Source organism: Haliotis asinina, chromosome 5, assembly GCF_037392515.1.
Source record: "Haliotis asinina isolate JCU_RB_2024 chromosome 5, JCU_Hal_asi_v2, whole genome shotgun sequence".
NCBI lineage: Eukaryota > Metazoa > Mollusca > Gastropoda > Lepetellida > Haliotidae > Haliotis > Haliotis asinina.
Window position 1 is genome coordinate 34,577,442 of NC_090284.1, and position 263,591 is coordinate 34,841,032.

Genomic DNA, 263,591 nt, shown 5'->3' on the forward strand with positions numbered 1-263,591 from the left:
GGGCAAGGAATAACCCGGTTGTGTGGTCAATAAAGAAGTTGAATTCTGTATCATTTTGTCTTATACAACAACAATCTCGACTTTGATGTGAGAAGTGTACATGAATACAGTACATTCACGAACATATACGGTATTTCCGTTTCAAGAGATGTTCGACAGTTAGCCAGACGTGTCTTATTTCTGTCAACAGTCGTCTGTATGTCCATCTGCACATTTATGTAATGACCCATTGTTGAATGACACGCAGATCTGCTGGAAGCTGTTAACGGCTTGTGACTGCGTGAGCTTAACCGTGGTCTGGGGGTTATTGTGTGTAAACATTGAGCTTTAGGTAGTAAGTCGGCGATGAGAAGTATTTGTGTTCTGAAGATCATGTCTATATTAACCATGTAGGCATTATGCTGGACATAACTACATCAGCTGAAACGAAATAACGACACACCCCTGATCGTGCCCAGTCTCCCAGGTGTTATAATGGAGTGTTCATCCCCGAGCCTTCACGTCAAACACGTGGGGAGTCCTATGTGGTTCGGCGAGGAATGAGGTTAAAACACATATGTTTGAAACAAACCCATTAAGATACGTTGAAAATGATATTGCTATGTGTTGGTTCTATGTTTCATTTGAATCAGTTGACAATCTGTAGAGTGGAATATTTGACAACATAACTAAAATACTACAGAGAACACTAATCGATACGTGTGAATTTCTCCCCCAGAGAAACTAGGCTCCAAATTTCATCAGATCAGCGGCATAGTGACAGTGCAGGCCTTGTCCAGGAATGCTGCTATATGCTTCAAGAGGGACAGGAAGTCAAACACAGTGAGTACATGTGTGTTTACATACATATAGTCAGTCAAACACCGCGAGTACATGTGTGTTTACATACATACAGTCAGTCAAGTACCGTGAGTACAAGTGTGTTTACATGCATACATACATGCATGCATGCATTGCATTGCATACACACACGCACGCACGCGCGCGCGCGCGCACGCACGCACGCACGCACGCACACACACACACACACACACACATACATACATACATACATACATACATACATACATAAAGTCAGGTACCGTGAGTACATGTGTGCTTACATACATACATACATACATACATACATACATACATACATACATACATACATACATACATACATACATACATACATACATACATACATACAGTAAGTCAAGTACCGTGATTACATGTGTGTTTACATACACACAGGGAGTCAAATACTTTGAGTACATGTGTTTTACATATATTCAGGGAGTCATCATGTATTGTCTGTGACCTAATCAACGAAAACACAATACAATACAAACATTGTTTCGTGTTTATTATTTAGAAGCAAATATGTTTTGAACGTTCATAACCTGTTGTCATATGACATGTATCACTTCTCTGATGGGCGTTTTAGAAGCCGAGGTGATGAAAAATGATGATAATTCTATGTATGTACAGTTTCTATTTCCTGTGAAAGAATATCATTGTCAAGTATGTCGTTATCATCATTCTTCATATGACATGTAATACATAGCCAAGGTACAATGAGAGCTCTAGACCTTATAGTCAAGTTGGCTGTAGTTCATAAAAAATAGCATTTTGTTTCAATGTTGGCATAACACAATACTTGCGTGGACATACTTATAAGTGAGTGACCATGTCGAGCCAAAAATGGGAGGAAAATGTTGGGCGAATTAAGAGAACCGTTCTATAAAGTGATTTAATTTGCACGAGATATGAAGGGCATATATTATTTTTGTTTAGTAGTTCACGTGAAGTTATGTTTACATGTAACTTGATAAACATTGACATCTTAGATCACGAAGTAACGTTGTTAACTGAAGTTCATCTAAAAGTGAAATGTTGTACCCCACTCATAATGCACAGGTCAAACTATGTAGAACAAACCATGTATTTCACAACAAATGGCTGCTTATGTCGTAATCGTATTAGTTCGAATTGGGAAAAGCATACGACGGGTAAGTGTTCTGTGAATGTGTGTATTAGATAAAGTGTGAACACTCTTGCGATCTTTCAGTGGGTTAATGAATACAGTTAAAGCTATTTTCTAAACATGTTTCTCTGCATTGATTGGAGGTAAACACGGTATGGACGAGGTCTTCAACTCAGGTCAAAAGCTATTTACAAGACACGCTGAACACGCTAGAAATACATATGATGAGAGCATGCGAGATATTTCCAAGTCTGTCACAAGCAAGCGAAGTTTGCCACATTGTTCCCCGACACACTAGGGGTCAGATGAGGATAGCATCTCGGGTTTCCACCAGCTGAGAAATACGGCACTCATACATTCGTTGATGTGATTTAAAGTGAGAAAAAATGTTCTAATGAGAACTAATTGACGTTTAACGTGCGGGTTTTTACAACTTTCCTATAAAGCATGTCTTGAACAGATGACCTTCTTTATGTTTTCAAAATAGGATTTATAAAAGTCGGCTCGACTAGAATTCTTGGAAAGGCGTTGGCAATAGAAAACATTCAAGCAGAAACACGAAGTCTAAATTTCAAGATGCGCTAATCCTTAGGTAAAGCTTAATTTCTTTGACAGCAAATTGCATTTGGAAACATTTCAAGAACGATCAAGTGCCTCAATTTCTCCTTACGACAGGAATATTTGTACAGATGGAGATGCAACAACAAGCATGTGTTCTTTGGTTTAATTATCAACCTGAGGGTTTTACCAAATCCAATACACCTTCTTTCAAATGAAGTGACATTTGGCGCTGGCGCGGGGGCGAGGTGTGCTGTGGTCCAGGGCTGGTCTCTTTCTGCCTAACTATAAGGCAAATTACAAGACGGGTTTATTTGGCATAGCTCATTAGACTGGAACGCCTTGTATATCTGAAACTGATGTTATACAATTGTTGGAAAGGTTTTGTAGTTAAACGGGACACGACATCCGCTGATCGCAAACTACAACGCAGTGTGAATTATTTTCATGTGTTAGCTTCTTCAAGGCAAACCCGCGTTGATTTTAATATGAAATTTCTATTCATTGTCCATTTTGTAATCTGTACTCGAAACATCAGTGAGAACTTATTCTATAAGGAAAAGTTCAACTCTGGAGGAAGTCCTCCAAATGATTCGTTCATTTTTATAAGATTTAATCGTCTTATTAAGTATCACGTGATGCTCAGTACATTGACGCACCGACTCCTGCACGTTTAACACCAAGTGTACTGATGGACAGACCATACCGGTGTCCGGATCTTCTTACTTGAATGTCGGATAACATGCGTAAGTAATACACTGCAGTTTCATGCTGAGACGTTGGCCAAAGTATGTACTAATCATATACTGAGACATTGGCCAAAGTATGTACTAATTATATACTGAGACGTTGGCCAAAGTATATACTAATTATATACTGTGACGTTGGCCAAAGTATGTACTAATTATATACTGTGACGTTGGCCAAAGTATATACTAATCATATACTGAGACGTTGGCCAAAGTATATACTAATCATATACTGAGACGTTGGCCAAAGTATATACTAATCATATACTGAGACGTTGGCCAAAGTATATACTAATTATATACTGAGACGTTGGCCAAAGTATATACTAATCATATACTGAGACGTTGGCCAAAGTATATACTAATCATATACTGAGACGTTGGCCAAAGTATATACTAATCATATACTGAGACGTTGGCCAAAGTATGTACTAATCATATACTGAGACATTGGCCAAAGTATGTACTAATTATATACTGAGACGTTGGCCAAAGTATATACTAATTATATACTGAGACGTTGGCCAAAGTATGTACTAATTATATACTGTGACGTTGGCCAAAGTATATACTAATCATATACTGAGACGTTGGCCAAAGTATATACTAATCATATACTGAGACGTTGGCCAAAGTATATACTAATCATATACTGAGACGTTGGCCAAAGTATATACTAATTATATACTGAGACGTTGGCCAAAGTATATACTAATTATATACTGAGACGTTGGCCAAAGTATATACTAATCATATACTGAGACGTTGGCCAAAGTATATACTAATTATATACTGAGACGTTGGCCAAAGTATATACTAATCATATACTGAGACGTTGGCCAAAGTATATACTAATCATATACTGAGACGTTGGCCAAAGTATATACTAATCATATACTGAGACGTTGGCCAAAGTATATACTAATTATATACTGAGACGTTGGCCAAAGTATATACTAATCATATACTGAGACGTTGGCCAAAGTATATACTAATTATATACTGCATAGCGTCTGTCAAAGAGTGAATGGTTTGTAACTCCCATGACAGCCACATCGATGCAGGACAGGGACTCGTACAGCAGTTGGTACGTTATTCACTATCTGTGTATTCGTATTCGTGATGCACTGTTTAAGATATGTTGTTAAAAGGAATTCAAAGACTACGGAAGTATGAGTAAAATCCATCTGAGCGCACACACGCAAGCGCTCACACATTCAAGGTCACACATATTCGAAACACACATCACAGAGCCGCACCTCATGCCTCCCAAACGACCTAATTAGTGAGGAGTCCGATGTTGGCAGGTTGTCGTCTTCAGGAAACGCGAGATGAGCGGTGATCAGATCGGTCAGTTGATACAGGAAGAAACACAATTGCCGGCTTACTGCTGGGCGTCCTATGCAGAGACTGCTGGGACCCAGGGTCCTCAGTAAACACACAACTATCACTGCGATACCTCCCACTTAGGGGCCGCAACATGCATGGGGATGTCATACACACTGCCACGTATATTTTGATATTTTGTAATGAAACAACTCACTAAAGAACTCAAACACGGGCACAAACATCCATATCATACACAAATAGTAGTGATAAAAAATGATCTTCAACCTGCGAATAAAATAGTATGTATCTCTTTTGAAAAGTGGACGTCATGAAATTATGGCAGCTATTTGATAAGAGGGTCTAACACAATGTTCAATGTGAAAACTATCACTGACTACTACTCTTCATGCTAGGTAGGTACGTTGTCCATGTGAGACCACCGGTCCCTTGTCCAACTACAGCTATCACGCACTGCTACAGGTAGACAGCCACTTCATGTTAGGGGTACGTCTGTCATAGGGGTGTCTCCGTGTGTGAGTATGGGGAGTAGGGTACCCCTGTGAGGTGGTTGTGGTTGTTAGGGGTACGTCTGTCATAGGGGTGTCTCCGTGTGTGAGTATGGGGAGTAGGGTACCCCTGTGAGGTGGTTGTGGATGTTAGGGGTACCTCTGCTATAGAGATGTCCCCGTGTGTGGGTATGGAGAATATGATACCCCTGTGAGGTGGTTGTGGTCGTGGTTGTGGTTGTTAGGGGTACGTCTGTTATTGGGGTGTCCTCGTGTATGGGTGTGTTGGGTAGGGTACCCCTGTGAGGTGGTTGTGGATGTTAGGGTACGTCTGCTATAGAGATGTCCCAGTGTGTGGGTATGGAGAATAGGTTACCCCTGTGGGGTGGTTGTGGTTGTTAGGGTACATCTGCTATAGAAATGTCCCCGTGTGTGGGCATGGAGAACAGAATACCCTGTGAGGTGGTTGTGGATGTTAGGGGTACCTCTGCTATAGAGATGTCCCCGTGTGTGGGTATGGCGAATAGGTTACCCCTGTGAGGTGGTTGTGGATGTTAGGGTACGTCTGCTATATGGATGTCCCCGCGTGTAGGTGTGTTGGGTTAAGGTACCCCTGTGAGGTGGTTTTGGTTGTTAGGGGTACCTCTGCTATAGAGATGTCCCCGTGTGTGGGTATGGAGAATAGGATACCCCTGTGAGGTGGTTGTGGGGGAGGGGAGTTTAGGGTTACCCCTCTCATAGGGGGTGGGGTGTTAGGGGACCTGGCCAAGTCTGTTAGTGACTTGATCCCCACATCCGTGTTTCTTACTGCACCAGCTTCATGACCCTCTCCCTACTCTTGCTGACCCGCTGGCGGCTCAAGGGGTTGCGCCTTAGACACACACAGCATCTTTCCATTGCACATATACTCTCATTTCCGGCACTGCGTCACGTGTCATTTCTCTGTGTCTTGTTTTTAATAATTATTTCCATTCATTCTATGACACACTGAATTAATCATATCTTAATTTCTACATTACTTGCCATCGTGATAACGGGACGTGACATCATCACGTCTGCCGCTAAAAAACACTACAACAGCGATGTGACAACTATCTGTTATTTGGTCATGGCTATCTGTTGAGACATGGTGGTCAGTGGTAATGTTTACGTTCCCGTCAATAGCGTCACACAATCTCTCTCAGTGTCAGGGGAATGGATTGGTAGAAGTCCATGGGAAGATAGCATCTATTGTATAGTGATTTGGACGGAAGGATGATCTTTAATCTGGTAACAATGTCCCCTGAGATGGGCGTACAGTCACATCCGCTTTTATATCCACTGACCATCTGACCAGTCACCGGAAACGGCCATCTTCATCAAACAATTTCATTGTCTTTGTTATAGAAACTAAAATATAGTAGCTTATCATTAATGTGTCCTACAGAATGTAGTTATTGCCTTTTATCAACTTGTGATTGAGAGTAATCACCCTTTCATCTTTACTACAAGGTACAATAATTATGTCGGATCCTACACGTCAGTGACACGGAGTTCAGGTTTTTACCTGTAGGAATTATTTTCTTTCCGTTAACGTCTATGTTCTGTTTGCATTTCAAGTTCCGCATTGTTGCTCTTAAGTATTGATATCCATAAGTCTGCAAGAATATCAGAAATAGAAACTGTTTGGAATCATAAACAAAAAGATTGTAGAAAACTGGAATAAGAAACGTGTCAGACTATGCAAGCTATTCTCGTTCGGCACCAATTAGCACTTCTTTCACACACCTAAACATCAACACCAAAGAGGATAAAATCCTCATTATTTACACGTTATTCCTTAAAATGCATTCCTCCTGGCGTGTCCACACACCGTCTCTGGCAATACTAATATACAAAACAATGGCCTATTGACGTGCTTCATATTTGGCATACATCAGGCGTAGGAGTCACTGACTACGTCTCTGCTCCTGGAGGTTTGCGCTGCAGAGGTGGAGCCTAAACTGTTGTAATCCTCTTCAAACAAAGAATCAGAGGTAATCCTTAACCAGCTTCCTAGCATAGCTGTCTGGGTTCAGAAGTGGTTGGACATACAAAGACTTCTCAAATAACCAAACAAACCACCTAGAGTCTTCGTTCAACAACCATTTCTCTCGTTTTCCGAATTAGCGCAATTTTATTACAAACAGGGGTTGATAATTTGGCTGCTGTCTCCCGAAACGCAGTATGCCCCAGGCGTCCGTGTCTCCAGACGCTGCCAAAGAGGAAGTGGTGGCCCACTCACCCCAAGGGAAAGTTACCGCTTAAGAGGTTAAGCCGCTGAACATAGGTTTTTTGGCGACCAAAGATGACTAGCATTTGTCTTCTGCTTCCATAGCGCTCATGACGTGCTTGGGGAGCTGTGGACTGTAAGATCGGACAATGCTGTAGCTGTGTATAGCAAAACACACGTGGCAATTATACCATCTTCTTTTTGCAGTCTTCTCGTAAGAAAATGGGACAGTACGAATCAAGTCACTCGGACTATTCAGACCTCCTTGCTCTGAAACAAGGAGTACAGATGTGGCCCAGCTGGCACCGAAGTTTGGCCTCAAGGAGGTCTCCACGAGCCGCGAACAGAGGAATATTTCGTGGAGAGTTTATTCTGTTAAGATCCTCACCCCCTGGTACTTGTGCAGGCAGGGACGGGCGCAGGAAAGGCAGCCCTCAAAATGGTTATCTTTATGCACAGAGGAACCGTGAGTACAGATTTCATTGAATATCATTTCCATTTTACCATTCTAACGACAAATATTTCATGACTTTTTTGTAGATATGAAAGTTTGTTTCTGGGTACATTACATGACATCCAGTAAACAATATATTGACAACTGTTTAGCCTACTGGGTCTAGTCGACATGGCTGTCAAGGGCCAAATAACCCAATGCTCTGAATCTGAATACGAAACACGGTGAAAATTTTGAATACACTATTTCTTCTCTTCGATCTTGTTTTGGGATATATGTATATGTGTAAACACCCATTGACACCAAGGAGAACAGACACCATGTTAGACTAACTGCAGGCTGTAGTGTGGAATATACTAGTAGTTCATGTGCTGGGTGTACCCCGAAGCCTCGCACCTACTGTGTACACTCACTGTTGTGGCAAGATTAGTGCTTCTTGAAATATTAAAAGATATCCATACCATTGCATAACTTGATGTTGCCAGTATTTGACCAACGTCGACACTTATATTTGGTATAGATGGTTTCTGAAACACTAACACATTCAAATGTATGATCGAATACTATCACTAATATACTATCATTAATATGTGTTACCTCACTGTAGAGAGAATCCTGTACATACCGTATGCCAGTTTGACCGTGACAAATGTTTTTTTATCATTTATAAAACAATAATGACTTTATTACTATGCGACAAACATGTGTTTTTGTGACTTGGCACCATGGTCTTTCATCTGAAGAGGTAGACGCCCTTCAACATGTATCCAAACACATGAAGCGTCTACTCAGTGCATTTGAGACATTGTCTGCCATTTCTGACGACGTTTGTGTGAGGAGCAAGTCACAATGTTTGTTTTGTGAATAAGTCCAATTGTCTGGCTATTCTATGATCTGTGTTTTGAGTTAATATCTCCGGTGTTGAATCCCTGCTAAGTGAGCGAGAGTGGCAGTGGGAAGTGCCGACTTCAGGCGATATGTTACAGAGCTAAAGTAAAATGTCCTAAAGCGGACAGACAAATTGTGTCTTTCTCGTGCCAAGATACAGTGCGTAACCCGCCGCCACTCCTCTCTTGATACACACTCAGCGGTATCGATGTGGCGCACGTACTGTGTGCCTTGAAAGCCTAACATGATAGAAATTATAACGCACTATCGTTAAAAGACGTTTTGATTGACTTTGAAAAAAATACTCTTGTTATGTGACTCACTGAAGTCATATTTTTAGGACAACATGAAAGATCTTAACATAGAGTCAGTCTCTGATGTAACCTTGTGTTCTGGCAGTACGAAATGGTCTTGAGTTTTTGTCAGAATGGATCAATGAGGTATCGGGATTTGATGTCCCTGCTCTACACAGAAAAAAATATGTTCATAATTTGCTTCATATTCCACATTCTGTGTAAATCATATTCATTCAAAAGGAAGACAAGCAGAAGAAAATTCTAAAAAGGAGAAAGCCTCAGGCAAGGATTCAAGTATTGTCAGCAATACAACATGTGATATGACACCCTTACAAAGAATAAAACATGATTCACCATGATACCATCGATGTGATTCTTAAATCTTCAAATACAACACGAGGAGAAAATGGATTTGTGTTTGAAACAGGTTGCTGGAATAGTGAAAGAGGTTTGATGTTTCATGTTACGGAATATGATAGACCCGAGATAGATGTTTTGCAGATGCCAAGAAATTCGGCAAGGTCTGAAAGCCGATAACTGATATAACACCATGTTTTTTATCAGGATCTGGTCCATGGTATGGATACTGTTACAAGTAGACGTCTTCAGCTGGACAAGATCAGCCGGCATTAAAACACCTTCAATACTTTCTCCTTGATAATGTGACATGTGGCAATTCTCCGGCCGTGCAGCTTTATAATGACACCCAATCTCTTGGACTAATTTGTATTTAGAATAAGTTAAGTCCTTTAAGCCTGTTTTGTTACCGTTCTTAGTAAACAGAAAGTTTATTTCACATCACTTAGAGAAGTAAGAGCTGACATTGCCACATGAGGAATGGTAGTCCAGTCTGCTCCTAGGTAGGTTTTTAAAACGACATCTTCCATGAAGTTACCTATGCGAATGAAATCATCTATCTCTACTGATCTTGTAATGGTAGATTTGATAGATTCAACCCCCTTTGGGGGTATACAAGGGAACCTGTTAGATTACAAATACCAAGGAAATGGCCAACTATGATCCCGGAAGGGATATGCTGGCTGGCCCCTTTTGGCAGGCACATCTAGGTAGGCGAGGAGATCCTGGCACTCGATGGTGGCGTGTGTTTCACAGGGGGCACAGAGGTGCACGCTACTCACGACATTCTGCTTGGGATACATTGGACATGCAAAGTCTACTATAAGTGGTTCTTCAGATGAACCACAGCAAATATTCACAACTGTTGCTGATTTCTAAAACTCACCATTTTGATTGCACTCTATTCTCTTTGATTGCATTCTATTCTCGGTTAATCTCGGTTAATTCTCATATGCTTTCTCATAATACCTTGAGATAGGCGTTTTCCTCAACCCTTTGGCAGTTGTCTTTTACAACCATGTATTGTGATAATTGTTTTGGATTTGGGCGTTATAGTTAACTCATTCGAAACCTAGGGACTAAAATTTCCAGTGTGCATTGCAGCAGTTCTAATCTCCAGCCGATTCAGCAGCATGACATGCTCCATTACAGGCCTGCCTGTTAATCTTTGTGCTTACACTACTAGTTACAACTAGATGGTTACACAACACAGTATGTTAAAGGCCTGTCTGTTAATCTTTGTGCTTACACTACTAGTTACAACTAGATGGTTACACAACACAGCATGTTAAAGGCCTGTCTGTTAATCTTTGTGCTTACACTACTAGTTACAACTAGATGGTTACACAACACAACATGTTAAAGGCCTGTCTGTTAATCTTTGTGCTTACACTACTAGTTACAACTAGATGGTTACACAACACAGCATGTTAAAGGCCTGTCTGTTAATCTTTGTGCTTACACTACTAGTTACAACTAGATGGTTACACAACACAACATGTTAAAGGCCTGCCTGTTAATCTTTGTCCTTACACTACTAGCTACAACTAGATGGTTACACAACACAACATGTTAAAGGCCTGCCTGTTAATCTTTGTGCTTACACTATTAGTTACAACTAGATGGTTACACAACACAGCATGTTAAAGGCCTGTCTGTTAATCTTTGTGCTTACACTACTAGTTACAACTAGATGGTTACACAACACAGTATATTAAAGGCCTGTCTGTTAATCTTTATGCTTACACTACTAGTTACAACTAGATGGTTACACAACACAGTATGTTAAAGGCCTGCCTGTTAATCTTTGTGCTTACACTACTAGTTACAACTAGATGGTTACACAACACAGCATGTTAAAGGCCTGTCTGTTAATCTTTATGCTTACACTACTAGTTACAACTAGATGGTTACACAACACAGTATGTTAAAGGCCTGTCTGTTAATCTTTGTGCTTACACTACTAGTTACAACTAGATGGTTACACAACACAGTATGTTAAAGGCCTGTCTGTTAATCTTTATGCTTACACTACTAGCTACAACTAGATGGTTACACAACACAGTATGTTAAAGGCCTGTCTGTTAATCTTTGTGCTTACACTACTAGTTACAACTAGATGGTTACACAACACAGTATGTTAAAGGCCTGCCTGTTAATCTTTGTGCTTACACTACTAGTTACAACTAGATGGTTACACAACACAGCATGTTAAAGGCCTGCCTGTGAATCTTTATGTATAGACTACCAGTAACAACTAGATGGTTACACAACACAACATATTTAAAGGCCTGCCTGTGAATCTTTATGTATACACCACCAGTAACAACTAGATGGTTACACAATGCAGCATGTTAAAGGCCTGCCTGTGAATCTATATGCTTACGCTATTAGCTACAACTAGATGGTTACACAACGCAGCATGTTAAAGGCCTGCCTATTAATCTTTATGCTTACACTACTAGCTACAACTAGATGGTTACACAACACAACATGTTAAAGGCTTGTCTGTTAATCTTTATGCTTACACTACTAATAACAACTAGATGGTTACACAACACAACATGTTAAAGGCCTGTCTGTGAATCTTTATGTATAGACTACCAGTAACAACTAGATGGTGACACAACACAGCATGTTAAAGGTCTGCCTATTAATCTTTATGCTTACACTACTAGCTACAACTAGATGGTTACACAACACAACATGTTAAAGGCTTGTCTGTTAATCTTTATGCTTACACTACTAATAACAACTAGATGGTTACACAACACAACATGTTAAAGGCCTGCCTGTGAATCTTTATGTATAGACTACCAGTAACAACTAGATGGTTACACAACACAGCATGTTAAAGGCCTGCCTATTAATCTTTATGCTTACACTACTAGTTACAACTAGATGGTTACACAACACAGCATGTTAAAGGCCTGCCTGTGAATCTTTATGTATAGACTACCAGTAACAACTAGATGGTTACACAACACAACATATTTAAAGGCCTGCCTGTGAATCTTTATGTATACACCACCAGCAACAACTAGATGGTTACACAATGCAGCATGTTAAAGGCCTGCCTGTTAATCTTTATGCTTACACTACTAGCTACAACTAGATGATTCCACAACACAACATGTTAAAGGCCTGCCTGTGAATCTTTATGTATACATTACTAGTTACAATTAGATGGTTACACAATACAACATATTTAAAGGCCTGCCTGTGAATCTATATGCTTACGCTATTAGTTACAACTAGATGGTTACACAACGCAGCATGTTGAAGGCCTGTCTGTTAATCTTTATGCTTACACTACTAGCTACAACTAGATGATTCCACAACACAACATGTTAAAGGCCTGCCTGTGAATCTTTATGTATACATTACTAGTTACAATTAGATGGTTACACAATACAACATATTTAAAGGCCTGCCTGTGAATCTATATGCTTACGCTATTAGTTACAACTAGATGGTTACACAACGCAGCATGTTAAAGGCCTGCCTATTAATCTTTATGCTTACACTACTAGCTACAACTAGATGGTTGCACAATACAACAAGTTAAAGGCCTGTCTGTGAATCTTTATGCATACACCACCAGTAACAATTAGATGGTTACACAATACAACATATTTAAAGGCCTGCCTGTGAATCTATATGCTTACACTATTATTTACAACTATATGGTTACACAACACAGTATGTTAAAGGCCTGCCTATTAATCTTTATGCTTACACTACTAGCTACAACTAGATGGTTACACAACACAACATGTTAAAGGCCTGCCTGTGAATCTATATGCTTACACTACCAGTTACAACTAGATGGTTACACAACACAACATATTCAGAGGCCTGGCTGTGAATTTGTATGCTTACACTACTTGTTACAACTAGATTGTTCGACAACACAACATGTCAAAGGCCTGCCTGTTAATCTTTATGCTTACACTGCCAGTAACAACTAGATGGTTACACAACACAGCATGTTAAAGGCCTGCCTATTAATCTTTATGCTTACACTACTAGCTACAACTAGATGGTTACACAACACAAAATGTTAAAGGCCTGCCTGTGAATCTATATGCTTACACTACCAGTTACAACTAGATGGTTACACAACACAACATATTCAGAGGCCTGGCTGTGAATTTGTATGCTTACACTACTTGTTACAACTAGATTGTTCGACAACACAACATGTCAAAGGCCTGCCTGTTAATCTTTATGCTTAAACTGCCAGTAACAACTAGATGGTTACACAACACAGCATGTTAAAGGCCTGCCTGTTAATCTTTATGTATACACTATTAGTTACAACTAGATGGTCCACAACACAACATGTTAAAGAAATTAACAAACACATTAATTCACTGAGAAAAAAATCCGCTATGGTCGACACGAAGACTGAGCTTTGAACGTATGTCGGGAATCAAACCTTGGTCTTCCACGTGAAGTTCTAACCCTGTATCATACCATGGCAGATTATGATCTATTAGACGTACGTTTCTGACTGTTTCAAGTGGTATGATGTATAATTTCCCGATACTGTGTGTTGGAAGATGGAAGGCAGTTGTGGAAGAAGCGATGAAGGTGTCACTTCATGTGTACCACTACGTCAACCTAAAGCTATGTCAGCTCACTGATTATAAGAAGTAACAACCAAGTACTTATTTGACAACCGATATGAATTAGTGTAAATTAGTGTAACTGACTATTCGCCCTTTGTGCATGTCACCATCTGAACTTTGGTTTACGTTGTGGTTCAGTAGTGTTAACCAATGCCCAGGTCTTACGGAATCGTAATTTGTTTTCTCCTGTACAGCTCATTGTTTAAATTTGCGATTTCCAAATGAAAAAACAAAACAAATTAAAGTGATTTGTATCACAAAGGTCTTCACAAACGTGCGCATTTTCAAGAAATATATTCAAGAGTACATCATTTCTTTGTTGCCAGTATCAGATTTCTGATTAGCCTGAAGTGAATGGTGAGTGTGAAACACTTTAGTGGGCAAGTAGTCTGTCACACAGTCCCTGAAATACATTTATACTAAAGGACAATGCAAGTCTAGAGTATGTGACAAGGTTAGATTGCATCTGGAAATGAAGACAGTCTCCGGGCTCCGTTTCATTATAGTTTATAATTATAATTTAGGAACATTTTTTCATCAAATTATGTTCCATTCAGAGACAAGTGCTGATACACTCTTACTGCACGTCGGCTCTATGATAATGCGACCGGTATTGATATTAATAAAATGCCACTGCGTGGTACATCTAACCTTATTCTAAGAAGAATCACTGCTTTTGTTGTCCATTGTTACAAGTGGTACTATATAGTTCAAACCAGTCACGAGAAAGTGTTAGTAACCACATGTACTGAGCTTAGGTTCAATATCCGTGCACATATTTGGCTGTAGCACTGGAACATAAATGGTGAACACTAGCAGGTGAAGATGGCACGTTCTCCACAACTAGAATACAAAATTTTGGAAATCCGCTTATGCCCCTACTGGATGATTCTGAAAGTCAAGGCTGTGTTGACATGTTCATTGCTCGAGTTCTTTACGATGATGTAATTGCAAACCAATGGTTATTTCCCCAATACAAATTTAACAAACGACAAAACATTGGCATTGTCTTGTAATCAATGAAAGTTTCACACCAACTATTTCACATTAACACGCCGCTACATGTTTTGTTTCAATCCAGAACTTGTGGCTTGGGATAGCAAACACGGTGAGCTAACACTGCGTGGTTTCCGGACCTCTGTGAGGATGGCTTGGGTGAAGGAGCATCGATTGCTCACCCAGTTACACAAACAGTCAGAGAAGAGCAAGTTGTCAGGGTACCATATCGTTATTCCAATAGTCTTAGGAATTTCTAAAGTTGTTGAGTATATTCTTGGAGATGAAAGTTCTTGAAAGTAACTAGAATAAATACATATTACTTGTTCTGTGGTGGTCTCTTTGTGGAGATGCAAATCTCCGGGAACAGCAGAAGGGTAGATATACATATTGGTAGTATGTTGTGTTCTCCTTGTAGGGATGCCACACGTCCCTCAAAAACAGAGGGGCAGATATGCATATTACTGGTGTGGTGTGCTTGCAGTGTTTTTATTGCGTGGTGTACTGATCAGGGTTGTGTTCCTAAATGTGTTTTAATTCAGATAAATCTATTGCTAAACCCTTGACTAGTCCATAAAAACGTATTTACCCCAAACTGATGATTTGGTTATGCTTAAGAATGAGTCAGAATATGTCAATTCTATTCGATGGGTGGTCGACAAACTGTTTTATTTCTACAAGCACAGTTAATAATATTATAGATACATCATCTGCAACTGGGCCTGGTCAAGACAAAAGTGATTGCATCTGGAGAGTTCTGTCTTAAATACTTTACATGTATATACATAAGTCATTACACGTTCGTGAGTCGTTACACGTTAATGGCTGGCTTGATATCGGAATGGTCCTTTAAAAGCAAAAGTACGCCTATACATGCCAGGCTGTACTTTATCTATTCTCTCCAGTTGGGGACAATCAATAAAGCTGTTGTTGCCCTACCCAACAGTAACTCAGTATATGGAATTGTATCGACTCCTCTGGAATATGACAGTGTGTTGAAACGACTTCCCTGAATGTCACAGGGACAGTGTTGTAGAGACGGGGATGTTTTCTCTTTAACATAGCAGCAAACAATTCCACATTCTGGGGTAAGACGATTTATTTAGTTTTAGTCAAAAAGGAGACCTAATCTCTGCAATGGTTTTGTCATGAGGAGGATGGGTGACAAATATTGGTAAATGTTACAATGTATTCTATTTAAAACATAGATCTAGGAAAGGATGCTTGATATTTTAGGAGCACATAAACTATTTAAGTTTTACTATTGTAACTATAAGTTTTGACCAGCCAAAAGAAATTTTGGGCGTGGCTGTCGTGTTGCCCCAATAGGCAAACAGCGTCTTGGTGTGTCATTGTTGGGGAAAAGATTGATCTATAGATGTAAAGTGATAGATCTGGGTGATCATAGTAATCATGTATTACCCGTTTTGTGTCCGTACTGATACATGTATTCCCTTGAGGACATCATAAATGTTACGTGATAACAGAATTTTGCCGAACGTTCAGATCGTAATGCAAGAGCGCAGTTAGCCCCGAAAGGGTAACAGCTCTCAGTACAACGTCGACTGTTGAAATGTTTCTCGTTGCGAGCAATGATGTGACTTGAATGCATTCAAATTCAAGCGATCTTAAACTCAATACGAATCTGTGTGAATATGATAGGTTTATCCGTTAGGCGTTAATATGCAAAATCTGAGCTTGAATATCTTACAATCAGACGGTTAAATCAGTCACGTTACGAAATAACTAAATATTTCAGTAAATAGGTGGAATAATTCAAATAAAGTAAAAATAGAATAAGCAGATATATCATGAAATGACTGATAAAATATGTATGTTATACATTACACGTAGTGTCATAAATCATGACCAAATACCACTCACTGATTACACGAGATGTCAGGTCATAGGTCTGATCCGATTACATCAGCAATATTCCTTGTGGACCAGGCCAGTGTTCACTGGGCAGTGACTCGGACATGCCATCAAATAGAAGCGACAGAGGTCTTTCCATATCAATACTGAATGCCTGCCAAGAGCTGAAACATCCGCGATATCTGGCTTCAGATGACTTCAGTTCATCGCAAAGTACAAAAGCTCCAGAGCCGTTTGTGGTAGAAAGTGGAGATAATAGAGCCATGCGTGTGCCTTGGCCGAGTGACAGTAGTTCTCCACGTTGCCCATGTGTTATTGTATGTGTGCGGTATGCTAGTACATGTGCAAGTCGCCAGGGCACCCAACACACTCCACCTGCAGCCATGTTAGGTGTGAAGACCAGGGTTGTTGCAAGAGACCACTGATCAGAACCTTTATTGACAACTTCTGAATCGCCTTATGACACACCATTATTGCCCCCAGTTCTCATTCTGTACATACCGCACGATCCCCTACCAACACCCTACATCTAGATCTCTCCAAACTATAAAAAAGAAACATCCCAGCCTACATGTAGCGAGGTCATCCCATGTTTCCCATACTGAGTGTACAGTCAAGAGCAGTGCAGCCGTACATAAGACAACACATATAGACACACAGACACACAGACACACAGACACAAAACACCCAACGCAAACAAACATAACAAAATATAAACACATCGAAATAATAACGAACAAACAAAACAAACTCCATTATACTTGATGTCACAATAGACTCACGTGACACTTCTCGGTACAGTAAGTCTGGAACTAAACTAGCGTCCAAAAGAAACGCCACCAAACATGTTTCGCTCTATCCGTATCTTAAGCAAAATGTTGTAACAATAATTTGTTTTATTGTAAAACGCAATCATTCAGCAACAGTATTTAATGGGTAACAAGACGTAAAAAGACACAGCTCGTGATCGTTTATCACATGAATGACACTTGGGCACAATATCCAGTATTCGATTACCAATGCACATATTGTTCAATACAGGGTAAGGCCACCCCTTGCAGAGATGCAGGCCCGAACCCGACGTCGAACTGAGTAGGTGAGTCTTCTAGCTTCTTGATTAGGGATCCGACAACATTCCTTTTGCATGGCACCTGCCAAAGCGTTCCTCGTCAGTGGTTGATTTTTGCGTTTCCGAATACTACGTCCCACTTATTCGCAAAGGTCCTCAAACGGGGACAGATCTTGAAGAGCTTGAACTTGCTTTCCCCACCAAAATTCGCTCTTCGCCAGTTTCGCTGCTGCCAGTGTGGTACAGTCCTGGTTCATCTCCATCTGGCACGTCAACGTCATGCCCCTGAAAGGTTGATTGGCACAGAGGTCATGAATGCGTCAAGCCACAGTCTGCTGACTGGATGTTCAATGATGCTGTTGACGCTTGATGGCGTCACAGTGACGTGTCGGTTCCTCAAGTGAGATACCCGTAAATATAGGCCTTCTTGTTGGATAGTGACCTTCGGTCTACCACTCTTTGGCCTGTCTGCAGTGATGGTCCTAGCCACATGCTCTTGTGCCTGTTCCTTATGTAACATACCGATTGCACTTTGACTCTGCTGTGGTGTTAAACGAGGTTTGTTCCTGGTTGTCAGTCGATTAAAATGATGTCAGAGAATATACCTGGTTGGCCTTTCTATCCTAATTTGATACGGGTAACTTTGTAGACAGTTTCCGTTTTATTCGTGTAAATTCGGCTTTTTTTCACAAAATGCAAGTGTAAATGTTGACTGGGAATAGATATGTTGTGTGTGAGATATGTGTTTTTGGCTATTTTCGAAATGACAGAAATTATTTTGACAATTTACAGTCGTTTTTACTTTGGTGGCGTTTCATTTGGCCTGCTAGCTTCCATAGTGTGGTCCAGAGAGCTATAATCTACATCTGCATTGCCGCACCAACTAGATCTTTTGGAAATTCATTGGTGTTTTTTTAAATAACGTATCGAAGAAGATTTGACGTATTTTGAAGAAACAAACATGTTCTATGGCATATATGCCTTCGACTAATGTTTTATGTATAATTTACTAATAATATTTTGCCTGTATAGATCCCCTGGATATTAAACTTTACTTGAATGTCAACACACTAAAATCATCTTTTACAATTTCTTCTAATTAAAGGCCATGGTGCAGAGGCATTTTACAAATAACCAAATTGACATGAAAAGCTAAAAGCGAACGCTTCATTCATTAATTTCCATACATGTGCCGTATGGACAACAGTTTTTACCTTCTCGTGGCGTATTGCCTCACACAGACTTTGTAAATACACGTATGATGTCTCGTGTATATGATAAAGCTAGCATACGTGTGTGTGTGTGTGCGTGCGTGTGTGTGTGTGTGTGTGTGTGTGTGTGTGTGTGTGTGTGTGTGTGTGTGCGTGCGTGTGGTGGATGTGCATGTCTTTGCACAATATAGACAACGAAAAAATAATTAATCTGGCTTTGTTTTTGATCTCGATTTTCATTCCAGTACTGATTGAACAGAGTGTGAGATTCGAAAGATTCTTACCATTGGTGGAAAATGCTAGTTTTGACAACGCTCCCAGTGAGATAAAAGACTAAATAAGAGACTTGTCAGCCCAAGACGGGTGTTGTTTACTTTAAGGTTCACAGAGTTGTCTCGTCCTAGCGTTGAAGATGGGAATATGTCAGTGCACTTCTTTCGTTTTTATTTGTTTCTTTGGACCTGCTCAACGGAACAAGCCCGAACTGTTTATTAGACTCACGTGTTATTATACTAACCAACCTTAAACTGAGTCTTACACTAAAATTAGTTAGTTGCTTACAATGCACTCACTTAATGCTGCTTCTACTAACCCGCCACTTACACTGCATTTACTATACACCATGTGCTTCTACTAGTCTCCTACTGACAATGTACTCACCTAATGCTGCTTCTACAAGTCCCCATTTAGACAGCACTGGCTTGGTGCTGCTTCTACTAGTCTCCATTTAGACAGTACTGGCTTAGCCCTGCTTCTACTAGTCCCAATTTGGACTGCACTTACGCAGTCTTGCTTCTTATAGTCCTCCGCTTAAACCATACTCACTCAGTTCTGCGTCTACTAGTCCCCATTTAGATTGTACTCACTTAGTGCTGCTTCTACTACTGCTTCACTTAAACTATACTCACTTAGTGCTGCTTCTACTACTGCTCCACTTAAACTATACTCACTTGGTGCTGCTTCTACTAGTGCTCCACTTAAACTATACACGTACTCACTTAGTGCTGCTTCTACTAGTCCTCCACTTAAACTATACTCACTTAGTGCTGCTTCTACTAGTGCTCCACCTAAACTATACGCACTTACTGCTGCTTCTACTATTCCTCCACGTAAACTATACTCACTTAGTGCTGCTTCTACTAGTGCTCCACTTAAACTATACTCACTTACTGCTGCTTCTACTAGTCCTCCACTTAAACTATACTCACTTAGTGCTGCTTCTACTAGTGCTCCACTTAAACTATACTCACTTAGTGCTGCTTCTACTAGTGCCCCACTTAAACTATACTCACTTAGTGCTGCTTCTACTAGTGCTCCACTTAAACTATACTCACTTAGTGCTGCTTCTACTAGTGCTCCACTTAAACTATACACGTACTCACTTAGTGCTGCTTCTACTAGTCCTCCACTTAAACTATACTCACTTAGTGCTGCTTCTACTAGTGCTCCACCTAAACTATACGCACTTACTGCTGCTTCTACTAGTCCTCCACTTAAACTATACTCACTTAGTGCTGCTTCTACTAGTGCTCCACTTAAACTATACTCACTTAGTGCTGCTTCTACTAGTCCTCCACCTAAACTATACTCACTTACTGCTGCTTCTACTAGTCTTCCATTTACAATGTACTCACTAGTCTAAACCCATTTTTGCTGATGAAACTTCGAAGTGCTACACCTATCCGCATATTAGAAAAAAGCATTGCAGTTACAATGGACAAAGGCTCTGTAAGAGGAGTCAAGTTGACGTCAATTTCATATTCGCACAGACCAAGCTCTATCCGTACTGTTAAATGATATAGTCTGTCGATTGTAAATCATGAGTGTACAAACAATGTTTTGAATATGATTCTCAGAATAATTTCAATGCGCTTGTGTTCATGTATATCAACGTATTGTATATTCTGGTGTTCATATATGTGTGAAATCACCATCCACGAACTGCACTTTTTGGTGTCAATGGCCATGGTCCAAGCTAAGACAGAGCTACGATTGTGCACATAAAAGTATTGTACATGTGTAACCATGAACTGTCGCTTTATCGTTACCTGAGTCCAAGACAGTGGGACTAGTTATTGAACCAAAGTTTCGGCCAAATGATTACCATGTGGAGTGAGTGAGTGAGTGAGTGGTACCAATTCTTTTTATTGGATAACTAAGCTTGCACTGATTACCCATTTTGTGATACTGTTTGACTGTTTCCCGACTGTCTACGGGTTACGTTGAGTGATATTTCTAATAACTGTATATGAGTGATGTCTGATACACAGAGGATGGTAACCTTCTCGACGTGGCACACATTTGTCAGTATCAAATCGGTTTAAGGGCGTAAAAGGATCGGTCAGGAGAATATATTTATATGAATCGGATGACATTAGTAACTTCGAATAAGAAATACCTGCGTCACGAACACATTTGATTACGTGGTCACAATCGTGGTGGGAGAATCAACAAAATGTTTATACTCAAAACTTTTACAATTCTTTATGCTGATATATTCAAGAAGTTTAGTTAGTTCTGCTCTGTCTCAAACGTCCTGTCGAAGATAGTCGAAGTGATACACATAGAAGGAGGCTTGTCTCAAACAAATGAGCACGCGTTGCCATCTTCACAAATATCTGTCAGTCCCCAAATGAACGTGGAGCATTGTTTACTTGCACAACAACCTTAAGTGATGTTGTACCTAACTGGTTACGTTCACAGCACAACCTTTGAACGGGATCCTGAAATAATGAATCTGCTGTCCTCGCGGTAACATGAACTTCGGGGGCATGTGTCGAAATGCAACTACAAACATTCCTGAGTGACATGGAGCAAATGAAGAATATATTCATCACGATGATGGGATTTTTAGACTTGTGGGTACAGGCTCATTTAGGAAGTCTTTATTATCATGCGCTGCACAACATGATTTCAACTGTGTCATCAGAAACATTCTGTCGTTTCACATTCAGAAGAGCTGCATAGAAATGAGTGAGTTTGGGTTACATTTGCTTTAACATGCAGTCCTTAATCTGATGTTTAACTGCATGCTGAGTGAATGCTGATTTCTCTGACATGTTCCAGCGTTTGGAATCATTCCTGAAAAATCAGACAAAAATTACGCCCGATAATCTTTTTTTCAAGAAAGATGCTATAACGCAAAATATAATGCAATAATACAGTATATACCACGCAACACAGCGCGTGTATCATGGCACTGAATATATTGTAATAACACTGTATATATATATATCGTTGTAACACAGTACATGTATGCTACATCATAGCATATAGATACTACAACATAGTATATAGACAGTATAACACAGTATATATGTTATGACACTGAATATATCGTTATAGCACAGTATGTATCGATATAACAGTTTTTAGATGCTATAGCACGGTGTGTAGAATTTTATTTGGAAAATTGTTGTGTAATCGGTGTGTCTGCATTTGTATGTAACTGAACATTTGGGTCATGTATGCATGACCTTCTCTCTGGGGCAACTGAAAATTTACATGACGCACACGTATGCTTGCGTACAGAAACTGAACATCTGGATGACGCATGCACTTGCTTGTATAGTCTGGTTCATAATTATTGAGAATTTTTCTTCTTACTTTGAGCTATCCTAACACCTCAACTGATTCACTGATACTTAAAACTAAGTAATGGTATAAGGGAGGTAACTCATCTTGGCCTACTGAGTATAGTACAATTAGAGTTACCTCCCCTGAATTTGTAGCAGACGTCATTTTCCTCAGCACTGTCAACAATGTCTGCTGAAGATAAAAGAAGGTTGATTTTTGAGTTGTGTAATCAAGAAATTGATGATGTAAATACATTGGCAGAGAGAACAGGAACTCCTCTTTCTACTGTGTATAGGATTAGGAAGAATTTTAAAGAGGGAAAGGATTTGGGGCACCAGAAAGGAGCAGGGAGACCCAGAAAATTGGACTTCTCAGATCGCGTCCGGCTGGGAATTTTAGCGTCTAAAAAGCAAAGGGCAAGCATCTCCAACATCAGGTATGAAATGATAGAACGGGGATCAACAGTTGTATTAAAATCTACAGTTAGAAGAAATTTGATTGATCTTGGATGGGAGAAAAAGACTGGAATTCCTTCTCCTCTCATGAAACAAGAACATAAAGACAGGCGTGTTGAGTGGTGTTTGGCACATGAAAACTTTGACTGGGAAAATGTGTTTTTTACTGATGAAAGCTCAATATGGGTATATCCCAATAATGTGAAAATATGGACAAAGTCTGCGTCAGCACCGTTGTATCGACGACCTAAATACAGCCCAAAGTTTCATGTATGGGGAGGGATATCCTTATTAGGAACGACCCCGCTGTGTGTGTTTGAGGGAAATCTGACAAGTCAACGCTACACTAACATATTAGATAATTTTCTCCTTCCAAGTGCACATGTGTTTTATGGAAATGACTGGATTTTGCAGCAAGATAATGATCCTAAACACACCGCAAAACATGCCAAGCAGTGGTTTCAGGAGAAAAATGTGACTGCATTACCATTTCCTGCATATAGTCCTGACTTAAATCCCATTGAGAACATTTGGGGGATGATGAAGGAATGTGTGAATCAAAAGGGGTTGACAAAAATTGAAGACATGAAGAGAGAAGTGGTCCGATACTGGGACAGCATAACTCACGAGACACTAACCTCTCTGATAGGAAGTATGCCTACCCGTCATAGACTGTGCCGTGAAGCTCAAGGAGACTTGATAAAATATTAAATTGTTACCTACACAACATGAAAAGGTCAGTTCACTTTCACAATACATTCAATTTTATCTGATTTGTTCTCGTTTAATAATATGAAATGCTTTAGCTATTCTCAATAATTTTGAACCATACTGTATGTCGTAACTGAACATATGAACGATGTTCATGGTTTTTGTAATCATTCTGAATGACAAACGCATGTACCCTTGTGTAGTAACTGAACATTTGAATGACGTATGCACGTCTTCTTGTGACCATCTGAATCACATGTACCAGAAAGCGTGGGCAGCTTTGTGGGGGCAACTGGGGCAGCAGAAATACAGCTACTGAACATAATATAAATTTAGATGAAAAATGGTTTATTGCTCTAGATGTGCCGTGCAGAAGGAACTCGGTCATGTATGGCGAAATGCCAGGATACTATCTATAACGATCTCCATTCATTGTCAAACACGGAAATACACAGAATGTACAACAGAATGTTTAATTATAGCTCTACAACATCCTATGAACGAATGTTAATATCTGTAAAAACAGTTGGACACAAGTATTAAAGATTTTATTCACTGTCGGGCATATTTCAGGCTTTCCTCTAGAATTTCAGTCATTTGACATGAATGTTAATCTTTGAAGATGTTTTACACATTACAAACCCATTACATGGAAACATTAATCCTTTAAAAACTGACCCTGAAATCTCAGGTCACAACGTGCGCACAACGAGACCTTGAAGTTGGAGAGTATGTGTCACGGGTGTCTTACAGTTCAATATTTAGACAAGAGCGCTAATCCATAATTACTGTTGGTGAACTTCACCTTCCATCTGCGTCTGAGTGTGTACATGGCCGCTCAGCTCCGGCCGTCGCCATGTTTACTTTCTTGTGTGCGGCGCTATTCCTTAGACTCATAGCAAAATACACGTGAGGGAGTTTTTAATGGTAATATTTTATCTTGTAAGGACAGAATCTGTAGAAAGGCCACAGATTAAGAAGTATGTATGGAACGTTGTATTAACCAACTGTGTGTGCATGCGACAGAGCAGGGATGTCAGGAGTTGAATAGAGTGGACATGCCCTACAGTAACCACTGTCTGGGGGCAACTGTATCTACACATAGGCCAGGTACAAATGAGTTGGCTTCATCGCCACAATCAGTCGTATTTCACGTGCGGCATATAACATATGTAGATGAAAACCTGACATTGTGTTGAAGTCACAGACGGTCAACAGATAAGCATGGTGACAACTAACAAGCCAGACCTACAAAAGCTACCAGAAGATGATAGTTTAGTAATTGCCGACCTGATGCTAACATTTAGGAAGATTAATATTCGGAAATCAATTGGCCCCGATGGAATACCTGGCATTGCATTACAAGAATGTTGAAAACACTTGTGATGGATACGAGGGATGTGTCAGATTTGTATTGACGCCCATCATATATACCAGCAATTAGGAAAACATCACATATAGTCCTGTTCCGAAAAAGTCAAAACCTTCAATAATTAGTGACTACAGTCCAGTAGCTGTTCCTCCAATAATCATGAAATGTTTTGAGCGAATTGTCTTGAACTTAATTAAGCAAAATACGTTAAATCTAATGGATCTATACAATTTGCGTACAGGTCGGGAGTGGTGTAGAAAATGCAATCATTTCACTTTTGCATAACACCTACAGTGTGTATATTCATCTAGAGAATTCCAAATTTTATGTAAGAATCTTCTTTGCGGACTTGATGATCAGGAAATTATTGAAAATGGACTTAAATAGTAACATCATCTAGTAGGTATAGAGGCCTTCTCGATTAGCCGACCTCAACGTGTTCTGGTCATTTCAACGCTTTTACACGTTAATTTAGTGAGTACTGGTGTTCCTCAAGGCTGTGTCCTGTCCCCTGTTCTCTTCACACTCTATACAAATGACTGTATATCTCATTTATCCACCTGTATGAATTTCAAATTTGCTGATATGCCACTTAGGTTGGGTTTATTTGACAATCGGAATTAGAGTATGGGAAAAAAATTAATGCGTTTACTTCATGGAATTTCATCCTGATCACATACAAAACAAAGGAAATGATAATTGACTTTCGAAGCGGAAAAACAAATTGGAACCTCTTTGTATTGAGGGACAGAAGAAGAGTATAAATATCTGGGTACTATCATTGATAATACGCTTACGTGGAAATCAATTTCACATCGTGTACACAGGAAGCACAACAGAGGCTTTTCTCTCTGCGAAAATTGCCATCATTTAATGTGGACACTAATATCTTAAAATTAGTCTACCAAACATTTATTAAAAGTATTTAAACTTCTGCTTTCATGCCTGGTATGACCAGTTTCCTCTTACACAGAAAAAAAACGCGAACTTGACAAAATTGTAAACATGTCCAGCAAAATTTACGGCTTCACTTTCAAGCCTCAACCTTTTCGGCATGAGTCAAGCTAAGAAGAAAGCTGTGGCCATTGAAGTGGATCCATCACACTATATCAATGAATGTTATGAATTTCTGCCTATTGTTCGCCGTTTCAAAATCATGCAATACAAAAACTATTAGAGCTTCAAAATCAGTTGTCCCATACAACATAAAACTTAAACTTCTTCCAAAATTGCAATAATGAAATCTGTGATGAGGCACGATTATTATATCATTGACTTTGTTTATATTATGAATCATCATTATATTCTGATTAACTTGACATTGTGTGTATATACTTCAAACTATTTGTTGTTATATGCTTTGCATTGACTCTTCTAATTCAAGACAAATTTCCCTAGCGGGACGATAAAGTTTATCTCATCTGATCTCACAGACTAAGTCGCGTATTAGCAGGTACAATGTTAAGCTATGTAATGTAATACACTGCAATATCTGTTGACTGGTGCACACGAACGGGATCATCTGTTAACTGGTGTACGTTGGTACACGTGAATTTGTTCCTATTTTATTTGGTACAAGATATTCTGTTCATCTGTTAACGGGCACATTTGAAACTGATCGTCTTTTAATTAGTACAGGGGATTCTGATCATTTGTTGACTACCACGAGAGATTCTGATCATCTGTTGACTACCACAAGAGATTCTGATCATCTGTTCCCCCCTGTATCCCTAGATTTGACACGTGGACCCTGAACAAGCGCATCATGTATTTATGTGTGTCGTCTACCTTGAACTTGTGGGACATGCGGGGTATTTGCTGTAGAGTGGTGCCAGCTTAACGGAAAGTGATCTATGTAAGCTCACAGACACAGAGGCAAGTCCTGCTCTCGGCGGTTGTTGTTGGTGCATCTTGCGACTCTAGTGTTCAATGTGGCTGCCACACATCTGCTGGTGTATATTGCATGCAGTCCCCTACAAAGGCGATTACGGGTTTGAGGAAACGTTGACCCTTGGTCAGTGACACTCCTACTACCGTCTGCTTCCACTCAGCAACAGTCTGATTCGACCTTCGTACAATAACATATCAGGGGCGTTTTCTTCTTTACTGAACTGTTTCCACACTTTCAATTAATTTCAACATTACATTGACTCATAGCTCAGCAAGCTCGTTAGATCAATAGGGCATGAAGAAATAATGTTTGAAAGTGTACCTCATGTCAAGCAGCTATAATGACAGTACCAGCATTTGTTGACTAGTGCACAGTATTCTGTAGTGCATACCTAGCGTCAAGGGGGTGCAGTAAGCGTTCAGCTGGCGACAAAGTTCCACCCAGGACACTGAAATATGCACACACCTGCTCAGTACTCCCTGCAAACACATACCTCCATCGTCGTCGTCGACCCTCGGAGCTACAAGCAAGATTTCCGGTGCCCCAGTTGTGTGCACTATTTTGCGCATGCATGTAAATCCCGTGCAAATCTCACTGGCTGTACAGGCATTTCGGGACGGCCACAACTCTTTTGAAAATCCACAGTATCCAAAATGGTCTTTGCGTTAAGCTTTGACGGTGTTATGTAAATCATGCACACTTTCAAATGATAGGTTATGCGAGAAATGAAATGATAGATGTTTGAAGAAGCTACGGAGACTGGTTTCAACGATTGTAGACAGATGCCTTACGGTTATCTTGATGTTGATCTTTCCAATTATGTCTGGCGGCTGAGAAACAGCGGAAGCACACCTTAATCTGGAAAATCATCCGCGAAAAAAAACAGTATTGTGAAAACTTTTGGTGAGCGACATTCTAGTTGTATCTTACACCCCTGTCTATGAGAGGCCACAAGCAGGATGTGTCACATAACTGTGAGCAACTCCCAACCATCTCATGTTGTAATGAACTCAATATCCACACAACGTCTCCTCCTGAGCCTCAACAGACTCACAGCAACATACTACTCAATAGCTTGCTGAACAAGTACCAGTGACAATGGACATTTAGGGGGCTTTTGGGGTGCAAAATGTATACAATATCTACTTGCACTGTATGCTTGCACGAAACGAACATACACCAGCAGTGTTATTAGGATCTGAACACTGTCTGGTTGTATGTAATGGGTTAATGTGAGTTTTAGTACTCTGGGCTCAGTATTTCATGCCAGCTTCTTCGAAGGTGACTGTGGCTGAACTGTCTTCTACACACAGCAATTCCTCCTGAATACACGACACATATTTTGAAAATGGTAATGAATCGTATATTTTAATAGCATTTACCTACAACTGGCCACAAAATCCATAATAACAGAAACTAAAGTGATATTGTCGTGTGGAATACAACCTGTTTAATATCTGAGTCACAACAATCTGAAGGTGCGGCTACTACTGAGATCTACAACTACAATACAACAGAAGTCAGTGTAGCTGGTCTGTATGGTCTGTGTGAGTCTGTATTTGTAGTCTTTACATTCATGGCCATGAAATCTGCACATAGAGCCCCCTTGCATACTTTACAGTCAGCTTATTTGTTCCTTCCTTGTTTTTCCAGGTCCGTGCCCTATCAGTCTTCCTCTGCAGAAACATGAGTACCCCACCCGCATCCACCAGATCGAGGCTGAAGAAGAGCTGGACATTGATGACATAGACAGGCAAGTCAATTAAGTGTTAACTGGGATGTGAGACGTACTGTCGACTAAGTAGACTTCTCTTAAAGAAAATGTATCATCTGTGCTTTTGTTTTGTCCTCTATAACATCATGGTCAACATTTATTCAGTGTGAAGTGGTTACATACCATATGTACTTTTCATATGTTTAGTATGAATTTGTGTCAGAGAACCTTTGTTTTATGTGTATTTTACGTCGCTGTTTGAATTGCCATGTTTCTGTGAACAGGTTCAACCACCGGTCACCACTGGGTCTGATCCAGGAGTACAACGGCTTCCGTCAGGGGAGTCGCGAGACGTCGCTTGATGACATCCAGGAGGAAGAGGAGGACCTGGATTGTATGTCCATCTACAGTCGCAAGGTTGGAGCCAGGAGTCTGGGCAAGAACAGTATCTACGAGGAGGCTGAGACTGTGTTCTCCTCTAATTCCATGGTTGACATCACCCAGGATTGCGGGGATGGATCATCAGGCTTGACTCCAGTCAGCGCGGAGGGGAAAGAAAACAGTCCTATGATACCAGAGGAAGACTATAGCGCTGATGAGTCCGGTATATCCGCTCATTCAGATACTGAGGATAAGACAGGATATACACCATCTAGCTCTGATGAATCCCACAAGAAATGTTGGGATGGATCATCTGATTCTGCCATGAGAGATTCTGATGGATCCTCTTCTATGTGCTCTGATGCTGAAGTAACGGCTACTGTGGCCCAACTGCATATACCTAAAAACGGGAAACCTCCCAACGTAGTATCCAGTGATGACATGAGTGGCGACGACGGTCAACCATTATCCAAAACTAGTCTCCCTGACTCTGATGATACCGGCTTGTTTTCGATCAGTGAAAATACAGATGGACATGGTTCAGATGAAGCTAGTCGAGAACACCTTCCTCGATTTTCACTCCCTACAGCAGAAAGCCGAAGTTTGAAGAGTCTGGATATCCCTTCTGGTCACTCCAGGAAATGGAGCAGCACATCCTCAAGTGATGACGAAGCAGGAGTCTCTGTCCCTAGCGTCCATCGTTACAAGTCTAGGGGAGGTCATGCTAATCTTCAGTTTTCTCAGAACCAAGGGCCCAAACCTACCACATCTGAAGACGATCACCTGTACTCTGAAATCACAATTGTCAGTGACGCTGACGAGTCTGATGCCGAGGATACAGATATGGTTCCACAAATGAGTGCCACATCCGCAGACCTACTCAAGAGAAGTCCTGGCCGGGTTAAAACAAAACTGGAGACTAAACTCAGTTCGGGGTCTCTGGCAGACATCATGCGACAGAGTATCAGCATGGGAACCTTCACCAGGAGAGGAAAGCCTATGACACAGAAGAAAACGTGTAACCCGGTGTTTGACTCCTCCAGTATCAAAAAGGAAAGACAAGCTGTTGCCGAGAGGAAACAGTCAGTTACACAACGGCTGAGTCAGTCATCTGATGACGACGTTACGAGTCCGTATGACAGCTCAGACGATTCCAGGTCATCCAATGACAGCAGTAAACCGAAATGTGGACAAAAGATTAAGGCCTTACAAGATATTTTGATCAAACAGTCACTTCCATTTGCAAACCCTGCCTTTTTCATGGTATCACCAAAGAAAGAGGAGACCGTATCTCAGCCTAGCAGTCCTGTAGACAAGAAGCCTGTTGACCATGTCTGTGAGACCAAGCCTAAAGTAATCAACTCGGTGCCAAGAACGGTTCCTCTCGGAACTGTGCCTCCGCCACCACCCCCACCTCCCCCACCACCAAGTACTCTCCCTAAGGTGCAGAGACCTGTAGCTAGGTCTTCCAACTCGTCAAACATCATGCGTAGAGCGCCAGAAAAAGCTTACTGTAAAGGAAAGGATTCTGAAGACTACTGCCTTGATACAGAGACAAAAACAAGGATTTTGTCAATCAAGTCGATGTTGCAGAGAGCCAGTAGCTTGACTGAGAAGGACGGCACAGCCAGGACCCTGCCAAGGTGATGTTTTCATCTCGTGTATCTTCTACAACTACATTGTGATGAACCTTATAACTGTGATACGTTCATGCGACGGTTGTCTCCCTTACTTAGTCGATACATGGAATCAGTCGGGGATAGTGGAGAGTTGGATGTTGAGGGTGCTTTGTACCGGGTGACAGAAACACCACTCTCTTCGTTGCGGTCATCGGAATACAGGAGCTGGTGTCTGAGTTGCAGATGAACTGGACACCCATCAAGTGGACATGTGCTTCACCGTCTGACTGAGAAACGTACACAGAATGAAAGCTGGCAAGAGTGTAACTAAGCACCCGTGGGCAGTGCACAGTGTGATTTCCATTACCAGTGACTCTCATCTGTAACATCCAGGTAATCAAGACGTGCACGCGAGTGACATTTATATAGACTTACTTCGGGTTTCCTAGATACCGAGTTTGTGTAGCATCCATTCCGTACCGCCCTGGCATTGAGAAGAAGTGAGTTCAGCCTTGTGTAAGGATATGCGAGGAAGAGGAACAGGCTAATGGCTAAGAGGTATTATGAGTATTATGGCTTACGGCAGTTGCGGACAGTGTGTGGACCACTATCTTCTGTTGACGGAGATAGGCTGGACGTGGAGAGAAGAGACTACTGGTGCTTATGGCTCCATGGTACTGTGACTGAGGGAGACAGGGGAGACTACGTTATGCTGTCCGCGGTACTGTGAGTGAGAGGGATGGAGAGACTACGTAGTGCTGCCGATTCCACGGTACAGTGATAGAGAGGGATGGAGAGACTACGTTGTGCTGCCGGCTCCACCGTACAGTGAGTGAGAGGGATGGAGAGACTACGTAGTGCTGCCGATTCCACGGTACAGTGATAGAGAGGGATGGAGAGACTACGTTGTGCTGCCGGCTCCACCGTACAGTGAGTGAGAGGGATGGAGAGACAATGTTGTGCTGTCGGCTCCACGGCACAGTGATAGAGAGGGATGGAGAGACTACGTTGTGCTGCCAGCTCCACGGTACAGTGATTGAGAGGGATGGAGAGACTACGTTGTGCTGCCGGCTCCACGGCACAGTGATTGAGAGGGATAGAGAGACTACGTTGTGCTGTCGGCTCCACGGTACAGTGATTGAGAGGGATGGAGAGACTACACTGTACAGTGATAGAGAGGATGTAGAGAGGCTCCATGTAGTACTGGTGAGAGCACGGCGATTGAAAATGGTATGAACAATTTGTAGACACCCTGCACAAAAGTACTTCCTGGTGAAGCAGGACAACGGGGCTACTCGGCACTTGAGTGGACTGAGACTTCTCTAATAGTGTTGTGTAGATGAGGACAGCTGCCACGTACCAGCACCGATCAGCTCTGGTGATGGAAATACTTCCTATACACTAGAGGCTGATGTTTATATGGGGTCCCATGGATAACAATGCATGTACATTACCAGTCATCGCTACCATGGACTTTCTCACAAAAACAAATGTTGCAATGATAAATATATGAACTACCAGCATTTAATTCAACCTTGTATCGTCAGTCACATTTAATGTGTGAACGTTGGAACGTGAAGCAGGGGCGTATTGAACAGTGTAAAGGACTAGTGTTGTACATACGATGCGTTACAATCTGTTACAGTTTTTCATGTACATAGTGTCTATATTGTTATCGCGTCACACGGAAAGGGGGTGGTTTACAGTAATCAGTTTAAGTGTTACACTTTTACTTACTTTAATTGTACATAAGTACAGAAACCAACAATAGTAGTATAGAAACAATATATGATTGCATTGCACTATTGTTTGATTGATTTTATCCAAGTTTTCCCTAGGAAACTTCAGTTGCACCTCCCGACCTTCATTGATTGTATGTCTTTCCACTTTACCTATAACTCACCTAATATCTTGTTATGCATATTGTTATATATCACTTCGCCATATTATTCATATATATTATCAGCTTTGTAATACAACTTATTTATAATAAAACCTTAAATAATAACGAGGATTTGTGTTAGCACTAGAACAACTGCGAGATGGCTATTTTCTGCATAGCTGAATACAGGCAGACTATATACACAGTAAGTTAAAGGGGGGGGGGGGATACTATCTTCTTTGGTGCTTAAACTTACATAATTACCAGGTTTACAGCAATAGACCTGTACACACAAACACATGTCGATATTGTGTCATTACAGTAGAAACATAGAAGTTCGTGCATTACCTTGCACTGAACGCTGAAATATTCTACAAGAAAACCTGCAACATGTATTGCAAGTCCACCCTCTATAATGTCGCTGACAACCTGAAACTGAACCACAAGTACTTGGTCGGTGTTACTAGGAATCAAGTTAACCTCGCAAATGTCTTCACAGACTGGGATGTCGCTCTCTCGCCATCAATGCTGTCCGGAGACAGATATGCTGATTTTACTCCCGCTTCCAGAGATTGTGGCTTTGCTTTAGATCAGGGGTGTAACTGGTCGAATCGGGTTTGGTGGTGGTGGTGGGTGGTGGTGGTGGGTGGTGGGTGGTGGTGGGTGGTTTGGGGTGGGAGTATCGTGTGGATATGTAGAGCGAACCTGAACGACACTTTATTCAATGATTCTATGGTAAAAGCTGTGTTTAAAGTTTAGTGAAATCCTTCCATGTTTCTTCATGGATTCTTCATGGTAGACCAGTTTTATTGTTCCCAAATGAACCATGTGAAACAGTGACAACACCGATGTATTCTTCAGATGCTGATCCAGGAAGCAATCGACACTCTTGGTTACCATGACGACTGCTGTAGGTATATAGGTATCACTTAGGTGGAATGGAGTCAAGATTCAATGACTATCGAAATTAATGATGCACTCTCAAGAGCTAAGTGTCATTAGCAGAACCATAAAACCGATGTAATTCACCATGATCCTACTTGAGGAGATTCCGGTCTAGAATAGGCATCCAATAACATGACGATCGTAAAGGGCTACACCACTGGTCAGTTGTTTAGACTCGGGGACTTGACTGACCGATGTTTGTGAGCTTGGGTCGTATCGCAGAATGTTAAACACTCTATCTATTGACGGGGCAACACTCGATTATTCATAGGTCGCAGTATCGTTTATATTGCTGATCTCAGTGAGAAACAAAACAAAAACGAAATAAGCATATTTTGTGGCATCGTGAAACAGGGAGATCGCCTCTTGTTGATAAATCAAAGTGTACATGTTGTGTTTCTAGTCCAGAATAGTATCAGGGAAACTTAATTCCACGTTAACGGCGTTATATCAAATATCATTACCAAATTCAATCAGTCTACAGTAAACTTAGTCTCGGCATTGCACGCCTAACACTAAGACTAAGGACACTTAAACTGAAATGCCATGAAATGCAACCACAGCGATAAATGGATCAACTACGTTAAAACCATGTTAGATAACATTGGTATATCCAGTTTGTGGCATTATTAAGATATCGATCAAAAGTGCTGTCCAGCATAGAATTTCAAATCTATCGTGTCAATTGCTTAACAGACCCATAACATCTCCTCGAATGCTGTTATCTATGGATGTATGAAATCTGATTTTCATATTTCTTTACTGAAACGTAAACTGGGAAGAAACAATATATATATTATAATATTTTAATCAAATTTATAACCACCAACCATAAGTTATCCACTGGAACAGGTCGCTTAGGAAAATATTCCCTCAAATAACCGAGTTTGCCCATCAAGTCCTCCCAAGTCGCAGATTAGTTTCATTACTTATTTCATAACAATACATTTACTGCTTCCAGAAATATACATTTAAAGAAATGTTCTGTAAACAATCCTAACTATTAACCTGTTTGAGTGGCAGTTTACAAGTTTGTCTGTACAAATAGGACAAATTGTTATGGATAACAGCTTCTTTATTGCGTGAGTGCGACGTTTCGATACAGATTCTTGTACCCTTAAAAGCAGGAATGATACATGAAATGAAGGATATATATATATATATATATACACTAAAATTTAATTATAACAATCAGATAACATACATACATACATACATACATACATACATACATACATACATACATACATACATACATACATACATACATACATACATACATACATACATACATACATACATACATACATACATACATACATACATACATACATACATACATACATACATACATACATACATACATACATACATACATACATACATACATACATACATACATACATACATACATACATACATACATACATACATACATACATACATACACTAAAATTTAATCATAACAATCAGATAACATAATATACAAAGAAAACACAATTGACAAAGGGAGCAACATAATGCCATGATTGGTGAAGCAGGAAGCTGTAGGAGCTAGTCAGTACACAAAGGATAGTTAACGGAAGCCAAACATGTACAAGTAAATGAGTTACAATGAAGAATGAGATGTCTATACAATAGATTGGGCTTGGTAGAGGAGTGCATCATAAGCAGATGGAATGAAGTATCCTTGGTATTCGGTGACCTTGCGTTTGATGAAGTCCGTCTGGTTGTTGGCTAGGATTGTGATGTCAGACCACTCTGTGTAATGATTAGGGTTTTCTTCGATGTGGTGCGAGATGGCTGATTGCTGTCCAAATTGGTAACAGAGGTGCAATGTTCTTTAACTCGGGTTTTGATGGGTCGTGATGTTTCACCAATGAAGCTTTATCCACAGTCACAGTTTAATTTTATTGATATTACATTTCGGTTAGTTGTTGACAGTGAGCATTTTCATGACATTTGGTTGCTGCCCGACAACATCTCAAAGTTAATCATATTAATCTGATCACTTTCATTTTGACTTTTGTGTATTGGTAAAGTGTGTATAACTTTTTTTTAACATATTTTTGCTTTTAAAAATAATAAAAATGGCCGCCATTTTGCCCGCCATCTTGAACTGACGTGTGTTGCCTTCTCGGCAGTTAAATTTACATAAAAATTAATACCGAATGTGTCCAATTTACATCCAATGTTGATACTTTTGATGTTTTTGACACTTGTCTCCTCTAGGGTGGTGACTTGGGAACAAAACTAGTAATTTTGTATGGTCATGTCGTGGTAATATAATGTTTTACAGCTTGTTCTTTGAGACAGGGGATTTTATATACAATTAGCGATTCTCCGACTTTTCATGGAAATGTGTGATGGTGATTTATTTATTGAATGTTTACATTAGTCTTGCAATTAGAATCAGTTGTTTTTGTTTCCTGTTTACTACTAGAGTGACAGCACGTTGTATGGAATTGTTTCATATTATCCAGAATTCAAAGTGGGTGCCAAGATGGCCGACATTGTAGTTTTACTACTTATACATAGCAGAGGACTAAATGTGTCCTGATCTATAAAACAAACAATTTGTTTGGTGTCAGTATAGAAAAAAAAATTTCAATGTTATTGTTAATAAGAGCTTCACATTCCTAAAATATTTGATGAAATAACATTATCCAAAGTATTAGAAAACTGTGTCTAAGCTCTTGTTGTAGCTATTCAAAGTGGTCTGTCAGATAACTCTTAACCACTTTTGATACATTCAGAAGCTTACAATTAACTCTTCTCTTCACTTTCTTTCATATCATATGTTACATCATGTCAGAACTGGAGTCCTCTAAAAGCTAAAGCTGTTCGGGCAACAATCACCTGCCATACAAAAAGGCATGTCTCTGTGCACAATAACTCAGTTCATCTGCATTGACATAGATCTCTCTGCTGGCATACTGACTTTTATTGCATTTACTCTATGTCAGTTCAACCAATCCATGGGGAGCAGAATCTCTCGACATCAGAACACCAGGAAAAGGATAAGCTGACCACCACAAATGCTCCAACCATGGTCAAGTGGTGAAGGAATATGACTTGCTGCAGATACTGTTTCCAAACATGCACTTGGTAGTTTCCTTGCTCAATATGATATTCTAGACTGCTAGTGGGCGCTTTTCATTTAATGTCTTGTCTCATCTACAGACGTCACTGGATTGTTTGGTACATACATTGAAGGGTCAAGTTCTGCCCCCAGGACGATGGTATCCACGTTCCTAACAGTAAAGATAACGAACAGGTTAATGTTTCATATCACTGATACTTACTACATAGATAATGAATATCAAACGTATATGCTTTTTCGTGAGAAAACCACCTGAAACACAAGTTGTAACTTGTCCATGAAGTGTCTTCTCGGCAGTCGTCCTGCCTCTGGGGGACTTCAGGGTCCAATTCTGCCCCCAGGACGATGGTATCCACGTTCCTAATAGTAAAGATAACGAACAGGTTAATGTTTCATATCACTGATACTTACTACATAGATAATGAATATCAAACGTATATGCTTTTTTGAGAGAAAAACGTTGTAACCTGAAACACAAGTTGTAACTTTGCAGTATACGTCATGGTAAACAAGGTTGCATTGCATTTTATGTTTTCTTCAAAAGAGTGTTTGAAAAAAACAGTTGCTTGCGTAAGCGACGCTTCTACTAAAAAAGGCAAAGAACACTTCCCACACAGATTATGACTGCGTTAGTGTACTTTTTACAATATATAAGCTATATCACGATGAGCAACAACAAATATATGCTTCACACATCATTCCCATATGGGGAGTGTCATGAGCGAACGCTTTAACCATTCGGTTATTCGACGATCCCCATAGATTTAAATGCAAAAAAATATGTCGGGGCGTGAAAACAATATTTAATCTAAATATTAAATTGAAATATTTAAATACTTTAGCAGCAGGTTGCCGCGCAGTCGGCCAGTACACTGACTCTCAAAGTGACCATCCGGGACTTGCTTTGTCTCGAGCTACCTACTGAAGGACGGAATGGTGGGTTAACACTAAGTTATACTATCTATAGATAGCATCGTACAGGGCATGCACGAAGGGGGCCCTATCTACACTAACCCCTAATCTACCAGTCAAGTGCAGTCAGCATTGGGTCTACTGGGGGTGCTGAAAAGACTGGGGCCACAGAGTGTGCCACCCCTAAACTAGCTGGGTTGCTGTAACAACCATCCTGACTGTACAATCAGGCCCTAGCACCGAACCTATTCCATGCACGCTCGGCGGGGGGCTACGCGGAGAGCAGACGTACTATGGCAATATTCCAACGACGGGACTCAGAAGTGGGCGTGAGCCATAGTATTTAAGTGGGGACTCGAACACTGGGACTCGAACACTGGCACTGAACGTGACGTGCCAACACTTGAAAACTAGGCTACACTACCACTCCGTTTACATCCAGACACCAGTATCAACCTTTCCCATCTATACCTAAATGGCTGCATACTGTGAGAGAATGAGCACGCACTGTATATTAAACAAACATTCATGAGCACGCATATTTTCTTCAAAATATATTTGGAAACACCTGCCTGTCTGGTCCTCGGTCGCCCTTCCGAAGAATACTTGAAGTCGTCCTATCTCTACAGGATCTCAAGACTCTCTGTCCCCACGACGAATATTTCACATCACTGGGAGTCGGTGCTCAGACTCCAAGCGGGCTTTAGTCACTGGAGCTGGAAACGACAAAGGGCAAACCAGCCACCTTACGCAACCTAGTCCCAGTCGCCGAACCCGAAACAAAGGGTTAAAGCTATTGAAACACCTCAATCACAAGGGTTTGCACAGAGACATGTTTTCTGATTTAGCGTGAGCCAAGAAAGACTTATTTATGTAAGACAATATCATTAAAACATAATCAACGGCCACTACAATACAGGTATGACGCAGTGTAAATTTAAAATTACAAGTTAAACCCAAAGTGACATAGGTGTATGGATCATTCAATACAAATGAATTAAAACAAACTTTCGTCCGTGGGTGGGAATGTTGTAAACTATGATGTGCTCATCGCATTCGTGACTCACTCGTGTTATCCTGCGGTTACAGTCTGTTTGCCGTGAAAACGTACCAATGAATGTCTCTTTAAACAAAACATAAATCGAATAAAGTGAAATTAAGATTGCAAATTCTTATAATTTTACCTTGCCAATTGAACATTTAATTTTCAGAATTTTATTCATCTTGTTATGACAGTTGTTTAACAAACGATCGTAATTATAAATCACTCTCTTTGTTTGTATTACAAGGGGGTATGCACAATAAATAAAACGCCGAGAAGAAGTTGGGTTGGTCTAAGTTAACGCTCATCACGTACCGCACGCACTCTTGTTTCACTGATCTAACTGCTGCGCTTACCCCCTTGCAATACAAACCAGTAATAACGATTTGAATCTATGATCGTTTGTTGAATAACTTTTATCCTAACTTGAATAAAATTCTAAAACTTAAATTTTCAATTGGCAAGATAAAATTACGTGGATTCGAAATATTTATTTCACTATGTCTGGTTTACTTTTTGTGTAAAGTGAGAAGTCATCTCAACATCGGACACCACCATCCCATTCACCAATACATGGCGCACCACCACCGGCATTACATGGGTACACCACAACATCCACCATTGCATGGGGCACCACCACCGCATGCACCACTACATATAGACACCACAGCCACCGACACAACATGGGATGCAACACAGCCACAATTAATTACGACACAACTACATCCACCTCTACACCACTGGAACACCCAAACAACATCTATCACTGTATGCATGTCATCATCAAGATATGGTGCTATGGTGGCCACTGAATTGTTTTAGCCCATCATGTTTCGTGGTGGGTTTGTTCATCCTTTCCTTGTGCAAACTAGTTCTAAAGATGTGTTGTGATGCGACATACATCCTGGAAAGACAAAGTAGGATAATACATTTTGAATGAATTAAATCTCTCGATATGGATGAATTTGAAGTTAAAGGAATATGCATTTGAAACAACAATTTTGACACCTAGGTGATTTACAAAGTACATATGATATACTCCCAGGTTTGAGATATCCTAAAAACAACAACAATATAACTTTAAACACACGACACGTTTTATTGATAACAGTACTTCTTTTTTATTCTTTATACTACGTTTCAGGGCTAATTCTTGCTCCTAGTCAGCTATTTTTTACAGATGATAAGATATTATATTTACTAGCCATTGTTTAGAATACAGCTTGGCTACATTTTCAGGTACATGCTCTTTTGCTGAATCAGCTGTAACGTAGATACAAGTCTTGGTGTGGATGCATCTTCCAGTCATCATACACTGTAGGTTAAACACTTGTGGATTTAGATCTGGCTTTACATAATCGTAGATAGTTTATGTGTTTATTCTGATTTGCATCTAAATGATCGTAGATTGTACATTTATGGATTAAATATGGTATTGAATAATCGTACATTGCTTTTGCGTGTATTAAGATCTTGTTGCAGACAATAGGACATATAAATTAATACATGTTTTATATGATTGTATCAAATTCCTATTTATTCCCTTAAAATTTAAAGATATTCTTGTGAAATTCCGGCTTTTTAATGACATTTCTTGTGTCTTGTTTCGGGGAAGGGCACATTCGGTAGACTGGATGAACTGCACAAAATGAGGACATAATAATGTAGGACTTCACTAAACGTGAGAATCCTTGAGAATGGCTTTAAAACTAACACTTTGGGGGATCGATCCTACACTAATTGTCAAAACGCTTCACTCACTCACTCACCCAGCTATTCTGGACGTTGGGATTTGATGGCTGCGTTGTATGCGTATATAATCTGGAACATTCTCTGACTTTGTCTGATATTACACTGAAGTGTTTTGACCTGTTTCCGAAGTGTGTTAATAAGACGCTGCCAGGTGTAATGAAGATGTAATCTGGAACAGTGACGAACGGAATCTCCATACTTCAAGCTTAACGGGGATGTATGCACACATAATATAGTTGGACATCAGTTGCAACACTTTTGTACACAGTTTCCACCAGGTCAACTCCGATCGCAGACAGGCGAAACTCGACCGCATTATGTTCTTAGTTACTTTGGTATTCCGTGCAAATATTCCCAGATCCAAATGAATTGTTCTTAAGAAGTTTGTAGTACATTTGTACTCGGTTCTGAAAGAGCGCAATAGATGTCCATCAAGTTCTACTCTTTCTGCTTTTATGTAAGTCTCACACAGGTCTTACTATGTCAACACAGTGTGCATTACGACATGACACGGTAGGGTATACAGAGATGCGTTTTTAACATGTTCTCCATTTGGGATAAAAGATTCTGCCTGTTAAACATGAACAAATTTGCAGCTGTCAACATGCTGAATGCTTATTTGCTGGAATTTCTATTGGAAGCAGAACAAGAATACAATGGGTTGGTAGAGCAATAAAGGATGAAACGAACAAGAACTTGTTGGGTGAGAAACTGCCTTTAACCTGAGAGGTGAACAGATGTGGAACATTTCATCAACTGACTGAGGATCTCCTCCTTGATGATCTTGAGTCCTACAATTTCTTGAGAATCACCCCACTCAGATTTGATGAAATTCGTGAATGCATCACCCCTTCATTAAATAAGATGTCTTTCTTGGTCCACCCTCATGTTTCTGTGAAGGCATGGTGATGTCGATGTTTCCATCTTGAAACTGATAACGGAAATAGAATGGGCTGGGTACTTACAGAAATCAAACCAGGGCATGTTTGCTGTTACCACTGCACACGCTAGAATCAGAGTGAGAATGTAGTGTGAACGGGAAGAGGTGTCTGAATACGACCTGGTTGAGTTAAGAAAGAGTTAGAGCTGGGTAGTGCATGTTAAAAAAGTGGTAGGTCTAATCCAGAACGGATATAAACTGACTAAAGACGGGTTTGAACTGCTTGAAAACGTTGTTCACATGGGGTTAAGGCGCATTTCTTCCCAGCCCAGGTAATACCAACTGTCTGGGGATCGGATACAGATGAAATAGACATACTGACAGCTGGTTATGATCAAACGAGCATTGTAAATTATATAATCATTAGACGTTCTATCCCGTTCAATCTATTTTTACAGTTATTGTTAAGACAGGTCAGGACGTCCTAAGAACTACAAGTGTACCTTGGTGTGCCTCAGGCCTACCAACAGGTAACATGGCCCGACCAACAGAACTCCATCGTTCGTTCGTTCGTATGTGCGACAATGAGCCATTGTAAAAGGAACACTAGAAATGTCAATGTGCTAATCAGGATTGATGGGAAAATCCATTCAGTCTTCCAAATGAATGACGTGCCATGTCTGTATCTTATGAACATTGCGAGTGGAGTTGTTGTCTCAAAGGATATAATTCACAGCTTCGTGCATGTTGAACAGAGCAAAAGGATTAATATATGTAGTCAGCGGAACTCTTCCAAGACAAACTTTTGGTCACCTTTACATCGATTGAACCTGAAACTGAAAATCTCCTCTTCTACATTGATTCCCAAAAAGTCTATAAAGCCCAGCGATGAGAAGCTCCACACAACAAATGGGTCACAATGTTCACGAAACATCTTTACGTCTTTACATCTTGTGGACAGGTTTCTAATGCAATGTATGTACCGAATACTTTAGTAATGCTTGTAGATGAAGTATTGACAAAAACTCACACCAACATCCAATAGTCTAAAACGTCTTATTGAGAGAGTTAACCACAATGTGCATGTGTGGATACAACCAATCATGAAGATTCCTTCACTAGTTGGCCCTGGTTGGAGCATTTGTGATGGGCAGCTTATCCTTTTTCTGATGTCTAGAGATCCTGCACCCCGTGGATTGGTTGAACTGACGCCGAGTAGATGCAAAAGGTCAGCATGCCAGCTGAGAGATCTATGTCAATGCAGATGAGCTGAGTTATTGTGCACAGAGACATGTCTTTTTGTATGGCAGGTGATTGTTGCCCGAACAGCTTTGGCTTGACTCCAATTCTGACATGATGTAACATATGATATGAAAGAAAGTGAAGAGAAGAGTTAATTGTAAGCTTCTGAATGTTTCAAAAGTGATTAAGAGTTATCTGACAGACCACTTTGAATAGCTACAACAAGGCCGAAGTTATCATTTCTCAATCAAAGGAGCCCTAGCAACATTAAAAGAGTGTTATATCAATACGTTTATCCATAGAAAGTAACCTGGAAAAAAATTGTAGGGGGAAGCTGTACCCTGCTTCCCCGACCCTGTACAGCCAGAGATTTGACTCAGTTATCGGCCTTGAAGCATAGTTTTCTAACTCTTTGGATGATGTTATTTCATCAACTATTTTAGGCAAATGACGCTTTCATAAACCATACCATTGAAATTTTGTTCTTTTTCGATACTGTATAAAGTAATTGACATCAAATGAATTGTTTGTTTACGTATCAGTACAAACTTAGTCCGCTGCTATGTATAAGTAGTAAAACTACTGTTGTAACATATGATACGAAAGAAAGTTAAGAGGAGAGTTAATTGTAAGCTTCTGAATGTATCAAAAGTGGTTAAGAGTTATCTGACAGACCACTTTGAATAGCTACAACAAGAGCTTAGACACAGTTTTCTAATACTTTGGATAATGTTCTTTCTTCAAATATTTTAGGAATGTGAAGCTCTTATTAACAATAACATTGAAATTTTTTTTCTATACTGTGTTAAAGATTTGACACCAAATAAATTGTTTGTTTTATAGATCAGGACACATTTAGTCCTCTGCTATGTATAAGCTGTAAAACTACAATGTCGGCCATCTTGGCACCCATTTTGAATTCTGGATAATATGAAACAATTCCATATAACGTGCTGTCACTAACAGAAGACCCGTGAAGGTCCCGGGGTAGAATAGGCCTTCAGCAACCCATGCTTGCCATAAAAGGCGACTGTGCTTGTCGTAAGCGGCGACTAACGGGATCGGGTGGTCAGGCTCGCTGACTTGGTTGACACATGTCATCGGTTCCCAATTGCGCAGATCGATGCTCATGTTGTTGATCACTGGATTGTCGGGTCCAGACTCGATTATTTACAGACCGCCGCCATATGGTAGGAATATTGCGTAAAACTAAACTCGCTCACTCACTCATTCACTAAAAGTAAACAGGAGACAAAAGCAACTGATTCTAATTGCAAGAATACGAAATCCTATTTCTAGGCCCCTTTATAAATTCTCCTCCTGGACTAGGAAGGTTTGAAGGATACTGTTTCTAGAGCCTTATCTTCCACGTCGGTCATATAAATTTCCGTTAGGATAGGGGATGGTGGGGAGCCCATAGTTAGTCAATGGATTTGATGATATATAGCATCGCCCCAGGTGAAATAGGTGGAGTTGATGCAGGCGGAGGTGAGGCTGTTCATAGAGTCGGTAGAGAGGCTGGTGTTGAGGGGTTGCTGAAGCTTGTCAGTTCTGTGGCGTAGTGCCCGATCCTAACTATTATAAAACATCAGCCCTGTTTGAAAGACAAAATGTAAAGCTAATTACGAAATTTATTTTATGTATGTAAATTTATTTTTTTTCATAATGTCTGTCAATATGACATGATTAGTTTATCCATACATAATTGTTTCAAGATTTCAAGACATTTGTTTGTCTCATATGTGATATAGTTTTGAAATATCCCCCCATGATGCTTTGTGTGTATCTGCAGCCTTAAGGCAATTAAAAACATGATTGATTGGTAACTGCAGTGGAGTAACTAGGGGCCGGACAGTGATCCCGGACACTTCAAGGAACACGTCTGGACAAAGGGCTTAGGAAGAGAAGATCCACTGAGCTACCTACGTGGGCGGAACTATTAAACCAGCATGGGTGGCGCGCATGTAAATCAATGGACACTATCCAGGGCAAAACTACCTGACGTAATGAAGGCATCACCCAGGCTGTTGCTGCTCAGAGATCATTCTGCATTACGTGAATCTCGGATATCTCGCACATAATCTAGGCAGGAAGGATATGCATGGTTGAGTATACTTATATGTTGGTTGATAGGTTTAACTGAATTTTTATATCAAGTCTTTGAAGGGCATTTAGAAGTGAAATGCATAAGAATGACGATTTTATGGATATCAACTTCTTTATATGAGAACACAACGTTTCGGAGTTAATGCTGGGCTATCCAAAGCAGTATCTTATTCCCAAAAGTCTTCACTTCATTACGATCCCCACAATAAAATGCTAAATACTTAAGGATTACACAAACTACACAGAGGACTCTCGGCCCTACCAATTTTAAATAAATATACATTTGTTTCAAGTGTTCTAAATTTTATATTGAAACCGGTGTAATTTTTGTGCCTTGTATAGCTTTGAAAGCTTTTATCTTAAAAGATAAATGTTTGGTCAGTCAAATGTTTCAAAGATAATTAACAGATGGGTTAACAGCATAGTAACACCTTTGTGGAAAATTCACAATTATAAAGTCATTATTTGTATCCAAACTGAATTATATTTTCCTCACATTGCCCCATCCTCCTGGACATTTCTTAATGGAACTGAATAAGTTTTTGTTTTTTTGTTGTTTTTGTTTGAGATAATAAAAGAGATGGGATTAAAAGAGAAACCTTGTGCAAGCCGGTCTCTGAAGGAGGGCCAGGTATGGTTGATATTCATTCTTATATAAAATCTCGAAAATTGTCTTAGATACGAAAATTATTTACAAATGAGAATAGTAAATGGATACCGATTTCTTTTGGTTACAACACCATAAATGTTATAATTTATTTATTTACAGAGATGTCCTCCCGAAGACCCTCATAAAACAAAAAAGAACCATTTTCGGAAAGATTCTCTGTTACAAAAGTATGTATTATCATGGCATAACACAAGTAATTAATATTCTAAACGATGGTAATACTTTTATGTCCTTCATAGAGTTTAAGCAATGTTAAAATGTGACTTTTAATTTTGGGGAATATCATTATTTTACTTCATATTCCCTTCTTTCAAATATTTCATTAAATCACAGCTTCAATGACAATAAGATACAGATATTCCTCAGCGCCCCTCATGAGATTGACAGCTGTAATTCCAGGGAAAGACGATGTCCCTGTGGCGTTTACCACCGGGATCTCGGGGACCTGACGCAATGTACGGAAACCCTCGTGATACTGAGCTCTCTCTTGTTTTACTCAACTGTCACGGGGAAACAATCTGTTAGGTTGAATAATTCTTGCATACATGCATGACATCATTTAATGTCCTCAACATAACATTTACTTGTCACCATTTCACTTTTATATACTTGTGACTCGTAACACATCAGTCCCTGCATGTGACAGATGAGGATGTTGATGATAACGACGACGACGACGACGATGATGACGATGATGATGATGATGATCGTGATGATGATGATCATCATGATGATTTAGAGATTTAACGCTTTCCGACAAATTGCGGGTTTCGTACTCGGATGAGACTGAGGTGACTTGCTGTTCTTATATTTGGTGTAGTAGGTATACTATACATGGCAGGTACTCAACCGTAAAATGGCGGTCCAGAGCAGTGAGACGAGAGCGGAGGGTTTATTGATATTTTATAGCTCTACATTGCTGATCAATGAACGACCATACACATATTTTGCGAGCGATTAACAGGACAAAAGACGTTAAAGGTAACTATCAGTTCAGACAATGTGCACAGTTCCTATTGCAAAACATGCATACAAAATAATAAAACGTTTAAATTGATTTAAATTGATATCCTTCTTAATACTTTACCTACACAATTTGCATCGGCCACCTTTCCAACGCACTGTTTAAGCGTCAAGCGTCTACGATCCGTTGTTTCGTCTAGTCGATAATCCCTATTCGTTGCAGGTAGCCGCATTCCCACTTTTAAAAGCAGCTTTTGTTTGGGTGTTGTTGTGAGACGAGAGAAGCCCGCCGGCGTTCAATTTCTTTCAGAGCACTTGGCAATTGTCATCATGTGATTTTACCTCGCAGGATCCTCTTCAGCCACGGAGCTTGTTCGGGATGTCAATTCTGAAGGTAATTTTGCATTTCTGTATTTATTTCACAAAAACTCTGTTTTGACAGATTGCAAGACTGAACTGACGTGGTGTCGGGTTCGATCTAGCCAAGACTTGCAAGCTTGGGCCTGTCATCCAGATACTATACAGCGAAGAAAGGCTGGGTAAATGGTCCCCTGATAGCGTGCGTGATAAGCTTAATGGCTCAACGCATAAAACTACAATAAATGTATTTACAATATTGACTTGTTACAGTGTGGAGAGAACGAAATATTCATCATACTTATTTTAAGTATGGGAAACGGGTTATTTCGTTTCCTATATTAAGCAAATTTCGAAATATTCGTTTGTGCGGAGAACCCACTGTCATGCTGCCCGTACTATTTTAAAACGGTCATAGCCGTTATCGGTACTTCAACTTTAATCTGGCGGAACAATGATAGTATTGGGGTATTGGTTTTTATCAGGGAAACCCAGCTAAACGGAGAATTTCACTGGTAACTAGGGACGCTTACGGTTAGAAACGCGTCTCGCCAGACGTTCGTTGCTGCAAGTGTAATTAGAGAAAGGTGACCCAAGCGGCGATTTAATCCCTTCATGCGTAGACTGCTCATTCACCGATAGCTTTAATTGGGGGACATTGTTGTTTGAATGATCCAGTTACACTTTTGTTTCGGCGATAATGGAAAGTTTTACACACATGAAATGTGTGTTTGTGATAGAGAGAATGGTGCTGTTAGGCTGATCAGCTCATTTGACACATGTCTGCTGACAGGTGGGGAAATGACAAGATGAAATTGACACCTAGCAACGCCCTCCGCTCCATCTATGTTATAAGAACATGAACACCATCAAGGTATTCCATGTTTGGTGCTTGTGTATTGTCCTTCCCTTCTCCTGGTGATTGTTTTCACTGATCACAAGTCTACATCCCATGGTTGTCACCTGCTTATGTATTAAACACTATCACATCCTTGCTTGTTTTAACAGTTAATCAGAATTAATTTCACATGATGCTTCCTAACTGTTTTGCTGTTACTGGGCCTAATCAATGTGTAAACTATTTTCCAGATATATTTATGACATCTACCATAGGTTAATGGTTTGGGGTATAATAGTAAGGTGATAATTGATTGTAGTATGTTTATGTGTTTGATGTACTGTATAATTCCCCTCACAAGTATCCAGGCTTTGTTGGAGGATGTTGGAAACTGAAACTATTTCTCATACTTATTGTCAGATTGTTTTTGCAGTCCTTCCCCCCTTGAGTTGACAAATGCATAATAACCCCCTAAATCATGGTTGTTTTCAAGGAATCATCCAAACAATAGGAGCTGATACACACCATCATGACAAAGAAGGAGGTAGAATTTGGCATTTTTGAAACTGTTTTCTTGTAGTCTGACACAACAGCTTTTGCCTTGTCACTTCCAGATGTCAGTTTTATGTCCATTGTTACACAGTGTTTGCATGTCACACATTAACATTCACACAGCCTGTTTTTCTTCATTTATGCACAAGTTTCTTAATACTTCAGATTTTTCTGTCTTTGATGTCCACTGTTAATGTTTAAACTTGCCAAATCTGAAAAAATTAAGTTCTGTGATGATGTTCTCCTCCAGTCTAATGGGAGAATAATAGCTTATATCACACACAGATGTTCAACATTGTTTGTCAAGATACAGATTGTTTATACACAGTTGCAGAGTGTTATCAATTGATGTACTCATTCATTTGCTGGTGTCTATGACCCAAATTAGATTTAGAGAGAAAAATATATTCAAAAGTATTATTGTATTACACCAAATATATATAAAATGAATGTCCTTTTTAACACCAATAAGCTAGGAACTTTAAGAAAACTTTCAATCTTCTGTAAAATAATTATGGAGCTATTTAAGAAATAACTTCAATAACATATATGTACCTTCTCTCAGTGTACACTGTATCTTTCATACATTTTGTATATAATTTGTACATATGTAAACACTATTCGTGTACCTCTTATGCTGCAGTTTTGCAGCCTGAGTGAAAATAAAAGTTCAGTTCAGTATAAGTGTAAGTTACGATCACAATGATTCAGCTCCTCTAGTGTATGCTACACAGTGAGAGTATTTCAGCTTGAACATGTTTGAAGTGTCTATACTCCACGTGGTTTATGAACAGTCTGTTTGTTGGGCATCTCATATGGTAATGACATGAACTGAAACACTTTTGTATTATAATTCCTGACTTCTGATGTCTGTTTCTCCTTTAGCCTGGTCAGTCAAGTGAGTGAGTGAGTTTAGTTTTACGCTGCACACAGCAATATTACAGCTGTATGGTGGCGGTCTGAAAATAATCGAGTCTGGACCAGACAATCCAGTGATCAACAACTTGAGCATCGATCTACGCAACTGGGAACCAATGATATGTGCCAACCAAGTCAGCAAGCCTAACCACCCGATCCCGTTAGTCGCCTCTTACGACAAGCATAGTCACCTTTTATGGCAAGCATGGGTTGCTGAGGGCCAATTCTACCCCGGGACCTTCACGGGTACAGTCAGTCAAGTCATATCTGCTACACGCTGATGGTTCTCAAGCTGTTCTCAAGATAGATGCTGTGTAGACGACATGTTGTCTGTTAACAAGAGGAACTGCAGATTGCATCTGTATCAGTATAGGGGAAAACGATGCTATAATGTCTGCTGATTAATTCTTATTACATAAATTTCATGGCTCATTATTTGAAACATAGTCTGTTAAAATATTGTTCAACTTGCTGGTTTAACTTCTTTGAATGGCATTTCAGAAGTTGGGGAGTACAAGATTGACAAACTTCATGGATAACAACTTCTGTATTATGATGATGCAACGCTTCGGTACAGATTCTTGCACCGTTGTCAAGCAGGAATGGTTCACATAAATAACTAGCAATCAAAGTCAACACTAGCCTATGTATGTTCACTTAGAATCAGGATGACACTAGAATCTGGCTTCCACCTGCCCCGTGGTTCACTTAAATAACCAGCAATCAAAGCCAACACTAGTCTCTGTATGTTCACTCATAGGCTTATTGTGGCAGAAATGGGGCTGAGCAGCAAAGAGAAGGTTGGAGCATAGACTAGTGTTGGCTTTGATTGCTAGTTATTTATGTGAACCACGGGGCAGGTGGAAGCCAGATTCTAGTTTCATCCTGACTCTAGTGAACATACATAGACTGGTGTTGGCGTTGATTGCTAGTTATTTATGTGAACCACGGGGCAGGTGGAAGCCAGATTCTAGAGTCATCCTGATTCTAAGTGAACATACATAGACTAGTGTTGGCGTTGATTGCTAGTTATTTATGTGAACCACGGGGCAGGTGGAAGCCAGATTCTAGAGTCATCCTGATTCTAAGTGAACAGACATAGGCCAGTGTTGGCTTTGATTGCTGGTTATTTATGTGAACCACGGGGCAGGTGGCAGCCAGATTCTAGTTTCATCCTGACTCTAAGTGAACATACATAGACTAGTGTTGGCGTTGATTGCTAGTTATTTATGTGAACCACGGGGCAGGTGGAAGCCAGATTCTAGTTTCATCCTGACTTTAAGTGAACATACATAGGCTAGTGTTAGCTTTGATTGCTAGTTATTTAAGTGAACCACGGGCAGGTGGAAGCCAGACATTCTACCTTTTGGTGATTGTGGGAAATAACTGAACAGTATTGGTTGTGGACAGGTGAATAATAATGTGGTATGTTTGAGTAAAAGTAAATCACAGTTTCGGGATTGCAGGAGTGTAATTGGGTGTATATGTATAGTCAGTATTTTACAATATGTTCCATTTAGCTTTGCATTTTAGCTGCTTCTGTGTTTCAAGAAAATAAATCTAGTTTTCTGCAACCTTAAAATGAGAGCCATAATCTTGGCTAACTTACTAGGTACTTTTTCAGTGTTATGAATAGGATTGGATATGCATAATTGATTAGTGACTAATCCCCCACCCAGAAAAAGTTATAGAGTTGTCAGGGATCAAGGGAATCACAAATTCACACTGTAAGGGATCGATTGAATCACAAATTCACACTGTAAGGGATTGAGGGAATCACAGATTCACATTGTGAGGGATTGAGGGTATCACAGAGTGAAACCCACTGTGCAGGCACTGGTCCTTACCTAGGAGATAACACAGCCCTCTTGTCAACTGGACATTGACAATTTTATTGACAGCCTATATCTATTTGAGCTCTTCCCTTGCTCTGACAGTCAACATAATCCTCAGTGATATCACCCCGCAGCGCTGTGATCATCCCTATTGTTGTCTTAATGCACTCATGTTTCAATCCTAATAATTTGGAGATGTTGATCTAGAGCATGTTTAATGTCACTTATATTGATGTTTATATTGTTGTAACTCGCAGGTCACCATGAATGACTCTTAACACAGGATAAGAGGTAACAATTAATATGGATTTGGTCACAGACACACACAAGAGACTAGGTGATTTACACACTGTGTTTGCTATTTGGAGTTGCTGACCTGGACTCTATCAGTTGGGGTTATCGAGGGCATAGTGTTATGGAAAACCTCATGTGCCCAACTGTGTCAAGGATGTTATGTATGTAAACCATCCTATTTCTATAAATCTAACTGTGAACTTTAAGGTGAACATATCTACTTAAAATTGTATTGGTTCACTGAACATATTGAAATGATACTGCAAGCTATATTAAAATAAACCCATGTTTGAACAATCAGAATTAGGACTGTAGTCATGGTATAATTACCTCTGATAATTGTTCAATGAATTTAGATGTTTATATTATGATATTGTTTACCAGTGACCTAATACAGTTACTTGGACTGCGTGACCATTGTTATTGCATTGTCTGCTGGCCCTATGTTTATCATAGTAATCAGATGTTTACTGTCTGTAACATATCTTGTCTATGCATTGTCTGCTGGCCCTATGTTTATTATAGGAATTAGATGTTTACTGTCTGTAGCATATCTAGTCTATGCATTGTCTGCTGGCTCAATGTTTATCATAGGAATCAGATGTTTACTGTCTGTGACATGTGTGTAGATGTCTGTCTGTATCACATTTGTGTGAGATATGACTTAACACTATATTTGTTAGGATTTCAGTGATGCTGAGCTATCCAGTAGTGTTACCATGGTGACACAATTGCCATCTATCAAATGAAAGTCTAAATAAAGTGTGCACCCCCTTTTCTCAATAATGTGTCCTTCCCCCCCGCACTCCCTCCCCCCATCACATGCACACTTCCTCACTGTATCCACCCCTGTAGAATGATGGTATCTATATGTTATCAGAACTTTGTAAGACTAACACCAACTCTTATACTACTATGTTCTGGTTTCCAGTGCTATGAGTTCAGAAATGTCCTTTTGATCATGTTCACCAAACATGCAACATATGTCATATTTGGGATTTCACTTTCTCAGTAAAGTACAAATTCTAGTACTTTTTTGGTTGAGTCCCATCCGGGATTCGAACCCGCACCCTCAGAGTCAGGCACCTAATCGCCAGCACACAAAGTCAGCCACCTAATCCGCTCAGCCACGGTGACTTCCACAAAAATGAAAGTCGGACAACTGATAGTCTAGACTGCATACTTTGTGTACCCCTCTGATAAGTGTGAATTGGCACGGCTCCCATGGCCGAAAGCTATGATTACACGATGCCATTTAGAAAGTGGTCAGATGCAACATATGTCATATTTGTGATTTCACTTTCTGAGTAAAGTACAAATTCTAATACTTTTTTGGTTGAGTACCATCCAGGATTCAAATCCCGGTGAGTAGGTGCCTGACTCTGAGGGTGCGGGTTCGAATCCCGGATGGGACTCAACCAAGAAAGTACTAGAATTTGTACTTTACTGAGAAAGCAAAATCCCAAGTATGACATATGTTGCATTTGACTACTTTCTAAATGGCTTTTTGTAATCATTCACCAAACATGTCTCCACCCACAAACAATAACGCTTGAGTTGTTAGTGTGAAAAGTGTACTGTGTTAATGTATTACAGATTGAAAACTTATAAACTACATAGGAAAGGGTTATTTTCAGATAGTGACATTCTTTATGGCATTTATGGTCTTTTAACAGATTGATATCATAGCATCATTTGAGCATGTATTGGTCTGCAGTTTCAGCAAACATCATATCTTACACTCACGACTCCTAGCATGGTGACAGAGTACATGTGAGGATTTACAATACTACGTTTGTTTCCCAAGCTGAAGCCCACATCCACTTTAGACTGTATTGAGCTGTGGTATTTATGTACTCTTCTCCCTTTCACTACAACCTTCAGGCCAGGATTCCTGACAGGCTTTGTTTGTACTACTTGCGATGTAAGTGTTTTCTTAATCATAAGTGTATTGTTGTTTGTGATTTGATTGACAGGTATATTTGAACTGGGCCAATTCTGTCCTGAGTGAGGTGGGACACTATGTGGAGGGAGTGTCTGCCGTGCAAGATGGCCGCGTGCTGTGTGACCTCATCGACATCCTCACTAACTCAGCTGGACTGGTTGACAAGGTTCAGGTGAGAAATAGTGGCTCATTATGCCGGAGCTTCCATGTACAGTATCAGGGCAAGACTGTGAGTGAAACCTGGTTCCACATAAGGAATAAATACTGACACAATACAGGTATTTATGTATACACTGCCTATAAAGTACAATCACTATATGTATACCTTCCCCATAAAGTACAGGCACTCTATGGATAGCCTCCCTATAAACTACTGGCACTCTATGTATACCCTCACTATAAAGTACAGGCACTCTATGTATACCCTCCTTATAAAGTACAGACGCTCTATGTATACCCTCCCGATAAAGTACAGGCACTCTGTGTATACCCTTCCTATAATGTACATGCACTCTATGTATACCCTTCCTATAAAGTACAGGCACTCTATGTTTACCCTGCCTATAAATTATGGGCACTCTATGTATACCCTTCCTATAAAGTACAGGCACTCTGTATATACCCTCCTATAAAGTACAGGCCCTCTATGTATACCCTCACTATAAAGTACAGGCACTGAGACTATGTATACCCTCCCTATGAAGTACAAGCACTCTATATATACCCTCCCTTATAGGGATGCATGCACTGGCACTGGTGAGACTGTGAAGTGGGTGACCCTATGGGAAGACTGTGAAGTGGGTGACCCTATGGGGAGACTGCGAGGTGGGTGACCCTATGGGGAGACTGTGAAGTGGATGACCCTATGGGGAGACTGTGAAGTGGGCGACCCTATGGGGAGACTGTGAAGTGGGTGACCCTATGGAGAAACTGACATGTAAATGATGTAATGCCTGGAAAAAAGTAGTATTTCTGCTGCTGATGTTAGCATACTTTTGTCGCAGTACTCTTTGCTGTTATATCACCTACAATGATTTTATCAGGTTGGTATTTTGATCTGCAGTTTTAGTGCAAACACTTGATCTGTTTTATTGGGATAAGTGCTTATGGGCTTACTTATTCATATTGAGGGATTTGTCTGAACGTGTCTCAAGAAATCCCACCACAAACTAATGATAAGTCCATGAGTAAATGTGCCTGTTAAAGTAATGTTATCTTGGAGACACTGTTTGCTGATTTATTGCCATGCCATGGTAGATTTATTGTGTGCACAGTCGGACAATGAAACTTGATTTTAGGATTACAACTAATCATTTCTGGACTGGAGTGGACTTGAGTTCACTAGTAGTCAAAGCAGCCCAAATGTGCTCAATGAATGAGCAGTTCTTAGACTTGGGTGTGAGGCAGCCGTGAATGTTTGTATTTATATCTGGAGTGCAGGATTGCTTTATCTCCACTGCCATTGTGTGGCTTGTTCAAGTGAGTGTGGATTGGTAGTGGTATGTGGAGCTGTCATTATTCAGAGGCACCCAGGCATTCGTACTTGCCTTGACACCTCCCAACACCTACAGACATGACAGGTGCTTGCTAATAATATACAGCATGTCAACAAGTATGTTCTGTGTTTGTCATTGAATAAGCTGAAGGCAAGTGTATTCTGGTTCGTAAAGCAAGACCTGTATAATAAATTTACAGTAAACTCCCTGGATCTTGAAATCCTGAATCTTGAATCTTCTACATATCCCAAACGTAATCTCCGGTCCCACCCTTTTCTTATATATTTATCATTATTTTTATCCCCCGCAACTCATTTTGCAGTGTGTATTAAAATGCACCCCGTCCATTCATGTACATTTATCTTTTCCGGAGCAGAACTTTAAAACCATTCAATATTTCTCCACCAAACTTGGCACAGAGATAGAATTGGTAGTGTATTAGTGCCTTTTGGTAGTTTGGGTATTGTTGATAGAATACTTTTGGTGTTTCCATGGCAACAAGTGTGACTTAGACTGAAATTGGTTATAATGCTCTTTTCCCGGAGCAGAACTCTAAAACCGTTCACTATTTCTTCACCAAACTTGACACATAGATTGGTCTAGTGGTATGCTGGTGCCTTTTGGTAGTTTAGGAATTCTGAATAAAATACGTTTTGCATTTCCATGGCAACATGTTTGGACTTGGACTGAAATTGCTAGTTGTGCTCTTTTCCGGACTCTAAAACCATTCACTATTTCTTCACCAAATTTGGCATAATGATAGATCTGGTGATGTACTGGTGCCTTTTCGTAGTTTTGGAATTGTGAATAAGATATTTTTTGCATTTCCATGGCAACAAGTTCGACTTATACTAAAATTGGTGGGTATGCCCTTTTCCTGAGGTCACTATTTCTTCACCAATCTTGGCACAAAGATAGATCTGGTGGTGCACTGGTGCCTTTTGGTAGTTTTGGAATTCTGGATAAAATATATATCTGTGTTTTCATGGCAACAAGTTCGACTTTGACTGAATTTGGTCGAAGTGCTCTTATCTGAAGCAGAACTTGAAAACCTTTCAATATTTCTTCACTAAACTTGCACATAGATTGGTCTGATGGTGTTCTGGTGCCTCTTGGTAGTTTTGGAATTCTGAATAAAATATTTTCGATACTCTCTTTCCACTTTGCCAAAACATTTGGCATAATCATAACAAGGAGACATATTCATGAGGAGTAATTTATCGTTGTGGGGGATATTGATGACTGTGTCTTCTTCTTGTATTCATATCTCAACGTTCAAGATGCACATACACACGATATCTTGAACCTGAAAATTAGTTCCAAGATCAACAATCCTATAAGTTTGTATCTCAGTCTCGAACTGTACTCACCATAAGAAACATTTTGCAACAAACAATTAGTTGTATAAACAGTTGCACTTACATGGTCAAATAACGGGAGGATTAGTTCAGTTCACTGTGTCACTACCACTTTGTTTTGACAATCATTTGTGAGGCTATGACACATGATGAGCAGTTAACCAGCTTCATCCGACACGCATCAAACAAATGGACCGCTAAACATACGGATTAGGTGAACTGCTAATTTGTTGACTATCACCTTTGGGGCTATAAAAGTGCCCTGGGAAGTGGTCAGTCATTTCCTTGCATCATGTCAAGTGTGAATGTAACCGGGCTAGTCCCACATATAACACAAGGAAGAGATTAATCCTGTAACATTACATTTAAATACAACTAAATATCTACACCTTACATGAAATTAATACAGTTAACCATTTAAAGAACATTATAGGAAATTACATGATTACACACATGGCCAGTGACAGCTATTGTAATTACTGGAAAATAGCATGACAGATATAACAATTAAAATACACATAATTACCAGCTATTGGGCTGAATTAATTGTCGGATGCTCCTCAGACGCCTGCCTACTCAGGACATCTAAACACAATAATATCATCATAAATACTGTGCCAAACTGTATTACAAAAATACATCTCAAATACAATACAAATTGGTTTACAGAAATACAGCATCATATTGAAAAGTATTTCATCTAAAACATTCCATAGTCTTTAAAAATACTTTAAAATACCATCAACCAACTGAAATATTTTTGTCATGCTTATTCTTAATAAAATACTGTACAACACATAAGACTAACCTTACATTTCCTCAAGACCATGTGTCTCCTGATGTGAGTTGTTAAAACACTTGCCTTGCATGAAAAGCATGGGTATAACCTTGCAGCCAATGAGAAGTTCTTCATCAACTTTGAGCCAATCAGTGCAGTCTATACAAGGTACGAACTGTGACCTACCCTTACACAGGTGGCGAGGCTCCCCATGGGTGCTCTTGAGGTTCCTAACATTTTGAAATTAATATTTTAAAACTTATAATTAAAACAAAACACCCAAAACAATGTCAACATAAAAATACAGTATTTTTCACTCTGTTACACGAAGGACTGAGTCATTGTACAGGGGGTATAGACGAATCAAATGTATCGACGTCAAGGAGAAAATTAACAGTGCATTCCGTAGATGTTGGCTGCAGTCAAAGCTGTTTAGAGCGGCAACGCTAAAATAAAAGCCACTAAAGATTTTGGCATACTACTCAACACCCTGTCTATGTGCCTAGCATTTGATGATTACTGTCAGATGAATAAAAAGAATGAAACTAGAGATTTTTTGTTAACATTGTTGTATACAGGTTCAGTGTATATGTGGTACTATGTACACATTGTGCAAATATACAATGTATTTCAGTCTCGAATCACACAATATCTCGAACATGTGTTGATGGGTCTTCCAGATCAAGGGAGTTTGCTGTAGATATTAATGTGATGTTAATCCTGATTTGATGACATAACAGAAGCTTAATATCTTAATCTTTACAGTGCTGTAATATAAAGATTAGATGAGGAATCTCATTATATAATCAAGTAATTGAATCAGTTTAGTTGTAGATGTAATTTGGTTGGCACACATTCCTTCACCCAAATGCAATAACAGTTGAAAATCTCACATATTTTTTCTTACTGTTATGATATAGAGTGTGTAATTCATTCTTGGAGAATTGTGAGAGTTGTGACTGTTATCAGAATGACATGCGGTAACCAGGTGACAGCTCAAATCAGTAGGAGATAATTATCAGACTTTCCAGCCCTTTCAGTGGCCATTGATCTGCTACATATTTCACAGATTTCTCAAGAAGAAATATGAGCTGGCTATTTGCCTTAGGTGGTTTTGAGATTAGTTCTGCATAATTAAACTTGTATGTTCCTAATGCCCATCAATTGTACATGGTTGTTGAGTCCATCGAGTCCATGTATTGCCTGGTAGTCTTGCTGTAGGATGAGCGTGCATGCTAATGACACTGACTTTAAGTGTTGTTTGTTGTGCTTATTTGCACACATGTTGAGGATCTATTATTTGAGTTAAGTGGAGACTAAGCATTTAGGTGTGGCTTGAATTTTGTATCAGGAAAGATTATTAGCTCTATGCATTCTGTTGAAAAGTGCTGTTGATCTGTTGATTGTCTGGTCCAGACTTGATTATTTATAGACTGCTGCCATGCAGCAGCAGTATCGCAGCAGCATTCATCAACAAACTACAAACCATTTTTGAACAGACTTGTAAAATTATTTGAGGAGACATGTAGAATTCGGTGGTGGAGAGTTGGAGCATTCTGCGGTAAAAGAGGCCTGGTGTCTGAAGACAGGTGCATGGAACATTTACAAACCTGCTGTGTACATCTGTTTTGTGGAAACCGGTTTGAGTGTTTGAACTTGTGTGTCAGACAATCCTGACATTTTCTGAACAGAGAATCTGAATTACCACTTTCAGAAAAACTCATCAGAAGAATCAACTCCACAGCAATGGATACAAGCAGCTCTGGATCACATGCGGCACCATGGAATCAAATATACCTTTACAGTGCAGGGTGAGTATTGTTTGTGGAAGTCCAAGTATCCTGAAGAATTGTAAGAATCATGAATCAAATATACCTCTACAATGTAGGGTGGGTATTGGTTCTATAGGTTAGGCATCTTGAAGTATTGTGAGAACCTCTGCCTCATTGTGACTTCTATGTCTGTGATGTGATGTGTCTATTGTATTACAGACATCCTAGACGGGGATATCAAGTCCCTGCTGGACGTGCTGTGGCTCATCATTCTAAACTACAGTCTGCACAAGATAGGTAGGTGTTCCTGTTAGTATGTCTATCTCTCATATTTATCCATATTTGTACATAATCATTTTTGCATACCAAAAACTGTCATACCCACCTCCCAACATGCATACCAAACACTGTCATACCTCCCTCCAGCCATGCATACCAAACACTGTCATACCTACCTCCAGCCATGCATACCAAACACTGTCATAACCCCCTCCATCCATGCATGCGAAACACTGCCATACCCCCCTCCAACCATGTATGCCAAACACTGTCATACCCCCCCTCCAGCCATGCATACCAAACACTGTCATAACCCCCTCCAACCATGCATGCCAAACACTGTCATACCCCCCTCCAGCCATGCATACCAAACACTGTCATACCCCCCTCCAGCCATGCATGCCAAACACTGTCATAACCCCCTCCATCCATGCATGCCAAACACTGTCATACCCCCCTCCAGCCATGCATGCCAAACACTGTCATAACCCCCTCCAACCATGCATGCCAAACAGTCATACCCCCCTTCAGCCATGCATGCCAAACACTGTCATACCCCCCTCCAGCCATGCATGCCAAACACTGTCATAACCCCCTCCAACCATGCATGCCAAACACTGTCATACCCCCCTCCAGCCATGCATACCAAACACTGTCATACCCCCCTCCAGCCATGCATGCCAAACACTGTCATAACCCCCTCCATCCATGCATGCCAAACACTGTCATACCCCCCTCCAGCCATGCATGCCAAACACTGTCATAACCCCCTCCAACCATGCATGCCAAACAGTCATACCCCCCTTCAGCCATGCATGCCAAACACTGTCATACCCCCCTCCAGCCATGCATGCCAAACACTGTCATAACCCCCTCCAACCATGCATGCCAAACAGTCATACCCCCCTTCAGCCATGCATGCCAAACACTGTCATACCCCCCTCCAGCCATGCATGCCAAACACTGTCATAACCCCCTCCAACCAGGCATGCCAAACACTGTCATACCCCCCTCCAGCCATGCATACCAAACACTGTCATACCGCCCTCCAGCCATGCATGCCAAACACTGTCATACCCCCCTTCAGCCATGCATGCCAAACACTGTCATACCCCCTCCAGCCATGCATGCCAAACACTGTCTTACCCCCCTCCAACCATGCATGCCAAACACTGCCATACCCCCCTCCAGCCATGCATGCCAAACACTGTCATACCCCCCTCCAGCCATGCATACCAAACACTGTCATACCCCCCTCCAGCCATGCATGCCAAACACTGTCATAACCCCCTCCAGCCATGCATGCCAAACACTGTCATACCCCCCTCCAGCCATGCATGCCAAACACTGTCATACCCCCCTCCAGCCATGCATGCCAAACACTGTCATAACCCCCTCCAACCATGCATGCCAAACAGTCATACCCCCCTTCAGCCATGCATGCCAAACACTGTCATACCCCCCTCCAGCCATGCATGCCAAACACTGTCATACCCCCCTCCAGCCATGCATGCCAAACACTGTCATACCCCCCTCCAGCCATGCATGCCAAACACTGTCATAACCCCCTCCAACCATGCATGCCAAACACTGTCATACCCCCCTCCAGCCATGCATGCAAACACTGTCATACCCCACTCCATCCATGCATGCCAAACACTGTCATACCCCCCTCCAGCCATGCATGCCAAACACTGTCATAACCCCCTCCAACCATGCATGCCAAACAGTCATACCCCCATTCAGCCATGCATGCCAAACACTGTCATAACCCCCTCCAGCCATGCATGCCAAACACTGTCATACCCCCTCCAGCCATGCATGCCAAACACTGTCATACCCCCCTTCAGCCATGCATGCCAAACACTGTCATACCCCCCTCCAGCCATGCATACCAAACACTGTCATACCGCCCTCCAGCCATGCATGCCAAACACTGTCATACCCCCCTCCAGCCATGCATGCCAAACACTGTCATACCCCCCTCCAACCATGCATGCCAAACACTGTCATAACCCCCTCCAACCATGCATGCCAAACACTGTCATACCCCCCTCCAGCCATGCATGCCAAACACTGTCATAACCCCCTCCAGCCATGCATGCCAAACACTGTCATAACCCCCTCCAGCCATGCATGCCAAACACTGTCATAACCCCCTCCAACCAGGTATGCCAAACACTGTCATACCCCCCTCCAGCCATGCATGCCAAACACTGTCATAACCCCCCCCAGCCATGCATGCCAAACACTGTCATACCCCCTCCAGCCATGCATGCCAAACACTGTCATAACCCCCTCCAGCCATGCATGCCAAACACTGTCATACCCCCCTCCAGCCATGCATGCCAAACACTGTCATACCCTCTCCAGCCATGCATGCCAAACACTGTCATACCCTCCTCCACTCATTCATACTGAAGTCTGTTACATCATCCCAAGACTGTCATACAGTAGGGGCCACCATGTCATGGAGTAATGTGACTACATACTGAAGGGGCACTATGTCATACAGTAATGTACTGAAGGGCCGTCATGTCATACAGCAATGTACTAACAGGCCACCATGTCATACAGCAGTGTAATGAAGGGTCACCATGTCATTCAGTAATGTACTGAAGGGCCACCATGTCATACAGTTACATAATAAGGGTCACCATGTCATACAGCAATATACTGAAGGGTCACCATGTCATACAGTTACATAATGAAGGGTCACTTTGTCATACAGCAGTGTACTGAAGGGTCACCATGTCATGCAGCACTATACTGAAGGGTCACCATGTTATTGATCTGCTACATATTTCACAGATTTCTCAAGAAGAAATATGAGCTGGCTATTTCCCTCAGGTGGTTTTGAGATTAGTTCTGCATAATTAAACTTGTATGTTCCTAATGCCCATCAATTGTACATGGTTGTTGAGTCCATTGAGTCCATGTATTGCCTGAAGGGTGACTATGTCATACCTCAATGTACTGAAGGGTCACCATGTCGTACAGTAATGTACTGAAGGGTCACCATGTCATACAGTAATGTACTGAAGGGTCACCATGTCATACAGTAATGTACTGAAGGTGCACCATGCCATACAGTTACATAATGAAGGGTCTCTATGTCATACAGCACATAATGAAGGGTCTCTATGTCATACAGCAATGTACTGAAGGGTCACTATGTGATATTGTAGCACTACTGTGTGACTGCTGTGTGCACTCTCTGCTTGTGTCACAGATCAGAATGCCTACCAGCGCAGCGTGGGGATTGGCAAGAAGCACCTGATGGAGTGGTGTGAGATGGAGCTGGCCACACAGTTTGACTCAAGGAACACATTTGCCTTCAAGTACGGCTCACTTAGTTCACACTACTTCCTGCAAACATAACCCTCTACTAAATCATTGCCTTAAATATTGTATTTTGGCTTTACAAAGGAAGTCTCTTTCACTTTCAACTATCCATCATCATTTGTCCATGTAAGTGTATCTTGCAGCCCAAATCTGTTTTGTAACAACATGGTAGCACACATCACTTCTCTATATTGTGTTCTACCAACAACATCTGACACTGTTTGAGAGTTTCAGTCCAATTATAGGAAGTTTGGCCAACTGCTGTCAGTTTTTATGTTTAGTTAACACTGACTAGCCACTAAACTGCTAACTGCTAATTAGCAATTACAAGCAGACACTCATGTGATGGATCTGGGAGTCTATGCTTGTGCTGAGAGCTAGGGTGATCTAACACAGCTTGGTGCTGGGATACAGGTTGGTGGTGCCCACAGAATGACAGGATATTCTCAAGTTCTATCCCGTGTGGACCCGTTACAGAATGTGTCCACAGCACCCCATTGCATGTTGTAAGAGGCGACTAATTTGGGCAACCTGTTGGCCGTGGGTTGCGTCCTGTGTCGTTGGAGGACGGGATCCTGGTATTTGAGGACATTTGGGCTTTTAACTGCGTTCCATTTGCCCAACACACCACTTTGGCCCTTACTTCACCTAGACGGGAGGTTGAATGGGAACGATTTAACCAATCGGCTGGTCATACCAAGCCCTGTGCATGGACTGTGTATGTGTCCTTGCACAAATTTGATTTGGAATTGTTTTGAATTTCGGCGTTGGCAGCAATATTGATCTGTAACTTCTTTGATTGTGAATTATCATCATATGAACTTTACCTAGAGTCTTATGCCAGAAGGCGATGGCTCATGGGCCAATCTGGTAGATAAATTATTTATAATTCTTCTACTGGAGTGTATCATCGGGTATCCTTGGTGCTGCACGCTGGAGGCCCGCTTGCTTTAGCATTGTCCTTGTGATACTCCGTGGTGGGTGGGGAGCTCAGATGATGAACCATATGACACCAACCATGGCCCAAAAAAAAACACACCCCAAAAAAACAAAATGTCCACTTGAAATTGATCCTGATGATACTGACCACAGATCTTCTCTATCGATTGAGTATTGGCCATGTTTCCTTGTTATTGAGACTCCGGACAAGACACCATTAAAAGTGAACCTTTTCGCAGTATCTAAGGGTATTCAAGGTATTGCAGGGGATCTTAAGAACATTAGACGCTTACGTTCGGGTGCTCTACTAGTTGAGTGTGGCAGGAAACAACAAGCAACCAATCTGATGAGTACTGAATGTATGTGGGTTTTCCGGTCACAGTCTCTGCTCAAACACGAGTAAAGGTAGATCGTGATTGATTGTTTGCTGATATGTCCCAACTTGGCATAGCATCAGAGATGAAAGATCAAGGTGTGCTGTATTAAAGTGCTTTTCAACCCGAAAAACCAATGAAACCATTCAAAGAAATACCTATCTGTTTTCTTTTTCATCGCCAAATGCTCCCAAATCAGTTAAGGCAGGTTACTGCAACATCCAAGTTGAAACCTACATCCCCAACCCACTCAGGTGTTTTAATTGCCAGAAATATGGACATGATGTAAATACCGTTTGTTGTGTGTACTCAAGGTGGTGAGAAGACACACACAACAGAAGATTGTGACAGTGATTTTAAAACATGCACCAACTGCTCAGGCGACCATTCTTCTTCTTCAAAACAATGTCCAATTTGGAAAGAGCAAATGGCGATTAACAAAATAAAGTTTACCCAAAACATCTCTTTTTCTAAGGCAAAGAAACTGGTGAAGAGATCTGACCTTCTAGAAAGTTATGCTACATTAGCAAAATCATCATCTGAATACAGCTCTAAAATAACAAAATCATCCACAGGATGCTAAACTACCTTGACTTGGGTCAGTTCCGACTCCCCACAGGTTTTATACCCTGCTATATCATCCCAGACTGAGGAATCACTTCCTAGTACATCAAAGTCTTCTGATCATAAATCATCTTCACAGTCACACGCTCCGAGTCTCATTCAACAGCTGACAGACAACAAATTGTTAAAAATAAACCCAAACCTAAGTCTGATGCTTCAAAACAACAATGAGGCAGAGCCCCAAAGGGATCACAAAATAGAATTCAGTTATTCAACAAATACGGATCTCTTGAAAATATGGATGTGTCTGAAAATGGCCATTCTAGGGCACATAGCTTGTTGCCCTAAAAAAAAGTGCGGGGTAGATCCCCAATAAATCCCCAGAAGAGATAGTTTATTCCAACACTATTGTACAGTGGAACTGTAGAGGATTCAGGACTAATTTACATGAACTGGAGCTATTAGTCCAAGATTTTACACCTCCTGCGATCTGTTTTCAGGAGGCTTATTTAAAACAGATACTTTAGACATTCGTCATTACAAAGCATATCATTGTTTTTCCCCTCCAGGTGATAAGGCCATGGGAGGATCTTCCATTCTAGTCAAAGAGAACATTATTCATAGCCCCATTTCACTTATTACTAATCTGCAGGCCGTTGCAGTATGACTAGCTTTGCACGTTGTGTTTACATTATGCCCTCTCTATAACTCTCCGTCTTTGACGTTTCACAAAATCAATCTTCAAACTCTGTATGACCAACTCCCGAAGCCCTGTTTTAAAATGAGAGATCAGAATGGACATAAACCACTCTGGGAAAGTGTAACTACAAATGCTGAAGGTAAATTACTGAAGGACTTTTGTTCTGATAATGATTTTTGTATTTATGTGTTCCAACACATATTTACACCCTGGTACAGGAACGTATTCTGCTCTTGACTTGTCACTCACAAACTCAGAACTACTCAATGAATTTGAATGGTCAGTCCACGATGACCTCTGTGGAAGTGACCATTTCCCTACTCTAATAAAACCTGGAACTCCATCTGATGTTCCTCCATCATCAAGGCGGAATTTTAAAAAGGCTAACTGGACTTTATATGAAACACTATGTGCTGTAAAACTTAAACCTGAATGTTGTATTGACATTCCTGATGCTATTAAATGCTTTTCTGATGAACTGAATTCCGTAGCTGATGAGTGTATACCAAATTCCTCTGCAGTTCCACATATTCGAAAACCATGGTTCAATGATGACTGCAAACAAGCTAAGAAGGCAAGGAAAAATGCAGATTATTATTTCCGTTGCCATCCTATGGTCCATAATTTAAATAAATTTAAGATTTTAAATGCTAAAGCGCTGCATACTTTTAAGCAGAACAGACGCCAATCTTGGCAAAATTATGTATCCCAAATAAATTCTCAGACACCCATGTCCAAGGTATGGAACATGGTCCAGAAAATTAAAGGTAAAGGTCCTAATCTAGAGTCTATCATCTTAAACATGGAGATCAGTTACTTACAGATAAATCAGATATTGCAAATAAACTGGGTGAAACCCTCGCTAAACACTCTTCCTCTTCTAATTAGGTACCTAAATTCCAGCAGTATCAAAAACAGCAAGAAAAGAAAACTATTAATTTCAGTTCAGATAATGGGGAAGATTATGATGAAACTTTTTCTATTCATGAACTCCATACTGCTCTTGATCACACTCATGATACTGCTACAGGCAAGAGCTGATAACATACACTATCAACTCCTGGAGCATTTACCAGAATCCTGCCTAGAAACTCTTCTAAATATTTTTGATGATATTTGGACATCGGGTAACTTTCCTCCCTCATGGCGTGATGCCATAGTAGTACCAATACCTAAACCTGGACGTGATCATACCGATCCATCCAATTATCGACCAATGTCACTAACTAGCTGTGTTTGCAAAACCATGGAATGCATGATAAATAATCGACTTGTTTGGTACTTGGAAACAAATAACCTTATCACCGATATACAATGTGGTTTCCGTAAAAATAAAAGTACTATCGATCACTTAGTGCGTTTAGAGTCATTTGTTAAAAACTCACTAATCAATAAACAGCACGCTGTCTCTATCTTTTTTGACCTTGAGAAGGCATATGACACTACGTGGAAATATGGCATTTTACGAGATTTACATGACATCGGCTTGTGAGGTCGTTTGCCTGAATTTATAGCCAACTTTTTAAATGACAGACAATTCCAGGTCCGTGTGGGTTCTACCCTGTCTGATAATTACAATCAGGATCAGGGTGTTCTACAAGGCAGTATTTTGCCTGTCATATTTTTTAGCATCAAGATCAACAGTTCATCTAAAGTTTTAAACGATTTAATAGATGGATCATTATTTGTGGATGATTTTAATATTTCTTGTCGTGAAAAATATGCATACTATTGAAAGACAGCTACAGTTGTGTTTAAACAAAATAGATGAATGGTGTCTTGAAAACGGCTTCAAATTTTCTAAATCAAAAAACAATTGTATACACTTCTGTGGTAAATACAAACCTCATAAAGACCCAGAACTATTTCCAAGTAGTACCCCAATCAAAGTGGTCAAGGAGGCCAAGTTCTTGGGACTTATTTTCAATTCACATTTGACCTTTTTGCCGCTTATTAAATCGCTTAAAGCCAAATGCCTGATGGCTCTCGGTTTATTAAAGGTTGTTTCTAATTCAAAATGGGGAGGGGATCAAACTACCCTTCTTCACTTATATAGATCACTGGTGCGATCTAAACTTGATCACGGCTCCATCGTATATGGTGGAACCTGTCAAAGCAACCTAAAACTACTTGATTCTGTGCACCACCAAGGCCTTAGACTTTGTCTTGGTTCTTTAAGAACCTCTCCTATAGACAGTCTTTACGTCGAAGCTGATGAGCCTTCTCTAACCCAACGCCGTATAAAACTATCTCTACAATACATTACAAAATTAGCCTCTAATGTGTCTAATCCCGCATTTAATTGTGTCTTTAATCCTCTTTATGAGGATTTGTATAACAAAAAGTCTTCCCTTGTTCCGCCTCTTGGGTTCAGAATTAAGCCATTTCTTGCTGCTTCTAGCATTGAGCTGGAAAATATAGCTCCTTCCCGACTTCTTTCTTCTCCTCCTTGGCAAATGGTGTGGCCCCAAGTGGACCTAACATTAACTACACTTAAGAAATCAGAAACGAATGAATTACAATGTAGACAAGAATATAATCAATTAAAACATAAATATGGCAATTATAAATCCTTATTTACAATGGGTCCAAGGACGGTAGCGCAGTGGTCTGTGCCACTGTCATTGGATCCAGAACAGTATCTTCTAGATTACCAGACAACAGTTCTATTTTTACAGCTGAAGTTAACGCCATACTAACGACTCTTAAATATATTCAGACACCCTAAACATAAACAGTATATAATCTATTCTGACTCTCTTTCTTGCCTACAGGCTATTAAAAGTATTTCTCGTAAACATCCACTTTTAATTGAAATTATTGAATTGCATAATAATCTCGCTACTGGCCAATACAACATTCTGTTGGTTACCCAGCCACATAGGTATTTCCGGTAACACAGTGGCCGATCTTGCTGCTAAGGCAGCTCTCAACAGTAGTATAGGGAATAGGGGTTCTGGACCACTTTCAAGAAATGTCTCTACAAAGCCTTATTTATTAAATAAGGCTTTGGTTGGGACATTAGCTCTTGCTACTATTACCCCTACTACAAAAAAGTTGGCGGTAATTACTATGCCTACTTTGTGTTGGTTGGAGGTAACACTGTGCCGTACGGTACGATTAATAATTCTTCTCTTACAAACCCCCTACCCGGCCCATCCCTCAAGTAGTACAAGTTAGGTTCGTCGGCTTTCATATCCACTTTATCTATGTTGTAAGTTTTGACTGACCATATAGGATCGGTGGCTCGCTTACGGCTATCGCCCTCGTGTTCCCCCGGCTGGTATAGATACCTCACTAGGGCCCTATCTGGTATCTGTTTCTCCTTCCCACGCAATGGAGCGGCCGACTCTGCAACTATTGATTTTAGTTTGATAGCGTCTGCCGGTTTCTAACCGGTGAGACGGGTGACTTCATGGTTGATTGCCGACACCACCTTGGGTAACCTCGTGACCCATTCAGTCGATCGTTTTCCAGGGGTGACCATCTCCCTAGCATACTGATGGCCGAACAAGCGCTCAGCCAAAGTCCTATTAAATCTCTCAACTATGGCTTGGCTGCGATGGGCTCCGGCCGTGCCACGCCTGACCTTTGTATCGTGTTTGGCTAGCAGTTGTGACACGGCACCCATGAACTCCCGTCCGGGGTCAACTTGCAGCTCTGTTGGCCACGTCAGCGGACTGCGTTTGTATATGCGTTCGAATCCTCTGGCTACCTGGGCCGAATCTTTCGTGGTCAATGGTTCGGCTTCCTTGTAACGACTGGCTACGTCCACTACGGTTAAGGCATACTTGTACCTCTTGTCGTGGGGTAGGAACAGTAGGTCTGCCTGGTGAACGCTATTAGGTATGTTAATACCGAACCTCCTTCTAGGCACGTAGCGTGGTGCCGGCAAATAGATCTGCCACAGGGCTTGTTTTTCAAGCCACGTTTTGGCTTCCTCCGGGGGTACTCGCGCTATTTTAGCTAGCTTATCTACTGCGCTAGCTCCTTTCCAGTACCCACGCGGGCTGTAGTAAATAGCCTCAAATTTTCTCATGTCCATATGCATATGTGTTTATCCCATCAATAGCTATCCAACGTTTCGTGTCCATAGGCGACAGGGACGTCTTGTTTATAGTCAGTCCGTATATCTTATGTCCATCACTTCTAAGTGTGTTCATTTTATGCCTAAAGGTACGGGTCTTGAACAGGGCTTCCTTGAATCTGGCGTGTTTGATGTGTTGTTTCACCACATACTTCTTAACCCCCTTAGCCTTCCGGATCTCACTATTGTCGGCTTTCAGTATGGAGTACATCTTAGGTCTCAAACCTATGTACTCGGCTATGGGCGTGCCAGCACACTCGTCCTTCATCTTACCTAGGACCTTTTTATTTACAGTACTGTGTATGGCATGGGTCTTAGGGTAATCGCTGGTGTCGTATAAATCAAGGTGTTTTTTCATGTCCTCGTACACGTCCTCGGTTCGAATCTCCATCAGCAGGGAATCCGTGTCAGTGTACAGCACTTCACACCTGTCACCGTACTGTTTCTTGAGCTCGTTGTAGTAAAAGTCGTACATCAGGTGTTTGGATAAATCGAGGATGCTCATCCCCACGTAAACGGGCCGGTTGAATTTTATGTGACTTTTCTTCATGTGTAGGGCAACCAGGTTGTCTGTGAATATCTTACTACGGTTGAATGCCGGACTGGCTATCAATCTCCTGAGCTTGTCTTCCTCACTCGACCGAACCAGCTTCACGGTCACGCGTTTCCTCAGGTTCTCCATAGTCTTACCAAACACCGAGTTGTTCATGAGCTTGTAGAGATTTTTCTCAAAATCACTGGTGGCTTTTTTTCGTAGGTCTGTGTTCATTCTGATGTAGGGCTCCATCCATGGACTCTGGTCGAACATGAGCACCCTGTGTATTTTGGTCAGCCTCATACCCAACGACAGGTACAGCTGTAGGTTGCGATAGTGAACGATGTACTTGGTCTTATTCATTAAGTTAGGCACGAGTTTTTCAACGTCTGTCACACGCCCACCTGACAAGTTATGTTGGTACTCAGACATCCAGTCTGGGTTAACCCTCATACGTTCGGGGGCCAGGGGGTAGCTGTTGTGCGATGTGTGTAATTCCTTGGGATACTCTAAGTCAACCTCGAGGATATAACCTTTGTTCGAATCTGGTGCAACCCCCATAACATCAACGTGGGGTACCCATTCGAATCCCCCTGTAGGTAGATACTGACTCATGGCCCAGCCGTACAGGTTGTTGCGTCAAGGTAGAGAATGTGATTGGTTGGTTTGTTAGGATCGTAACCTTTCACGTATTGATTATTTGCTTTCGCGTATCGTTTGGATGCCATGGAAATCCCACCTCGCAAGCCTTTCTCAATGAATAGGTGCATGTCGTAATCTGTGAGCAATTCCAAATTAACTCCGGTCTTTTTAAGCAAGGCATCCCACGACAGACCTGGGCTGGTGTAATACCATGCGGGGTCGAGTTTATACTGCTTGAAACATGTCCGCCTAAACGTTTCAAACACGTCGGCTAACAGCAGTATATCTGTCCTCAAGTACAGGTCATGATAATCACCCAGGTTCTTACAACCCAGTTTATTCCATACGTTAGTCGCGTGCGAGTAATCATCTCGTGAGACGGACGCCTCATTCAGCTTGCTATAAAAGCAGTCAATAGGGGGTAGTCTGGTCTCGGTGAACTTAGCCCAACTATCCATGTACTCATAGGGGTACACACCCTTCCTCATAAGCAGGGGTCTAGTCTCGGCGTCTGTGTATCGATCGGTGATAGGGAAGGTATTGTTGGCCTTGACCAGACTGTCGAGTGACGACAGGAGGAACTGAAACGAGTCAATGAACCTAAGTCCGTTTAAGCTGAAGGAGATGTATCTCTCCATGTTGTTGGGGATGCACGTTATATTACCATCGATTTTCGCGATGGCCTGCATGATCAAGTGTGAGTCGTACCCTCTCAAGTTGTGAAAGACAACGGGGATGTTTATTGTCTTAGGGTTGATTTTAAGCTTGAGGTTGCACGCGTTGTGAGCGGCGCCTCTATACTTACCAGTTATGTGACAGTGATCTCTCACCGAATCACCGTTAAGTGGTGATTCACACACGTGACAGTTAGTGCTACTAGCGTGGGCTAGCCTGTCGACTCGGGTCAGACGCATGGGAGCGATTTTATGCAATGCATTCCTAATAATTTTTTCTTCCTCCTGCAAACACTTTAGAAACCTTTCAGCCGCGTCAGGCCCCCTATACACTACCGGAGCTTTCGTTTCCCCGTCACAACGGACGACAATGTATCCAAACGAACAGGCTTTATGCTCTTGTGTTTTGTGGGTGAAGCTACCACTGGGAGCCTCGCCGGCGGCAGCCACTAAGGCTTCGAAGTCGGCATATATAATATAAGGCACAGACATTTGATTCTTGTGGTTACTGAATTTTAGGATATTGTCACCTTCCTTAGGCATGTCGACTCGTATGGCCGTCTGCCCCACACCTTGACAATCATCCCGGTGGGATTCTAATAAATCAGCTCGGGTGAAGCCATGTAGACATCGTTCACAGAAGTGGGTCTTTCCTTTGTATGCTGATTGGTCATACAACAGCTTGCTAAAGTGTTTTATCCATGTGTAGTGATACTTGTCACCTCGCTGGATCATGAATATATTGATAACTTGGCGATCCTTCACCGGGCTGACCCTGTGTACTATTGTTGTGTTACCTTCGTGCCCAAAGACATTTATAGCCAGATTATTCTGTTTTTCTATTTTAGTGATCTGGGATATGGGGGTGGGTTCATCTATACCATCCCAGTTGAGCCCATCGTCTTGGGGATAGCTAGAAAGCCTATCTGAATGAGTGCCAGCTGGAAATAAGGCTGACCTGATAGCTAACCTCAGGCAATCGTTTCCTCTATTCTTAACGTTTACTATGGCATGTTTGTTTCTATAGTAGGGAGGCAAGGCTAGGTATGACCCGCCTCTGAACGGCACGTAGTTAGCTATGTCTAGATAGACATTATCGATTTTATCTACAACCCACCCGGACCACAAGTGTGTGTAGCGTTCTAGGTATTCTTGTATCTGCTGAAAACTGGTATCGATTGATGTATCAATGGTCTCTGTATGTGTGGCGACCTCTTGTTGACCTCGGAAGTAAGGCTGAACATACTCAGTGGTACTCCCAACCTGCTTATCGAGCGACATTTTCACTGTGATCTGAAACTTGATACTTCCTAGATTATTTAGTTCCTGGTTGACCTTATCAGCTATCAGAGGCTTGATATCTGTAATGTCTATGTTTCTATCAACGTGCATGCGCCAACCTCTCAAATAGTTGCCTACAGCGCGCTCAGTGCGCACGAACTGTAGGTCAATAGCTCTATTCTGTCGTAATAATTCTACAAGCTGTGGTTTTCTCATACGGGAATACCCGCCTAAACCCAAATCGTGTGCCTCGGCTTTCAGTTGTTTTACAGTGGGACGTGCTACGGGGGCATGTGATAACAATGCGGTTAACCCGGCTCTCCCCAGGTTTGAATAACCCGTGTATCCAAGCTGTTTTGCTTGAGCTTTTAATTGTTTTACTGTAGGAGGGGCTTCTAAACCTAGTAATCTCAACAATGCTGACTTCCACATTCTAGAATACCCGATCACACCTCTCTGTTTTGCGACCCGCTTGAGCTCGCTTACAGTAGACATCGTGTTTACACCTAAGAGAACCAATGTCTAATTGGTTCACAGTAAGGGGAGGTAACCCTTAAGTGGCTATCTTGAGCAGTCGCCTACGTTCTTTTATGTAGCCTTTTTTATTCTCGTAGATGAGTTGATGTCTGACTACGTTCGCTCCGTGAGCTTTACATAGACAGTAGTGTCCTTTAACCCCGATACCACACACAGAACACGTGTAGTTAGGACTTCCCATATGGAAACAACAGAACCCCTGATTCCTGCATTTCCTACCACAGGCCTCGGTCTTCCCCATAAGTATATATTCGCATCGGTATGGAGCGGGTCTCATGTTTACTTATATAGGTATTTTAATTGCTTCGCAACCAACGCAGTAGCTGCTATACCCAACACTATGAAGCCCAGTTCACGATTCATTTGTCCCTTGGATGGTGTGTAGTACTGAGCGAGTGTGGGTTTATTGAGCGGTTCCAATTGTTTACCAGTTAGTAGGTAGTATTCTTTCATTGCTTCATCGACATCGTAGAATGTTTTAATGGCATGGTTTTCACGCTTGAGTTGTTCGTTAATAAAATCGATCCTCTGGAGGCGTTTTTTAACGTACTCGTCCTGTGCTCTTTGTAATTTCTCAGTAGCGAGATCGTGTCGCTTCCTTTCTTCCTGTATTTCAGCCGCGTGATCATCTCGTAGTTTAGAGAAGAGGAAATTACTCCCGGAAAATGCCAGGGCATTCACTAACGCCCCACCGACCATCATAGCTATCGTGGCCATCCCTATATTTATTTCATTATATTATCAGGTATTATTCCTTGTTTTACTAGGATGTCTTTTGTGGCCATCGCCATACCAAGGTTCATTATGAGCATACCCATATCCTGCAGGTTGAAATCTAGCTTGATAGTTGGTTGTTTAAGCACCATTTTAGTCAACCGAGCGTACCCTACGGCTAGACTGGCGACCACTGTGGCGTGGTATGCGTCGTTGACGAACGTTTTCCCCTCAGACATTATGTATATGATATAAAATATTAAAATTATAACATGATATGCGGGTCGACGGTGGGGGATACCCCCACACCCCCACTGTTGGGGGTTACCTCACTGTTGGGTGGTGGCTCACTGTGGGAGGGTACCCCCACGTATAACCATGTTATAACCACGGCAGCAGTTACGCCTACAGCCAACAACAGTCGGGGGTTGGTCACTTTATGTTGGTTACACCACCGTTTTTTACCGGCAGCTACTCTCTTAGGATTCTTCTGCCTGGTCACTTCCCTCACTGGTTCTTGTGAAGGGGTCTCCTCCACTGTTGGGGGTACCTCCACTGGTTCCTGTGCAGCATCCATCTATACTATTATTATTATTCTTTCTCTCAAATTGACAATGTTTTGCTGTGATAATCGCCGCCGTCACTGGAGCCAACAACATACCATATTTGTGGTACAGCCCGCAGCTGATAGAGCTCACGGCGTGTTCGATAAAAGGGTCTTTCTCGAGGTCCTCCCACAGGTAAAGTCGGCGCTCTGGTGGAATGGGAAGGAAGTGTGATACAATACCGGTGTATATCTGGGTCATAGCCGATCCTATTGTCTTTGTCATTTCTGCTCCGAGCCGGGACTCGTATCTAGCGTACAGCTTATCGATTTCTTCGGCTGACATTTTGTGAATTTTATCCGGAGTGTAGTCTCCAAAGTAATGTTTGGCTTTGCCGCCAACAGCCAACGCCACCAGTTTCTCTCGCTTGTCATCAGTGGGGCCTGCCGGCGTGGGGGAACCCTCCAACGACAATTGTTCGAGCAATTCCTCACACTCCATCTTATAATATAACAAGTAAGATTTAGTTTTAACTATATAATACCCGATGCAGACAAAACACAGAGAAATGAAGGTTAAGTTGCACACGACAAATACTTCAAATATCATAGCTATATGCTTAGCTTTGCTTAGCTTTGCTTAGCTTTGCTTAGCTTTGCTTAGCTTTGCTTAGCTTTAGCATACTATATATGCTACTGGTTGGTCGGTTTTTAGAACGAGCTTAGCGTGTTTAGTTTCAGCGAGCTGTTTCTTTACCCGTTCCCGTTCTAATTTACTCATCACATCGTTCTCTCTCAAACACTCCTCGAACGAATCCCTGTCCTTACAGTGAAATAAGGCCACCCATCGCGTCTGCTCCCTGAGGTCTTTCAACACCGAGTTGAACTTCTGCGTTAGCACCCAGACGCTGTGATTTGCATGCCGGCCGGAGAAGGCCAGGTACGATAGCATGTCTCTCTTTTTTGTTATCTCGCGATTAGCGCTGCAGTCGTCCAGTATAAACAGCGTCGGTTCCCCTTTAAATTTCTCGTGAAGAGCTTTCAACCAGTCCTGCAGGCGTGTTCCAGGGTCGATTTTGTGTACGTCCGGGTCCGTCATCACCCAAGGCCGCGCGTACGTTTTATTCATGCTCAGAGTAGGGCACATGATAACGATGTTATCGAACACATCCTTGTAGTAACCCTCCAACATATCCAACACGAAAACGGTCTTCCCACAGCCAGTCTGCCCGCACACTATGGCGCAGTGTGGGTCAGTGGGTAGTTGTGGGTACCCCTGGGGGGTGTGGGGCAGTGGGGACTGTTTATTGTTGGGGGGTGTGGGGGGGGTACCCCCCATCAGTAGATGGCTTGCACGAATCTCCCATTGTCTATATTAAGTTGCGCGTCCATAATAACGTACAGATATAATTTCAACTTACCAGCGGTTTGAGCCTTCTTAGTAATCTGGATGGTTATCCCTTCGCTGCCGTTATCTATACGGCGCCCGCTACCGTGCAGTTTATCATCATCCGTGGATCGCATGTCCAACCATAGGGCGTACTTGGTGGTCAGGTATTCACCGATCTGCACGGAGCCGAGGTCCAGGTCCTTTGTTATATAATCCCCCACTGGGAGCTTTTTTATCTCATCCCACTGCTGGTGTGGTCTCATACCATGACTGAACAGCTGGTTGGGCACGCCCTCGATGGTAACTTCCACCTTTTCAATCTCGGGGTTGAAAAACTTCTCGCTGTCCCTCCGGAATGGATCGTAATCCTCCACGGGGACGACCAGGATACCTTTCATCGATCGCGCCGGCACGTTCAGGTTGATATTCCACACAGTGTCGCTCTTATCTCGCACGACTGATCTATGCCTCAGTGCGCGATCGTACAGGATGGCCATCTTCCCAGAGTACTGGTTTCGAACCTGCCTGGCCAGCTCCGGGCTAGTGACCATGTCGAACTCAAGAGAGATGTTGTCTATGGCATAACTGGCCTCATCACCGTTCGGCGTACGCACTACTTTGCTATAGTCGTTAAACGTGAGCTCGTATTCGAGCCTATCACCCAGCGCGGCCTGGTAAAACGGCGCGTGTCCCGTGAGCAACTCGAAGTCGAGCGGCACGCAGAATCGATTCCCGTATGCTAGAGCGATGGCCTTTTCACCGTCCGATAGCTTGTTCTGCTGGTCTTGCGTGAAGACGTATCCTATGCGCGCCCGGGTTGATTTGCTGATGCCCTGGTACACATCATTGACTCGTTCTCTCTCGCTTTTCCAGAGATCCTTGTAGCAGTGAAACACGTCGCTGTCGTCGATGCTCAGCACCTCGTTACCGCTGATCTTGACGGTCGTTTTCTTGATGATAGCTCGACCCACGTTCCGCACTAGCTCGCGTTTGTCGTTGTCGGAGGTCAACGTGATATTGAACGCCAGGCGAACAGTGCCTGGTACAATGAGGTCATTCTCACCAAGGTTTGGAAATCTAACCAGCAGAGTTTGATTCTGGTCTATCTTGCTGGGATTGTTGGTGATGGTCACCGACTGGCGCACGGCTCTGGCTCCTAATGGCTCTCTCAATCTTCTGAAAGGATCTAATTTTCTGCCGTACATTGTTATATAAAAGAAATATATTTTTAATACTAATGGATGAAGACATAGATATGACGGAGATGCCGGGCGCTAGTGCCCAGGCATTCGATGATGAGCAGGAGACCTCATTTACTAGTTCACCATTGAACCAAGAACTCTTGGAAACAACGGTAAATGATTATTACGAAAGTTTAAGAAGAGATAAAAACTACGTTGAACCACAGGGTCGATACCATAAGAATTTTTTTATTGATACAAAGGGTGTTCTACGCCTTAAGTCTGACCCAGGGGTTGACCTCTTTAACAAGAGCAATAAAAAACCACTGGCCTTGTCAACTCTAGCCAGCCGCCATGGTGTCGAATTTATCCGTGAACATCTAAACATGCATGATTACGGTGGTGCAATACCTAAGGCCGTTAAAGAAGATCTGCAAGCTACCAGATCCCACCTCACCACTAGAGATGAAATGACACCACAGCGTGCTACAGAAGCCTCGGACAGCATAGAAAAACTGTTGAGCACCTACTGGGACAAACCGTTACCGGGGTTTGACTTTCCGGTAAGGGAACTGCACGGCTTAGACGAAGCCGTGAAACGCGTGCGTGGAGAACTCGTGAACAACATGGGGAAACTGAACGAAATCGACGAGCACATCACTAGGGAAAAAACCAAACTCAACGAAACTGAAAACGATGATATGAAGCGTCGTATCAATGAACGAATACGTGATTTAGAAGACGAGAGACGTACACGATTGGAAGCCGCTTCCTCGAATCGTGAACAGCTTCGATCCCAGATCAGTCGCATTCGGGAAACAATCGATAGAATACTGAACGAGGATACAACTTTAGCCAACAGGATTCGGATATTGTTCCGGGAGCAAGGGATCACCATAGCCAGCATTCTGACTGCATTGGGTTTCATCATATCAACCTTGGTGGTGTCACTGGTGGGAGGAACCCCCACACCCCCCACACCTGGCGGCGGGGGAACTCCCACAGGCGGTGGTGTTAAAGACTGGATAAAAAAACTCGGGGAAGGCCTAGCTAAACTGGCTGGTAAAGCCGCCGAAGCCCTTCCCGGCATCCTGGGTAGCATCGTCTCGTGGTTGTTGAGCGCTCTGCCTAAAACTGCCATGTGGCTCAGTCAAAACCTGTGGGCAGCCATCGTCGCCGTGGCGGGTCTGGTGTACGTAGCGGCTAAGAAATCTTTAACCAAATAAGTCCCAAAGTTACCCCACCAACCACTAGGGCCGTTTTATTATGGATATGCTGCTGATAGGGGGGTACCCCCACATGCATATGGGGGTGTGTGGGGGGCACATGAACTTTAGACTCCGGGGGTGGCGCCACTATACCCTTTTCACGTGGTGGGATGTGTGGGATATAGGGGGTGTTAATATCGGGGTTGATACCCAACTTTTGGTCCGCCGTGGCTATGACTATTTTGTTGTTATAACCCACCACTTTTTTTATTCTCAGTTGCATATCACTCGGAGCCATGTACAACCCAACGCCGAACACGTAATTGACTTTCGATCTGGCGTATTCTAACACGTTTTGGTAATGGTCGATGGCCCTCGGGAGATCAACTGGAGAATTGATAGCATCATCAACGTTGGAAACGAATTGTGTCTGAGCGTCGTAAGCAGTTCCCTTACCGAGGATGTTGGAACGCGTCATCGACTGCGCACCCAACAGCGCCCACACGTACGTTCGAATCGAGTCGTTCAAGCGTATTGTACCAGCACGAGTGAATTCTTTCGATGTTTTTGAGATCATTTTAGTCCAGGCTGTGGCTGCATCAGGATTGGTTTGCTTTATACAGCTGACATGGATCTTTTCATTCGTTGTGGGGCCTGTAAATGTATGACGGTTTGGGTTGTATGAACCATCTTTAGAACCGGCATAATATGTTCCGGACCTGTAGAAGTACACGAGAACTATACCGAGACCATGGTTCACACCAGGAAGGCGAAAGTCTTTATTCGTTGGAATCTCAAACTCCCCACAAATACGTTCATAAGCGCGTCTATCATAGGGGTTATTCGTCATACTCCACGCTTTATCTTGGGGAAGAGGAGCACGTATTTCCTTCAATATTCGTCTCGTTTGATAATAAATATGAAACAAAATAACCGCCTTACTCAGTTCGTCTATACCGTAGTCTGGTGTCACACCCGACCCTGTCGTCGCACACCACACAGCAAAGTTGAGTTGGTTCTGCCAAAACTGCATTGGGTTTTGATTCCAGTTTACCACCGCCTGCGCGTTATTAACGGACACGATATAGTTTTCAAAGATATCAATAAAGGTTGTTTTAAACCCCGTACCATCTGCATTCACCACGTTTTTCAAGTGTGCTAAATCCATATTATAATATATAAATTATATATTATAATATGTACATAACACTTCCAGGGATAACGAGCGGTGAGGCCGTTCAGCTGACGCACGCGATCGATAACACGTCAGGTCAACTCGAAGTCGCACTCTGCGATATCACCTACCTACCGCAATGGACTAACATTAATATCAGCAACAATAAGCTGTTCGTCAGTGGAACTCGCAGCCAGATAACTGACGGCTACTACAGCGTGTGCTCTCTAAACGACGAGGTCTTCAAACCCCTGGGAGCCGAACTCAAGATGAACGACTCAAACGGTACAGTGGTGTTAATCAACAACGGAAGAACCTCATTGAGGCTCGGCCGACCATTAGCGAGGATACTCGGTATGTCTCCTGACGAGATAAAACCAACAACAACCGTCACAGGCACGAAGTTACCCGACCTAGTACCGTACCGAGAGCTGTACATTCATCTCGATCAGGTGAGCACAACGTATAACATTCAAGGAGGTCACCCTTCCACTATACTGAGAGCAGTGCCGGTGAAAACTGAGAAATTCAACGACGGTAGAACCGAGTCGTTTTCACCACGGCAGTATAAGAGATTAACCCAGGGCAACATACCTGAGCTGACAATATCGGTGTTAGATATAAATCATAATCCTGTAAATATAGGATACCTCAGCTTAACGCTTCATGTAAAATGACCAGCGCACAAGGGCCCGGAGTGAAAAAATGCGTCAATATCGGGATCTCCGACCTTGGAGACACGCGCGGTTTCGACGCTCCCGGAGTAGATGGTAAATCGTACGCCTTGCAACTGAAAAACAACATTTACAAACGCGTTGAAATCCCCTCCGGTGGAACCCTAAGTGATATGATAGATACCACAAGAGCAACAGTCAACACTAAGTACGCCCTTGTCAACACCGGTGATAATAATTGGATAATATACCCATCGTTCGGGGGTAAACTGTTCGACTTAGACGATGTTGAGAGCACTACCGTCGCCCGAAACAAGCCATATATGCTCGTCTTCACCGAAGATGACAAGTGGGTGTTGTTACCCGATAACGACGACTGGTTTCTCAATATTAGACTTGTCTCTCCCTACGTGTTCACGGATAACAAAGACAACCACCTAAACAAAGTCGTGAACAATGGAACCCTGCTCGTGGCTTACGTCCCAACTCAGAGACGTAGCGTAGTCGTCAGCCCACTCAATACTATGGCAGCCCACATGCTATCGAGTAGACCAGCCATACAAAACGTGAAATTGCAGTTGGTGTCTGAATTCGAAGGTGTGGTCACTATACTAGAGAGTCTACCGGCAAACTCAACACTGGTCATCAAAGTCTACCTAGGGGAACCATCAGGGAATGATATCGAGATCGTGAAGGGGATCAAACTCGGGTGGGTGAAACGACACCAGTATCAAGTTTGCAACGTTTACGTGCGGGTGGGTGTTGGAGCCGACACCAGTCTGCAGGGGGTCAACGTGATCGTGGAAAACAAGATATCACTAACCAATATCTTCCTGCCTGACAACATACACTTCATGGGTATGAAGTTCACCCCTGAATTATTATCAGAAAACCAGTTGGAAATTATATCGTAATAGTATAATAATGACCAGTCATCGTCCCAACACTACGCTTAACGACCTGGGAGATACGGAGGGATTCGATCAACCTGGTGAGGAAGATGAATTATATATCCTGCACTTCAAAGACAACGTGTACAGACGGGTGTCGTTATCAGATTTTAAAGAGCCCAAATGGCTGATCAACTTAACACTCACCTCACCTTATATCATATTAAACGAAAATAGGTTTGTCTCTAAGATTAGGAACAACGGTATCTGGGTCGGGGATTTCATTCCGGAGGTATCCATATCCATAAGAAGTAACGGGAAAAATAGGTTAAGGTCTGTATTAAAAAATAAATTAACATTTAGCAATAATCCTTATGGTAAAGATCTTGTTGATAGAATATACTCCTCTTTCACACTCATCATAGAAGTCTTCTTTAACCAGGAAAACATCGCAATAGTACACCAAATTTTACCCGGGGTGTCAATACGCTGGCATGCCGTACACACAAACGAATATTGTCGTATTGTTATACAACGGGATACCTCCACGGGTCCTATAAACCACTTAATAAGCCTCCGTAAGGGAGTTTATATTACAACAGAAAAGTCTATTAGCCTCTTACCTATTACCATAACTGATGGTCTAGAACTTGTAGACTTCAAATTCATTGATAGATTTTTAACTGAAACCCAATTAAAATATCTTTCAAAATATACATTATAGGATGGGTCTGTACCCAGTCGTAGAGGAAGTAGCGAAGACGCTGGAAACCGTAGATGGGTTCCGCTTGAGGCAGTTATGTGATGTGAAACGTCAACTAGAACAAGACCGTGACACGCGTAAAGCACTATGTAAAAAGTACAATAGAGCTTTCAATATCGTGGACGGGGCTGACACTACCCTTATGGCAACCAGCATGGGACTAGGGGCGGCAGGCGTTGGGTTGTTAGCTACCATCGTGGCTGCACCTATAGTGCTAGGTATTGAAATAACAGCTAGGGTGGCAGGGTTAGCAGGATTGGCGCTTAAGTTAGTATCACGCAGACTTAATCGTAAGGCATTGAAACACGACGAGATCAGGGTTCTGGCCGAAGCAAAGCTGAACACAGTGAGTGAGCGTATTTCCACGGCACTCTCTGATAGTAAGATCTCAGAAGAGGAGTTTCGTTCAATCCTATCTGAACTCTAAAAATATAACGGAATGAAACAAGATATTCGATCCAAGTCTCGTAAGTCTGCTATCAGCGAGGACGAGAAAAAAAAGTACATAGAACAGGGGATACAAAAAGCCCAGCAAGCCTTTATTATGAACACCAAAGAGATCGTAGGCGGTTCACGTTAAACTGTTTCATCGATATAAACATGACATAGGGGAACACGAGGGCGATAGCCGTAAGCGAGCCACCGATCCTATATGGTCAGTCAAAACTTACAACATAGATAAAGTGGATATGAAAGCCGACGAACCTAACTTGTACTACTTGAGGGATGGGCCGGGTAGGGGGTTTGTAAGAGAAGAATTATTAATCGTACCGTACGGCACAGTGTTACCTCCAACCAACACAAAGTAGGCATAGTAATTACCGCCAACTTTTTTGTAGTAGGGGTAATAGTAGCAAGAGCTAATGTCCCAACCAAAGCCTTATTTAATAAATAAGGCTTTGTAGAGACATTTCTTGAAAGTGGTCCAGAACCCCTATTCCCTATACTACTCTCAACAAATCTGTGACACCACTTCTTATTCCACACACTGATTACAAAGCTAGCATTAGAACTTACATCCATGATCTGATGCAGAAGAAGTGGGACACCCAAGTAGGTATAAATAAATTACATGAAATAAAACCGCATATTGGTTACACCTACTTGGGCTGTCAGTCCAGATTTGAAGAAGTTATTTTATGACGATGTCGTATTGGCCATACTAGATATACTCATTCATACCTTTTAAAAGATGAGGATCCTCCATTTTGTATCCCTTGTGATGAGAGAGTCATGGTCAAGCATATCCTGCTTGACTGAGTTGAATTCTCCATCACAAGGGATAAGTATTTTACTGTATAAACCTTTAAGGGTCTTTTTAACAGCGTTAGTTCTCACTTAATCTTTGGTTTTTTAAAAGACATTGATTTCATGACTGAATTTTGTTTATTATGTGCTGTAGATAGTTGCATTTTAATTAATGGTAGTTAAGATTAGTAACTTAAACTGTTAGTGGCTGTACCCTCAAAGGGGGTTGAAGTACCGTAAAATTATTGTCCTCCTGAGAGGGTACGTAAGTCCCAAAACATTTCATGTACGTTTAAACTGTCCGCTGTTTTTAATCGTAGTACATGTGTGTTTTAATTTGTGACTAGATGTGACTAAATTGCTAACATCTGAAGGGATGGTGTAAATCCAACTAGGGTCCATGCAGGAAGCAAAGGTACTGTAAGTCCCCATGGTCACTAGTATGGTGATCTACCTTCAGTTGGCAATCTATAGCCTGATTTTATAGTGTATTGTCCAAATGGTGATGATGTTTTTAACCTTCCACGCTAGTTTTAATTCCATTTGTGATATTCTAGTTGTTTTACTGTCCTTTGTTGACAGGTTTTATAGCAGATATATATTAGATGTTCTCATCACAATATGGCTGAGATATTGCCGATGTGACGTTAAATTTTAACTCACTCACTCACTCACTCAAGTTCTAAGGTATATAGTAGTCAGGGTTTCTGTTTCTGCTGGACTGGCACTGTAGTAGGATAATCATCTATTTTTTCAGTTTGTGTCAAGGCAACTGGTTCTCCAGACTGTTGCAGAAGTTTATCGGAGATGGCCCTACAGATGACCAGGTAGGATGTAGTGAGGCTGGTGGACAGACTATTTCTCTCCCAGTTCATGCATGCATGCATGCATAATGACTGACTGCAGGGAGCGATTTGTGGTCATACATAGTGAATGGTAACCTTGGTGATGATGATGTCAAGCACCACCTAGCATGTATTGTTTACAGGCCAGTATCCTAACACTGTGAAGTATGTTTCTGGAGCCTTCAATATTTTTGCATCAGATAAAATACTATGCATTAGAGACTGTTTCTGTAGAGAAAATGTAAACCTTTGTCTCACATTAGAAATTATTTTACACAGGTTTTAGTCCTGTAAAATGTCAGTGATGACTTTCTTGGGCAAGATTAGGTGGTCTACGGAATATTCAGTGTTTTACTAGTACCTTTTAGTATTACGTCAACTTGTAACATTTCAGGACCGAGTTGCTGCCTTAACAAAGCTCCTTGACACTGTGGAATACAAGTACTATATCAGCAGAGATATCATCAGGTATCCTTGTTCACCCCTTATATGTTAACATACACTCAGCCACTCACTGATGAGGCTCATCAGGGCTGAATGTGTCACAAGAGTGGAAGACATTGGGAACATTAATCATGCATGTGTCATATTGGTGCCAGTTACTGTCCACTGGATATATCAAACCACACAATGCTAAATTTGTACTTCACTTGGAAAGTGTAATCCCAAATATGACAGGTGTTAAGTCTGACAACTTTCTGAATGGCATTGTCCATTAATAGCTATCAGCTGTGAGGTGTTCTGATCTAAACTGATATGTTCTAGGGCTAGACAGCGACTGTTCGTTAGTTATGTCAGTTAGTATTCTGACTTTGTGCGTCTCTCTGAGAGACTGACTGGGTTTGAGTCATGCACAAGTTGTACAAGATTGTGTGGATTTTCTAAGATTGTGTATCCACAAATGTAACATGTACTACATTTAAGCACTTTCCAGAATTCATAGTGTATTCATGTGTTTTGGTATATTCCTGATGTTTCAGCGCTGCAGACATCATAGATGGGACTGTGGATGAACACACCCTGATGATCTATGTGGCCCTGCTCCGGAGGAGGGTTAGTACTGATGCTCACATGCACTCACCAGATGGCACCCCAGACTTGAACATCAATTCAGCAACAGTTTCACATTCTTCATGTTTTCTCCAGGAGTACTTCCACAGATGTTATATACACTGACTGTAGCTTAAACAGAATACTCATTGAAACAATCAGAAAAAACAGTGCCTGATACAAAACAATTTTTCTTCTAGGCCACACTATTTGGATAACTTTATTCAATGACTTTTAATCCAACTCATTAGTCTCTTGAGGAGGATTGTCCAGTCCGAGTAACAAGGGGTTGTAAACAGACAAGGCACAAATAGATTTATGTGACCAATATCATCCTTGTGTGTACACTAAGGATATCAGTATATATATTGTCAGTGTATACCTGTTGTGTATGATTCGTTACTTGGTGTTTACCTGTCTTCAGTCAGAAAAGTATGTCTTAACCCCCTGGATGCCAAGGGGTTTTTTTTCAGACGCACATTTTTGTAAGGTTTGAAAAGTACATGTTGTGCGAGATTTGCGCTCGCGTGGTCCTGAATCTGTGTACGGCTATAAAATTGCACAAAAATGTAGAATATTTAATTGCCGAATATGTTCAACAATGTTGACGTGTGGCATCACTGCCGATGACCGATTTCTTTCAAAATGGTGGCTTTGCTGACAAGGGTACACAGGATTTTATGAGGACTCTTTCCTTGATTAAGGGATCTTTTGTTCATAAATGTGAGTTGTAAGTAATCAGAATTATTCTGACTATCTGTGTATTGTTACATGTTTTTATCGTTTGCATTGTAAATGACGGAAGAAACCAGAAATGCTGACAAGTATCGTTGTCGTTCTGCGTGATTTTTCACCAGTCATGGCATCACGCTGCACTAAAAGTTTGACATTTTTTTTCATGAATTATCAAATGATTGCATTGTATCTATTTTTAATTTGCTATTTCTTGCTACGATATTCTTCCCCTAAATATTCTAAGCGTATTGAGCCATTGTAAGCAATGATTACACGGCTGGATGCTGGAAAATTTCCTAAAATGCTATGCAGTGTAAAATCGGAATATTTCTTTGTGCACATTTCAAACAAGCGCTGTCTTTCTAAAACAGTGTTCATTTTTATACCAAGTGTATTTTGTTTCGTTTTATCTAGACAGTTTGTATTGGTGACAAAGACCATTTGTAGTTTGATTCTAAGATGTTTGGGGAATTCAATGATGCATTTGTCGTAGCTCACTATGAAATATACATGATGTAATAGGCGTCTCAATACAGGCCTTCTCGAAACGTGATTTTGTAAACATTATTCAGTATGGCGGAAAGCGCACTTTGGTGTTTGTGTAAGTGTATTTTCGAAAACATTCCAACCAATTCTGGGTTCGTCGGCAATGTTTCAGTATTATCATTACTGGTTACATGAAAACTTACATTAAATATGCTATTTTTGAAATTCAATACTCTCAGTAATTATCCGATTTTCACAATTAAAAACTTATAGCAAACAACGCTCTGAATCGCGATTTTGTATAGTGTGAAAAATGGTGACATTTACGATGAGGCCTACTGTGAAAGGCAATTTTAGACACTTTAGCTTGGTCTGAGATAATATTGAATGGTATCAGGAATGTTCTGCAGAATTCAAAACTGTGAAGTATATACAGTGTTCCCAGAAATTATTGAGAAAATCTTTGTTTTTTTTCTAATGATGTTAAGATTGAAAAAAGGGCTTTCACCATGCACTAAGCATACTAAATAAGGGAGACAACTCTTGAAGGCTTAGAAGGCAGCTCATTACATCAAGAGTTATCTCCCTTGTCTGAGCAGACGGCTTCCTGTGTTGACATGGCAGAATTTACAGCAAGAGAGAAAAGAAAGCTCATTCTAGATGATTTTGAAAGGGGTGAGGCTGATGCTAAAGTGTTAGCTTGTAGACATGGTATTCCTCTGTCTACAGTATACAGAACTTTGAAGAATATTCAAACAGGAACCGGGATAGAGCACAAAGCAGGGGCAGGTTGGCCTAGGAAATTCAGTGTTGTGGATCGCCGAAGACTTGGGCAGATTGTGAGTAGGGGCAAATTGAAAAGTGTTGAGAACATCAGAAATGAAATGATTAGCAGAGGAAGTCCTCAGGTATGCAATGAAACAGTTAGGCAGGAATTACAGAGACTTAATTGGGTGAAAAAACGTGGAATTCCCTCGCCGTTGATGAAAGATGCACAAAAGGAAAAACGTTTAAACTGGTGTCGGGCTCATGAAAATCAAGATTGGGATAATGTTTTCTTTTCGGATGAAAGTTCTGTTTGGCTTTTCCCTAATTGTGTGAAAATTTGGACCAAAGATAATGTCAAACCTATCTACCAGCGACCAAAACATAGCCCAAAGTTTCACATGTGGGGTGGCATATCGGCTCGCGGAGTGACTCCATTGTGTGTTTTCATGGGAAACTTGACAAAAGAAAGATACGTTGACATTCTAAATGGTCACCTTCCTCTGACAGCACAAACATTGTATGAAGATGATTGGATTTTCCAGCATGATAATGACCCAAAACACACTGCGCGCTACACAAAACAGTGGTTGTCGGGCAAAAATGTTCAAGTTTTAGACTGGCCCAGTTACAGCCCAGACCTAAACCCAATTGAGAGTGTGTGGGGAGTCATGAAGGACAGAATAAACCAAAAGGGACTGAGAAATATTGAAGATATGAAGGCCGAGGTGGTCCAATATTGGGATACCCTGTTACACGATTACCTACAAACTTTGATGGGTAGTGTGCCTAGGCATATTCAGGTATGCATTGCTGAGCGAGGAGGTCTAACAAAGTACTAAAACAAGACTGAGACTGTAAAAGGATGATGTTTTAACATGTTTATGTAAGTAAAACGCCAGAAGTTAATAAACGTAATGAGTTACATGACGCAACATGGTTCTCAATAATTTCTGGGAATACTATATATGTGTGTGGTATATTTAGAATTTTATTGGACTTCAAAGTGAGGGGTGAAGAGGAGGGACATATATATCCCTGTGGCACCCAGGGGGTTAAGGTATATGAAATATACTGCTGAAAGTGTCACAGTCACTGTGAAACTATGGTGATTATTGTCCATCAACATAAATGACCATGGACAATTTTTTTCAGTATTTCCTCATCAGACTGAAGAATATAATAAGAAAACAAACAGTTAGTGCGGCTTTAGGTAATGGTTTCATGTGTATCTGTTTTTTTTTTCAGGTTGGGGGAGACAACAAAATATTAAATGCATTTTCCAAATTCACTAAGGTGAGTGTATAACTCCTGCATTATAACGCCATCACAATGCTTCATAATTTCTTTCCCTAAAGAACTGCATCATATTTGCACTTGACCACTTAGCTATTACGTCTAATAACTTACAGAGACATTGATCGAGAGCAGTTGTTTCTTATGCTGTGGGTTCCCAGATTATTTTCCAGAATTCTTGACGTCTGCTGTGCCAGCCACATGCGCAATTGATAGTATACATACAGACTGATCAACAAAGATGAAATCTGTTTTACTCTATAATATTTCCATCTTCATTATTATGAGAACAAATGGAAACGTTTTGAAGTTTAACCATCAGCCAGTTAAGACTGAATAGTAATACAGTCAATATATGTTTTAATAGTTTTGATTCATTATTATCACATTTGTATGCATTTTGAAACAAAGAAAGCACACAATCTGTGAATACTTGTAGAGATTTTATAGCATCACTGTATTTGTATCTAGACATTGTATGGATTCAAATTTTACTCTTGCGCTCTAAGTGCAACCTAATGTATGTTGTCTGTCCCACTACCCTTCAAGGTAAAGAACATGATTGTGTTGCATGTTACAACAAATAAATAAAAACAAAGTGCAGATATTAAAATTAAACAATCTAAAGTTTTAGCAGCCGTGTCCTGCTATTACCTTGTTCTAGGAATGTATCTATCTATGTGAAAAAATGATATATATCTTTCCAGGTTTTTAGGTAGATTAGTAAATCCACATACATAAACTCTAAATTTTGACAAGAAAAGGTAATTAGTCAATCAGCATGTTATTGGTTAGTCCTTTGATTGATGTTTGTTTTTACAACTCAACTGATAATTCCACTTGACACGATTAATGCCAAACAGGAACCTTTGTCAGGTAATCTGAGAGGTGTAACCACTAATGGTGATTGTTATAAATTCATTAACTGACCATAAAGTGAATGATGACAAATAGGTTTCTGCCACTAAACATGGGCGACAGCAAGGTAGTAGCAATTTTAATTTTCTGAAAATTACTATGGGCCATCACTGGTTTTTAGGATACAAACGGACCTTCATTGTTGCATAAGAAATACATATAAGCATTTGCTGCTTAAAGTTGAAACTGTATATACCTATTTATTTTAAATTTTAAGCTTTTTTCTAGCAATGCCAAGGTAGGGTTGTTTAGTTTAAGGATTTAGATGAATCAAATGTGTGCTTTAATATCATAGGTAATAGACATGATATTGGCACATGACATGATTAAATATCGAGGTCTAAAGCACAGAAATGGGATCAAATTGTATCAGTCACTATACAATCCAGGCATTAGAAAATCCACTGCTGGGATACTTTATTACAAGTAGACAAGTGAGTGAGACAAGTGAGTGAGACGAGTGAGTGAGTGAGTGAGTGAGTGAGTGAGTGAGTGAGTGAGTGAGTGAGTGAGTGAGTGAGTGAGTGAGTGAGTGAGTCTCTTAAAGTTGGTGCCAACAAATTTTCAGAAGCATATTGATGTTGTTGTGTGTTCTTGCAGCCCCCGGGAGGTATGAACCTGGAGGTGGCTAATGCCATGAGGAGCCAGAGCCCCTCCCCCCAGTACAAGGCCCAAGATGAGGAGGATAGATATGTGTCATCAGACAGTGAACTCTGCAGGGCAGACCACATGAAGAAGAAGCAGTCAGATTACATCTTAAAACCCATGTCAGTTTCTTCATACAAGTCCAACAGTATTGGAAAAGGACCATCTGCTTTTGCTGCCAGGAAGCATGGATCTGCAGAAGAGCTTTCTGACTGGATGTCATCATCGTCCCTTGTGTCAGTCCATAGTGAAAGAAATGTGCTTAATCATTCTCCTAATGATGATGGCCCAATATCCTTGAACTCGGATGGAGAGAGTATGTTGAAGGAGACAATCAGTCAGCGAGTGTATGAACACATGCCCCAGTCAGAGAATGAAGCGGACAAGGACGTAGACACACTGACACACAGACTAGATGACTTGCAGGCAGAAGCTTCAAGATGTTCTTCAGCTGAAAGCATCGAGAAAGATGCAAAACCATTTCCAGCATCCTTTGGATCTCCCTTGAATTCCAAGAGTGGGAACATAACTGATGGTAGATCTGAGAAAACATCAGGAGTTATTAAGATCAAAAGACCCAAGGATTACTTCCTGCAGTGGGAGGAGACACTTGATAGGCTGTCTCAGGGACCCTCAAGCTCATCAGATATCATCCAGTCTTCCAGATCCCAAAGTGACCTTGACCTAGAGAGTCTTAGTGGAAGGTCAAGATCAAGTTCTAGGTCAAGATCAAGGTCCCATGAATCAAGACCAAGTTTACATGATAGCATTGTACACAAATCTTTGTTGGATCGAGAAAGGGGAAGACCCTCCGAGAACATGTTTCGAAGCAAATCTCACAGTCAGCCAGATTCAATGACAAAATACAAGCAAGCCAGGCAAGGTGGTATGGTACAGGATAGAAGAACATATACACCCGATAATCAATCATCCAAACTTACTGCCTCTACAGAGAAAAGTGCATCTACCTCAGATGTTAACTTGGCAAGCATGAGTGGAACTAAAATCAGTGATCTTCAGTCTCACCCTATGTTTCCCAATCTCAAATCATTGCTGTCCAGTATAGACCCTCAGAGGTTGGATATTTTAAACAAATCAGGTGAACCTCCTGATGTTCTTACACTGCTGGATAACATAAAGAAAGCTCGTCTTGCAGTTGACAACAATATGCCAAAAGAAGGTTTCCGAAGTAGACGGACCCAAGACAAGAAAGACCAGACCAATTTTAAGGATGTCTATGACCCAAGAACAGAAGGAAGAGATGAATCAGCTGTCTCTCAAAGACTTGGTGAAGAAGTGAAACAAGACACTTCTCCATCCAGCGGACATTTACAGGATTTGTCTGTTTCAGGATCAGAAACCATTAGAAGGAGATCTCCACTGCGCAGGACACCAGGGAGACATACTGCTTCAAGCCCACGACTAGGCTCCCCAACTGTTGTCTCTCCACACAGACTCCTGGAACACAAGCCAGACTTGCATGATGAAGACCATCTGTATGACTCTGATAGCAGCTATAGTCACTTGCCTCGCAGGGAGGCTTGGGAGAGATCCAGAGGAGGGAGGGATTTGCCTGTTGATGGAAGCAGGATAGATTCTTTAGCTCAAGCCAAATTTATTGAGGTGCTGTGTAAAGAGATAGAAGAACTGAAATACAAGATTGAAACAATTGAAGGCTCAGGAGAAAGCAGTCCAGTGGCCAGATCCATTTCTCGGGGGGAAAGAACAACCCCTACTTTACAGTTAACGGGGACAAAAATTGACCCTCTGAGTCAGTTCAGTGATATACATGAACACAATGGTCACATGGTTTTTGAGTCTTCAAGAAGCAGGTCACTTAGTCCTATCTATACAAGACAAAGAAAGTCCCCAGATTTACCAAGGAGGATTTCCCAGACAGGCAGCAGGTATGAGGGAGAAGTAAGGAGGAACAGTCCCAACTGCACAAGAAGCAGATCATTAAGTCCTACACTAGAAAAACAGAGAGATATAGAAAATAAACTGAGAGATCGAATATCACCTGACAGATTTAATGGGTCCAGTGACAGATACATTGAGAGGTCTGTACCTGACAGTACACATGGGGTCAGTCCCAGTAGATACGCGAGCACTATGGACTCCATGTATATGGTTGAAAACTACCAGACACAGTATAGTCCAAGAACACCTTCACCATCTCATGGTCCTTCAAGAGATAGATTGTCTCCTGTACGAGGATTTCAGAGAGGAGGCTTGACCCTTCATGAACCTGGGGATAGTCCTCGAGCTGGGAGCCATCAGTCTGTTGACCCTGATGATCAGACGCGGGCCATTAGTCTTGGCTACAGCAGTCCTGTGAGAAGTGTCACTCAGGAGATCTGGGGTAACAAGCTGAGCATTGTGAAGGGCTTGGAACCCGAGAGACAAGACAGATGGAAGAATCTCATTGCTATGAGGGAGCTTTCAGATGAAGATGTCATTGAGTTAAAACAGGCACTTGCTAGTTGTATTGTGGAAAATGACATCTTGCAGGCTAAGTTAAGGAATGCAAAAGCTGATGTGTCAGAAAAGCTTTTCAAGACAAATGATGTTCTTGATGACTGCCGGAGACATCTGTCAAAGTCACAAGCAGAGAATATGGAACTTCGTAGCAACCTGGAGCATGCACGTCACAAGTCTGAGGAGCTGGGGGCCAGAGTGAAAAGCATGGAAGACTCTGTATTCAAGGCTCGTGCTGAGTCAGACCAGATGAGGATGGAACTACAAGAGACAGGTGCAGCACTTAACAAAGCCCTTGGGGAACTGAGACCTTTAGAGGACCTTAAACAGGTCAATCAAAGTCTGAGGATGAATCTATCTCAAGTGGAGAGTCAAAATGATTCTCTTAGACAGGTGACTATCTCTCATATATTAATATCTTAATTCTAAGCAGATTACTTGGATTTCAGAAAATGTGAAATTTTATCTTTACCCCCATAAATGATAAGGGTGTAGTAACTGAAAAACTAACACTATATCATCCAGTATCTTTATAAGTTGAAAATAAAAGGGGCTACTGTTCGCACTTTTAGCAGGCACATGATTTGCACAAGAATCATTTCCCTTTTGAAGTCTTATTCATTGTCGCACAAATCTGAATGCAGATTTATTTATGCATTATTCATTCAGCATCTTTCAAATTCAAACTGATCTGAATATATGTTGGGAATCTATTTTCAGGACTTTGAAGAGATGCAGTTTAACCAGGAAAAAGCTCAGAGCACTATCAAGGAGTTGAGAACCTGCCTGGAGGAAGTGAGACAAGAGAGGTCCAAATTGTTTGATGAGATCAATGCCCTCCATGTCAGCAATCAGAAGTCCAAGGTAGCTGACATCATAAGCCACTACACAGAGAAAGGAGCCTGTGATGAGGTGGACAGAGAAATAAGGAGAGGGACAAGCAGTCAGCCATCATCTCGACCTTCAAGTGCAAGCCGTTCTAGGACTTCAAGTATGGGTTGTTCATCAAGGCCAGACATGAGTAAAATTCCTACTAGAAGGTCCAGGATTGATGACTATATCTCTCCAAGTCGGGAAAACGTGGACTCTTCACTGCGAGTCCATCGACGCACAAGTACATGGAACAGTGAACTGGATTCCAGCCCTGTGAAGCTCAACTCTTCACTGAACATGTCAAGTACCCTTGATAGTAAAGACACAGGCTACAGCACAGAGGAAATGATGCAGTCTCCAGGTGTCCCCTCATCCTTCCGGGAGATCTACCCACACCGAAAAGTCCAGTATTACCGAGACAAGCAGAGAGAAGCCTTGGATCACAGGCTGTCCCCTATTCCCTTTGTTGACTACTCAGATTTGCAGCAGTATCCAACCAAACTCAGTTATTCTGATTATGATGCAGAGGACTCGTACAGGATTTCAAGAAAAGGATTTGGGGAAACTGGAAGTTTCAGAGAGAATTTACTTCAGAGGCAGCATCGAGATAGTCTTCATGGAGACAACTACACTGATGATTTGAGTCGATATGAATCTAGTCAGAATTATGGCACAGGAAAAGACATGGTAGAAACAGTTGTTGAATCCTCATCAACCACCTACCAGCGCCCAGCCTCAGACGTTACAGAGCGGCTGTCTCAGAGCATGCAGGAGACATTGCGACAACCTCACCATGATCGGAAGGAGTCATCAGGCCGACTCAATGTGTCCTATAATTCAGTTTATGACATGCAGAACAGGAAGAGTCCAAGCTCTAAGAAAGGGATCCTAAAAAATGGGAAGACGGAACAATTAAACCATTTGCGAGAGAGAAGCTGTAGCCCTGTCCTGCAGAGATATGGCCGGTCTCATTCACCTCCAACAAAACTGTCACCTAGCAACAATGCTACCATGGAAACAAAGTCAGGTCTCCGCAGACCATTGTATGGAAGGTCATCCAGTGCTCGGCGTGTTACAACAAAACTGAATGATGAGCTTGATGGAGGGAGAGAGTCAAACCTGAAAGCAGGCTACTCTCGAGCAAAGTCCTGGTACCAACTACAGCTGTAAGTATTTTTCTGCCCGTTAGCTGTTAGATATTTCATGTGGTCATTAATAGTTAGATGCATTGCTAGCTTCTTAGGCAGATTCCAGATGATATGCAGTTATTATTCCAACAGTTTTGGTGTGTAATGCCTATTTTGAGTGATTCTTGCATGGTTCTGGTTATCATTCAGCTAACGTATTAAGCAGAAAATATACAGAATCTATGGACTGTGTACTAGTGTGCATGTAATGTGATCTAATATCTTGATTTGGGATTGGTATGGTATTTTGAGTTGGCAAGGTTGGATTTGCTACACCTCACAAGTTAAAACATCAGTGTGGGTTAGGTACAAGACACTGGTGGTGGTTTCAGGTGGAAGAAGGCTTGACTTGTTGTAGAGACAGGAGGAGGTTAGGGGATGTGGGTTAGATACAAGACTGTGGTGGTGGTTTCAGGTGGATTTAGAAGGCATGACTTGTTGTAGAGATAGGTGGAGGGTTGGGGGATGTGGGTTAGCTACAAGACTGATGGTGGTTTCAGGTGGAGAAAGGAATTAAAGTTACCGTGCGTTCATTCTCGTTTGATATTTCTCGTTTGATATTTAACTCAGCCACATGATAAATCTCCATATCAAACTTGCAAACACATGGTAATGAATGTATCATGATGAGCACCATCACTGAATGCTTTAAATCTGGACTGAAAGAATGACACAATCAAAATGATGTCCGATTATGTGTTTATGCCTTTTTTATTTGTGAGCCTACAATGTTTTGATTCATATCATTGCATTCAGCACAAAACATTCGGTCTAGTACTGTGCAAGGGTTTTAAACTGAAATAGAACATTTATACTAATTAAGCTAAATGGCAGTTGAAACGGCGATCTCTTACATGTGTTTGAACGGTCATGTCACCTTGTGCAGACAGTCCCCCTAAAAAGTGGTGCAATCAAATGTTCAGAATCCACACTGTCATTCAGTGTCAATTTTTGTTACATTAGTATTAAGGAAATCTCAAAAAAACATACCAGTGTAAGCAGCTGCTACTCTGTTACCATTAAGCTATCGTCAATTTGAGGTTGTTTGAGGCTAGGGCAGAATGCACAAGCCTCGAAGATGGCCCTCGCATTAGACTAAACGAGAGGTTGCTGTAGACATGTCGATATCCTACAACCGGTAAACACAGCTGTAGTGAATGTGGGGATTGTTTATGGTACACTGCTACAGAAGTGGCGTTTGTGGCCTGGAAGTTACTGCATTTTTGTCGCTGACCTCTCTCAGGTGGAAGTCAACGCAATGTCATGATTGCTGCTTGGAAGTGCCATGGTGGACTCTTGGGTCCCAGCGGTCGCTAGCATCAAGACAGGGCAAGTAGAAAATGGGAGAAGAGACGGTGAATTTGTACTAGTTTATTCTGGTTGGCATGTCCCATACATTCTATCTCAGAATTGCCAACTCACTGATAAAAAGAGAGAGACAATATATATGCCTTCTTGTGGTCAGTGACGGTCATAATATGAGCTGCACTGAAGTGACACCTCCACAATACTGTGGCGCTAGTGGCGTGGAAAGAGTGATTTTTGTACATTGTGGATAGATTGCAACTCTTGCTTAGTGATGGCATGGGTTTCTGGAGGTATTGACTATAACAGGAACATTGCAACGCCAAATTGTATCATCTAGCGTTTGTTTACAAACAGTGCCAGCAAGGAAGATAACAATATGTTGTTACTAGGGACGCACCTGGACAATGGCTAGCCAACATTGCGGTGCAAGTCAAGACAAAGGACATTACTCATGTTATAAAAGCAAGAGGGACAGAACAGGACATTGCTAGTGTTAACATTAGGGCAAGTACAAGACACTGTTCATGTTGAACACTGGGGAAGGTACAAGACACTGTTCATGTTGAACATTGGGGAAGGTACAAGACATTGTTGATGTTGAACATTGGGGAAGGTACATGACACTGTTAATGTTGAACACTGGGGAAGGTATAAGACACTGTTCATGTTGAACATTGGGGAAGGTACATGACACTGTTGATGTTTAACATCGGAAAAGGTACAAGACACTGTTCATGTTGAACATTGGGGAAGGTACAAGACACTGTTAATGTTGAACACTGGGGAAGGTATAAGACACTGTTCATGTTGAACTTTGGGGAAGGTACATGACACTGTTGATGTTTAACATCGGAGAAGGTACAAGACACTGTTCATGTTGAACATTGGGGAAGGCACAAGACACTGTTAATGTTGAACACTGGGGAAGGTATAAGACACTGTTCATGTTGAACATTGGGGAAGGTACATGACACTGTTGATGTTGAACATTGGGAAGGTACAAGACACTGTTCATGTTGAACATCGGGGAATGTACAAGACATTGTTGATGTTGAACACTGGGGAAGGTACAAGACACTGTTGATGGTATAATGTGGGGGCAGGTAAAAGACACTGTTGATATTTAACTCTGGGAGAGGTACAAGACACTGTTGATGGTTTAAGGTGGGGACACTTGCAAGACACTGTTGGTGTTTAACACTTGGTCAGATACAAGACACTGTTGATGTTTAACATTGCGACAAGTACAAGGCACTTGTAGGTACAAGATGCTGTTGATGGTTTAAGGAAGGAACAGTAAAAGACATGGTTCATGGTTTAAGGTGTGGACAGGTACAAGACACTGTTGATATTTAACATTGAGGCAGGTACAAGACATTGTTGATGATTAACATCAGGGAAGATACAAGACACTGTTAATGTTTGACATTGCGACAAGTACAAGACAATGTTGATGCTTAACATCAGAGCAGGTACAGCAAGAAGCTGTTGATGCTTTAAGGAAGGAACAGTAAAAGACATGGTTCATGGTTTAAGGTGTGGACAGGTACAAGACACTGTTGATGGTTTAGGGTGGGGACAGGTACAAGACACTGTTCATGGGTTAAGGTGCAGACAGTTACAAGACACTGTTGATGTTTAACATCAGGGCAGGACATCAGGGTTTGTACAATACACTGTTGATGGTTTAAGGTAGGGACACTGTTCATGTTTAACACTGGTACAGGTACAAGACAATGTTCATGTTTAACATTGGGGTGGGTACAAGACACTGTTGATATTTAACACTGGGACAGGTACAAGACACTGTTGATGGTTTATGGTAGGGACAGGTACAAGACACTGTTGATGGTTTATGTTAGGGACAGGTACATGACACTGTTGATGTTTAAGGCTTTGTTTGTTAGTGCAACACAATGCAGTAGTGTATGCTGGAATGATTATTGATTGAAGAAAGGTTATTGATTGAAGAAAGGTTATTGATTGAAGAAAGGTTATTGATTGAACAGAAAAGCAAAAGAATCGGGAAAAGATGAAATAAACGACCGAATAGCTGAAATTACTGAGAAACTGGGGTGAGTATGTACATTGGTAGTGTGAGTCAGCTGCTACTATGATCTATTTGACCTTGGCTTCCTTCTTACTTCATTTGCGTAGATTAGAGATGTACTGTGTCTGTCCCTTGGTAACCCCCATGAGAGACATGGTCTCAGGCTACCTGTGCTTGTCTGCTGACTAGACAGTGATAGACTGGGTGGTCAGGTGACCTGGTGATTCATGCCATATTCTAGTCCAAACTTGCAGTGCTGTTGCTGATGCAGATGTCATGATGCGCACCTGCAGTACACAGTATTCACTCAGCTCAAGTGATAACTTTTCATGGATAGTCGAAGGGGGATAACTCCTACCCTGCAAGACTGCCAGCATGCTGTGTAATCCAGAAGGTTGAAGCCATGTGTTCTCTCATCTTTCAGTCTGTCCTGAAATTCTCTGTTCATATCTTTTAGATGTGAATTTCTTCCGTTTATTATATATTTACTATTTTTTAATCATGATTTTATTAGAAAATAAGAAATACCCTGATTTAATTTTACATGTTTATTTGTCAAACATAATATGTCAATCCTTCATTTGTGAGAATGTTAAGAGGTATATTACAACTGTGGTTTGATTGTAAATTTGTTTATTTGAAATAGTCTATTTTTTATTATTATTATTTTTATTATTATTAGAAGACTAGACATCAAAGCAACTATAACAACCTTTTTATGTTTTTTGTCAGCTTGGCATATTGCTCCAGACAGATGATGCTGGACATAAGTTTTACTTGTAATATGTGTAATTCAATGATGTAAGTTGTAAGAGTTATTATTTCCACTGCCTCATCAGTTGTGTGATTTTGTAATTGACTCACCTCTGGAACTCTGTCTATGCACTGTGATACTTGAACTCAACAAACAACAGTCTCACCAATGCTAATATAACTTCCATATCTAAATCAAGGGCTGTGTATTCCAGGAAATGCAGTTGAAACCTAGTGCATGTACAGCCTTCTTGAACTTGTAACATGAGAATCTGGCAAAGTACATGGACAACCTGTAGTATCTGTTGTGTTTAGACCTATTGCTAGGTATGTTCTGTGGTGCAGTCAGGGCCACTGTTGTGTCAGCCAGCTGACATCTATGGACAACCTGTATTATCTGTAGTGTTTAGACCTATTGCTGGGTATGTCCTGTGATGCAGTCAGGGCCACTGTTGTGTCAGCCAGCTGACATCCATCAACAACAACCTGTAGTAGTTTAGGCCTATATGCTGTCGCTACCTGATCATGCCTCTCACTCTCTGATCTATGATGCACTGGCTACTTAAGTTTGTGACTCTCTGATCTGACCGTGATTCTGTGACTAGTTGTGTCTGTGATTCTCTGATCTGACTGTGACTCCTTGAATACCTGTGTCTGTGACTGTGGTGCTGCGACTGTCTCTATACATGACTCTCAGATTTGACTGATTCTGTGACTACCTGTGTCTGTAATTGTTGTGCTACGACTATGTATATACATGACTCTCTGATCTGACGGTCATTCCGCGATTACCTGTGTCTCTGATTGTGGTGGTGTGACTTCCTATATATGTGACTCACTGATCTAGCAGCTATTCTGTGATTACCTGTGTCTGTGACTGTGGTGCTGCGACTTCTTATATATATATGTGACTCCCTGATCTGACTGCAATTCTATGACCTCCTGTGTCTGTGATGCTGTCATCTGTGACATGCACTGACAGCCATGACTCTGTTGCAGCCTAGAGCCCACAGTGTTGAGCGATGCCCAGCGGCGCTATGCTGACCACCTCATTGAGAAGTATACAGGGCAGAGGGCAGACATGATGGACACGTAAGTTGTACTTTAGAGGGGTACAGGTCATCCTCCATTAGGCCACCCTAGGATTACAGATTGTTTCAACTGAAGTGCATAGTCGGAGGCTGGGAAAAAAAATCTCTTCAATTCTTTTTTAAGAGGGTGGACTTGACGTATGAAAATAATAGTAGATGGGAAATATAAAAAGACACTAATAGGCAAAATGTTTTTGATATATCAGGTCTCAACATTGCAAGTATGGATTCATTAATTTAATCTGTCAATTTTCGCAATAACTGTAAATACTTATTACTTTTCAAATGACCATAAATTATTGACAGAATTAAAATTAAAGACTAGTTTTCTCAATGTTTTTTCAAAATGATAAAGATTCTGTAACACATCCTTCGGCAATGGGTTCGCATCAAAGCTGTCAATGAGCAAAAGTACTAAAACAATGTTTCAAGGAAATAATCAAACAAACTGAGTAAACTGTGAATAAAATCAACACCTGTACTCATATAGGGTATCAAAATGTAAATTCTAAATTACTATCTTTTTGGTGCTATCTTTTTGGTAACATAAGTTAAGTGACATCTCAGTTTTCGGACTTCACGCATAAAGGTCACATGCAACGTAAAACACAACTTTGCAGATTCTGGTACCTTTCGGTATGCACTTACTGAAACAAATCATCAAAAATGCCAATTGAACCTATAAAGTTGAAAAAAAAACGCAAAGAAAAAAAAGCCCGCGAAATCGGAGTTCAAACGTTTCACTAAATTCCCCCCAGCACTGGGGGAAAAACTGGTTTATTCACACCTATATGTCTGTCTGCCTGTCTGCTAAAGACAACATGCAATACACAGCTTCAATCATTGACCACGTGCAATTTGAACTTAACACCTATCAGACTATATGACATAAAGAAAATAAGTTGATTTATGACTCGTGCACCCAAGTCCCGTCTCTGCCACATTATGTAATTAGGCATGTGTGATACACATGACATGTTTTATGTGTGTGGGTTGCAAACAAACTACATTCATTTTTTTCGGATGACTGGATCTGACAGAAAGTACTGCTTTGTACTTGGACGAATGACAGATTCCAGCCACGCAGTAGTTTACCATCTCTACTGACATGATTTTTTATTGGATTGAGCGCAAATTCAGAGAACATGTATTTTCCAAACCCAACATCTCTATATACATTCTTCATGGATAATGACTTCCTTTAGTGTATATGATTTTGTTTGACAACAGTATATGAATCCATACTGAAACGACGCATCAAGTACACAAAAAGAAGTTGTTATCCATAAAGAATCTTACTTTCTTGTGACTGGCTATACTTCTAAAATGCCCATCAAACAGATCATCTTTGTGTACACACAATGAACCCTCAGCATATTAGCAAATGAAACAGCCAATCGGAAGCCGTCGTTACACTTGAGGGCATATCCACCAGCTATGACTGGGTTCGGTCTCCCGAGGGCTTCGTTTCGGGGGAAGTAAGCCTAAGTACAAAATATTGCACTTTTGAATCGCGATTGTATGCTTATAATTGTGTTTGTTTGTTTTTTTAAAAGGAGCAATGTATATTATATGTCATAAATATGTGATAAATGTGTTTTAATTATGTTTGATTTTTTGGTTGCATGTGACCTTTAGTATATTCAGTGCTAAAATATTTGCATGAAACATTATGTCACAAGTCATAACCTAGCATGACGCGTACTCTTAGTTCCATAACGTATATGTGGTGATTGTTTGCTGAACACATTCGGAATAGCTTGATTTTACTCAAAAGTTTCGTCCAAATTTCCAGTTTTCCTTTACAACTTCGGTATCCATTTGCTGTAATATGATTGGCTGCCTTAGGTCACATGCAAGATTTTGACCATTCATGATCTTTATCGCAGAGTGTACAGAAAAAACATCATTAGAAACCAATATTTATCTGCTACAATTGCATCTTACAACTGCGAAAATACTCCTAGCAGTGTTACCGTGTATCACTGATGTGTAGAACTTTCAAACGAATCACGCAGTGCTCCCTTTGAATTTTCCATGCACCTTGAAATTCTATTATGCTCCCAGGAGATAAAGGTTAGAAGCTTTGTGCATGCATGCCTGCCTGTCATCAAAGTTAAATGTGGATCAAGACTAAAACCTGTCAGATTCCCTATCATATTTCCTTCCATGCCACTTGCAGATGACATGAGGGCGCTGTAGTCAGCGGTGTGTAACTCTTACTTGTTCATGACATCAACACCATGTCAGTGAATATTTCCTAAATGAGGTGAAATAATTGCAAACAAATATGCTGCATTTTATTCCACTTTTTTCTCCCAAGTAGCGTTCGCAGAATAATAATCAAATATTTGTACAGTCAGTGTGAAAAAAAATGGCTATTTCCATTTTTTTTTCTATTTGATTTCAAGAAATTTAGGGATGGCAGGTCCACAATCCGTTTTATTAAAAAAGAGTGGCCTTACACACATGACAGGGGCTGTTAGTGTCTTAGTTGAATACTAGTCACTCTATGAAATATTTTCATAAACTTCTTCATAAAGTCTTTGTATTTGTGTGGACATTGTTTGGTGTGAGTACACTCGTGGAGTTGATGCAATCTGTTTACGCAATATAACAATGTTGGTGATATGCCACTGAGTATTGATTTTGTATTTGTGTCTTTCAGATTTTGAAGCTCGGCTGTGCTGGAGCTGGTGTGATGCCCTGACAGCTCAAGACTGAGGACAGATATACTTATGAAGAAATAAGTTACACCATTACATTTTCAAAGGATGTGTCCAGTCACAGGAACTTTCTTTGTAATTTAGAAAAGAAATAATTCCACAAATGAAGCCAGAGAGTGATATATGCTCACTACATGGGCCTAACACTATACTCCATCTACTGGTTGGTTATTATTTCTTAGAGTTTTCGTTGTTTTCAAAGGAGTGACATGACGTGATACAGTGACATAGACAGTTTAGGTGCACAGAGATGGATAGGTCACATTAATAATTCTTCACAATCACTAGGGATACAAACTCTCAGGGTGACTCCTAGTGACCATGTAGTGTTTTTGTCTTCTGAAGGGTTAGTGAAAGAAAATTGAAAGGTTTTGCATAATTTCTTCAGCAGATTTGTGGTAATTAGTTGTGATGGTTGAAAGGTGGCTGGAAGAAGACTGTTGAAATCCCTAAGTTCAGTGTTACCACTATAGCAGTATTACAGTATTATGTACCTAGTCTCATACAGTATTAGTACTTCAGTCATGTAGGATTGTTGTAAGTCTAGTTGTGTTTTCTCTGTGATCTACAAGAAATGATTCCGTCCATACACTGATGCAGGTGTCAAGTTGTTGTGTTTGAATTCCTACAGAATTCCACAGTGACGCAAGTCCTGTTGATGTCTTTATACTTTTTCCAAGAAATATTTCTCTGTCTGTGCAGCATTTAAGAAAACAGTATTGATTGTATTGAGGCTGAATTTGTGCCCAAAATGTTCATGGATCAGCATTTGCGTTTACTTTCCAAAACTTTGTTTTCCGCTTGGCTGTGATCCAACAGCATGCAGTTTTGGCCTTGGCCTTCCCCTACAAGACTTCCATGCCATACATCTGTGAAGCACTGTGACATACAGCCATCTGTATCATGCAGAGACACTACTTAGTAAGATTTCTGTTTGTTATGTCTCGTATCACACAGGTTGGATAGCTTTTTGCCAAGTAAACCAGTTATTCTTTAACACGATTATGAGAATTTGAGAGGAAATGCTGAATTCATAATAACTTGCTTTAGAAAAATGTTATTAACTGCTTCTTGTGATTTGTTATACACTATTTATTTGTATATATTTATATGTCATATGTAGACCTCTTATTATCTGTGATAATTGCTGAACACTGTACATAGATTCAGCAATGGCTAGCCTTGCTGAAGTTTGGTATTGACATTGTTAGAATGAAAAAAATGAATCTGTATGAAAGTCATCCAGGTTGACAGTGTTAAACCAAAAGATGGATTTTTGTATTCACAGCTCTTGATTGGACATGTATTTAAACTATCAAGATAAGAGAATGTAAGCCAGCCTGTGTGTCAGTTGTAATCCATGGCTGACTATTCACTCTCCCAGATAATATAGCTGGAATATTGCCGACTTTATTCAAGGTAGCTCTCAGCTGTATACCTTGTGACACCTACAGGTCTCAGCTGTATACTGTGTGACACCTGTAGCTCTCAGGTGTAAAACATAAGTCTCTTAGGTCACAACTTGATAACATCTAAAACTTATAGCTCTCAGATATATGTTTGTGTTTACATTCTCACCTGCTTACTTGTATAAGAAACAGCAGTATGGTGTGTCATCTCTCAACTGGTGCTGTGATGGGTGTTTAGCCAATAGTATCAGTAGGTATTCAAGTGCACTATATAAAGGCACTGTTACTCTTAGAATTTCATAATTATATTGACTTAACAGTAGTCTGTAATCTAAATTGATATGTAAACCTTTCCACTTGGTTAAGTCCACAATATGCTTAATTCATGAATGATAAAAGTACGTCTATTATCGAACTTTACTCCACAACTGAATCATACCTGAGGACAATAGACCATGGCTGTCTGACACTCTGTATGATGTGAACGTATTAAGGGTGAGTTGGCTCAAAACTGGGTAGGATAGCCATGTCCTCCTGTGACCTTCAGTGTTAAGCAATTTACAACACACTTTACTGTATGTTATTAGAAGATTAAACACGTTTACTTGCTTCCTTTTTAATAAGATTTGTCATGAAAAAATCACACAAAATTTACCTGTTTGTAAGTCTAGCATATATAAGGTGTATCATGGAATGGAAATAATTCATAAGTATGTTTGACAACAAGGAAATGTTTTAGTTCACAAAGTATGTAATGTTTAAGAGGAAAATGTACAAGTGTCTATCTGATCATCTAGTCACCAGTCATTGTGAAAAGGATCAAACAACAACGGTGTCAGCTGACGTTTCTCTATTGCTCTCTTTCCTAACTGACTAACTAACAGTACACATGTACAATGACAGTTGAAGAAATAGGATTTGTCATCAAATAGCGCCCTTTCTTACCCAGTAGTGTTTTGTAGCAAATTAGCTGTGTAGTATGTTGTTTGAGCTACTGCCTTCGACACTTCCCTTTGTGATGTTCAGCACTATAGCATGGGAAGATTCTTTGATTGTATTTTCATAATTTGTTAGATAAACTTCTGTGATATAACATCAATGCATTGGATATATAAAATGTATTTGACTAAATTGTCTGTGTGTTTTCTGTGTACAAGGACGCTGCTGCTGCATCTGTACTATCTACAACTGTCAATATATCAGGTGTAGAAACTGGTTAAGGAACCTTCATGTCTAGCCACCAGACTTCAGGAAGTGATGTTTTGTACACATTACACTGCCACTGCTTGTAGGGTATCTATACCTGTCACCTGCAGACAGACAGTCTGTGCAATAGCAGATACACCTTGTAGTAAACACTGTAGATATGACCTTGTAACTTTGAGAGATAGCATTCTTTTAACATGGCATATTACATTTTTATCGTAAAATGACACAGTACTGTTAAGTCTTTTCCAAAATTTCCCATGCTTGTTTCCAGTATTTGCTGGTTATATGACTCGACAGGTCTCTTGCTGATCAGTACTGAAATGGACAAAGTTTACTATAGACCATTACAGCTAAAGTGGATAGAATTATCATTAAAGCACCCACATGATATCAGAAATGAGCAGGGCGAGGGAACATAAACAGACGTCATTAATACATCAACGCATGGGCTGCTGAAGGACCAGTGAGCAATGTATTCAAATTACTGAACACATCAATGTTAATTTTGGACTGTTTGAAGCATGGGTATTGAATTATGCACTTTAGATCACCTGTGTGAATCATACAGTTTGAATCTTGCTCCTTGCTGTTTTTCCTGTAGGTATTGTCTGAGTAAAGACACACTGTGTAATTCCCATTCTTAGTAGTCACAGGGACTACATTTGAATGTTTCGTAGCTATCACTAGATCTTGCAGATGACACAAGAAAAACAGATTTAGAGTTCTCTCTCTTTCATCGATTTGCATTTGCAAAACATCAGAAGTTTCCATGATTCAATGTTATTCAAGATAAAGAAGTACAATCACGAAGGACTAAATGAGTTGCCATGAGTGATTCAGTGTTAATCGAATTATAAAGTATTACTATGAAGTACCGAATGACTTGCCATTGACTGTGGGTTACACTGAAATGTACCATACTTGTAAGTGGGTTACATTGAAAATAAGAGAAGAGCGCTTAGACAATCAGAAAACGACATTTATGTACGAGGTAAGATAATCATGTTTGTTCCCACAAACATGACCGCAAACAATATTACCATTACATGAGTGCATCAATACAAGAAATACACCTAAACCTGGCATACATCTGCAATGATAACTCTTGACTGTGAATATCTGGGTGCTGTTGTACAAAACAAAAAGTCGTGCTAAGTGTACCTTAAGTTTGCGCTAAGACAGCAGTTACAGTCACCTTGGACTAAAATGTGTTTCTGCACTGATACAAATCCTGATGACAGAACACCTCTCCTCAGCTTCAAAAGTCCCACTAACAAGCTTTCATAATCTTTTTGAAAAGTAGTCAACCCCATGATGCCCATATGGTTACTTTATTTCCAGTTGATGCCATAGTCTTTGCTTCTGTAGTGGGCATATACTTCCAGTTTTCAGTAATAGTTAGTGAGTTACACTTTGGCCTGGGAAGTACAGCATGCCATGCACGGGGTGGCCATCAGCTATATGGATTCACTGGATCTTTTCTAGTGTTGGCGACATGCCTTCAAAGACGCTCTGTGCCACAGTTTACATCTCCTCCTAATACTGCAACTAATTCTTTAAGGATGTCATAGTCATAATCTGTGTCTTCCACCAGTACTTGATTGATGATCATTACCTTAAGTTTGTCTTTTTTCCAGTTACCTTGCTGTTTGTCACGGTGAAACAATTTGCTAACTTTACTCTCAAGTTGTGTAGATATACCTCTATGCAATGTATACGCTATCTGGTAACTTCCTCTGTAAGAGGCTTAGTACCTGTCATCAGTCATAAGGCTTCTTATGTATAGCTGGATGTCAGATACCAGACACACAGTGTGATGACAACACTCATTTGACTGCATAGATTTATGACATATCAGTCACATCCAAACACCACAAGAAACCGCTTGAAATGACTAAATATGAATTTATTATGCATTCGTTGAAAACCACAATACAGATAATGAGATGTAATTTGGCAAACAAAGGAAGTATCTAGCACATGGTTTCACCTTCCAGATGAATTTGGACACAAAGCAAGCTGGGTACTCCAGTCTCTAACAAAAATACAAACATAACAAGCATAATTTACCATAAAAATCATATAAAATCAGCTCTCACTCTTTGACAATGATTCAGTCTCAGTCACACACAAGCATGTATTGACAGGCTGCTGCTGCTATAAACAAACAGTTGGCACAAATTGGTATGTCTATACTTAAAACAAGCACCTGTCTGAAAGAATAAAATCACCATGCCAAAAGAAGAAACAGGAGACAATCTCTAGTTACTCTTTTAAGGGTATGTGTGCAGATATTTTAGCTCTACCACCTTTACAAAATAAATATGGAACAAGGATGAGAAGGTATCTAATGAATTTGTGTGTGAAACCGGTACTTTCCTCAGATAGAGTAATTGTACAAACTGCAAACTTTCTTAAAAGAAACAGCAATATCTCTTCATGAATATATGTCACATTTCAACTGTTTGCAAACATTTCTTACTCATTCATGTTTCCAGGTTTTGGACAGGCATGGTGACAACAAACTACCAAATGAAAAAAAAAATCACATAATTGTACTCTATTGAAAAACAATCCTTCAAGCCAGCAACTGCCCTGTTCTGTGCATTGCCACTGATAGCAGCAGCAACAGCTGTCACACAAGCATAGGAAGGCAAAAACAACTGTCCTTATTATCTCTTGCAACATTATTTTCCAAAACAAATTTTGCTTAAATACAAACAGGAGAAACGGACAATTTGTTTTGCCTTGCCTGTACACACATCAGGCAGCATCTGCCATTGTTTGACTGAAACTAGTAGCACCATCAGAAATATACATGTTACAATGACTTCATGATCTACTGAAACTGACTGATTGACATTACACAACATAACTGCCATGTGACACATTCCGGGATACAGTGCACGTTCTGGGAGGAAACAGGGTGTATATCAAAACATGCTTGTATCTGGAATCTGGGTATCATTTCCTAGACAATTCATGGCAGTGAAATACTTGGCCATTAAGGTAGACCACAGTACATGTAGAGAATTATGGGTGCAATACTTCATGATGCGTGGGTGTGGTTCACGTAGTGAGAGGAAAGTTCATCTGGGCATGGTCATATAACAGTCATCCTTTCAGTGGTTTACCAATCATTAATGATCAACATCCTTGTACCCGAACAATATGTCCCCAGAATAACAGATTCCATAAACAGGATTACTAACATTATTTTCTGTTGGGATAAAAAATTTACGCAAGACCAAACTGTTTTCTTACAGCACATGAAAGTCCAGATGTACTGGGAAAGATAAGTCCTGCTCATTAGGTGTGAGAGTCAGTGTTGAGAAATGCTTCACTGTTTCGCTACCATGCAGCTGGACATTCAATGTAACCTGTCACAACTTGTCACCAAGAGAACCATAACAAGATTACTAGAATCCACCGTTCCACACAAAGACAATATGTCAGTGTTATCTGTACACAGCTAGAAAGCATGCTATGCCAAATGGGTTTTGACAACAGATATACATACATATAGGCCAAAGAAATGTCCATGACTCTCAGCAAAACAAACCGTCCGCAGGCACCTGCACAATCTGTTTTCCACCAATCACACTGTACATTTCAACAACAAATTATTGTCAACATAAACATGAAGAAGTTGATCCCAAAACATTGAACACAGCACCATGATGAGACTAAAGCAATCTGTTCATTCTAATCATGGCTATATCAACCATAGAAACTGAGTAAGACCAAAAGCCTGTTATCCAGCATAGGCATGTCAGTCACAATACAGAGTCCTCACTACACAACTATCATATGTCTACTGGTCAGCAGCACCACAACTGCCCCAAAACAATTCAGAAAGGTAATTACAGCTTTTCATCCTTGGCCTTTAATGGATACAATACCTGTATACAAGACGAGACAGGCCATATTCCCTTAATCACAATGGAATATATCACAACTTAGTCTCTTGTGCTGTCTGCTTGGTATGACGGTCCTGGGGAAGTGAATAATTACAGCCAATCATAGGTTCCAGTGTACCACCTGTGCAGAGTGATAACAATGTCTGCACAGCAGTAGGGTAAGATACCTCTGTCTCCACCACTCACTTGAGTCTGAAATTGGACTTAATTGAACATACTTCACAGCATAATTCAATCTTATTAAAATAATGTTCAACTCTGACATGATACCTCTTTATGTGAAGAAATCTGACATTAAGTTAATCCTCTAATCATACAAACACTTTCCAAATTGTAGTGATTTCAATATATTGCCATCTTGGCCCAAATATTTCAGTTCTAAGAGGTCAAACAATGTGAGCAAGACTGTAAGTCTCAACATTAGCTGAACAACAATTAATAAACGGTCTTCTCGACTAATATAAAAGATAAGCATCAAACTTTGCACTGCACTTTTCCCATAAACAAAGGAGTCGTTACAAAATTGGGAAACAAGCCATTAAATGATTGTAAAGTTATTGATTTAAGAAATTTGTCACTGGACTTTCCCCATTTCATACACGTCCCAAATATGTAATTTGTGATAGTTTATAATAAATTAGTAGTATCAAAATAGATCTTTGTACTGCACCTGTCCTACAGAAATGAATTGTGATCACCAACTTTGAACAAAATCTCTTGAAAGTGTTTAAATGACGGTCTGAATAAAAACTCATTTGGTTTTCTGTCAGTTCAAAATAAGGAAACTAATGCAACTCTTCAAATTTGAACCAAATTTAGCAAATCAAGATATCCTGCTCTTTAAGGTTTGTTCATTCTGACAATACTCCAAGTTCTGACAATGATACTTTGAGTCTTCCCTTGAAGAGGTTCTGTATCAGAGTTAACCATCTCATGATAGATTGCAGTACAATGTTCTGGTCAAGAATTCAGATTATATACATGACCATACTAAACATAGTAGACATGGCATGTTCATTCTGGAACCCAGAAGCAGACACATCACAAGCCAGCAAGTCATTGCATCACACCACAAAGTCCTCCATAAACCATCTCACGTTATGAGTATGAATAGCTTTTACATAGTCACCTTCAAAAACAGCTGGCTATAATGAGATAACAACATTGATTTAGGGGAAGTAAGTACTCAGTATTTGGAGGTGTGTCCTCCTATGGCACTGGTGTTATGGTCCTGTTATTGAAAAACTGACATGGATTGGAGTCAAAACCATCTACGCCAAAAGGTCGCAAATGTATATCAATGTCTTGTGTTCCTGCTCACTGCTCAGTTCCATCTGACATCTAGTTTCATGGGATGAAGAAATCAACACTTACAGAAATGGTTTTTGATGCAACATTGAGAAAAGCAGATTGCAGACTAGTGATATTTCAACCTGGACATTACATTAACAATAGGCAGTTCTTTCTGTGAGTTTCTTTCTTGTTACAGTCAAATTATTATAGTCTGAAGATTTGTTTTAACTTTTTGGACTACAAAATGAACAAGCATCACGTGTATGGTTTTAGTCTTATGATAAAGGGTACTCAGACAGGATGGAATGCAAGATCTTTCATCATGTCTGACATGTATATGAGACGCACTTTCAGACCCTTATGCAGGACAGATATTGAAACACTACATTAATATATTCGAGATGTTATTCATAGCTTAAGTACTGTAGGAAAGTAATAACCACTGTTTTAAGGCAATTACTCTGTATTCTTAATACTTACACAACTGCAAACAGCATACGTCAAAATAACCCACATCTGCGTAACTAGGGGTTTCAGTGGGATGTGTAACTGGGTATCCAGAATGCATGTTTACATGTATCAGTGGGCAAAACTTATACAGTAGATCATCAGGCTATAGATGACAATGAGGTCAGCCAGGTATGGTGATGGACTGTCAACTCACCTGGCATAAAATGCACGTGCAGCCGTCATGCACAAGGGGTCATCTCAAAGATATTCTAGGCTTTTTCATGTATGTTGAATTATATCTCATCAATTGATTAACATCTTTCGTGTCTTTCTTTCATATGGTTCATGTTGAAATATGTAAAAGATTATGATACCCATAATTTAAATCTGACGGGTTAATAACGTCTCAAAATATATAGGTGGCATGATCATCTTAAGATCAACAGGACTGGATATTATTTGTAAATTGTTATCACATGCTGTTTACTATCCCAGTTTAATTCCCCCAAAGGATTACTTTATCTAACTGTTATCTCTATCCCCTAGACTGAGCCCAACCACTGTCTACAACACTCATGCTGGTTTTCCTTTTGATATGACCCCCTTCCTATCTGTTTACTTTTATAGTGATAGCGAGTCTCCATGGCAGCCACAGCCCTAATACTTTCAGTATTAAAATTATCATTTTTCACGTCAACTATGGTTTATAATGAAGGTTAGTTACACTTCAAAATGGATATTTAAAAGTGTCTTTTGTAATACAATATCATCACACACAAATTTGCATAAATCTATGGTCTGTTACAAATATGTTGCTTTGGACTTAAAAACAAAAAACAAACCTGCACTGCTCATTTGTGCATTAATTTCTATTCAGTAAAGTTTTTTTATGTTACCTATGTCCCTACCACTGAGACTGTCATTAGGCCAAACTTCGTTTGATAGATACTTCACACATTAAAAACATAAATTGTAGACATCTATGTTAACTCCCCACCTCCATCCAGCTATTTATTTTGTCATCTGTCAAATTCTGGGAAATGCCAATCAACAATCATGGAGCTATTTCGCCTTCTGATAACGTGTATGTAACAAGTTCAGCAGCTTAAGGCAACCTGTCTGTCTGGTGTGCTCCACTGTGTCATTACTAGTCTTTATGGACCTAATACCTCCAGAGATCAATTGGAAAAAGGTATTTCAAGAATAATATGAATTATTTATTCAATGAACAGCTAACAAATCATAACCTAGCTGAAAGCACCTCCATGAGAAATGGTATGTTATTGTGAGGTAGTGTTCACTGTAACTTCACAATGAGGAATGCCAAATAGACATGACAATGGCAGCCTACATTGTGTTCTGAACGACGATCTTTGTTCAACTGCTATGTTAGTTGTTGCCAAATGATACACAGCAGAACCATGGCAACTGGAAAGTCAATTGTGTGTGACCTGGTTTTCTTCACATGTTCAAATAAAGATATCAATTTAGACGTGAAGAATCTATTGTCTTAGTAATAAGTTATCAGAACTGTGAAATGAAGGTGTCTTACATTTCAGTTTCAACTGACTGAACATACCTCTGATTTCAGCTCTTTCAACATAAGTAGACAGGCATTATTTGTTTTCATTTTTGTTCTATCCAGTACACAACACATGTTCAAGTAAAATCCATTTACTCTGTCCCCAAACAACCAAGAAAAAGAGACATATCAATATAAACATAAATTTGCAGAACTTTATCTTTTGCAAGGCGATGCCAATTGAAATTTTATACAAATACAGAACACATAAATAAATATAAGGTAACATGGTGACAACATAAATAAGACCTTCACAAAAACACAAAAAATCTCCAGTACATAAATGGGACTCACAACTGGGTATAAGAGTTATCTCCCTTGTACTGTGGTAAACTGAGCAAAGTAACCCACCGATCTCAGAATTCCTAGGAGAGAACATTTTGAGCACACTGTTTAAAACTGCTGCCTTTCGTATTAGCGGCATTTTACAGAAATAATGAAGGCACTGTGAGGTCATAAATACATCACAAAGCATGCAAAAGGCTATGTGTCACCTAAAGAACCTGTGCTCATTTTGCGTTCTCGCATTGAATATTTCCTATCTTTCACCAAAGGAGTAGAGTTTTTCCGAGTACACACACTGACACTGCGCCTAAGACTGTCCTCACGAGACTGGGCATGCTCAATCCCTGCCTGTTTCACGGCATGCGTGGCAAGCATGTCGATTGTTGCATATGCAATTGGGGTGGTGGGCACAGTTTTCTTTGGCTTTCTCTTTGTTTCTGTAGGAGATGCTGCAGCACATGCTGTGGACAAGTCAATCTCTGCATAGTTTAACTGGGGGTTCACTTGCTCTGGTGGTATGGGGGACATTGGCACACAAGGGGATAGAGGGGGTGATGATGCACTCTTGTTACATGAGGGGGAGTGTTCACTGTCCGAGTGTAGGTCATCCTGGATATCTCCTTCAACATGGGCAGTGTCTCTGTCACCATTAGCTTTCTCATCACTACTTAATCTGTCTATTTCAGTGATGATTTTCTCTGGACTTTCACATTTCATATCACTATGGTGTAGAACAAAATCGACATCATGCTTGTCTTGTGGTTGTCCAACATTGTCCCTTTCAGGACTCAATTGATTTTTGTCACCTCTTAGATTGTTTCTTGGGCTATGTAAATTTTCTTTATCACTGCTGATTCGGTCCCTTTCACTATTCAACCTGTTTCTCTCACCAATTACTTTCTCTCGCTCACTGCTTCGCCTATCTCTTTCATTGATCAGCTTGTCTCGAAGCGTCCTCTCAGGAGAGACTTCATGATCAGACAAATGTTTGTGGCTCAACACAGAATCCTTAGCACCTGGTGTCATATCCACATTCATGTAGGCATTGTACTCTTCGCCATGCGATGAGTTAGACATAGTACTTTCAAAACTGAAGACAGTTCCAGACGATGGCGAGTATGGTGTCTGGGGGCTGGATGTACAGCTTTCACTTGCTGTATGTCGCCGCTCTACGAACTGGTAGTCTCTGCCCGACCTCGGCCGCAGTATGGTTGAGGCGGGGCTACTACGAACAGTGTCTTCACTGCGAATACTATGATTGTCACTACTTTCATGGGATGAGACAGAAATGGCATCCAGTTTGTCATTGAGATCATCAACAGAGACCACCAGAGCACTATAGTGTAAATTCTGGGTGTCACAACATTTGGCACTGTGAGGGGATGACCCACTGGCAGATTCTGTAACAGTAACTGTAGAGTAAGCTCACATATACAATATAAATTTAGGAATTTATAAACATTTACTGCACTTCTTGACACAATTGAAATAATGTCTTGATACATATATGCAGTTTTATCATATTGGAACAGTAACGACTACACAAACACCGTAACTAAGAACTGAATTATATTTATCCCTAACATGCCATATCAAACACACCGAAAGGTACAGCACAAATAAACATGTACACGAAATATTACAGTTTCTCACACCACAAAAAACATGGTCTTTTCCATGGGAACTTTTACAAAAAAGAAAATTGCATACTATTAAACACATAAATGAGACAACTTTAAAGAAGAAGAAACATGAAGAAACATGTAATTATTTAGATGATGAATATATATATACACATCTGAACAATGAAGGTACACGTTATGCTGAGACAGTAATGTGCAGAGGGGTGTTCATGTGAAAGTGTTTAGCAAGCAGGGAAACAGGCAGGCATGCTGTTAGGGATAGACTATATAACATCAACACAGTCTTAGTTTATACTTTCAGAAGTGGCGAGAACTCAAACGTATCTAAGAATGTTGACTTTTAACCAAGCAGTACACAAGTTAAAGGTATATTTCAGGTTTGAGGCTCACATGTAAAGCAGTGTGTTAGTGTTGTTGCAGCTAAAGGCAAACAAATGATGTTACATGCAGTGCGAGCTAGGCTAGAGATGAGATTAATAACGAGTCACTATTTTTGCCAGCCTGACATGTTTATCAGACACTCATCACCTTGTAGACTATCTAGAGGTTTTTAATAGGCCTGAGTAAAATTATCCACTGTCATATTTGAACTCTCTAAGCAGACAACATGGAAACACTTCACAGAGTCGGGTTATAACAAAACACATGACATACAGATTAAACTACAAAACAGTCTTTCTATATGATGTTTTAACTGACACACTTTTCCACCAGTCCTTCAAGCGATATATCTATATATGATTTAGTTCTCTCCAAATCTCAGGAATAAAGTGAAAATACAAGAAGCATAAAATATAATAAAATAGAAAAAAAATACGACTACTATGAAGCTTCTGAGCAAGAACATTGTGATACAATGGACAGTTACTGTGATTCTCATCGCAAGCAGTGCACTGAGATTTGGAGAGGCAGCAGGGCTAGCAACAGAAAGAAGTGGCAGGCTCCAATACCAAGCTATCAGCATTCCAACCAATGAAAACCCTCATGCTGCACATACCTGCTGAGTTCAGGCTACTACGAGGGATCCAGATTTTCCCATTTTCATCCTCTACTGGTGGACAAATTCGTAGTGTTGCACGGGCCTTGTCCTTCTGGCCTGCAGGGTCCAGGGCAAAAGCATCGGAGGTGGTGGGTGATCTTTTACCAGGGAGTTCCTTCATCTCCACATAGATGGCATCAGAAGCCATACCTCTGGGTGATAACTGTGATTCTATCACTGGCGACAGAGTTGAAGGGTATGGCTTTGTTTTTGGTGGGATAAATGGAGGCAGTGATGTGACATGGCGAGCTATCTCTGCTGCTTGTTCATTGGCACTCAGTTGTTTCTTCATAGGAAATGGCAAACTCATTTTACTCTTCAGTTCCGACATAGATGCATAGTTTCCTTTTTCTTCTGTTCCTAGCTTTGAACTACCACCATTCTGCAAAAGTTCAATCAACTTTTCATCATCTGTTTTGGAAGATTCAGTCAACTGAAGGTAAGGATTTGACAACTGAAGCTCTTGCTGTACATGCAGGACAGTCAAAACTCTCATCTCTGGTTTGGTTTCTTCAACCTTCAGAAGAGGTTCTGTAATGTTTCTCTTTAACCCTTGACTGTTACTGGACTTACTGATGATTTCAACAGGGGGGCAAGGCTTGTCATCCAGCGATAAACTTTTACTACCTCTGTATTCCCTGGCTCTGTTCCTTTCCGGAGGAAGAGGAGGTGGCAAGTCTTTGGGTGAAGGGGGCATTTTCAATTCAGTATTAGCCTCCTGGTAGCTGAGTCTATTGGGAAAGCTTGATGAACGCTGTCTGCCAACCTTTATGTGTGGAACAGTTTCTGGCAGTTCAGGCTTACTCTGTTCTCCTTGGTCTGATTGACTACGTTCCAGGTAACTGGCTCGACTTCGACCTCCTGTCAAGTTCTCTTGACTTTGGGAGGCTGCCTTCTGGTCTCTGGAGCTTCTCCTCATAAATCTGGCGAGAAAACCACCACCTTCTTTAGGGGTCTCCTGAGTGGGAGTATTTTCACCTGCCTGACCAGAATTAGAGCTGATGATTGGTCTTGATAGTGCTTTCTTTTGATCAGACTGCCTCTTTTGGAAATTGAGCAAATTCGGAAAAGGCATAGCAGGTCTGACCGTCTCAGTCTTTGTACTCTGATTCAAACTATCACCTCCTGGTGTTGAAGATACATATGTATGGAGAGTCTGCAGGTTTTGAAGGACTTGAGAATTTCTGTTACTCTGTAAACCAGTCATCTCCATATAGTTGCTTTCTTGCCTTTGGTGCCGTATGTAAGGTCCAGCTTCATCTATTGGCTCAGTTATTCTCAACTCAATTGAAGGTCTTGGACTCGAGGAATATCCATAAACATCACTTTCAGATGATGATGAGTCTGAAATTCTTAACTTCGGGCATTCAGGTTCAAATTGCCCCATTTCCATGTATTGACTAGACACTTCTGCGCATCTACCCCCCTGTGCACCCACTATTTGTGCTCGAGAGGTGACACTGGTTCTATGTGAATCAATGCTACCATTACCAAAAGGCGGTCCCTCCATTGGTGCTTTCGGCTCTTCTTGAAATCCCCCCATAAGTAGGTAGGAATCTTGTATTCCACCTGATGATGTAGAAGGTGTAGAGGTTTGGTAACCTACCACAGGAGCATTGTCATATCCATGCAGCTTACCCTGAGACCCAACAGACCGACTCCTATCTCGAGAAGGAAGAGCAGGTGGTGTGAGACTCATACCTGGCTGTGGATAAGGGGGTACAACAGTAGATGTTTTAGACAAGTTCTTTCTTAATAATGCTGGTCCTTTGGGTGGCAGTTCAGGTGGTGGTGTATTTTCCTTTGTTATGCATTCATTGGCATATATTGGTTCTTTCTGCCATTGTGGAATCCGCTGCACCTCTTCATCCCACTGGCTGTTTCTGACAGCAATTCGAGACTCGCTGGAGGACCTGGCTCCCAGTTTCTGTTTAATAGCTTGTGTATGAGGAGAATTCTCTTTGTTGAATACAGACACATTGCTTAGGCTGCTGCTGCAGGCACTGGAAACAAACTTGTCTCCACTTCCTGGAACATGTACATGGTCTGACTTGTCATCTTCATCATATTTAGACAAGTTTACATATGGCAGTGGAGCAAGCAGTTTAGAATGAGAAGGGATTTCTTTCAGCTTGCTTAACAAATTAGGACTGAGACAGTTGACATCAATGCTTTGTTTTTCAGACCCTGTGGTTCTGAGCTGTGCTACTTCTGTGTTACACTTCTTAGTGTCTACCCACAAATCTTTCTTTGTCTTCTGAGGTAGACTAGAGGATTTCTCTAATATGACTGTTTGGGGTTTGGCACCTTTATGCTCTCCAGCTTTACCATCGTCATCAAATTTACATACTTGCAAAATTTCATCCAAGAGAGTGATTTCTCTTTGCAAGGAACTCTCCTCTTTTTGAAGTTTCTGAAGGGCTTCTTTTCTTTTAGTTCGGTCATTTGCCATTCTTATTTCATCTTCGATGACACTAAGTTGGTAGTTTCCCTGACTTCCTAGGCTTCTCGAGTAGCCATGGTAATCTCCTCTGCTTTGTAACTTGAACAGATCTTTTGCAGAGCACGCTGTGGACAGACCGCTGACATATGGTTGAGAGCTGTTCTCATATGGAAGAGAGGAGTAGGATGCACCATGGGAACATACATGAGATGACGTATCAGAAACCCTACCTAGGACATCAGAGCAGGAAACACAGGACTTGGCTTTGTCGCTTTCTGATCTCTGACCACCAACAGCTTGGGACACTACATTTGTTTCAACTTTACGAATCCGTTTAGGAGGGACATCATATACTGCCAACAGTCTTTGTCTTTCTAGATTTTCAATGCTCATTAACTTTGACTTCTCTGCCAAGGCTCCCATCCTCCTGTAGTCCATGACACTAATGGAGTGTCGTTTTTGCCAGCCCCAGTCATCCTGATTCCGCACATCGCCACAGCAAGCCAGCATACTGGGCGGCAGGCCATTGTTGCCACTTCCAAATGATGATCCCACAGAGTCAAAAGCACCAGGAATCTGGGAGCCTGTGGTGGAATATAAATGTCCCCATCATTGAGATGTGTGCCTTCTTTTCACAACATCAATACACACAACAATGTCATTATATAAAGCTCATTCATAAAGCAAGGAAATTCAAACAGATCCGCTACTGAAAGAAGGCTACTGACATGAGATAAAGCAGACCTAACTTTACCACTGTTCCTCTGGTCAAAGATGTTCCCTATGTTAAAACACATGTACAAACTCCCTACAAAAGCAGTAGATCCATTGTTAGATTAAACGCAGCCAAGCATAGGACACATACGTAAAGGGAACAGTACTTGTACAGTTGAACCATACTTGCATAACATATTACAAACAGCTCCTGCCTAAGAAAGCACATCTTGCACTTTATACAGACTAAGAGAGTCCTATCAAAAGGTAATTGTCCAACAATGTTACATAACTAAGCATCTCAGCAGGGAACTAGCCTCTAAGGAAAACAAGTAACAACAGTGCCACAGTACTACTGCTCACCTAATGCTGCATAAAAAAAATTAAATGTTTCTCATGCACATTTCTTTCAGAAGTTCCAATGGTGGTAGGACTTTACGCTTTTATTTTTTTCAATTTTTTTATTGAAAAAAAGTGATGAGGGAGAAACACATTTTTGCTTTTTTCTAACAGAAATACAGCTTGGGAAGTTTAGCAAGTGTTAATGAATTGTTAATTCAGTCATGCTCGTTCTTACAGACACTCATTCTTATAGCAGACAAATGGATTATCTGGCTACGGCCAAGTCAAAATTATTTCTTTCAAATGGCACTAAAAAACTGTCTCATGTACAAGAAAAAGTATTATATTTTGCCTAATTATATTACATTCACTTTCATTGTTTACCATCAATTCCTAAGTAGTTACTTGGTGACATAACATTGTAACACAATTTGAGTAGGTCAATGTCTATGAAACATTACATAACTGAGAAGCATATAAAATGGCTGATCACATATAAGAAACTGACGAAGCATAAAACTAGCCACAACTCATTAAATAAACACAAATAAGCACAAAACAAAATTCTTGCTACATTCATCAGCTTCTTCATAAAATGTATGCTTCATGACTACACTATTCATTTCCAAGAAATAGTCGCACTAAAGATATTTATACTGTCATCTGTTGAGCTGGTAATTATGGTAAGACTCAAAATATCTTATAACCTTGAAATAAATCAATATAATATAAAAATTAACATTACCTAATTGCTAACATGACTTAAACACTATCTTCAAAGCTAAAACTGAGCAGGCAGTTAAAGCTTTTGGTCTTGAAAACCAATTTTTTTTATCTTTCGTTCCTTTCACAAAACAGATGGAAACCCTTAGTTATAGTGCTGACTTGTCAATGAACACCAGAGTCTTGCTTGAAAAGCATGACAATGAATATGGCCTATCAGACAAGCTGAACATGGCAGTTGCTCACAAAGACCTTTGACTCAGGTCAGCATGTGGTATGTGTACCACTAATAGATACATGACCCAAGTTGATGAATCAACAGTTTACTGAAGTGCTTATGTACAATTAAATCAGTCATACATTAGATCTTTGCCATACAGTTTTTTATATACAGGAGCAGTACCTATCATCACAGAAATGCTATGCAATGCTATACTGGCATAAGGTAGGTGTATTTGAGGCACTGATTGCTAGCTCCCTACAGTGGTGCAATGCTATACTGGCATAAGGTAAGTGTATTTGAGGCACTGATTGCTAGCTCCCTACAGTGGTGCAATGCTGTACTGGCATAAGATAAGTGTATTCGAGGCACTGATTGCTAGCTCCCTACATTGGTGCAATGCTATACTGGCATAAGGTAAGTGTATTTGAGGCACTGATTGCTAGCTCCCTACAGTGGTGCAATGCTATACTGGCATAAGGTAAGTGTATTCGAGGCACTGATTGTTAGCTCCCTACATTGGTGCAATGCTATACTGATATAAGGTAAATGTATTCGAGGCACTGATTGCTAGCTCCCGTCAGTGGTGCAATGGTCAACAGCCTGACTATATCCCAATCATCATCCATGCTTGTTACATGGTGTTTATCTTGTCTGCCCTCAATGGTTGTGTTTTGACATTGTGCATTATGTGTTCCTAAACATCCAATAAAGGAGACACTGGGTCCTTGTTTACAGTTCCTATCAACAGTGATGAAGCAAAGTTCTGCTTTACCTCCATGTTCTTCATCGCTAGGTATTTATCTACTGAGAAACATAAACTGTTATGACAACACATCTGTCCTCCCACACCGAGATAAGAGTATCGGCCCGCATCTCGCAGATCACACTACACAACTGGGAGGAGCTCATTACCATTCAGGCACGTTAACACACATTAACATAAAAACAACCATCTGCCAACAGGAGTAAATAGACAATCCAATCCTCCATTTGAAATCTGTCCCATTACTCAAAACAACCACATATATTTATTTCAACCTTCAAGTACATGCGTCTCATGTAACAGAATGTGAAACTTGTTCATCCTGTTGGCAGATCTGAAAGCCCTATACCCTATCCGCAGATCTGGCCACCCTATACCCTGTCTGCTGCATGGCATGAAAGTGTAAGATGGGTGTTGGCAGATCTGGCCACCCTATACCCTGTCTGCTGCATGGCATGAAAGTGTAAGATGGGTGTTGGCAGATCTGGCCACCCTATACCCTGTCTGCTGCATGGCATGAAAGTGTAAGATGGGTGTTGGCAGATCTGGCCACCCTATACCCTGTCTGCTGCATGGCATGAAAGTGTAAGATGGGTGTTGGCAGATCTGGCCACCCTATACCCTGTCTGCTGCATGGCATGAAAGTGTAAGATGGGTGTTGGCAGATCTGGCCACCCTATACCCTGTCTGCTGCATGGCATGAAAGTGTAAGATGGGTGTTGGCAGATCTGGCCACCCTATACCCTGTCTGCTGCATGGCATGAAAGTGTAAGATGGGTGTTGGCAGATCTGGCCACCCTATACCCTGTCTGCTGCATGGCATGAAAGTGTAAGATGGGTGTTGGCAGATCTGGCCAATCATTACTGACAGACCATCCTTACAGTTTGTAGAGCTGTTCCAAATATTTTCCTTAATTTGGCATAAAATATTCTTGATTCAACTCATATAATTTGATAAGTAAATGACTAAGGTATGATGAAAACAGGTACCCACATTTACACATGCAATGACTGTGACTATTGTATGTCTGTCAGCTGTTCACTAGCAAGAGCTGAGAGCCTTGCTAATGGCCCCCACGGGAAGAAGCCTTGCTAATGGCCCCCAGGGGAAGGAGCCTTGCTGCCTCAGTGCAGTTACTAAACACTGAGGTAACAGGATGCTGCTGGAGATTTCCCCTGCCTCCCCTCAACCAACCAAACACAGCCAGTATTGACTATAGACCACAGCTAAATTCAGACTATTTAGACTGGGGACAGATACATGCTCCTATGTCACACTGTTTCAGCACTTGACTGAATCTTCATAATACATAACACCTTGGTTCTATTATACCACTTCTAAATATACATCACTGTCTGTTAGTGTTTTGTACCACTGTATAATTATATTATATACCTGTAATTGTTCAATGACGGTTGCCAGTAAAAGATAAGTTCCATCACCATTCAATACAAAACTGTTAATTCAACATTGATATTACATGAAGTTAACTTAGACAATGAGACATTACTAGCCATAATTTGTTATCACAATGGCAAAGCTCTACAAGCAGATACTGCTAAAGCTGAAAGAAGAGAGAGCAGCTGAACCTGATGCCTTGCCTGAAGAAATGAGACAGCCACTGCCCCATACCAGGACATGGGAGAGACAAGGACAGGGAGAAATGTATAGCCTCCTTGTGAAATCAATGCTCACAGCACACAGCAATACTTGCAATAAAACACCTCAGGAAACTCAGTGAAGTTAGTCTGGTGGAAATCTGGTGAATATGGTTACAAAGTTTGAAATGAAATTGAAAATAATCAAAAGTGAACTCACTTCTTTTGTTTATGTTACTATGGGAACTGGGCTGTTTTCCCTGGCTGGCCTGTTGTACAATGCTGGCAATTTCGTCAGCCTGCTCAGACAGAGCTACATGGATTCCCATTCCTGAAAAATACGATAGTAGTTTCTGTCACTGTGATGTATGAAAAATAACAAACACACACACACACACGGTGGAAGTGATTGAGACATCAAAGAAAAGCTTGACAAGTTTATGCTGTCAACACAAGGTGCTTGCACATGGTCTCTACATACTTGCCCCATATTGTACAGACTCCCTTCACTCACACTATGCCCCACATCTGCCTCACACTGTACCAGACTTCCTTCTCTCACAGAGTCCCCACGCTGTACAAGGACTCCCTTCACTCACAGCCTGCCCCACACTGTACACTGTACAAGGCCTCCCTTCACTCACACAGTCCCCAAGGATCCACTTCACTCAAAGAGTGCCTTCTCAGTCATACATCATAATCACAGACTATTAACTGATTCTATTGTCATCGATTAATGTTTCATACAGCTTTGTTTCGGGATGGAGTTTTAACTGAGGCAGTGAAACCTGAATGGTAGTACACACAAAGACTCTGGTAATGAGCTGCTGGATTAGTCACACACCACACAGGCAGTTCCCTCTCACGTCATTAGGCACACAGCGTCGCATTGCCATATTACTACTCTCCCAGACTACTACATTTCAACACTGTAGCATAATTTGTCTCTGAAATTATACCAAGATATCTGTTCGTAATGGTGAATATTAACATGAATTAGTACCACACCCTTGGCCCTGTCCAGGTGTTGACATAATAGAGTAGCTGTATTGCCCCCTACAGGAGACCCCAAGTGGTGACAAGGTCTGCTCTCACTTTCCATGTACAGCAAACTGTTGGATACTAATGTTTTTAGTTGGTTCACAAAATATCGGTTTGTTCTTACAGTGTCAGTGTAGTTAGCGTTAGTCATAATTTGGTGCTGGTCAAAATCCTTAATTTGAAAAATGATTTGCAGTGAAACCCTCAGTTAAGTTCTAGAAGGATTCAGAATTTTAAAGAAGATCTTGTACATATGCAATAAAAGACTAACACATATTATTTCAGTTGAAGGACCAGATAACAAAAGATGGCCCCCACAACCCACAGATTTGTGAAAAAACATCAGTAGACGTCTTTTTTCACAAGTTAAACACCATTTCTCAGGGAGAATTTGTTTTGTATGTATTAATCTATATCCTGTTTCTTTAACGAGTGGTAGGTAGGCGTGATCTACTAACGAGCTTGTACGCGACTTGGCTAATGATATTTAATGAAAATGAAAAACTTGATAAGACATGTGTTGATGAACACTTCATGGGAGGGGTGCCATGGTGTTATGCCTTCATGTTGAATAAGACTAACTGTAGGGGTGTATTGTACTACCTCACTTCTACACACCTGTGTCTTTTGTAAAAACAGTAAATGCATGAAAAACGCATAATGTGAGTGACATTTCATGCCAATGTATTTATTTACATAATGTGTTACCAGTTGAATTGGAAGTACTAATAAATATCAGTAGAGTAATTTTGAATTTTCTGGGTTTTTCTTTAGCTGTTGAATCAGACCTTTTCTTGCCTCACACATATCAATCTGTTTGAATCTCACATTCCTGCAGTAATAAGCTTTGGACATTATATAAGCTGTGACTTTCACCTTTAATCAGCCTACTTAGAGCTATAATGTTTCATATGTCAAACATGTCAGAGCAATAAAGCATAAATGCCAACACAGTTTGATTCAACTGGTTTTGCAATAAGATCATGATCTGACATTTGGCAAATAACAAGTGTTGACTGAGGTATTAATATAATTACCATAAATATGTTACCTAAAGTTACCCACATGTTACATTAATGTCACCAAACCATCTAATCAGATACCTATCATGATAATTGACACCAACACTTATAAAATGGTAAACACCACGGTCACTGAGCAAACAACATTTTTACAACAATATCTGAAGACTACAAAGAATAGTGTGTGGAACTGTCAGGCTCAATTCTGTTTCAAAGAACAGGGAACAGTCTCTACACTGGACTAACTACAGGGCCATGTCTCCATTTCCCACATGTACTGCATGTAATGTTATCACTGTGTTTAACAAATCATGAAATGAAACATACAGCTTTTACCTTGATGTAATAGTGTAAGTATCCACATAAAAAAATACCGCTCTATGCAATAAACAAGTTGTAATCCATAAAGTTGTATGCATCATTTCTGGCTCACCAAATTCTTTAAATTCTGTACTATTTCAACCATAATAAATTACAGAAAGAAATAGCACTATGCCCTCTCCCGATGAAAGCTGGTTTAAAAAGTATTTGGAATTAAAATCTTTACTGCACAGTCCAATCCAACATGCATTCACATTCATAATTTATGTAAATACTTTCCAGAAAGTCCTGTCAGGAAACACATGCTAATGCTCACCTCGGCCACATTTTGATCCTCCTTCAAAGCAAAATTTTCCATCCACGGATCCAAACCTCCTTAAATCACAAATCTGCCAAGACTGAAGAATTTTGGGCGGAATATATGCTGTCATACAAAACTTCTGTCCATGAATGTGCAATCGAATCAACTCCAAGGGAAGACGACTGTTGTGAGGAACTTTGGCCAATCTTACAGGAAACTGATGTTCTGAAAAGTGCACAAACTTTCCAATTGGTCCAACAATAAGTAAGAGTTTCAGGAATACGGAAGTAAGATTCTTAAGACTCTGAAGAATATGTCTTGATGATAAATGTGGCAGGTGCCAAAACGTTGTAATAGCTAGTTACTTCAGCAATATATACCCTTTCAGTTGTAATTTTCAACTAAGAGAGAAAGCTCTTTGATGTTACTGAAAGCTGTATCTCAAAAAGGGAGAATCAGTTATTATTTCTGTCATACATTTCAAACATAAGAGGAACGTGGTCAGATCCATCTTCAACTAAGCTCTATTGATGTTAGTTCGTTTTGAGGTAACCACTTGTGCTATTTTCAACTTCTGAATACATCCAAAGCAGCTTTCTTGAGAAGACAGCTGGAACTGGAAGTGTGTATATATTTTTGCCTACATCCAGCTAACATAAAAAATACCTCAACCTCTTCAAACATAAACATTGACAAACACCATAATATTTAACCTTGGTTGGAAACATCTGGACTGCCCTAATGAAGCAAACTGAAGGGGCTTCAGGGCCAGCCATTCACCATTGATATTTGCATACTTCACACTGATGAAACTGACAGTCAGTTTTAAAGGTCACATGCAACCAAAATATCAAACATAATTAAAACGCAATTATCACTTATTCACGACATATAATATACATTGCTGCTTGTAAAAAAAACAAATAATTAAAATCATAAGCGTACAATCGTGATTCAAAAGTGCAATATTTTGTACTTGGGCTTACTTCCCTTGAAAAGACGCCCTCGGGAAACCGAACCAAGTCATAGCAGGTGGGTGTGAACTCAAGTGTAACGATGGCTTCCGATTGGCTGGTTCATTTGCTGATATGCTGAGGGCTCATTGTGTGTATGGAAAGATGATCTTTTTGATGGGCATTTTAGAATTATGGCGAGTCACAAGGAAGTAAGATTCTTTATGGATAGCAAGTTCTTTTATTGTACTTGATGCGTTGTTTCAGTGTGGGTTCATATACCGTTGTCAAAGAAAATCATAAGCACCAGAAGAAGCTGTTATCCATAAAGAACGTATATAGAGATGGGTTTTGTAAATACATATTCACTAAATCTGTGGTCGGTATAATAAAAAATCATGTCAGTAGAGATGGTGAACTACTGCGTGGCTGGAAACTGTCATTCGTCCAAGTACAAAGCAGGACTTGAAAGTGACAAGGGTTTGCACCAGTTTCCGTCAGAACAAGTCATTTGAGAAAAATGGATGTTGTTTGTTTTCAACCAACAGACACAAAACTATGTCATGTGTACAAGTATCACACCTGCCTAATTACAAAATTACATAATGCAGCAGAGACAGTACTTGGGTGCACAAAGCGTAAATCAATTTATTTTGTTTATGGCGTATAGTCTGATAGGTGTTAAGTTCAAATTGCATGTGGTCAATGATTGAAGCTGTGTATTGCATATTGTCTTTAGTAGACAGACAGGCATACAAGTAGGTGTCAATAAAACAGACATGGAGCTTTCTCTGCGAGAGAGGCTGCTTACCACAATCAACAAGTTTTTTTATGTAATGAGCAGATTATTTGTTTGTGTGCACAACCATGATTAGACTACTGCTTAAGACCTCTGGGCAGGCATACTGTTTCAAGCGCTGTTTTCACTGCATATGCGTTATGGGCACAGCACAGCACAGCTTATGAAACTATTTCCACCCTCGCCAGCGCTGGGGAAAATTTAGTGAATTGTTTGAACTCTGATTTTGTGAGCTTTTTTGCCATCACGTTTTTTTAACTTTATAGGTTGAATTGGCATTTTTGATGATTTGTTTCAGTATGTGAATACTGAAAGGTATCAGAAACTGCAATGTTGTCTTTTATGTTCCTTTAATTAAAGGTCACATGCAACGTAAAAACAACTAATAATTAAAGATCACATGCAACGTAAAAGAGAACTTTGTAGATTCTGATACCTTTCCTTTAATTAATCATATATGCCACTTCAACCAATAAAGTTGAAAAAAAAAAGCCCAATCAAACCATGTGCTAATTATTATCATACGTATGTGTGTAATTGGGTGTGGATAATATCAATCAAATAGTGAAGTTACACATGAATTTCTTATTTGATAGGCTAGAACTTGCTACATGTGAACACACACGACACAGACAAAACATTACAAACAGAAAACATCACCCTCCACTAATTCCTCAATGTTATCAAATGGTTTTCATGTCAAACTACAATGGATATATGGTACAGCAAAGACGCTCATTGGTGAACAGGTTACAAAATGTTAATCGGTTAATCCGATGTATGTTTGGGTATATGGACTGAAGAACGGTTCGTGGAATGCGTATTCGGACATGTTTAGTTAGTGGATGTTTTGTTCTTGGACAGTGTGTTGTGCTCGCAAACGCACTACGCTTCACGGAAAGGACTTCTGCACGAGATTTCCATGCATATGTCTTATATAAGAACAGTTCGTGATTCTGCAAAAAAAGTATTTGTATTAGGGTTAGGTTAGGAGAGTTATGACATTGATTATATGACATCTGTGTGTTAGATGTTGAACGGTTGACTTGTTAGAAATTAGTTGGTCATAATAGGACCTCAGTGGGATATTGCCAGTGTGTGGTGTCTTACACTCGTTAGTTTAATGTAGACAGACAATTGTGGGGAAATAAAATTTGGGGTTGGATAAATGGAATTTTGTTTTGTTTTCTAAATTCCCCTGCAAAACAGTATAAAAACCTTGATGAAGTTGTTTCGGGAGATTCATAACTGGAAAATTATGATCCATGTTGTTCAAGTATGAACTCTCATGTCCCAAGTTTGAGTATATTTTATATTCAAATAATTGTGAAACAACTCATGACATAAAACCAATAATCATATCTCATGTTCTTGCTATTTTGAAGTTAAATGAGCTCTGAAATGGAGTTTTACAAACCGCAATAATTCTTAATGTAGCCTACAAGGCGCACCGAGATAATGTGGCTTTCCCATCCTTACAAGGTACCCATTCACGGCTGGGTGGACTTGGACATTAGTCCCATTGCACCTCAGTGGCAATTAAATATAAGTACAGTACACACAAGAAAGGATATGAACCAAATGACAGCTTGAGTTCAGGAACACTGACCATGTACTTCATGTCTCATACCTACCTTGGCCAAGACTTCTGCGTATTTTGATTTCAAACTGTATCATGTTTTCTCGAGACTCGTAGGCCAGCAGAGTAACCTGTTTCTGGCACACCAATGCCATAACATTGGCCTCCTTGTCAAACTGGAATGACTCGATGCCATAGAATCCTTCCAGTGGAAACACTGACTTTGGTTTGCCCCCATCACGCATTGCTTCTTTGACATCTTTGTACAAAAGAACTTGTAGGCGATCTGAAATGAAATATTGGTATCTTTGTAGACAAGTATGAGTTGGAAGTTTGTAGTGTCAACAAACTGACATCTGTGTATGACAAGTAACACTTTACATGATCTCAAACTATTACATTTGGACTGAGCAACCATGTACCCATATGGAATACTGAAGCAGTGTTTTGGGGTGAGTCATGTCCACTTTGAAAACTAGGCTATCCCTTACACCCAAGGCAGAGACTAGATATATGAATGATGTTGGCCTATTGTCCTCACTGTCACTGAAGAAGCATAACATTTGCACTAAGTCGTGTGATCATCTAACTGGAACACAATGTGCAAGACAATAAACAACTGCTGCTAAAATGCCCACCCATCTGGGGTTAGCATTTTGAGTCATGAATGGGGGCAACGTTCTAGCCTTTCACTGGAAAGTCAGTCAATGGAGTTGCTATGGTTAATAAAAGTTTTTCATTACCTCCATGAAATGGAAACAACAAAGTTTCAAATGTTCTAAGCTACAGTTGAGCATTGAAAGGGAATGACTAACATAATGATTCTAATTCATGACATATATATTCATAAATGTCATCACATCATGCCAGTGAGGTCTGCAGCACAAACAGAGGTAGATATAAGAATTCATTGAAGGGTGATAGTTCTAAGATCTAATATTTTCTAAACCACGGGACTGATCTGATAGTGAGTAGTCTTTTGGTCCACCTGCAAGAGAGAGTGATGGTGGCTGTGATGGTCGAATGTACGTTGTTTACTTAATCTGATACTGAGTAGTCTTTTGGTCCACCTGCAAGAGAGAGTGATGGTGGCTGTGATGGTCCAATGTATGTTGTTTACTTAATCTGACTGTGAGTAGTATTTTGGTCCACCTGCAAGAGAGAGTGATGGTGGCTGTGATGGCTGAATGAATGAATGAATGAATTTTTTTTGTGCTCCACGCACATGCACACTCACTCAGTTGTGTGGATACAAAGAGAAATAGGCAGCTCATCTTGACAACTACAACGCTTCTTTTCATATTTTTACAATGAACTCTCAGACACAATTCCTTGAGTTGCATCACAGTGGTTCACCTGGGATGTGTACCGATTCAGTAGTCAATAGCATTGATTACATTTTGGGGGCCATGCTGAGTTTTACCAAAGTAAGAGCTGATAACAGATTCTTGGAAATGTAAAACACATACTGTATCGTTGCAGTCAACAACATTCCAGAACATATGTTATTAATACTATCAGAAAAAGAGAGAGAAAGAGCACATTTTCACAAAGCTCCATCAATGTTGCTAGGCAGTCTTGACACCTTGAGGAAACATGAATGTGCTCATGCCTACAACCATGCCATATGGAGCTTCAGCTTTCTCATTTTTGTTTTTCTTGAGAATAAGGTTACAAAACCACGCTCATCACTTTCAATTTCACAAAAATTCATTCTGCTCATGTTCAGTTTCTATGGCAACCATATGTGCAAACTATCTTTTTGCATGCAGATAATTCTAGTCTATATAGTAGCACACATGTGCAGTCGGGTCAAAAACATGCTCTTCCCATGTCACACCTATTTTGATTTTTATTGCCCATGACAACAGAGTTCATACTAGGCCACTTCATCTGTGTTGATTTTTCAATTTTTAAATGACACAATCGAAAGTATGGTTGGACACTGACAAGCATGGACTGACCAAATTGAATCTTTTAAACAAGTAAAGAATCTTGAGACCAGAACAGTCTTTGTGTTGATTGTAACCACATAAAGCTCATTCAAATACTGCATTACATTTCACTAGCTACCATGTGCCTTTGTCTGGGCATATGCAACTGTTCTGTACCGCGCACACTGTTGGCCTCAGTTTTACACAATGTGCTGCTCCTGCTGTCAGACGACTAAAACATTCCATATCAACCTTGGTAATCTGTCCCCAATAGTACTGTACGAAAGGATGCATATATCCCTGACATTAGTAAAACATATCCAGATGTCCAAGCTGTTAGAAATCACACAGCACCTATGGTATTTTCATTTTGTTCAAGGAAACAAAAAGTAAATGACCAAACAGATAATTCAAAGGAAATGCCAGCTGTTGTTTTGCAAGCTCGCATGTCAAAGTGATGAGCCCCAAACTAAGCATTCAACTTGCTTGTTTTAAAGGAACTGATCTGAACATTACCCATGGATAAGACTTCCTGAGGTATCTCACAAGAGTGAGAGTGCAGAAAGAAAACAAGTTAGCTCATCTTGGTCGTTTGTCCATTACAATTGGTACAGTTTAAGATTTGTCCTCTTTGTTCAGATGGATACAGCTGTCATGCAGAGATGCCAATCTTCAAGTGTTGAAAATAGTAGTTTCAAGGTTCAAAATTAGTAGTTACATCATAAAATTAGTAGTCAACTAAATACATAAAATCATGATGGATTCATCAAATTTCGTAGAATTTCTAATGCACTAGCATTGGCGTAGTTTAAGGCTAAAATTCATAGCAGCGATGACAAAACTGTAGAAGTAGGCATCTGTGCTCATGGTTTATGATTGGAATAATGAAACTCAACACTTTCTCACTGACCCACATTTTGGTGTTTATGGATCATGGTGCTTATTGTTTTCAAGACTCAAATGAAATTTGACAACATTTAGGAACACCAAGTATTATACTGCAAATTCTGATCCTTTAAAAATGTTCATGGATCAAATCTGGTGGGCTTGACCTTTCACTTTTCAGATATAGTAGCAGCAACATATTCCATACTCATTCAGCATTCCATAGCATGTGGCCCTTTTGTGACATTTATGTTGTTGTTATTTTGAAATAGGATCTGAACCTCTGGAACTACTTCCTGTATCATCATTAATGAAGCAAGCACTGAAGAGTTCACATCTTTGATGCAGAATAAGAGAACATGCCTACAGGCAGGTCTATGTCATATTTCTGTTACGTGAGTGAGTGAGTGAGTGAGTGAGTGAGTTGAATTTCACGTCGCACTTAGCAATATTCCAGCTATATGGCGACGGTCTGTAAATAATCGAGTCTGGACCAGACAATCCAGTGATCAACAACATGAGCATCGATCTGCACGATTGGGAACCAATGACATGTGTCAACCAAGTCAGCTAGTCTGACCACCCGATCCCGTTAGTCGCCTCTTACGACAAGCATAGTCACCTTTTATGGCAAGCATGGGTTGCTGAAGGCCTATTCTACCCCGGGACCTTCACGGGTTATTTCTGTTACGTAAGCTAATCAGTTGTACAATACTATTACAATATAACATAATTAACAATCAGAATGAAGACCAGCGCAATCCGAAATGTAGACCAGTGCAGTGCAATCCGAAATGTGAAGAAGCAAATGTTCCTGTTCCTGTTCCTGTTCTATATCACAGATAAGCAGTCATGTATGAAGTCATATAGTAGCACTGGATAATTAAGTCTTGACCTCACTGGACAATCTAACGTGCATTGTCAATGTAATCTCCCTTGAAAACAATATTGAACAATTATGTGAGCTCAGAGATCATGTTCAAACTTCAGTGATAATGCTCCCTCTTCCACAGAATTACATTGATCATCCAAAAACTGTATTCCACAGGAGATATCGCTTGTGTGAGAGCAGACAATATCTCCTATGACATATCATTTTGACGGTAGATTTTGCACAATGGCCTGACATCACTGCACTGCAAATCTAATGGCAGAGGTGTACATTTTTCATTGAAAACTAATGGAGAATGATTTCGGATGATAAAAGTATGCCTCAGATATTTGTTACTTTATCAAGTCATGTTGGTATATTTGATATCAGTAGACACCAGGGTGAGATTCTCTATTTCCTACCATTCACCAAATATCATTATGCCAGTCTACTGAAATTTTCTCAAAGTTCATTACATCTATTTTGCAAAATATCATTTTAAATGCAACAGATATCTTGCATTACTGAACCATTTACATACAAGTTCTTTTTATCCTTCATACCTGTAATTTCAGCAGAAATGTTAGCAACAGTAAGAGGATCCCAGATCCCATCAAAGAGTATCCACCTCCTGTACATCATTATTAGACAATCAAGCACCTCTTGATTAACTGTTATCTCTGGCACTTCACATTACCTCTACTAGGGTGCACTAATCTAACCACCATAAACATGTATACTGATGAACACCTGGTGGCCAGTTCTGGTTGTGGCTAGATAGTAACAGTGTCTAATACTCTCTTCCTCCTCATCGTTTCCACACAATAACATCATCTGCCTCAACAGAACTAAACTTCTTGCAAGGGTTACACAACAAGATTTGCTATTCTGAGGCTTATGTCTTTGTGTTTAACTTGTGCTGGGTTGTTAAGCCTGTTTACCTACAGCTCTGTTTTTGGACTGGGGCACTCCATATTCCTGTGAGACAATAATCATGTAAACTTTCCCAAATGTCGTGTTCTTTCAGTTTAAGTGCTAACAGTTTCTGACATGTATGATTCAATGATTCACTGATGAAGTATTTGTATGAAGAAAAGGCTGAACCATTAATCTCAAATTACTTTAGAGTGTCATTTCCCATCAGATGCTTCTTCCTTTAGTATTACTGATAAACATGGTAGGTAACTAAAAAACATTTGTCTTGTACCTTAAGCATCAAAGTTACTTTATTTTTTCTGACAGTTTAACTAACTACTGCTTCAGGTGTATGTCTTGTTAGGCAAGTGTTAACAAGTTATTCCAATTATATTTGATCCCTATGTGACCTTCAGTTGGGAAGTCAAACATGAGCATTTATAGGGTTTGTATTAATAAATTGAGCATGTTTGACGAAACTTGTTTGAACCATCTTTGGACATCAGAAAAGTATATCCAATGCTTTTGCAGAAGATGCTTGAGGTCTTGGCAAATAGAACTCGCTTTGTTACCCCGGGACATGTAACATGTATGATACTAAATTATTGTTTACTAGTTTTGAAAATGCTGATTATCAAATGTTCAGTTCTTACAATGAACATCCATACTGAGGATTAAAGAGATGCTAAAGCTGAAAACCATCAGAATATAAAGCCAAAAATTTCTTTACTGCTTCTAAATGTCACGGATATAACATATCTTGTCATCTTTGTGGTTTAACTTGGTAACAGAACACAATAAACATATAACAAATGTGAATATAATAAAGTGAAATTCTAATTAATTTTAGTCCAATGCAATGGAAGAAGAGAGCTCATTTATTCATAGTTTATTTACCTTCTCACATGTTTCCAAGAACTGCTATGATGACTGAACTGAACTTACAACACAACCCTGTGACTGTATGGTATTCTTCCTACACACACATTCTTGTCCTGATGTTACACCTTAGTAACAATCATAGGCTTCTCAATGTGGCACACCTATATTCTGAGTCCTACAATTAGGTCCACCTCAAGAACACCCACTCGCCAAATGCAACATACAGCTTGGTTCTTGTTTAGTACAGAGTCTTTAAAACATGTGGGAAGTGCCAGGCCATCCAGCACAGACACACCTGTAGAAGTCAGTGATGTTTGCAATGTAAATACAGACATGTAACAGTGTGTCTTAATTGCATTGTAAGTGACAGGTGTCACACATCACTGCATGTACACAAGTACAAATGTATTTTTTTTTAAAAATAAGATTTACTCAGATTTGTGGTATGTGTGCACTCACAAATCCAGGTCGAATAAGAATATAGCTTTGACGACACGAGGACTACAACAGTAGGTGGAAGTCATTCAGCTTAACAAAAGCCATATATATATATTCAGTGACATCTGTTGCTGACAGACGTGTGAAAGTGATCATAAATAACTGTTCCTCAATCGCTAAGGATAAGGCTTGCTGGTCACACCTGATTGCCTGGCTGGCTGGCTGGCAGCCTGCCTATAGCAAGTTGTCCAGTCATAAGGCCTCAGCCTTGTCCTCATATTGACACCTGCTAGAGATTCCATTGTCAGTGTAGGTAATTGTTGGCATTCATGGCATGTCCTGTCATCAATAATAATATGTGCTGGGGCCTACATCAAATGTCAGTGGTATGCTAGGAATGTCATTACATGAAAAACAAGATCAGGCTGATTACCATCATGATTGGACTCACACACAAGTATGTACATGGACTAAAACGTTGACCTTACTACAAGTACTTCATACTTCTTGGATTGACATAAGCCAGGATGTATAATAACACCACTTGTTTCAACACATGCACATATACTGTGCTGTCTATGATTAAATCTTTACAGTTCATTTTGAGAGGAGAATCAAACAATACATACTCACACAAGAAGACTAATAAAACAAATAAAACCCTGGATAAAATTTTCAGGCAGTGCTCAGCTAAACAAAACATAAATGCATAAAATATACACACCCCTTACTCAAAAATACACTGATATCCTGTCACAAAATGTGGGCAAATGTTACTGCCTATTTTTGACAAATGTAACTAAATTGCAAGATAGAAGGAAATTAGTTTGGATAACCAAATATGCTTCATCTGAGAAACTACAGGGAATGATAAATGAAAGTACAAAGACAGAAACATCAAAGTTTGTTAGTGCCAAATGAGATGGCCCTCTCGGCTATGCCTTTCAAAAATTAATTTAAATCGACAATGAAGTGATTAACTGTTCTGGATACTGCAAGGAACGATACAATAATCAATAAATCCAAATGGCCATGATATCATGATGGTTGTCAACAACTGGCAGTGCCAACAGCTGGACTCTTTCAGGAAGCACTTTATTCACCTGCTAACCCAAACAATATTATCTACTTACATCAAGGACAACTTCACTAATTACTAAGAAACGATGACTCACGCTCACCTCACCACAATATCTAGAGCTTGACTGACAATGGTAAACAGGCTTTCAAGCCATTTTGCATTTTGCAGTTTTCCCAAACACACTTTTGGAGATATGTATTGTATCAAGATCAAGTTTATCATTACTGCAGTGTACCATTCCTCAAGCAGGCCTATGTTTTTGCCCATACTATCAGCTCCATCCAGGACCAGATTCCACAGTAATTACTAAGTGAGATGATTCATAAGCAAGATCTAATGACTTGCCAGATTTGTACATGACCAGCTGATAGAATCAGCAATGTCATATCAACAAATTGGATTTACAAGGACAGGGAGACATAAAGCCTGAAATATTTTGCCACACAATATGACAGATCTTCCCTTGAACAACTATAACTGATTATTCCATACAGCACCATTAAGTGTGTTTGAAAATGATATGAATGATGCCACTTTTGACCATTTAAATGGGCTATTGACAGAACCATAATTACACAACTGTACAAAAAACCTGAATAACATAATCAATTATTATTTAATAATAATGTAACGTCCCCATTAAGGCCCACAAATTAGACAGAATTTGATTTTATAGCATTAATTCTATCCATCTGGATACCAGAGCGAAGCTAATATTTTTCTTGCTACTATTCTGCAAAGATGTGGCAATTACGTCCATTTCATACTTCTTGTTTGACGGCTGCATCAGTGGCTGTTAAAAGAGTACCATGCACCACAAACATTCCACTGGAATATTTTGATGCCCTCAATTACAAAACGATATGCCATGCTGCATCTGCAACTTCCGGTGAGAGTGTTATTTCTGTGTGAGAGCAGCTACACCCTTGCTGTTGAACATACAAGCTCTCACATGTGAGTCTGAATTTAATACAAGGACAAATGTTTCTAATCTGGCTTGCTGGTCAAGTCGGACACGAGGAACAGCATGAAGATATTCATGGTTATGTAAATCTATAAACATGACTGGGTTGACATCAATATCATTTATCTAAGATTGTAATAAAGATGGCTGCATACAGAAGATGGGTACACACAGAAGGTGGCTACATACAGAAGGTAGCAACATCAAGAAAATGGCTACATACAGAAGATAGCAACATGCAGAAGATTGTTACATTCAGAAGATAGCAAACATTAAGGACATGGCTACATTCAGAAGATAGTTACACACAGAAGACAGCAACATTAGGAAAATGGCTACATACAGAAGATAGTAACATTAAGACGATGGCTACATACACAGCAGACAACCACCTAAGTCATCTGTATTACCTTTACCATCTAATCTCAGCTCCTTAGAAATAAGTTCAAGATCCTGTTTGAGGAGTGAAGAGTAAGAATTGATGCCAATAAAATCATTCATTAAAACAGAAGCTACTTTTTAAATCACTGCTTCGTTGCCCCAGCATTACACATACCGACCCCAGCTACTTGGCTGCGTGTTGTTGTGGGTCCACACCTGTGACACCCAGCCACTGCAATGGGCTGTCGGGGGAACACTGCCTGTATACAGCTGCAGATGCAAGCATTTCATGAACCACTGTGTCATCAACACTTCACACATGGTCAACTTCATACAAAAGAAGTTACATACTGCACACAAACCACAGGCTATTGTTAATGTGGTTGTCTGATCTTTATTGTACAACGTCTGTATGTACTGTCTCAACAGTGCTTTCACAAACTATTCAACATTATACATATCAAATGTCTAGCATGCACTTGGTGGCTGTGGGAGAAATGTTGCCATCTCCTAGTGTTACTTCTATACCAGGGACAAATATGAGGGAGCCATCTCCTAATGTTACTTCAACACCAGAGACACCCATGTGGGAGCAATGTCGCCACCTCCTAATGTTACTTCAACACCAGAGACACCCATGTGGGAGTCATGTCGCCATCTCCTAATGTTACTTCAACACCAGAGACACCCATGTGGGAGCAATGTCGCCACCTCCTAATGTTACTTCAACACCAGAGACACCACAAGTTACTTCAACACCAGAGACACCCATGTGGGAGCAATGTCGCCACCTCCTAATGTTACTTCAACACCAGAGACACCCATGTGGGAGCCATGTCGCCATCTCCTAATGCTACTTCAACACCAGAGACACCCATGTGGGAGCAATGTCGCCATCTCCTAGTGTTACTTGAACACCATGGACGCCAAAGTGGGAGCTATGATGCTATCTCCTAGTGTTATTTGAACAACTGAAAATGAAGGACAATATTTCCACTTCCGGTGGCCAGGTGGAATAAAATATTTTTGTATAGTGTCATATTCTTAACATTCATTTAACCCTGCTCAAATCTTTCTGCTCATATGACATTAATCTCAGTCTTTCTGTTTCCAAGGCAGTTGAGATCAAATTAAGGCAATTTGAGAAGGGAAAGATCCCTGCCAACCGCCTACCCTGTACAAAGCTGAATGAACCATGATAAATGTCATGCACAATGGTTGATGTCATTATGATTGATTGTAGACAAAACCATCACTTTGATCTCTGTCAACTTTACATTCCTTCCCCATGTGTCAACTGTCACCAAGTACAAAAAGGAACTTGAGGTATGTTCCTAGCATGTCTGCAAACAATAGGTCACATTACTCTATATTGTCTTATCTCACCGACATGATCATCCATTTCAAACTGCCTCTGTCAGACTGCACACGCTGTCACTGTCAACTACAATGTATCACCATATTCATGTAATTCTGCATTACATAAGAGCTTTTACAGAAATCAATAACTGCATGGTGATTAACATGTAATAATGAAAATGGCACGGTTATTATACCTGTTATAAGATTTTACCAAATGGCACTAAAATTCTGATGAAAAATACAGTTGCACACACTGTATATGTTTAGCTTGACCATATTAGTTTGGATGACAGCCCCTACATTTGATAATGAATCCCTATTGGGGCACAGTGTATGTCTCATATTCCAACAAGACAGACAGCATCTAGGTTCACTGTGCCCAAATGAACAAGAAGGGAGCACCTAGGTTTACTGTACCCAACAAACAAGCAAACAGCACCTAGGTTCACTGTTCATAATACAAAGCAGGCAGCACGTCAGTTCACTGTACTATAACACAAAAGCAGGCAGCACCTTGGTTCACTGAACCCTAACAAGAAGGCAGCATGTAGGTTCACTGTACTGTAACACAAAAGCAGGCAGCACCTTGGTTCAATGATCCTCAACAAACAAGCTGGCAGCACCTCGGTTCACTGTACTGTAACACAAAAGCAGGCAGCACCTTGGTTCACTGATCCTCAACACACAGGCAGGCAGCATGTAGGTTCACTGTACCCTAACAAACAAGGAGCACCTAGGTTCACTGTACCCCAAGAAACAAGCAGGCAGCACCTCGGTTCACTGTACTATAACACAAAAGTAGTCAGCACCTCTGTTTACTGAACCCTAACAAACAAGCAGGCAACAAAGGTGATAAAGATCACCAATCAGTTTAAGATGGAAGGTGGGGGAGTAAGGGACAGAATGGAGATCTTGACCAGGGAAAGAGGCATGGAAAGGAAGGTGGTGGCTAATGAGGTTGAACTGTAGAGCAGTTGCAGCCAAAAGTGTATCTCAACTTGGACCTGTCAGAAACCTTAAGAGGCCAGTATGCGCTCTGTGCTAATTTCCATACAAATCATGTTTGCTGGCAAAGGTAGCAGGGAAACAGATCATAATTAAATATGAGATGATTTGTAATAAGTGATAAGCATACAGGACCTTCCCAAGGTTAGCACCTATGGATCCAACATACCTTCTACGTATTAGGAATGAATGGCACTGATGCCACTTGAAAAGTCTGCCAACTTTCTGCATAATCCCAGACTACAAGCTGCATATGGTGTTAACTAGTATACACATATTCAGCATCATCACAATGTCTCCAATGCACATTTCATTAAATATCCATTTGTAGTGACTTCTTTGCACAACAAATTCCTAAATTAACACAGGAGACATAAGAACTGAAGTGGATGAGCTTGTAGGAAATGCTAGTTATTAAGCTTTTCAAAACATTTTCTCTGATCAATTAAGATTTTGAGAACTTATGTTAGGCAGAATCTATACAACTTTTTATATGGATATTGTACCATACATCTACATTTCTGATGACAGATGTTCTATCATACTGTGAGGAAACTGAATCCACATGAAACCTGTTTCCGAAGTCAGAGTGGAATCTACCATCTAGAGATGACAGTTTAGAGAACATATGACAAGCGAGCGATCAGTTTACAATGTTGGACAGATAGCCCTATTGATATCAGTCTCTCTGTGACACAGAGTATGCTTCATCTCAGTCAATCTTATAAGAAACTGATTCCATAACTCTGTATCACTACACAAAATTAACTCCCTACAAAAAAGTTTTGTTCAAGAAACAAGTGATCAGTCATATCTCATTCATATAAAAGCTGATAAAATCCCCCTGAGCTGGGCAACAAAGCAGCCATGTGTTCTGTGAGAGCAATGTGTTTCTAGTTGATGCCAGGAATGATACAGTCTGATAAATAAACAGCACCAGTTGTAGTCTCCACTCCCAGCACCAGGCAGGACGTGGCACCCAGTGGAATCAACACTGATATGTGGACATAAATAAATGCTATCAGAAATACTCAATCATGTACACAGATGACTTGACATCTAAGTGAAATAGTAGGCCTCTTTGCACTCACCCTTCCCTACAGAGGATTCTGTCGACACAAACTTCATCTAATCAAAGTAAATCCTCTTCATCTACTGCACAGTCCTAAAATAATTCACAAAGAGTTCTGGAAGGATTCACCACCTTCTAAACCTGGCAGCTCAGAAGACATAACTTACAAAACTGTTCAGCATAACACATTCAACTACATCAACAGTCATTGGTAGATGCATCAATATAGGGAAGGAATATGAAGCTTCATAATGTCAGCCATTCTTTTGACATCTTGGCAACTAAATGATAGTGAAGAAGTAGTCAGTGATAGTTGACAAATCAGTCTGCAGTTGAAATAGAACACAACCAATAACAATCCTCATTCTGATCTAATTCAACCAGACAAATGCCATGCACTGCATGTAATTTATGACTTGTCATAAGGCTGGAAGGCAAATTCAAGTTGATCCATACATCACACCTTACACAAAATATTACATACATCCATAAAGACACATTCAGTTTTCCAATATCTTTCTTTGGTTGTATTTGAGATCAAAAAGTCTTGTGAGGTCTATAAGAAGAAGAAACAATACAAAACATCATGAGTCATTATTCATCATGGACGCTCAACTGGTTCACACTTATGCAAATTTGGTCAAGAGTAAAAAATTTACATATGGCAAGAACATGACTCTCCAATACAGGCAATACAGGAAGTTACACTTTATATGAAGAGGCCAAGATCCGATTTATCAAAGGAACACACAATGTAAAAGGAAGTTATTATAAACTATTACCCAATCATTTCCTGCAGAACTCAACTTGCTAAAAACACAATTTCCAACATGACATGGTGAGCATGTGGTTCCTCTACCCTCTCCCTTGCACAAACTATCCCTGTCTTGCACAAACAACCCTTTACTGTTTTGCACAAACCATCCCTTACTGTCTTGCACAAACCATTCCATCTTGCACAAACCATTCCATCTTGCACAAACCATCCCTTACTATCTTCCACAAACTATTCTTCAATGTCTTGCAAAAACCATCCTACAGCCATTGGTTACTCCTCCCTTGCTGTTGTTACCAATCCTGCTGTCTTTTGTCCCCTCCCCTGTTGTTCTGTGTTACCCTTCCTGTTGTCTTGTGTTACCCATCCCCTGTTGTCCTATTACCCGTCCTGTTGTCTTGTGCTACCCCCCTCCTGTTGTCTTGTGTTCACTCCTCCCCTACTGTCCTGTGTTACCCCTTCCTCCTGCCCTGTGTTACTCCTCCTGTTGACCAGCGCTACTCTCCCCTGTTGTTGTTACTCCTCCCCTGTTCACCTATTACCTCTTCCCTGTTGTCCTGTTACCCTTCCTGGTTGGCATGTGTTACCCCTCCCCTGTTGCCCTGTGCTACCCCACCCTGTTGTCTTGTGTTACCTCTCCCCTGTTGTCTTGTATTACCTATCCCCTGTTAACCTGTGTTACCTCTCCTGTTACCCCTCCTGTTGTCTTGTGTTATCCCTCCTGTTATCATATGTTTACTATCCCCTGTTGTCCTGTACTTAATCCTAGTTGTTGACCTGTATTTATTGTTTGTTGTTGCACTGTATTTACACATCCCTTGTCCTGTATTTACTATTCCCTTGTTGTCCTATATTAACCCCTCTATTATTGTCCTGTACTTTCTGGGACTTCTCATTGTGAACATTAAAGTGTCAAATGAGAAACAAGTTTCTTCTACGTATCAGGTGTAATGAAGCACATACCTTCATTAAAATGACGTCCACAAACTAAATATTATGAGAATTTGGTGGTGGTGACATACTTCTCCTTCACTCATGAATTGAGCATCAGTAAAGTGACAACACCCAAGAAAAGCAGCTCCCCCAGTACATTATCTCAACACATGGTGTAATAAAGGCTGTGCTATCTGGTTTCAGCGGGGCCATCACTCTGCACTGTACATGGAGGCCACTGACAGACATCAAACAGCAACCCACAGCCATGCACACTGAGTTCCTGTAGGTCTGTACAGCTCAAAGTAAACAGAATCATCATCAAATTACACTTTCCTAATTACATCAGTGGTCCACACTGAACAAGCCTGGAACACTAGAAGACCAGCCGGCTGTATCTCACATCAAGGAACTTTCTTGGGAAGATTACAAACATCAAATATATGGCAGTCATCACAAATATTGACAATCTCTTGAATATATAAGAAAGTGTTCTTCTGGAAAGTATTCAGATTATGGTAAATAATAATAGATAAACTTGACATTGAGTGTTGACATATTGTGAGTCATTTGTGAGGCAGTCAAGTACTCCACTGCCTGGCATACACAATTGGGCAGGAATGGAAGGTTAGCCAGGCAGGGGTCCAGCCATGACACAGTTAGCAGCCGCTAGTGCTCCCAACACAATCTCATCCTAAACAACTGACAGAAAGTATAAAATGTCCCCAGCAACAGCTTCACATCTAGACACAATCTTCATAATGTCTGGTGGTGTATAATTAAGATAACTCACTGCCAGGAAACTGTATTCTGAAACATCATATCATGTACTGCTGATAAACCATGACATGTTAAAAAACAAAGAAAAGGTAACTTGAAATTTTGAATTCCTTTTGTTTAAAAAAAAAGCACTGAAAGCAATACATAATCTAGAGTGAGTGAAGTGGATTTTATTCCATTATGACATAGAAAAAGTGAAAAATAAATATCATGATTCCCAAAACTCCAAAACAACCAACTAGAGACATTCCTGCTAGGCCTAGTTAGGGAAAACAAGCCAAAGCTTCAATCAGCAGTCCTCCAAATGTTGCTACTGACTTGCTACAATAGTTGAAGAAAGCACATGGCATAGTGTTCTGAGCAGGAGGGAGGCAGGACTCAACTCCTGTCTGCAGTACATATGGAGCTCACTCTCGGAACCAGGGGACTGGGTCAGAAACGCATCTCCCTAGGTAACAGAAACTTGTCAGTTTCAAATGTTACGCTTTTCTTGCATAATGATTGCCCACAACATGTGTATACCTTATATAGTAGAGTGGGTGTCACATGTGAAGAACTGTCATGATTACAGTGTAAGACAAAAGGTGGCAGAATCAGTCGAATACCTGTTCATGCCAGTTTCAAACTTTGTTGGTACTATCAACTACATACAGCAAACATGTAAAACTTATCCTGACGATAATTTGGACAAGGGGTTGTTGTTGGCAAAGGTACTACAGACATGTACCCTTGGTATGTTTATGTATACGGAAATGTACCCTAGTCAAAATCTGAATACAGGAACGTGCCACAGTTGTAGTAGATGAATTCGATTGCAATATGTAAGATATGACCATACACAATAACAAGTATTTCGCTCTGCACAATATATGGACATGTCTGCTGTGTGGGGAATAGGGTATGTTTCTGTGTTCTCACATCTGTAGTACCTGGGATGGCAACAACCCTTTTGACTTACTTTAGACTTTACTTATCATGCTTATTCCAAGGAGATATGTACTTATTGTTGTGCCCAACATGTAGGCCAAACTTTCTGTGTGTAGGTTAAGTCAATAAACGTCACAAGAAGGGAAGACACCATGTGTTACTATCTACCATGATGAAGGCTGCCCTATCTTCTATGTACTCAGGAAGTACTAGCACCATATCATTTTTCTGTATGTTTCAATTAGCTGTGCAACTAGTAGTACTCCCCATTTCCTGTCTGCTGGAAAGCCCCCTGCCTTCACCCATCCCTACTGGAGGAGTGGGTGCCACTGCCAACCCTAATTATATCAAGCTGTTATGGTAATGAAATCAGATGAAAGGGTTTGAGGTGCAACCAGATACTGAATGGTCATGCCTACAGTAGGGGTTCTGGGCCCAGGGATTACTGGTCAACCATTTTAACTTGGGATCAATGACCCTCTCTATATACTCTCTTGTTACTTATGTTTTATCATACTGATATGAAATACAAGACATACTCCCAGACCTTCCATGGAATATACTCAAGCCTTATTCCACCTGACACCAAAGACAATTGTGGCAAAGAGGACAGCAGAATGTCACAATCATTTCTCCCAAAATCACATAATGTTGACACTAAATAGGAACTTTTCAACCTTCATCACAGAGCTCCAGCTACCACTTAGACCCTGATATTCTACAACACTGACCCTGACATTCTCCATCACTACAATACTGACCCTGATATTCGCCATCGCCTTAACACTGACACTGATATTACCCATCACCTCAACACTGACTCTGGCATCCTCCATCACCTCAACACTGACACTGATTTTACCCACCACTACAACACTGACTCTGACATTCTTAATCACTACAACACTAGCCCTGATATTCCCCATCACTACTGTACAACACTGACACTGATAGTCCCCACCACTACTGTACAACACTGACCCTGATATTCCCCATCACTACTGTACAACACTGACCCTGATATTCCCCATCACTACTGTACAACACTGACCCTGATAGTCCCCATCACTACTGTACAACACTAACCCTGATATTCCCCATCACTACTGTACAACAGTGACCCTGATATTCCCCATCACCTCAACACTGACACTGATTTTACCCATCACTACAACACTGACTTTGAGATTCTCCACTACTACAACACTGACTCTGACATTCTTAATCACTACAACACTAACCCTGATATTCCCCATCACTACTGTACAACACTAACCCTGATATTCCCCATCACTACTGTACAACACTAACCCTGATATTCCCCATCACTACTGTACAACACTGACCCTGATAGTCCCCATCACTACTGTACAACACTGACCCTGATAGTCACCATCACTACTGTACAACAGTGACCCTGATATTACCCATCACCTCAACACTGACACTGATTTTACCCATCACTACAACACTGACTTTGAGATTCTCCACTACTACAACACTGACTCTGACATTCTTAATCACTACAACACTAACCCTGATATTCCCCATCACTACTGTACAACACTAACCCTGATATTCCCCATCACTACTGTACAACACTAACCCTGATATTCCCCATCACTACTGTACAACACTGACCCTGATAGTCCCCATCACTACTGTACAACACTGACCCTGATAGTCACCAGACATTGATTTTACCCATCTTTTTACAACACTGACTTTGAAATTCTCCACTACTACAACACTGACTCTGACATTCTTAATCACTATGGCAATGACCCTGATATCTCCCATCACTATGCCAACAACCCTGACATCTTCCATCACTATGCCAACGACCCTGACATCTCCCATCACTTTTTCCATCACTGCCGTTTGATGCCAAAACAAGACTAATGAACAATCAGTGCTTAATGCATCAATTCAACCAAAACACCTTCCTCATCCCCATTCAAATGTGCAGATGCATCAGTTCATCCAATTGAACTCTGCGCTAATTAACTTCCATCACTCACACAACCAGGAATGGAGTCTGCCCAAAACACCATTTACTATTTCCTTTCAGCAAATGGGATGCTGTACTTGTTTCCAACCTGATGTTAGCATATAAACATCATAGACACATGTAAACCTCATATCACTCTTACCGAAATCACTGACTACTTCAAATATACATGTATTGCCAAACTAACATCTGCAGACATTGTGTTTTAAGTAAGTAAAGTCATTCATAAGGCTGCCAAATTTACACACTAGACAAGATGAAGATAGCTGATGACAGCTTATCCAAGTTCAGTTTAGATGGACTGTGTGCACTAGAAGAGACATCCCAATCTAGTTGCTGAACCTCCCATCAAAACAAACACTTATTTATTCAACAATAATATGGTGTGCACCGTGTGGCTTTAATATCTGTACAACTATCTATTGTGTAAGTGTCCCCCGATATACTGGTGGTGTCATGCTTGTGGGTTTACTGAAAGACGCTGTCAACCCCCAGGCCCAACTGTACCATGATCAGGCTGACCTACATACTCTTTCTACAACTGCTGCCCCAACACTTACAACGTATAGCATGTAGGCACTCCTACCGTACTATTACAAATGTTTTCCGACACCAATAATATGTATCATCTAGACGCTCCTACCATACTATTGCAGATGTTCTCCAACACTAGCTGAGTCTTGGCACACCTACTGAACATATGTTCTCCAACACAAATTATGTATAGTAACTAGGCACTCCTACCACTCTCTCATAAAACTGCTCAATAAGCACTTACAGGCTGAATTCTCAGCACAATTTCTGTAATACCACAAATGACCTCCTACAATACCTGTGTAGAATATTGTCATACCCACTGCACAAATATAAATAGTCTCAGATATTTAGGGCCCACTCAACTCACTAGAAACATCAAACATTCCATAGGTGATAGACTTACATAACCGTATCAAATGATTACAAAAACATAAAATACATATCTGTAGTTATGAAGCAGATTGTACTTCAAATATTCTACAACAAGGATTAGATGTTAGCATATGTTCACACTATTATAGCATTCTATGCACTAAAACAATCAAATATTCTACAACAAGGATTAGATGTTAGCATATGTTCACACTATTATAGCATTCTATGCACTAAAACAATCGAGCTATGAACTAAGTACAAATTAATATCTATTCTATCAGTATTTATCTTTTGAACGCTCATGTATTTCTTCTGTCCAGAAATATCAACTTATGCTTAGACACATTCATACTTCACAAACACAAAGACTGTTAAACATATACATATGTAACACATGACTAATATATATTTCTTTGTTGATAACAGATGAACTTAGGAGTCTCAACATTGAAAAAAAAAAATTTGTTGCCTAAGATATAATCGATACGAAGTTATTATTTTACCCATGTATATTGATGATGTCATATTATTTTGTGTGATCCTTCAATAGTCAAGATACACGACACATAAATAGAATGGCACAATTGAATATTTGTTTTGTGATAATAAACTACAATTTGAACAAAAGGAAAATTCAGTTGAAATGACAGTGACATTTTTTACCAGGTGTTTTCACTTTTACCCCATACTGGCAAGTGCCATTTTTGTTTCATGTTGCTATGTGTTGCATTGTTCCACATTGTAGCGTTTGACAGGCCAGTGGGTTGATACCACTCTTATCGGATCTTCATTGCATATCCACAAAGGTAGTAATACACTACTTAATATGTATGCAGACAACTTGTGACGGTTGCGGTTAGTTATAGCATGAACAAGATTTGTGTGGTTTCCTCAATATAGAGAGTCAAGAACTCCTTGGTCTCATCCGACAACTTTGGCTCATCCGACTGGCGAACTCTTATTTTGAACACGGCGTAAACGATATTCCATTTCCGTATGGACTGATAAGCAGTTTCTTTCCCTCCAAAATTGACCGCGGTGTTTACGAGTGCTCATATGGGTGTTGCTCTATGCAGTGCACTATGCAAAGCACTCACTAAGTGACGGGAGTCTATGTAACACGGGACGTTCAAACTTACAAACTCACACAGGCTCGGACTGGAGTTAGGAACTTTACTCACCAGCGACGGGAGAAGGCTTTTTCATAACACACCATCGCGGCTTCCACTGAAAAACAGGAAATCACACTTGTAGATTCATCCCAGGTAGTACCTCAACTCGAAAATCACAATTTACGATGAAAACTCACTTTTTTGCCATCTCTAAACTTAATTTTCCCCTCGACCACAACAGTTGTATCGGCCATATTGGTCCCATGTTCTCGCACTGTGAGGGAATCAAACAGCTACTTCGATTGGTTGACAACCTACGGAAACATGGATGGGTCATAACCTTTTCGCGTGTTACTAGCGCGTAATGCAAGACTCGGGTCACTGAACTACATACCATCGATGCGCCATACGTGAGCTGATATGTTCTCACATTAAACAAGCAACAAACATTTCCACAGATTAATGATTTATTTAGTTTTGTATTTAATAAGCACCTTTATCTTTTCAACGATAAAGACTGAACCAGGAACAGTTTCCATTCGTTGGTTGCGACTTAACTCGACTATGAGAAGCGTGCCTCACGGCTTGGCTTGATCTGTTTGTTGATTGTAAACGTTTACGTAAGAGTGAATGTTATTTTCAACAGTGGCATAAATATATGTTATTTGCAAAACAGAACACAGTGGCATATATATAGTACACACGCTTATATATAGACTGTATCTCATGTTGGGCTTTACGTCACATCGGCATTATTCCAGCCTGATAGTGACAAGATCAAGTTTGCATTTATTACCTTCCCAAGTCCATGGTCCAAAACCAGAAATAAAACCCACAGAAAATATATTAGCATCAAACGCAAAAAGCAAACAATTCCACATTTGTGATGAATGATATATCGGCAGGGAGAATATTGCTATGGTGGTATTGTTGTCATCCGCTTTTGATAACGTAGATCACAGTGCAATATTGCATCGTCTCGAGAACACATTCGGCATCACAGGGACAGCGCTTCAGTGGTTTGGATCGTACATCACAAACAGGTCACAAGCAGTCCTAATTGGTGATGAGATGCCCACTCCAGCCACATTGTTCTGTGGAGTGCCACAAGGATCAGTGTTGGGGGCCAATACTCTTTACCCTTTGCACACCTCTAGGTCAGTGTATTGAAGAATATCAGATACCTCATCACTTCTATGCAGAGAACAACTTTAAGCCAAAACCAATCAGTCAGTCTGAAGCAAAACATGCAGTGGGACAGTGCATTGCTAACGTCTGTGCATGGATGACAAAACAGCTGAAACTCAACTCAGACTGAACGGATTATGGAATTGTACGTTAGATCATCTGTCTATTGGGTCAGTCAACATCACCTTCAAGTCATCGGTCATGAACCTCGGTGTGTGCCTTGACTCCTTGCTATCGATGGAAGACCACGTGAGCTACTGCTGCAGGGCCAGTCATAACCATATGAGGAACATCAGTGCCATCAGACAATTGCTGACGAGAGACTCAGCTGCCTCCTTTGTGAGATCTCTGATCTCGATTAGACTACTGCAACAGTTTACTCTGTGGAAGCACCAGTTGACAGATGAGACGTCATCAGCACATCCAGTTATATCACTCAAATAGATCAACTACTTCGAAAGCAACAGGCCCTTGAAGCATGCTGGGGTCAACATAAGACTACAACGTGACAGTTGTTGAGGGCTGGAGTTCTGATTTAACATCACAATGCTTCGTATCACACCTCACATCAATGTGGCTTTGAAGAACTTCCTCATCCTGCATATTCACCTGACCTGGCCCCAAACGACTTTCTCCTATTTCCAAAATTGAAGGAACATCTCCGTGGAAAACGCTTTGCCAGTAATGACGAGCTCAAATCTGCAGCACTCATATGTATACCCCAGCATGCTTCAAGGATCTGTTGCTTTCGATCCAGTTGATCTATCTGAATAAAATAACTGGAAATGCTGATGAAGAACACTGACCAACAACACTCCTAAGATTAGTTGGTGTCACTAGTCTAGATGTAGGGCTTGTATACGCACATATATGTAATACTCCTAGATCTTTACCTGGAAACATTCTACACGAAATTTGACAAACATGTTGCCCTCTACTTCTGGTTGTACCGGTGTCTGTCGGTCGTAAATGTAGTTTATAATGAAAGTTTTTACGACGTAGCTGCATGCCATACCACGAGCCCTCTTTTCGACATTCATCTAGTGAATATTTCTAAACATTAACTATCATTTCTGTGCTTGAGACTACCATTAACACGGCCAAGAGGAGATTGCAAACAGAAGTGTCGGTAAGTGGACCTGGTGAATACTTTGACAAGGACAGAGCGGATCACATCTGACGTGTCCAATTCAGGGTGCGACGATTCATCGAATGGTGGGTGCATCTCGGGATACTGTGAATGACCATCATTCTGGGCCGAAATGTCGTCCATACCAAACAATGCAATATGCGCCATCATAAGAATTATACTCAACACGTTGTTTGATTTTCTTCGAAGACGGAAATGTCTTTCTGCACCATACCAAGCACTAATTCTGTTGGAAGTTCATGGTGGATATCAAACTATATTACTGTAACCTCTTTGAATGGTGTGATGAACATAAACGAATTTTAAACCAAACTTTGAACCACAGCAACATCGTTGAAACCAACAGGTCAAACTACGAGATTAAAAAAACAAACAAAACATGTTAGAGTTAATAAACATCACATTAAACAACTCGAGAATAACATCTACAAAGATGAGAGTTATTACATTAATGCAGCTGACCATTATCTAAGGCCAATCAAAATTGTAAGACAATTGTAAGACTAATTTAAATCTGCCAGTGTATTGTCTTCAACACTAGTACCTGAGGAACACAACAGAGCTGAGTGAAGTATGTGTATGTAATAATACCAGCCACCAAACTCTCTAAAGCTGTATGACTTAGGTTATTAATAATTCTATAGAGACATGCAGATTATATATTTCTTGAGTCACAGCGTGTTGCAGTTCTCTCTGTTTATCTCCACTGAAAAGCTCCTGTGGGAGTTTTCGTCACTTTTCATGTTTAGCAAGATTAGTGTTTACTTTACACCACTTTCATAATAATAAATAACATCACAACCTGTAAATCCATATTGTTTGACTTGGGTGAAATGTTAATTTTGTTTTGACGTGAGATGTGAACTGTTGTTGACAGTGGAAACCTTGATGAACATGGTTGTCATGTAACCGCCTGTACCTGCACTGGTGAGTATGGCCTCACATAAGTACTAAAGATCAGTTTCTATTTAATTCTAAATGCTGGGTGAAGTCTAGCCTGTCTGAAAGAGGCTAGAAACTAAATCAGGTGCTTGGGATTTTAGAATGCTTGTCAAGTCTAGATTGCCTCAGTTCAAGGATTACAGCTTGATCTGGACTCCATTTGGATTTGTTTTGCATAAAAATATATCGTTTTAGATGTTGGAATAAAATGGAATTATGTCTGGCGCTAAATGTCAGTCTATATGAAACCATACACGGCTGCGTACCTACTGGAGTATCTAGTTAATGATACATACTCATTATGTTATATGTGTGTCCAAACTTTTACAACAAAATGGAATTTAAATATAAAAATACAGTAAAACTCTATTTACTTACTGAACAGTCTGGAAACGGATTTAATCAATGTATGCTGTTATGTGTTTTGTATCAGCATTGAAAGCTACCTCCCGTACCCTACTGTCTTTTACACTTGACGTGATATTTCGTGTCCCTCAAACAATTACATACTGCGAATCATTAAAATGACCAAACAATCGGTCTGATAATTAAAGTTAGAAAATCAGAGAGATAAACGTCGGAATATACAATTCAATCAAACAGAGTTGTGCTCCGAATGTTACTAATATGAGTTGTATCGGATACTAAGTTTTAATACAACTATTATAATCGGCGTTTTGGCGAAAGCAGCTCACCGTAGAACGTATGTAAATAGCGTGCGACTGAAAGGCGTGGAATTCCTTGTGCATAGATGGCAAGACCCATTGAACGTTAAATAGAGCACTATGCGACCTCACTAGCCCTTTCAAATATCGCGACACCGTTTTTTAACGTATGAATAGAAAGAAACACACATTTATGCAATTTCTATATGTCTGATGGTGCAACACCTAACGCCATCGTGAGCATTCCAGTGTTTCTAAGCCCTGACAGTTAGGTGTCAGAAATGGAATGCGCCTTTGAAATTTCTTATGCCCCCCACCCCCTTTACACTGAGTAATCGAAGACTGGATATCATATTGATGGTTTATTCTACAAGGTGGGGATACCTTCCAGCATCTTCGTTATAAATATATTCTAATGTTACAAAGATGGGCGTAATCGGTTTTCATCGATAAATATTTGTGCTTGTTGTTCTCGCAGTTGAATTGGTTTGGAAATTAAACCCATCCAAATGTAAACTGAAAAAATGGTCGCTAACGCGTTCGTAAAAATTCACACCTGTGCCGTTGCATTCATGCGCGCGTAGGTACGTACCTACATACGTAAACGTACGTCTTCTCTGTGCGTGACTGTGAGTATGTATACTAGGCGTCAGTGATAAAGGCTCAAGTGATATTAAGCACAAGAAAAGACAAGTTTCTCAGAAATAATGGAACTAAGAGTGTCATTATAATGTTCAATGTGTTGACAAACGTGATACATGGTGACACACAAAGCAAACGAGCAAACGTCAGTTGTATAGTGAGTGAGTTTTACGCTGCTCTTAGCAATATTCCAGCCATATAACGGAGGGCAACACTAGATCATTTGTACCCTCCTCGCGCGTCTGACACAAATGTACCTTGTTTTCCATGTCAAAGCATTGATTAGAGAACAGTCTCGTTTCCTGCTTACTTGGTTCCCGTCCTATTGCGCAACTTAGTGCGATAACCAGTCCAGATTTTTATACTATGTCAGTTAATTGGATGCATAAATATTAATCAGTATGATTTGATAAGACTATGCACTTGAATAATGCAACACTAAGCTCCTTCTAATCCTAGCAAACACGTCGTACGGCGTGCTCTGTCGTAAAGCGAGCTGTGACAAACGGAAACCTGAAAATCGTGGAAATCTCAAAACGAGGCTCTGCCGCTAGAAAAATTTGGCGGTCTCTGACGGAACACCAACCTCATTGTGCGTTACAGAACTACCCTGAAGAAGCGCAAAAAACATATAACAGGTTTAACCAGTGAGCCAGATGCACTGTGACTCATTTTTCGACCTCATCAAACAGGGGCAGTCTGCGATTCCATAGTTAAGGTATGCTGCCTCAACCTCGACATAAAGTATAGAAAGACAGTGTTATTAAAGTTTATAATTACAATTCATTTATAAATATCACATTCTTATGAAACAAGGAAATGGAATTCAGTTTAACTAGAATTGTTTGAGGTGTCAATTTACACTTTCATACAAGAAAATTCGGATCGGCTGAAAAGTAGGTCAGTGTCTGAATAGGTTAATAAGACTTATGTTTCGGTATGTGTTCCGCATCAAGTTCATAAAGAAAGCTTGCGGATCGCATTCCATTCGTCTACTAGAGCTCTGCGGAGTCCTTTGAGATCTATTGATATGTGTACACGCGTCGACCGAATATATCTCAGGCGTGCTCAATTTGGTTGAGTTCTAGTGAGCATGCTTGCCACTCCATCCGTTCTACAGCCCCTACCCTATTGATTCCGTGACTTTGCTCCGCAGGGTTTGCGAATAATGTACATAATGTAAACAGGAAACCTTAATTTAGTTTAGAGAATAACTACTACAATAGTCACTGTTTTTGATAACTACTCAGTAGACACATTAAACAGAAAAACAAAAAACCAACCAACCATCCAAACAAACAAAACCCCCCCCCCCCCAAACCCCCCAAAACCCAGTTTTCCTTTGGTTCAACTAACTGGTGGAAGTAAGGTGTTTTAAGATTTTTCATTTGGGACATTCCCATTTATATATGGGTATAAGGTGACCTAATTAATGTTCTAACCCAGTATCTGACAATGGGGATGTCTAACTAAAAGGAGTAAATCCGTGCAGAATGAGTTACTCCTGCCCAAACCACGACCATGACCTTATAGAGCGCGTAGTAATGGCATTTCAGCGGCCTGGTGTGTTTTTCACCATTACTATTAAGAGAGGTTTGTAAAACATTCAGTTGTACATGTATATATTTCAAACAAACACGAAGATGTTGCAACTTTTAGGAAACAGAGTTACCAATAGCTGAGCCTTCATTGATAAGGCCGAGTATATATTAGTGGAATAATCTAACTGTGCATTATTTGATGTTAAGACATTTTAATGCAAAGAGATAACAGCGTGACTTGTAGTGTGTTCCTCAATCACTGTTTAAGCGTTGACAGAATAATATCGAACTCTATACGATTTGATACTAGGCATCGTTTCACGCCCTTGGTTCACAAATTCAGAATTGTGTGTGTCTACCATTGACGTTGATGCAGGTTTAACCACGACCACACATAGACGACACTAACCGGTTTAAGGAAGCTTGGGGAATGTTGTGCCATGTCAGAATCAACGCTTGTCCCAATTCAGACAAAATCAATGGCTGGTTCGACAGGGTACATGCAGGTTCAGAGAAACGGCTGGGCAAGTGAGAACTGGAATGTTCTGCTATCTCAGGAAATCTGTCAACACGAGCGACATGAGGAAGGACATGATCGCTGGGCTGTATCGCAGTATCGCAGACCTGTCTGATTCCTATTGACAGTGACAGTGACATCCCCACCATTCCAGAATGCTGTCCCCACCAAACTGTTACACTAACGGATAATCTCTGAATATATACTCAGTCAAAAACGAAACTTCACAATCTTTTAAAAATAATGAATAATTTTTCTCTGATGATACATCTATGTATCCGAAATGGGATCCCTATCTTTCGACTCTAGAAAAACATGAGCAAAACCCACTCAAACCCATCCATTCGTTGTGCAAATGATGTTAGTGCCAAATCAGGTTTTGCACGTGCGGCTGATCACGCGATCTTCGAGTCGAAGTTTTTTTCCATTTGCACGTGTTTGCACTGGCCTCAAGAATTGAAAAAATACTTTTAAAGCACAGTTCTAACGGTACTTTAAATGCCACGCTTGTCAAATGTGCAACGTGAACGTTCCGTTGGCATGTTGCAAGTGGGAAGATCACTTATTGACGTCGCAAAAGCAATGAGATGCAGCTGTCGTATTGTGTATGACTTGTGAGGTCGTCTATAACAAACTGGCACCACTTCTGATCGCCCAAGGTCGGGTCGTCCACGTGCGACGTCAAGAGCAAAAGATCAAAACGTCAAATCGTCCTACGTCACCTACGTGACAGATTTCTGCCGGCTACACGAACAAAAGGCTGAAATGTTTAGAGGTCGACTGTCCTCACAGACCATTCGAAATCGGTTGTGGGCTGCCAGTCTCCATTCTCGACGTCCTTATTGTGACGACATTCTGTATACACGTTTTGAAACGGCGGTTGGCCTAATGGAACTGATTGCGACAGATCTCAGCAATGAAATAATAACAATTTAGCCATCTTACCATCTCTTGTTCTCTTATAGTGCCCTGAAGAAAGAATGTGAAGTTTCTTTTTTAACTCAGTATATATAACTTTGATGATAGCAAGCAAATCCAGTTAAATTCGAAAGTGGGCCCAAGTGAGAAGAGGAGATAATCTTGGACTTTAGCATTGTAAAAAGCACTTTTCAGTGTAGGGAAAATAATATGGTTGAGGGAGTATGACACAGGCTAAAAAAATATCATCGTTGAACAAAGCACCCGTTAACATACTGTTCACCTCGCCGTCTGTATACCTTGTCCTTACATCTGAGTTGTCCAGATGAAATCTAGACTCGACAGTGAACAAGACCTTTCGAATCTTGTCTCGTATGCCGTAGATTCTGCATGTACTAGAAGAGATGTGCCTGTCGTTGGAGCAATATTGGAGGTTTTGCAGGGCCGGGTGTTCTGCTGCCTCAGTTCGTTTCGTACATTCCTTTAACTGACTGGACGTAAGCCAAGAATGGTTCCAGTCGGTGCCTTCGATGGGTCAGCCGAATGTGATTGTCTTGCTGACTTGACGTGAAGTCACGCGTGGACGGCTGGTTGACACCAAAATGTCTGGCTTCTTCATTTTGGGTCATTCAAGTGAACTTCACAGATGTTAAAAAAAACATGCAAAAATGGAGTGCAAAATGCACGTGATACGCGCGTCACGTGCCATCAAATGTCATGCAAAGTGATTTGCTACATGTGTATCTAGGGCTATTTTTATAACTTTTCAAATGAATTTTCATTATTTAATTTGATGTGCACAGTTATTCTTTCCCTTTAGAAGTTATACACGTTGACTTATGCATATTGAGCTGGGGGAATTGCATCTGTGAGGGTTCTCTTGCCATGTGCATTGTACGACGTTATTGCCAACGTGCATTCACAAAACGTGTGGCAACAGAACAAGTCCTTTCGTTGTAACTAGGAAGTCGCCTTAGCATTAGAATATGGTCATACTGGAAGAGAGCTGCAACAAAGGCAAAACATAAAGGAAGGCTGTTCTTCACCACAAAGAGATAGGCGCTCAGAGGATATCATTCAACCCTCGTATGTACTGGACGCTTGACATTGGAGTGTACATTCTCTTCTCTTAGTGTCTTTGCGCACCTATGGCATCTAGCATTAATGGCATTATGTAACTTAGTTTCAAGGCCGCGTTGGAACGCTTTCACCCACTCGTCCAAATGTCACAAATATGTGTTTAGTTCTAGTTCTCAGGAAGAGGACTGTTGAGCCCTTATCTGTGCAGTGATGGCAGAACACGACATTAAGCATCAAGGATTACTAACGGTGTACGTTAGAGCAAACTTTCTTGGGCTGTCCATAGTTTGGTCGGATGTGATGATGCATCGTCCCACTTTGAGGTCTGAAAGGAATCCTCTTTTAAATGTTTTTTTTCTTGGAAATCTGAACTTTTGGGGTTGTTGTGCACATCAGCGGTCAGCTGTATGGCAGAAAACTGCTACCTCTCCTGTCCCACTCGCACACAAACGTAACATTTTCTTGTTGGAAGATATATGGTGTATCTCCATAACCATTAACTTGTTCCCTTTCTTTAAATCTTTGAATAGACATCTTGACAGTGGGTGACATCATCAACTTGTAGAAATCCACATAGGTAGATGGACGTTTAGGAAATATAGAATCAAGTATGTGCGTTGCAACAGAGGCAGGGTCAGCTTCTCATCGTTCTTCAAGTTATAACCATTGAAATTAGCTCATTTCATGAACCATTCCACATAGCTAGGCAAAGATGTTGGTCCAAAAACAATATGATTCTGAGTAAAATGCTTGTCAAAAAATGCCTAGCAAGACCCCTCGACAGCTGCTCAAAGTTGCAGACGTGGGTTTTGGCTTACTACTGCAGGGTGAGACTTTCCCACAAATACCCTTCTGTGAAACGTTTGGAGATGTTGTATCATCACATAATCTCCTGTGTCTTCTTAGTCTTCTTCCCAAGTTAAATCTACCACAAAGAAGAAGGTATACAAAGTTAACATGGTCTCTAGAATGACTCCTTTATTTAATTAAGCCCATGTGAAATTATGATTATAAAAATGTGACCGTACTTAATTATCCAGTTTATTACATCTAAATTGTTTAAAGAGTATTATCAATGCCGGATTGTACATAAATACAGTCAGTAAATTGAGGTTGTGTAAGAATAGGAATAGATACATACTTAATATATAATCTTTCTCCTGGAAATAATCACAAAACAGTTCATAAAAATGATGTTTTTATTAGTCAGCATCACGCATGACACAGTGACAAGTACAAATTTTCTGTACAGATTCATTCTGATCCATCTAAAAGTAGCACTTGACATCATGAACGTCAGATCAAAGTTTATTTCCATGAAGTAATTCAATACGATGACTGATGAAACATAAGTATTGATGAAAATGACTATCTTAGATTATCTTAGACACTTGTTCAGATTAAGTGGATAAATAGTTACTGAAAGAATATGCAATGACACGACCTGATGGAGTAGCATAAATGATAACAAAAATAACACTACTATTGAAAACATTCATTCACACCTGGGAGGATCCAAGTAATAACACTATTTTCCATGGATACCATTACTGTACAATTACTGACACGCCAGCATAGTACCTGCTACTTAAATGATCCCTGATATGACAAAACACAATATGACAGTATGAAGTTAGCACAAATGTCAATGAAAAAACATTCCTTTGATTCTCCAAAAGCAATACCAAGTTTTGTACTTGACCTATTTCCTAGTTTTTTCCAGTCAGAAAATCCAGTTTAGAAGTTGGCAGGTGTACAATTAAGGGAAGATATTCTTTGACAGTAACATTCCAAACAACAATCTTTTAACATCTTACCATTTAGATTTGAACATGGTAAAATGTAGCTTTCATCAGTTATAACATTACAAGATTAGTCCCTAATATTCAGTTACACTTAACAGCGATCAGTAAAATGCTTTGACATTGTTATACTATACTGCTTTATACAAAGATTTGTAGCACTGCTAGCATGTCATACAAAGTCAACCTTGTGTCCATTCTATCAATATTATTTCTACTGATTACACACCCCTCTCACTCTGCTCCTCCTTTCAGTATTCTCTACTCATGCAACCAGAACAAACTTCATGCTCATCATTACCACCTATCACTGAATCTACCAATATCACTGTGTCTAGCCATATCGTTCTTTATCCTGGCGCACTTCCTCTTGTCGCTTCAGGATAGCTGCATTCTTCTCCTTGATTCTCTGGATGCGTCGCTCTAGCTCATCATCTGCTTCTATAAGAATGTAAACCATTTAGCATGTAGATATCATCTTCAACATGTATTCAATACAGACCAGGATATAGCATTGTGGGCAAAGTATTAATGCTGACAATCTGTATCAAAATGGTCCACATCAGCACAGCCTGCCATGAAAACATTTGGAGTAATACAACAGGTCTATTTCAACAACAGTAATTCCACAATTATAACGAACATGTAAACAGTAACAGCTCGAAGAAGTGAGTCTAGATTCGCATAACATCATATATACAAATACTATGTCAAATACACGGAATAACAATGTCTCTTCAGGTAGAGCCATGTACCTGAGCCATGTTACGCCCTGGGCCACAGGCCACACAGTGGGATATTGTGCATGTTCCTGACTTACAGCCAGCAATCTGTGGCAAACACACTGGACAACAGGTAGGGGAATCTGTTAAAAACAATGGCACATGAGGCAACCTCTTTGGACCTGCACTCATATGCACTGATATGTTTGTCAGAAGTTCCAGACATTCTTCTGAACGGAATAGAAAACCAATGATTTAATTACTGAAAATGTAATCATTCAACAGAAGCAATGCCATCAACCTCTGCATGTCCAATGAATATATGAAGAAGTCACCAAAACATGTACACAACCCTGAGTGTTAATGAGTAGCATAAAAACTACTTAGTAGTATTTGTACTACTTGATGTTCTGCATGTCTTAGTGTCTCACACAGAACATGATGGTAGAAGGTTGTTAGGCCTTTTCCCCATCAAAGGTAATACATTCACTTCTTTTAATCAGTGACAATCAATATCATCATTAGGTACATATGCATGTATACGAAAGGCATTCAAATTCTTCAATGGTAGAAATAAAGTTACTTTTTTCACAAACAACTTTTCATGCAAATAAAATGATCAAGATAGTTAAATGATTTCTGGTAATTAATACTGCATATATGACAAAAGGCCATATGTGGAAGGTTTCAGAAAGATTGTTGCAATGGTTGTCTGTGTAGTCACAATAGTGAATGACCAATTCATGGTGATGACATATTAACACTGAGATATACACTATATCTTCACACAAATACACACTATTGCACCGTAAACATTCCTGTAAAGGTCATCATACCATACTAGTTAAATGTCTCCACGAAAAATAGGTAAAATGAAACACTAATCATTCTCGAAAATATGGGGGATCAAATCCATGGTGAAATTTTAACAGAGAAACATAAATAAATCCAACCAGTACTGATAAGCAATGGATAATAATTAATACATTGACAGTATATATATGTATTTGTAATCATCTTCATAGTTTAAGGTAATGTTTCACCTTTGAAAGTACAAAATTAATAAAAATTTTTTTAATAAATTCACAAACCTTATTCCATTTCAAACTTCATATTTTTTCCAGTCCATATATGGACAAGCAACAAGACTATGAAGAGTTACTTCCCTTTATTATCCCAAAACTACTGAGAATGAGCAAACTAAAATCTCAGTTGAATTTGCTAGGAGACATGATTTGATACATCCTTGAAAATGCATATTATACTCCAAATAATATCAAGCAAAAATCATCACTTAAAATAATGCCCTCACTTTCTCAACACAAAATTCAAAGACAATGTTGAGATTTATTCATAATTTGTAAACTACAGGAATAAGAGAAAGGAAACTACTTTATCCATAACACAATATGCAGACAAAACTTGTGGTGTACCTTGTTTCTTGTTTATAACATGACTATCATATACCCATGATGAAGTGTTGAAAAGGTACTTATAAACACCATGGCTGTTATGCCAGGAAACACCCTGTGGTTTAACTCAAACTTTCCGTCACTGCCTGCAACCATACACTGTTCCTGAAGCACTGTCATATGATACTACTCAGCTAGAACTATTTCAATTTTTAACAACAAATCTGTCATTTATGTTTTTTCTCATTATTTCAAGTTTCCAAGCATCAATATACAGAATTAACACGACAAAGATAAAATCAAACACAGTGCACAAATACAATATTTCAAAGTTCAGCAGGACAGTTACCAAATCAAACAAGTTCAAGTTACATGAACAGCAAAAACTGTCTATGCTCATGGCACTTTAACTTGTTCGCATATATCCCAAACTTTCCCCCAAACCAGGACTCTCTAATCTCAAAGGACATAACATACGTGGAGAATCTTCTGATGCTTCTTCTGCCAAGACTTGCTTCATTTCTGTGGACTCCAGATCATCAAGAACATGCTTCCCATCTTCTGTACTCTTCTGTTTGGCATCAGCACCACCATAGCTGACTTTCAACTTAACTGATTCTGAATTAGACTGAAGTAGCTGACGACCTAATCGGTCATGGACAGATGCACGATATCTGGATGAAATTTCTTTTTCCGAGTCAACTGTCACACTCAAAGAGTTCCTATCTTTAGCCTCAAACTTAGCTTTTCTTTCGGAATGTTCCTTAGTGGAATTTGCCTTTATAGTTACTTTACTGTGGTCATCAAAGTCAGCTGTCACCTTTCTGGACCTTCTGTTTTGTTTTCTCCTCCCAGGATCAGAAGAAATGATTCGTCTGTTAATATAATCAGAATTTGATTTCTTCAAGGATGTCAATTCTGAATCAGAGTTTTCATTGTCTGAGTTATTACTCTCTTTTAACCTTGAAGATTTACTCTTCCAGATGTCAGTTTCCTTTTTACTATTTGGCATCACAATACTGCTGGGCAGTCTTGGTCCATCAGAATCGCTCTCGCTCTCACCCAACAGTTCCACGCTTCGCTGCCTTCCACCACCTCTTTGGTGTTTGGATGGAACATCATTTTGGGGGTCCCTAAATTGACGTCTTCTGTTAGCCAAATGGTTGCGTTGACTTGGAGGGCTGCCATGACGACCTTGTCTTTGCCAGCTATCAAAACGTTCGGTAGTGTGTCGGACTGGTCGGCTTCTGTTTCTGTTCACACCTATCCTGTTCTTATTTTCACCCTTCCTCCATGCCCTGCCTTCTTCACAATCACTTTCACTGCCACTTATTTCAACGTCAATGTCAGATATTGAATCATCTGATGTATTGGCAGTAACTTCTGTTTTCTTACTTTCCACAATCATGCTATTACTTTTGTCTCTTGTCTTAGGCCTCCAGTCAGATCTCTCTTTTCCTTGTCGGTCTTCTCTATGAGGCTTTACTTCATGATTTTCTTTGGATCCACTTTTCCTTCGTGTCTTAGAAGCCTTCCTCTTCTCATACCTTTCAAAGTCTTTTGAATAACGTTTAGGCACAGGAGACACTGATCTAGATTCACGATATTCCTTTGGTCTCTTCTTAGACCGTGGCACAATTCCCTTCAATGAAATTGTCTTTTTCACTTCACTGATCCCAGACACAGGAGACCCTTCAAATTTTCTCTTCCTGGCCTCTAACCGTTTTAGTTCATTTGCTGACATATTTGTCTTAAACACATCTTCATCTCCATCCACCACTTTCTGAATCTTGATGTTTTCAAAATCTTTTGATGCTACAGAGACTGTAGCTGAGTTTGGCTGATCAAGATCTTGTTGTCGATTGCGGCGGTTGGTCAGTTTTTCAGACAGATCCCCTGCAACCTTTTCGTTACAATTTTCCTCCTTCATCTTAGCTCTGTGATGTGCAAGTTTTTGTGAGAGATCAAAGTTAGCTGTTTGAACATCCCCAGTAGTCACAGTCTCAAGAATATTTTTAGTGGTCCACTTCAAAGGCGACTCATCTTCCTTCCCTGAGCTGCTGCCAAATACCTGTCTGCGATCCATACTTTCTTCAAGTAATCTATCTGTCTCAAGTCTTTCATTTCTCTCCTCTTCAGTCTCCGATTGAAGATTAACATCACTGTCTGTCTTATGGTCATCTTTTTTTTCACTCTCAGACTGGTCTTTATTGTCACTGTCTTCACTCAGGCTTTCGTCACTGGCACTGTCATTGTCTTTGGACCTGTCACTTTCATAATCACTTAACCCGCTCTTGCTGTCAGAGTCTGAGGATTTATCATTGTCCACTTCAGAGTCACTGTTGTTCTGATCAGATTCATTTTCCTTGTCAGACGACTTAAGAGGAGTTATTTCTTCTTCTTCTTCAGACTCCTCTTCACTTTCACTGCCACTTGTATCAAATCTACTGAACTTCCCAGAAGCTGAAATATAGACATAAATATGTGTGACATATTGGACTTGTCTAAAAATAACAAAACTGTGATAATGCCCTGAGGGTAATCATAATTAAACTGCTATGGTTTTCTACACTCTTATTACTTTAATGAATTTACGCATAATGCAAGTCTCTCAGTGTTGGTGTCTATAAAAGTATCTGTTCTTACTTTGAAAATTGCATCTAACCCCCATTTGAATTTTCAGAATAAATGTACTACAACTACTGGGTTTCTCCATCAAGTACTAGTAATCAAAAGATGTCTCGACATCATGAGACAGTTTTAAACCACTTTCAGCAATACTCCAGCAACACAGTGGGGAACACCAGACATGGGCTTCACACATTCTAACCATAATATGGGGATTCCATCCTGGGTCATAGGCTACAATACTGCCCTTTGCCAGACAGAGGTTGTGTGGGTGCCAATATGAACTACATTGCAATCACTAAAACCTAGTCCCATTCCCTCCAAACTCACTCCCTCCTTGCCATTTTAATGCATTCCATATGTGTAGTCACGGTCCAAGACCTTCAAAATCAACGAACTACACAGAGGCAACACTTCGATAACACTATTGTGACTTCAAATATGGTTAAACTAGGATCAGTACCATTACAGTAACCTTCAGTGTTTTAAAAAACAGCCAGGTAATACACAGATAGAACTACCTAATACTGTTTCAGAACTGGACAAAACTTTCATACCTTTCGGCCTAGAGGGACTGGCTGTCATGCTGTTGCTGTCAGATGTTCCTGAGCACCACTTATCCTGTGGACGTAGCAGCACTGGTTTAGATGTCTCAACTTTTGGCATGGCATTCACTGTGTGATCAACAGATCTGTTATCACTGAGTGATACTTCACCCTGCATTGGCATGGGGCTAATTACAATCAGGTTGTTGCCACGCGGAGGTAATCCTCTTGGGGCATTTCCATGACTGGCACTCCCTCTGGATACAGATGCTCTAGATGCACCGCCACGAGAAACAACCCCTGGTGGAGTACTGCTTCTGTTGACACTAGACATAGAAGCAATACTCCTTGAAACACTGCCCCTTCCAACGTTCCTTCTGTGGGACCTGCCTCCAGATGAATGCACATGGGGTGCCTGGCCTCTACCGTAGGAAGGGTGGCAGTTGTGCTGGTGGTAGAAGTCACTGGACTGGACTATCTGATGGTAGTTTGGTGGGGGTTGTGAATACTGGCTGTGTATATACTGGCTAGGTGGCTGACTGTTGTAGTAGTTTGGCGAGTGTGACTGTATTGGCTGCACAAGGTTGGTGGCTGACCCAGAAGTTGGGGGAGCTGTACAAGAGGCCTGCAATGTAAAACTGGCCTTAAATCAATGACATCAGCCTATTTCAAAAAGAAATTTGACTTGAAACAGAAAGTACTGACGTCGACAGAACAAGTAGGTGATCATGACACATGGAAGTGTGGTTTGTTCTTGATGTAATTCTGAACAACATTTCAGTTATATCTTGGCCAGTCAGGTTAAGGTGGGAAGATGAACCAAACTTTAGTAGTCCTTGATGATTACCACTTTTGTGAACCACAAAAACAGGTGTTATGGGTACCATAGGACCATAGGCTACAGCATGACCAAAGAGTGTACAAGCTTTGCCCTGGTCATCTTTGTATCAGAATCATATTGTTTGGGTGAAAACTTTGAAGAATATTGTTTGCATGTCTTATGCTAGACCAATCAGTTTCAAATTTGCTCAATAGTTTGGATTCATTTTGACTAGAATCTTTTGGTGAATTATTCTTACACATGTACTTCAAAGCAGCTGGTTAAAACATGCTTAATATATATTCTCTCTTCTGACACTGACATGGCTTGATAGATACTGTCTTCTGCTAACCCAGAAAGTGTTATCCTAAGCCAGACACTGCACTAGCATTCCAAAATGCCCATGCCCATGTAAGCAGAGAGATTGAGAGTGACACTGATAGTTTGATGTGGTGCAAAAACAAGTTTTTAAATCATTTGAATTGGTCAAAGGAATGATACTTTCCATTAAACAAATCATGAGTCTTATTTGTATGCATGCAAGGGTACTTTTACTTTAAAATATTATAAGCACGCCATTTCAGTATGCACTAATTTGATCAATTTGATTTGGGCAATTTCATTTAAAATGTGTGACAATTATTTTAGCTGAGTTCCATAAATCAACATCTATCAGCTATATCATCTCATGACATAATGAATGAGCCATGATGCAGATGTGGTCCATAGCAATTTGTATGATTAATGGTATACCAAAATGCTTGTGCTCATTTGAAAATGCAGTATACAGCAACATTGAATCCTGTACAACAGGATACACCCATCAATACACCCCTACCACATGGAACATTTAGTGAGTCGCTGTATAATTCTGAAACAAAAGTAATTACCACACTTGGATTGACTAGAGTTTTCTCAAGTGTCTTCAGAGCTGCTTCCTTCAAGGCTTTCAGATCTTCATCCTCTTCCACCACAGGCTTCTGCTTCTGTCAACACAGCAACATGCCTTGTCCAGATGGTAGACAGTCTCTACATTATTATGGACACTATTTTTACTTGATATTGACATTGATTGTTAGTAAATCTTAACTGTAAATGTAAGTAATAGTATTTGATAATGATCCACTGTCTTTACATTAGTTAGTTAAATACAACTGTAAATAATGGGTGGGTGGGTGAGTTTAGATTTAGCAGTGTTTCAGCAACATTATGGCTGGGGACACCAGAAATGGACTTTGCATACTGTGACCCCAAACTGGGGTCTCAGGCATCACAAGCAAATGCTTAACCCACTAGACTACCTCACTGCCCCTACAACTGTAAATAAACATTAAACTTCAACCACTTCTCAAAAGCAGGAGTTCCATTAGCTTTTGCTAGGTCCACTTAGATCAGTAAATGAAATACATGTCAATCTAAACCTGTAAAAAGAATAGTGAAAAGGGCCACATTTTGCACATACTGAACACATTTAAAGCTTCACATTTATCCTATTCCTTCAACCATGCTCAATCTGTTCGCATACCAAAAATTACCATATTGATAAATCTTTGGTACCCATTCGAAAGACAAAACACTGAGTCATCAAATCAAACAAACAGGGGAAATATTTTGTAAGATCACAGTTACTCAACTCGTGCAAATGAACTCATAAAGCATCTCAAAATACAACTGGGAACTTTGCAGTCTTAATATATAACATCCTTTTTAGTAAGAGGTTCATTTTAGAAGTAGTTTTGTTTGTAAATAAGTTTTAGAAAGTGGTCAAAGGAAACAAATGTTACACATGAAATTACACTTTCTTTGCAAAGTCCAAATTCTTGTTTCCTTTTTGGGTTTTGGGATTCGACCCAAACTCTGAGAGTCGAGACAACAAAGTACCACCACATACAGTCAGCAGCTTAATCAATGCATGAAGTTTCAGTCACCGAGTGGCGTTGTGTGCTGGTGAGTTACTGCCTCACTCTCACAGTGTGGGTTTGAATCCTTGATCTGACTTAGCCCCAGCAAGTACAGGTACTCAAACTTGTACTTCATAGAAGTGTAATCCTAAACACAACATTGTTATTTGTCACTGGCAGTATAGTTCAACTTTCAGTTTGGTGCCATTACAGCCAAGTTATTGATACAGGAGATGAAAATAGTGACATCACTCGAGCAGGTTAAGGCTTGTTGATGAATGTTTGAAGACCATGCATATCACAATGGAGTAAGTGAGTGAGTTTAGTTTTACGCCGCATTCAGCAATATTCCAGCTATATGGCGGTGGTCTGTAAATAATCAAGTCTGGATCAGACAATCCAGAGATCAACAGCATGAGATAACTAATGATGTGTCAACCAAGTCTGCAAGCCTGACCACAAGATCCCTTTAGTTGCCTCTTATGACAGATTAGTCACCTTTTATGGCAAGCATGGCTTCCTGAAGGCCTTTTCTACCCAGTGACCTTCAAGGGTCCATATCACAATGGAATAGAAATATAAGACATGATGGATAATCACAGAATTATCATGAAGTTTTATGGATGGGAGCAAAAATTACATTTTTCATAGACGCCAGTGCAGCAAATCTCAACGCTGCCAATTCTTCATCCTGAAATCATACAAATCAGATTTATTTTTATTGAAACAATGTGAAAAAAACCCCAAACCAAATGGACATTAAGAGTCAAATACAGAATTCAGGAATTTATGGAAGACAATCAAAGAGAACATAAATAAAAATCAGGAACGATTGTATCATTGCTTTATTGAAGGTCACATGCAACCAAAATATCAAACAAAATTAAACCACTGTTATCACTTATTCATCATATACAAAATCAATTGCTGAGAAAAACCAAATATATGTAAACAGAATTATAAGCATATAATCGCAAGTTGTGCATTGCATATTGTCACTATCAGACAGACAAGCAGCCATATAGGTGTGAATAAACCAGGCATTGAGTTTTCCCTCTGACAGAGTCTGCTTATCCCAGTCAACATGTTTTTGTTTATTTTATGTAATGAGTAGATTATCATTTGTTTGTGTACACAACCAAGCATAGACTACTGCTCACTACCTCATACTCTGGCATACTGTTTTGAGCTCTGTGCATGCATTATGACCACTGAGCAGCACAGCTTTTGAAACCACATTTCCCCCTGTACGCTTGAATTCTGAATTTGCAGGCTTTTTTCATCACGTTTTTTTTCAACTGTAAAGGTTGAATTGGCATTTTTGATGATTTTTTTCGGTAAGTACATACCAAAAGGTAAGAATGTGCAAAGTTGTGTTTTACGTTGCATGTGACCTTTAACTAATGCCAGCATTAAACTCTAATGAAACAATAAATCCTTAATGCATCTTTAGTTAATAGCATCATGAAAAACATTTGTATCAAACACTTATTAGCATATCATTATCTAATGATGTCCTAATGGAAATATTTTCTTTAATTTCTTGGACTCTTGTAAGTATTTCCCACATTTCCCTGACCTGAACATGTAAGCGTTACTCTCGGTTGTCTCTCAAAATGGCATTCTTACAGCTAAACCTTGGAAAAAAAACAAGTATTTCGACAGCTGTGATCTAAATAATTCTGAAATGTCCCCAATGTAACAAGAATTGGTTGGGATGTTTTGGAAAATACATGAACACAAATGCCAAAGTGAGCTTTCTCACAACTGAATTTAATGGCACTTTACTTCATGAACATTTAGTGGAATGTTTATGCTATATTAAAATTTGATACAACTAGGTCCAGAGTATCTAGGGGTTTAGGGGTCTAGACTTGTGACAAATGTCACAGCCAGTTCTACGCCCACTGTTTTCATTCCTTTTCTCAGAGGTAAAACCTGACAGAAACCTTTCTCAGAGACTGAATGAAGCACATTTTTTGTAATACACAAATCAGCTGTATTATTTTAAGTCTTGTATACTTGACTTTATTATTAAAGGTCACATGCAATGTAAAACACAACTTTGCTGATACTGATACCTTTCAGTATACACTTACCAAAACAAATCATCAAAAATGCCAATTCACCCTATAAAGTTGGGGGAAAAAAAAAGTTTGTGACATCAGAGTTCCAACGATTCATTAATTTTCCCCCAACAATGAGGGAAAAGATGGTTTCACTAACTATGCTGCTCTACACTCAAAACATATGTGCAGTGAATAGGTTCGCAGAGCTTGAAACAGTATGCATGCCTGGAGTATGAGGTTGTGAGCAGTAGTCTAATCTTGGTTGAGTACACAAACAAATAAATAATCTACTCATTTCATAAAATAAGCAAAACAAAAAACACGTTGATGGTGATAAGCAGACTCTGTCAGAGAGAAAACTTGATGGCTGGTTTATTCACACCTTTATGTTTGGCCTGCCTGACAGTACGTAAGGCACAACTTCAATCACTGACCACTTGAAATTTGAAATTAACACCCATCAGGCTTACGCCATAAGCAAAAAGCCGACTAAGCGTATCAGCAAATGAACCAGTGGTCATTGAAAAGGCTTTGTTAGACTTGAGCGCACACCCTCCAGCTCTGACTGGGTTTGGTATCGCGGCAGCTTCGTTTCTAGGGAAGTAAACCCAAGTACAAAATATTGCACTTTTGATTTGCGATTATATGCTTATAATTTTGTTTATTTGTTCCTTCTCAATCAGCAATGCATTTTATATATCATGCGTAAGTGATAACTGTGTATTAATATGCCCAACTTTTTGATTGCATGTGACCTTAAGAAATAACAGAAGAGTGAAATTACTGATTGACTGTCAGCAGACCTCATTAGTTGAATGCAAATGGATCTGGAATAGGTATACAGGGCACAGCTGTTATGCCTGTTGTAGAATTATTTCAAGTGTTTTTGCTAAGTGTGTTGGCTTATGGATAGATTCTTGTCCCAAGGCAAAAACATTGAATATTGCAGATTGATAGTTCACTTGAGCTCAAGAGGTCACTGTCAGCACGGGTATTACAGAAACGTACCCTAGGTACCTTTCTGTATACAGAAATGTACTCTACTGGCTTGGGACCAGTTATTGCCATATTTTAGCGGCTTTTCGCAATTTCACCAGTAGTTCCTGAACCAAATGAAATAAAAGTTTTCATGATGATAGATTAGCTATTCACCGATGTATCCTGCTTGTTTACAGTCGCCGATCATGTTTTTCTATTATGCGGCCAACAGGAAGCACGGTAGTACATATTGTGCTTTCCAAACAACTAACAGGAACAGATATCGCCACTTTCGAATATTTCACGTTATTCACCAAATATTACATAAAATTTGTATATAACTTGTCTTTCTAACCTTGCAATACTGAGCACATTTCATAAATGGTATTTTATCTTAAAAATGAAATTTGATAGAGCGAACTCTACACATCTTGAATGTGGACGAATGCTGATATCAGACGTTGTTTTCACCTCATTGAATTGTTTCCAATTGTCAGATCGAACTGAAATTTTATTTGTGGATATGTTACTGACAGGAAACCTAAATGTAAATCACACCAGATTATTTAAGTTTTAAGCATGCAACTCTGATATTCCAATCTTGGACCAACAGATGTATTTCCTCTCTATAGTAACTTGTATTGACTGTTGGTGAATTTTGTAGACAAAACACATACATATTCCAATAGATTGGTAGACGTTTGTAGAATAAAATGAATACAGTTGATATTATCATTTTTAAATAAGATTTGTATCTGTTTGTTGTTATTTTAAACTAAAAGAAGTAAACGACTTTAAGTGTTTTGTTGTGGTCGATGTTATTACAAAGTTTCAATGAAATAACTGGATGATTGTTATGGAATTTGTTTTAGTTTGAGTCCTTTGAAACAATATACAAATCTGTTAAGTGTTGTTTTATTTCATTATTAATATTCACATTAAGCAAGTACATAAAAAAATCAACTGACGAGGATTGAAATCTGAGCAGAATAGCACATGCCAGATGTCAGTAAGAAGAACAAGGTAAATAACTGACAATGTTAATTAGCTCTCCAAACACATCATGATATCAGTGTTACAGAGGACAGCAGTAAACAAGTGATCCATTTATTTTTAGGGTGTGGGTGTGGGCGTTATTATTCAATTACACACACACTGCACAAAACTGTTCCATCCATCCTCCCACACACCCAACATGAAACCACTCCTCACGCCTGTCACACGTTGTCCATTCAGTCTCACACTCACTCTCACCAATTGGATTCTGCAGCTCACACTTCTTGCACACAGTTTTGTGATCACTCTCACTCTCATACCCTTCATACTCTCGCGCTTTTCTCTTCCTTGTGCTTCTCCTTTCAGACGCTTGCTCTGCTGCTCTCCTTTCATTTTTTCCTTTCTTTGCTTCAACCTTTCCTCTTTCAACCCTTTTCTCTCTCTGAATCTCCATCCTCAACATGGCCCTTTCATTTCTCCTTTGCTCTCTCTGCATTTTCTCTTTATTTCTCGGCTTTTTTCGACTGTCTTTCCTCACTTTTTCCTTTCATGTCATCCTTTCTCCTTTTCTCTCTTCTTTTTCTCGCATACTTTCCATCAATTCGTTACCTGTAACTACATGTGCAACCTTTATTGCCTTGGTACTTTTCTTTGGGACAGCAGTCTTTGGGGGTTGAAGAATCATGCCCAGATATGTGGGGATAAGACGAGAAGTAACAAGTGGGTTTATGAGAAAATTTCCACATGTTGCACAAGAGTGGGGTTGTGACTGGGACATTTTGATTGTGTTTCTTTGGTTGAATTTGACATTTGGAGCTGTGTATTAGTGGTTGACCTAGCCATGAATGTAGGGGCAACAAGCTGGGATTTGTCAATAGCCCCTGGGTCAAATGGATAGATCCCAGTATTCCTGAACAATTCCTTGACTCTCGCTGGGGAACATACTGGGTCAATGGAATGGTTCAGAAGGAATGGGAATCTAGCCTTTCCAACAACCATGTGGCTATTGGCAATTCCAAGGTTGGTTGCCAAATCAGAGAGAATTTGGCTTCAAGGGGCTCAAAAATGTCTACATCGACAGGTTGGAGGATGTGTGTTGTATGGGGAGGCAAGCAAAGAAATTCTATTTCATTTTCTTTTGCAATCTCTAGCACCTCTAGTTGGACGTGACAATCATGACTGACTACAATCAAAAGTATGGGCCTTGCCACAGTTGGGCACAAAGATTTTGGTGAGCCTATCTGTAAATAATTCTGTATCCATGCACCCAGATTCTGACACAGCGAATAGCCAGTCACCTGACACTCCTTCTTTGTAGTTCCTATGTGGGAGGGACTTAACATAAACTACCATTGTTGGTAGAACTCTGCCACTGGCACAGACTGTGACGGTTCCTGTAATGTGATCTGAAGTCGAAAGCGACTGCTGGTATGCATGCTCCCCCCAGCTGTGGTCACTCTCTCACGGCCCATCTCTTTACCAGAAAAGCCGGACTCTCCTACATTAAAAATCTTTATCAGTAATACCAAGTCTGTTCAATGTTTGATCGAGAAGAGTAAAGTACTGGTCCATAACTGTTTGATTAGACATCCTTGTCCTGGACCTGTCTTGACATTCCGGACGTCTCTTTTGGAGATGGGGATGCCGGCTAGAAACTTTCGGAACCAGTGCTCCGATTCCGCAGCCTCTGCAAACGAGGGTCTTCCAGATCTTTGCATAATCGTAGTTATGAACGATCTGCTTACTGATCTAGTTAATGAAAAGCCTTGGTTAGCCATGTAAACTAGGCAGTTTGTCATGCTTTCTTCTTCTTCATCTGTAAGCAATGCCTGAGGCCCTGGTTTACTGCCTAAGGCCTTTTTTGCTTTACCCTTAACGTGATCATTTAAAGTTTTCCATGGCATGCCGAAAATATGGGACGTTCCTGCAATAGTTCCTTTCCCCTCCCCTACATATTTTACTGCGATGGACAAATTTGTTTGATCATATTGCTTCCTTACTTTTTTAAACAGTCAACATCTACAAATAGAAAGAAATGAAATTGTTTTGAAACGTTTCTCATATGCGTAATCCTAGTATTATTCTGGGAGAATGAAACATGTACATGAATGTAATATCATAATAGGATTAATATATCAATCCCGATGCATGCTTAATTTGTATGAAATAGTACAGGGAGACATGGACTTTCTTATCTCCTCATTTTATAAATTCATAAACATATTCACGCCAAACTTTCTTTCACATGGTTTAGTGTAAGTTGAAATAGCAAAAATTTTCTTTACAAATCAAAAAGATGATGATCCTTAAAACAGTTTTTATAAAAGTTGTCCTAAGGAATGTAGCATTTTAAGTTTGTTTACTGAGCCTGGCGCTCAAATCTGTATCTCTGCATGGTGATCAATGTCTAATGTGACCACCGTTTAATGTAACTGCTGTGTTTGAGTGAACTAAACTGTAATTACATTGGGTATTGTTCATGTTCATGTGCATTCTACCATTCGGATAATACTTATACAAAGTGTTGTGCATTGTACCAGTTGTCTGCTACAATCATCAGAAGTCTCGGGTCGAGAACTAAAACATTGGAATATGTGTCTAAAATTCTACAGTCAAAGGTGAGTTTTTGTACTTTCACCATTATTTCTATATTCGTTACAATAATATGCTTCAAATATGAGAAGAAATTCATATATTAACTCATCGCCTGTCGCTCAGTACCCAATATCGTCTGCTATAAGCCATTGAAGCCGACAGCTGACAATGCAGCGATTCAGCGATTCGTTTCACTGGTTGACTACATCATGAACATGTTCAAGTGGAGTTGTATTTATCTTTTATGTGAAATTTTATACAAAAACCATATAGGAAAATGTTACTTTGTAACTAGAAACACAAGTTATACGTCACCCTGTCGATCATGTGACAACCTCCCCCCTGCTATTACAATTTCAGAGAAAAACAAACTTCTATCTATTGGTTTGAATATTTGTTTACTTACCATGGAAAAGCTTTAGGTAGCCATATCTATCTGAAAATTCCTCTTGGAAAAGCAATGAAACTGACATGGTCAGATATGCGCATGCGCTATATCGAGGAAGTGGCAATAACTGGTACGTGACAATAACTGGTCGCTAGCCAGCAGTCCAAGTAAATATACCCTAGGGCAATCCCACTCTGCATCGCGATGAAACTTGTTTCTTGAACATGAACTTAGATTTCTGAATGTCAAACTGCGGAAATGTTCAACATGGCAGCGCGAGGTTGTCAAGAAAAGCAATATACCTTCATTCAAAAGTCACTTGTAAAATATCAGACTAATGATCTCTCCGTTTCACAGAAAATTGACAGTCTCCCTTATGTTGACTGTCTACAATTGGGGTGACATACTTCCGTACAGATCCAGCACTGCTCTCATGAGCAAAAGTTTTGGATGTCCTGAAAGTGCTGTTTCCAAACTGTTCCCACTAACACCTGTCATATATGAACATGGAAAATTGTCATTATTGTCGTGATTAAAACACTCATACTGTCGTATGAGCCACATGTTCCCGATGCGGGTACGTTTTTGTAAATTTAGTTTGGCTAGGCTTAATAGGGTACATTTCTGTAGTGCCTGTGCCAACAACGACCCCTTCAGCTTCACCGGAATATACAATTCAATCAAACAGAGTTGTACTCCGAATGCTACTATTGTGAACTGTATCGGATACTAAGTCCAGGTACTGAACGTGGCCTGAACGTATACAGCAACACTAAATGATGTGAAAGTTAGTTGCCTACGATCAAATCTGCCGTTACGAGTTGTCGAGTTAAAAGCACCATGACTGCATGAACTCGCGGGACGCAATTCGTTTTCTGCTTCAAGATTCCTAGTGTTAGCACAAGGCCGGAAACATTTACGTAAATATTGGATCTAGAGAACACTGATTGGTCAAAAATGAAATTTTAAAATGTGTTTTTACTAATATTTGTAGACAACATCGCAATGATATCATAGAAAAAGGGGTGTTAAAGTTTGACACAGTGAAAAGTGAGTACCTCTTCGTCCGACGCCATTTTGAAGATCTGAAGGATCGCAGCCAAAATTAAGAAAAGAATAGTTTCATATAAAATCATTTTGCTCCACAGATTCACCTATTGCACTTCATATGCTCCAAATAAAAATATACTGCCCCTCATAACTTATATTCAGAAGAAAAGTGATCCGCACTCATCTATATGAAGTAAAACGATTGGTTAGCCGTATTCACGAGCCAAATTTGAAACAACAAGTGCCCGTCCTCGGCAAGACAAACACCACAGTTGCAGTCAATATCTCTGCTACAAGAAACACGTTGGATGGACTGTGTCTCTGAGTGCATTTAAGAAGCTAATGTCTGGTGAGATAAAGTGAAGATGATCAAATATATTCATGAAAACAGGGGAAGGTTTCAAATTAACAAGAATTTCAGACTGACTTAGGATCGATGCTGTTGCACTGTGGATCAAGGTGTACCTACTTTTATATTTGTCATTACATGAAATACACACATAGTGCTATAATGCCACATGTAATAAATGTATATTGAAGACATGCAGTTATGAAACGCCGTTATTTACTCAGTAATTGTACAGCTAGACTATGATGAAAAGTGAGTACATGTGAGGGATGAAAATACCCACATCCCCCAAGAAATTTAATGACGGAGATTTTCATAGAGTGACAGTTATAGAAGTTGGATATTGTCTGTTCAGAAACAATTAAAGAAACATGTTAAAACCAAACCTTATTTGATGAAAAATATATATTCAGGTGATATGACCTGACTACAATGCAATGTAAGGGGAATACGAGTGGAAATCTTAACGACATGTTGATCGATGCTCATGCTGCTACTCACTGGATTGTCTGGTTCAGACTTGATTATTTACAGACCTACCTTTAGAATAAAGCACCGCAAACTTTAAAAACATGTCATAATACTCTTTTATGTAATTGTAGGCGATAGGGTTGGTTTAACCTAACCCTAATGTTCTCACAAGAGGTTGTGGTGCTGCATTCTAAAGTTGCTTTGAATTGAGGATACATTGCAGTTCTAAGGGTTGTAAAAAAGCATGTTTGAATCATTAAGAGACTGATTAAATTATATTATTTTATGCCTCTTAAACTAAATTGACAGGTTGTATTTTCTTCATTCTGTTCCCAAATATTCTTCTACAAGATCAACAAGAACTATGTCTGTTGATGTCATTGGGCTACTCTAGGTAGACCACCACTGATTAGTAACTGCTAGTCATGGTTACTTGATGTCTGTTTTAGCCCTACCACTCACAGAATCCGTAAAGATCCAACTGAGCAACTAAGTCCATCTGAGGAGATAAGATGTCATCTCAGTATCCAGAGCTGAAGGGCTTCTACCACCTGCGTGAAACCATTGGTTCAGGTGAGTAGTAGATGAGAAGTTTCAACAATAGACATTCAGTTTCATTATCAGTGTTCATGGTAGGGCAAAAAGGTTTGCGTTCCAAAAACACATGTAGTCCCATGAATTATGCGTGTGCATGCACAACAGACAACTGCCCCAGCCAGAAAACAGTGAGGTCTCTCGGGGAGTTACAGGGAGCATGTTGTCATCATTTTCAAATCAAATTAGAAGAGAGAAACTTTATTCTATTTTGCCCTTCAAAGGCAAAATATGCTTTTTGGTTACTTGTTCCCAGAACAAAAAGTGCTTTGCGGGCAGAACACACAGGTAGAAAATATTGTTGGGTTAATGCAGACGCTGTTTAAAGTCTTAAGAAGTTAATGTTCCAATCAGAGTGGTAGAAGTGGCATGAGGTTTATTCATAGTGACTAAGGTGTACATAGGATCAGAGGAAATTATGGAAATTTCCCTATGTCATTTGGACGACTTACTATTTGAGTTTCTATCTAACAAACTTCTAGTTTGTCAATTTTGTACTTCTAAATTCTTCTAAAATGTCAAAGAAGAGTTTTCCCCTGTGATTGTTTTTTTTTCAGAAGGGGTCCTCCATTAAAATGCTTATAATGTTAAGAATTCGTATGAGTTGTGACACTGTTTTGAATAAAATGTTTACAAAACAAAAAACACATTCTTTTTATCTTTTTCAACCACGTTACAGGGCCATAGCAGGTAACTCTAAGCTGTAACACCCTACCTCACTTTCCATGCTGTCGATTCACTGAACAGATGTTTATGTGTGTAGCATTCAAATTACCCGCATGCCTGAACGTCCTGGATAGGTTATTTTCAACATGGACTGCCAGATTCTCAGATACAGCTGCCCAAAGTTTGGGTTAAAATTTAAGTGAGTGAGTTGAGTTTTACGCCACACTCAGCAATATTACAGCTATATGGCAGCGGTCTGTAAATAATTGAGTCTGGACCAAACAATCCAGTGATCAACAACATGAGCATCAATCTGCGCAATTGGGAACCGATGACATGTGTCAACCAAGTCAGCGAGTCTGACCACCCGATCCTGTTAGTCGCCTCTTACGACAAGCTGAGTCGCCTTTTAAGGCAAGCATGGGTTGCTGAAGGCCTATTCTACCCCGGGACCTTCACGGGTCATAAAATTTAAGCATGTATATGAAGATATTTTGTGGGCAGATAAGTTTCGGTCAGGGCTAGCAAGTTTTACATCTAACCAGCCCTGTGATCTGGCTGAAATTTTGGGGATTTTCATTATCTTGTGTATGTCCAAGCTTTCTTTGAGGTTTCTTTTGGAATTCCTTAGAGGTGCGTGTGTTTGAAGCTTTTACTGTATGTACAGTTCTCTTTTTTCATTTGTTGTAACTTTGCTCCTCTTGTGTAGTCTGTGTAGCTTTACTTTGTCAGTGGGGTTGTTTCCTAATTTAGGGGCAATGTTGTTATTTTGTATTAATTTCAGTCTAAGTAAACTTAGTCTCAGTGTATTTCGTTACATTCCACCACCGAGTCTAACAAACCCTAGTAGAAGGTCGCGTTAGGTAATCTTTGAGTTACCTGTGACTGTCCGATCAAAAGCGAGACGTTTAAATAGATTTAACCAATCAGGCAACAGCTACTACTTAGGGATTGGCGGGACTTCAGGTCACTGACACAGATCTCTCCACAAACAAAAATTCACATATAACACAGTTAATTGACCTGCAGTATATACGCTTTGGGGTTTCTGTTGACATGGTTACTGTTAGCTAATATTTCTGCAATATGACATCCTTGAATATTGCCAAAAGCACTATTTTCAGCGATTGTTACTCACCGTTGTCATGGTTGTAACATGAGCCGTGTGTAGCACCCGGAAGGGATCATACGCTAAATAGCATTCGGAATTGTTTGGGTACGAACCTTTTGAAGATAAAAAGTTCAAAAGGTATGTGCGAATGTCCAATTTTGGTAAGCTCTGTTCTGATTGGTCAGTCTCAAAGGTTACCTGACTCAACCTTCCATGATGTTTTGTTAGACTCAGTAGAGGAGTGTAACGAAAGGTACTGAGGCTAAGTTCACTTGGACTGGTATAAATTTCTACTTTAAGTTCAACTGTTGAATGTAATATTCTTCGATTGCACGTTCCGTGGCTAAGTTGAATTATGTGCTCAGTGATTTCATTCGTCAAGACAGGGAACTGGCTCACATCCTTTGATCTCAAGGACGCACATCTCAATGCTGCATTGCACCCCGATTTCAAGAAGTTCGTTTGGTTCTCCTTCAACAGGAAGTGCTACCTGCTTCGTGTTCTCCTTTTGGCATCTCCACGGGTGTTCCCTAAACTTATGTTAATCCCAGCTCAGTTAGCCATCTCGCAGGGAAGTTTTTGTCACCCGTACCGTGGTAGCTAGCTACTCAGGACTTTGGGCCTGCAGCTGAGTTACCACACATCAACTGATGCATATTCTCTTGAAACTGAACAAAATGGCATATTTTTTGTTTTGTAAACAGTTTTTCCAAACTAGTTAAATGGACAATGAAATGCTTATGAGTACCCCAAGGAAGATTCTTCAAAGAATCTCTAACCTCTACTGGCTTGCAACCAGTTATCGCCGCGTACCAATTATCGCCAACACCTGGCTGTAGCGCTTGCGCAGACAGCTTTACTTGTACTTCCGTAGTATTTCACATATTGACACATCCGAAAAACGATAGGTTACAAGAGTTAAATTACTGTGAGTATTTTATGTTGTAGACGTTAGAAATATGAATCCATCAGAAGACGAGACCCAAACACGTCGGGTGGGGGGGGGGGCATGTCACGTGACCATTAGTGTTTTGACATGACATTTCATAAATGATGAGAGTTGAATGAAAACCATCCTGGCTGTGTTGTGAATCTATAATCTCCGACTTGACAATTCAGTCCACAAAAAGTGCAGATTTCAATCTGTCTGAACCTACCCATAATGCCAACAGTCAATCACTTAACTTTGCATTGGCACAAATTTCCATCTCCGTTTTATGGACTCAACAGATACCATGCAGACGATACTGACAAATTATAACTTGTCAATTTTCACCTTTATCTTTATGTTTTCCCCGAGAAAACAAACATTGCCAAAATTGCAAACAACTACTCAAAATGTCAAGTTTGGTAAGTTCAACCCCGCGTCAGCTTACATCAGCATCTGTCAACATTCACAATGAAAGCGAGTTTTGTTCTTTTAAGCATCTTTTTTTAAAACAAATTCCAATCATGAAATTTCTTCAATATGTCAAGGTTTGAAACACAATAGTTTTATTACCAAGTGTATGTCAAATTAGGTGAATAACTTAAAAACTTCAGAAATGGCGATAATTGGTCTTGTTAGTTGGAGGGAAAGCACAATCTACACTACCGCACTTCCTGTTGACCGTGCTTTGGAGAAACACAATCGACAACAGTAAACAAGCAGAAAACATCGGTGAATAGCTGATCCTTCATCAAGATAAATTTTATTTCATTCTGTTAAGAAATAATGGAGCAAATCGTTATAAACCGCTTGGAAATGGCGATAACTGGTCGCGAGGCAGTACAGGTTTTTTCAAGTTTAGCTTGTGGGATCACATTCTAGCAGCCTAAGTGCAAGTTTTCCCCTGCTTCTTGACATTTACCCGTTGTGGGCTAAGACTAGATCAGACCAACCTGTTCTTACTATGCTAACACAAGAACTTGTGTCTGTACTTGTCAGTTCAGCTTACTAATACTCGTCAAGTGTCAGTGCTGTTCCAGATGACTAATTTCAATGATGATTTGTTTTGATGTCCAACTGGTTGGTATGGTCATAAACCTGTACAGCTCTGTATTGTATGTGTGCCTCTGTTTGCAGGGATGGCAATTTTCTTCGAATTTGAATACAAATCAATCGATCCTGGACACTGTTGGGGGCCTGTAGGCCCACAGACCTCCAGCTGATTTTCAGCTGAAATCATTTTCACCTGTTGCCATTCTTGTGCCTGACATGCTGTCAATGATTGCAGAGGTTCAAAAATCCCTCCGCCCAACACCTGGGACAAGTCAGATTTCATTTCAGGCAATCAAATCTTACTTCCCCAGGGGCTACTGTACTAGATAATTTCCACTTATGGTTTCAAACGGCAAATAAACTTGGATTTCAATGCATATCTGGTTGTAATGTAGCATTAATAACGAAGCAGAGTTATCATTCTTTGAAATTTATCACTTTTAGATAAATAATCCACTAAACATTAACATCAAACACTGTGTCATAAAATCAGGGAAAGGGGAAAATTAGTCAGGACAAGTGACTTTCTTGAACCCACTTGCCTTGTGGCAAGTGGCTTTCAAAAAGAAAAATTGAACCCCTGGATGTGTTCTATGTGCCTGACACACTCTCAGTGATGTGTTCCATATACCTGTCACGCTGTCAGTGATGTGTTTCATGAGCCGGACTCACTGTCTGATGTGTTCCATGTGCCTGACACAGTTTGATGTGTTCCATGTGCCTGACTCACTGTCTGATGTGTTCCATGTGCCTGACACACTGTCTGATGTGTTCCATGTGCCTGATTCACTGGCTGATGTGTTCCATGTGCCTGACTCACTGTCCGATGTGTTCCGTGTGCCTGACTCATTGTCTGATGTGTTCCATGTGCCTGACTCACTGTCCGATGTGTTCCATGTGCCTGACTCATTGTCTGATGTGTTCCATGTGCCTGGCACACTGTCTGATGTGTTCCATGTGCCCGACTCATTGTCTGATGTGTTCCATGTGCCTGACACACTGTCTGATGTGTTTCATGAGCCTGACACACTGTCTGATGTGTTTCATGAGCCTGACTCACTGTCTGATGTGTTTCATGAGCCTGACACACTGTCTGATGTGTTCCATGTGCCTGGCACACTGTCTGATGTGTTCCATGTGCCCGACTCATTGTCTGATGTGTTCCATGTGCCTGACTCACTGTCTGATGTGTTCCATGTGCCTGTCTCACTGTCTGATGTGTTCCATGTGCCTGACACACTGTCTGATGTGTTTCATGAGCCTGACACACTGTCTGATGTGTTCCATGTGCCTGGCACACTGTCTGATGTGTTCTATGTGCCTGACTCACTGTCTGGTGTGTTCCATGTGCCTGACTCACTGTCTGGTGTGTTCCATGTGCCTGACACACTGTCTGGTGTGTTTCATGAGCCTGACACACTGTCTGATGTGTTCCATGTGCCTGGCACACTGTCTGATGTGTTCCATGTGCCTGGCACACTGTCTGATGAGTTCCATGTGCCTGACTCACTGTCTGATGTGTTCCATGTGCCTGACTCACTGTCTGATGTGTTCCATGTGCCTGACACACTGTCTGATGTGTTTCATGAGCCTGACACACTGTCTGATGTGTTCCATGTGCCTGGCACACTGTCTGATGAGTTCCATGTGCCTGACTCACTGTCTGATGTGTTCCATGTGCCTGACTCACTGTCTGATGTGTTCCATGTGCCTGACTCACTGTCTGATGTGTTCCATGTGCCTGACACAATAAGATGTTTGTATTTTCCAGGTGGGTTTGCCAAGGTGAAGCTGGCCTATCATGCACTTACTGGGGAGAAGGTTGCTGTCAAGATCATGGACAAGAAGGCTCTTGGGGTCAGTTTGACTTTGTGAAGCTTTAAGTTATTTGATTGCTGTGTATTTATCTCTGTTGCAAAGCTCCATACAGCTTGTATTTCAGTAATTTTGAGTTGCCATTTGATAATCCAGGTAGGATGAAAAAATTTACAATTGTCATCAGTAGCTTTTTGAACATGTATAATTGTATATGTTCTTTTTCCACTTTTATTGTCTGAATATGGACATAATCTCCTACACTGGACACAGATAGAGAAATCGCTTTCTAATTTTAACTGAGAGATATATTACTGTTAGAAGATGTGTGAAGTGGAACTTGCTCCAGCACACAAACATCTGCCCCGATTTCTCAAGCAAACTGAAATCTGATTATTGACTTAAGGTAGAACTTTTACTCAAAGTTGAGAAAACACAGGAAAACGAATTTTCCAGAATGAATCGAAATCAATATTAAACTGAAAAATAGCAGCCAATTTGTGTTTGGTGGATGGATTATTTAAGTTGTTTGGACTTTTTAATCTTAGAAATGCAGCTGACTTAAAACATTCAGCTGTTTCAAATTGTCAAACTCAGTCTGACATTTGAGTAAAAAAAATTGACAAATCAGCGCCTGGTTATAAAAAATTGTTATAGGAAACATCATAGATAACGTTTTCAACACGTCCATTGATCACTTTACAAAACCTAATGTACTGGATGGAAGAGGGAGGAAATATATTGAATATTCAACACTATCTATTGATACCAAATATGTGTGTTAGTGAGTGAGTTGGTTTTAAGCCTCTTTTAACAATATTCCAGCAATATGAATAACGTGGGTTCAAACCATTGCTCTTTGGGAATAAGTAAGTGAAAAGGATTGAGTGCTCAAAGATGGTCACACCTTTCCTTAAACATGTACATGTTTAGGCTGTGATGTGATATTTTCACAATCAGTGTGTTTGGTTGTTGTGGAGAAAGTAGTAGAAAGTTGTTTTGTTGACAGGGCCAAGGTTGTCTACATCTGTCATCATGGACATGCTCTGTTTAGCCTGAGATTGATGCATACTAAATGCACTGAACAGACTTTGATACATTCTGCATTTGCTACATAGTATCTGACTCAAACTTCTAAACAATTTCATTATATGCTGAACTTTTTTCTCACATCAGATACTTCTCTATGTCAAAATTAGCACAAAACATGTCACCTTTTTAAGATGATTTGGCCTTCTTTTGTCAGTACAGTATATTGATTTTCTGTCCTGTCCCTGATTTGGGTACATGGGAACAAGTTAGATAATCAAAGAACACAACTTAGATGGTATACCGTAGATGATGAAATGAGATACTGTTAAAACTTACGTTTCATCTCTACCACCTCAGTATATAACATACAAGCTTTTATTGCATGTAGAGAGGTTTTGTTTGAAAAAAGGGACAAAATATCAACTGAGAACTAGTTCAGACCATCCACTCACTTAACACCTCAATATATTTAGAAAGACATTGATAAAATCATATATTTGTTTCAAAAGTGTAGGTGTGTCTTTTGGGAATATAATTTTGATGACACACACGTGATATGTTTACTACTGATTCCAACAGGAGGACCTGCCAAGAGTCAAGACAGAGATAGCTGCCATGAAGGAGCTGTGCCACCAGCATATCTGTAAGCTGTTCCAGGTGGTGGAGACTGAGGACAGGTTCTACATGATACTTGAGGTAACATGGGTCCCCAGGGGAGGGTCAGGTAGAAGGTATTCCTTGGGGTAGATGACCGTGACATGGGTTCCAGGGGTTCAAAAATCCCATTGGCTGATGCCCAGGACAAGTCAGTTTTTATTTTTGGCAATCAAGTAATGGTATCTTACTTGTCCATGGACTACAAGATCATTTGGGGATGGTTTCAAACTGCAAATAAACTTGGATTTCATTTGATATCTGTTCAAAATGTAGGTATTAAATTTGACAATGATAAGGAAGTAGGGTTATCGTTCTTTGATAATTATCCCTTTTCGATAATAGTTCAGTGAAGATTAACTTCAAACACCATGTTGATTTATTCTGTCATAATTTCATCATCATGATAATGTAATACAAATCAGGGCAGGTGGAAAACTAGTGAGGACAAGTTAAAAGAGGCTTGAAACTAGCTCAAGTTACTTCCTTTCAAGGTATTCCTTGCGGTTGGTGACATGGGTTCTGCAGTGATGGTCAGGTAGTTGATATTCCTTGCGGTTGGTGACATGGGTTCTGCAGTGACGGTCAGGTAGTTGATATTCCTTGGGATTGGTGACATGGGGTTCTACAGTGAGGGTCAGGTAGAAGGTATTCCTTGGGGTTGGTGACATGGGTTCTACAGTGAGGGTCAGGTAGAAGGTATTGCTTGGTTTGGGTTCTATAGTAAGGGTTGGGTAGAAGATATCCCTAACCAAAGATTTGAGAGGAGCAGAGGAAGGTGTTCCTGAGTGAAGCAGAGATGCCAACTGTTATGTTTTTGAACGGCAAATTAGGGTATTATTCTTGATCTCCGAAGGTTACAATGATATTTACAAATTTTTTTGGCAATTTGTTTTGCAATTTGTTTATGTGAATATATACTGAAATAAGTAAGGGAAATAAGTTATAAGTTATAAATACCACACTATTTTATAGGAAATTGAAGCATCATTTTGTTTTTCTGAAATAGAATAATGTATTCTTGCATGATGAATATTATGCGCTGGAGTTGATCACATTCAGGCAAGAATACAATATGCCGAACATCTGCCATTTTGGACAACAGAGTTAGGGTAAGAGGCTTGCAGCCTACACAAAGACCTGGATTAAATGCTTTTTCTAAGTGGAGTGAATGAGTGAGTTTAGTTTTACGCCACACTTAGCAAGATTCCAGCTTTATGGCGGCAGTCTGTAAATAATCGAGTCTGGACCAGACAGTCTAGTGATCAACAACATGAGGATCAATCTGCCCAATTGGAAACTGATGACATGTCAACCAAGTCAGTGAGCCTGACCACAGGATCCTGTTAGTCGCCTCTTACCACAAGCAGAGTCGCCTTTTGTGGCAAGAATGGGTTGCTAAGGGCCTTTTCTACACTGGGACCTTCATAGGTATTTTCGAAGTGGATGTGAGATTGGGAGGTGTTCCTTTTGGTGGGTAAAATTGTGATCTACAGGAGGAGGTAGGAGACAACATTTTCTCCATGCCAGTTGGCAGTGTTCCAACGTCACCATGGCAGCATGTTTCTTATGTGATCATCAGGATGCTCTTGTGAATCTGATTGGACCAGTTTAGACTAAGTAGCTACAGTGCCTCATTTGACTGGACCTGTTTAGGGTATCTAACTGTAGAGCCACATTTGAATGGACCTGTTTAGGGTATGTAACTGTAGAGCCACATTTGCTTGGACCTGTTTAGGCTATGTAACTGTAGAGCCACATTTGCTTGGACCTGTTTAGGCTATGTAACTGTAGAGGCACATATGATTGAAACATTTTTAGGCTATGTTACTGTAGAGCCACATTCGACTGGACCTGTTTAGGGTATGTAACTGTAGGACCTGTTTAGGCTATGTAACTGTAGAGCCACATTTGCTTGGACCTGTTTAGGCTATGTAACTGTAGAGGCACATATGATTGAAACATTTTTAGGCTATGTTACTGTAGAGCCACATTCGACTGGACCTGTTTAGGGTATGTAACTGTAGGCCCTTTTTAGGCTATGTAACTGTAGAGCCACATTTGATTGGACCTGTTTAGGCTATGTAACTGTGTAACCTTATGCTGATGTACTTGCATAGTTGGTTGACATGTGTTCCAGTACTGTCCAGAGGGAGAGTTGTTTGACTACATCGTGTCCAAGGACCGGCTGGATGAGGATGAGGCTCGCATCTTTTTCCGACAGATTGTCTCAGCAGTGGCGTACATCCACTACCAAGGCTATGCACATCGGGATCTGAAACCTGTACGTTACTTGTGGCTCAAGGGTTTATATCATCCTTTCCATATAGGATAGTGTCGTTTATATAAACTTCTAACAAGGTCTGTTTGTATCTTGGTAATATCGCTCGTATTATGGATGTTGTGTCTGTCTCAGTACTGTACAGTGCTATATACAGATGTTGATCAGTTAAATTGCTGTTAAGATATTGTTATCTGATCATGGATGGCTGAAATGCATGTATGTATCTTTGCCATACTAACATTTTAATGTCATTTTTTTTACTAGGAAAACTTGCTGCTAGATGAGGAGCAAAATCTGAAGCTGATTGACTTTGGCTTGTGTGCCAAGCCCAAGGTTAGCTGTTTTTGCCACATGGTACTCCATCAGCATTGAGGGCTAGGGTTTTCATTGTCAAATTATAATTCACCTTAATGAAAACTTACCATATTTTGATGATTATTTCTCAGATTTGTGTTACCTACAAGTCTCAACCTGTGATAACTTGAAACATGTTTTATGAATTGGCTATATCGTTAATATGACAGAACTGGAGATGCATGTGATTTGTGTTTTGCTTGTTGATGTTCCTGGTAAGTGTTCCAGTGTAGTTGTGAAAATGAAACAGCTGAGATGGAAATTTTATTAAATTTTAGGAGTGCTTCAATCACCATTATGAACTTACAGTGGTTGAAAGCTGCTGTTCCTCTAGCAAACATATTAATGTTTTGCTAGTTATATTAATTTGATGAAATGTATTACAACATTTTTGTATATAGGGTGGGATGGAGCGTCACTTGTACACATGTTGTGGGAGCCCAGCCTATGCTGCACCTGAACTCATATCTGGCAAGGAATACCTTGGTGCTGAGGTAAGAATGCAGAAGGATCATCCTCCTTTCATCTGTGGTATGTAGCTCATGGTCACTCATTAATTAACTTTTCTTTTAAACAATGCCAAAGACATTTGCTGTTAACGTTAACTGACTTTGACAATTTGCTTGTCTGCCATGTTACATAACTTTATACTTAATGATGCATATTACTCAGTTCAAATATCTTTTCCTTGATCCATTGACACAGAGCCAAAATGTATCTGTCTAGCCTGTCACCCTTTTCTAGTGTTCTGCATCATGATTTTGCTGGAATATTGCTAAACCGGTGTAAAACTAAAATTACTCACACTGAAGTTACCCATAGCATTTTCATAGCAAGGGAAAGTTATGCTATGGGAGGTAACTCTGGTTGGCATTCTTGTGGACAGATATATTTGGTTTAAAATGATCCTAGACTGGACATTTGCATATTGCTGTATTACAATAAGTAGACTGATACAGCAAATGACTTTGCTACCCTTTGGGTTTTCCAGGTCTGTATTGTCCCCAACCACCTTTGCTAGGATGACTAATGTTGGGCATGAACAGTGGCTCTTTGACAGGGTTCATTGTCCTACAACATGAAGCGTTGCTTGTAACATCAGTCATGAGATTCTCTTCAGATTATTTAGAGGTCTTGTTACATAGTTATAATATCCTTGAGTCCTGAGATTAGTGGTTGTCAGATTAATTGAAATAATCGAAGATTGGTCAAAATGTCCAAATAACCAAGCAATCGATCCCATTTTCTCATAATAAAACAGAAACGATGGAACACATCTAGGTTGTTGTCAGAGCCTTACAATATGTTTAAGTCTTAGAAAACTTGCACTTGACCAAATATTTCTTGAAAACTCTGGGTAGTTTCTGTTCATGACATAAATTATGACAACTCTTTGTAGGTTATTTCCATGATATAAGTTATCAGTCACTTTAGCATCATATTACATTGGATGAGACATTTTCTAATGCACCATGTGCAATTAACCAAATGTTTATTCTTCATACTTTTGTGCAATAACATCTTAAAGAGGAAAATTTAAAGAATGATACTAATTTTGTTCAATGATTGCTTGTTGGTATTGAATGAATCATCAATTAAATTGTTAGATTTCAACCGATTCCCAACGCTTGAGATACCTTTGTTGTATCTGCTGTAAGACAGATAGTAGTGTTGGATGACTTGACTTTGAATGTAACATCTAGGCTGACTTGTGGAGTATGGGGGTGCTGCTGTATGCGCTGCTGTGTGGCTTCCTGCCCTTTGATGATGACAAGATACCTGCACTCTACAGGAAAATACAGGTAGTTTTCCTATATGGTTTCTACAAACCTGAAAATTACTTGACCTGAACCATTGTTGACATCAATTACTGGAACCAAGTGCTTTAAACAAATTATATTATATTAACTCACCTTGAAAGTATTGAAAATTATTAAAAACAAATTAACCCTCAAACAAAACAGAAGTAATCATGTAATTCTGCTGTCATTTTTGAGATTGAGAAATGTTACAGGTGTGCTGCTATTAAGTGTAGTTTAGTTATATTATGACTGAGAGTCTTTATGTCTTAAGCTGATATGCTTTCTGTAGGTTCATGAGCAATGCAGCTCTTACTGAGCACATTACTGATATATGTCACTGGTTAGAAATAATGCACTTTGACGCTATGGGAAGTAAGTTTTTGTAACTTATGTCAAACTTGAAGCCAGCTGGATTAATTTCCTTGCTTGCCCTATTCTGGTAAATGGGGAGAGATGGGGTGTTTTTGTAGTAAAACATTTCTTGTTTCTGAATCCTCAAAATGTGTGAAACCTCTATTTGACCCGTGAAGGTCCGGGATAGAATAGGACTTCAGCAACCCATGATTGCCATAAAAAGGCGACTGCTTGTCATAAGAGGCAACTAAGGGGTTTGGGCAGTCAGGCTTGCTGAATGGGTTGAAATATGTCATTGGTTCCCAATTGTGCAGATTGATGCTCATGCTGTTGATCGACCCGTGAAGGTCCCCGGGGTAGAATAGGCCTTCAGCAACCCATGCTTGCCATAAAAGGCGACTCAACTTGTCGTAAGAGGCGACTAACGGGATCGGGTGGTCAGGCTCGCTGACTTGGTTGACACATGTCATCGGTTCCCAATTGCGCAGATCGATGCTCATGTTGTTGATCACTGGATTGTCTGGTCCAGACTCGATTATTTACAGACCGCCGCCATATAGCTTTAATATTGCTGAGTGCGGCGTAAAACTAAACTCACTCACTCACTCAGTCATGCTGTTGATCACTGGAATATTGCTGAGTGCAGCGTAAAACTAAACTCACTCACTATTCTCTATTCTTTTGTACATGACAGTTATAAAGAGAACCAAATGTAAATTCTTTCAATATCTTAAAGTTTTGTATTGGAAAAACACCTTGTGTGGAATGTACTATATCAGATGTTGACAAGATGTGTGCTTTCTTGCTGCCAACAGAGCGGCAAGTATGATGTACCTGACTGGCTAACCTCAGACTCTGCGGACCTCATCAGCCAGATGCTGCGTGTGGACCCAAAGAGGCGCATCACTGTGCAGCAACTCCTACACCACCCTTGGATGACCAAGGGCTTCAACATCCCTGTGGAGTGGAACACCAAGTACAAGGTAGGCTTCAACATCCCTGTAGAGTGGATCACCAAGTACAAGGTAGGATTCAACATCCCTGTAGAGTGGAACACCAAGTACAAGGTAGGCTTCAACATCCCTGTAGAGTGGAACACCAAGTACAAGGTAGGCTTCAACATCCCTGTAGAGTGGAACACCAAGTACAAGGTAGGCTTCAACATCCCTGTAGAGTGGAACACCAAGTACAGAGTAGGCTTCAACATCCCTGTAGAGTGGAACACCAAGTACAAGGTAGGCTTCAACATCCCTGTAGAGTGGAACACCAAGTACAAGGTAGGCTTAAAGATCCCTGTGGAGTGGAGCATTAAGTACAAGGTAGGTTTCAACATCCCTGCAGAGTGGAACACCAAGTACAATGTAGGATTAACATCCCTGTAGGGTGGAACACCAAGTACAAGGTAGGCTTCAACATCCCTGTGGAGTGGAACACCAAGTACAAGGTAGGCTTCAACATCCCTGTAGAGTGGAACACCAAGTACAAGGTAGGCTTCAATATTATGTGGAACACAAAGCAGAAGGTAATCATCCATGGATTCATGTCATGGCCACTTTGTTTACCACTGGTTCAGCAATGAGGAATGTCGTTCATGTTCACCAAGGAGGTTCTGTGTCTACTCTCTTGGCATGACATCGTGTAGGTTACTAGTTATTGTTGATTATTGATATCCATGAATTTCCAAAATATGTAGAATACTTTTGCCTGTTTTTGCATTGCATTTTATCATTAGAAATGGTTTGATTCCTCAGTGCACATTGGATGACGACTGTATAACGGAATTAGCTGTTCACTATGGGAAGTGTAAGGTGGAGATGGAGACCCAGGTGATGCAGGTGAGACCTCTCTTACTCCCAGTGTTGTATTGACTCCTATTTAGTTGTGCATCCAGGTACCATGTTTGACACCCATCACATCACACAGCTAACATTGAAGGAAATAGGTTAATTTGAGATGACAAAGTCTAAAATTAATATTTCTAATTAAGTCAAGGGATACAAATGGCATATATTTTATTTTCATCTGATACAATCATACTCAGGCAGACAATAAACCCACCAACAAATCCTCCCTTACTCCAAATGTGTATACAGAACCCTTCCCTGAACTCCCCTATACCTCCCTATTGACAACCATTTGACTGAGCTGCATTACCAATAAATTGGCCTACCCGAGACCCACCTGTAGAGTGCAGTCCCCAGTCTACACAGTTCATGCTGGTTACAACTAATACTTGTCACAATAGACAGCTACAGAATCTGTTGATCAGGTTCAGTTCATTTATGTAATTGCATCCCAGTTGCATAGATTGATGTTCATGATGTTCATCACTGAACTGGCTTGCCAAGACTTGATTATTTACAAACCTCTGTCGTATAGCTGGACAGTAGCTGAGGGAGGTGTTAAACAACAAACAGACAAATAATGTGATAGCATTGTAATGTATTCCAGTCTGCATTGGATGGTCATTATAAAGGGTATTTTGTCGTGATAAAATGGAGATCAGGTTGATATGAGTATGTGCTCATACATTGTAAGGAGAATCTTCACTAAAATTCCTCATTGTGTGTTGTTCTTGGCAGTGGAAGTATGACTACTTGACAGCAACCTACTTCCTGTTGCTTGAGAAGAAGATGCGTGGCCGCCCCGTCCGACTGCTCCAGAAGCCCACCGTCTCCACTACTACACCTGCACCTAAAAAGGTAGTCTTGCCAGTAGTATTTAACAGTACAGGACAGGTTGAGCCTGATGAGGGGGCTAGGATAAGCCCCGAAACATCGTGAAAAAACTCAAGAAGTTGCTATCCATAAAATTTGTCCTGTATTGCTACGCCAACTTCTAAATGCCTTTGAAGAAGAACTTAACAGGGCTGAAATTAGTGAGTTAACATTACTGGTTTTACAGGTAGAAACTTCTGGGATGGATACAAAGTCATAAACTGTAGTAATGGTTACTGCATATTACAGTATTTAGTTGAAGGTGATGAAAATTTGGACTGTTACCCTGTGACTGACAAAATGTTCATGACTTCAACCCTCTTTACGGGTGCCACATGCACACCACCCATGGGAGCCAATCAGCAGTGAGGTGGGAAACATGCTAAGTAGGAGCGCCACCATGTTAGTAGTGTGGGGCGAGCAACCCAGGGCTGTTTTATAACCTACTGAAGACATTTACATCATCTCATGGTATTTCTTTATAGCTGCATATAAACAATAGTGGTAAACGTGGTGATTGATTGTACAGGGGAGGGACAACTTGCAAACTTACGCCTTGTTTCAAAACATGTATCTTGATAGAGACCTACGCCACTGCATGATGACTAGAGACTAGCCAAGGTACATTTATTTAAACTGTTATCAGGAAATAACATTTACAAGTCATTTTCAAAACAAAATATTCCAGTTAGTGTATTTATGTATTCTAGATCAGCCATGTTTGACTACATATTCAGGTTGCGCAGAGTATACTAATGTGTGATATCACAAGGCATGGGGAAAACCAGCAGGACATTACTTGAGCTTGTTTGATGTAACTCACTTTGAACATCAGTCTTGTAAATCGTACATACAAAACTACAAACATTGAAACCCTGTAATTACTGTGACTTGCCCAGGTTCTGACATATGCAACTCGACCTGATTGCCATTAGACCCAACATCAACAACAGAATGCAATGTACCATATTGTACATGCTGTTTAAATGATAGTGATACTACATAATGTTCAAAATTATGTATCCTCCTTGCTCCAGGCTTACTCCTACAGTTCTGAGGATGAGTGTGATGTCAACCACTCTCCATTCATCATCACCCCCAAGGAGAAGACAGAAGAACACAGACAAAATGCATACAACTGTCAACAACAAGCCAAAGAAAGGGTCAGAGGGCGGGCACGAGAGAGGCTCCCATTTTCTGACAGTGCTGATAAGGAAGACAAAGAAAACTTCCTTATCCCTCAAATTCCGAACTCTCCTCGAGTCAAACCCCAGAAGACACCAACTGCAAATGCTGTGTTAAAGAATGTTGCAGCCAAGCCAAGGTCCCCCCTCATGTCCAAACAGTTGCACATAGCGTCCCTGGATGACAGTAGTAAGTCGCCCCTAGCAGGCTCCAAGGAGCCACTGCTTATGACAGCACCTAAATCAGCTCCACCCAATCAGAAGAAACATCATTATGACTGTGCTGCTCTGTTTAAAGGTATTTATCAATTGGTGGTCATCTGTGGTGCATTCTGTCATAGTGAGCATGTCACACTTCGTCACTGCTTATAACCTGCTTAACACCAATGTGGGTGGCCTGCTTGTGTATAGTCTTGTTACCATGCATAATTAATCCGAACCTTGCATGTTAAAAGCTGCGATGTAGTGCTGGAATATGCACGCTTTTCATGAAAACATCTGATCTGACTTTTGTAAATGTTACTCTGAAGGACAGAGGTCAAGTACACCTTTTGAGGAAAGAATGTTCTGTGCATAGTGCAGTTTCATTACCTGTACTCCAATATTAATGGTCCTGAAACTCCTAACAGGTTGCTGAGCTTGTATATTTGTCCTTCCTAGTGTTGACCAGCTGCACCCACAGTGACTGCCAATTGATGCATGTACATCATATATAGAGCTGCATGTTGCCATGTATCATTAGACAGCCATGAAACTTTAAATACCTTGCTTTCTTTGAATTGTCACACATTCTTGGTCCTTATCCAGCCAATAGCTTGATGAATATTGGAAAACTTTTGCTTGTCAGCTTCCTGCAATTTCTCCTTTTCCTTAGTAGGATATTCATACATATTCTGCTTGTTTTCACAATTTTCAGTAAAGAAAAGTGAAAAAAGAATAGACATATTAAGGCATCCACGTCTTGCCATTTTTCCGAACAGCAGTTTTCAAGTTGTAAATGCTGGAAGTACCACCTTAAAGGCCACATGCAACCAAAAAATCTAACATAATTAAAACACATTTATCACTTATTCATGACATATAATATACATTGCTTCTTTTGAAAGAACAAATAAACAAAAAATTATAAGTGTACAATCGCGATTCAGAAGTGCAATATTTTGTACTTGGGCTTACTTCCCCCGAAACGAGGCCCTCGGGAGACCGAACCCAGTCATAGCGGGTGGATGTGCACTCAAGTGTAAAGACGTTTTCCGAATGGCTATTTCATTTGCTAATATGCTGAGGGTTCATTGTGTGTAAAGAAAGATGATCTGTTTGATGGGCATTCTTGAAGTATGGCGAGTCACAAGAAAGTAAGATTCTTTATAGATAACAACTTCTTTTTGTGTATGTGATGCGTTGTTCCAATATGATTCATATACTGTTGTCAAACAAAATCATATAGACTAAAAGAAGTTGTTATCCATGAAGAATGTATAAAGAGATGTTAGGTTTTGAAAATACATGTTCTCTGAATTTGCGCTCAATCCATTAAAAAATCATGTCAGTAGAGATGGTAAACTACTGTGTGGCTGGAATCTGTCATTCGTCCAAGTACAAAGCATGACTTGAAACTGACAAGAGTTTGCACCAGTTTCCGTGAGATCCAATCATCCGAAAAAATTGAATGCAGTTTGTTTGCAACCCACACACATAAGAACATGTCATGTGTATCACACCTGCCAAATGACATAATGTGGCAGAGACGGGACTCAGGTGCATGAGTCATAAATCAATTTATTTTGTTTAAGTCGTATAGTCTGATAGGTATTAAGTTCAAATTGCATGTGGTCAATGATTGAAACTGTGTATTGCATGTTGTCTTTAGCAGACTGGCAGGCAAAAATATAGGTGTGAATAAACGAGACACTGCGCTTTCTCTGTGACAGAGACTGCTTACCACAATCAACAAGTTTTTTTTACGTAACAAGTAGATTATTTACTTGTTTGTGTTCACAACCATGATTAGACTCTGGGCATGCATACTGTTTCAAGCTCTGCGAACCTATTCACTGAACATGCATTATGGACTCAGCGCAGCACAGCTGCTGAAACCAGTTGTTCCCCCAGTGCTGGGAGTAATTTAGTGAAACGTTTGAAATCCGATTTGGCGGGCTTTTTTTTTCAACTTTGTTAGTTGAATTGGCATTATTGATGATTTGTTTCAGTAAGTGTGTACCAAAAGGTATGAGAATATGCAAAGTTGTGTTTTACGTTGCATGTGACCTTTAATGAATAGTAAATATTAATCATCCCAATAAAATATTTGCAATAATCATTTTCTTTAAATAGGATCATTTAATCTAATTTTTTTTAGTCATAAAAAAGATTCTGTCAATCCATAAGTGTGCCAGTGAGCATTATTTTCACCCATGTAATGTAAGTTTCCCTGTTTGCTATGGTTGATTGTGTTTCCTTATTTGCACAACGAGCGTGTTTCCTGTTGTTGATATACCTATCTGTCTCCAGTGTGTACACCACTCAAGCCTGTTGACAACTCCTATTTGAACACAACACTGTCCCCTTCCCGGTCCTACGACTCACAACTGAACAACATAACAGCTGATGCAGAGATACACACACCTATCAGTGCATCCAAGAAGTGAGTGCAGCAGGGCCTCTTAGTCATGTGTTCAGTGCACAAACTTTCCAAGCTTACCTGGCCCATGATTCTCTCAGTACCCAGCTGTCAAGTGCAAATTATTTCAAATTTGTTTTTATAATTCTATGTCAAGTATTAAGGTTGCTCCTTGATGTACAAAGGGAGACAACTACTGCTCCATGCCTATTCCCAGAACCTGATCATCCTAAGAATAAGAATGTCCCCGTCTATTCCCCCCAGAGCTGCATCGGTGGACGAAGGACTATATAAGGCTGGCATGTCCACTCCCAGCAGTGCACACAAGTCCAAAAAGTCCATGTTTGGCAGCCTAGAAAAGGTGTTTAACATGCTCACTCCAAAGAAACAACGAGGCAGCACTTCAGATGGACCCAGGAAAGTGAAGGTATTACATCTTATTTCAATTTCCATATGAAAAAGGGAGAATATTGTAGTGTTATACTAATTATATTGGCAGAGTGAAAGGTAATTGCACAGCTGTATCCTCAAACAGACTTTTTAACTCTGAAATGTAAATAAACAGACAACAAGTTACAAGTGCCTAGGACTTGATATAATTTGAAATATTGTTCTGAGTGAAAGATCACCTATTAATAGTACTTCCCTGTCTTATCATTGTATTCAAATTGGTGCAGGCACTCCACAATGTGTTCCGGACATGTCAGTTCAACCCTGACTATGTGCTGAAGAGACTGAGGGCCACCATAGAGGAGAAGTGCATCCCGTACAAGCAGAGCGAGTGAGTCCACACTTTCTTCTGTAGAAGCCAACCTCGTAGCATTCTGCTTCTTGTAGCAAGGTCTTAAGACAGACCATACTCGACACTTGTGATGTTTGGAGCCAGTAATAGACAATTACGTTTAACAATACAGATCTCCAGTAGACAACATCTGCATGGAGAGTGGAAGGCAGTGGTTTGTATTCCCAAATTACCAAAACAGAAATGATGGTACTCTTCACCTTGCCGCGATTCCAGATTAAAGGGATCTAACAAAGATTGCCTTCTTTAAGTCAGTATAATATGTCTGAGTGTGGTAGAACTAGTCTCCGCAAACACAAATAATAATTTTGAATGTGACATTTTTACTCTGTACAAAGGGAAATGTTGAGGTGGCTTTCAGACATGACTGTGTATGTGTATACATGTATATATATTTTGTGTATGTGGCAGTTAGCCTTTACGTATTACTAGCTATGTTGTAGTGGTCAAGCCTGTACAGTGTGGCTTGTGTGTGTTGCAGCTATGCACTGCGGTGTACTGTGATGGATGACTGGGGTCGAGTCAGACTAGCTTTTGACATGGAGGTGTGTGCCATGCCCAAGTCACCATACATTGGTGTGTGTCGCAAGCGAGTCAAGGGCGATGTCTGGCATTACAAAAAACTCTTTGAAGATATTCTCACGTCGGCTAAGCTGTGATCAGGTAACTGAATCTTTCATTTCTCTAAACCTGATCAACTGCAAATATTGCACAGTGGAAAATGGTAGAAGTATTTTCATTAATACATAATATCTCAAATTTAGGTTCCAGCGTATTTGAGCTGTAGTAGTGTTATGGTTTAATATTTGCCGTCACAAAAGGGGTAAGAAATCCCTCCGAACCAGCAAAATGTAACACTGACAAATTTGTTTTTGCTGAATACAAAATTATTGAAATATCAAAGGCAAGATACAAAAGATTCACAAGAGAGGTTACATGTACAATACAATTGAGTTAATCTAAAGTAATGGGTCACAAATATAATGTCAACTCACCAAAGTCTTGATGTGAGAGTGAGAAACAGTTATGCAGAATGTAACACAGCAAGCGGTCGGACAGCAGTTATGTAGATCAAGCGTTGATGGTGATGTAGAGTTAAGTACTCCAGTTGTCTGTGTGTATTTCCGTGTCCATTTTTTTAGCATTACTGAACTTCTGACAATAAGTCTCAGGCACTAACATATAAGCTTTCAAAAGTGTACTCTTGACAAGATCATAGTCTGAACTTTGCTGTACCAACAAGGCTGAATAAGCATCCTGACCTTTACCCTCCAAAGCAGTTTGCAATAGCATATTCCATGACTCCCTAGGTCACTTGAGAATTTTCAGCAACCTTTTCAAAATGTAGAAAAAGGGGGTACCAGTCTAGCATGCCTTGCAATGTCAAAAGATAAAAAATCTGAGGGTAGAGAAGGGTTCTCAAGCTTTTTCAGTGCAATTTCTTTGTCAGCTTGCAATTTTGTCAATTCTAATTCCTTTCTATTTCTGTCTCTTTCCATTTGTCTTATACTTTCCTTATCCATGTCAAACTTTGTCATTTCTTTTTCTATCTCCATCCTCTTCAGTTCTTCCTGTTTTCTATTTTCTTCTTCTTGAATTTGTAACTGAATTTCAAGTTTCTTATTTCCAGTTCATTCGAACCTTCCTCTTGGACCATTTCCAAAACATCATGCTCAAAAACTCCCTCATCAATATAGTGATTCAACACAATTTTCAAAATCTGAAATTTCCTCATTTCAAGTTTTGGCATTGAGTTTGAGATGTGAAGATGTGAATTTGCAACAAATCTGATTTGTGAAAAACTGACTGTCTCAAGAGTCAGAGGACAATACAAACTTCTCAAGTTCAAACACAGTTTTGCTGGTTCCACAATTACCTAGTTGCAAAATTGCAAAAATTTGGAATAAATTTCACAAATGGTCTCAAATGTCAAATGAATTCTATCCCAGATGAGCCCCCAATTTTGTTACGGCAAATTTTTAACCGTAACAGTAATTACATTTTCATCCAGTCTGTATATGGTATATACTGTGAGACTTTGATTGTGAGACCTGTTGTTGCTTCTGAGTGAAAAGTAGGTCCCCAAGTATTCCTTATTTAGTTCTCACTCTGCTGTTGTATTGAACCCAGGGTATCTCAACTGTATGCAGTCCCACCTTGTGAACCAGACTCTGTGCCTGGTGTTGAGCAGCTGAGATTACGTGGTTTTGTATGCCACGCCTTACAGAACAAACTGCATAAGCAAACTACTCCACATTAATACTGCAAAACAAGTTAATATATACAGTCCAGTTTAGATAAGATGCATAGTGTTCCATGTGAAGTCCTGTCTTGGTCATGATATCTGAATATTACCTGCATGACTGCTTTCTTGCTACCTAAGTGCTTTTAGCCTATCACAGAATCATGTTTTTAGATGTAGAAATATATTCCAAGTTACACTATGTTGATGAAATTAGGGGAATTTAAGTTAGACATTTGAGATTTTTGAGATATGTTGGTTAACATATAACAGATCTGGAAAACCCCATAGGTACTATTGTTTGATATGGATGACTTCAATCTAATATCTCTTCTGTCTTCATTTACAGGTTGTGCATGTTCTCAAGAGCCACAGAAAATGCAGCATGTATACTGTGTATATTTTAAGAGTGCTTCATTTGAAAACTACACGCATACTTATGTGAGGGTGGTGTAGTGTAGACCAGGCCAAAATGTAAATGTGTGCTATTTTAGAAAAAATATTCTCATTCAGTGCCATGATGTTGAGAGAAAAGAATCTTTTAATATTTGATTAGTCGGGTATTCTATCTGTAAGACAATGGAGTCCTACACTGTTTGTAATGGGCTGAGGTGTATTGTCTGGGGAACAGAGAGTAGTAGACTCAACCAAGGTTTGCGCACATCTCAGTGGCAAGTCCCTAGGATTTGGTAAGTTTTCTGCACATACAAATTGGATCCTTTTTTGTTACCCCAGGTGTGTAACAATTGAACTAGACCCTTCCACCTGGTTTGCACACGTGAATCAGCCATCTGATGACCTCGGGTGTAAATCAAGTGGCGTGTCAGAAACAAGGGAGATGGAAATAATAAATTTGTATTTTGTATGCATGTTATCTGCTGAAATTGCCCTGTATTAATGTATGTAACCATAGTTGTCATAGTGATGCCTGCAGGCTATATGCACTGTAATATGTTCTGTAAGACTGTTTACGAACAGGAGATGGTCTTAGAGCTGAGATGGCATTGCGCAAGTGTCCACACATTGTTAGTGATGTACATATTTACATATATATCTGTGGAAGGGACTAACTTGTGTTACAGAGCTAACCTTATGTCCTTTAAATTGTGTTCAGTGTGGCTGTTATTTTAATCTAATGTTTTATTGCCTGTATTTATCCTGTTTATAAGACTGTTTTACATTCTGTTATTTTAGCTGGGCATATTGTGATCTGCCCGTTTTATCCCTGTATTTTAATGGAAGGTATACACAGATATGACAGTCACTGACACATATGTGACAATAGGTACATACTTTTCTCAGCAGATTAAAAACATCATCGACAGTCTCCAATGTAGGTCAACTAATGTATGGTTGAAACATAATTTATGATTGAGCGAGCTGTTTCCTTTACCTCTAGACTCTGCCAGAGCATTGCCCAATGTGTGTCTTCAAGTAAAATTTTCTCACTATCTAGAAAATTTCTCGAAAGCGATCAAATCATTTTTTAATTTCTCATAACAATGAACATAAGGCTCACACCCATAATGAAATGCATTTGACAATTGTATGTGTTTCTTGTATTGAAGGTTTCTCTGGCAGTGTTTTTGTTATAGTCAGTATGAATGGAATACCTCTGATATGAAACAGGAACACTGTGTAGACTGATACTAGCTACACTACTGCATTTGACAAGCTGAAATCGTGTCTGGATCCCTGATCAGTCCAATGTACCACAGGATTACAATTTTATGATGCCAGTTTGGTTATCAGCTAAACGTTACAGTGCATACACGGCTGCCAGCTGTAGTTTAACTTCACAAGGTAGGTCTGAATAATATTTTAATTCTGGTGTATTATAGAAAGATGTATATCATATTGCAGAATTATTAATTTATGTCATCAAGTTGCCCCCTGCTGCTAGATAACTCCCTCTACATGTGTATTGACAGGCTGCAGACACCTCAACCTCACTGGTAGGGAACCACTTGTTGGCCGAACTAAAACCTCACGCTGCTTGCAAGGATGGCAAAATAAATCCATGTATCTTGCAAATTATATACCTTTCCTACCAGGTGATAGGTTTCACAAATGGCTGACATTTGTCTACAGTGATAAGGTTGTTTCTGTTGACACTATTGTTGTCCGTTTCTTATACGTTTATTTGTTGAAGTGACTGAGAACTATATAACAGGTCATTTTACACATTGCATTCTGAAATGTGTCACTTCAAACAGCTGACATCGTCAATTTCTTATTGTCTTTTAAACTTATTTGAATGAAATATTGAAGGGATGATTATAGATGGCAGTGTTCAAAGGTAAAAACAAGTTGCTTTTCAGGTTCTTAGGTGAAATGTGTCACTTCAAACAGCTGACATCGTCAATTTCTTATTGTCTTTTAAACTTATTTGAATGAAATATTGAAGGGATGATTATAGATGGCAGTGTTCAAAGGTAAAAACAAGTTGCTTTTCAGGTTCTTAGGTGAAATGTACAATAAGCATTTTAGTAACCAAGTCAGCAGTTTTACCAAACATTTTTGTTTGTGTGTTACAACTGAAACCCACAATTTCCAGAAAATAATCCAGATGCGAGAGTAATGCCAGATATTCTAGCATTATTTATACTGAGAACCATAGAGGCAAGTATGTTCAAGTATTCCAAACCTCCAGCTAACTCCCCTTATGGTTAAGGAGAAACAAGTTTCCTGTGTACGACTAAATGCATTTATATTGCAAAAGCACATATAAATACAACTTTCATGCATATAGTACTGTAGGACTAGTCACATGTACTGTCGGAATTGTTATTGACATTTTTCGTCATTTTAAGAATGTTACCAATCTTGACAATTCTTTTTACCTATACTGTAAGGAATGTCTGCACTTTGCGATAATGGATTATGTTTGTGTGACCTGAGTGGAATTACTGTATATATATGTCTGTCTGTCTGTCTGTCTGTCTGTCTGTCCTCTCACTGTATATAGCAGTTGTATAGTCACTGTGATCACCATGAGGTGCTATCTACACTCGAGTATGAAATAAACCATGTAGAACATTGGTATTGTATTGTTTGTGATTCACTGGCCCAGTAAGTTTGTTTCATGGAATTTTCCAGGGTCTTGTAATGTATGAAGATTACTCTCAAAAGAATACTGGTTGGCACACTGTTTCTGTCTTCCAAAATACCTGAAGTTATTTATTAGCTCCTGTCATGGGTCGAGAGAGAGAGCGGGGGAGTAGCCCAGTGGTTAAGTGTTTGCTTGTCACTCTAGAAGGCGTTGATGCCCCTCATGGTCCAGAGCTAAACCTTGGTTACCCTCCAGCCTTGTGTTTTAAACGTGGATTAGTGAATCCTCTATCCGAATTACAACTTCTGTAACTACCATAAGACACGACTGTCTGTATTGTGGTAACTTTATTCATGTCCTGTGTCAAATGTTGGTCGTGGTGTCGTGTCAGGAAAATGACAGGACTCTAAAACCGCTCTAAACTGCTTCTGCATCGGAAAAATCAACTAACATTCAAGTTAGATGCATTAGACATTCCACTTAGTGAGAGGGTGACTTCACTATAACGGCGATCAATTGTGGTAGGTTTTACACAGACTATTAAGTTTAATTTGTGACTAATATTGCTACTAACATTTTGAAAATCCCACACCCACCACAATCTGCTGTAAATATGTCACACTACATATGCTGATGTCAGTAGGTAAGACTTTTTCTGCTATTATCAGTTCATATGCGAGTGTTTCCTGTACTCCTTGTGAAAGAACTAAATCGTCAATCGCTTGTCAGGTTCGACTAAGGGGATCGGGTGATCAGGCTCGTGGTTCACACGCCATCGTATCCCACTTGCGTAGATCGGAATGCTCATGTTATTCACTGGATTGTCTGGTCCAGATTCGATTATTTACAGACCACCACCATACAGCTTGAATATTAAAGTGCCGCGTAAAACTAACCTCATTCTCTCACATGACTGGTTCAGACTCGCGTACTTACCGACCTCCGCCCTATAGCTAGAGTATGCTGATTGAAGCTTTAAACAAACTATCGACTCTCAAAACAGATAAATATTTCTGGTCACACATATTACATATATCTCTTGTTAGTTTTCAGTGTTTCCCACTGCTCTCACTGTGTTTATGCTCATTAACAATTTAGCATGTTCATTATCTACCCAGTAACATTTAGAATATTTTAATGATGTGAAAAGCTCAAAATGCCCTGTTCTGCGATGCTTTAAGTTTGCCTGTCTATATAGATAATATGCATTAGTCATGAACTGAGTAGAGCGACTCTGGTATTTGATATGCGTGAGACTGAATGAGTGAAGTGGGTACCCTCAGAACACGTTATGTAAACATAATCAAACGTTCAAAGAGCTGCCAAACAAAAGTCGATATTTCAGAATGGCCTTCCATTCTTTTATACGATTGCGAAATTTTCTCAACACACGTTATGCAAAAGACAGTAGGTTATTCTTGGGGTTAAAGCTGGGAGTTCGGGGTTCGAACTTCCCCCACAAGAGTACCACGTCTGTTTGTGGTGTTCCCACTGGGATCATTCTGAAACAATGCCACAAGCAGCTTTATCATTCTGAAACAATGCCACAAGCAGCTTTATCATTCTGAAACAATGCGATAAGCAGCTTTATCATTTTCAGAGTATCACCTTGGCTGACATCTCTCCCCAGGCTTCACTGAGACGGCCTCAAAGTCCCCCAACTGTTTTTGTCATTTATGTATCACTTATATAGATTCATGTCAATATGTACTGGTTTTTCAGTATAAAGCACATAATATTAGTTTGTCGAATACAGCTGACAAAAGCGTGAAGAATAATCACAATTGCATGTCATGGATTAAATAAGAACTGTCCAAGTGCTATCTGTATGATTTTAAAGCTATGATGTAGAAAGAAATTAATTAAGCACCCCTGTAGTTTTGCAATGTTGAATTCATTCACAATGCCATTTTTCGTATCATACACAATTAAGGGCCAATAACCGCCATGTGACTGACAGCCAATACTCTCCTCCTCGTACCCCCTGTCATCCTCATGATCATCTGAAGGAAAAACCAGCGCCATTCCTCGTGTAAAGAAGCTACCGACTGGGTTATGCACAGAACGAATCTTGTCTCACATTTGCCCCAAAGGGTTAAGACAGGGACTCATTCAATCCACATGGGCTTGTATCACTTAGAAACAGTGTTGAAAATTCATTGGTGTGTAGACCCTACCCTAGTACTATATATAAGGAAAGGGTTGTTACGACAAAACCATTCGATTTCACCACGTATTTTGAAGGCCCCGACGAGGCCTACGGATAGAAAGCTAGGTGATTTCCCTCCAAAATGAACTATAAATAGTCACAATCGTGTACTATCACCCCGGCATTACATGCCGGGGTGATGTAGTCGACACCTAGTCTGTCCGTCCGTCCGTCCGCCCGTAATCAGTTTGTTTCTTGAGCATGACTCCTAAACCGTTCAATATTTTTAGTCCACAATTGGTAGATATAATAAACTGAACCTAAACCGTTCTTGGACAGACAATATTGACACTAAAGATAATATTAACTTTTCCTGAAACATATGAACACCATTCTTGTGTAAAAAGTTAACACATCCTTTATTACATCAGAAACACACCGCACTGTACTGCAGATTCTTCTCTAATGCTGGCTGTCTCTTACATCAACCGCAGTGCGGTAACCCACACCAAATGATGAGCAAACAATTATACAACTGTTATTTGTTCTTTCTTCGTTACCTCTTTATTGCTTTTTGTACATTTCATCATTTTCTCCGTATTTCGTATGTACTGTTTGAAAAGGAAGGGGAATCTAAACTTTTAATTTGGAGAGGAAGTGTAACCGTTAGCCGTTAACAAACGTTTCAAAGACAGGCATCTTAAGAAGGAAAAACGATTTCTCTTTATCATTACCCCTAAACACAATGTTGTGCACAACTCAGTAGTCCCATACACGGGCGCGGGGTGTCATTCTTGATTTTACCGGTTTTCAAGAAGGTCGATAAATCACTGTCGACCATTAATTTTGATAATCATCCAGCACCACACAGTTGTTAGTGTTTGTGCTAGAGACAAACACTAACAACTGTGTGATGCAGGATGTTTTTCAAATGAAAATCGTAAACATGCAGATTTCACGTTATACACGAATCATCTTTCAAGTGCGATTACAAAGACCTACGGTCATAAGGAAGTGCAAGTGGTGATGTATTCTCTTAAGATTCATTATTATCATATCAACATTGACTGACTCCGATGTATCTCCCAATCTTTTTAATGTAAATCAAAAATGAAGTTACGCTACTTGTTTGAAGAGTATAAATCTCGTTAAATATCGTTGTATCGAATGAATTTTTCGATTTCTTGATGGAAACTTCAAATAGAGCTGAAATTTCGAGTATTTTACAAAAAATTAAAATAAACAGAAAATAGCTCCAGTAACTGGACACAACTCTATCATTTAAGCAAAGAGAACAAATCGAAATTTCGAATTTCTGGTATAAAATTGAAAAACAAACACAGCCCAGTATAATCGAACCAACCAATATATATATAATGATATATATATATAGCTTTCGTTCCTTTCAAGACACGACACATATTATGTAACATATTCTCTGCAAGCGTATGAATATAAATGCCAGTCAGCATTCCGTTTTAATCTGATACAAGCTGGGCATATTTCTGCAGTCGTGTGATCTTATTACGGACATACTGCCATGGAGTGCGTCAAGAAAGTAGAAATGATGAATAATACGCCTCATGATTTTTCCCGCAGCAATTAATAATGATTTTGTTACAATGTTGTTATCTTTACAGGACATACGTACTGATCAATAATATATTCCGAGATAAGAATGTAGATCATATACGTTTTTAGTGAACTGCAGTTGGACAAGGTATAGCAGCTTTGTACGACAAGGGGCGATTGGAGTAGCCCAGTGGTTAATGCGTTCGCTCTTCACGACGAAAGATTTGGGTACGAGTTCCCTCATGGGAATAATGTGTGAAGTTCATTTCTGGAGTCCCCCGCCGTCATAGTGCGGGATTATTGCTAAAAACTGCGTGAAACCGAACTCACTCCCTCCCTCACTCACTCAATGTACTACAAAATGGAGATCGATTGTTGATTTCACACACTGCCGGGAATTTTAAGAATATAGACGGTTATCTCGATTCGAAGACTTGAATGCCCCTTCATGCATGTTATTTCTACGACTATCACAAGGCATTATTTAAGCACGGGGGTTAGACTAGTCATAGAGGTAATATTGATTTGTGCAGGCGAGTCCCAGTGCTAAGTGCGCGGATGTGAGGTGCAGCAGTTTCGGTTTGTATCAAAATGAAAGTAGTCATGTCAGGAGGCGCTTTCTCCAGGCGGAACACTACCGCGGTCAGTGAACGACTAGGCTCTCGGCCTTCATCCTGGCTCCTTGGAGAGTATACATTTATTTTGCCCGGGCATTTGTAAAACACTTACTCAAAAGGACACCGCAAATGCTACAATGGCTTCCATGTTGAGATGAACAGTGTCCTTGAAACCATCATAGGCCACGCTGCAGATCGTCCATCCAGAAACTCTCCGCTGCTCAACGTTGCGCGATAGATTCTCTCTATAGCTATAGGTTCTCTTTAGTGCTAGGATCTCCGTAGTTCAACGTTCATCGTTGTTCCGTGTTCTTTCTAGAAGAGTAAACACAAATTTCAGTGTTGACGACAATACATTTTCTACTGTTAAGTTCTTCACACCACCACGCATTCGGTAGTTTGCACGTGCCGTACGCAGTAGCACCCTACACCTGCGGAGTTTGACACTTTCTTTCAATCTTTCACAATCTGTGATTAAGAGATTATGAAACGGGTACCAACAAACTGAACACAACGTCGTGTCTGGTGAGGTCGAAATGAACGTCAAGCCACTTATACTCATAACAGTGCCAATTATAATATGGTATTACTAAAACAAAAAGACTTACATGTTTCTGTCATCAGAGCAGATGTAATAGAACACGACAGGACACGATCAAAGATCACATATTTCTAGAAGACGGTATGTTTCACGTCCTGTCTATGTGGAATTTTGACATCAGTATGCTACAAATAGCATACACATGCTAGCGTTTCCCTTTAAACGAGTAAAGTTAGATATTTTGACAGTAATGACACTCGATGTCGGATATGTGTAAGGCGACTGAACTTCTATTGTATGGCTATGATAATTCATATTTGGAAACACACTTCAATGTTTAATGAAGAAGAAACGAGGCGGTCTGCCACCACCCTCCTTAAAAACTCATTGACGATCAAAGGCCAAATGCTGTGTGTAGTGACCGATGAGGTCATATGTCTTGAACTGTCCTACGATGGGTGACCATCGGATCGACGTAGCTGGCCTTTCAACTGTGCACACATCGACTTTCAGATATTACTTTTGGGTTTGTTAATCAGTCTCTGCCAGTGTTTCTATTTCATCTCGTCAGGGCAGCTCATCCCCCTACTGTACAGAGTGTACACCCTAAAGCCGTTGTGTCCATACCGTACCGTCTGATACACACAAACTCGTTATGTATGAAGTGCGTAACTCTGTGACAACGTTTCTAAAAATGAATAACCTTGAATAATTTTATCATTTTCAGACTCAAAAGCAGCCATAAATTAACAGGTTTTGCGTGAAACACGAGTGAATTAACTATTGGGTATATGTTGCCACTCTGTGGATCTCTGTATTTACGTACTGGGTATATGTTGCCACTCTGTGGATCTCTGTATTCACGTACTTGGTATATGTTGCTCCTCCGTGGATCTCTGTATTTACGTACTTGGTATATGTTGCCACACTGTGGATCTTCGTATTCACGTACTGGGTATATCTTGCTACTCCGTGGATCTCTGTATTTACGTACTTGGTATATGTTGCCACAATGTGGATCTTCGTATTCACGTACTTGGTATATGTTGCTCCTCCGTGGATCTATCTATTCAAGTACTGAGTATATGTTGCTACTCTGTGGATCTATTTATTTTGCTGCCCGATGGTTATCTCTTCGCGGACTGGACTCTGTTAATAGCTAACTTTCTATTCACCTACATGATAAGGGTGCTGATATCATCTAGGTACTTAGCACTTGAAGAATGGGAACTTTTTGATATACAGCTTCGTTATTCTGTACAGTGCTTATTCGGCCATAAAACATACACGCGCTACGATGCAGGATTTAAAAAAACCCGATGCCGTTACAGAAACAAGACAAAGTGAAGCTGTGTGCTGGAATCTGCATTTGTAGGCAAATTACTGGAGTGTGGCGGTGCTCGCCTCCATGACTTCTCTGTCAATACTAATCTATCACTGTGGGAGTATTTTATCATTGAATGATTTGCAGTATGGTGTCACAACTCGGCCATAAAGAGGATAAGAACACTGAAATCTGTAAGTTAATGTATGTAAACATGTTCCACGTGTGTCTAGACGCAGGGAGACATATTGTTGTATCAGCGTTCTGTGTCGAGAGCTTAAGCTAATATTCAGATTGGATTTTCACGTTTTTTTCCATGTCAGTTTATTCAAGGGATCGTTATTGCCTGATTTTATGGCGCATCAAAACACTGCGCCTCTGTTATTATGTTTTATAAGTCTGTTGTATTTTCAAATTAGATTTGGCTTTAAAAACATTTCGCACGCGACGACATTAGTTATATAATGAGGAAAAAATATTTGATTACAGTTAAATAGCTGTCGAAAACATCAGAAAGCTGAATATAAGAAGATTCAGTAAAGTTTTTATTTTATTATTTTTTCATCTAGCGAGGAACATATGGTGTATAATCAGCCACGTGAAGGCTATGTTTTACCAGCAATCTAGGTTAAAGCACACTACTTTTTATGTTATTAAAACATTTAAAATTGATATAACAGCACCCAGGTAATTCCCTCGCAAAAACCTACACAGATTACAAAGAAAAATTCATTTAAATACCCAGGAGAATGTTTTGACAGTTGGCGAGTTTTATTACGCAACATCAAGCCCAATCTTGTGGGGCGGAATTTGTGACGATAAAACGATTCGCAGTCTGCACAGTCAACGAATCGGCCACATTGCCGGAAGTTCAGAACGATTTCTAGCCATCACGTGGTAGTGAGAGAGACCGTCTGTCAATCTTCAGAAAACAAACCAAACATTAACGTTCCGACACGTGTCAAAAAGTGGCAATGCTTTCAAATAAATCACACAAAGTCCAAAGTCATTTAAAACCTATCAAACGATTCGCCAAATCAAACTTCAAACGCCATTTAACATACAAGAGGTTGTTTTATCTGAGAATTTCTTTAAACTCTCGCGTCCCAGGGGAGAGTTTCGCCGCGAACATGTAATGACCCCTGGCCGGTGCTGGACCGAAATATATTATTCTCAGTTGTTTTGGTCTCACCTGTCAATCATCAGCCACCTTCCGTAAGAAAACATACATCATTTCATCCATTTCCGAAATCCTGAAATATCTGAAGCTTACTGTTCCCACTAGATCATGCTGTGCACACACTGACGGCTAGGCCAGACCAACGTCAGGTAGACAAATCAAAATATGCAGCTGAATGCAGCACCATAGGCATTCCCGAATTACCAGGTTTAACTACCTGTTGATTATAGGAGATGTCCCTAAATACACAATACTGTACATAAAATCAAACTTATTGTGCTTTCATGTTACTGACATGGACTGACACTGCAAACAGATACACAATGAACCACACGAGATCAGCGGCATACTCACTGTAGAGATCAAACTTAATGAAACCTGTAATTCTACTGAAATAATCAGGATTGATTAATTATAATCATATACATATTTAAGAGAATTCTCTTGTCAAAGCATATTTCCTTGTACAATCTTGACTATGTCATTAGCATGTGTGAATAGATCCTATGTAATGGTGATGACCATTTGCCAGTGTATCCTGCATCAGTAGTGCTATACATGGCACAAAATATTTTCTTATCTCTTTTCTAATGAAGCTTATTGAAAACACGTTTGAAACGTTTGAGTATATAGTTCCCATTCCACTTTAATCACATGACCAGTTTTTTTTATAGGAAGACAAGCTGAAATCAGCACGTTCCCACGGTAATTCTCTACTGAAATGTCATAACACCATATATCCGAGTTTATATAAATTAAAACAATGCCTGTAGCATACTACTATATCTCCCAGCTATCGCTTGTTTAACGTTTGGTATCGACACACTATCATCTTCAGTTTTCCTTATCTCATGTACAATTTCCCAGCAAGAGTTAATGTAACGTAAAATATTCCGATAAAAGTTGTTATCAAACAGCGACATTTTCTCATTTAACGTTGATTGAACGGTGATAAGAACATCTCCTTGTATAACGCCCGTTCATGATATAGACCAGTGACTGTTCAATAATGTGATAACACTCAATTCCGATGGTAAATATTGCAAAGACTTTAATTCAGGATAAAAAGTTAGAACAAGTCGTGCTATCAGTGAGAAACGGACGGAATATCGTTACCATCGTTAACCGATCTACTGTCTTTCGAATGGTTGTATGTCTCCATCAAGTTCTAACATGTTCCTGTTGACAAATGATTACCTGGTTTAATGTAGTGGCGAACTAAACGGTGAAATATCTTAACATTACACACAGGAAGCACTGTTTAATAACATTCCGGTTTAAGTAATGTTTAGTGTATAAAATATTCATTTCCCTTAATGACGTGTGTCGCTGTGCAGTCGCCATGTCGGATCACAAGAGGTGATGTCCGATGAGGGAATGGAGTCCAATTCTTTCCACGCATGCACGCAAACACGCACGCACGCACATACACGCATACACAGAGAGAGTGTGTGCATGTTAGAGAGAAGAGAGACCGACCGACCTACATGCAAACGCACACGCACACACATTTAATGAAAAATAAAACAAACACTTTATGTCAGAAAGACCAAATTATTCCACGAAACTCTTGGCCATGAAACATGAATAAATCCTGCCTGCTGTGAGTCAGTTCTGACTTGTCCGTCTGTTTAATTGGGCACAAATTTGTATAAGTTTTAAGTATTAAGTAAAGAGGTTCATCATATTTGATGACAACCAGACGTTATCAGTTCATCTGAAGTGAACACCTGACACAACAAATTAATAACCCCATTCTAGTAGTTTTATGCATTTACTAATTATCGACAAACGTTCATCGGTTTTGATCACAAAACACCGTGGCATGTAAAAAGCCCCAACAGAGCAACAGTTGTTAAGAGCATTTTGTCACAGCCAGCACAGATCATGTTTATTGCATGTAAATATCATGTACATTTCCAGCCCACTGCGCACACTGAATATATTTCAGATCAGACGCTGCTCATTTAGACTGATAAAATCTCTATGGTGGAAACGACATTCAAATTAATCATGAGTAATTTTGAATACAGATAAGGCCAGTGGACCTGATGGCTGCAAGAGTTTATTGTAGTGTGTGTATTTCCTTGATGCTGGATACTAGTGACACCCCGCAGCTGCTAGACGACCATATAGATGTGATGATGAACTGCTATCGACCACTGATCACAAGCGATACACCATGAAGGGGGCCATTAGGTTAAGCCACTCTGAATTGATAATTAGCCTGCCTGTATCGGATCTCGTGGCTAAAGTGGACCTAGTGCATTAAGGCGCAGCTTGAAATAATGAAATAATTAAATGCTTATGGTTTCACTTCTTAGATTAGTGGCACTAGTTCCCTCTACTGCATGGCAATAGTTTCTTTACGATTGCTGATATCACCATGGTAACAAGTCTGGCAAGAACTAATCTTTTAAAGCGACATCGAGTGCTCATGACTGGAAGGACGTATGTTGTGACAGTACATTTGTGACATCAAGGATGAATACGTTCGTCTATACATCTTTTGCCCATGACATGATTATACTGTTGCAAAATTCCATGCATTGATTAATGTCAATTAGTTAAACCAAGGCCAATAATTATTTTCAATCAGAATCCGTCGCATTTGATGTCTCAGGTTCCTGCATTAAATGTTTGTAGTGATGTATTTCTTGTTGCTTAAAAGTTACTCTTCACTAGAATGTTTATAGGTGCAAACAGAACACTTATATGTACACATTCCACCTGTCGACTCTATCCGACTGGTCTGCTTGTACCTCAACGCGGGAAGACGCGAATCTCCGTAAACACTAGTGAGAGCTAGTGCTGGAACCAATCACTGCATTTCTGTAGACTCTCATCAAATAGTCACTTTTTGGCTAATCAACGCTTTTCAGAAGACACTGGCGTTCAACATTCCTCTTAAGTAGACAATGAGGTCAACCATTGCTCTTCTTGAGACTCTATGCTCAACCATTGCTCTTCTGTAGATACTGAGGTCAACCATTCCTCTTCTGTAGATACTGAGGTCAACCATTGCTCTTCTTGAGACGCTGCGGTTAGCCATTGTTCTTATGGAGACACTGAAGTCAACCATAGCCCTTCTGGAGACACCGAGGTCAACTACAACTCTTCTGGAGACACCGAGGTCAACTACAACTCTTCTGGAAACACCGAGGTCAAAAACAAATCTTCTGGAGACACCGAGGTCATCTACGTACAACTCTTCTGAAGACACCGAGGTCAACCACAGCTATTCTGGAGACACTGATGTCAACCACAGCCCTTCTAGAGACACTGAGGTCAACTACAACTCTTCTGGAGACACCGAGATCAACTACGTACAACTCTTCTGGAAACACCGAGGTCAACTACAGCTATTCTGGAGACACTGAAGTCAACCATAGCTCTTCTGGAGACACCGAGGTCAACTACAATTCTTCTGGAAACACCGAGGTCAACAACAAATCTTCTGGAAACACCGAGGTCAACTACAACTCTTCTGGAGACACCGAGGTCAACCACAGCTATTCTGAAGACACTGAGGTCAACCACAGCCCTTCTGGAGACACAAAGGGCAACTACAACTCTTCTGGAGACACCGAGATCAACTACGTACAATTCTTGTGGAGACACCGAGGTCAACTACAACTCTTCTGGAAACACCGAGGTCAACTACAACTCTTCTGGAAACACCGGGGTCAACTACAGCTATTTTGGAGACACTGAAGTCAACCATAGTCCTTCTGGAGACACCGAGGTCAACCACAGCTCTTCTGGACACACTGAAGTCAACCACAGCCCTTTTGGAGACACCGAGATCAACTACAACTCTTCTGGAGACACCGGGGTCAACTACAACTTTTCTGGAAACACCGGGGTCAACTACAGCTCTTCTGGAGACACCGAGGTCAACCACAGCTCTTCTGGAGACACTGAAGTCAACTACAGCCCTTCTGGAGACACTGAAGTCAACTACAACTCTTCTGCTTTAGTGTTCTTCATGTACATGGGATAATCAACGTTCTTCTGCAGATTGATGCGCATCTGTAGATTTTGCTTGTAATGCCTCTTCACTGGGACTATTCCACTGAAACCACTACCCCTCTGAGATAAACACAACCCTTTCACAATCATTTGACATTGAATTTAATTTGCATTATTTCGTAAGTTATGGGGAGTAGTAACTTTATGTTTGAACCATGATATATTTCGACAGGACGACAATTTGAGTAATTAAATAGCCACTTTAAAAGTTAAGGCTCAGGTGTAGAAAGGAAGGATCTCATCTGTAGACATGGAGGACATCAGGTGCTGACAGAGGGGATATCAGGTCTAGACAGAGGGGATATCAGGTGTAGACAGACACATCAGCTGTAGACACAGGATATCAGGCGTAGACAGAGAGGACATCAGGTGTTGACAGAGATGACATCAGGTGTAGACAGATGGGATATCAGGCGTAGACTGAGGGGGTATCAGGTGTAGAGAGAGATGATCTCATGTGTAGACAGATGGGATATCAGGCGTAGACTGAGGGGGTATCAGGTGTAGAGAGAGATGATCTCATGTGTAGACGGATGGGATATCAGGCGTAGACTGAGACAATCTCATGTGTAGACAAACTGAATGTCAGGTATTGACAAGCCGGGCCTCCTGTAGACAGGAACCGTCTCAGGCGCAGATAAAGACAAAGAGGATATCATGTGCAGACAGAGATGATTTCATGTTAACACATGCGGGATGCCAAGAATTGACAAGATGAATATGTAAATAAATAGAATGTTATGGCAGAAAAGGCAGGATAAACTTCATATATTTTCAGGCAAGACTTGTATACAAGCAAGATATTATGTAAATATGAGCAAGATGCCACTTGAAAAGAAGCAGAATGTAATGATAAAGGCGGGATCTCATTTGTAGATAGGCAAGATAAGAAGCTTATAGAAGAAATGTAACAGAAAGCCTCATACCTCTGTAATCTTCCATGTGCGTACACCACAATGTCTGGTTCGATTAAATAAGGTTTTATTTCAGATTCAACTTTGGTAATGCCACGTGATGGTATCCAGCACACGCACACACACACATACACACAACAATACCCCAAACGCTGTGCTCCTTGTCAGATACGTGTATGATTACGTTTGCTCAACGTTTTCGAACAGGTGACTTAAACAAGATAATTACATCTTAGAGTTGTGGTTTGTCGTTAAACTTGGCAGTAAATCTACAGTTACAGTTGCGCGACGGCTTCTGGCACATGATTTAGCCCCAAGATTCGTGCAGTAGAACATGTAGGACGCCACCGCCACTGCGTGAACCCACCCTACTGTGTCAAACTCCAGTTGTCCCCCTTGGACAAATTCCCAACTGCGATTCTCTACTTCTATTCTCTACTCTGCGTCCTTCCTCCTGAAAACATGTTCGGGTGATTGTTGAAATCTGCAAAATGTGTATTGTAATGATTCTTTACATAATGACCAATGTTTGACCACAGATAATAAACATACGCTATGTTCACACAGACCACAATCAGACGCAATGTTCAGACAGACCATAAACAGACACAATGCTCACACAGACCATAAACAGACGCTACCTTCACATACATACACAGACCTTCACCAAGCATACTGTTCACACAGACCATAAGCAGACGTAATGCTCACAGGGACCATAAACAGACGCTCTGTTCACACAGATAATACACAGACGTAATGTTCATACAGACCAATGTTCATGACCATACGTAATGTTCACACACAAAGACAAGATCCCGATCGTTATACCGAAGTGTGTGGGTCCAACCAACGAGCCTGTATTCCACTTACTGCGGCACAGTTTGGTAGGAATTCGTATTCATACGCGATGAGTTAATTTTCAATTTGATGGTCATCCCGAGACAGCTTTTTGGTAGTACGGTAACCACAAACTGACTACTTCCACAAATCCTTGTGAAACCCTTGGTAATTCCCAAACCCAAATAAGCAGAAATACGCCATTTCTAATAACTCTGTTCATCTTTCAATGGTTTGCCAACAATCAGTGATGACTAACACCATCGTTCATTCATTAAAGCGTTATTATAAAGTCGCATGTAATGAAGGAAGAAGTTTCCAAGTATACAACATAGCGAAAAACCCTAATATACAATGTGTGTGAGTTCATAAGAATCCTGAGCGAGGGTTTAACATTGATAGGGGGTCACTCTGTTTGGCCCTCACTCTGTTGGAAAACTAAGTTTCTATATGGATTAGACCTATCATTTATGCCTTGAATTCAAATAATGAAAAAAACTGACAGACTGCTTTCAAGCCAGGGGTGTATATTCATTTTAGTACATCATCATACAGGACTGGGCTTGATTACACTGATCATGTTAATGACTATATAAAGAGTGGGTTGCCAGCCTGCCGCTACAAACTGTCAATGACTCTTGTGTACGCTGTAGTCTAGCAGTGCCGAGCTAATGGACTGGTACTGTTTGGGATATGCTACATTTAACAGAACCGCATAAATTGTTTAAAACTGTAAGAATTCAACTTGTCCTTTGTTGTTTGGATGTTCAAATGTGTTTTGCTCCAGGGATATCAACTAATTGTGGCGAAGAAATAAATGAAGCTGTTTGTTTTGAAATTTAAATAGGTTCATCAGCCAGTGTCTCCCATGTACGTGTACAAAAGCCCTGTCTCAAACCTCACTAGAGTGTGTGCTTTTGATTAATTGTCCATGCATATTAATCACGATTGTTATTCTGTACGGGTTATTAGCTCTGATCCCAAGTCTATCTAATTTAATCAAACACATTATCACATAATTCTGATAAAAACTCCACACGAACTTTGATGTAACGTCAATTCCATGAAACAGAAAAAAGTCTGCCATTAATCACAAGGAACACAAATTACAAGTTATCTGCCCTTGATAAGCGACACCTATCTTGCGAAATGTCTACAATAGTTGGAACGACGGATCAGGGGGGTTTTGAGTTTGATTTATGCTCGACAAATGTGAGAGGATGGTTTCAGTTTTCTTGACTGCTGATAATGCGACTCAGGTCGTCGAGGGGAGCGCACTATCGATTGAAAGCGATAAATGGGGAGGAAGACACGCATGGCTAGCTACACCAGCTCCTTACAGGTCAGCTAGGAAAGTTAGGGCAAATTTCTTCATTTTCAGATACATTTTTTCAAAATATTTTCTTTTGCTTTGACGTTGTGATTTATATGTTAACTTTGATGACTTAATTCACTTTCAGTCACGAATGTTTAGGCAGTTGGCGTGTTTTCCCGGCATAATTAGAATATCTGACTGCCCAGTAAATTGGCCCTCATGTTTGTGTGAAGTATAGTCCAAACTCCTCCAATATTGCATATTTACTCTATTTAATATTCAGTAAATTGTCCATATGATTACAAATGTATAAACTGTAATCATAAGAAGTTATCAAATGAAACTAATTGAAACTTAAAGTGGGGTTGAGTAAATCGCCCTCTCCATGTGACTACCATGTAGTAGCTCCAAACTGTTCCACACCAACAGGAGATACAACATACAACGACATTCGGGCACATGTGATGCTAGCACCTGTTGACAGAGGACTCAGATGTCGGAATTAGATGCCCCCTATATTACAATAAATGTTGGCGAAAATAGGACACAGCGTTTTACGAGTTGCTACAAACTAATTCATTTCTTCAATGCATTGCTCATCTGCTTCTCGTTTGTCATGAGCGGAGGTGAATTATGAAATTCTCCATTCCCTCTGACATGCCGGCTTTTTTCAATGCTCGTGCATTTTTGCACATGTCACAAGAAAACATTTCCGATTACATTAAAGATAACGCCTGTGCCGAAAACACACACACACACACGACACAAACCATTATAAATTTCCTGCCATGTTCTTCACGGGAGAGGGCGGGGGGGAGTGTGTGTGTGTGTGTGTGTGTGTGTGTGTGTGTGTGTGTGTGTGTGTGCGCGTGCGTGCGTGCGTGCGTGCGTGTGGAGGGGGGGGGTAGTTCTGCTGGAGTCAAAAAAAGCATTAATATATGATTTACCACAAGCAATCAAGCAATACTGAGTCATATCACAACACGCAACTGATACTTCTTCCTCCCACTGACTGTGTGGTATCTCGCACTGAATGTGAGATACCGACTTAGTTATGCAATAGATATAAAGATATACTGGGGACAGCTATACGACAGATATATAGCTGTGCGTCGGACAGTTGTACAGCAGATATAAAGATATACTGGGTACAATTATACGACAGGCGTAGAGATAAACTGAACAGTTATATGACAGATATAAGATATACTGGGGACAGTTGTAAAACAGATATATAGATATACTGGGGACAGTTATACGGCAGAATTATAGATATACTGAGGAGAGTTAAGCGACAGATATATAGATATACTGAGGACAGTTGTACAAAATATAGAGATATGCAGATATATACAGATATACTGAGGAGGGTGTAAGGATATAATAGGGGCAGTTACACGACAGATGTATAGATAGCTTACGACATACATATAGATATACTAGGGACAGTTGTACAACATAAATATACTACATACTACTAAAAAAAAGAAGGAAACGCATAGCTGAAAATTGTTATCAATTTGTACACTTAACGTTCAGTAATACAGGGCAGTCATGAAGAAAACTTGAATGAGCATTAACGGTCCAATGCTGCAAGAAGCTATAGGTCACAAATGACAAGTGTTCCAAGGTCAAGGTCGCAGAGCAGTCAGTATCTTGTGTGGCCACTATTAGCATCAATGGTTGCTTGGCATCGGCGTCCCATAGACTGGACCAGATTCAGGATGAAGTGCCTGAGAATGAGTTGGTACGCTAAGCAGGTAACGTCTGTGGCTGGGGGTCACGCTGTCGCACACGACGATCCAGTTCATCCCACAAATGTTCAATAGGTTTAAGATCCGGTGATCGTGGGAGGCCAGTCAAGACCCTGAACGTTGTTCTCGGCAAGGAAATCCCTGGTTATATTTGCTGTATGCGGCCAAGCGTTTATCATACTGAAAAATGACGTTCTGGCGGTTCATGAAAGGAAGGACATGAGACCTGATGATTTCATCACGGTAACGTCGAACTGTCAAATTGTGCTGGACTTGAATGAGATGTGTCCTGCCAATGTATGAGATGGCAGCCCAAACCATGACACGACACCACCAAATCTGCCCACTTCCTATACACAATTTGCAGCGTAACGTTCGTTACGACGTCGATGTACACGTGCTCTTCCGTTGGGACGTCGCAGCATGTAACATGATTCATCACTGAGATGAACAGTTCTCCATCTTTGCAATGGTCATGGGATGTGTTGTCGATATTACTGTCTGCGTTGTTGCCGATGTTGACGTGTAAGGACAGGTCCTGGCAAAGGTCTTCTGGAAGGAAGCGGTTCCTCACAGTTTGATCTCACAGTTTGTATAAATATATTGGGGATAGTTTTACCACACACACACACACACACACACACACACACACACACACACACACACACACACACACACACACACACACACACACACACACACACACACACACACACACATATATGTAGTGAGAGAGAGATGTAGATAGCTAGGTAGATGGATAAATATACTGGGGACAGATATACACAGCAGATATAGAGGTACGACAGGCAGATATATATAGATATACTGGGGACAGTTATAGGACATATATGGCTGTGTATCCCTGTGTTACCCACTAAATGCCAGACATGTGACAAAAAAGGTGCCATATGCTGATATCTTTTGGTGTGAAATGGCCAGAGAATAGACACACCACTCTCTGACCAGACGTTCTACCAACAATGGAGGATGTCTGTGTATTAACGAGAACACATCCTGAAAATATCATCACACCAGTAACTGAGACATATCTACTTCTGGAATCACTTTTTATGTTTATAATTTAGTTTATAATATCACAATCACTTAAAAAAACAAAAGAACAACAACAACAAAAACCCGGTAATACGGCCAAACAATGATGGGTTAATTAAACTCTTTTCTTCACTATATCGTTAGTAAAGACACCATACGATATCCACTTGTTTCCATATTGATTAGTTGTGATGAGTATCTACTTTCACTGACAGTCGCCAGGAAACACGTACTTATAATGTCTGTTTGCAATTATGTTTCCTAACAAAAAAGGGGATTTTCAGCGACTTTCATACACCTGCAGTTGTAACTGCAATACTTCCAGTTATCGCCCTTTGACAAGAGTGGAGCAGAAAACAACTTCTTGGGCGTTACGCAGGTTCAGTGACACATTGGAATTTTAAAAGGATTTTTTTAACGTGCCCAAATTATGAGAGTGGTGGTATTTGGTAGGAATGAATGGGAAAACAATTACTGTAGCATCGACAAACTACTCGAATTTCGCATAGACATTTTGTGTGCTAGGTATTGTGAGTTAGCGAGGCATTACATCGGGTCAATTAAATGAAGCCCTTTTACTTCACGGAACACCTGTTGAGCAACACATCGAACGCTTCGAGTACGCCAAGCGTTAATATTTTAATCCTCATAAATGCACCAACGTTGTCCGTTCGATTGCAGACTGATGAAAAAGCTATCAAATACTATTTTGTCTTAGATACATTTACCGCGACGAGGCTGGGAGAGTGGAAGGGATGTCTCATTTGATGCACCATTTCAGGATATTTTGTGTGACCCATGCTTTAAACATACGTAAACATTAAGTAAGGCAGAATTCATGTGTTATTTATCTGTATTATCATTTAAGTTAAAAGATAGACCTAATGGAGAACATCAGACGCAGCTAAATTGCCTTGAACTGGATGCCCCCGAACACAGCAACCGAATCTCGACAGGACGTCTTTGATCATGCAGCATAGAATTTGATATTGTTTGATAATGTTTGATATTGTTTGATAATGTTTGATATTGTTTGGTAATGTTTGAATATAAAGACCAAATGAAACAGATTATTTGTGTGAGATACATGCAGAGAAGTTGTCAGTAATAGAACGGCTCTGTATACACTTCTTGCCCTGCGTTCACCAAATCGGAATGTTTGTTTGGTGTTTGTTCTTCAAGCCTTTATGTCAATGTCAGGTTGTGAACTATTACATTATGGGGAAATGAAAAGATAAACACAGTCATGTTCACTGAAAGGAGCTCTGGGTTATCAACCATCATCTTCCAAAGCCACTCAAATTGGACCCTAGAATGTTTGTCAGTGAGGCTTGAACTTTAATCATCTTCGACATTCACAAATGAATTACCTAGAATTTCTATACGGAAATTACAGCTGTGACATTTTATAGTGCATGACTGTTGTAGACTTGTGTGTAACCCAACAGGACCACTCTCTTCTCCTGAAGTACCTGCATAAATCCTAGAGAGGTAGTACTTTCATCGTCCTTCACATTCATGTGGTATATTGTGGTAATACTGTAGCACTAACTACAACTCGCAACAACAAAGAAGGTAATACTGTAGTACTGACTATAACTCGATGCAACACAGACATATCATAACGTGTTAATACTGTAGTACTGACTATAACTCGATGTAATACAGACATATGATGCCATGGTAATACTGTAGCACTGACTATAACTCGCTCGCTACCTCACAGACATATGATGCCATGGTAATACTGTAGTACTGACTAAAACTCGCTCGCTACCTCACAGACATATGATGCCATGGTAATACTGTAGCACTGACTATAACTCGCTCGCTACCTTACAGACATATGATGCCATGGTAATACTGTAGTACTGACTATAACTCGCTCGCTACCTCACAGACATATGATGCCATGGTAATACTGTAGCACTGACTAAAACTCGCTCGCTACCTCACAGACATATGATGCCATGGTAATACTGTAGTACTGACTAAAACTCGATGCAACACAGACATATCATAACGTGTTAATACTGTAGTACTGACTATAACTCGATGTAATACAGACATATGATGCCATGGTAATACTGTAGCACTGACTATAACTCGCTCGCTACCTCACAGACATATGATGCCATGGTAATACTGTAGTACTGACTAAAACTCGCTCGCTACCTCACAGACATATGATGCCATGGTAATACTGTAGCACTGACTAAAACTCGCTCGCTACCTCACAGACATATGATGCCATGGTAATACTGTAGTACTGACTACAATTCGATGTAATACAGACATATGATGCCATGGTAATACTGTAGCACTAACTATAACTCGCTCGCTACCTCACAGACATATGATGCCATGGTAATACTGTAGTACTGACTATAACTCGCTCGCTACCTCACAGACATATGATGCCATGGTAATACTGTAGCACTGACTATAACTCGCTCGCTACCTCACAGACATATGATGCCATGGTAATACTGTAGTACTGACTATAACTCGATGCAACACAGACATATCATAACGTGTTAATACTGTAGTACGGACTACAATTCGATGTAATACAGACATATGATGCCATGGTAATACTGTAGTACTGACTATAACTCGCTCGCTACCTCACAGACATATGATGCCATGGTAATACTGTAGTACTGACTAAAACTCGCTCGCTACCTCACAGACATATGATGCCATGGTAATACTGTAGTACTGACTAAAACTCGCTCGCTACCTCACAGACATATGATGCCATGGTAATACTGTAGTACTGACTATAACTCGATGCAACACAGACATATCATAACGTGTTAATACTGTAGTACTGACTACAATTCGATGTAATACAGACATATGATGCCATGGTAATACTGTAGCACTGACTATAACTCGCTCGCTACCTCACAGACATATGATGCCATGGTAATACTGTAGTACTGACTAAAACTCGCAACAACAAAGAAGGTAATACTGTAGTACTGACTATAACTCGATGCAACACAGACATATGATGCCATGGTAATACTGTAGTACTGTAGCACTGACTATAACTCGATGCAACACAGACGTATCATAACGTGTTAATACTGTAGTACTGACTATAATTCGATGTAATACAGACATATGATGCCATGGTAATACTGTAGTACTGACTATAACTCGCTCGCTACCTCACAGACATATGATGCCATGGTAATACTGTAGTACTGACTAAAACTCGCTCGCTACCTCACAGACATATGATGCCATGGTAATACTGTAGCACTGACTATAACTCGATGCAACACAGACATATGATGCCATGGTAATACTGTAGTACTGACTATAATTCCATGTAATACAGACATATGACGCCATGGTAATACTGTAGTACTGACTATAACTCGCTCGATACCTCACAGACATATGATGTCATGGTAATACTGTAGTACTGACTAAAACTCGCTCGCTACCTCACAGACATATGATGCCATGGTAATACTGTAGTACTGACTATAACTCGATGCAACACAGACATATCATAACGTGTTAATACTGTAGTACTGACTATAATTCGATGTAATACAGACATATGATGCCATGGTAATACTGTAGTACTGACTATAACTCGCTCGCTACCTCACAGACATATGATGCCATGGTAATACTGTAGTACTGACTATAACTCGCTCGCTACCTCACAGACATATGATGCCATGGTAATACTGTAGTACTGACTATAACTCGCTCGCTACCTCACAGACATATGATGCCATGGTAATACTGTAGTACTGACTATAACTCGATGCAACACAGACATATCATAACGTGTTAATACTGTAGTACTGACTACAATTCGATGTAATACAGACATATGATGCCATGGTAATACTGTAGCACTGACTATAACTCGCTCGCTATCTCACAGACATATGATGCCATGGTAATACTGTTGTACTGACTAAAACTCGCTCGCTACCTCACAGACATATGATGCCATGGTAATACTGTAGCACTGACTATAACTCGCTCGCTACCTCACAGACATATGATGCCATGGTAATACTGTAGCACTGACTATAACTCGCTCGCTACCTCATAGACATATGATGCCATGGTAATACTGTAGTACTGACTAAAACTCGCTCGCTACCTCACAGACATATGATGCCATGGTAATACTGTAGTACTGACTATAACTCGCTCGCTACCTCACAGACATATGATGCCATGGTAATACTGTAGTACTGACTATAACTCGATGCAACACAAACGTATCATAACGTGTTAATACTGTAGTACTGACTATAATTCGATGTAATACAGACATATGATGCCATGGTAATACTGTAGTACTGACTACAACTCGCTCGATACCTCACAGACATATGATGCCATGGTAATACTGTAGTACTGACTATAACTCGCTCGCTACCTCACAGACATATGATGCCATGGTAATACTGTAGCACTGACTAAAACTCGCTCGCTACCTCACAGACATATGATGCCATGGTAATACTGTAGTACTGACTATAACTCGATGTAACACAGCCATATGATGCCGTGGTAATACTGTAGTAATGACTGTAATTCCATATAGCACGGACATATGCCGCCATAATACTGTAGTACTGACTATCACAAACAGACAAATTAACTCACGTGGTAATATGTATGTTCTTGCAGTACAGGCTATAACTGGCTATCACAAACAGACAAATTAACTCACGTGGTGATATGTATGTTCTTGCAGTACAGGCTATAACTGGCTATCACAAACAGACAAATTAACTCACGTGGTGATATGTATGTTCTTGCAGTACAGGCTATAACTGGCTATCACAAACAGACAATTTAACTCACGTGGTGATATGTATGTACTTGCAGTACAGGCTATAACTGGCTATCACAAACAGACAAATTAACTCACGCGGTAATATGTATGTTCTTGCAGTACAGGCTATAACTGGCTATCACAAACAGACAAATTAACTCACGTGGTGATATGTATGTTCTTGCAGTACAGGCTATAACTGGCTATCACAAACAGACAAATTAACTCACGTGGTGATATGTATGTTCTTGCAGTACAGGCTATAACTGGCTATCACAAACAGACAAATTAACTCACGTGGTGATATGTATGTTCTTGCAGTACAGGCTATAACTGGCTATCACAAACAGACAAATTAACTCACGTGGTGATATGTATGTTCTTGCAGTACAGGCTATAACTGGCTATCACAAACAGACAATTTAACTCACGTGGTGATATGTATGTACTTGCAGTACAGGCTATAACTGGCTATCACAAACAGACAAATTAACTCACGTGGTAATATGTATGTACTTGCAGTACAGGCTATAACTGGCTATCACAAACAGACAAATTAACTCACGTGGTAATATGTATGTTCTTGCAGTACAGGCTATAACTGGCTATCACAAACAGACAAATTAACCCAAGTCGTGGTTATACTCGCTTCGACACACAGACAAGTCAAATGAGTTCAAGTATGAAAAGTGACAAAAAGAAAATAGATTTATTATATAAAGAAATCTATGTTAGTGATGATGGGACTCGCGTTTATGTTTTTCACGCAGATATTGAAACTGACTGGCAACTGCTATATTGTTGTATTTCAAGGGCTTGTCTTCTTATGATTTACCTTCTACTCTGCCTTTATGGAAAGTTGCGTCCTTTGTCTTAGAAGGTGAAGTTTGTGTTTAACTTGCTATCACGTGATCTACCGCAAACTCTGCGCAATGCCCTATGCCAAACTGTCGCCGCTGCCGCCGCATAGTAAATCATCGACAGATCAAAATGCTGGCAGTTTTTGCGTTGCTTGCTGTGAAGCGGTCATAGCTTTCCATCTCATTTATTTCCTGGCCTTCCAACATTGAAAACCGAACTAAAAATCTCATTATTTTATCTGACAGAGAAAACAAATCACGACGCCACGATAGCACAGGCACCATCCCTTGGGAGATCGTCCCTGGTAATTTTTCATTTGACGAGAATTTTAGAAAGGCCAGGCGAATTAATCACTCTCGCTAGATCTACGTTTCCCCTGACCCTAAACTTCGAACAAAATTGATTTGGTAATCTGTCTTCTGAGAATGGGAGAATTCATCATCGGCAGAACAATTTGATGACATTCGTGGGTAAAATGTCTCTTTCGTAAAAATGACTGGTCCCTACAGAAACAGCGGTGGTACAAGGTGATGTCTCCGAACAGCAATAGAGCCCTGGAATGATGATCTAGGGACAGCGCTCGAAATCTGAGTATTAAATGATATTTGTACATGCTCTGATATTTTTTCAATTTGAGATATTACGTTTTAACGCCACGCTGTTTCCGGTTTCCCATAAAACTCCAGCTGAAACACTACGCCATAGACCATCAAACACAGACACCGTGTTTAACTTGTTTTATAACATTTATATGCAACAATATCTCTTAATGCTTGTCTTGTAGATCTTTCCTTGCCAGGACTTCAGTATGTTACTTAAATGCCAGTATATAACGTAGGTTTCGAAGGACCGGGCGACAAGTGGCTTATATATGCATGTATGTATCTATTTAGTTATATTGCGATGAAGTGAGTGAGTGAGTGAGTTTGCATCCGCATCACACATATTACCACTGTTCGTGATAATCTGGTGAATTCACGGATAAACAAAAAGGCATCGTTTGCAAGTAACTCGACGAAATCGAAGCTTGGAAATGCTGTGACTAAAGTGGTGTGACTGGGTTGGTGTGAATATGTGCAATCACCGAGTTCAGTAACACTTTGACAGCGCACAAAGACATTTCCGGCGTCTTCGTTCAGGCATATACCACAAAGGCCACTTTCACCATTTAACATGTTTAGTTTCAACGTAAATACAACGATCGTTGAAACATTTGAAAAAAATATTCGTCCACGACAGATTCAGAATCAATCAACTGATTTTGTGCCATCACCGTCGATAATATGCAAAATATTTCAACACTGAAATGATAAACCACTTTACAATATTAGTATACACCTACTAGAACAGAGTCAGCAAATCTACAATAAGGCTGATACTGAATCAATTTGTATATGTCGTTAGAAATATCTCAGTATTAGTCAATCAATAACAAAGGGGCTTAGCAAATGAAGTCATTGAATAAATAGTACATCAATAAATCTAACGTTAAGTATCTACAATATAAGTGCGCATATGAGTTAACCCCAACGAGGCATGTAATGACACCGTGGCAGAGTGTGGAAGATGTTCGTAAACAGTGTTATTTCTTTATCATAAAAAGAAATTATTATTAATTATTACGTGAGCTGCGAGAGTATTACGGTTAGGCAAGGCAGAATTTATGTAAACACTATTTACGGACAAGAAGTTTAGGGATTACTGAAATATGTTTAAAAAGGAACTCTTAGGATGCATTGAAACTCTTTAGTCGCAACACTGATGTGTCTTTATTACGATTGCGGGTTGAGAATATGTGGTCAGCAGCTGGTGATGCGCTGTTGACACTAATAACTGGGATGTTGTGGTGCAAGTTTCAGAAGGTGCCGTCGTGTCTTCGATGCGTCTAATCGTAATGGCAAAAATGGTCCAACCTAAGTTTACATAAAGTAATTGGATGCCTTGAGGACGCTCTTTCGAATTCCCTAAACATTTAATTATCCCAGTCGTGCGTGGACACACTTGCCATTATTAGCGATATACCTTCGTCTGCTAGGCCAGACAGGCAACTTTCCCACATCGATTTTTCTGGGTCAAAGATCCCCCAAATTTCTCCGTTGCGGAACCTTGCCTCTCTCTTCCTCATCATTTGCAGCGCAATTGAACACTGGCTATAATGACTAACCTGGAAAAAACGGCACACTTAACGATAATTGCCACCAGAATATACACTGGGATCGATGTTGTTTTGGATGACCCCTTACCGAAATCATAGATTATCGGGCGCGCTATATTCCATGGTCTATTAAGCTAAATACACCGCGCTTCGTGAGATTAGCGCAAGTGTTTGTACGTTTATTGTTCAAACACCCCACCATGACGACTAATGACAAAATGACAGCGCCCCTTCGTCCTAAATGTTTAAATTTACTTACGCCAATGTTGTTTCGACCACGTTGCTGCGCCGCTAATGATGTGCTACATCGCCTGGCGCAGAGAGATTTATCAATATTGATTCTGACATCATTCTTGATAATGGTGATTAGAAACATTCAAGGATTGACTGTTTGCTGCTTAACACGAAGGGGTTTTGTACCTTACATTTGAGCGGACAGCCGTGTGGTGTTCTGTCAGGCAGACAGAACAAGAATACAACTCATTTAGAGACATGTCTGGACGTAAATGTTTGTAGATGTAAACACATTTACTATAGCACCGTGGACAAATTTACACACTATCTACAACAGGACAGTTTAACACAATGTCTACTATAGCACTATGGACAGGTTAACACAATGTCTGCTATAGCACTATGGACAGGTTAACACAATGTCTACTACAGCACCACCATGGGCAGGTTAACACAATGTCTGCTATAGCACTATGGACAGGTTAACACAATGTCTACTACAGCACCATGGACACAATGTCTACAACAGCACCATGGACAGGTTAACACAATGTTTACTACAGCACCATGAACTCATTGACACACTATGTACTAAAGCACCGTGTTCCACATTGACACAATGTCTACTACAGCACAGTGGACACGTTGGCACACTATCTACTATCTTTTCTACGGAAAATGTAAAAAAGTGACATTCCATCTTTTTCAAAGCACTCTTGTTAGACCGCCATTGCATGATAGGAAAAAGCTAAACAATAATTATTTGAAAAAAAAACCAGGTTTCCTTTAACCTCATTTAAGTAGTGCGCCATAGCTGCGGAAAAAGTTCACACAGTGGCAACAAACCCATCGGGCACGTCGTCTGAACACTTATACGTTTTGGACATTCGAAATTTTAAACGAATGGATAAACTGATTAAAATAGTTGAACTTTAAAAGTTCAATAAAATTCTCAGTATAAGCAGGACGACACAATGTGTTTTATCTCTTCTACATCTAATATGATAAGTTAGGTTCAAAGACTTGCAAATTGTCATATAAAATTATAAATATGTGCTTTTTGACAACCGCCAAGTCAGCCTTTCTACGCTTGTCACCCATATCGACGCATTTTGTCTATGTCGTATGTTGGACAAAGTCAAATTCTAATTCGTACCATCTGACAGCCATCATGGCAAGATTTGCTGAGTCGCGTGACATTTAACACCATGCAGCCCGCGTGTCCGCAAGGATCAAAGTACGAAGAATTTGGCATGTACAACAGCAAGTCAAAACGTTTGGTCTTTGTGTACATTAATTCCATACAGAAGTGGTACTAATCACTCATACATAAGATGAAATACCAAAATGAACTAAAATACTATTCTTCCATTGTCGTCCATCCTGCACACACAACACAGATGAAACATTTTCTGTACTGATGACTTGGAGAGTTGTGTCAATTATCACTGAATGACATTAATGGACTTAAATCGTTTTTCCAACATTTAATTTCAATTGGCTGTCAAAACTAGACGCACGACTACAAAGATGAACACTATTTTCAAAAGCACATCCCTTTGATACGAGCGCACAATAACGGAATTAACAAGTGAACAGAAAATGTCAAATGGTCACAAGCTTCGCGCTCACACATGTCGCGCAGATCCGCGAACTGTCACGTGACCAATAACCTTTGTTTACATCAGCACGTGCGGTGAACAGACGACACAAATAAACAATAGTGGCGACCGATCAAAGTGGTACGTTTCAGTTTCGTATAATAGCTGAGAGCCATTCTTTCGTCCATATGGCAAATAAGAGAGTAGAAACACAATACCCGAATTACCACCACACGTGCACTGCACGAGATGTCGGAATCATGCGCCCTTCACGCAGAAAATGTGCTCTTAACTGGCACTGTACGCATGTCTACGCATGCGTGTCGACGGAGTCGTATTAGTGCCGGTTGGGAGCTGTACATGGTGACGTCATCAAGAGAGTGGTGCGAGGGGCGGTGAACCTGACTCTAGCATTGTTCGTGTCGTATCATTTATTCCTGGTGTGGTGTTCCTACCCCGGCGGAACATCAGGTACAACACCAGTAGGCTTCATACCACATACATGGACAATATCATATGCTAATTATACACCACTACAACAAGATATTTATCAAATGAAACCTATATAAATATATACTGACAGGATTCCATAATTTGGACATACGTGTAATATGAGCCAATGCGTGTTAAGTAAACGGTGAGCCAATAAGGCACGGTTAAGGAACTATTACAGATGAATATACATGTTACAACACACTGACGTCTAACGAAGGCGGGTCTAATTCCTTCCATAATGGGGAGACCAAGTCCTAGATGCAGTGTTTAATTATTCGGTGTAGGTGCATATTGCCATAATGTTCATTGATAACGTAAGTGACCATGATCGATAGTTTTGTACAAGACGATAGTAGCAGTGTCAGTTTCAGTTTATACCTTCCATCCACACCTTCAACTTATCCTAAGTTAATCGTGCAACTCAAAGCCTGCTAACCAAACTAAAGAAACCCGAAAAATTGACCAAGGGTCCACGTACGCCATATGATCAAGGGTCCTCATACATCAGCTAACCGTGGGTTGACAATACATCAGTTGACCATCTCGGTTGATCATTTCGGTGGAATTTCGCTCAACATTGAGTAGTTTTGTCTGGGATTTGGGGATGTCGACATAACGCCGCACACACTGGGACGGGATAATGTCTTCTCGTCCCGTAAGTTCAATATCCAATTACAACGAGGAGCAAACCTTAATTAAGGCTGAGTCTGAGTTAATCATATCTGGTCGACAATACGACCACCACACTACCCCAAACCATTAACTCTCCTACCCTCCGTTTTCAGACCCGCTTTTCAAAATTGAGTATCTTTTGATCGGCAAATTACAATCGTAACTCTATCAACATTTGCCCTTCCAAGCCCGTCAAACATGCTCCCCTTGGGTCTGGACAGGGAGTGCATGGACCCGGTAATCCCCAACCTTGCCCGTACACTCACTAGATTAATACGTGCTTTAAATCGCGCTCAACTGCCGACCATTCAAATTGACATATCGCTTGACTCTCGTCATTTTCTTTAGCGGGCAGACATATATCACTGCAAAGAGGACAGCCTCGATCAGTGTTGATCCGTCATGACAGGTGTGCCCCTATTCTCTGCCCCAGATACTTGTTTGTAGGTGAAGGCGGTTGGTTCTAAGACACCTATATGACGACGAGGTTCTAATTCTGATTGAGGAATTAGCAAGACAGCTAGAGAGAGAGCTTAAGATGGTTTATGAGGTATTAGCCCAGCGGGATGGGTCATTTGACTGTGGCTAGAAGAGGCCAGTATTTGTCACACAATGGACTTGGTCCGAGTTATAATTTACCTACCCACTTACAAAGAACGAACGTTATTATGTGACTTAAACCAAACGAGGTTCTTTAGGTGAAGGTAATTAACTGGCAATTTCACTTCCACGAGAATAAGCTGCATTTTGTCCATTGACAGATCCTTAGAAACTAGTCTGATTTATTTCTGCGATTATTTGCAGAAGTTTAAGGGTTAATGTTGGAAATTTTACTGGATTAACTAGGAATTAATGACTTGTTCTGTAAAAACCACATGACCTGTATCAGAAGCAAGAACCTCAAGTGGAGACACGTGTAAGATGTAGCATGAAAATGGTTGGCGATATATTTAGATAGACGGACACGTAACAAATAAAATTTGCAATGAACTGCATTTAGGGCATGGTATCACGTTGTGCTGATCGTTTACTACTTTGATACGTTTCCAGCACATCGTTGCTCGGTTATTGCCGTCACTTTGAACTGGTGTGGTACTGTAAATAAAGTGTCCAAGGCGCCTTGAGGTGTTCTCCATTGCGTCCTGAAGTGTTCTCCAGGGTCTTGAAGTATTTCCATGGTGTCTAGCGTTCTCCACGGCGTCTCATCATGGTGTTCTCCACGGCGCCTTGAGGTGTTCTCCACGGCGTCCTGAAGTGTTCTCCAGGGTCTTGAAGTATTTCCATGGTGTCCAGCCTTCTCCGCAGCGTCTCATCATGGTGTTCTCCACGGCGTCTCATCATTGTGTTCTCCACGGCGTCCTGAGGTGTTCTCCACGGCGTCCTGAGGTGTTCTCCACGGCGTTCTGAAGTGTTCTCCACGGCGTTCTGAAGTGTTCTCCACGGCGTCCTGAGGTGTTCTCCAGGGTCTTGAAGTATTTCCATGAAGTCTGGCGTTCTTCGCGGCGTCTACATTCATGGAGTCCAATGTTCTCCACGGCGTCCTGAAGTGTTCTTCATGGCGTCCTGTGTTCTCAACGGCTCCCAGCGTCGTCATGTGTATTGATTGTGAATGTTGCTAGAAGCTAAAATCATACTCATTCACCTGACTGTATTCCCGTGTCAGGAAGTCCGCAACAATCATATAGGTTTCACACCAACAGCATGATTTCAGTTGACATATATAGAAGTCTAAAGTCTGGCGACAGAAATCGTCAATACACTTATGACCAGAACAAGGAACCGACAATAACATAGGTCGTTCCGTAACTTCTCTGGGTTGCTGAAGGGTCCGGAACGCAGTGTCACATCGAATACTGGCATTTATTGCTGTCTTTTACACAAAAGTAACTACAAATAAAAGCTTACATTTCTCCAATGTCTGCAATGGCAACATCTTTGTCACTAATGTAGTGATACACCACTTATTGGCATTCGTTAGTATCTTACGTATCCAGGTAATGATACACTTCATGATGTCAACTGACGGTGTCTTATGTAGCAATGTAACGTCACATCATCCAAATACATTTCCCTGTATTGTTCTGTATCTATATAAAACCCCACCAAATAATACCATTTGTCGGTGTGTACCAATGCAGTGGAGTTGAACACATTAGTCTTTTAGTTCATTGCTAAAAGCGTTTTGTTCCGTCAGTACCTGGACCATGTGCAAGCTGTTATTGAAGACCCGTTATGTTGTGATATGCATATCCATGTTGACCCCGTTCATCTACTGCACAGCAGCTGTAAATCACAGGGCTCCGTGGTCCCTTGCGGACTGCCTGGCATTGTTTAGGGACAAGGGGTCTATGATAGGACAAGATGGTGATTCGATTACTCACGACTTAATGTATTAACAATATTAATACTTCATGGGAGTTTTCACACTAGTTTTCCACATGTGCCGTACCAGGCCTCCTACAATAACGAATCGCTGTCTAGAATGCCCGTGCCCAACTGACCCCATAAATGTAAACAAAATATCGCAACATGTATTTTACACCGGTTTTACAGCCTTCGAGTCCACAGGCACCATTATTAATATAGTTGATGTAATTGTGTAGCGTCGTATTCGGAAACATCAAAGTGGGAGACTGGGTCCTGCGGATTCCTCGTGGACATGTAATGTTGGAAATGTTCAAATAACGGCTGCTTTTCGACATCAGAAATCAATTCCAGTCGACGTCAGAGAGGGAAAATTGAATTAAGAGACACGGTTCAGTTCGTGATGAGTCGGTATAAAGCGCTCAGCGACTAGAAAATGGCGGACGACACGGAACCCCCTATGACGTAACACGGTCGGCCATTTGGAAGTTCCGCGGATTGTGGATGTGCTGCCTCTGGCATCAAAGACCTCGCTTTGGTCACCATCGGGAACAAGGTCGTGCGCCATTGCCGGAGAACTATTCCGTGACAATTTATGTCTTTGGATTTTAATACGACATATAAGAAGTTACAGGATGGCGTTTATACAACACATGATTTCATAGTAAACTGCTCGCGGAGACCCTCCTGTGTAAGAGGTCGGGCAATCTGTCTGGACGTACAGCACTCGGTGGTGTTTGAGGGATCTGCTTTGTATTCAGCTGACAGTAAAATTGACATCAGGTCTAAATTCAGTTGTAATGTCAATTTGATGATCTGGTCACTGTCTCGCGATGAACCAGTGATAGATTGTAAATGTGAGTAGACTGGATGAGTACTTGGGTGAGTTGGCTCACTAAACTACCAGCAAGTAAACTGATGGGGACTTTTTAACTCTTCAGGGAGCAATAATTATATTTACTCTGACTGTTTTATCAAAAAAAATCTCCCCACTCACAATGATGTTATTGTTTGTAACAACCCTTTTGTAACTGAGTATTTGACAGTCACATGTTAATCATCACTGGGTGCAGAGACTAACTTATTAATGACCCACAACATGTGATACGGTAACCTGATACGTGCGTAACGCATCTTTTTCATAACAACAGAGGCTGTGTAACAGTCTGTCATTGATACTGTGGGAGGTTAAATGCATGATTTCCACATGGGAACTACTCATGGATTGTTGCTGCATTACATCATATAAATGTTACAAGAAGTAGGAATGAATCTCTCTGGTGTGACCGTCAGAGACATTACAGGGGAATTGTACTCCTTGCTCGTTTTATATCTGAGAGTTGAACACGCTCCTTGTAATGACGAATGGTGCTGTGAATTTCTGTTTTACCGTCTGTGGTGTGTAGTACCGACGCCTACTGATACACATGTGTATCGTCCGTGACTGTTAGTGCAGTGGTTATCTGACATATCGCCTGTTATTGGCAGTGTCAGTGGTTACTAAACATATCGCCTGTGGCTGTTAGTGCAGCGGTTAACTGACATATCGCCTGTGGCTGTTGGTGCAGCGGTTAACTGACATATCGCCTGTGATTGTTAGTGCAGAACCATGTCGAGAGCATGATCCAGTTTTCATTCTATTTTCCTTCATAAACATAAGTCGACATGGATTTTGTCACCTGTTCATGACGGGCTAGGGATAGGTAAGCTGGTGACTGTAAACCACGTTTACGGTAATACAGCCACAAATATGTCATTGAGTGTAAAACGTCCATCCAGTGCCCACTCCATGTATCATGTCTCACTTCTAGATGTTGATTACAGAATGTATGTGCAGCTGACAATTCTGATTCACTAGTTGGGATTCGATAGATGGACTTGCTGTCAGAGATGTCCGAAGATGAGAGGATGGTATTAGTCCACCACTTCCCAAGCATACAGGTTAAGCCCTTTTGCTGGTAGTGACACAATGATATAAGCCACACCACTGCTCGAGGAGACATAGTTCTGTTGCTGGTAGTGAGACAATGGCATAAGCCACACCACTGCTCTGGGAGACATAGTTCTGTTGCTGGTAATGAGACAATGGTGTAAGCGCACCACCTCTTCAGCTGACATAGCACTGTTGCTCATGGTGAGACTATAACTCAACCATTTCTCCAGCTGACACAGCTTTGTGGCTGATAGTGAGACAATGGCATAAGCCACACCGCTGCTCTGGGAGACATAGTTCTGTTGCTGGTACTGAGACAAGGGTATAAGCCACGCCACTTCTCCAGATGACATAGATGTGTTGCTGGTAGTGATTCGAGGGGACTACCCTCAGTACTTCTCCAGCACTCATTTCGACGAAGAGGAACTCACACATCGACCCTCTTAAACAGAAACACACATCACATTAATTTCTACCGTGTGTGATCGTTTGTCATACAATTCTGCTTCTGAATGAGTATGAGCTTTTGCATTGTCAGTGATCTGTAAGTTTTCCGTCAAACGTAATTGTAAAAAGGTCGATTCGTTTCGTTTTATGCTGGCTTAAAGAAAAGGTTGCATCAATTTGTCATTCTAAGTATCCGTCTAGGATGTACATACGTCACGCGTTGCTTCTACTGAAAATCAAATGTGTATATAACATTAGCTCTGTTTTTAAAGTAATCGTTTGGATGATGTAGTAGAGATTATGTTGCAACGCTGTAATTGTAGTTGTTATTTCTTTAAATTGATTTTGCAGTAAGCTTAAACGATAATTCAATATTAATCATCCGTGCCCTGCTTCGCCCTTCAGATCCCAGCGCTTCAGCATTAGTGAGTTCTAAAACAATTCTTCATTGATTTTGTATATTCCCTCTCAGGAAAATAGATTATTATCAATTTCACGAGTCATTGATTCACTTAAAGAATATCAAATGACAGAGAAGGCAGTTTATTGTCAATTTCAAGAAGTAAAACATTAATTTCGTATACTTTTGTTGTTTTTGTAATGCTCGTAAAACTACACGCTTCCCGATAAGTTTTTTCGGTGTTTTAAATGTCCCTACAGTACAGAAGTTGAAGTCGCATGGGAATTGAATAATACTTAGATCCTGCTGCCAAGAATACACATGAACTGCTTCAATAGTCAATTAGTCAATACACTGAACAGTAATATGTATAAAATGATCTAGTCACATCTATGACAGTATACAAAGTTACCAGCCCGTTCATTTTCTTTCTCTAAATCGAATATATCTGGATGTTTCATGCGAAACAATATTTTAACATTTTAACCATTGAACAAAACTTGACATACTGCTACAGTACACACTCGTATCGCCAAGGACTAACGTAGCACGGAGTGTATATGTTTCTGTGTTCCGACGTATTGTTGGGTAGAGAGTGATACACATACAAGTCATTAAGGACTGAAGTTCTGCGGAGTGCGTTCCTGTATATAGAAGTCTCACTGCAAGATTACCTGGAAAACTTAACGTGTGGAAGTCGCGATGGTTGAACGGGTTAGTCGGTTGACTTTGTCTGCTGACGATTAGGTGTCTGACTCTGAGGGTTTGGGTTCGAATCCCGGATGGGACTCAGCTAAAAACATCAAAAGTACTACAATGTGTTCTTTACTAAGAAAGTGTAATCCCAAATGTACATATGCAAGAAGATTAACGTCGTTCGGTTTTTGCATGAATATATGTATCACCGAAGATGTAGTGCAGTGTGTATACTGATGCATGCATGTGTATCAGTGATGACTAAAGTTGTGCAGTGTGTGTGTATTGTTGCATGCATATGTATCAATCAAGACATCCTCCACTGTCACCACTCCCAAAATGTCAAACGTAATAAACTATCGAGATCGAAGTGATTAGTATGGGTTAGTATCAACAATAAACACGACCAACATATTATGGAAAACAATTCCATGGGTTAATCTTATAATGTAATCTGATTATCAGCTGCACAAGGCGGCCGTGTAATTTGCTCATTTTCAGGGTCTACTCGGCTTTCCTCCGAGTTTGGTCGGGCTGTCACTATCAACACTTTCTCAAACGTTCGCGTGCTACAGTAAGAGAAGTGAAAACATTTGCACATTTGTGGCATTCGGCTGCTTGTCTAACGGCTTGAGTCTGTATGGAACACTGCTTAAACTATCAGTTCTCCTCTGCTGATTTAGAAAACAACATGTGAGGCGTCCTCTAGTAATAGAAGCGTGTATAAAATCCCCACGACAAATCCGTGTTTGTGGAGTTGAGGGGACGCGCTCCTGTCAGTTCCTGAAACTCTCTCTCTCTCACTCTGTGTTAAGCTTATTGGATCCACAGCATACGCTTATCCGATTCCGAATTTATGTTTGTAAAATATAATATTGTTAGTCTTTATTTAAGCAGATTTTCGGTAATTTACAGATACTATAAAGAAATCAATAGCATGACAACTGATAGCTGTCGGTCACAATATATCCCATGATTCAGCTCAGACACATATTCCGAATATACATGAATGTAAAGAGAATATATCTCTAATAGTTACATAGCAAAAAATGTGTAACGTTTGTTTTCCACTTACCTTTGAAGAATAGCTTTATTTCTTTTCAAGAATGTATATACATATGTAGAATATATAGTGTGATATTCAAATATGAGCTTCTTGTGAAAAAGAAATGCTCCGATAAGATATACTATCTGCTGTTTTCAGATCTTCTACAGTCGGGCTCAACAATGTATGTCCACCTAGGCCTCAATACTCATTGTAGTATTACATTTCTGCATTCTGAAACAAAGAATTTAATGGGCATATAAAATGCATACAGCACGCTAAACTGTATTCCTGTGAAGTTTGTTGGGTATTTGTAGAGAGGTAACTCGTATAATACGGTTCTTTACTCGCTTGTTAACTGTCGTCTTTATAACGCACATCATGTTAAGTGCGATCCAGTCGTGTGTATATCAGCATCATGTGTCAATCACTCAGTCGTATCTATTTCAGAAATGTACATCCCAATTGTGATGTCGGGTACATAGCCAGTTTACTGAAATGTCTTCCGCTGCACAGGTTTACATAAAACACTGACACCACTGAGGAAAGCGGGCATGATCCACTAATTTACACGTCAGCGACACGTTTTCAACATGACTATATTATTCAATGCGGGCTTCGGTTAGTGCGGGGATGAAACCATGTTAAGCCTTCTTCAACACAACTGAGTAATAGAGAGACGCGCCATGTCGTCTTATCCTCGAAATACTTTGGAGCTTCTTCAACTCTTAAGTGTAGACCCTAGCCCAACAGGCTTGTGAATGTATGTTCCGGCAACTCGTATAGAATTTTCCAGGATTTAGAGAAATAATCCAACTGGTCGCTTTCCATAATAGCTTGTACTAAACACGGGGTCAATATCGCTTTGTTCTTTTCATTTTCATATTTCATTAGTTCCGCTCTACCTAAACAGATCAAAGAGGAAAAAGCAATTTGTAATGCACGTGTTTTTACTAAATATACATAACGTGTAGTTTAATGTACGTGTACACATATGTCATCAGTGTGTTCTATAGGTGTGTGGAAGTTTCTCAGTATAGGCGGTTTACGGGTATTTGTAAGATTTCACGTAGTTAAATTGGTATCATAATTCGGTATCCGGAAACAACTTCAACATATAAGTTTGGAATAAGGCAATCTAATATTGCTACAAATCTATTTATCGTGGCCAATTAAATAATGACGCATATCTGTTTCATCGCTGTGACATCTTGTGAAAACCGGTATGATTTAAAACTGACGGTAGTTGTCACAAGATATAATGTTAAAACTGCCTTTGTCCCCAATACACTGGAATCCTGTTTGAGTTGGCACCACATGAGCAATCCAGTAGCCAAATGCAGCCTTCCTGTGTCAGCGTCCAAGCAAAACGTAAATGTTTATGTAGGAATAGTAGCTGTTAATGGAGCTTACATGTGATAGGTATGACCTGTCAGGTGTATCAGCCTGCTTCGCTAACTCCTACATTACCATATTGAAATGTGAAATATGGTATTGACAACAGTGGTATTGAAATAGACATTGATGGCTGTGTAATGAACAACTGGGGTATACAAAAAGTAGGTTTACCACAAATGTCTATGGCACAAATATTTCTGATTTAAATGTAATTTGATGAAAAAAAATGTACACACAAGGTATGCACAAACTGCATCTTTAAAATGAATATTATTGACATCCTGAAATAGCAAATGTAATTACCGATGTCACAGTTGTGCGACATATTGCCCAGGGCCGCGAGCAGGCTTCGTGTATATATTCTTTATGATTTGTCAAAATAGAAAAACAATAAGTTGCACAATCGACTGAAATGAAAGATCGATGCAAATTATGTTATTTCCCCATTGTCAAGGATTTTTAAAAAATTGTTTATTATTTTACTGTAGACTGTCAACGTTTAAATCATTGTACTGAACTGAAAATCTAAACTTTTCAGATATTAAATATTTTTGGCCAGGCGAAATTGACAGGCCTCTGTTAAATGGGTTCATTGGAAATATGATGTCCTCCGATGTGGATATGCCACTTGCAAGACTCGAAGTTGTCAATTTAATTAATTCACAAGCAATGCTTTTTGTGAAGTGTATTTTGGCAAACATATCATAGACATATTGACATGTAGCACAGTGTTTAAATATTCCCTTCTTTTTCAAAATTTTGCTATTAGAAAGAAAGAGTGCTGTTTATTGCCACATGCTTGTCATATTCAAAATCCCAGCCGATTTGGGTCTTATTCATTGCTTATAACATACTTTTCCCAAGGTTTTATAATAGTAGATTACTTGAACGGGCTGTGTGGAGGAATTGATAGTCAGGGAATAGACTCTGTTGGAAAAGAAATTGTTGGTTTAAACCCATCAACGATAAAGTTAATGGTCTTGCAACATAAGACCGGACAATGAAGAGGAGTGATTAAAAGTACGGATGATCAATTACTTCAACATGCACCGAATAATCCGATGATTCTGGCGTCATAAATAATGTCCTTACTGAGATTCAGTAGTATGTTACACATGCGCTTTTCTGATCCCAAATCTGTTTATACCATCTACGTTCACACACATTGCCCTGTCATTACCACAGATATCTACAATTATATATAAACCTAACTTAGTCTCATACACAAGATTTATGACCGAAAATGATTCTAAATTATATGCATAAAAATCTCTTTCCATTCTTTATGTTAACAAATGCGAACAAGTCCAAGGATATTATATTATTTCCTGAAGTTTTAACGTCTTACAATTCTAAGGCATTAATGCTGAGAAATCCAGCCAGATGACAACAGTTGTCAATAGACAGATCGTCAATTGCACGGCGGTGTAGATTTCACAACAATGGTTTACCTTCTAGAGCGAGGTATAACTACATCTACAAAGGCTATTAGGTTCACGTTTCGTCTTCATTTTAATTGTCATGAAATATTGATAGTATTTTTACAGCAGTGGACTTGCTCTCCGCGTATGAGCGCGTTTATGTTCTGTCTCGTTCGCGTTTTACATCACTAATGATGTCCCAAGTAGCAATTTCACTGGCGTCTTTGTCATTGTGGTGAAACCGAGCATGTCGATAGCCTTGCAAGGCCTGTCACATGGCAAAACGTCTGTGTCATGAAACTGATCGTGTTCGCGAATCAATCAGCAGCATTATCAACCCGTAATGACGAAACAATGCCAGAGTGAAGACACTGACACCGAAATAGACATGTGTCGATAACATGCTTGACGTGTATAATTCACTTCAAATAGTTTTAACTGAATGATATCCCAAAACTGGAACTTGTAGAATGTGTGAAAGTTTAAAATGAAAGATTCAACATTGGATAGGTAAATCTATAGACACACAAATACACGCACACGCACACGGGTTATTGTGTTATTAGTGTGTATTTAATATTTAATACTTACTTGTTCTGAAAGTGCTTTTAGCATATAAACGACGGAACTTATATATACGACGGATATATATACATATACATGTGATTCGGTAAAGTGTATTCAGGTTATTATATAGGACACATTAACCTGAAGTACTCACGTATACATTTGCTTGTATGAAGCTTGTAGGCAGACCCACCCCTTTTGGCAACCTTTGGGGGGACTGGCAGATGTGACCAATAATGGCATCACCAACCATGTTCGAGGCTGAGGTTCCTGCTACGTGTTTATTAAGACAAAAGTGTATAAAGCACCCCGTGCTAGTGTTAGGGTCGGGTAGTCAGATTTGCCTCACAGATGTGGTGGTATTATGTATGATAGATAGGTCTCCGTGACGCCATGACATGTATTGTTCCAGGAATGTTACACACTGGAATATTGCTGGATGTAAAGCTGAACATGAAATAACATCCTAGAAATCAAACATATAAGCTGAACATGATATTTCCCAAACCTGGATGTAAAGGGAGTGTATGTTGGAATCAGGCATATTAAACCCAAACTAGAATGTTTTAGTGGCATGCCCGTGTCTTAGTTCGACGAACTTGTTTCTCATATCAGACCTGTGTTACGAACTATGTTGTGAGAAAAAATGGATAAAAAGAATAAGAATCAAAGGACAATATCTATCTGTGATAATACGCCGACCCATGCTGGACTGAGTAGAGCCACGGAACTATCACATAACAATGTTCAAGTTTATACACAATATGTACAGGAATAGTAGCGTATGTATGTATGTATGTATGTATGTATGTATGTATGTATGTGTGTGTGTGTGTGTGTGTGTGTGTGTGTGTGTGTGTGTGTGTGTGTGTGTGTATGCATGCATGTATGTATGTTGTGCATGAAAATATAAAACTAACGTTTAAGAAATGACATAAAGACAGAGTTCAGAAATTATCAACAAAAGATGCCAGTTCCGATTGCGAGTAAAATGTCCCCACGGAATACTCAGACCTTAACAACGTAACTTCATGTCATGACACAACTGTAAAATAAGCCGTGTTTTGTTGCTGCCCTGTGCCACGTTGTGTATATGGTAGTGTCACATAACACGTGGCAACACTGTAGTGTATGTAGGAAGACGTGTTATGTGTTGGGCTGCGACGCCCCAAGCTCCATGTCAAGGCTGGTTGCACTCTCGAGAAGGTGTAAAATCGAGGAAGTTCATCTCAAATGAATTACAGCCTACGAAAAAGTAAGAACTGTGAAGCAGTAATTAAGCGCATGACAGCATGAGTAGATATCAGATTGGCAGATTCCTTCCCTAGGTATGTCACTACACATGCGCCTGTAGTGAGTGTGCGTGAAGTAGGCCAATGGTAGGTATGTCACCCCTCTCGAGGTGCCAACACTGAAGGAAGCAGTGGAATATATCTCCAGGAACAGCAGGGACCAAAGATTAGTCAAGCTATCATCTATCTGCTCCCAACATATACAGAGGGAATAAGTTGTACAAACAATGTACCTCCTTACTCGCAACCACTTAGCTGCTTCACGAGGAAACTACAGTTAAACAATCACTCAACCAAAATATATATGTTATTAATGTTTCCTGTGGAAATCTACGAACGCATAATTTTGAATTGATAGTAAAGATAGGCTTTGAAATGAAAATGTCTATAGAAATTAATGTTTTTTTCATACATAGTGGTATTGCTGTTTTTTGCAGGGCCCACGGTGCCTTTGTTTTTGTACTCGTTTCAGATATTTCTCCACATTTCGTTCATTGTCATGTCTCGATTCGGTTCACTTTGAAATACATTATGTATCGAGACTGACAGTTGTAATTGACGAGGACAACTTCAAAGTTGTATCATAATCAATTGGAAATGAACAATACTAATATTGCAGATTGTTGGTATCTGAATGAAGGTATTGAGTGTCTTAGGAGTAAGCTATTAACTAGGTTTTTCCTGTGAGGTTTGAGGGGTGGTGGCGTGAAGATTACAAGTCGTGGAAACTACTGATCTGAAACTTACCTCCTTTTACAGGCACTGAGACAAGAAATTGAAATTTAATAATTGAGAAAATGTGTATGCTCCACTATCTGTGCCGAGTGTTGGCGTGGGGTGTCAGTGCCGAAACAATGAACGATCGTCTATCAGATTGAGTTAATTATTCACATCCGCGTTACGTCTTTTCTCTGCTTGCCAATTGATGCCAGTAGATGAAAACGAGACGGTGAAGGTTCATGTCACTATTTTTTACTGTAATCTGCTTCCAGCCAAGTGTATGACGGTAAGACGTTGTGCTGTGCCTCGGTTTCTGATTTGACGGGACAGAACAGCCGAGAAAAAATGTAAATGACCTTGTTAATTTCATATATAATATCATGTTCGATTCTACAAAACTGTATAATTTTTTATAATGAAAAAATAGTAATCAGCACAATTGTCGCACGACAAGTAATCAAAACTTAAGTCACAGCTGACGTGCATATCCATTGTACATTTCACCTGTTTGATTAAGGAAAGATAATAAATACAGGATGATCACAAACACCGTTCGTTACAAAATCTTAATCAACATTTACAATACATTACTCTGTGTTTTGCTAAGTTCAATCTGAACAAATATTCAAACATCTGACAAAACGATCGATATGACGTTTAGTTTACTGCTTCATTAACTTGACTGTCAATGTTTGAAGATGTCATATTCCTGTCAACTACTCACGCGGTTGCACTCAGTATGAACCTATTTTATAGTTACGATATCAATATTCATAAGCAATGTGTTCAGTTCAGAGAGCATAAGTACTGCTTCAAAGTACATCGAACAACTTGGTCGTTTCATCTACTTGCATCAACACTCATGATGCGTTTTAACAGCAGACAAATAAACATGCCACTTTCGTAAATAGATTTCTACAACACAGGCAGTTATTCTTGAAGGGCGATGTAGGATTGTCATAGCATATTTTGATATCAAATATTCTTTCCACTAACAATTTTTATTACCAAATAACCAGCGATATTTATCGTCTCCTCCTTTTAAACAACAAAGCCCTGCGACCAGGTAAAGTACAGGTAAATATCAGCAGATGTCTTTGAAGTCGCCGCCAGGTGAGAAGAGTCATCCCACGTTACCCCATTATCTCCGCTCGGAACTACTTCATCTTAAATATGACTCGGCAAAATTGTTAATTGAAATTATTAGCCAAGGAAGAAGGTTTACGCTTCTTTTGAACTGCCTCTTCACAGCCTAAAATGCTTTTTCTCGATAACCATGAGATAATGTAGAAATAGAGGAGGTCATAAATTTCCAAATCTATGTCGATTTTCTTCTTCCAAAGTTTAATCAGTACCATGGCGTTTCAGAATAGAGTACGCTATCAGCAGGGGACGAGATGAGATGGGCTATAGCCGGTCCGTCCCCCCAGCAAGGACACAATCCACCGCCAGTAAGGGTGCGTTCACAGGGGCGTTATGGGTTGTGGCGCCCCTAGTTACACGCTCCCCACACAAAGCTGCTCGTGAAACGGGTGTATTAGCATGCAATTTATTTTCAGGTTTACTCGGTGAACTTTCGGAAGTTCCTTCACCAATTACCGACGACTCTTCTGACCATGCTGTTATCGGTATGATGTTTTCTCGTCGTAAAAACGCCATATGTCGTGGAGTTACATTGTGCTGAATTTTCAGCTTGACAAAATTTGGGTTTTAAAGTTGTGTTTCTCCAGCGGAGAGTCATACCTCTATTTTCCATCTCGTCACACCGCCGTTCAGGACGTATCTCAACCTCCTGCTGCTCTTGCAGTTTCCACGTCTGTGTGGCAAATGTTGGAAACTGAAACCATTTAACAAACGTTCATTGATGTTAAGTATAAATCAAAATTACCTAAACAAAATAATGGAGCATATTTATGTGTGAATTATGACTGATGGGCATGACAGCGTGAATGTAGTTTGGATACTACTGCTTTCACTGCCGCTGATGTTATATCCCTAGATTCATGTACACACATGCAGTCAGTATACAGGCACCTAGACCAGCAATAAGTATGCGCTGTATATTCACAGGCATAATGCCTTACGATAAGGTGCTATTATTCTTCCTCATCAGTTCATTATCACGAACATTTGTTAAAAATATATTATTCTTCAGAATCCAATTGTTTTTCACGTTTTATATCTTTTCATGTTTTTCTTGTGATGTATTTCATGTTTTACACGTGTTTTTTCCCGTTTAATGTCGGCATACCTGGCATGGTGCTGCTATCAGCTACTCATGGCTGGCATTTAGTAATCACACACACATGCAGCGATCTCGGCCGAAAATCGTGATATATGTGTTTTCTTACCAGGAATTAAATATTTCGTGCGGTTTAACTTTCAAACACGTGTTCAGAGTGGAAACCTTCCCGAAGTGCCTGCCCTCTAGAAGTAGGGCCACTTAACTGTAACAGCGTGTCACCACTTAACAATAAACTGATCGCATGTTTCTTTTGAAATAACCATATAAATATGTTAAATAACCATCTGGCCTAAACTTTTTGAAACATAGGCAATAGAAAGTATGCACCAAATATATTTTACACCAATGTGCTAAACTGTCAAAACGTTACTGACAACAGTCGTCGAAACCTATATCTTGTCCTTATCAATGACGTCACCATCTAATTAGAAGTTTGATTTGTTTGTAAGGCATTCTTAAAGTTGCTTTTATAGAGATGAGAACGATCAAATTCTTTCTTGGCATTTCCTGCTTGTTGAGGTTTTGCACCCCTCGAAAAATGGCGGACACTGCCGTGAGGGGTAACTTGTTCCTAAATGGTGACAAGTCACTGCTCACCCTTAACATGACAAAACAGTGGTATAAATGCTGCTGTGGTGTATCACACGTAACCACGCCAGTGGAAGTCATGGGCTCGGGTAGTCCACAACTTACCACGCCAGTGGAAGTCATGGGCTCGGGTAGTCCACAACTTACCACGCCAGTGGAAGTCATGGGCTCGGGTAGTTCACACACGTAACCACGCCAGTGGAAGTCATGGGCTCGGGTAGTTCACACGTAACCACGCCAGTGGAAGTCATGGGCTCGGGTAGTTCACACGTAACCACGCCAGTGGAAGTCATGGGCTCGGGTAGTCCACAACTTACCACGCCAGTGGAAGTCATGGGCTCGGGTAGTTCACACGTAACCACGCCAGTGGAAGTCATGGGCTCGGGTAGTTCACAAGTTACCACGCCAGTGGAAGTTATGGGCTCGGGTAGTTCACACGTAACCATGCCAGTGGAAGTCATGGGCTCGGGTAGTTCACACACGTAACCACGCCAGTGGAAGTCATGGGCTCGGGTAGTTCACACGTAACCACGCCAGTGGAAGTCATGGGCTCGGGTAGTTCACAAGTTACCACGCCAGTGGAAGTTATGGGCTCGGGTAGTTCACACGTAACCATGCCAGTGGAAGTCATGGGCTCGGGTAGTTCACACACGTAACCACGCCAGTGGAAGTCATGGGCTCGGGTAGTTCACACACGTAACCACGCCAGTGGAAGTCATGGGCTCGGGTAGTTCACACGTAACCACGCCAGTGGAAGTCATGGGCTCGGGTAGTTCACACGTAACCACGCCAGTGGAAGTCATGGGCTCGGGTAGTTCACACGTAACCATGCCAGTGGAAGTCATGGGCTCGGGTAGTTCACACGTAACCACGCCAGTGGAAGTCATGGGCTCGGGTAGTTCACACGTAACCAAGCCAGTGGAAGTCATGGGCTCGGGTAGTTCACACGTAACCAAGCCAGTGGAAGTCATGGGCTCGGGTAGTTCACAAGTTACCACGCCAATAGAAGTCACGATCACGAGTATGACAGACCGTTCGCTCGTTTGTTCGCTTATTTGTTATCGATGCAGAATATTTTGTTTCTTTACCTGATATCATGGGCTGAGCTGTATTTGATTCAATCTTCTTGAGTATTGGTATATAAAGGTATGATCAATACCTCATCAGATACCAACACGTGCAGTAAGCACCACACGGAGAAGGCCTGTATATTTGGCTCCAAGCTCATGTCATTAGTATATTGCTGGAATACTGTTTCTATGGCAGAGGGTGTAAATGAATGTTGAAGGTCCGGGAGAGAGTTGGATGTAAATGACTTGTCATCACCTGATTAGACGGAAGACAATATAGTGTCGAGGTAGCGCTTATCTATATTGACAGGTTTAATGGGGTAAAAGCTCAGAGTACCGCTCAAGAAATGAAATAGTTACGCAACAATGCCCACCCAATCAATATCATTACGCCAGATTTGCCAAACTTAGGATTTGCTCTTTACTACCAATCGAATGAGGGACAGCTCGAAACGACGTATGTAAACACAGGCGAGAAGCAGTTAGCGACGTCCATCTCAGAAGCGCTCATGATCGCCTGGATATTTGCATAAATCGCGCTATCCGTTCCGCCGCCTAAACATGACAGGGTGGGTGATGCGAAGGAGGAAAAGTAGAGAAATCATGTCAATTTCTGCTAACGACACGAGAACCTGTATCAACATCTTCCTCCCCCGGACAATTGATGTCATTATCGCCGGCAAACTTTCTAAATTACAACAAAAGATTGAGGTCGTAAATTTTGGAAATTAGAACAGGCTTGATGGTGCCTCTTGTTGCTAGGACTGTGAAATAGATTTGGCGGAGATATAATGATGTTTTGTCCTGACCAGTGTAACTACCTAGCCCGGAACTACTGACAAACGTGCTTCCTTGATACTTGTTGGATTGCCTGGAGTCGAAAATGAGTTCGATTTGTAATTTGGCAATAGTTTGTTCCTACGCCTGATTTCCTTTATTAGCAAACAATGTTTTACCAACAGCGACAACAGGGGCACCATGAGCAACCACTGCCTCCGCAGCAAACACGCAACGAGAAGAAATCAAACAGGTTTCGCCAGGAGAATAAGAATAAAAACAGAGATCACTGTGACAATCTAATTATTGCGATTTATTTGTATTATTATTCATTGTTAGGGGTGAAAATTGGGAATTCTTTTCATTTACTTCATTTCTTATTGATAACATAAAACATGATTAATCTAGATAAATGTGACATAAAGTCGATTTTCCTCATAAATTCATAAGTCCCCATATCCAATTTCAGTCGGACCTCCCTCGATGGCTTGTCAATTTCAAAACTGACGGAGCGATGTATGCTTCAAATACCACCCGTGATATTTCAAAGTGACCCAGTGTACCAACAATGCTGTTATACTGAATATTCAAAAAGTCAGTTTAAATCTTGAAATACTTTCCAGAGCTGTTCTAGCAATAAAGAAAGATATCTGTCGATGTAGTGATAAAAGCCATGTAAGGTAGCAGTTGAAATCGGTGTCCTCACATAAAAACTACGTCACACAAGAACTGCAACTTAAAACAAACACGTCATGGTCCAGTGCACAGATTAACTACATACTGTTATCTGTGTCTGCTTAATGGATTTGCCCCCAACAGGAAACAAATAAATATCGTTTATGTATTTGCCGCTCATTAACTTACATCTTTCACGTCCACATTTCATCCAAATACAAAATTATATATTGAATATACAGACGTGTGTGTGTGTGTGTGCGCGCGCGCATGCGTCGTGTGTGTTTGTGTCTGTGTTTCTGTGTGACAGTCTATTTCATCTATAGATATGTGGTATTTTGGTGTCACTTTCATCATCAGTGTGTTCAGTTTGGACTATTTTTGATTGGGTATGACAGTGCTCGGACGTTATCTCCAACAGTCGTACATTTAGCACGGCGTGTTGCACCCTCCCATTGGGCTAATTCACGTCTAATGACATTCTCGTGGTAACGGGGAACCGCCAATAAACACCTTCCAGACCAAGGTGGACACTTTCCTAAACAGACAAACAGACAGATTATTTACTTGAGTCTCACCTCACACGTGACATACAGGACACATGTGAGCTATAATACAGAATAAAAGTGAGCCACCCGTTTAGGGTTTTGAGAGTCTATTGTAAACTTTTAGAACAAACATACACAAACACTAGGAGTGAGTGAGTAAGTAAAAATTAAGGTCCTAAGCCCAGGCATGTTTGGTATTACATTTTACCACTGATTTATGCCTTACATATAAGAGGAAAACAATATTAATTTACTTTATCTTAATCGTTTATGTTCTGCCTTTAGGTCAGAACAATTGTATATTTTTGTTTTTCGGATAGAAAACCTAAAGGCAAGAGGGAATGCAAGGAATATAAGGCATCACCTGTCAAAGTAATTTTCTTTTAAATGCTAAAAGTATTTTACTTTTGCAGTTTATGGAATATATATGGGACAAAAACATGTTTTCATTTTTGGAGAAGAAAACATTAGGATTTCATTTTCTAGTGATTAAAATCATTTTTTTTTCTTATTATTGAAAAAATCCGACCGGCGGTATTCGTGAAAGAAGAAAGAAAATAGTGTGCACTTACTCCAGCGTGGCTGTACCTCTACTCCAATATACTAGGCTTGACTTGTCTCTCAGTACAGGAATATTCACTAATTACAATATACCCTTCTCACTTAATTCCTTCACTTTCTGCTTATTAGATTACCTTTACAACAACATAACAGACTAATCAGTAAGACAGTATCAATATACTCTACAGTTGTATATAGTTCTTCTTGGAGACCATATCACCTGTGCCCATACATGCCATAGGGGTGTGTCCCTACTACGGTAATTAATCCCACAATAACCCCTGTAGTTCATTTGTGATGTAGTTCAAATGAGATGTAGTTCTTATGGTAGTAAAACTTGAAATCGACATAGTCGACAATATGACACTGCAGATATGAATTTGCGACTGAAAACTGTTACAGGGAAAGCTAATCATCATTTTCTTCATTACCCAACAGAATGAGAAAAGAATGCAAAATGAATAAGATTTTGTTACTCAAATCAAATTACTGCGAATAATTCAGGAAGTAAGTAACGTTGACAGGACTTGCACTGTAAACTGAAATCTGCATGGAACTGCTTTGACGGGTGTGCTTGCCAAGTGGAGAACATAGTTTCTTGTCGAGTGTAAACACACAAACACATGCACGCACGCACGTGCACTATTGAAGTTTTTAAGCTAAAAATTCAAACGGAATAATCGGCTTTAAATTGAAATGTTAAATCTGATGTCACTGAACGTGATACAAAACGATATTGATAAGAGATACAGTAATAATAATTGTTAAATATGTATTGATGAGTAATACAATGGACGAGATATATCCTACTGTTAACTCGCTTCTTATGATAATAGCTTCCTGTTTATTATTACGCTGAAAATGCAAAACTCAGCATGGAACAGACATACGTCTTTTTTTGCTTAATTTCAAAATTTTTAAAATTGAAACATTCAATATTCATAAAAGTAATGATAATATCCACAGAATGATTAATAATTTATTGGAACCTATCGAAATAACTTTACATATTTCTCGGAACACCTCTCCTGATGTTTCAAATTTGTCACAACCATCGGAATTGCAATAATTCTGAATATTGATGAGGATGTTTACACCTCGAGATTCTTAAGGAGCCATTACACTAGATTTATTGATAACATGCAGGTTAGAATTACAGCCGATGGAACCATCTATCCACATTATAAAGAGCAATTCGCAAATAGTTTTAGAAGTATTTCAATGTTTAAAGACATTTGAAAAGCTATTAAAATGACTTAAATAAGTAGCTGTTTAATTTAAGATGTACACTGTTAAAGTATACTTACTCCAGTCTCCAGCTAAACTCCAATACCGTCGAGGTCAACATTTAACTGAGTATTTACCATGCAGTGATATAGCAGAAATATACATGTTCGTAAAATGTATGATGCACGTATAAGAGAGAAAGAGAGAAAGAGAGAAAGAGAGAAAGAGAGAAAGAGAGAAAGAGAGAAAGAGAGAAAGAGAGAAAGAGAGAAAGAGAGAAAGAGAGAATGTTTTAATAACAATACACATGTACACATACATTTATAAACTCAGTATTATGATTACCAACTTGTTCCTAGTACTTTAAAAAATAAGTTAGTTAAAACTGAGCATTAACACATTACGCTGTATACTATACACGAAGTATACCCTGACACTGACTTCCTCTCTCTAGTTTATTAAACACTTAATAATGTCCATACATAAAATCAACACATGTTGCAAACAATAATAATAGAAGATGCTGTATGGAGACAAAGCCCGCGCCTCATCAGCGTGCAGCTCTTTAGATGTTTATTGGTTTAATAATTCACAGCCAGTGGGGATCGCGGGTGCATATGTAGTTATAAATGTACGTTGATATGAATACTACAGTTATTGAACAGAAACTCAAGACAAGCAACAATGGCCGAGCGTCATGAATATTTAACACAAATTGTCACTTTTAACTATATGTTTCTGTTGGTGCTATATACCTGGATAACGATCGGGAACCGCTGTCCTCAGTACCTGCTCATTAGCACGTGCTCACAGAAACACATTTTGTATACAAGCATCGCAGGATGTTACTTGTGTCTACTGTATTTAATTTAAAGACAAAATTTTGATCCCCACTTGTTTAACATGTAAACAATGTCTTCCTAAATGTTCGTTATTCCCTGGATATGATTAGTCCAAAGGAAATGTTTTGATTTTTTACTGAGAGAGTTTGCTACCTTTGATGTTAATTAGTTTCAATATTTAATGAAATTATAGTGTTTTCTCTTCATAAGCAGTTTGTTAATCATATAAAATGTTTGTCACCGAAGTGACTTCACATTAAGCAGCTGAGACAGAACGATATCTGTTTTCAGCGATATATCAACTTGGATAAATGTACAGTTGCTATGTAAGGAGAAACGTGTTTTCAGAACATCGTTAGTGTGTGAGCTCATAGGATATGTGCACTGCAAGGTCCATATATCGTTGAATAACGGAGCTTATATAACTGGTAAAACCCATCGAACATAATAAACAACTGTGGTCACAGGAAATCGACACCAGTAGATTTCATTTTTGAAACTGACATTCTTTTTCTTCACATGAACAATGAATTAAATGCAGACACCTCGGTACCGTATACCACAATTCAAGCAGGAACATGACAGCCTTTTAACCAAAGTTTATTGAGTGATATAAACACGAGTGCTAATTTGAGAATGATTGGTCACTAACACTATATGTTTCTATGCCGGAGATAAAAGACACTGTCCTGTACTGCAATAAACATATCCCTACAGTGACCACCGTAATCAAATCGCCCTTAATCAGCAGTGGGAGCGAATAGGACACTTTCGCTGTGCCCTGACCCATAAACTCAGCAGCCGCCTTAATAACAATCTTCGCCTCATGGGGTGCCTAGATACCCTAATCGAACACGCCTCGCCGCCTTGCCGTTGTTGTTTGTTTCTAGGTGTCTGTTCGCTTTGTATGTTTGGCTGTTGGCTAATACCTCGGTGTAAAGACGACATAATGACAAATTTGTTCATTTACTCCTGGCCTGGGTGTTTCTGCCCGATTGCCCCTTTATGGTCCATGACTGGCCAGTCCAGTTTTATGGCCAGTTGTACAGTGAGTGGTCAGACCGACCACTGGGTAAAAGGAAATAAATTGGCCTCGTTGACCGCCAGCGCTGAATGGTCAGTAGATGCCGCGCCTAAAGAATAGTCATGACTGATTCCATTGAAAATGTGCGGCTTTGTAATTATTTTCTTTTATGATCGTAGTAAGCTATTCCTGACAATTTGTTATACCTGACACACTCTAGAAGACCTGGACTCAAGGGCCGGTTGTCACACACAGGCCGACGGCACTGGGACGTCGAAACGTTCATATTGATCTGATGTAATGTGAGGATGTCTTTAACGTTGACACATGTTTGTAGTGTATAGGCATCACGTGGAGCTGTTGGCTGAAGAAACACTATATCACATACAGACAGTAGAGACTTTGATAGACTAACGCTTAAACAGTCAATACATGGGATTATGACAGAGCTAAGAAACAAATAGGTCAGTTTATACTGAAAAAGAAATTCAGAACTTTAATCAATATGGTAGAGTCTGCACATTATGACTGAGGGAATGTTGGTATCGTGGACACATTTTGACTGAGGGAATGTTGGTATCGTGGACACATTATGACTGTGTAAAGGTTGGGATGTATTCACGTTTTGCTGGCTGCGGAGGTGCCTATAATTTCTCCACATTTTGATTGTGGAAGTGCTTATAATGTGTTCTCATTTTGACAGTGGAAGTGTTTGTAATGTGCTCTCATTTGGAATGTGGAAGTGTTTGTAATGTGTTCTCATTTGTAATGTGGAAGTGTTTGTAATGTGCTCTCATTTGTAATGTGGAAGTATTTTGTAATGTGCTCTCATTTGGAATGTGGAAGTGTTTGTAATGTATTCACATTTTGAGTGACAGGGGAAATCAACAAGAAATAAACATGTACATGCTCACATCAAGTGTTAGGAGCATAAAACCTTAAAGGTCACATGCAACGAAAAATACAACTTGTATAAAGTTGAAAAAAACGCAATGAAAAAAGCCCGCGAAATCAGAGTTCAAATGATTCACTAAATTTCCCCCAGCTCTGGGGGAAAAGTGGTTTCAACAGCTGTGCTGCGCTGCGCCCATAACGCATGTGCAGTGAATTGGTTCGCCGAGCTTGAAACAGTATGCATGCCCGGAGTATGAGGTCGTGAGCATTAGTCTAATCTTGGTTGTGTACACAAACAAATAAACAATATACTCGTTACAGTACAAAACTTGTTGATTGTGGTACACAGCCTCTGTCACAGAGAAAGCTCGATGTCTGGTTCATTGACAACTGTATGTCTGCCTGCCTGTCTGCTAAAGACAATCTGCAATACACAGCTTCAATCATTGACCACATGCAATTTGAACTTAACACCCACCAGGCTATACGCCATAAACAAAATTAATTGACACCCGAGTCCTGTCTCTGCCACATTATGTAATTAGGCAGGTGTGATACTTGTACACATGACATGTTTTTATGTCCATTTCCCCCGAATGACTGGATCTGACGGAAACTGGTGCACACTCTTGTCAATTTCAAGTCCTGCTTTGTGCTTGGACGAATGACAGTTTCTCTACTGACATGATTTTTGAATAGATCGAACGCAAAGTCAGTGAAAATCTATTTACAAAACCCAACATCTCTATATACATTCTTTATGGATAACAACTTCTTTTAGTGTATATGATTTCGTTTGAAAACGATATTTGAATCCATACTGAAACGACGCATCGAGTGCAATAAAAGAAGTTGTTACCCATAAAGAATCTTACTTTCTTGTGGCTCGACATACTTCTAAGATGCCCATCAAACATCATCTTTCCGTACACACAATGAGCCCTCAGCTTATCAGCAAATGAACCAGCCAATCGGAAGCCGTCGTTACACCTGAGTGTCCCCGTCTCCGCAACACACACACACACACACACACACACACACACACCATCAACCCGCGCTATGACTGGGTTCGGTCTCGCAAGGACCAAGGAAAGTAATCCCAAGTAGAAAATACTGCACTTTTGAATCGCGATTGTACACTCATAATTGTTTTTATTTGTTTTTTACAAGCGGCAATGTATATTATATGTCCTGAATAAGTGATAATGGTGATAAATGAATAAGTGAACCTTGTTTAGATCTGCTTTTCGTTTACCATACAATAAAGTACATTTGAAAGCATTACAATTGGAAGGTTCATCTGGGCTTTGGATGCCACTGCCAAAACCTTAGCCGCACAGCTGACTTGAATGAACATGTTTGTGTGACTGTGTTGTTCCGTTTGACTGTTTCGATGACCCTCTTGTAAAATATGTTGTTTTCTTTTACTGTTTTTACGCTCTTATAAATAAATATGTTATTCATTATTGCTGTTTCGGGTTTGTGGAGTCCAGTGGAAACGACGGGCTTGTGGTGTCGGGTGGAAGAAAACCTCGTAACACAGAGTTGGTGCCGAAATGAAGAAATTTATACTAACTTTGTGAGTGAGCTTCTAACAGAACACCATATGATCACATCAATAAACAACCAAGCTTCATAACGCGTTTGATTTCAATTTGATTAAAATGCCGGCGTTTTAATATGCATTTAGACACTGAATTGATAAGATTTTAATCAATTGTTTGGATCAGTTTCAACACGTTTCCATTGTCACTTGCACTACTAAACACAAGGACCGGCATTGTCATTTTTCCATATCAGCATTGACAATTCAAGTATTTTATTTGTCATGTTTAACAAAGATTCCAGTGAATGAAGAGACGGGTGATTTCAGTATGTCGTGATAAATGCTTGCTTGGAACTAATAATACACTGATCAATCCTGCCCACAACTGACATACATCTTATCTATGCCTATTGTGGATGAACCTTGATGAGTATGTGCTGATAACATCTAACTAGTGCGTTGTTAAACATGTCTATTGTTTGGTTGTGTGTCAATTGAATTCAGAAACAACTCGAGACCTTGTAGCCGTTCCATAATATCTGGCAGTGGAAGAATAATGGCAGTGCCAGCTGTGCCTGCGCCGGTGCTGGAAGAATGGACGAGCATTGAAGTCGAACGCTGAAGCAGATCAAAGGGAACATCACGAATATAACGTGCAACATGTGTTGGAAGTAACGCGGTTATCACCTGCGTACTGCTGGGTCTACATCTACCACATAAACACCGCACTGACACATACCCGACACCTGGCAGATATATAGTAGAAATAAATATATGCATTGTTAAATTCCATGCCATCTTCTCCCGTCCACCGTCCACCACCTTGCTCCAGTTCTTACCATATCACTCCCCATCACCATGGTGCCAAATCTTACCATATCACTCCCCATCACCATGGTGCCAAATCTTACCAAATCACTCTCCATCACCTTGGTGCCAAATCTTACCATATCACTCTCCATCACCATGGTGCCAAATCTTACCATATCACTCTCCATCACCATGGTGCCAAGTCATACCATATCACTCCCCATCACCTTGGTGCCAACTCTTACCATATAACTCTCCATCACCATGGTGCCAAGTCATACCATATCACTCCCCATCACCATGGTGCCAAGTCATACCATATCACTCCCCATCACCATGGTGCCAAGTCTTACCATATCACTCCCCATCACCATGGTGCCAACTCTTACCATATAACTCCCCATTACCTATGGTGCCAAGTCATACCATATCACTCCCCATTACCTATGGTGCCAAGTCAAACCATATCACTCCCCATCACCATGGTGCCAAGTCTTACCATATCACTCCCCATCACCATGGTGCCAAGTCTTACCATATCACTCCCCATCACCATGGTGCCAAGTCTTACCATATCACTCCCCATCACCATGGTGCCAAGTCTTACCATATCACTCCCCATCACCATGGTGCCAAGTCATACCATATCACTCCCCAAGACCATGGTGCCAACTCTTACCATATCACTCCCCATTACCTATGGTGCCAAGTCAAACCATATCACTCCCCATTACCTATGGTGCCAAGTCATACCATATCACTCCCCATCACCATGGTGCCAAATCTTACCATATCACTCCCCATCACCATGGTGCCAAGTCTTACCATATCACTCCCCATCACCATGGTGCCAAGTCTTACCATATCACTCCCCATCACCATGGTGCCAAGTCTTACCATATCACTCTCCATCACCATGGTGACAAATCTTACCATATCACGCTCCATCACCATGGTGCCAACTCTTACCATATCACTACCCATCACCATGGTGCCAAGTCATACCATACTACTACCCAATACCTATGGTGCCAAGTCAAACCATATCACTACACATCACCATGGTGCCAAGTCATACCATACTACTTCCCATTACCTATGGTGCCAAGCCATACCATATCACTACCTATTACCTATGGTGCCAAGTTATACAATATCGTTACCTATCACCCTGATCCCAAGCCTTCCTATATCGTTTCCCATTACATTGATATCGACTATTACTCCACCTTATCACCTTGTCCAGTCGTCTGAACCTGCCCACCCTTTCAGTTGAGAGAACACTATAGCGTCAGGTACACTGGGGATCATACTCACCGAAATCTGTACTATACTGACATACTCCCATATACAGTCACGTTTCTCGCTTTGTTCTCGTATGATAGTATATTCTTCAAAAGCACATTATACGTTCTAAGGAAACTGAGAAAAAAAACCACACACACAAAACGCATACCTGTCCCTTTTGATGAGTCGGACACTAATACTACCAGACGAGTTTTGAATTGATGACATATTTGGGAGCTGAATCCGTCGACAAATCCATTGCCAATCATATTAATCGAATTGGATGCGGATTTGGCGACAGTAGATGGCGGATCCCGTGAGTCACAAGTTGCCATGGTTGTCTCAACAGAGCGGAGATTGCTCTAATAGTGTACCAGTACACATTATTTAAACGACTAGAATGCATTAACACATTCAAAAATTATTTTGGGACTCATGGCTCCAATTACGGAAAGATAATGAAGGCTCAGTCTGACTGCCGTGCCAGGCGGGAAATGTTATTAGGGTGGACTCAGTTTCTTTAGTCTGCCTGTTTATACCTGCTTCCACGTGACCGGCACTGATTCTACTGACAGTATTGTCACATTCCATTTCACTAAGGTTGACGTGATGGGAGTTCTCCTGTGAACATTCCACCAGGTACAGCAGCATTCTTACACCTGGACTCAGGGCATCATCTCATAGAAGTCGTTCCACAGACACAGCTATAGCTATCTTACGCTGGTCAGTACAGAGCTTAAAATAAACGTATGAATAAAGTTTTCATCTCAACGATAGAGTTTATGCATGAAAGCATGTAGTGTATAATATCATGTCGTAGAGTTTATACGGAATATCACGGTGTATATACCTGTTTCAGTATAGCTTGTACGGGATGTCATAGACTATACACAGGATATCATAAAGTATACACTGGATGCATAAAATATATGATCATTATCATAGAGTATATAGTGGATACAAATGAACTGTACGTGATATCCGAGAATTTAAACCAGATATCCTGGAGTTTATACAGGTTACCATGGATTTTATACAATAGTCGAATAGGAAATCCTGAAATGTATATAGAACGACCGAGGCTATAGGGGATATCACCGAATCTATCCCGCGTTTTGTGTTAAGTTTACACGGGATACCACAGAGCATATATATGATGCCATACTGTTGATGCCATGGAATATATACAGTGTTTTATGCTAAGTAACTTTTGCTGAAGTAGCAAGTGCCCTAAAGGCAGAAGGCGCTGTTCGTTTTACCGTTGAGCATCAGTGGACGCCTTGCCGGTATATTAACAGATAATTCCCGCCTGGCCGACCATGCGCTCTCCGCGCTGTCGACCCACACTGTTTAATTGAACGAAATATCATATGTAAATATATTATATGTTTTTGATCACTTGCTACTATAACAGCCAGTTATACTGAAACGAGTGCACTGTTTCTCACATTAAAACAAGTGTACATAATTCGTAAATCCTAACCAAAATATTAAAAAAAACCACCAATAGACACGCACGTAAGCTTTGCTTCACCAATGAAATATATGTAAAATAATTTAATTATATTCTTAATTATTGTGCTTGATAATATAAAATCTTGTGTTTGTGTGAATGGCGACTGAATTGATTGTCTTGTTCCGTACATATTTACACCTGTCTCCAAATAGATTACTGCAGATTACAGTAATTATTACTGACTGGTCGGTGCTCTAACTGCTTAGTTTTGGCTGTAACAGGGATACAGAAATAAAATTAAAATTGAAAAAAATGCAACAATAACACAAAAACCCCAAACAAACAAAACAAGCATAACACAAGTAACCCCCTCCCCACCCCCACCCCCGCATAAAAACAAAAAAACCAAACAAAAACAAAACAAAACAAAAAAACCCCAAAAACAAATAAACAAACAAAACAAAAACAAGAAATAAAGAAAATAAAAACCCACCGACCCACACCCCATATACCAAAATAAACAACTGGATAATATACAGGACCTATTTACTAATAAACGTGCCACCAACTGAAACATGAGTGTGGTGTCTGTGTAAACCATTCATGATTCTATGTCGTACTGACGCTGACGGTGCTGCCAGTCGGGTTATCTTCACAATGTGTTCAATATGTCCACAAACCTTCACATTCCAAATGTCTATTTTCATAAACTCTACAATCAAGTATTACTTGATGCTCCGTATTGCTGTTTGTCCTTCTAGAAAGATGATAATGGATTCAGTCAAAACAGTAACAGGCAACACCAATTGCTAATACGTTGCTAATGTATTCTTAAACAATCTGCAATGCCTGACTTTTGATGATTTTGACTGTACACGAGAACCATGTCATACTGACTCTTTAAACCTTACTGTAATTAAAACACTTCTGGCATTTGCAATTTAAGTGAAACATTTTCTTCCCCTGCGTGTGAATAACCCGTTTCATGAAAGTGTCCAAGAGCGTCCGTCGTGGTCACTCTCGGGTGGTCCAAGAGCGTCCGTCGTGGTCACTCTCGGGTGGTAGTTTAGGATGGTGGACAAGAGACAGGGAGGACATGAGTCGGCGTTAGAGATGAAGACAGCAGCAGCCATGTTTTATTACTGTTTGGTCGAAGGATGGTCAAAATGGTAAAATACAGTGGTAAACATGTGACAGAACGCACATCAGGACTGAATGGCCAATGATCCCGATGTGGAGACCCGCTCTGTCACTTACACACATTCAGAAGTCCGACGGCGATTCTTCATCGTCGACGTAGTCGTAGGTGGGGCGACGGCCTTGGCCGACACCCCGACTAGACGCACAATCCGTCCACTTCTGTCGATGATCTAGTCTCCATGGTTGGTCTTGCTGGTTGGTCTCGCTGGATGGTCCCGCCGGTTGGTCTCCTGGATGGTCTCGCTGGATGGTCTGTCCACTGACCATATCAGCCAGGTTTTTATACGCAGGGCCATTACGCCACATTGTGCAAGGTCACTGGCCCATGCACAAGTACATGCGTAAGATTAGGCGACTTAGGGAGGTGTTAATTGACATGTATTGATAGCGTTTGAGAATTAAGGGTCCTGCCCGGAGGGGGGTTTATGATAAGAGGGGATACACCGAATGTTTGCTGAATACATTACATAGACAAAGGGGATAGACTTTCGGTGCACCCTGGACTTATGTTGAAATAAATAGATCGTTTGAATAAATGAAGTTTTAAGGAAACTTGTAGAAATGATTTAGTCTATGACAACACCCCTGAACGTCGTGGAGCTTTTGTCCTCAAAAGCGCTTTTTAAGAATAGTGACAATATTGGATGTACATGTATACGGTGAATGGCATAAAACGTTGACGCGTTGACAATATTCTGGCACAGGCATCGATCATAAGTCACATAATCGTAATGGCATATACAAGAACGTCAAAGTAATAAATGAATCGAATTGTCAACATTGGTCAGGCGAAACATAACAATAACAATACCGGACGTTTATACACAAAATACAGGTCAGCGGAGATTCCAGCCGTTAACAAAAACACAGGTGAGCGGCTATCCAGCTCGTACAAAAACACAGGTGAGCAGCTATCCAGCTCGTACAAATAAAACATTGGACGTTTCCACCGAGCGGCAAAATCCTGCTCACGGTCGACCATACAGTCGGAATACCTGACTGATAAGTACACGTATGACTTACAGGAACAAAAACAGAATGTGCGTAATGCGTCGTCGTTTGCATTTGAATGTAATATTTTCATGACAACAGTAAGATCTTTGAAATTGGGAGTCTTATATTGGTGAGCCTAGACTCGACAAGGCTAGCAGATGTAGATGTGATCTGCACTAAAAGTAGAATTGGCATGAGAAAAAAAATAAACCTAACCAACTTCAAAAGTCTAAACCGAAAGTTGATGAAAAATTAATTCAAGTGAAATTGGCTCAAAGATATTTTAGCGAATTGTATATTGTGTGCCAGTTACCATAGAAAGTATTATGCACATGGATACTAAATTTTCGCCGGTATCATAACTAAGCACAAAAACACGTTGGCAAAACGAAGTAGGATGTAGACGGGATAAACAGTCTCCATCAAATAAGCTTGGAGAGACATAGCTTATTATACTTCTACGACTGCTTTTACCACATAAAAAGATTTAGACGTTTTCACGAAGAGTAATTACAGTATTGCATAGCTCGTTATAAGCTATTGTCCATAGTAATAGTTATAGAGGAACAAATTGTTAGAAAAATCCTTGAAACCGGGAGTCTGATTTGAGTGGGACGACTCGGAACCCGCAGATAGCGTTGATCTGCATTAAATGTGTATATGCAAGGATGTGTAGTAATGTAAGAGCCTAACCGACTTCAAAAACCTAATCTAATAAAGATGTACGCCTCATAACATCACATACAGATAGCAATACGTACTCAGTAGATGAAAAATATGACACATATAAATACATATGAAACAATGGCTGGAGAAGATTGACATACCTGACATGTACAAGAATGTCCGAGGGAAACGTATAAACACAAAAGTTGTGAGAAAGTTCGAAGAAAAGTTCACATAAATTGTCACACGAACACGACGTGAAGCGTCTTGATGAAGAATCTTGAGTATTGATATGATCTTGAAGGATGACGTTGATAGTTGTTGTATTCACAAATGGACTTTGCTAGGTCTTGTTGTTTTCAGTGATTTTGTGAAGGCTGGTGGTTATGGACTGCTGTCTCGTTGATGATAGTCAGGTCGGCTGTCTGTCTGATGTCTTCGTTCTTCCACCCACATGGCGCCCGACGTTGACGCTGCTCTTGTCAACCACCATCTCTAAACTACCGGTTGCTTTGCTGCGAGTTAGGGTAGGGGAATCGTGCGTGAGTCACAGCAAACTCACGCTACCCGGATTCTCCACCATCTGTCCAAGAGCGTCCGTCGTGGTCACTCTCGGGTGGTCCAAGAGCGTCCGTCGTGGTCACTCTCGGGTGGTAGTTTAGGATGGTGGACAAGAGACAGGGAGGACATGAGTCGGCGTTAGAGATGAAGACAGCAGCAGCCATGTTTTATTACTGTTTGGTCGAAGGATGGTCAAAATGGTAAAATACAGTGGTAAACATGTGACAGAACGCACATCAGGACTGAATGGCCAATGATCCCGATGTGGAGACCCGCTCTGTCACTTACACACATTCAGAAGTCCGACGGCGATTCTTCATCGTCGACGTAGTCGTAGGTGGGGCGACGGCCTTGGCCGACACCCCGACTAGACGCACAATCCGTCCACTTCTGTCGATGATCTAGTCTCCATGGTTGGTCTTGCTGGTTGGTCTCGCTGGATGGTCCCGCCGGTTGGTCTCCTGGATGGTCTCGCTGGATGGTCTGTCCACTGACCATATCAGCCAGGTTTTTATACGCAGGGCCATTACGCCACATTGTGCAAGGTCACTGGCCCATGCACAAGTACATGCGTAAGATTAGGCGACTTAGGGAGGTGTTAATTGACATGTATTGATAGCGTTTGAGAATTAAGGGTCCTGCCCGGAGGGGGGTTTATGATAAGAGGGGATACACCGAATGTTTGCTGAATACATTACATAGACAAAGGGGATAGAATTTCGGTGCACCCTGGACTTATGTTGAAATAAATAGATCGTTTGAATAAATGAAGTTTTAAGGAAACTTGTAGAAATGATTTAGTCTATGACAAAAGCTATATCATGCCAGAGCATCCATGTAAGCATACAGTCTCCGATATATACATTAGCCTGTTTATTTTGGAACCGGAAAGTAGTTATATCTGGGCACATATATGTACACGATGATGCAAATCTTCAACACTGTTTTATTACTATATCCTGTCTGGTCCACCAGCTGTACATCACAACACATTGTTGCATTTGTCCGTTAGGGATTCAGTGTGATCACCCCCTCTGTACACCCACAATAAGGACCGATTATAAATGAGTGGCCTTCAGTGTTGACTGTGTATCACTGGTTCTAGTTGATTGCTGCTCTGTTTATTAACCATCGGTACATCTCGTCCTACCATTTTCCTGCTCTACTCTGAGAGCGACGGGAACTGCTAACATGACGCACCGCCGTAAACCGACAGTACCATTTTGATAAAAACCTGGACACACACAATTCATGGGTAATCATTGCTACACAAAATAGAATTGCAAATAATTTTATTCCAAGTTATTATGTATTTTAGTATCAATATTGTTATATATGTTGACTATATATGTTGTCAGTGTTGCATTTATGCTGTATCCCAGAAAACATATTTCCTAAATATCAATGTAAGTAGCATTTAACTGTGAAATTGCTTTATTCCAGAGGTCCGGGTAGAGGTCCGGGGTGAGGCCCGGGGAGAGGTCCATGGAGACGTCAAGGGACAGTCCGGGGAGGGGTCCAGGGAGACGTCCGGAGAGGTGTTCAAGGAACCATTCAATATGTCTAGTCTATTGAAGGAGGTTACTGTGTAAGCCAGCTATATACCAAAGTAAAATGGTGGATGAGATGACACGAGAATAAAATGGTTCTCCCATGGCTATTTAACTACGTCTGTGGTGATTCACTGACTACTTTCAGCTTAGTAACGTTCTGACAACGTTTCTAGTGTTTCGATTAAATTAAATTTTCAAGCTGATACTTTCGTTTTCATGACACTATATAAAATAAAATAAAAATATCTTAATTTGACACACAATTGAGCCGATATATCCCTCAAAATAATGGTCAGTAGGAAACATTGATGAGATGATAAATCAATATTTCAGCTAAAATATAACCTTCCTTTTCATGATATATTTCATACATAATACATAGAGAGTATATATGTTTTCTCGTCATGCTCATCCCAGTGACCTGGAGGAGAGGCACCACTGTCACAAAGCGGCTGTGTGTACGACTTGAGCCATAGCATGTTCTAAACATATGTTTAGTATGTTAATGAAATAAAACATAACATCCAAGCTCATTCCTTTATGTAATGGGTCATTTCGTATCGGTACTTTCTAATAGGATGAGATTTGTATGAGTAATATTAAGCAATGCGAAACTATATAACTCTTGTGAAGCGACATTCCGTCGTCTCTCGGCTGAAAACAGTATCATTCATTAATTCATGAACGAAGATTCTATCCTGCGTGAATGACAACAACGTAATGCTGATTAGAATTAACAACTGGAGTATCAAGATCTAAGTGTTTTTAAGTAAAAGAGGAGTGAATGAGTATCTCGAGTGTCTGAAGTAAATGTCAACACGTTGATTGTGCCATATAGCACATGTGGATTCTCTGTCGGCGTTGGAGGATTCCCGTCACTATCATACAGGATCAGGGGCTTCTGTCTTGCAACATGTCCAGGACTGTGCAGTGTTCCTCACTGGGTTCATATAGTGCATGGACGTCTTTGTTTCCCCAGAAATGTGTTAAGAGGAAATGTCCTGATTTGTTAACATCGTGTTTATCCAGAATGTGCCGTACTTTATGTTTTCTTTAACCCTACGATTAATGTAATACAGTTCCTAATCTTAAGTGTTAGTAAATTACAGCCACCAGCCACACATGCGGTGTAAGAATAGGAAACAATGCCGTGAGTCGTAATTGGAAATAATTAGAAATTATTACCAGGAAACGACACTGGCCAATTGTGGCCAATGACTCTCAACTGTCACGATTTTAGCGGTACATAGTATAAGATGGAGTTAAGGTAGTTGTGTGAAACACGAGAAGCTCTAGACTAATTCGGTAATATAAGGTGAATCTTGGCTGAGGTTATTTGCGTGAAGCTGGTTCAGGGAACACATCATCCATTCAATTAGGGATTCTTCTTGTGTGCACTGTATTGAAAACTCGGCAAGTTTTCAGTGTGTGTGTGTGTATTCTCGTATTCTCTATTTTTGTTGTTTGTTTATGTGCATATATATTGTTGTCTTGAGGCAAACGAGTACATTTGCCATTCTTTAGATAATTCTGATGGATGTGCACATGGAATCGTACTTACAGGAGAAACCTCACTTCAAGCCTATGAGTGAGTTCAGAGATAGCTTGGTATTATGGCTAGATTGTGACAGGACATCACCAACTAGACCCTTTGTTCAGATACAGTGAGGAAGTTCGTTTTCCTGAAGTGAATGCTTATGGGACGATTAGATGCTATTAAGAGCCATTCACATGTAACCGAGTACTGTGTGTTTTCACTGTGTTTATTACCCACACATACAGATTTTTAGGTCTGCATAAAATATGCCACCAGTTTTAATCCATTAATTCACAAATCGTTTGCTCCATCTTTTAACATTGTGTCTTAAGGAACTCCAACTGAACCTTGGAGGACACAAAGGAGAAGATACACGGTAAGTGAGCTGTTTGTTGTTTTACGGCGCAGTGAGCTATGTTACAGCTGTGTTACGACCGCTCGATAAACCATTGCTTCAGGAACTGATGTCGTGAAGTATTTGCAGGTGCCATACCAGACATCGCAACAGTCCACTCACAACAACATGTGGAACTAGGGACCTCGGGTCCACCCGTTATCACCAATGCAGGAGAAGATGCTGGTCAGAACTGACCAAGTAAAGCTGGTTTTGAACTGCTGACAGTTTTCTGTGCAGTTGGTGTACACGCTGATTGGCTGGTTTGTTGTTTAACGTCGCCCTCGGGTGTAAATATACATAATCGCATGTCTACATGCTGTCAGCTCGTTTCACGCCTTTAGTGACTGCTTCGTGGTGAAACCATTGATAAATGAGTGTGTGTGCACGTTTTCAGTCTGTTGATTACCTGATCAAACACGACATATTACAGGCAGACTATATCTGATACCTAGTGAGTGAAATCAATCGTAGTGGCCTATTACTCAGGTCTCACAGGATATTGTTAAATCCGTTTTATACCTCCGATTCAAGTTACAACAGAAATGAAGTTACTTTCTGTCCAAAACATCTAAATATAGCCCAGATACACAGATTCACTCACGTGCCTTTTGAAGGAGTCTGGCACAACAAAAGGGGAACGGATAAAAGAAAGGGACACAACATTTTGGTCACATCAATCCAGCACTCTTTCTTCTGAATCTTTGAGCCAGTGTGTGTTCAAAGAAAAAAAATGTATCGCTTTAGATATTTTTCTTGGCATGTCATACAAACACATTATCAGCCAATTGAAATGTTTAGGCTTAGGTATTATTAATGTTAGATCTACACGGATCTACACAAAGTATCTGTAAAACATGCGCGGAATGTTGCTAAAACATATAAACCCTACAAGACAAGGGGAAACAAAGCCATTCTACGTGGTATTTAGCTCTGTAATGTCAGGGGGAATATATTATGAGATATCTGTGGTGTTTTCGAAATGTCATGCTCCCGAAGTTAAACATCCGTGTTAGCGGTAGTGCTGAACAAACTGAAGGTATTCCTCTCCCAGAACTAGAGTGGGCTGGAGACAGCTCCAGATCAACGACCAGTATAACCCTAAAGAGGTGCAGTTTGTTTGTTAGCTCTTGAATACAATGTTATGCAAATTAGCAGTATATAACTGATTTCAATTAAGTATTTTAATATTTGCATGCCAAACACTTCCACGGTCTGTGAAACGGATGTTGGTAAGCGGTCAAGAAGTACTCCCGAGAATAACAAGAACTCCCTCTGGTTTAGTATCAGATCTGCAGTAAGTACCTATGCTGTGTACGAACAGTTCGTCAACAGATAAAGAAAGACATGTATCTTCCATTCCTATCCCCTTTCCGTATAGATAACGATTGTTGCCTTTTGTTTAGCAGTTTGGTTAATGATACCTCGCATTTTCCATTGCACGTCATAAACAGTCACTGTCAATCAGCGGACTCGGAATGTTGCGCCTCGCTTTGATCTCACACGGGTAAAAAGCCGGCTGTTTGTTTTTGTTGAGTCTAAACGGGAACTGCCATTGTTATTCGAGCGATTCTGTTTCAAGCAAAACACAACAGAATGCAGGTACCACATATTACATCACACCATGCGGGCATGTGTGGTTTAAACATACAGTTTTTCATAAAGAAATTTTGCTTTCTGTAAATTCTTCATGACCGCAGCATTTGTGCAGTCCCATCGTGATATCCTCTGCGTCCCACCG

General features: G+C 40.2%; 5 protein-coding genes across 6 annotated transcripts; 3 read left to right on the forward strand and 2 right to left on the reverse strand.

Annotated features, from left to right (window-relative positions):
- The first annotated feature begins 46,601 nt into the window (after window positions 1-46,601).
- On the forward strand, window positions 46,602-103,990 carry LOC137284150 (serine-rich adhesin for platelets-like). The gene is made up of 13 exons (XM_067815839.1): window positions 46,602-46,752; window positions 53,129-53,269; window positions 58,444-58,540; window positions 58,721-58,798; window positions 62,013-62,121; window positions 83,002-83,071; window positions 83,484-83,557; window positions 84,070-84,142; window positions 87,374-87,421; window positions 88,940-91,855; window positions 92,183-93,501; window positions 98,633-98,725; window positions 101,393-103,990. Exons 1-13 carry the CDS (start codon window positions 46,738-46,740, stop codon window positions 101,397-101,399), a joined length of 5,040 nt encoding a protein of 1,679 aa, XP_067671940.1. The 5' UTR covers window positions 46,602-46,737; the 3' UTR covers window positions 101,400-103,990.
- Window positions 103,991-110,065: 6,075 nt separating this feature from the next.
- LOC137284151 (uncharacterized) lies at window positions 110,066-146,616 on the reverse strand. Its single transcript, XM_067815840.1, has 7 exons — window positions 146,541-146,616; window positions 146,413-146,458; window positions 127,159-127,389; window positions 123,788-123,997; window positions 121,308-121,418; window positions 114,239-117,307; window positions 110,066-112,998 (listed from the first exon to the last, which is right to left on the reverse strand). Exons 1-7 carry the CDS (start codon window positions 146,595-146,597, stop codon window positions 111,797-111,799), a joined length of 4,926 nt encoding a protein of 1,641 aa, XP_067671941.1. The 5' UTR covers window positions 146,598-146,616; the 3' UTR covers window positions 110,066-111,796.
- A 9,555-nt stretch (window positions 146,617-156,171) lies between these two features.
- On the reverse strand, window positions 156,172-172,937 carry LOC137284116 (dentin sialophosphoprotein-like). The gene is made up of 6 exons (XM_067815796.1): window positions 172,901-172,937; window positions 165,457-165,507; window positions 163,806-163,901; window positions 162,108-162,720; window positions 159,400-161,385; window positions 156,172-157,229 (listed from the first exon to the last, which is right to left on the reverse strand). The coding sequence occupies exons 1-6, from the start codon at window positions 172,916-172,918 to the stop codon at window positions 157,123-157,125; spliced, it is 2,871 nt and encodes a 956-aa protein (XP_067671897.1). The 5' UTR covers window positions 172,919-172,937; the 3' UTR covers window positions 156,172-157,122.
- Window positions 172,938-173,068: 131 nt separating this feature from the next.
- On the forward strand, window positions 173,069-198,965 carry LOC137284155 (maternal embryonic leucine zipper kinase-like). Of its 2 annotated transcripts, none has more exons than XM_067815846.1 (17): window positions 173,069-173,241; window positions 174,162-174,285; window positions 179,836-179,921; window positions 181,491-181,607; window positions 183,706-183,849; window positions 184,114-184,182; window positions 184,605-184,697; window positions 185,907-186,005; window positions 187,175-187,342; window positions 188,111-188,194; window positions 188,942-189,061; window positions 190,114-190,558; window positions 192,772-192,904; window positions 193,145-193,307; window positions 193,558-193,661; window positions 194,164-194,345; window positions 196,274-198,965. In XM_067815846.1, the coding sequence occupies exons 2-16, from the start codon at window positions 174,225-174,227 to the stop codon at window positions 194,339-194,341; spliced, it is 2,064 nt and encodes a 687-aa protein (XP_067671947.1). In that variant the 5' UTR covers window positions 173,069-173,241; window positions 174,162-174,224; the 3' UTR covers window positions 194,342-194,345; window positions 196,274-198,965. The 2 variants fall into 2 exon arrangements, with proteins under 2 accessions (XP_067671947.1, XP_067671948.1); XM_067815847.1 differs by having other exon boundaries at window positions 173,071-173,241; window positions 190,114-190,450.
- A 9,780-nt stretch (window positions 198,966-208,745) lies between these two features.
- LOC137283839 (uncharacterized) lies at window positions 208,746-210,362 on the forward strand. The gene is made up of 3 exons (XM_067815521.1): window positions 208,746-208,760; window positions 209,365-209,710; window positions 209,902-210,362. Exons 1-3 carry the CDS (start codon window positions 208,746-208,748, stop codon window positions 210,360-210,362), a joined length of 822 nt encoding a protein of 273 aa, XP_067671622.1.
- Window positions 210,363-263,591: the final 53,229 nt, after the last annotated feature.

Coding starts and splice junctions, on each gene's coding strand:
- LOC137284155 (XM_067815846.1), top strand. CDS start 174,225: ATGTCATCTCAGTATCCAGAGCTGAAGGGCTTCTACCACCTGCGTGAA. Junction 174,286..179,835: donor GCGTGAAACCATTGGTTCAG/GTGAGTAGTAGA, acceptor TGTATTTTCCAG/GTGGGTTTGCCAAGGTGAAG. Junction 184,698..185,906: donor AGGAATACCTTGGTGCTGAG/GTAAGAATGCAG, acceptor TGTAACATCTAG/GCTGACTTGTGGAGTATGGG.
- LOC137283839 (XM_067815521.1), top strand. Junction 209,711..209,901: donor ACTCTTCTGGAAACACCGAG/GTCAACTACAGC, acceptor GGTCAACCACAG/CCCTTCTGGAGACACAAAGG.
- LOC137284116 (XM_067815796.1), bottom strand. Junction 161,386..162,107: donor CAGTCCCTCTAGGCCGAAAG/GTATGAAAGTTT, acceptor TCTATATTTCAG/CTTCTGGGAAGTTCAGTAGA. Junction 157,230..159,399: donor AGCATCAGAAGATTCTCCAC/GTATGTTATGTC, acceptor ACATTCTTATAG/AAGCAGATGATGAGCTAGAG.
- LOC137284151 (XM_067815840.1), bottom strand. CDS start 146,597: ATGGCCGATACAACTGTTGTGGTCGAGGGGAAAATTAAGTTTAGAGAT. Junction 146,459..146,540: donor AGTTTAGAGATGGCAAAAAA/GTGAGTTTTCAT, acceptor CCTGTTTTTCAG/TGGAAGCCGCGATGGTGTGT. Junction 112,999..114,238: donor TAGTAGCCTGAACTCAGCAG/GTATGTGCAGCA, acceptor TTACTGTTACAG/AATCTGCCAGTGGGTCATCC.
- LOC137284150 (XM_067815839.1), top strand. Junction 53,270..58,443: donor GACTGGTTGACAAGGTTCAG/GTGAGAAATAGT, acceptor TACCACTTTCAG/AAAAACTCATCAGAAGAATC. Junction 62,122..83,001: donor AGGAACACATTTGCCTTCAA/GTACGGCTCACT, acceptor CTATTTTTTCAG/TTTGTGTCAAGGCAACTGGT.